Source organism: Rhinatrema bivittatum, chromosome 9, assembly GCF_901001135.1.
Source record: "Rhinatrema bivittatum chromosome 9, aRhiBiv1.1, whole genome shotgun sequence".
Classification (NCBI taxonomy): Eukaryota; Metazoa; Chordata; class Amphibia; order Gymnophiona; family Rhinatrematidae; genus Rhinatrema; species Rhinatrema bivittatum.
This window is the reverse complement of record NC_042623.1, coordinates 252896196-253103682: the sequence shown is the minus strand read 5'-3', so window position 1 is coordinate 253103682 and position 207487 is coordinate 252896196. Positions and strand designations below refer to the sequence as shown.

The 207487-nt window shown below is 44.0% G+C and overlaps 3 protein-coding genes across 7 annotated transcripts; 2 read left to right on the top strand and 1 right to left on the bottom strand.

Annotated features, from left to right (window-relative positions):
* Positions 1-20429: 20429 nt before the first annotated feature.
* Positions 20430-68369, top strand: SKIL (SKI like proto-oncogene). 5 transcript variants are annotated; one of them, XM_029615182.1, is made up of 7 exons: positions 20430-20595; positions 24341-26084; positions 34619-34716; positions 46896-47143; positions 48193-48350; positions 50752-50976; positions 59243-68369. In XM_029615182.1, the coding sequence occupies exons 2-7, from the start codon at positions 24978-24980 to the stop codon at positions 59402-59404; spliced, it is 1998 nt and encodes a 665-aa protein (XP_029471042.1). In that variant the 5' UTR covers positions 20430-20595; positions 24341-24977; the 3' UTR covers positions 59405-68369. The 5 variants fall into 5 exon arrangements, with proteins under 5 accessions (XP_029471042.1, XP_029471043.1, XP_029471044.1 ...); XM_029615183.1 differs by lacking the exon at positions 20430-20595 and adding an exon at positions 20616-20784; XM_029615184.1 differs by lacking the exon at positions 20430-20595 and adding an exon at positions 20999-21127.
* Positions 68370-79182: 10813 nt separating this feature from the next.
* On the top strand, positions 79183-105914 carry CLDN11 (claudin 11). The gene is made up of 3 exons (XM_029616799.1): positions 79183-79480; positions 81587-81751; positions 104220-105914. Exons 1-3 carry the CDS (start codon positions 79255-79257, stop codon positions 104447-104449), a joined length of 621 nt encoding a protein of 206 aa, XP_029472659.1. The 5' UTR covers positions 79183-79254; the 3' UTR covers positions 104450-105914.
* Positions 105915-126307: 20393 nt separating this feature from the next.
* SLC7A14 (solute carrier family 7 member 14) lies at positions 126308-206711 on the bottom strand. Its single transcript, XM_029616469.1, has 8 exons — positions 206631-206711; positions 182424-182936; positions 174579-174815; positions 161840-162057; positions 156678-156824; positions 151007-151215; positions 147383-148260; positions 126308-131140 (listed from the first exon to the last, which is right to left on the bottom strand). Exons 2-8 carry the CDS (start codon positions 182725-182727, stop codon positions 130821-130823), a joined length of 2313 nt encoding a protein of 770 aa, XP_029472329.1. The 5' UTR covers positions 182728-182936; positions 206631-206711; the 3' UTR covers positions 126308-130820.
* Between the last annotated feature and the right edge of the window lie 776 nt (positions 206712-207487).

Here is a 207487-nt window from a genome sequence, read left to right as displayed (position 1 = left end):
TTTTTGTGGCACTTGAGACCACAAGAGTGTACATGTTTAGATATTTGTCTATCCCCATATGATTTGGAATAAAGACCACTGACCAGATCTTTTTTTTTTTTTTTTTGAGAGTAGCCAAAATATGCAAGTTTGCCCAGTTCTTGGATGAAATGCATGCAAAGTTGTCTGATAAATATACATTGTGGGCATCTTGAAAATTAAACTTTTTTGTGATCCTCCAGGATTAATGTTGAGAATCCTTGATTTAGGTCCTTTCTAACAACATGCTGGAATTTAGCTTTTGCCTCTAATTGGTGAAACATCTACAGCCAGCAGCATAGAACGTGTTCAGGAAAACATTCCTTCACCTGCCGATTCTCATCCATTTCACTCTGAGCTAGGGTTGCCACCTGGCACCTTGCAATAAGGAACAGGCTTATCCTGTCCTGGTAGCCTATTGCATGCAGAGATTTGTAGTTCTTATTGCCCATTGATTTACCTAAGCAAATAAGATTACAAGTCCCTGCATGAAATAGGGTAAAGACATGTCCTTGTGACATGGAGCCAGGTGGCAACCCTAGTCTGAGTTCAATTATTCATTGCTAGTTTATATATTTTATATAACTTTTTTTGAGACTGAAGCAAAGATAACGTAGTATAATCACACTTCAGTGTTCTTAAAGATAGCAAGACAAGAATCAACTGATCAGATGAGCAATCATATTGCTTTTGTCACACTTTTCAACATGAAGGTAAGTTTTATATTTTATCAAAATACATTTGAAGGACCTGGAATTATGAAAAGTCTGTGAGGAAGCTCAGTCCTATAGTAATCTACTACTAGAAAATAAAAGGAATGACTAAGGGCTTCCCTAACCTGTCCTGGACGCCACAGCCAGTTATATTTTCAGGATATCCCCAATGAATATGCCTGAGATAAATTTGCATATCTTGGAGACTCTGTAAGTGGTCCTCAAGATTTTCAGGATATCCCCAATGAATATTCATGAGAGATTTGCATGCACATTCATTGTGAGATTCTAAAAACCAAGCAAGGTTTGTGGCACTCAAGGACTGGAGTTGCCTACCCCTGCGATAGAGCAATGTGGTAGGAACCAGGGTTCAAATCCCACTTCTACGGACATTCCTTTTGACCTTGGACAAGTCACTTTATCTCATTGCCTCAGATACCCAGATTGTAAGCTCTTCTGGACAGGGACATATACTTGAATATTTATTTATTTGTAATTTTTATATACGACCTTCTTGCATGAAAATGCAAATCAGGCCGGTTTACAGTGAAACTGAATAAGCAGGAAATCTAATTCCTTAGTCTGATACATTGAACATCTAAAACGAAACAAATGTTAACAAGGCAAAAAGCTAAACAACTTAATAAAGGTTAATTAAAAGACAAACATAACTAAACTTATTTTAAACGAGGCACAAAGGTTAGCACAAAGGGGAGAGCCCCTTTGTTGCGCCCCTTCGGCGCGCGACGCCTGATGGACCGGTGTCGTTTACCGGCTCTGACGCTAGTGTGGTGACGTCATTGGGGGCGGGTCTATTTCTCTCTGAGGAATCCCATTCTTGAAAGTTTCATGGCAATTTTTCAATTTTTTTCACTTTTTTTCAGCCCGTGATAGTCTCTCAGGGTACCCGATGTTGGTGGGTTGCCCCTCACCTTCCTTGCCCAGCATTTATTACCATTGTACAATGTGTATTTCCAGTATATCCATTAAGCTTTAGAATGGTATTTCCAGGACAAATCACAATTTGCATTTTAAATAGAATCAGCTAAGTAGATCTATCAGAGGATAACATTTACTTTGATAAATTATAGATCGTTGAGTCAAGCTCAGGCTAATAAAAAAAAAATAGGCTCATAAGTACAGAAAAAGATGAATTGCAGCTAATTGGAGCAGCATTTTAATAAAGGTATTTTTTTATGATAGGTTTAAAGTTGTCATAAAAAAAAAAAGCTTAAGCAGGGTTTGATGGCATGGAGGAAATACAATATATTCTGGATAGGTAGAATTATAAGCATTAAGATAAACCTCCTCCCTGGAATTTAACTCATATTGAATTACTTCTTGTCGCAGTAGCATGAACAGTGTTGCTAGACCTACAGCCTTGGACCCTTAATTTTATTTGGAGACAGTAGTACAGGGTGAGCAAGCTTCAGAGCTGCGGCTTCTCTTCTGGCTGGTGCTCCCCAAGAGGGCGTTGCGTCATTAACCTAGCCGCGCGCGCGCACACACACACACGAGGTTTCCTGGATTCCTGACCTGGGGTCAGATTTTCTTGCCAACCAATCAGCTCCTGAGTCACAAGCCACCAGGGAACCAGACTACTTGCCAGTAACTCAAAGCTCCTGTTTTTTGTGGTTTTGTCTGTGGTTCCCCCCAATCTTCCAATTGCTGAAGGGAGTATGCACACGTGCATGGACAAGGACACCGCGAGGCAGGCAGACAGACAGACACACCACACCCAGGCAGACCTAGACAGAAACAAGACACCCACCCACATCCCCAGACAAACACAAACGTACACTGCAGTCAGACACACCACACCCAGGTACAGAGAGAGAGAGAAACGCAGACAGACCACAGCACGCTAGACAGACATGCTCCAACCACATCTGTTATTTCAAGAAACAGGTACTAGCCACAATTTTTAGAAGCTGGGAAAAACTCCATCTCACCCTGCCCAACACTGCTTTTTTCTCTTTATTTTTGTTTTGTCTTAGTTTGCTTCTTTTTTTTTTTTTATTTTGTCGTGTTTTGAGCTGCATATTTAACTTATTCTTCCCTTTTTTGCCTTTAGCCTACCTTCCTATCCCCTCTTCTTCGCCCTGCCCCCACCCCCCAACCTTTTCCCCCCTCTGCTCATTCTCCTCCCCTATCTCACCACTTCTATTCTGCCAGGCAGGCAGCAGTCGCCATCTCTCCCCGGGGTAGGTACCTAGCCACAGCAGAAACGCCTCCTGGGCTGGAGCCTGAGGATGGCAGCTCTTCCTGTGTTGTGGAATACTGCAGCAGCAGCAACTCCCATGTCTGGGCCCACCGCCCTGTAATCTGGCCTTCTACCAGACCCTCTCTGACCGAGGCACATGGCTGAGCCTTGGTAAGGCTTACAGCACCCTCACTTTGCTCCTTGCTGAGCATGCACCACCTCTGTTGTGCCACTGCTTACAGCCCAGCCACTTTTCTTCTCCCTCTCTCAGCTGCTCTGGCCCCCCCTTCAGGATTGTTCCTGCCCTCCCCTATTTGAGAACTCCCGGTATAGTAAAGCAAGTGCTTTTTGAAGCTAAAGAAAAAAAAAAAAAAAGATCTGACGGTATCCAAATATTAATTCCTATTACGAACTGAGCCCTGTGACTATTCCCCCCAGAGTCTCCTATGTGTATTGCCCTGCCCCAGCCCAGCCTACCCTCCTGCTCCAAACCCCCCAGTACAGGCTACTCAGCCTCCCCGCCACAGTCCCAGGAGCACCACGGTCTGCCTGCCTGCCTAGCTCCTGCTGCAGCACACTCGTGGAAATTCCCCGGGGGGGGTGGTTCCTATTTATTGCCATGCCCCCTCCAGCCTCAGCACAGCCTGCCTCTGCTTACTGCAGCCCCAGCATAGGCTGTCCTCGTACCCTCCCCCCCCCCCCAGCAGCCTCAACATCCGCTGCATGCCCACCCACCCCCCTAGCATTGCCTGCCACCCCACCAGTCCCAGCCACTATAGCCTCTGGCTATCACATTTGTTCTCTGAGGGCTAGGAGTTCTTTGAATCTGAGCAAGACGTACAACCTCTCACCACCTGGTAGAAAATCGTATATGTGGCGCTCTGCAAAAAAACAAACTGGATAGTACCCACCCTCCCCTTCACTGCTGGACTGTCTTCGTCTTAATTTTGTTCAGTTGTTAGCAATTTAAAATTTCTAAGCGACTAGGGATGCTCAAATTAATCTAAAGTACTTTTAATATATTAGCTTATTTTATTCCTGTCTGTCAATGATTGTCTAGAAACTACAATGAATTTACTTATAACTACCTAGTTGCACACATTATTGACCCTTGTTTTCAACTAACTCCCTGTTAATTGTACCCAATAAATGACTCTGTTGAAAATGTATAAGAAGTGTTTTGGCACATGCTTTCTGATCCTCTGCTGTTTGAAAAGAATAGGGGAGGTGGGAGCTGAAGCCTAGATTACTTGCGGTGACCTCTGCTGGGAGAAGTATGCTGATGAGTCTTCTGGTCCACTGCTTCCAGAAAAAAGTGTGGGCTGTGCAAACTCTTAACCGAGGTGGCTCACAGTGTCCTCTGCTAGGGCTGGTGGCAGAAGTATGCAAATGAGCCTTTCAGCTCTCTGCACCTGGAAGCAGCATGGGGGCTGCGGAAGCTGATGCCTAGATAAGTTCACAGTGTCCTCTGCTAGGAGTATTGGGGGAAAACTATGCAAATGAGCCTTCAGCTCCTCCGGCGTTAAAAAGACTTTGGGGGCTGTGAAAGTCAAAAACCTAGATGACTCACAGTGTCCTCTACAGGGAGAAGTATGCAAATGAGCCTTAGTTCTCTGCAGCTGGTAACAGTGCAGGGGCTGTGGAAGCTGAAGCCTAGACAGCTCTCAGTGTCATCCAGCGTCCTCCGTTGCGAGAAGTATGTAAATAAGCCTTCAGATCCTTTTGGCACTAGAAAGAGTGTGGGAGCTGTAAAAGCTGGAACCCAGAGCTTGCAGTGTCCTCTGGCGTCCTTGGCTGGGGCTGCTGGGAAAAGTATGCAAATGAGCCTTCTAGTTTCCTGCAGCTGGCAGCAGTGTGGGGCATTGTAGGAGCTACAGCCTAGGCAGCTTACAGTATTCTCTGGAGGACCACTGCCAGGAGCAGTATGGTGCTAGAAAGAGTGCAAAGGCTATGAAAGCTGGAACCTAGATGGCTGGCAGAGTCCTCCTACTGGGGCTACTGGAAAATGCATGCAAATGAGTCTTCCAATTTTCTGGAACAGGAAGTTGATGTCAACATATGATGGAATATGGACTCTAGAATGGGATCCTGCTCCTTAGAATTCTGATACCAAACCTGCACGATATGGGGGGGGCGGGGAATAGGTTAACACACTACCATGCAACCCCATCAGAGATACAAAACCATTTGGACAATGGCCCGAGCAGGAGGATTCTGTTAAAATATTTATATATACATCTTATGCACAAACATTGATTTATCTATCTATCATATAAAAGCTGGGTTTTGTCTGTAATGCTGAAAGGTTACCTCACTGTGAAGAGAGAGGGAGAAAGGGTAGCAGCCTGCCATGAGCGTGCTATGAGACACACAGGCAGCCAAAAGATTGCAATTCCAAACAAAATGCAAAATTGAAGTTTTAATGAATAAATTACAGCCTGCCATTTCTGATGGGCATTTAAGCTAGTGTATATTCTAGTAGAGATAATGTAGGTTAATGGTCTGCTGCTTTGGGGAATGCCTGCTTCATTTCAGCATTTATTTCCATTTATATTGCAGCAGGAAATGATTATCTTGGGACGCTGTTGATATTCACTTTTGGCTGTCATTAACTGTCTCCTTTGTTTTCTCATCAGCATTTACTTTCATGTTTGGAATATTGATCTCATTTGATTCCACAAACAACTGCATTCTTAGGATACAACCACTGAACGTTAAAAGTTGAATTTTAAAAGCCCATCAGGCGCCAAGCAGATTTTATAAGCCACCCGTGTACACGTATCTCCCGTTATGTACACAAGTGAAATGTTTTGTTTTTTTTGGGTGGGGCCTCTGCATGTCAAGGGACGACCAAGAGATGTGCACTTAAATAGCTGCACAGGCGTGTGTTGGGGTCCCCTGCCGTGTAGCTTTGCTACTGCTATGGATGGCATGTAAGTAAGAAAATAAAAAAATCTAGGTTAGTCAGTGGGGTTTTAAGGGTCGGTGATAACAGGAGGAAAGGGAGACTGTTAAGCTAGGGAGGTTGGGAAGTCTTATTCCTTAACTGGGTGAACTGGGAAGGAACTGGGAAAGCTACCTATGGCGTTGGTGTGCATGTGTACTAAAAGCTCCCCAGTTATGCAGAAGAAGTGGCATTTGCATGGATAGGGCACGCACCTACTTAAACTTGCGAGCACGTGTGCACGTTCAGCCTATTTTATACCATGCGTGCATATGCGTGCGTTTGTTATAAAATGGTCTCGTCCCTGGGAGTCAGCCAGAAAATGTGTGCACATGTGCGCCCGCCAGGCTGTTTAAAAGTTACCATCTGATAGTCTTATGTACAGGATTATCTGTATTACCATCTTTTTATCCAGTGCATTGATGATGAACGTTTCAAGTCTACACATTTTTGGATATACAAGGAAACAAATCTTTATGTTATACAAGGGTATGTGCTACAGTCCATTACTACTCACTCGTGAAGTATGTATAAGATATATATGAGATTAAAGATGGTGTGACTGAGCCGAGTACAAAGCAAAAATTACACCCTGAATGCCTTGCTTCGGTTATAAATCTGATACGAAATGAAAACTGGGTGTCCCACAGGTGCACATGTGCTGGTTTCTGAGAGAACCGCAATCTGTGGCCTCTGACTTTGAGAATTGTATCTACAAAAGCCAAGCTACATGGCAGGCCGATACAGTAAAGTCCGCAGGAGAGCGGACTCTCCTGTGCACGCGATTCAGTATTCAAATTAGGCCCGGAGGTAAAAAGAGGCGCTAGGGACACTAGTGCGTCCCTAGCGCCTCTTTTTGGACAGGAGCGGCGGCTGTCAGCGGGTTTGACAGCCGACGCTCAATTTTGACGGCGTCGGTTCTCAAACCTGCTGACAGCCACGGGTTCGGAAACTGGACGCCTGCAAAATTGAGCGTCCGGTTTTCAACCCGCTAGCCGCAGGCTGACTTCAAATTTTTTTTTTTGTTTTTAAATTTTTGTAACTTTCAGGACCTCCGACTTAATATCGTCATGATATTACATCGGAGGGGGCACAGAAAAGCAGTCTTTACTGCTTTTCTGTGCACTTTCCCAGTGCCTGGAGAAAATTTCTGAAAGTAAAATGTGCAGCTTAGCTGCACATTTTACTTTCTGAATCGCGCGGGAATACCTAATAGCGCCCGCAACATGCATTTGCATGTTGCGGGCGCTATTAGGTTCGGGGGAGGGGGGGGGGGTTGGACACGCGTTTTCGACCCCTTACTGAATAAGGGGTAACGCTAGTGTGTCAAACGCGCGTCCAATCGCGGGTTAACAGTGCGCTCCGCCGGAGTGCACTGTACTGTATCGGCCTGTGGGAGAGGTGGGAAAAGATTTAGAAATGAGGGAAAAGCCTAGCTGATTGTAAATGAAATCTCATCGTGGTGCTGTTTTAGCTTTTATAGGCTAGTTCTCACTGAGCTGAAAGCCTGGGGGAACGCTGCCCTCCCCTATAAAGCTACATTCTATGTATTGCACACAATAATTTTAAAAGGGTGCTAACTCTTGATCAAATTGATGCCTGGGGCAAAAATCATTGATGACATGCCCCTTTCCCCCCCCACTGCTCCTCATCCAAGATGTATTTGGCTGTACACCGCCTCTCTCCTGTTCCCACCCCCATCCTCCCCACAGGCACTTTCACAGAGCTCGTTCTTTGTGGTCCCAGCCTCCGTCCTATGTTTCGTGTTCCTGTTTACTCCTAGTTTGCTTCGGGCAGCCAGCCCTCCTGCCGTGGTCCCACGCTGCTGTTGGTGTTTCCGGGTTTCCCTGCGGCGCTCTTGCCCTGCTTCCACGGGTGCCTGCATGGCTCCAGGTTTCAGTTCTGCTTTGCTTTAATGGGTGCCTTTGTGGTTCCTGTCCGAGCCCTGCTCGCCCCCAGCACCTGAGGGCTCAACCCATGGGGAAAGACCACTGTCGCCAGCAGAGGATTTCTGTCACTGCTCTAGTTACAGCTTGCAAGTCTCACCCTGTGTGTGTGTGTGTACTGTCCCCTATTGCATTTGGGATCACATCTCTGGCTGTCTATGCCATCACAGGGCCCGTTCTCCCAATCCCCCCCACCAATCGCTGGGTTTGTGTTTTCCCATCCCCCTTCCACCAACTGCCAAGTTCTGGCTCCTCTGCCCATTAATTGCCGAGTCCCTGTTCTCCCCCCCCCCCCCCCCTTCCACCATTCATTGAATACCTGCTCTCACCCCCCCCCGCCCCATCATCTGCACCAATTACTGCATCCGTCACCTCTAATCACCAAGTTCAGGTCTCCACCTTCCTACAACCTACAGCTTGAACCACGCTCCTCCTCCTCCTCCTCCTCATGCCGGTGTAGGCCTCTCCTGCACCGCTCAAACTGGAAGTCAACGTTTTGGACCCTGCAGCCTTCCATGAATCAGCAGAGCCTAAAAACATAAGACCACCATGCGGTGGAAACAGCCCGACCTGTGACTGGCCCAGCAGAGGTCAGCATCAGCAAGAGGAGAGAGGAGCACAGGAAAAGGGCCCGGCCCAGGCCCACAGGGCAGGGGAGCCTTGAAGGTGAGAGACAGAGATGCTGGGAGCCCAGCAGAAAGGGGGGGGGGGGGGAGACCTTTTATTAGAGAGGATACTTCCCCCAGCCTCAGTGGTGACCTTTATGGCCAGGTGACACCTTGTTCCAACCCTTTTCCAGGGCTTAATTTGTAGACAGAAAAAAGAAGTGGAACTACGGAGCAGGTGAGGTACCCCAGGGTCAGGGGCCAGGTGGGATCTCTCCCAGACACACACGTCAACACCCCCTCCTCCTTACCCCTGTGACCTGTCATCCCCAGCCCCCCATCCCCAGCCACCAGAGCTGCACTCCCAGCTGTCCTTCATCCACCGGTGCTCGATGAATTCGCACACATTTGAAACTTGTGAGCAGCAGTGCCGAGCATCCCAGCCAGGGCCGAAGACTTAATGACTGGCATTAGAGCCAATCCATGCAGGATGTAGTACAGAGGCAGCATTGAGAGCTACGTAGGAAGGATTTCGTTTGCCAAAACAGGGATAGGGATGAGGCAGTAAGGTTAGTGTTAGACTTGTCTGGTGCCTTTGATTTAGTGGATCATGGGATTTTGGTGCAAAGATGTGTAGATTTGGGGTTACGTGGTCAAGTTTTGGGGTGGATAACCTCTTTTTTTTTTTGGAAGAAAGATTGACAGAGGTACATGTGAATAGTAATAGTTCAGAACCTTATAGTATGGGTTGCAGAGTACCACAGGGGTCCCCTTTATCCCCTCTTTTTATTATTTTTTTGGAAGAAAGATTGACAGAGGTACATGTGAATAGTAATAGTATGGGTTGTAGAGTACCACAGGGGTCCCCTTTATCCCCTCTTTTTCATATTTTTTTACAGCCCTTAGGATGAGTGCTTCCTGACTTGGGATTTAAGGGTTATATCTTTGATGATGGCATCCAATTAGTCTGCCCAATGGGCAGGGCCGGTGCAAGGGGATTAGGCGCCCTAGGCACCTTCTGCTTTGCACCCTCGCTCCCCCCCCCCCCCCCCCCCCCTCCGTGGTCAGTGCCCTAGGTCCAGGCCTAGCCTCGCCTAGCGCTTCCGCCAGCCCTGCCATTGTGGAAGGAACCTGGGTCAGCGTTGGATAAAACGCAGGAAGGGCTGTGGGTCTTTGGGGTGGTTGGATGAGGGGAAAATAGGTTGATGTGAAATGAGAGCAAGACAGAACGGATGGTGTTTAGTGTGGTGGAGCTGGAGAGAGTTTTAATGTTGGGGGGTGGGGGAGAGGGGGGGTAGAGTATCGTGCCCAGGGCCGGCGAGTCCATTAGGCGAACTTCGGTGGTCGCCTAGGGCGCCGAGCCGTAGGGGGCGCCGAAGAGCAGCCACGTGGTGCCGCAGGCGGGGCCTATCCCGCTCGGGGCAAAGAGAAATAGAAACTGTGCGCTTCGCGGGCTCGCGACCCTGAGAAGCGCACAGTGTCGTGCCCCCCCCGTTTCGGCGCCGACTGTGTGCACACAGTCGGCGCCGACTGTGTGCACACAGTCTCTATTCCTCTTTGCCGCGAGCGGGATAGGCCCCGCCTGCGGCACCACGTGGCTGCTCTTCGGCGCCCCCTGTGGCTCGGCGCCGAAAGAGATGGGTGGGGGGGGGGGGCGCGGCAGCGCAAGGGTCGCCTAGGGAGCCCGATAACCTTTGCACCGGCCCTGATCGTGCCCCTACTTCAGATGCTAGGAATTTGGGGGGGTTCAATACGATACTAAGTTTTCTTTAGAGCTTCGCATTTCTCTGACGGTGAGGAGAATTTTTTTTTTTTTTTAAATGGAGGCAGTTGAAGAAAATTAGAAGTGGGTCGAGCACTGAGGCTTTTCGAACCGTTGTGCAAGTGTTAGTTACTCCCGTTGTTTGACTATTGTCGTGGGATTTTGTTGGGGGTAACCACAAGGAATTTACGCCAGTTTCGGCTTATGCAGAATTTGGCGGCCGGGCCGCTGTTTCGATGCCTGAGAAGAATTAGTGCCAACTCCCTTACTAGCAAAATGACGTTGGTTGCCCATTAGGGAAAGGATAATGTTTAAGATGATGACACTTGAAGGTCAAGATTAATTTCTCTAAGAGGTGCCAGCGGCTTTTCTCCCCGAGTACAGGGAAATGTGCCGAAACAAAACGCACGTTCAGCAGAGGCTCCACCGTATGTGGTACTGAATGTGAGGCAGGTGGAAAGGGAGAGGTATCGAAGGAAGACGTTTTCAGTGTGTGGGCCAAAAATCTGGAATTCAGCAGCTTTAAACATCGGGATGGAGCTGTGCTCAGCTTTGGGAAGGGTACAAGCCTCCATTTTGTGGCACAGGAGCCCTCTGGGTTGTTTTTGGTTTTTTTTATTTGCATGGTGGGACATGACTTGCTGACAAAGGAATTCAGTAAGGGCCAGATTTTAAAAGCCCTACGCGCGCCAGGACTATTTTACAAAGCCCCGGGACGCGTGTAAGTCCCGGGGCTTCGAAAAGGGGAGGGGGGCAGAGGCCTCCGGCACGGCGGCCATTTGCCACTGTGTCGGAGGATCGCAGAGGCAGGCACAAGAGGTAAAATATAGGTCGGGGGGGAAAGTTTAGGATAGGGCTAGGGGGCGGAAGGGGAAGGGAGGTTAGGTTAGGAAGTTCCCTCCCAGGACGCTCCGAAATCAGTGGTGATGGGGAATGGATCAGAATTCCCATTAAAGTTGGGCAGGAGTAGAGGATGGGTTTATGAATTTCATGTACTGCTTCTAATTTTTTTTTTTTTTGAGGGGATAATATTTTGGGAGATTTGGATTATACGTTTAAGAGCAACTTTCTCTCTGCAATCTACGTTTTTTTCATGAAATGCGTAGTCCGAAACCCCGAGCTATGGGATACTGAGTTTATTTATTTTGCAGTAGTCCTGTGGGGGCTTTTCAAAGTCGTGGGTATCCTGCAGTGGACACCGCTCCCACGTGGGTTTCTGTGTTTACAGACTAAAAGGTACATTTTAAGACCCGTGCGCATTTGCCGGCGCACACACACGGATGTGGCGATTTTATAACATATGCACGTCTATGAGCATATATATGTGTGTGTGTTATAAAATTGTCTTACGTGCATACATGTGCGCACGACTTTATATTGACATGTGCACGCCGACGTGATTACCTGTTTCCCCAGTTCGTTCCCAGTTTACCCCAGTAAAGACGAGGACTTTCTAAACCCCCTAGCTAACTTGTTTCTCTTTTACCCTATTAGCCCTGACCCCTAAAACCCCGCTGACTTATATGCCTTCCATGGCAGAAGTAAAGTTACGGCGTGGGGGATCCTGCCGTGCGCTTATGCACGTAAATACCTATGCGCAGACTTCACAGTACAGACTTGGCCTGCCCAGCCCCAGAACATACGCACGTACTTGTGTGGGTTTTTTAATCTGCACAGCGTGCACCGGGCCGAGTCACGCGCGTATCTCTCAGCTTTGGTGTGCTTAGTGCTTTTAAAATCCGCCAGTAAGCTTCTACCCATTTTTTAAAAATTTTTCTCTCAGTGTTTCCCGGGGGTTGCTTAATGTTTTGGAATGGGTTAAACAAGGGATGGGTGTTGCGACCGTCGCTGCCCGACATCTTCACTCCGCCCTCTTTACCTCTGTGGCAACTCCCTCCAGCTCTGAAGGATGTCTCCCTGCTGTCTCTCTCCGGCGTCCCCGGGCCGGCTCGACGCTGCAGATCCGCCATGTTGCCTGAAGCCTAGGGTGCGCAGGCTCCGAGTGAAGTACCAGCAAGGGCGCGAACCTCAGGGGCGTCCCCCCGAGATGACGTCATCCGCTTCCGATATTTAAAAGTCTCTGATGTCGCTGACAAACTGAGTTAGCAACGGACGGATTAGGACAAGGTTTACTCTCGTTACCCTGCCTATGCTACTCTGCCTCCTCGGACTTACCAGAGGTACCCGCTCCGCGGGGGCCTCGCTCTCTCTCTTTGCTTTTCAGGTTACAGGCAGGAACCGGTTCTCGCTCCTCGAGGGCCCTCGTTCCTGAATATCTGCTGATTTCTCTTTTGCCTGGAAGCCATCACTGTCTCCATCATTGTGAGTTACCATCGCGCTCTCAGAGCTTTCCCTGGAACCAGGTACTTGCTCCTCGAGGGCCTATTCCTTTCAGCTCCTGAGCTCCCTGAGCCCAATATGTGAGTGTTGTCATCTAAGTTCTGTTCATGAACTCTGCATACCCTGCCTACTCCCTGTCTACAGTTTCTCAACAGCTCAGCCATCCAGGGATCGCTGTTCCAGTACCTGAGGGACTTCAGCCCTGCTGGGCACTTCAGCTCACTACTGCCACCTCTGGTGGTTTCAAGACCTGTGTAATAAAAGAACTAGTGTGTGTCTGTCTCCATACTCTAAGCCTAGCTGGTGGTCCCTCTCGGGATCTTCCCCGGGGCGTGGTCATTTGCCACCGGCCCAAGGATCCACCCACTACTATCTCCAGCAGTCTATAACAACAGATTGCTACTCCGCCTCCGGAATACATCAGATTGCTCCTCCTATCTGATTGCTCCTCCCATCAGCATAGTGGATTATGACAATGGGGGAAGGATAGCATTATACAATGTGCAGATAGCAATGGTACACCTGATATTGTAAGACTGGCTTTTCTCATTTCTATGCATCATGGATATTCTTTCTTTTTGCATTATTCATGGTTGTGTGAAGATGGGGGGGGGGGGGGGGGGCGCAGGTAAAATTTGTTTCCATAAATGTTAGGGGCATTACTTCTCTGATCAAAAGAGAGAGAATTCTGCAATATCTGAAAAGAGAAAACATTCAGACTGGACTTCTCCAAGAGGCCTGCCTTTCAAAGGAAGAACACACTAAGCTTACTAGAGATTGGGTGGGACAAACGTTAGCAGCCTCATATAATTCCAAAAGTCATGGGGTGTGTATCCTTGTACATTGCTCATTACCTTTGGTAATTCATCAGTCTTTCTGTGACCCAGCAAGACGATTCATAATCATTGAGGGGGGGTCTTGTATGGTGTCCCACTGACTCTTCTCAATGTATATAATCTTAATAACAACCAGGATGACATATACCAATCTTTTTTTTTATTTCAAAAGTAGTCGCTGTTAACCTTATGATTGATGGAGATTGGAATACATGCATCCCAGAGTTGATAGATCTGGTCAGTGGGCTTCTTTGGCACATCCCCCTTCTAATTTTGCCTCTTGGATACAAATCTGAAAGATGTCTGAAGAGAAAGAAATCCCATAGGCCGAAATTACACTTGTTTTCCCCCTAGGTATCAGACCTATAGTAGGATTGACTTCTTTCTTTGTAGTTTGACTATGATGGCTATTGTTCAAGACTTCAAGTTATCAGATCATAATCTTTTTTTTTTTAATCTTTTGAATCTCAGGGCCATAGTTGGCTTTCTACAAATTATCAACATCAGAAGTAGCATGGATCCATAAATATTTAAGACCGAGCCTCATCAGGGAGAATTTAACGAGGCATAGCGGTATCTTGGTTTTAGGCCCAGCACACATCACTTCAGATTTAGTGTAGTTAATTTTATATCCTGAATACTTACTGTAGTCTTTCAACAGGTCAAGTAATACAGGGGCTAAGCTGGATGGCTCCATAATAAAAAGAAATAATGTATTGTCCAGATATCGAGAAATTTTGTATGAAGAATTCTAGATTGTAAAGCTAGAAATTCTCTCATTTTGTCTAAACAGGTTCGTCAGTGGTTCTATGACTAAGTTAAAGAGGAGAAAAGAGTGCAGGCAGTCCTGCCTCATCCCTGTAAAAATTGAGAAGGAACCACAAAGTCCCCCATTAACAAGAATTTGTGCACTAGGATTCTCATATAGGACTATGATAAAAAACAAACAAACAAACAAACCACCAAGAATCCAAATTTCTTCAACACTGAAAATAAAACAAACCATGAAATGTGATCAAAAGCCTTTTCCGGGTCTAAAGAGACGATCATCTCCGGGATTTTAAGATTTTTTGGCCAAATGGACAATGTTGGTCTCCTTGTATTATGAATGGACAAACGGCCCTTGCCAAACCCAGTCTGATCAATCTGAATCAGGCAAGAGATAACAGACTCCAAATGCTGCTGCAGCACGCTGGTCAAAATTTTCATATCTGCATTAAGAAGTGAGAAAGGTCAGTACGAGCTGCAATCAATAAGATCCCTCCTGCCTTTCTTAGGGATTAATGTTATTAAGGCATCTGTTATTCTGTCCAAGGTCAAATCTGCAATACAAATCAAGTTAACTCACATAACAGAGTCATTTCTGTAGCACATTTATGATAAAATTCCAAATGAAAGCCATCCAGTTTGGGAGTTTTGTTAAGATGTAGACTTTGTTTAGGCTTTTGAACCTTCACCTAATGGCCTCCCTCTTATCGGGTGGAGCCTCCGGCAATGCCACAACATCTAAAAATCTCTCAATCTCTTCCCTTATCTTTGCCTGCTAGGGTCAGTTTAATTAAAATGATGATACTTCCTCAAATCATTATACCTGTTATCAACACTTGACCTGTAATGTGTTGTGTTTGGCGGTCAGCGAGTCCCCTGCGAACTGCTGCCCTCAACTCTGGTCCCGAGGCGCCGGCCTCCAGCTCTGATGCCATTGGAAGACTCTAGCGCGGCCGTGCGGTAGGCTGCCTCGCTCCTCCACTCTACACGCAATACACAGCAGGGACGCTTCCAGCGCCTCCTCTGGTACCCTCTAGGCGCGCACAAGCCCAATAGCTGCTAATTTAAAGGGCCTGTGGTGCCCACTGATGACCTCATAGGTCCCAGCCTATAAAAGGCCTTTCTGTCCCTTTGATCCTTGCTTGTAGTATGAGTTGCCTCAACATTCCTTTTGCATTCTCAGTTCCTGGTCTTTGTCTGCAGGGCCTGGTCCTTGCCCTAGTGGTCTTCGTCTTGTCTGTCAGGTCTCGAGGTCAGTCTTCAATTCCTCCCTCCTTCAGTCTGCCTTTTTTCTTGTGTTACTTCTCATCCTCCTGCCCTGCTCATAGGTCCCGCCTTCCCGTGGACAATATTCGGCTTTGACCTCGGCTTGCTCCCAGACTTTCCTTGATTGCTGCCTGCCACTGACCACTGCCTGACTACTGGACATTCTTGGATACCACCTGTCCAGACCCTGCCCTGCTTTCAAAGTCGCCTGCTTGTCCTTGCCTACGGATCTTCTGTCCTTCCACAGAGGCTCCCACCTAAGATCTACTGACTCCAGCTCAACCTAAAGGGAATGTGGGCTGGTGTAGGCGACTCCGACTCCGCCAGCTGACGGTGTGGACCTGCAGGGCTCTCCTCTGCAGTTGCACCAACTCTTCAGCCCAAGGGTCCATGCCTTCAACATAATGTTCCCATGACAGCATTTCATCATTGTGTGGTAGGCCATCTTTTCTTTTATCGGATAAGGCAAGACTCCTCGTGTTAAATATACTACTCTGACCATCCTTAAAGACTGTAGCAGATTGGAGTTATATTTTTATTTTGTTGGTAGCCAAAGCAATTGGTATACAGGGATGGATGGAGGGTGAAGGAGGTCGTTGTACCCACTGGAGAGCTCATAGGCCAGGGGTCATAATCTAGCATCCCTGATTATTTCTCCAGCAAATTCACCTTTTGTCAGTAGAGTGTAGAGGCCATTTGGTTTTTGCATGTACCTTAAACATTTGTTAAGCTATCTTCTCTATCTATCTATCTTCTAATCATGCACTTAGGAGGAAGTGGTGTCTGTCTGGCTGTAGCAGAGGACCAGAAGGCTCATCTGCATTCTCCTTTCAGCAGGGGACACCAGAAGACAATGCAAGCTGTCTAGGCTTCAACCTCTACCACTCCCACACTGTTTCCAGCTGCAGAAAACTAAAAGGCTTCTTTCCATACTTTTCCTAGCTGCCCTAGTAGAGGATTCCAATGGATCCAGTTGGGTCCCAGCTTTCACAGCACCAGCGCTCTTTCCAACACCAGAGGATCCGAAGGCTCCTTTGTACTTTTCTCCCCGCAGCTCTAGCACGAGGACACCAAAGAAAACTTCAAGCTGTCTAGGCTTCGGTTCCTACAGTCCCCACACTGAGCCTTCCAGCTGTAGAAACCTGGAAGGCTCATGTGCATACTTTTTCCAGTAGCCCTAGCAGAAGACACCAGATGATACTGAGAGCCAACTGGCTTCCAGCTTTCAGAGCCTGAGTCCCTTCTACAACAAAGGCCCTGAAGGCTCTTTTGCATACTTTTCCCAGGGGAGGAATCCAGAGAATGCCTCCTGATGACTGGGCTTCAGCTTGCACAGCCCCCACACCGTTTCCAGCTCCTGAGAGCTGGAAACGGCTCATTTGCATGGGTCTCCCAGTAGAGGACACAGTGAGTCATCAAGGTTTCAGCTTTCACAGCTTGGAACAGTAAAGGACCTGAGAGATGCATTTGCATAGTTCTCCCAGTAGATGACTTTGGGGGGGTGATGCAATAAATGAGCACGGAAAGCGGGCACTCAGTGGTGAGCCCCTGCTTTCCTAACCAATGCCCAGGCACCTCTCCTGGGTGCGTGATACAATATGTAAATAAGGGGTCACGCTGCCAAGGAGGCGCTAGGGACAAATGTGCTCCCCTAGTGCCTCCTCGGCAGCGAGCGCCCAGGCGAGGTGACTGTCAGCGGGTTAGGAAAATGGATGCTCGTTAATTGCTTGTCCGTTTCCCTAGCCTGACGGCAGGCACTTTAAAAAAAAAAAAAAGTTTTTTAACCTTTTGGTTCCTCCGACGTAATATCCCCACAATATTAAGTCGGAGGATGTACAGAAAAGCAGTATTTTCTGCTTTTCTCTACACTTTTTTGGGCTGCTCAGAAATTAACGCCTGCTCTGGACGCAGGCATTAATTTCTGAGTGTAAAACTGTACGGGTCGTGCACACGTTTGTTTTTTTTTTAGATTTGGGGAAAATAGCCAATAGCCTCATCACCGTGCGTTTGCTTGTGGTGAGCGCTGTTCGTTTCATGGGGTTTTGTACGCGCTAATCCCCTTACAGCATAAGGGGCTGTGGACACGCGTCCAACGACGGGTTAAACAATGGGCTCGGCCCCCTACGTTTCAGCCCCATCGGTCCAGTTTCCACATCCCACTTTTTTTTCTAGCAGCCCAGAATTGGAAGGCTTGTGCTAAAACACCACTACCTATACATTTTCAAAAAACAGATTTATTTATTTAGTACAATTACAGGGAGTTAGCTCAAAACAAGTCAATAAAGTATGTGTAACTGGATAGTTATAAATAGATTCATTGTAGTCTCTGGAGGATCACTGACAAAGATAAAATAAACCAATAAATCAAAAGTACTTTAGATTAGTTTGAACATACCTATGCCTTTAGAAATTTTTTTAACTTGCTAACACCCGAACAAATTAAGATGCAGACAGTAGTCCAGCAGTGAGAGGATGGCTGTCCAGTCTTTAGCATTGCATGCTGTAGGTATGATTCTCTACCAATTAGTGAGAGGTTTATTGTGTGTGCCCTTGGTGCAAAGTGCTCCTACGCCTCAGAGGAAAAGGTCTGGAGGCTAGAGGGGCTAGGGCTCAGGCTGGAGGTGGGGCAGAGCTGGGCTGGGGCCTGGGGGAATGCGGGTACTGCTGAGGCTGCTGGAGGTTGAGGGCAGGCTCTGCTGAGGATTGATGCTGCAGGGCCAGCTGTGCTGGAGTCGGAGGGCAATAAATATGAGCCGCTGAGGAATTTCCATGGGTGGCTGTGTGTAGTGGGTGGGATTGAGATGGGGGAGGCAGACTGTGCTGCACCTGTGGGTGGGGGGGGGGGGGGGCAGAGGGCAGCCTGTGATGGGGCCGAGTAGGCTATACTGGGGCTTGGAGCAAGAGGGTAGGCTGGGCTGGGCCTGGGGAGCAATTCATAGGGGCCTCTGGGGATTTTCCATGGTTGTCAGCTGTTCTTAATATAATGGGGATGCTTGTGAAGATCCTGGAGGAAAATCCTGGAGGAAATCCTGGAGGAAAACCTGTTCCAGTCTAACACAGGCCTGGGACTGGGAAGCAGATTCACCCTTCAGCAGAATAATGATCCTAAGCACAAAGCAAAATCAACAATAAGAACAGATGATTTGCGATACTGGGTCAGACCAAAGATCCATCAAGCTCAGTATCCCGTTTCCATCAGTGGCCAATCCAGGTCACAAGTACCTGGCAGGATCCCAAGGGGTAGTCAGATTCCAAGCTGCTTATCCCAAGAATAAGCAGTGGATTCCTGCAACTTTACCTTAATAATGGTTAATGGACTTTTCCTCCAGGAACTTGTCCAAACCTTTTTTAATGGCAGCTACACTAATAGCTTAATTATGCATTGAGTAATAATAATAATAATAATAATAATAATGGAGTGGATCAGCAAAAAAAAAAAAGAATGTCTTCAAGTAGCAAACTTACAGGCCTATTCAGTAAAGTCCGTGGGAGAGCGGACGAACGCCTGCTCTCCTGAGGTGCGCGCGATTCAGTATTCAAATTAGGTGGTGCGGTAGAAACGGGGAAAAGGAGGCGCTAGGAACACTAGTGCGTCCATAGCGCCTCCTTTTAACCCAGAGTGGTGGCTGTCCGCGGATTTGACAGCCGACGCTCAATTTTGCCGGCGTCGGTTCTCGAGCCTGCTGACAGTCACGGGCTCGGAAACCGGACACCGGCAAAATTGAGCGTCCGGTTTTCGGCCCGACAGCTGCGGGCCGAATTCAAAAAATTTTTTTTTAACTTTTTTTTACTCTTTGGGACCTCCGACTTAATATCGCCATGATATTAAGTCAGAGGGTGCACAGAAAAGCAGTTTTTACTGCTTTTCTGTGCACTTTCCCGGTGCTGGAAGAAATTAGCACCTACCTTTGGATCTGCGCTAATTTCTGAAAGTAAAATGTGCGGCTTGGCTGCACATTTTACTTTCTGTATCCCGCGCACATACCTAATAGGGCCATCAACATGCATTTGCATGTTGAGGGCCCTATTAGGTGCCGCGGGTTGGACGCGCGTTTCCTCCCCTTACTGAATAAGGGGTAAGGGAAAACGCGCGTCCCAGAGCAGGCTAACAGTGCGCTCCGTTGGAGCGCTCTGTACTGTATCGGCCTGTTAGTCTAAAAGAAAATCCACTAGAAAATCTGTGGCAAGGCTACAATTGCAATACCCAGTCAACTTCAAAGAGCTTGGGCTCTTCTGTCAAAAAGCATGGGCAAAAACTGCACCACCCTGCTAGGCAATATTGGTAGACACTTATTCTAAATGACTTAGGATGTAAAAATATACAACCAAGGATTTTTTTTTAAATTCTTAATTACTTCTGGATTATTTCTACGATTGTTCTTTCACTGTAAAAGTAGAGCACGTTGTGTAGATCAGTGAAACAAACTTCTACTTTAAGGCATTTTGAATTGTCCTTTTTAGACAGCAAAATGTGAAAAATATACAAGGCTGTAAGACTTGCAAGGCACTATATGCAGTGTGCACATGGCATGAGTCTTATTGAGTACAGTGTGTACGATTTGTGAAACACCGCAAGAAAATCTTACAAGTGTCAATTTTTGATGGTAAAATAATTGGTAAAACATGGCAGGTAGGAGCAAGGGATTAGGTGGAAGAACAAGTGTAGCAGGGTGTGGGAGTGACAGCGTCTGACAGCACTGTGTCTGCAGATGTGAGGGCTGGCAGGGTGGAGACGTGAGCGTGAGAACAAGCGAGACAGAGTGGGCGTGAGAGACAGAGAAAACCCGTCTTCTTCACGGATCGGAGACAGACAGGTTGGGGGAGGGAAAGAGATTGAAAAGTGTTGGAGGAACCTGTGAAGAAGAAGAAGAAAGAAACCACACGTGGTGCTATCTGTGCCATTACTGAGACTTGAAATCACTTCCAGGACCCCCTTTATGCCTATTTTTAGGAACCGCGCTGTGCACTTCAAAGAGAGAGGAGGCGGCAACGCAAATTATCCCTGAATCGGGCATGTGAGTCTCCCAGTTGTGAAAAATAACCAGCGAAGGCACGAGTCTCCATTTTAGGATTAACCCGCTTTCTACTGCTTCTTGGAAGCGCATCCCGCGTGGAATCGGCTCTCCGGGGCCCGGCTCGGGAATCCATCTCTGCTGCAACCGGGGTGGAAGCGATTGCAGAACTTTCCAAGACGGTAGGAAGCCAGGGTTTCAAATGCACGCGCCTTCGGCGAGCGGCTAGTCTCGGCTCCCGACTTCCCAGAAAGCTGCCACCACCCATGGGCAACCTTCTGCCTGCCTGCCCGTCTTTATCATTCGTCTAAAAGGACTCCGCCGGCATCATCCCTTCCCCCCCACACATCAACTTTATTCGCTGTAACTAGGTCAGTTCATCATTCCGGCTGAAAAGAAAAGAAAAAAAAAAAGCAACCTGCCAGCTCTTTGCGGCAAGCGGGATTATGGGGCGAACTGGAAGTTGCAACTTGGTACCACCAATTAAAGACATCTGAGCTCGCTACAGGGCGAGATAGAAGCGGCACAAGAGCGCAGGGGAGAGGGGGAGGGGAGCAAGCGCCGACCCCCCCCCTCCCCCTCCCCCTCCTGCCTCCCTGCCGTCCAGCACTGACTCATCCGCAGCCCAGACAGCACGCGGCCCTCGCAGCGCGCGCCAGCCAGCCAGCCGCGCCTCGCGTCACCGCTCTCTGTGTACCCGCAGTGACGTGCGAGGTTTGTGAGGGCCGCCGCCGCCGACGTCAGGGATTTCTGCGTTGTTAGTGTCTGTCGCGGGGAGCGCTGCGGGGCTGAGGGGAGGGGGAAGGAAGAGGAGGAAGACGGGGGCGGAAATCGGTCGCGCCGGGGGGGGAGGGGTGACGGAGAGAGAAAAGGAGGCGGGGTGGAAAGCGGAAGGCAGAAGCCGGCGGCGGAGGATGTGTTGGCTGTGCGTCCGAGGCCTGGCGGCGCCGCCGAGAGCAGCAGCAGCAGCAGCCGCCGCCCGCAAGTAAACGCAGCTCCATCCCGTCCGTGTGAGGGGGGGAGAGAGAGGAGGAGGAGGCGGGGGCGCCCCCCCCCCCGCTGCCTTCGTTATCGCTTTATTCTCGCGGCACCGAGTCCCCCCCCCCCTTCTGGGGGGTGAAGGTCTCACGTACTCCTTGATAGAGCCGGAGCCGGCGGGGGAAGGGGAGTGGAAAGATCCCATGCGATGCCGGCCCGCGAGGAGCCCCTTCTTCTCCGAGTGTGGGTGAGAGAGAGCGCGGGGGGGACGGGGGGGACTCGGAGCACCGGGAGCGGCACAGGATATTCAGGAGACTCCTCCGGCGGGGGGAATGGTTCCGACCCCAGTAGTAGGGAAGAGAGCCGGCGCCGGAACCCCCGACCCCAGTAACAGAGAGAGAGAGAGAGGAGCCGGAACCCCCGACCCCAGTAACAGAGAGAGGAGCCGGAACCCCCGCCCCCAGTAACAGAGAGAGAGAGAGAGAGGAGCCGGAACCCCCGACCCCAGTAACAGAGAGAGAGAGAGAGGAGCCGGAACCCCCGACCCCAGTAACAGAGAGAGAGAGAGGAGCCGGAACCCCCGACCCCAGTAACAGAGAGAGAGAGAGGAGCCGGAACCCCCGACCCCCAGTAACAGAGAGAGAGAGAGGAGCCGGAACCCCCCGACCCCAGTAACAGAGAGAGAGAGAGAGGAGCCGGAACCCCCGACCCCAGTAACAGAGAGAGAGAGAGAGGAGCCGGAACCCCCGACCCCAGTAACAGAGAGAGAGAGAGGAGCCGGGACCCCCCGACCCCAGTAACAGAGAGAGAGAGAGGAGCCGGAACCCCCGACCCCAGTAACAGAGAGAGAGAGAGGAGCCGGAACCCCCGACCCCAGTAACAGAGAGAGAGAGAGGAGCCGGAACCCCCGACCCCAGTAACAGAGAGAGAGAGAGGAGCCGGAACCCCCGAGCCCAGTAACAGAGAGAGAGAGAGAGGAGCCGGAACCCCCGACCCCAGTAACAGAGAGAGAGAGAGAGGAGCCGGAACCCCCGACCCCAGTAACAGAGAGAGAGAGAGAGGAGCCGGAACCCCCGACCCCAGTAACAGAGAGAGAGAGAGGGGAGCCGGAACCCCCCGCCCCCAGTAACAGAGAGAGAGAGAGAGGAGCCGGAACCCCCGACCCCAGTAACAGAGAGAGAGAGAGAGGAGCCGGAACCCCCGACCCCAGTAACAGAGAGAGAGAGAGGAGCCGGAACCCCCGACCCCAGTAACAGAGAGAGAGAGAGGAGCCGGAACCCCCGACCCCAGTAACAGAGAGAGAGAGAGGAGCCAGAATCCCGCCCAGCCAGAACCCTCTCACCTCCAAGGAGCAGGGAGGGGACCCGAACCTCTCGCCTCCCGAAACGGCGGGAGGGACCAGAACCGCCCCCCCCCCCCAGCAAGAGGGAGGAGAACTGGGACACCCCCCCCCTGAGCCGGAACCAGAACGACCTCTTCCAGCAGGGGGGGGGGGGGGGAGAGAGAACCAGACCCTTCCACCTCCAGCAATAGTAGAGGAACCAGACTCCCTTCTTCTTGCTGGAGGGAGGAGCGCCAGAAGGGCTCACCTGCAGAAGCAGGGGAACTAGAGAGGACAACCAGAATCTGCACCCCAGAGGGGAGCCAGAACAGCCCTTCCCCCAGCAGGAATGAGGAGAGCCAGAGCTCCCCAATTCCAGCAATATCCTTTCTCCCCCTTCCCAGTAAGAAAGATGAGAACCAGAACTCCCAGTCCCAAAGAAAGGAAACAGAAAACCCCACATCCAGCAACAGATAGGGGGAACCGGATTCCCTTCCTCCACCTCAGTGAGATGGAGAAGAGCCAGAACTCCCCACCTCCAGGAGCAGGGAGGGAAACCCTCACATTCGTATACATATGGGGAGCTAGATTCTCCATCTCCACCCCATGAGAGGGAGGAGATCCAGTCTCCTCCACCCCCTTTCCAGGAGCAGGGAAGGTAAACAGAGCCTCCCAAGCAAGAAGGGGAATAACCAGAACTTCTGTCCTCCAGTAACAAGGAAATCAGAAACCCCCCGTATCCAGGAGAGCCAGAACCCTCACTTCCAGCAGCAGGGAGAGGAACAGTACTAAAGCCCCACTCTTTCTCTTACTCACCATAGAGAGGAACCAGAACCCTTCGCCCCAGTGACAGTAATGGAGATACTGGAATCCCCCATTCTTAACAGCAAAGAAAGAACCCTCATCCCAGCTGCAGAAAGATAAATCAGCATTAGAACCTTATACCCCTAGCAACTAGAAAGAAAATTAGCACCAGAACCCCTGCCATGAGCAATGGGGGGTGGGGGGAATAATCTCCAGAGCCCCCTATCACTAATGACAGGAAGAGCATCAGAATCCTTAAGCCCTTGACAGCAGGGGAAAAGAGCCAGCACTAGAATCTCCACTTCAGCAGAAGAGAGGGGAATCAGTACCATATCTCCCATCTCCCGCGGCAGCGTGGGGAGCCATTACTTGATCTTCCAACCTAGTTGCAAGGTGTGGAACAAGCACTAGAATCCCCACTATCTACAGTAGGGAGGGAAACCAGCACCAGCCAGGATCTACACAGCCGCGCACAACTCTGAACTTAGCAGTGGCCCTTAGAGCTCATGGAGAATCCCCACCCCCATAACCATGAAGAACCTAACATTTGGCAGGGCATGAAGCAAAGTTTCTGCAGGAAAACTTTCTTTGCAGCAATAGTGTGCTGTCCAGTTGGTATAATCCTGTCCAAGGGCTTGAAGCTGGGAGAGATAGCTTAGGGTGGTGTGCTGGATAATTGTTTGCTAAGTAGTATCATTGCAATAGAGTGAAGTTAGACTTTAATTAAAGCATGCAAAACCCTAATGGCTGTGCATTCCAGAGTAAGTAAAGCTCAGATGATTTCTCCCTGAACAAACTGAATAACACACCATATTTTCTTCCAGATTAATTGACGGCTGAATGGAATTGCACTTTCAACATAGAAGAATGGATAATACTGATGTATGGATGTCTAGGTTGGCTTGAAAGAGAGAAGATCTCAGAAGACACAACAGATCAAATCATTGTCGCTGTTTGTTAAACTTTAATTTTTTCTGATGGTGATGTTTCTTAAGTGGTATATGCCTGCTATTGTACAGTGAATTACCATTCTATATTTCACCAGCACTTTTGGATATGTATTTAAATCTGAATGTATTTTCAAATCCTCAGAATTTGTCTGATCTTTGCAACTGAAGACAAAAATGCCCCCAATCACACAGCACCAGCTTTACTTTCCGACTGTGTTGGAAGAGAAAATAAGGGTATTAAACCAGCACTTCTTGAACTAAAATATTATATGGCCATCTTTGTATTTGTGTAAATTAACATATAAAACTGGTAATCAAAATCAAGAAAAAAGACGGAGGAAAAATATCTGACTAAGCAAAAAATGAATATGGTTCTATAAAGGGAAACAATAACCACTGGAAATAGGAATTATATTAACAGATTGAAATTTAAAAAAAACAAGCATTTTATTTATATTTACAAAAGTGGCATTATAGGATAATTACTGCTATAAAATCTTGCAGTTTAGCCATGGAAAGGGTTCCAACGAAGCTACCTTTGGGTCAGAGTTCAAACAAAAAGCTGAGATTGGATGATGATGGTGGTCCCCCAGTAAAAAAAGTGATGACAGAAATGGACATGAATGGAAAGGTGCAGCTGGGGCTGAATAAACTGATAACAATTAAGAAAGAAGTCATAGAGGATTGTGAAGAAGCTTCACTGCCGATGCGTGGAGAAAATGCCAAACCAAGCAACGTTTTGGCATTGGAACCTTCAAATTTAAATCCTGAGTTGAAGCACACACTGGCACAATTCCATTTAAGCAGTCAGAGCTCGCTGGGAGGCCCGGCAGCATTTTCAGCTCGTTGCTCCCAAGAAAGCACATCACCTAATGTGTTTTTGCCTCTTCCATCTCCTCAGATTCTTTCAGCCCCACTACTTATTCCCTCAGACAGTTCTACGGAGCTCACTCAGACTCTTCTAGAAGGGGAATCTATTTCCTGTTTCATGGTTGGAGGAGAAAATAGACTCTGTCTTCCTCAAGTCTTAAATTCTGTACTGCGGGACTTTTCACTCCAGCAAATTAACATAGTGTGTGATGAGTTGTACATATACTGTTCAAGATGTACTTTGGATCAGCTTCACATCCTTAAAGTCTTGGGAATCCTTCCGTTCAATGCACCATCCTGTGGATTAATTACATTGACCGATGCTCAGAGACTATGCAATGCTTTGTTACGTCCACACACTTATCCCCAAAATGGCAGCTTGCTCCCTGCTAAAAATTCTTTGGCACAACTGAAGGAAACTGGTAGTGCCTTTGAAGTAGAGCATGAATGTTTGGGCAAGTGCCAGGGCTTGTTTGCACCCCAGTTTTACAGCCAGCCCGATGCTCCGTGCATCCAGTGTTTGGAGTGCTATGGAATGTTTTCACCTCAGACGTTTGTAATGCACTCCCACCGCTCACCAGACAAAAGGACCTGCCACTGGGGCTTCGAATCTGCTAAATGGCATTGTTACCTTCACTTGAGCCCCAGGTATCTAGAGATGCCCGAAGAGAAAAAGCTAAAGTGTCTTCTGGAGGAAATGAAAGAGAAGTTTAGTTTGAAAAGCCGTCATCGAAGAACGCAGGTTAAAGTAAGTCCTGCTTTCTATGCTGCATGCAGAGCCCTAATTTAGTGTTATGTGGATTTAATTAATTTTAAAGTCTTGATATGTTGAGATGGATAAGCGAAATTGATTGTGTGAAAGACTTGCATCTTATGAAAATAAGCCTATTTTTGTTCATTGAAACATAAGCAGATGTTGGATCCTTTGTCAGGATCCGATCTCTATGTACAACTAGGACTGCATAAGTCAGATAGACTTGGACAGTGGGTGACTTTTTTTACATCACTATTACACTGTTTTTATTTAAAAGTCAAACTATGTAATTCCCAACAATGGGAATACGAGAAAAATCTAATAAACAGAGTTAAAACAAACAAAAAAAAAAAGAAACCTAAATAAATTCTATAAAGTCAAACAGGTATAATTTGTAAGAGATCCAGGTCATGAAGACATAAAGAAGTTGGGAGGGTGGGTGAAGATGGTTAAAATGGTGCATAATAGACCAACATTTATAGGGAAGGTCAGCATCAATGAGGCTGCAGCTCAGTAGGTTATGTAGGGAGAAGGATGGAATCTCCTTCCTGAAGATGTGCATTTTTTACTGTATTTGAAGATGAAGTGAGAGAGAGAGAGGGAACACAGGCCATCTTTCAGAGTGGTGAGGAATGAGGGAGAGCAGAACCTTGAGTTAGAGGTTAGATGTGAATTTAATGGAGCACCAGTGGAGAGACTCGAGGGAGAAGGGGCAGAGATGGGTGTGAAGGAGAGGAGAGAGATTCTCGCTACTGCATTTTGGATGGATTATAAAGGAGGGAGGTGGGAGCAGCAGGAGATCATGGAGGCATGTAGCAAGGTTTTGGTTGTCAGAGGAGCGAGGGAGGGATACATCTTAAGTTAGAGAGGGAAATGCAGCATGACTTGGCAATGAAGTGAAATTGTTGGGTGGGTAAAGGAATGTAATGGTACTGTTATATAGCCTAGTTACACTTTTCTACATAGAACATGTAAAACTGAGATGGGTTAGCAAAAAAAACAAGGAGGTCTTTTATATTTTCATTACATAGAAGGGAAAATAGGTGGCCCAGATGGCCATTCTCGTCTGCGGTCATCTTCTGTGAAGAACGTCCACAACTGGTTGACTCAAAACCATGCAGGATGTTTCGGTACTCTAAATAGGTTTTCTTATGGTTTTTATTATAATCCACATGTATCCTTCTTATAGTCCTAACTTGTGATACTTTCACCTACAGTCCTGAATGTTTTTTTCATTTTCCATTGGGTGTGGAGGTGCTGTGCCATCTTTGAAATGTTAAGTTTGCTTCTAATTTTTTTTTAAGTTGAATGAGTTGAAATGCATATCAGTGCAATTGTAAATATCGTACACTACTTGTATTTTGATAAAGGTGTAGCACATGGAAATATAGGGCTCTTAGAGTTTGTCACTCTGGATATAGAACATGGTTTGCATGTTGTGTTTACTCAGGATTTGATTTTGGATTGGGAGATTACTGACTGATAAAATATTCTTTTACAGTAGCTCTAATGACTGGGGAAGTTCTTAAAGCCTGAGGAAGAGCAAAGGATTAACCTATTCAGTAAAAGTTTTCTGCCTTCGGTTTTGCTTTTGGGAAGTGAAAACGTTAAGAGTTTGCACTTTTAGTTATAAAACCATTTAAGGACACTTTTTTGGTTTGTGTTTATAACAGCAGTTATCAACTGAGAAGGGCATCTTGAGCCACCCAGTTGGCTGTGTCCTATTTACTGTGCTGCTGCAGACTTAGATTTCTGGTTGTCTCCCTCCCTTGCTTTTACTGTCATCTTCTGTATGTGTCCTAAGCAAGCTTGAATTCTCTCTCTGTCTTTTTATTTATTTATTATTTTTTTATATACCGACATTTGATCTCAATTGAGACATCACACCGGTTTACATTCAGATACTGTAGGTATTTTTCTATCCGCAGAGGGCTTATACTCTTTGTACCTGAGGCAATGGAGGGATTCAAACACTGGTCTCCTGGTTCATAGTGCACTGCTCTAACCACTAGGCTGTTCCTCCTCCCTGTCTTGGATGTTGCCTCCTCTGCAGGCAGGCTATTCCAGGCATCCACAATCCTATCAGTAAAGTACAGTTGGAAAAATACTTTTTTTGCTTTGAAGAACAGATATAAATTACAGATGGTTCAGAAAACCATAGTCTAAAGCCTCTCCCATAATCCTAGGATTTTTTTCATCAAGTGGAAGTAGATTGATTCTTTCTGATCTCGAATCACAATCTGAGAAAACTGGGGGTTTTAACCATTTAGACCTTGAGTATACTTGTCACTGTTTTTTTTTTCTCAGTGTTCATTGTTCACTTTTGCACGTTTGACTTTTCCAATACGACAGTTTGACTACTAAATCCTAACTCTGTTAAATGCTTTCTTTGCATAGATTTTTGTTTTCTCTGTCTCAGCAGATTAGTAATGTACTCAAAGGAAACATGTTTTTTCCGATTTGTCTACTGTTGGGAGTTTTCTGTAAGGTTTTCCTGTTTCCCTGTTCCTTTTTTTTTATCTCTCTTCTAATTGCAAGGCTTAGTGAATTTACAAGCCCACTTCACCTGATGGGAATCCTGGAAGAGGAAGTAGTTTCTTTTGTTATGAATATTTAAATTCCTACTTTTAGTTTAAATATACATGGCCCTTTGGCTCTCACCCATGTTAAAATAAAATACTAAAGGACTAGATGTCTTGTAATCAAAATCGTTTTGAAAGGATGAGTCCATAGCCAGACACCAGTTCCACTATTCATGATTTTAAAAAGGCTGATATTATTTAACTAATGAATACCCTTGCCTCTGTAGGCATGAGGATTTTGGTGTTTTCCAGCCGCAGTCATGCTGTTGCAAAGTTGGGGGGGGGGAGAAAAGGTAGGCCACTTTGTAAATGAAGGTTGATGCTTGGCGGTTTATGAAGCTTCAAATACGTAACCTGCTTCCTGAGGGGGGTGGTCTTGTAGAGCGCTTTGCTTCTGTTTTTACGTGACCTCATTGAAGATCTGCATCATTGCTGCGTAAGTGGGATGCTGTGATAAGATCTAAACTTGCAGCTAGCAGTAGTGAACTGAATATTAGTCATTGTTGGTTTGGTTTCTCATTTGCTTTCTCAAGTTTTTCCATTGGGAACTGAACGGGTGGGTAGTTTTAGTCTGGGGAATCAAATTTGGTCATGTGGATTAGAAAGCACCTTATAATTTTGTCACTGGCAAGTAATATTTGAAGGTGTTTCAAAATCCGTTTGTTCTTTTTATTTCAGTATGTTCTGTACATGGTTAAAATATGCAATAATACCTATTGCGCTTTTTTTGATTTAACTTTTCTCCCATGTCAAGAGCATTATTCATTAGCAAAAGACATATCTGACTTTTTTTTTTTTCCCAAATATTTTTAGATAACGAGCTGCTATCACAAACTTTACTAGGTGTTCACCTTAAAAAAAAAAAACAACCTGCCATTTTGTAACTTATTAGACAAGGATTTGTTGCCCCTTATTGACTATTCAAGCTTGGGGAATGCAGATGGAGCCTGACGCCAGCCTTCATGGCCAGCACATCAGAAAAGTCAGACTTGACCAATCTTGATTTGCTTACTTGATGTGTGTAAAGCCCCTCTGTGTAGGAAGTGTTCTTCAGACTGCAAAGGGTTGAATCTGACCTGAGTGACAGAAGTGCCTCACACTGCATTCCCACTTTTGCACATGTACTCCAAGAGCTTTATTATAAACACCGTTTTCCGATGTTGTGTACATGTTCTCTTATCTTAGCACTTCCATTTGTCACTGGTGGTATTGAAGATTAGAGCAGATTGTTTGTTTATTGCTGAAATTCTTGGCATGATAAATAACATTGGCAGTACGGTAGGCACTCAACAGCACAGAATGGTAACCAGTCCATGCTTATTAAAGTCCTGTGAATATAAGCCTTTGAGGGAATGATACATGAGACAGGCACTTAGGTCATCAAGATTTCTGAAGGTGCTCTTGGAAGCTGTAAGTAGTACTGTACTTTATCATCAGGAAGTAGGGGCTGCGTTTGCAGTGCTATGCGGGGAGGGGGAGAATGAGAGTGATTACAAGTGTCCCAAAAGACGACAATCCGTGCCTTGATGTCTACTAGAAACCCTGCACAGATAAGAGTATAAAATAGTTTGAGACAATATCTACCTCTCTTAACTGTTATAAACAAGTGTTTATCTAACTTGACAAATGAGTTCAGTTAACACTTGTTTATAATATCGATGCTGGTAAAATTGAGCGTCCATTTTCCTAACCCGCGCACGGCTATGGGGGCACAGTTTCCCCTCGTGCCTTCTGCATTGCGTTAGGGAAGCGAGCGCCCAGTTTGGACGCACAGTTCTAGCATGTCCATATTGCATCGGCCTCTGTCAGCAGAAAAAAAAGATGGTATTGCCCCTGTGTAGATCCCTGGTGAAACCTCATTTAGAATATTCTGTGCCGTTCTGGAGACCGCACCTTCAAAAGGATATAAACAGGGTGGGAGTTGATCCAGAGGGTGCTACTAATATGGTCGGTGGTCTTTATTCTAAAGCATCTGAGAATAGACTTTTAAAATCTAAACATTTGCAGCCTACATGAAGAATGATATAGGGGAGATATAACAGAGACATTTAAATATCTCAAAAGTTTCTATGCACAGGCGGTGAGCCTTTTTCAACAGAAAGGAGGCTCTGTCTAGTACAAGAGGGCATGTGATGAGGGTGAAAGGGGGTAGACTCTGGAGTAATCTTAGGAAATATTTCTTTACAGAGAGAGTGGTGGATGCATGGAACAGTCTCCCTGTGGAGATAGTAGAAATAAAAACAGTAACTGAATTCAAGAAAGCATGGGATAAATAAATACAGGGGATCTCTAAGGAAGTGATGGGAATTATAGAGGTAAATTAATTGGATGGATAGGAAAACTAGATGGGCCTTACAGTTTTTTTTTCCTGCCATCATGTTTCTATAGCAGGGGTAGGAAACTCTGGTCGTGGAGTGCCACATACTTGTCTTTTAGGATATCCACAATGAATATGCATGAGGTATATTTGCATGCACTGCCTCAATTGTCATTCATATTCATTGTGGATGACCTGAAAACCAGACCTATTTGTGACACTCCAGGACCAGAGTTGCCTACCCCTGGTCTATAGCAACAAATTATAGCATTATGTATCTTCAGTTATTTGTCCACGTTTGGTGTTTGCCTCTTGCAACCATAAACCAGTCTGTCCTCTTAATGTCTGTATTGCTTCAAGGAGGGGGTCCATTTGCCTGGAACATGAAGTTATTCCTACAGCTCTGTATGTAACACTGTTATAGCCATGGGAAGGATTTCAGTGTAGTGATCCATTAAAGCTAGATTAGTAATATAGAAATAAAAGTCAATGAACAAGTTATAGGCGATGCCATTTTATTATTGGATTAACGCAAGTGAGGGAAAGAGCACTGTCGCTGGCTGGTCCCGTACTATGGAACTCCATGCCACTCGAAATAAGACTACAGACAAATCTGAAATTATTCAAAACTAATCTGAAAACCTGGCTTTTTAAACAAGCATTTTATAAAGATAAAGAAAAGGAGCAAAATAGTTGAGCGATAAGGATGCACCAAGCTAGAAGTTTTTAGTAACCTACATAAGCACATTAATGTTAAAATCAAACTGCCTAATTTGTTCCTAACAATCAGGTTTAACTTACACACTTAGTTTATTATTTTACATTGTTACCGTACTATGATGGCACACGAGTAATTTGTAATCTATACCACCCATATTTCTCTTTATCGTGCCCTTCTGTAAACCGTTGTGATGGTATTTAACTTAACGACGGTATAGAAAAATGTTTTAAATAAATAAATAAACTCAATGTATTAGGTAGGATGAGCTTTTGTTAGCTGCACTCCCTTCATCAAGTTGGTGGAAAAGAAACTATGGGCGATGTTTCACGAATGTGAAGTTAGCTAACTAGAATAAAATGCCTCCTGACTGCGCGATCAGAAGAAAAATTAGCACATGATACATTTTAGTGTTTTTCTACAAAACCGTTTTTGTTTAAAATGCCCAATTTAATAGTAATAGAAGAGCTATGATGTCACAAACTTGCGCCGAGTAACCTAGAAATTAAGAGTCAGCAAAGAAGTTGTAAATGATACCTTTCTAATTGGAGCAACTTAAAAATCCCGTCGTCAGATCAAATAGTTGACACATGTATTAAGTTGGTTCAGTAGAAGAGGAGACCCCTCTTTCTGTGGATCAGTGTGAACCAACACCGCCACCACAGTATCTTAGTACTGAGCGAGAAAGCAAGGAAATTCTGAGTTTAAGGCTGCAGTCCCCACTAAAGCTTACCCGCCGAGCTTCCCCATTATGTGTCATAACGGATGCGGGTCACGTGCTGGCAGGACTGCGAGCAGTGTCTAGACATAACAAGGAAACACGGACACAAATGTAACTTCTGTCCTCCGTCACTGCTACCACTGTTCTGGTAGGAAATGTTGTGAGGTGAAGGTATCACCCACCGTCACAGCAAGCAGACTGCGTGTGAAGTTGACTTGCGATCTTTCCTAGAAGGGGGAAAAACACCTTAGTAACTGCTCAGAGTCAAATCTAGCAAACCTACTTCCCAATTTTTAAAAGTTCCTACAAGCGCAGAATCTGATAAAGCAGGACAGTAATGTGCTCTCCTCACATTCAAGGGGGGGCCGGAGCATTTTGCTTTTATTTAGCTGGGAGCCATCTTATTTATTACAGCGACTGACGTGAAATAGCCATACTAAGTGCTTAGAGTTGTTTTTCAGAAGCAGTGTTTTGCTTTCACTTGGAGTTGAATCATTTTTCTGGTTAGAATCGCTCGTGGACACTCCTTCCTTTCTAAGAAACAGAGTTCTTTGTATACCTCCTTAAGGTTAAAAACCACTCTTTTTTTTTAAGAGTGCTCTCCTATAAGTAATCGTACATTAGGGCCTGATATACCGACGGCTTGTTCCCTGCTTGAGTCTATGGGGAAAAAAAGCTTAAGAGATCTTTGTTAAACTCTGCCAGGCAATGCAGAATGGCAGAGGCTGAGCTCCAGGGCTCTGAGGGAATACTACTGTGATGGAGGACAGAACAATATTACCTTTAATACCAACAAAACACTGATGTTTATTGACTGCAATTGCTTCAAACATCTCCATTTCACCATTTTAATCAGGATGCAAGTCAGTTGAAAAGTATCATGTTTCTTGATAGATAAATAAACCTATAATTCTTTAGCAGTTATCTCTATAATACTGCTAACACTGATTTTCTTTTATTTGTTTCTCTTTCCTAATAATAAAGTGGTTCCTCTAGCATTTCTGTCAAAAAACAGTTGACAGTCAAAGAACACAATTATTATTACCCAGTTACAACTGATCTTCCTCTTATCTACTTCAGAAGGATGAATAACTGACTGACTCAGCTGTGCTAGGTTGTGAATCTGCTGGTAACATCTGTAACAGCACAGACCTCGTCCTTTCTTGGGCTTATCGCTGCAGCATATTGTAATTACATTTGAACAGCTTTCTCGCTTGTATATATGTGTGCGTGCATGTGCAAAATTGAAAAATACCATTCACAGTTCAACCATCCAGAATATTGCTCGTAAATAGTATTTTTCAGATGCAGCTGTGGCCGCCCCAGTCTCACTGCGTGCTTCTATTCATGAGGGAAAAGTATTTAGAAAATATTAAGAACCAAGGAAATGGTTTTCCTTAACTTCTTGTATTTTGCCGCTTTTGCATTTTTACTTTTTTTTTTTTGTTTTGCTTTCCTCTTCTTTTAACCACTCTGCCTTTCTTCCTCTCCTTCTAGCCCAGGGGGGGGCTGAAGCCAGTCCTCCACCCCCCCCCCCGCCAGTCGGGTTTTCAGGATGTCCCTAATGAATATGCATGAGACTGGCTGGGGGGGGGGTGTCCATAGGACTGGAATGAGCACCCCTGTTTTAGCCTATTTTCAGTCTCTTCCCTATCTATGGCCCCCCCCCTCCCCCCATCCAGGCTCTCCAGCTCTACAGGGCCTGTTAGCAGGTGCCTTCACTGGCCTTTGGCAAGTCTCAGCAACAGTCTCCTTTCCTAGCCTTGGCCAGGATGGACATCAGGCACTAACTTTTATGTACCCGGGCACCCATCATTTTTCAGCCCCTGGCAGAAATGGGCAAGGCCCTGCTCTGCAGAGTAAAACTGGTGTCAGGGTTGCGATCGGCAACGGACCGAACCGGTGTATGCCCACAGTCCCCAGGGCAGCCCCACGCTATACTTCTGCCAGTTTCCTTTTCTACACATTGGATCTTTCTTTCATTCTCAAGAGTTGGATCAGTTGAAGTCATGCGAGAATGTTTAGTACTGGGAGTGAGAATCATTTTTGTAATTTAAGTGGGGAGAAAAGGTTTATTGTATCTGAGTTCTGTTTATAGAGAGAGGTTCTTGGCTTCTCTTAATAGCAGATTGAGAGAACTTGAAGCAGTCAACTTTAAAATTAAACAAATCTCATTTCCTTCTTTTGCAGTCTGATCTTGCTCAGGGCATTGAATTCCAGCAGTGGTTTCCAGTTATAAAGCAGGAAGGAGATCATGCCAGCCAGCAACATTCACTAATGCATCCCAGGTAAAACAAAATCTCTCTACATGTCGCCTTATTCATTCAGATGCCGGCTATACAAATGTTACATATTGCCTGACAGTAAATGGCAACTCACACTGAGTAATTGTGTGATTCAACTTTTCTTATCTGGAGTTGACAACCTGTGATTTTTGAACCAGCGTTTACCAAAGTTTACAATGAGAAAATGGTGCAAAACTTGCTATTGAGGAGAAATCCTCAGCTCGAGTTTTCGTGGTCCCTAGGCAGGCCTGGTTTTCAGAATTTCCACAGTGAAGTGCACAAGATGTATTTTGTATAAGAATCAGATTAAGGACATCAAAAATAAGTCATAAATGTACGCTCACCATAATCAGCTGACAAGCTATGTTTAAATCTTTATTAGTCAATGTCTGTTTTTATACACTTGCCAAAGTCTAAAAACTATGTGTCCACTTATCTATCCCTCACTTTATTGTGCACAGAATAGAAAACACTCCTTAACCCATATTATATAACCCACAAAAATCACATAAAACAAAACATATATGACCACATACACATAGACCCGAAAAAAGAACAACAAACAAAAAAAAATCACGTTATTTAAAACTCTTTAAATAAAACCCCACAATAAGGTGTTTCAATGGAAAGTAGTAATCAGTTCAAAAAGGAGATTAATCCCTGGCAATCCACTCCAAAAACTGCTGCCGCAAAGGTCATAGAGGTCAGCAAGGAATCTTCAACTTGGTTGTTGAAATGAGCAAAATGAACCTTACTGTCCGGTGAAGGATAGATAAAGTTTTTAGACTTTGGCAAGTGTATAAAAACAGACATTGACTAATAAAGATTTAAACATAGTGGGGCAGATTTTTAAAAAAGTACGCCCGCGTGTACTTTTATTCGCGCGACTAGCGCAAACGAGTACGCCGGATTTTAATAGATGCGCGCATATCTTTTAAAATCTGGGGTGGGCGCGCGCAAGGCTGCGCAAAATCGGCAGCCTGCGCGCGCCGAGCCGCGCAGCCTTCCTCGGAGGGAACTTTCCTTCCATCCCCCTGCACCTTCCCCTCCCTTCCCCTACTTAACCCCCGCCTCGCCCTTATTACAAAAGTTACGCCTGCGCCGGCCGGCTGCTGGCACGCGATTCCCCGGCCCGGAAGCAGTTTCGGAGCCCCCCCTCCCCCCAGGAAAGCCCCGGGACTTAACGCATGTCCCGGGGCTTGTGTGCGCCGCCGAGCCTATGCAACATAGGCTCTGTACGCTCAGGGAGAGCTTGGGGCAGGTTTTCGGGGGAGTACGCGCGTATCCCTTTTGAAAATCTGCCCCAGTTTGTCAGCTGATTATGGGAGCGTACCTTTATGACTGTTTGATTTTTGGTGCCCTTATTTTGAGTGCGGAGTACAGCTCTAAGTGGTTTTTCGTGTGCTGTTTTGTTGTAAGAATCAGATTTAACCAGCCCTGTCCGGGGCAACTATGGCTAGAATTGAGAACCACTCATAGAATGACTTCCCTTCTTTATACAGGATGGGAAGGATGGGTCTGCCAGCTCAAGTCATATTGCTTATTCAGGGAAATATAGCTTGTAAGATAAAGCAAGTGCAAGCAAACTGATTGCCTAATGGGACCTCATAAGGAACCACACATGGGGGATTTGTGTCATTGCTGGGGAGAGGGGTTTAATGTTCTTTTGCTCCCTGAGCAGCCGTTCTTGTCACGTTTCTGAGGGAGAGAAAGCTTGAACTGATTTTCTAAGTCCCTCATCTCTTCCCATTTCTCATGAAAATATTTTTAGCCTGTCCCAGAACTTTTTATAATGCTGATACGCAGTGGCAAGACCAGAATTTTTATTCAGGAAGAGCCTGAAGTGACTGCACGCACAATCTTCTATCAGCTGCATAAAAGTCTGAATACGATCAATACAATTGTAATTTAATATCCTCGGAGTTCTGATAAGTGTAGATTTAGGGATCTCAAGGGTACATTCAGACTAAGTAACCACTGCTGTTAATAGGAATTCTTAAACAAATAACTTTTCCAAAAAAAAAAAAAAAAAAGGACTAGAATCTGTGGAGTGAGAAATCAGAATTTTGGATGAAATGTTACATACAAGCTATAACTACAAAAATTAAAATCAGTGATTATGGATTTGATTCTCTATATATTTTTTGACCTGGCAGTTTCCTCCTCCTCCTCCTCCTCTGAGTTTCCTGCTCAGTTAGAATGAGTCTCCATTGCAGTGGTTCTCAGTTCAGTCCTCTGGACATGCCCAGCCAGTCTGGTCTGAATATGCATGAGCTAGGTTTGCATGCTCTGCTTCCAGCTCTATCTCATGCATATACATGGTAGAAACCCAACTGTCTGGAGATGCCATGAGCCTTCATTAAATACTTGGGGGGGGGGTGGGAGAGAGGACGTTGTAACTTTCTTTGCTTCTCTACCCCCCCCCCCCATTTCTGTCCAGCCTAGCCTTTGCACGGAGTCCAACCATTAGGCGCAAGCCCCAATTTCCCCCTCTGAGAATGGAGCTGTGAGCCTGCCACTGAGTCATGGGGCAGGCCCATGAGAACTGTATTTTGTTACGACACACAGTCTGTCTTATTAATTAGCTCATTTAGGTCAGGCATGCCACCATATTTTGTTATCATAACCATGATTTCTGTGTGAAGATTTCAGAAGTAATTAAATGTAAATATTTCCTCTTAATATGAGAATACAGACGGAGTAGAAAGAGTTCTAAAAGATAAATATGTAATGATTTCCATGCTGCGGCAGCAAGTATTTACAACACTGCTATTACTTAAAAAAGAAAATAGAAGGAAGAACCAAGGATAAAATAATTGCAGACACCAATATTGCCTATAGTGCTCATTCTTCCAAGCTTCTGCTTTGGCAGATTTTTATTTTTTTGCTTCAAGAAATGTTTTGGAAAATTACAATATTTTAGTGTAATTTGCTCCTCTTCCTTGGTTGTGGATAAGGTTATGTAAGTGAAAACTGTAGTTGGCAGAAGACTCTTAAGTATTTGGAAATCCATTTTGGATAGGGATTTAACCAAATTGTACAAAGTACATTTTCTAGTTTTACTTTCAAATGCAAGGAAGTCTTTACAGAGCTGGACTCTCTCCTAATCTCTCTTTGTTGGGGGGTGGGGAAGGGGATACACCTTTATCATATATAGAGGTCTTTAAGATCATGAGAGGTCTTGAACGAGTAGATGTGAATCGGTTATTTACACTTTCGAATAATAGAAGGACTAGGGGGCATTCCATGAAGTTAGCAAGTAGCACATTTAAGACTAATCGGAGAAAATTCTTTTTCACTCAACGCACAATAAAGCTCTGGAATTTGTTGCCAGAGGATGTGGTTAGTGCAATTAGTGTAGCTGGGTTCAAAAAAGGTTTGGATAAGTTCTTGGAGGAGAAGTCCATTAACGGCTATTAATCAAGTTTACTTAGGGAATAGCCACTGCTATTAATTGCATCAGTAGCATGGGATATTCTTAGTGTTTGGGTAATTGCCATGTTCTTGTGGCCTGGTTTTGGCCTCTGTTGGAAACAGGATGCTGGGCTTGATGCACCCTTGGTCTGACCCAGCACGGCAATTTCTTATGTTCTTATGTTCTTATGTTCTTATGTTCTTATATATATTCATTTCAACTGATTCCCTCTTGTTTTATTAAAAGATGGGATGAGGATGAAAGGGGTAGGCAGCTCAGGAGTAATCTTAGGAACTTATTTCTTTACAGAGAGGATAGTGGATGCATGGAGCAGACTCAGTGGAGATATGGAGTCAAAAACAGTATCTGAATTCAAGAAAGTTTAGTATAAATACAGAGTATCTCCGAGGGAGCGATTAGAAATTGTAAAGCTAAATTAGTTGGGTGAATGGGCAGACTAGATATTATTTTTTCCTGTCACATTTCTAAGTTTCTAGGGACCTCATTGGTAGGGCGGTGAGGACATTTCTTTGAAGGGAGGAAAAGCCTCGAATACCCTCTCTACCATAATAAGGAAATGGGACCACCGTAGATTAGGTTTTCCAAATCTTAAGCTTTACAACATAATGAATAATATGCAGTTTGTAGGGGATTGCTTAATGAATACCACATACTCTATACCTTTTATTTATTTATTTACTTATTTATTTAGCATTTTTCTATACCGACCTTCATGGTTAAATACCATATCAGATCGGTTTACATCGAACGGGGATAGAGAACTGTAACAAACGGAACAACAATTTATAATCAGAAGGAGAACAAAGTTACATTAAACAAGGACTATAAACTTGGAAGCTTGACAGCTGAAAAATAAAGGCCCGAGTAGGGCAATAACTTAAAACAAGAAGTCATAATGGAGTCCGGGCTAGTGCAGGTTAGATTATTAGCGAAGGTACTAAAATATGAAGTAAATCGAGGAGTAGCACGGTTCCATAGCTCGTGAACAGGTTGATCGTCTAATGTGGATGGATATGGAGATATGGAGATCTTGTTTGCGGATGCTTGGACCTGCTGTATATTATATATGTAACACCTTCAAGGCTTTTGACAAATATTAGAGGCAGTAAACAATAACACCAGGGCTGAAAACTTGGAAATGGCAAAGCCCTAGATTCAGGCTTTAATATTAAATGTCTCCCTAGTTAGCAGTTAAGGAAAATGGAGACTTTTCTCTAGGAAAGGCACCTTTTGACCATTGGAGAATTGAGGGGCTACAATCAGTTTCTCACAGGATAAATGACGTGGGCATGCTAGTGACTTTCCAAGAGCTCAGCAATAATGGCATTGAATGGAAAGAATGTTATGCATTTCTTCAAGTGAGTGACTGGATAAAGTGGGTACAAATTATATCGCAATGATAGGGAGGATCAACTTGGTGGGGGTGTGGCACTTTATGTCCGGGAGAGTATAGAGTCCAACAGGATAAAGATCATACAAGAGAGTAAATGCTCAGTAGAATCTATATGGGTAGAAATCCCATGTGTGTTGGGTAAGAGTATAGTGATAGGAGTATACTACCGTCCACCTGGACAAAATGGTCAGACAGATGATGAAATGCTAAGAGAAATCAGGGAAGCAAACCAATTTGGCAGTGCAATAATAATGGGAGATTTCAATTACCCCAATATTGACTGGGTAAATGTAAATCAGGACTTGCTAGAGACATAAAGTTCCTGGATGTAATAAATGATTGCTTCATGGAGCAATTGGTTCAGGAACCAACAAGAGAGGGAGCTATTTTAGATTTAATTCTTAGTGGAACGCAAGATTTGGTGAAAGAAGTAACAGTGGTGGGGCCACTTGGCAACAGTGATCATAACATGATCAAATTTAAACTAATTTTATTTATTTATTTTATTTAACATTTTTCTATACCGACCTTCAAGGTTGAATACCATATCAGGTCGGTTTACATCGAACAGGGGTAGAACAGTATAACATAACGTAACATAAGGAACAACTTTTTTATAATTAGCGGAGACAAGAGCAGAGAAGCAAAAGTTACATAATAACAAGGACCTTGAACTTGGAAGCTGGTTCAGCTGGAAAAAGAGAAGCCTTAAGAGTGTATTAAATTATATACATTGTGAAATGTCCGAGCCTGGTCTAGAGCTAGTTAGCTTATTAGGGTAGCAAACTATTGAATGAGGTGAGAATTGGAGTGGCGAAGTTCGAAATTCATATTCATATTCATAATCTGAGTAGTTATCTAATGAAAGTTTAAAGGATCAGGGAAGGCTTGTAAGAAGAGCCAGGTTTTGAGTTTTTTTTTAAATGTTGGTAGGCACGGTTCCATTCTGAGATCTGCAGGGACGGTTTTTCCAAATGGCTGGACCTGCTGTAGAAAAAGCTCGGTCCCTGGTAGAGATGAGTCGTGTGGCTTTAGCTGGCGGGGCTTGTAGAGCTCCTTTGTAGGTTTCTCTCATTGGTCTGTTGGAAGTGTGGAGTTTGAGTGGGAATTCAAGGTCGAGATGGAGGTGGTTATGAATTGATTTGTGAATTAGAGTTAGAGATTTGTGTAGAGCCCTGTGACTGACTGGTAACCAGTGTAGATTGCGGAGGATGGGCGTAATATGGTCTCTCTGGTTGGTGCTTGTCAAAATTCTCGCTGCGGCATTCTGTATCATCTGTAAGGGCTTGATTGTTGTGCTGGGTAGGCTGATGAGGAGAGCGCTGCAGTAGTCAATTTTGGCAAATATTAGGGATTGGAGAACAGTCCTAAAGTCATGAAAATATAGGAGAGGTTTAAGTCTTTTTAACACCTGAAGTCTGTAGAAGCACTCTTTAGTTGTGGTTTTGATCATGTTCTTTAGGTTAAGACGGTTGTCTATAAGTACTCCAAGGTCTCTCACATGCGTGTGGGTGAGAAGGTGTTTGTGATGGATCTGAGACGGGAGGTTTTCTTGGTTGGAGGAAATGAAGAGGAGTTCAGTCTTAGAGGCATTGAGGACCAGATTTAGACTGTTGAGGAGATTAGTGATGGCTTGTAAGCTGTTGTTCCAGAGTGCGAGGGATTTGTTAATAGATTCTGTTATGGGAATAAGAATCTGAACATCGTCTGCATAGATGTAGTGAATGAAGTTAAGACTAGTTAACAATTGGCAAAGGGGAAGGAGGTAAATATTGAAAAGGGTAGGTGATAGGGAAGAACCTTGTGGTACGCCTAGAGAGGAAATTGTAGATGGAGATTCTTTGTTGTTGATTTTGACTTTAAAACTTCTATTACTGAGGAATGATTTGAACCAATTGTGGACTGTTCCCGATATGCCTATGTCTGAAAGGCGATTCAAGAGGATGGGATGGTTGACTGTGTCGAAAGCCACCGAGATGTCTAAAAGGATTAGGAGAAAGGAGTGTCTTTTATCTAGCCCCATAATAATATGGTCAGTTAGAGATATGAGTAGGGTTTCTGTGCTGCGAGATTTGCGGAAACCGTATTGGGAAGGGAAAAGTAAGTTGTGATCTTCTAAATAATCCGAGAGCTGGGTGTTGACCAATTTCTCTGTGAGTTTGGCTAAAAATGGTAGATTCGAGATAGGGCGGAAATTAGCCAGAGTACCAGGGTCTAGGTTATGTTTCTTGAGGAGTGGTTTCAGGGATGCATTTTTTAGACTATCTGGGTAGAGACCTTGTTAAGCAGCAGTTTATGATTTTTGTTAAGGGACCAGAGATTATGTTTGGGATAAGTAGCAGTAGCTTGGAAGGTATGTTGTCCGATGGGTGGCTGGATGGTTTCTGCCTTTTTAGAATGGATTCGATCTCTTTGGTCGATGTTAATTCGAATTTGTCGAATTTGATTTAATAACTGGAAGGGGGACAATAAGTAAATCTGCAGCTCTAACACTAAATTTTAAAAAGGGAAACTTTGATAAAATGAGGAAAATAGTTAGAAAAAACCTGACAGGTGCAGCTGCAAAGGTTAAAAGTGTTCAATAGGCTTGGATATTGTTTAAAAATACAATCCTAGAGGCGCAGTCCATATGTATTCCGCGCATTAAGAAAGGTGGAAGGAAGGCAAAACGATTACCGTCATGGTTAAAAGGTGAGGTGAAAGAGGCTATTTTAGCCAAAAAAACATCCTTCAAAAATTGGAAGAAGGATCCATCTGAAGAAAATAGGATAAAACATAAGCATTGTCAAGGTAAGTGTAAAACATTGATAAGACAGGTGAAGAGAGAATTTGAAATGAAGTTGGCCATAGAGGCAAAAACTCATAATAAAAACTTTTTAAAATATATCCAAAGCAAGAAACCTGTGAGGGAGTCGGTTGGACCATTAGATGACAGAGGGATTAAAGGGGCTCTTAGGGAAGATAAGGCCATTGCAGAAAAACTAAATTAATTCTTTGCCTCTGTGTTTACTAATGAGGCTGTTGGGGAGATACCAGTTCCAGAGATGGTTTTCAGGGGTGAGGACTCAGACGAACTGAACGAAATCACTGAGAACCTGGAAGATGTAGTAGGCCAGATTGACAAACTAAAGAGTAGCAAATCACCTGGACCGGATGGTATGCATCCTAGGATTCTGAAGGAACTAAAAAATGAAATTTCTGATCTATTAGTTAAAATTTGTAACCTATCATTAAAATCATCCATTGTACTTGAAGACTGGAGGGTGGCCAATAATATAACCCCAATATTTAAAAAAGGTTCCAGGGGCGATCCGGGTAACTATAGACCAGTGAGCCTGACTTCAGTGCCGGGAAAAATAGTGGAAACTATTCTCAAGATCAAAATCTTAGAGCATATAGAAAGACATGATTTAATGGAACATAGTCAACATGGATTTACCCAAGGGAAGTCTTGCCTAACAAATCTGCTTCATTTTTTTGAAGGGGTTAATAAACATATGGATAAAGGTGAACCGGTAGATGTAGTGTATTTGGATTTTCAGAAGGCGTTTGACAAAGTCCCTCATGAGAGGCTTCTACGAAAACTAAAAAGTCATGGGATAGGAGGCGATGTCCTTTCGTGGATTACAAACTGGTTAAAAGACAGGAAACAGAGAGTAGGACTAAATGGTCAATTTTCTCAGTGGAAAAGGGTAAACAGTGGAGTGCTCAGGGATCTGTACTTGGACTGGTGCTTTTCAATATATATATAAATGATCTGGAAGGAATACGACAAGTGAGGTTATCAAATTTGCGGATGATACAAAATTATTCAGAGTAGTTAAATCACAAGCAGACTGTGATACATTACAGGAGGACCTTGCAAAGACTGGAAGATTGGGCATCCAAATGGCAGATGAAATTTAATGTGGACAAGTGCAAGGTGATGCACATAGGGAAAAATAACCCTTGCTGCAGTTACACGATGTTAGGTTCCATATTAGGAGCTACCACCTAGGAAAAAGATCTAGGCATCATAGTGGATAATACTTTAAAATCGTCAGCTCAGTGTGCTGCAGCAGTCAAAAAAGCAAACAGAATGTTAGGAATTATTAGGAAGGGAATGGTTAATAGAACGGAAAATGTCATAATGCCTCTGTATAGCTCCATGGTGAGACCGCACCTTGAATACTGTGTACAATTCTGGTCACCGCATCTCAAAAAAGATATAGTTGCGATGGAGAAGGTACAGAGAAGGGCAACCAAAATAATAAAGGGGATGGAACAGCTCCCCTATGAAGAAAGGTTGAAGAGGTTAGGGCTGTTCAGCTTGGAGAAGAGACGGCTGAGGGGGGATATGATAGAGGTCTTTAAGATCATGAGAGGTCTTGAATGAGTAGATGTGACTCGGTTATTTACACTTTCGAATAATAGAAGGACTAGGGGGCACTCCATGAAGTTAGCAAGTAGCACATTTAAGACTAATCGGAGAAAATTCTTTTTCACTCAACGCACAATAAAGCTCTGGAATTTGTTGCCAGAGGATGTGGTTAGTGCACTTAGTGTAGCTGGGTTCAAAAAAGGTTTGGATAAGTTCTTGGAGGAGAAGTCCATTAATGGCTATTAATCAATTATACTTAGGGAATAGCCACTGCTATTAATTGCATCAATAGCATGGGTTCTTCTTAGTGTTTGGGTAATTGCTAGGTTCTTGTGGCCTGGTTTTGGCCTCTGTTGGAAACAGGATGCTGGGCTTGATGGACCCTTGGTCTGACCCAGCATGGCAATTTCTTATGTTCTTATGTTCTTACATGGAAGTAGAAGGGAAGCCTTGGAGGAATTGTTTATTTTGGAAGACTCAGACAGGCATACCATGTCATCTCTGTATTTCGCAATAACAGAGACAAAGACCTGGAGGTTAATGCTTTATTACAGACCTGGAAGTGGGAGCTGGGCTTGCATTTACACAGACTGTTTCAAACATATCAAGTCCACTACAGACAATGTTTTGCTAAGAGCGATGCAGCAGAAATTCCTAATGAGATAGGCTTGTCGCTGCGAAAAACAATTTAGCAAAACTTTCACGGTTGGAAGTGTATAAAATGGAGCGGGGAGGCAGACACTTTGGGTTATGCCTTCTGGTTGTGCGATCATAGACAATTTTGGATCAAAATACTAAAAAAAAAAATATGTAGGGGAAGTTGCAGAACTTTGATTACAGCTGAAAGCAGGTATGGTTGTCTTTGAAGCGTTGTCATCTCTCCCACCTAGTAACAAAGGCGAGAAGCAAAAGCAAGGTTCAGAAAAGCTTTTCTATTAGCTAAGAAATCTGTCCTTCAGTGTTGGAGATCTCCTGAATCTCCATCTCCGATGCAATGGAGAAGTGCATCGCGCGGTCTATTAATTCTGGAAAAATGTGTGGGGCAGGGAGCTAACTTGAAAAAGGTTTTCACGAACACATGGGATGCATTTCTGCAGCATTGCCACATGGAGCGGGGAGTTTGATAAGTAGCGCTGAATATCAGCCTCTTCATATTTATGGTTTTTGAGGAATGTAATCCGCTTTGAAGTGCTGAAAGGCGGAATATAAATAACTAAATAGAGAAGAAGTTAAAAGTGGCTAAGTGTTAAGTGTTTTTGCGATTGCTGCTGAGGCGGGGAGCAGGGATGGGAAGGGGAGATGTAAAGTTGTTTCTAAGCATGGTATGTAAAAGGAACCATTATGTACTATACCGTATCACATGTAGAAAGCTTTAAATATAAGTAACAACTATTCTAGATGTAGTTGCCTAGAATTGCTGTCCATTCATCCTGGCGGGAAACCACGAGGTGGCTGATGTGCCATTCAGATGACGGAGATCTCCTGTGAGGATGAACAGAGGCAGAGGACTTCAGAGAGTAAACATTTCATTTTTCATGCGGACAGAATGGGAAGGCAAAGCTATGCTGTATTTTTACATTGTCCTGCCCCCGTATATTAATCATTAATCAAACAACCCACACAACTACAATATTGTTGTCTTAAATTAAGAAATCTCTTTAAATATTTTTGAACAGGCTTTTCTTTAATGAATTTTATTAAAACACACCCACGTGTCCCAAAAACTGGAAAATTCTTAAATGTATTTTTTAAATATTTTTTTAAATATTGTGCAAGTGTTAGGTGATGCTTCATATAATGACCAGAACACCAAACCTTGGTGTCTGGCTCAATTTTGTAATATAATCATGAGCACCACCCTCCACCACTTCAATCTTTTTTAAATAATTTATTAGAAAAACTTTTCTTTTTGTGTTTTTTTTTAAAAATGAATTTCACCTAACCTATTTTCGTGTTATATCTTGTTATTGACCTAGTAGATCTTAATACTTCATCGAAAAAAGTTGGCAAAAAACATGTGTTTGAAACATATGTTTGAAACACTAGATGTGTAACAAGGAAATCAGGTCGCCATTCATTTAAAGAGCAGAACGTTACTTAGCTTGTGACACTTTTACGATCAAAGTCCTTGGAATCAGTCTTTACAGCGGCACTTGCCCCGACGAGGCCAAGTTTCGACAAATCTTCTTCAGGAGAAGCCACTCAAATTGCGTCCAAAGTGGTATAATGTTTTAGCCTTTTTTAAATTCAATGGCGAGCTCGCCTAAGCGCTGCTCCCTCCGTTTCCATCTCCAAAAAGATGGCGAACCCCGTATATTAATAGCAGCTTAAAGCAGCAGCTTAAAGTGGCAGCTCAGAATGTCAGCTTCCCCTCTTCACTACCTCTCTTCTTTCCTCTTTTGCTATTGCTCTTAGAGCCCCTTTCATTTTTACTCTAATTACCTTTTTTGCCTATATTTATACTTTTTATAAAAATGTACATTTCTTCTTTTTTTTATTTTTTTTTTTATTAGATTTCATATATTGCTTGCAATCCCATAAGAAACCAAGTGGTTTATGTTATAACATCAAATTCTCTTCTCTACCAATTTAAAAAAAATCTTTTTTTTCCCACAGGTTTGCTTTTCAGTTGTTTTGTATTCTGATGAGGGGCAGTACAGCAGCAACCCTGTTTGACTTAAATTTAGAAGGGTGGTCGTGACTCAGTAAGAGGAACTTTCATCACCGTTACCCCCCCTCTGGTATCTAAAGAAGGGGAATAAGTGCAGTTCTGAAAGCTGCATCTTTTTTTTTTATTTGGCAAATAAAAGGATCCATAGACTCCCAGGATTCTAGTTTTTGTTTTTTTCCCCCAGGATCAAGACTGCTGTTAGCACTCTGCAATACTGTTTTCTCAGAAATAAGATACAATCAGCTGGGGAGGTGTAAAACTTTTTGTAGTGCTGGTATTTTAACCAGACTTTAACTATGAGCTTTGCTGTTCTGTTTTCCAGCTACTACCTGTACATGTATGATAAAGTGCTTGCTCCAAACGTGTCCCTTACGTCTGTGGTGCCACGGTGTAAAGATCCCGTCAAGACCGTGGGCAAGGGTTCAGAAGCACCAAAATCTGCAGCAGGAAAGCCAGACAAGCATACAAGCAATGGCAAATCTAGAAACGCCACCTCCTATCCAGAGCTGTCCCTCGAGGAGCAGGAGAGGGTAGACCTAAGAATAGGCGCAGAAGTGTGTAACTCCTCCGGTGAGTAGGTGGGGGTTTCCTTCTAACGTTTCAGCAAAGGCTGACCCAGGTCTGGTCCCGGTCCCCACATTTTTCAGCCTAATCTTGGAGGAACAGCTAGGAAGCACATGGCTAAAACAAGCCACCACTGGGGATGGATTGCTCCTGAAGGGGTGAACACTAACAGGCCAATACAGTAAAGTGCGCTCTGGTGGAGCGCACTGTTAACCGGCAATTGGACGTGCATTTTCGACGCGCTGGCTTTACCCCCTTATTCAGTAAGGGGTAATAGGCATCTTATGGCCGGGTTTGGCCACCGTTGGAAACAGGATGCTGGGCTCGATGGACCCTTGGTCTGACCCAGTATGGCATGTTCTTATGTTCTTACCCCCATTCCTGTCAATTTCATCAGAGGGCAGGGAAGCTGTTTGGACCAGTCCTCTGCCCGGTGGCAGCATCAGGCAGTGAATGCGGGGTCTGAGCCCACATTACGTGCAAGGCCTTGTGCCGTCATGGAAGCCAGAAGAGGGATCCTAGGCGCTTGCACTGGCTGGGTCCCTGGTCTGGCCCCAGTCAGCAGCACAAGCAGTGAGATCGGAGGGAGAGATGAAATTAGTTGCCAATCCTAAAATTGTTTGATCTTTGTGCTGGGAGGGGTGATTGGGGGGGGGGGGGGGGGGCGCTGCTAAGGCTAATTTTGGAGTGGCTATAGTGTAACCCCCTCCTCTCCCCAGCCCCTTGCTTGCTAACATTTGTATTTCTTTTTCTGTGATATACAGAAGCATAGACCATTCTGTTTTATGTAATTTATGCGATTTAACATAAGTATGAACAGGTCTTTTGTTACACAATTAATGCAATGAAATCTGACTTCAGCTAACTTCTAGTTAAAAGATTTTCATTTATAAGAGAATTTTTTTTTCAAATTTTTAGCCCTCTGAATATTTTCTTGTTTGTTTTCTTTTTTTTTTTTTTAATCCGATAAGGATCTGCCAGTTTAACTTTATTCTGAAGGTAGATTACTGTCCTGAAGTTATCATTGACTTAGTCTTTTTTTACTGTTTTTACAGAACCCAAATACATGGACAGTGATACACAAACCTCCTACTCGCCTCTTAACAAAGACACGAGGGAGGACGACAAGGGACGAATCATGGAGGAAGTAGTGAAGAGCTACCTTAAGCAGCAAGACAAACTGAATTCCATCTTGCAGAAGAATCAGCAGATGGTAGTTGAGCCACTTTTCTTTTTATGTGTGTACCACCAGCCCTTCGTGTATCTTACAGAATACTTAGGCCAGCCGATGTGGAAATGTCATGTACTTGCAGTGAGCACAGCCCTGTCTTTTCTGGAGGGGAACGAGAGGTGGTTTCTACTAGCCCAGGTTTGGCAGATGGTCCATGCTTGCAGGGACCTTTCTGGTTCAGTCCCTCTGAATCAGTGTAGTAATTGCATCAGGTAACCTGTTAATAGCATTAGAGAGCACATCATCTGTTTTGTGTTTTGTTCTCCGGCAAGGCAGAAATGCCAATCATCCCATTCTTCACGTTAACAGATTAGACTTCATTATGCATTTCAAGATGCATTTTACAGGACTCTGACCTTTTTTTTTTTTTTTTTGGTGAGACAAAGCCGTGAAAACTCCATCCATGTAAAATCAGGTCCTCCAAGAGAACATACTGCTTACCGTTTGGATATTAACAGAAAGTTGATATTTAAGCTCCTGCTCCAGCCAAGGCTAGGTAAACCTGAGCTTTCCAGAGCTTAGTGCACACATCTGTAACAACTTGACAACCGTGAAGGTTTTAGCAAATTTTTGCCGAGTTAGATTGGATGTCGCACAAGTCACAGAGCTGCCGCAATATGTTGGCTATAAACAAGTGGGCCAAATAAATACACGTCTGTAGTGCATATTTTGAACAGGTACACAAACTTAAGTGTGTGGTTAGATATGCATGTTATGCTCTTGGTTTGTTGCTGCCTTTCATTAATTTGCTGCACTCGAGTAGTTTCTGTTCCTCGAGCAACAGTTTCTAAAAGCAGCCACCGTCCTGAACGCCCTTGGGACCGCACATTGTCACTGCAGAGTTCCAGCTCGCTGCAGGTTTTCCATTAAGGGACAGGAGTTTGTAATGGGTGTGTAGGGATGGTACAATGACGAAAACATTTTCCCCCTACACTTATTGCTGTTTTAAAGTATATTCGGCATGCATTCAGTCCAACCAGGGTGACACTGCAGAACTTAGACATAAGTTTGGGATGCTTTAGAACTAATCCAGTAGATTTTGTTACATTGCAAAAGAGGGTTTTACGGTTTCCCTAAACTTAGCTGCCAAGAAAATGTTAGTTTTGCATTGGAAGAATTTATAGTTTGCTTAACACAAACAGTAATAGGCATATAATGAAGAACTACTTCAGGAGAAATGGTAGACTTGCAAGTCATGCCAAGAGATTTCTAGAAGTAGCAGGTTGTTTCCATAATTCAGCTTTGCATATTGGGCATCTCTATTCTAAAAACTAAATGGGGCTTTAAATGTAAAGTTGTCTGCCTCATCAGATGCCTTCAGCAGCACATCTAAAATATCTGATTGTTTGTTTTTATCCGATTTAGTGGCACACTGACTGTTTTTTCAGCACTGTCTAACGTGTTTTGCGCAGAGACCAAGCGGCAGGGTATTCACCAGCACAAGTGATCTTGTTCTGTTTTACTCATTATTTATGTTTTGTTGTAATGTTACATGTTGTTTTTAACTCTATAAGCCACCAAGATCTATTGACGTGTGTGGTTGAGAAGTACTTTACATAAATAAATCCATGGTAGAATTGATATTTTCTCTTCAGCGCAATACCTCTGATGACTGCAAACAAGGGACAACTATTAAGCTGAAATAAATATGAATAAATGAAACTGTAACATTTTCCCCTATATTAATTTAAAAAAAAAAAAAAAAAAAAAAAATATATATATATATATAAACTTTTTTTTTTTTTAAAGGACTCAAAAGTTCCCCCAGGACTTACTTGCCAGGGATGAACTCATGATCAATATTCTCCCTCCAATAATTTTTTTTGGGGGGTGGGGAGGGTAGGGGTTGGCACGTCAGGAATACACGATGAATGCATTTCCCTGGCAAATAAATGCACATGCCCCACTCCACCCAGGTACTTCCACTCTTTTTGCTTCTCTCCCCCCATCCCGTCGAGGTGTAACCCTCCTACCCGATGCTTCCTCCCAGGCCCCAGTCAGAACTGGAAAAGCCTCTTTCTCCTCTCCATTCCCTACCAGGCTTTAATAGGGAGGGCCAAGGGTATTGCTGGCAGTTCCCAGGGCTTTGACAGGGGGCTGAAGATGTTGCTGCCGCCACTGATTACTGGGACCCTAATTGGAGGCCAGAGACAATGCCTTCTGCTCCCGGGGCAGACCACTCGCCTTTTGAAACCCTATGCATAGGTCCTTTAGTAAGAGAGAGTGGAGCAGCACTATTTATTATATTTGTGTGACTCTTCTCAGCTTTGTTATTCATACAAGTGTATTGCAGATGTGCTAGAAATGACTTTTTCTTCAAGCTTTTGTGCAGCACTCTATCTTCCAGGCTGTGTAAGGTTTTTCTGTGCTTTCCTTTGGTCAGGAAGGGGAAAAATTGAGCAGTTCCAAGACCCTGAAAGAAGTGGCTGGGGAAGAGCAGAGTTTACAGAAAGAACTGGAGGCTGTGCAGGCGGAGCATGCCGAGAAGATGGAAGAGCTCTACGTCGAGCAGAAGGACTTGGAGCAAAAGTTGGAGCAGGTGAAGCAGCACAAATGCACCTGCGACTCCAGTTTAGGAAAAGACAAAGAAGCAGAATATGCAGCACAGGTGAGGCATGACCGTGGCAGCCAGTCTGAGCCGCTGCTTGTTCCAGCCTTACAGGTCATTGTGATAATTTAAATGTCTTCTGGTAATTAAGTGTAATTAAGTGTGGCATTTCTTTAGACTGCTTTCAAAGAACTACCACTTGCATGTCAAGATAAGAGAGTGGTTTGAAAACATGAAAGTAGCAGCCCGAAAGAATAAAACCCTAATCCATTGTGACGTGAGCTTGGTGGGTCTCAGTGTAGTGCCTGATGGGCATTTTTCTTACTTCATGAAACCACTGCACGGTCCAGGTGCCAGTGATTATTAGACTTTGTATGGAAGCCTTAGCACTGCTGCCTTTGTAAATATTACTCTCGATTTTAAATAAAAACAACCATACTATTCAATGTTGTAATTAACAGGGCAATGGTATTTGCCTTTTTGTATCCTGTTATACACTCTCTGTAGCTAAGAGCCTAATTAGTTTCTATGCCTATGGGGAAAAACCCTCGACAGATGAGGCTCGAGCTTGTACTGGGCCTCAGTTATGCACAGAGAGATCTCCCGAGACCATGAAAACCTTTGCGAGATGGGTTTGATAGTATTGAGAGTAAATACCCTGGGTTCAGTTGATATTGGACATCCGTATTGTTGTTATGATTTGCATAGCGCATACCAGATGTACAGAGAGCTGTACAGCAATATATAATGGACAGTCCCTATTACTGGGAGCTTACAGTCTAGTTCAGACAGACAAGTAATATAACAAAAATCAAGAGATTTAGAGTTAAGGCAGAGTCTTGGTTGCTACGAATGGAAGGATATGAACAATTGTAGAGGGTGAAAGGCTACTGTGTATTTTGGGAGTGCACCGGGCATACTGCCTCTTTTCTGGTAATTCTGGGACAGGCCCTGGTTGCAAAGCTTGGGAGAGAAATGGCTTTAGTTGTTTTGTAGCTTTTGGTCAAATCTGGAGCATCAAAGAGGAGAGAAGACATTGACCCCTGGGATCATTCCCATATCCATCAGCAGAACCAGCTGGCAGATTTGTAGTTATAATTGTGAAGCCCTCTTTTTTTTGTTTTTTTTTTTTTAATATGGATTTTGATTTCATTCCTGTGGGCAGTTTTGGAAATCCCCCATCATGGCTTCACTTGCCATGATGAATTTTAAGTGACTCGCAACAGCTCGCTACTGATGCTCGTCAGATGTCCCCATAGACATCAGAAGGATCGAGTATAGCACAAAGAGCTGAATGATGCCTTTATGTTGTTCTTTGTTTAGTGCTTATTTATTATTGTTTAACATTATTTATGAATGTTTCACTGTAAGCTGCTTAGAACATTGGATATAGCAGCATATAAGTAATTTAATAAATAAACAGATAAACTAGGGAAGGCCATCTCTGATCCTTGAGTCACAAACAGGCCTGGTTTTCAGGATATCCACAATGAATATACAAGAGGTAGAAATGAAACATAGAAATGACAGCAGGAAAAGACCAATGGGTCCATTCAGTCTGCCCACCAAGCTTCCCATGGTAGTATCTATCCTCTCTCTATGCAGGCCAGTAATCTTCTGGCTTTAGCTATTGCCTTGTCACATTGTATCGCCATCTTCAGACACTATCACCCCAAGATCGCTCTCTTGGTCCGTGCACATTAGTCTTTCACCCCCAATCACATACAGCTCTTTTGGATTATCACATCCCAGATGTCATAATTTTGCTGAAATCCAAGAGATCACATAAAGCGCTCTTTCTCGATCCAATTCTCTAGTCACCCAATCAAAAACGTCAATCCCACTTTTCTGAGGGGAGTTTCCCCTGGTGAATGCATGCTGCCTTGGATCCAGAAATCCATCAGATTGTAGATAGTTCACTATCCTTTCCTTCAGCAGCCGTCTCCAGTAATTTTCCCACCACTGAGGTGAGGCTAACAGGCCTGCAGTTTCCAGCCTCCTCTTTGCTCCCACTCTTGTGAAGCGGGACCACCACTGCTCTTCTCGCGGCACTACTCCCTTTTCCTTCTGAATCCTGGGATGTGACCTCATCCGGCCCCATGGCCTTGTCCACTTTCAGTTTGCCCAGCTCTTCCCATACATTCTGTTCCGCAAATGGAGCTTCATCTACTCCATCCCCATTTACATTCTTGTCCACTAGCGACAGTCCTCCTCCAGGGTCGTCTTTAATGAACACCGAACTGAAGTATTTTCTTAATATTTCTGCCATTTCGTCGTCTCTCTCCACACATTACTCCTCATTTTTCGGTTTCACTCCACCACTTCGGGCCTTCCTTCTTTCTCGGATATATCTGAAAAATGTTTTGCCACCTCGCTTTACCTGTTTGATAATCCTTTCTTCCACTTGATCCTTTGCTTTCCTGATTTCTTTCTTCGTCTCCCTCGATTTCACCAGGTATTCTTCCCTGTGTTCTTCTTTTTGGAATCCTTTATACTTCTTGAGTGCTGCTTTTAGGGTTTTTTTGGATTTTTTTGCCTCTATTTTTTCAGCCACTTCCTTTGAGAACCAGATCAGTTTCTTTTTCTTCTTACTCTTGTTTGCTTTTCTAACTTATAGGTTTGTTGCCTTTGTAATAGCTCTTTTCAATTTGGCCCACTGTTCTTGCACCTCAGCAATTTTCTCCCAGTATAGATTTGCATACAATGGAGGCAGTGCATGTAAATTTATCTCATGCATATTCTTTGTGGCTGTCCTGAAAATCAGGCCTGCATGTGGCTCTCGAGGACTGGAGTTGGCCACCCCTGTGATAGACGGCAAGGAAGGAGATTTTTAAAATCGGGGGAGTGACTGGAACCAAAGTAATTGTACACGTTTGGGGGAAAACAAATGTAAAAATAGAACTAATAGCTTAGATTTCATCAGAAGAAAGCATAGGCACTAGGCTTAGTCTGTAAGCTGCAGCAAGAGTTTTAGGGTACTAGGAAGCACCTGCTGTAACCTTGGAGCGAGAGGTTTTCCTGTCTTTGCCTGGAAGCTGCTGCCGCAGGAATCTCGGCTGTTTAAACAAGTGGAGTTAAATAATTAAGGTTCAGACTAGAGTCTGGAAGCGAAACTTTAATTTATTTTCATTTCTCAAGGATGGGGAGTTTTATTGTGTTTGTTTTGCTCTCCAGGATGTATAAATTGTTAATCCTGTTGCAGCCCTGACTTTGACTCCTGTCTGGTGTGCAAACACCAGAATCTGGGAGAAATGCATACATGTGTCAGGGATTCATATTTCTGTCATATTTCATTGATGCGTCATAGTTTGAACTCCTGAACTCAAATTCTCCAACTTTTTGCTGTCTGTCCCATGTATTTACTGTTAATAGTTCAGTGTTTGTGCTGCCTGGATGAATATTTATTTATTTATTTATTTTTAACTTTTATATACCGACATTCTTGCATTAAATGCAAATCATGCCGGTTTACAGTGAAACATATCATATACAGTGAATATCATTGAGGAAAAGAGCAATATAGATTTACTGAGGTGGAAGAGGTTCGTGCTGTTTGAATTAGGGCACATATGGGAAGTCTGATGGCCAAGAACGCAGCCTTTCAGTCCTCCATGCCCCAGTACTGTATTCCTAAAACCAGGGGGGGATGAGCAGTTCATGTGATAAAAGGCTGCCCAAAGCTTTGTTCCCTTTTCTCCAGGTCGCTGTGACATACTGAGCAGAGAAACCCAAGTGCAGAAGCCTACTGGTCTTTTGTGTTCAGACCTCCATGCATCATGCAGATCCTGCCTCATTTGCACTTCATACATTTGTTCATGCTCTAGCATTAGTTAGCATTGTATTTTGCCAGCTGAAATGGATTTTGAATTTTGGAGTCTCTTCCGCAGAATTGCAGTGGTTTTCCTGACCTTTGCATCTAGCTGATTTCTTTTTTCATTCACTCCTCCCTCCCCTTTGCCTCATTTTTTTTTTCTACTTCCTTCTGTTTGCCTCTGCTGCTGTCAGCCCTGCCCCAATGCACTGATCCTGTGCTGTAATATATGTGGGTTGTGAGCTGCTCATCTGTGGCACCAGAGCACAGTGCACAGGTGCCAAAAGGGATAGTACTACCTGGTTGGCTGACAAGCAGCAGCATGGTCAGCTCACCTTTGGCACCTGCTTCTCCAGACTGCTGAAGCTAGTGAGCTGGAAATGCTGGACCTCTGCACAGAATTCAGGTGCTCTTGTCTGTTTTTTCTTGGAGGAGAAGTCCATTAACGGCTATTAATCAAGTTTACTTAGGGAATAGCCACTGCTATTAATTGCATCAGTAGCATAGGATCTTCTTAGTGTTTGGGTAATTGCCAGGTTCTTGTGGCCTGGTTTGGCCTCTGTTGGAAACAGGATGCTGGGCTTGATGGATCCTTGGTCTGACTCAGCATGGCAATTTCTTATGTTCTTATGATGATGACATCCTAACACCGCAAAATGTAGAAAACATTGGTGCTCCAAATGGATGGGAATATGAAGGTATGTCTCGGATAGATTCAGGGAGGTCAGAAATTCCCCCGACTGCATGGCCATTATCACTGAGCGTAAGGTTTCCATGTAAAAATGTCACCCTCAAATGATGGTTGACACTTTTGAGATCCAGGATGGGACAAAAGGAGCCCTCCTTTGTGGGCACCACAAAATAAATGGAATATCATCCCATACTTTCTTGATACGTAGGCACTGGAACCACGGCCCTCAGTCAGAGGAGCCTTAGAAGTGTAGATTCCACTGCCTGCTTCTTCTGCGGGGAGTGGCAAAGAGACACCATGAATGCATCCCGAGGAATTCTGCAAATTCCAGCACACAATCCTTTTGTATCACCTCCAGGACCCACTGATCAATGTAATCTCAACCCACCTCTGATAAAAGAGAGAGAGGCATCCCCCTATCTCTTGTTCCTGTAGGTTGGTCGACAAACCTTCATTGGGAAGCTCGGAAGGATCTGCCACCCGAGCCCACTCCTCACTTGGACTGTTGGGGACGAAAGTACTGAGACCTACCGAAAGGAGGCCTCTGAAAGGTTGACCCAATGTAGGGACGAAAGTGCTTGGAACCCCGGTGACAACCCCTCATACCATAGGGGTGTTGCAACTGCTTCTTATCCTCTTGCAACTGAGGTACTGGAGATTTGCCCCACTTACTGGCCAATTTCTCCAATCGCTCCCAAACAAGAGCAAGCATTTAAAGAGCATTTTTGTAAGATTAGCTTTGGAGGCTGCATCAGCTGACCAATTTCGTAACTATAGTTGATGCCTGGTCGCTACCACCGAAGCCCACATTAGCTAAAAAGGTGGTAGCACCATAACTGCCCTGGAATCCACTCCAGAATCATCAGCTTCTTGAGAAAGAAGCAGACAAGATTGTGCCACTAGAGCGCCACAAGAAGCTATCTGTAAAGTCATTGCCACTGCTTCAAAGGCTTGCTTAAGGATAGCCTCAGTCCTCCTATCATGCACATTCTTCAGGGCCGCTCCTCCCTTCACAGGGATAGTCTGCTTAGAGACATCACAGACCAGCGCATCCACTTTAAGAAAACACAAACACTCCCTTACTGCTGGATCCAGGGGGTACAGGCCTTCCAATGTCCGACCCCCCTTTGAAAGTTGCCTCTGGGGCGCCCCATTCAAGATCAATCAATTCCTGAATGGCATCCATAATGGAAAAAACAAGAGGCTTTACACGAGGAAACCAAAATGGGATTCTTCTTGGTTCAGACATAGAATCTGCACCAGGAGCAACCAGCATCTTTAAGATCTGGGAAATCAGGGTCGACAATTCATCTCTATGAAAGAACCACAACATGGTCTCCCAGACCCAGAGGAATTTCCCCATCTTCCAGGGAATCAGGATCTGCCTCATCTGTGCCATCTGGATTCCTGTCTGGATTACCTGCAGCGAACCGAGGCATGTTCCGGTGCTTAAACATAGGACTGGAAGAGGGAGGGGCCACCGGCTGAAGGTCCGACCTAACAGGAGTGGGTGAAGCTGAGGACTGCACCTGAGAAAAGGATTGCAAACTTTGAAAAAACTCCACCCACGAAAAGGCAGCAGGATCCAGGCCAAACCCAGAAGGAACTGGAGCGGTGCCCACAGAACTGCCATATTCTGCGCAGGAACCAGTGAAGGAATTTCCAAGATGCAGCGTACCTACAGATTGATCCTTAACCAGACCATCATCAGGCTGGGAGGATCCAGGCTTAGCGAAATCTGAGGAATACAACTCTCCCTGAGCCAACCCATGTTAGAAGACACGTCAGGCTGAGATGCCCGAACTGCAGGCAACACAGAGGGAATGGCACTTATGGCGTTGGTGAGCAAGAAACCTAAGTGCACAGGTGACGGAGAATGTGCGTCCAGCCAGCTCACGCTGAAAACATTTCAAGCGCACAAAAATTAGGCACTCCAAGGGTAAGTGTCACAAAAAGCACATGCACAAACTGTGTGCCAAGGCGCACAAAAGACACACCCAAAATTAAGCAAACAGTGCATGCGCAGAGCCGACGCACTGTACACATTGACGTCTTATGAAGGCAGTAAAGCATGCACAGAAAGCACGCAAAAACGCCACCATGGCCCACCAAGGGCACACAGGTAAGAAGCTTAACTGCGAGGCCTACCCCATTGGGGTCGCTCAACCCTCCAGGCTGCCTAGTTCCCCGAACCTCCACGGGAGCAGGAATGAATGCCTGAACGGCACGCCGAGCATGGAGACCAGAAGAAGTCCTACAATCCCCTCTGCGCTGTCTCTATCTTTGCTTTTAATTAATTAATTTATTTTTAAACTTACCCAAGCTCAGCCTTACTGGCTGAGTATAGAGATGGACTCTGGCTGTGGGGGGAGAGGCACCACCACCCTCTGTCTCCTGCACCTGCTGCTTTTATCTGTACAATCAGCTAAGTCCACGCTGGGAAACCCAGCTACCGGACCAAGGCACACACATGAGGGACCACAGAATTCACTTCAGGAATTCTCAACTGGGGAAGGGACCATCCGGTAACCCCGCAGGGGCTTTCCTTATTCCATTTTAAATTTTCCCAAAATCTGAAACAATCTCCATAGGGAGATGCACGTCCACCATCTGCTGGAGACTGAGAATACTGGCAGGCTGGTGTCACTGCAGGAGTATGTATATATACTGTGACGTCAGCTGGCTTGAGTCCTTGAGTCCAGCTGTCTACAAGCTAGGAAAATAGCACGTTTAAAACAAATCAGAGAAAAATATTTTTCACTCAACACACAATTAAGCTCTGGAATTCATTGCCAGTTAGCATAACTGGGTTTATAAAAGATTTGGATAAGTTCCTGGAGAAGTCCATAAACTGCTATTAATCAAGTTGACTTACAGGCTGATGCAATACTGGTTGGACGCACATTTTGGACGTGTGTCCACAATCCCTTATGCTTTAAAAGGATTAGTGTGTCCAAAATGTGAGTCCAACCCCCCTCCCCCCCCACTGTGAAATGAATAGCGCTCATCACATGCAAATGTATGTTGCTGAGGCTATTAGCTATTCTCCCCAGATTAAAAAAAAAAAAAAAGTGTGCCAACGCGCACATTTTTACTTTCAGAAATTAACGCCTGCCCGGAGAAGGCGTAACTTTTTGAGCAGCCCAAAAGGTATATAGAAAAGCAGAAAATACTGCTTTTTTTTTTTTTTGTACTACCTCCGACTTAATATTGTGGCAAAAGTAAGTTTGAGGAACAAGGACGTTTAAAATAAATAAATAAATAAAATGTGCTGGCGTTCAGATTAGGAAAAGGGACGCTCAATTAACAAGGTCTGTTTTCCGAACCCACTGACAGCCGACCTTTCCTGGGTGCCCACTACTGAGGAGGCTCTAGGGGCTGAGTTTCCTCTAGCGCCTCCCTTTTACCACGGCAGCTGATTAAAATATTAAATCAGGTACCCCGGAGAGGTCAATCGACGCACATTGGAAAGCGGGCGCTCAGTCATGAGTGCCCGTTTTCCCCACGCCGGTATTACATTGCTCTGTTTGGGAATAGCCACTGCTTATTACTGGCAAGTAGCATCATGGGATTTATTTAATGGTTGGTTACTTGCCAGGTACTTGTATCCTGGATTGGCCACAGTTGGAAACAGGATGCTGGGCTTGATGGATCCTCGTTCTGACTCAGTATGGCAACTTCTTATGTTCTTATAACATTTCTTCAATATTGTCGATAGCTTTGGTCAGCTACTGTGTGCTTCATTCTGCTTTACCTTGCCAGCCTTTGCACAGTTTCTGAATGTAGATCTAAAATCGCTTCTCGCTTTCCCGTTTCCCTTGCAGTTGGCAGAGCTGAGACAGAGATTGGATCAAGCAGAGGCAGATCGACGTGAGCTGCAAGATGAACTCCGGCAGGAGCGAGAGGCAAGAGAAAAACTAGAGACAGTGATCAAGGAATTGAAGCTCCAGATTTTGAAATCTACAAAGGATGGTAACCGAGAGTAGATGCAACAGAGGGTGAACTCCGCTGTGTACTTGAAACAGGGTTGGATTTTATTTTAAGTATCTGAACAGAAAGCACCTGGCCTGTCTAATAAAAAGACAGGCATCCCAGGGTTTGCTAGATCCTGAACAGAAAGGAAAAGGGAAAAGATGGCATACAGTCTGTGGATTCAGGCAACTTCTTTCTTCACAACTGATCCATTTCTTTAACTGCAACTTTTCCTTAAATAAAAATCATACTTTTAAACTTAAATGCTTTTGGGTAAATCACTGCCTACGTCTCTCTAAGGTTGAGTGCATTGCAGTAAAGTAATAAATTCTGCCGACCTAGCTTCCACTGACAGCCCCAAAACAATTCTTGGGAAAACAATTCTCAAATTATTTTCATATTTCCGATATTGTGTGGCACTCTGGACCTGTCCTTTTTCCAGCAGGAATTCTTCACTTGCTTGATATTTCTGTATTGGATGATAACTTTTTGTTAACAAGCCAATGCTACAAGGTGTTGTAGACCGGTGAACGGAGACTGCACCCCCCAGCTGAGGAATAGATGCTCCCAAAACGGATTTTTTCATTACAGCCAAATTGCAGCTACTATGAAGAAGCAGGAATGTAATAAATTGCAGCACAGTTTGGTAGTATGTTGGAGGAGGAGGAGGAGAGCATGTTTTAATTATGCGAAGCTGCATCCGCTGGAGTAAGCATTGTCCTCGCATGTTTAAAAAAAAAAAAAAATCCAGCTGATTTACAATTTTGTTTCTGTTACTTTTGTGCAGAATTGTTTTAAATTTCATTGGTTCTGTCTGGCCCCATACCGGAGACACATGTCCCGGTCTAGAGAATGCTCAGGAAAAGCTCACTGAATGGGTTTGAGGATCTGCTGCAGATGAATAGGGTCTAGTTAGGTGGTGAAAGGAGCCCAAAATATAGCATTAGTGTGTAAAGTAGCTGTATAAAAAAAACCAAAACCCAAAACTCTGAACTAGGACATTGAGCCAAATCCCTTTTGTGCTCTATCAGACCAGGAAACCTGATAGCAAATCCATGGGCTCTTTGCACTCCCTAAGTAGATGCTCTCAGCCATCCTGGGCCTCTGTATCAGTCTAGCCCTGCACTTGTCCGTGAGTCACTGGAGAAAAGGTAAGGCTTTCTCTGACACTGGATACAGCCAGAAGACTGAGACAACTGAATTTAAGCAATCTTGCATACTCTGAAAGCAGTTTCTCAAAATGTTTAATGTGGGCAAGATGTTAGTCAGTCCATCAAGTGAATTAGCATAAACTTTGAGCACAACTGCAGGGACCCTGCGATTCCACCAAGCTGTCAGCAGTTTGTTTGAAGCTATTACTCCTCGGGAAGGTAACTAGTTATCAGTCTCAATGACATGGACTTTACTAGCATCTCTCAAATGTGCAGTCTGTTTCAGCAGCATTTACAGCAGTTGCAGGCTTTATTGGCACAGATTTTTCATTAGCCAGCTTGTTTTCTTAGCATAGAATGCTCTGCAGGCCATTTTAGGACCTTGTGTGGTTACACACCAAGGTAAATTCTATCGAGTCCTGTAAGGACAGGCTAACTGGTTCCCTCGTGTGGCAAACAGAAGGAAGTGCAGGTGCTTAGTGTCAGCTCTTGCTTTGGGTACTGAATCGGCCTAACCTCAGCACCAAAGGTTATTTCACATAGCTACTGTTAAGAAGTCAGACTGATAAACTGCTTCTAAGAGTGACTAAAGAAATCAACTGTTGCACTTTTCTACAGAACAAAAGATCATCTTTTTATGGTTGCAGACTTAAAAAGATGTTAAGTTGTCAGCTTGCAAATGTATTTTGAGTACGTCTGTGTTTCTGCTGCCTGACTTTAGTCCATTGCTAATTGACGTTTGTGTTCCATGGTGCCCCATTGCCTTTCTTTGCTGCTATAAAGGGTATTACTAGAATCGAAGCTGGAGAGAACTCATTTCTTTTCTTTTGAAGACAGCAGTTCATAGTCATACACGTGGGCCATGTGACCATGCGAAGTGCTAAATGGACTCTTCCAGAGCTTTCTAGAAAGGCAAAAAGCCTTTCCTTGTCCATGTGTGGCAGTTTTCGCACTGCTGCAGTTCTCCTCTTCCTTTTTTGTCAGCCAAAACCGTTGGTTGTGTTTTTGTCTTCTGCAGGCTGGAGAGCTTGAGAAGCTGAGTTTTATTTCCTCTTTGCTTCAGACTCTTCTTTACGTTTCCATTAGATTACCCTTGTTAGGTTTTTTTTTTGTGCTTTTAAAGTATACATTTTTACTTTGTTGATCTGGTGCCTGCCCTAGTAGGCTGCCCAGCCATGTTTTTTTGTCTCTTCGAGCTGTCTCATCTGTGTAGAAACATTTCTTCATTTGATTTCAGCTTGTTAATTTTCTTCCATCTTTCCAAGAAGGACCATAAAGGCCATTCTGAGCCGAAGAGGCTCTCGACCCCTTCGGCTCAGGCATCAGAAGAAAACTCATTTCCCAAGCTCAGACCAAGGAACACAATCCACTTGGGAACTTCCCCAGCTTTGATCACGTAGAACCACGAAATGATACTGTTCCCCAACATTCAGTGACTGGCTCTCATAGGGGATGTAATACGATTTCTTGGTTTTCCCAAAAAGTCGTTTAAGATCCTTCAGTTTTCTAAAAAGGAATCCAACAGAAGGCCTTATTGTTTTAAATGGAGGAATTTGCCATATGGTGTGAGGATAAGGCCATTCATCTCTTCTATCGTCACACACAAAAACTGCTTAAGGGCCTTCTACATCTTTCAGAATCCGGCCTATAAACTGTCTCTCTTAGGGTTCACCTCTGTGCATCTGGCACTTATCACCATCATGTAAAAGGAACTCCCACCTCTGTACTGCCTCTAGTTGTTAGAGTCTGGCGGGACTTGCTTCATTTGAAGGTTTCCATTAAGCTTCCTGCCTTGTCATGGCATGTCAAGGTGATTCATACTCAGCTGATGAAAGCCCCCTTTGAGCCTATAGACTCTGGTCAGCTCAAGTACTTGACCCTTTTTTGGTGGCCATCACTTCAGCGCACAGAGTCGGGGTGTTATACACCTTTATTTATTTATTTAAATTCTTTTACTATACTGATACTCAAGACGAGGTCTTATCGTACCGATTTACAAACCTTTATAACAAATTTCATCATAATAGGATGCTTACCTGTAACACATTCGAAGTTCCTGCCTAAAGTGGGGTGGACTTCCATCTTAATTGATCATCCTTCCTAAAGTTTTTCCCAAGATGAAAAGGCTTTTCATTCCAAGCATTGCAAGAGTTGTGTCTTTCTACCTGGCGGAGACTAAAGGTCATAGAAGGTCCTCTGCCTTTTTTTGTTTCTTTTGATTTTAATAGGCCTGGATGTGCATTGACAATATACCATTTCTAATTGGATAGCAGTCCACACCTCCTGTTAATGCCCGGGTAGGCCTGACCTCATAAGGGCATGTCAAAGCCAATAACTATCTGAGGTCTACCTGCATTAAGGGGATTTGCAAGACTGCGGCACATTCATAATCCATTAATGTCTAGTCAAGGCCTCCCAGCAGGATGGTAGATTGAGGCTGTCCATTCTTCATGGTCTTTTCAAGGGATAGAGCCCAACTCCATCCTTCTTAGGGCCCATTTTATAATTTAGTTTTATTGTCCCTGTTTAAAAAAAAACCCAAAAACAAAATAAAATTTTTTTTTTAAACAAAAATATGCCTGCCTATTGGCAATGGTGGTTCTCATTTTATTTTATTTTTTTTAAGACAACCCTTAATTATGGAGTCCCACTTGAGTGACTCGGGTGAACTGTTAGTCTTCAAACAAATCCAAATTGCTTCTCTGTAACAGGTGTTCTCTAAAGACAGCAGTTCAGTCCCACAAACCCTTCCCTCCTCACCTTTGGAGTTCTTCCCTACCCGTCAACTGAGGGGGTTGCGGGTCTGGAGCAGGGCAGGCACTACTGCACGGACGGTAAAAAGCTTTCGATCTTCCCAGAAAACTCAGGAAGGATCTGTCCGTCCAGCACAAAGTGGTCATGTGTGATTGGTGAGCTACTGTTTATAAAGCGCACGCGTTACAGGTAAGCAACGTTTGCTGTCTTGGCTAAAGTGTTAAAGTGCTACCTTTAGCTAGTTCTGAAAGCTGGAGATAGGGGCTGGACTTGGTGGTCTTGATTGTATTGTATGTGTAGTTACACAAGGGGAGAGACATTTCTGAATTTCCCAGCTAGTTTTGGAGAGAATGATTGAATATATGTATTGTTTGACTTTTAAAATAATACAAGCTTATTAATAAAGCCTTTAGTTTTGCGCTTATCAGTTAGCTGCCTTAACACAACCTCACTTGTTACTGTATGTTATGTCTGGAGTCATCCGTGGATAGTGGCAATAGAATACAAATTTTAAAATCTCAAGGTCTTTCTGCTGCTGGTCTGACAGCTAAATAATCTTTTCCTCCTCCCTTTTAAGAAACTCTTGTTTATTTTGTTACTGTAAAAGGATATGTGATGATGATGAATGGCCCCTTTTCTAAAACTGAGTGATTAGCAGCCTTTTTTTTATAAATGTGTATCTGTGCAGCTATATTAAGCCAAGAATTGTAGAGAGCTTGGGTAGCTGTCAGTCATTCTGAGCCAGCCCGCTGTGTAGCTATTTCATGTTTCCCTCTTGGCGCTGTCCGGTTGGTATGAGGAGTGGCTACATTAGTCTGACCACATGGCCCTCTGGCCCGTTTGCTGTTGTATGACAAAATTTTTTCAATGATGATTTGTGGGTTTTTTGTCTTTTTTTCGGCTAAATTTGTATCTCTGTCCGCAGTAACCCATTGCACACTAGTAGAGCCTCAGAAAACTGCTTAACCCCGTGTGATTTTTCCTTTTAAGATTCCAGAATCTATAAAGTGTTGTTTCAATTAATTTATTATTGTCATCTTGAGGTTCCATTTCAGGTTCAAAATCTTTTGCAATGTAATTTTTGTAAATAGATATCTATAACTCTGACATGCAACAGACTTAAATTATTGCATTCATCTTAATTTAGCAGAGATATTTATTTCAGCTTGTTTATATGTGAAATGTCCAAACTATTCCCATACAATAGGCAATCTTAATTTTGTACAGGTTGCACTCTCAGCATAAACATAAAAGGTGCCATATGTTTACTTCTGCTAGTTTTTTTTTAGTAAACTGTAAATACTGTAAAGTTTTAGAGGAAATTATATTATGTTGTGCTGTTCCATTGTTCTAGTTAGAATTCTGTTTAATAGCCTACACCAATTATAAGAAATTTAGTTTGGATTCACAGATCTCCTGTATAAAGAAATATCTTGTCAGTTTAGACTTGGTGTTTTAGCATGCTTGGTTTGTTGGATTGTGGCTTGTGATATGTTTTAGTCTACCTTTTAGATTCTCTGTTTGCGGATCTTCTTCTGCATAAGATGTTTCTTCAGATTGTCTAACTGTTAATTCTTTATAAAACTGCTAAATATTTTGATTTGAAAAGCTGCATCAAAGTGGCCCTCCAGTGGTTAAAGTCACTGTAGCAGAATGTAGAATGCCAGGAGCTGAGGCCATGAAATAATCGATGGGCATTTGTCCCATGTCAGCAACAGCCTTCCATTGGAGGGGGAAAAAAAAAAAAAAAAGCTGTATTAGAATTCAAGAAACTCTGGGATAAGCCTGGAGGATTTTTGTTGCAGAGAAGGGAAAAGTAAGAGATCAGAAACGGTCTACGGTATAGCAACTTGGAAGGGAAAATGGGCAGGCTGGATGGACCTTGCGGTCTTTATCTGCTGTCATATTCTCTGATTCGGTGTTAACTAAGTCCCCCTGTGTTTCGTAATATATTTTACTGTGCAGTAAATGTGTACAACAAGTGATTTGTAATCTTCAAACCGAACAGATCAGACTTGGAAGCCATACATAGAGCAGCCGCACAACGGGCAACCGATAATGTTTTCATATTTTGTAAAGTGACTCTTGTCTCTGGAGGACCCTTTATGGAATGCCTCGCAAAAAGGATGCCTAGAATACTTTATGGAAACAAAAAGTGCATTTTTCCACATAGTTATATTCTTTGCTAGAACACATTTAATGTAGGAAAAAAAAAAAAAAGGTGGGTGCACCGCACTGTGTACTCTCAGCCTTGTGAAGCCATTGCATTGACTCAAGTAGTAATACAAAATGTTCATTATGTTAGAAGGCACCCCTGGTCACAGGTAGTGTGCAGCCATACAACGTGAAGAGGCACTTGGGGGGGAACAGAAATATTCAAAGAAGCTATTATTTAGGGGATGGCCATGCGGTTTTAAGTGTCTTGTTAAATGTTATGACGTTTTACAGATCTTGAGGTAATTTTTATGATGTATGTAATACATTAGACAGCCAGACTTTGTAAAAAAAAACCAATAAAAATAAAATAAAAAATAAAAATAACTGAAAATTCCTTTTGTATTTTAATACAGTTACTGAACATAGGTCAAGTGAAAGAGTAAGGCTGCTTCTCTATTTTGAAAGATATTAAGAGCCATTTGTTCACACATTTTTGACTTCAATTTGCAGAAAGTTAACTGTGGTTAATAGTTCTGAATGGGATGCAATATCTGCATTTTTCCGAAGGATATGGTGTTTCTAAAAATGTCTTTGACCTCATTCTGTAAATAGTTTCCTTGAATTAATAGCCTGGCCCTGAAATAGTTTGAAGAGCTGCTGTGTAAAGTTCTCTGTACTTATGCTAAGCAATACCTGCCTTTCTCCCTACGATGCTATTCTATTAGTAGCGTTTATACTTTACAGTTTCAGTTAAGATGCTGTTAACTTTGTATTTTTCCCCCTGCACTTAGCTCCAAACAAAGCAACGTGATAGAGTGTTTTGACAAATGATAACCTCGACATTAATATGCTGAATTCTGTTCTCGTAGTTTTTGTTGACTGAATATGTTTTATCTTTGTAGGAATACTGAGGATTTAGGTAGCCTGACATTTTCTTTTATATGCAATGTTTTGATGCGTTTATAATATACACCACCTTCAGGCATTTCCCTTAGTCAATGGAATCTTTAAACTGCAATATTATGGTGGTGGTGGTGGTTTTTTTTTAAATATTTTCTGCATTGAATCTCTTCCATAGAAAAGGACAGTCTTTCTGTTATGTCACCTACCTTTTTTGTGTAAATGAAATTCTTATGTATGATTATACAGTTCATTTCCCTGTGTACATGTTGCCTTGAAGCTTTTATTGGCTCTTTCATCTCAGCGTCGATCCAAACCCTTTTGACCATTGTGCATGGCCTCTGCTGAATGTCTTTCTTTTCCGTGTTGGGATAAATTATCCAATTTTATTAGCTTTCTCAGTCCTTTTTGACTGGCAAGTAAAATCCCCTATGTGAGGTGCACATTGACTTTAAAAGGCTTGAATTGACGCTGACATACCAGATCTAAGCTATACTGTTTGCCTCTTAGATTCATGTTGCATAAGCTCTGCATCAACTTGATGACTGGCTTGGGATACAGGTCCATGGTGCACCCTGTATGGGTTAATATTTTGATGTGATTTAATTCCATTCAGTACCATCTAGCAATAGTGAATGAGCTGTACAGGAGTGTTTTGCCTATGTAAGTCCCAAATTGGCCCATCTAGTTATACGATTCGGGGCTCATACTCAGGACAGCTCTGTACTTTTTGTGTATTGATATTTATTAAAAATTTTCACCAAAATTTAAAATAGATATAAATCTTTTAGAGGCTGACTCATACTGTAATATTCAGCTACATAGGGGTTGTGGAAGATGCTTTAAGCAACAGAAACCTCAGAGCTATGAATCTGTTTGACCAGTTTAGGGTTTTGGCCAAATAAAGGACTCTATACAGCCATATATTTTGATTTGACTTGAGCCTTCATCGAATTGGGCTCTCAGAACAGAGGTTAGTATTCAGCAGTGTTATAATTTATCACTTGGAGAATGCTTGAAATATTTCATATTTCTTAACTAAGCATAACAGAAATAAAAGCATTTCTTTTTGGAGTAAGGTGAATGTAACAATCAACTAAATTTATATTTTTGAAATTTAAATACCTCATTTGAAAAACAAAAGCACAGTTGTGTTTTAAAATAAATCTTGTGACCATGATTGATTCTGCAAAAATATGAATTTGTTGCAGTTATGTTGCCTAGGTATCTGCAATTGGCAAAATTGATTTATGAGTTGTCATGGGTTTGGAGGTATTTCTGTTCTTCTATTTAATCTGATTACTGAATCAGCAGTACTGAATATTTAAGTCAAGTCAGAACAAAATGCAGAATTTTATGTTCAGTTAAGGCAACAGTTAATGAAATAAAATAGCTTAAACTATAGCAGAAGCCATTTAGATTTAAATTTATCAGAATCTAATTTTAATTTGCAACAGGTTCCAACCCATACTCAACTGAACGCTGAAATGCACTTGGTTAGATATGAGGGTGATATCTTTTAGCCAGCAATATTCACTACCATCATTCAAGAGCTACCACCAGCTCTGGTTTTCAGAGTAACCAAAATATGCAGATGAACCTGATTCTTAGGCTAAGGGTGTGTGCATACAGCTGATGAAGATTCATGTTGAGTATCCTGAAAACCAAATTTAAAATCAATCAATGCATTCCAGACTTTCACATATTTGTCAGTGATGTTGCTTTTTTTTTTTTTTTAGTTAAAGAAAATTAAACTGTGGTTGCATTACATGACACAAAACTGTCCTCTACCTCATGTGGAACCCTTCTTTCATTTAATATAGACTTAACTAAAATAAAATGCTTCTCTCTGGTCACTTTGTTTACAAATTTTGAATTATATTTATTGAAACATGACATACTGTGCTATCAGCTTATACCTCAATTGTATTCTTGTGCTTTTATCCATTTTCATGCCATGTAGATGCCCTATATAGATGTGGATTCAAATCCAAATAAAGAACTATGTCAAAACCTGTTTCTGATATTGTCAAGTTGTCAGTTTCGAGCATTGAAAAGATGTTCTAAGGTGTGTGTGTGTGTTTTGTGCTTGGTATGTATTCCTTAGATTTGGGGACAGGGAGTAGGAAAGGCAAAGACCTGTGCAGACAGATATCCTTTATGGGATCACCATAAAAATTAGCCGTAGATAATGTCTTGTGAGCTTTCAAGACTAGAAAGTGTAAATAGACATACTTTTAAGCATTGAATTCATTTATAAGCAGCAGAATAATGGCCTGTTAGCCCATCCTCTGCAATTACATAATTTTAAAATGCAGTCACATCAATATATATGCATTTTATGTCCCATCTTCATTCCAAGAAAGAAGGTATCAATGAATGACACGAGGAGTTCCATCCAGAACCAAAGGAGGCTACTTTGTGCATCTGCAGACTGCAGATATATTTGAATCTGAAAAACACACTGCTTATGTAGAGTTCTCCTGTCCTCCAACATGCCCTGGAAATATGGTATGAACAGGGAACACAGACTCGATGGTCTCATAAGCCACCTTTTCCTTTGGCAACTAGACTAAAAATGAAAAAATGAATTTTGCAACTGGCCTTTTTACCCATTATTGATATCTTCACATTGCTTCTGAATTGTGATCATCGTGGACATATTTTATTAGTTTGAATGTTAATCTCTCTTTTTTTTATTAATTTCCCGATAAAAGGATTTAATAATATGGAACTTCAACTGGCATTGATTTTAGTACTATAAATACTGTAAAATTAACTCTAAACAGAAGTGCTGAAAAAAAGGTACTAAATTGTAAAAGGAGGCTGGCAGCCCTAAGATGCAGATGAGAGATGCTTTCTGTTGTACATTCCCAATGTGGTGTGCGGGTTCTCTGGATCCTGTCATGAGTGTCGCATGTGAAGGCTGAGCCACTGCATGAATACTAGGGTGGTAAGCATGCCCTATTTCAGGGGTAGGAAACTCTGGTCCTGCAGTGCCACAAACAAGTCTGGGCTTTAGGATATCCACACTGAACAGTTTTTGTTTTTTTTTAATATCTGTCTTGCTTCCCATCATTTTGCTTACTATTTCCTATGGAACTGGAGTTCATAAGTGTTTGAAAGGATACTTATATGAAGCAGTGAGCTGATTGAAGCGGGGGCAAACTTTTTTTCCTCTTCTTACCTATGTATACTTTGCACCAGCATCACGCTATGAGCATATTCTGTGTGCTTCCTCTTTTCTGCTGTCAATGTTGGGAGATTGAGTTTGCATGTCCATAGAGAAATGAGCCTCCTGAATATATAATAAAGCCAATAATGTAGGGACATGCCTGAAGAACAGGGGCAGGCCAAAACTGCTAATTATAGGGGGTATTTGGACTTTCCACGATGTTCAGGGCCTTCACCTGCAGTTTTCAAACTCTGAATGCAGTTATTTTTATCTATCTGGGCAAACGAGAACTATTTTTTCCTCTTAAGTTCCAGATGGGGGCAAATTGACCTGGATAGTATATTTCTCCATGGACTAGCATCACAAAGCAGCTAATCAAGATGAGAGAGATCATCCAATGGCTGATTTTGGTTCTTTATTCTCTCCTATCCCAGAAACGCCTGGAGTTCTTTCTGAGCATAGACCGGTGTTCCCAATCTATTGTCGTCACACGTCTCTCCCTCAGTCTAATTTCATCTGCTTTACAAAAGTCGCATTTTCTCCTTTCATCAATTGCATTAAGATTTAAAAAAAAACAAAACAAAAAACAAACCAAAAATAAGGGATCAAGAAGAAGATTGGTTGAGGAAGCAAAAACTTAAGACGTTTGAAAATGGCTTCAGGCTCATTATCTTCAGAAAAGAAGGGAAACATTCCTTTCAAATTATGTTAAAAATGTCATCCTAAGATGACCACTGTGGATCAGTACAAGTTGTGTAGCCGCTGTCTAGGCCCAGAGCGTGCTGGCCCTGTGGCAGAATGTTACAAAGATGTAAAGCTCAAGTATGAGAGAAAATCCTCCATCGGAGTGCAGTAAAATAAATCATCATAAGAAAAGAGATTAAGCTCCCTCTTCAGATACATTGGTTTCTAAACGAGCCAGAAGTAGGTCACCGGTGCAGAAAGAGAAAGCAGCCAAATCACTGATGCATAAGCACCGCACAAAAATGGTGCCAGAACAGTAGCACCAAAACCCAAAAGTGTAGACAAAAGATGGCACCATAAGAACTAACCATCAGCACCAAAGCTTCAGTGGCAATGAAACAATCAGCTCGGACACCCCATGGTGCAAACACATCCGTGCCATCCAAGCATAGCACTGAATCTATGGTGTGGAAGAAAAGAGCCAAATATAAACATTCCAACTCATCAACTTCATTAGAGAACATAAAACATGCCATACTGGGTCAGACCAAGGATCCAACAAGCACTGCATACTGTTTCCAACAGTGGCCAATCCAAGTTACAAGAACCTGGCAAGTACCCAAACATTAAATAGATCCCAAGCTACTATTATTGATTAATAACAGTTTATGGACTTCTTCTCTAGGAACTTATCCAAACCTTTTTTAAACCCAGTTACATGAACTGCCATAACCACATCTTCTGGCAATGAATTCCAGAGCTTAAACATGAATTGAGTGAAAAAAGAATTTTCTCTGATTTGTTTTAAATGAGCTACTTACTAACTTCATGGAGTGCCCCCTAGTCCTTTTAGTGACAGAGAGTAAATACCGATTTACATTTACCTGTTTAAGTCCTTTCATGATTTTCTAGACCTCTATTATGCCCCCTCGCTATCTCTTCTCCAAGCTGAATAGCCCTAACCTCTTTAGTCTTTCCTCATAGGGGAACCATTCCATGCCCTTTATCATTTTGGTTGCCATTCTCTGTACAACTATATGTTTTTTGAGATGCAGTGACCAGAATTGCACAAAGTATTCAAGGTGTGGTCTCACCATGGAGCAATACAAAAGCATTATGACATCCACCATTTTATTCTCCATTTCCTTCCTAATAATTCCTAACTTTGCTTTTTTGACCACCATAGCACACTGAGCCAAGGATTTCAATGCATTATCCACTATGATGCCTAGATCTCTTTCCTGGGTGGTAACTCCTAATATGGAAACTAACATTGTGTAACTATAGCAAGGGTTATTTTTCTTATGAATCACAATGCACTGTCCACATTAAATTTCATCTGCTATTTGGACACCCAATCTTCCAACCTCACAAGGTCTTCCTGCAGTTTATCACAATCTTCTTGAGAATTAATTTAAGAACATAAGAACATGCCATACTGGGTCAGACCAAGGGTCCATCAAGCCCAGCATCCTGTTTACAACAGTGGCCAATCCAGATCTTAAGAACCTGGCAAGTACCCCAAAACCCCAAAGTCTATCCCATGTTACTGTTGCTAGTAATAGCAGTGGTTATTTTCTAAGTCAACTTAATAGCAGGTAATGGACTTCTCCAAGAACTTATCCAATCCTTTTTAAAACACAGCTACACTAACCACATCCTCTGGCAACAAATTCAAGAGTTTAATTGTGCGTTGAGTGAAAAAGAACTTTCTCTGATTAGTTTTAAATGTGCCCCATGCTAACTTCATGGAATGCCCCCTAGTCTTTCTATTATCTGAAAGAGTAAATAACCGATTCACATCTACCTGTTCTAGACCTCTCATGATTTTAAACACCTCTATCATATCCCCCCTCCAAGCTGAAAAGTCCTAACCTCTTTAGTCTTTCCTCATAGGGGAGCTGTTCCATTCCTCATAGGGGAGCTCTGTTCCATTCCTCATAGGGGAGCTGTTCCATTCTTTTTTGAGATGCGGCGACCAGAAGAATTTCTTTGCATAATTTTGTGTCATCCACAAATTTGATCACCTCATTTGTCGTACCTCTTTCCAGATCATTTATAAATATATTAAAAAGCATCAGTCCAAGTACAGATCCCTGAGGCACTCCACTGTTTACCCTTTTCCACTGAGAAAATTGACCATTTAATCCTACTCCCCGTTTCCTGTCTTTTAACCAGTTTGCAATCCACAAAAGGACATCGCCTCCTATCACATGACTTTTTTTTTTTTTTTAATTTTCTTAGAAACTTCTCATAAGGGACTTTCATGAATGCCTTCTGGAAATCCAAATACACCACATCTATTGGTTCATCTTTGTCCATATGTTTATTCACCCCTTCAAAAAAAAAAAATGTAGGAGATTTGTGAGGCAAGTCTATGGGCTTTGTCCCATTAACCCATATCTTTCTAAATGTTCTGTGATTGCATTCTTTAGTGCCGTGAATAATCATGGAAATTATAAAGTCAGGCTCACCAGTCTATAGCTTCCTGGATCATCCCTAGAGCCCTTTTAAATATTGGGGTTACATTGGCTACCTTCCAGTCTTCGGCTACAACAAATGATTTTTAATGATAGGTTAAAAATTAATTGTAATAGGTCTGAAATTTCATTTTTTAGTTCTTTCAGAACCCTGGAGTGTATACCATCCAGTCTAGGTGATTTGCTACTCTTCAGTTTGTCAATCTGGCTGACTACATCTTCCAGGTTTACTGTGGTTTGGTTCGGTTCATCTGGATTATCACCCTTGAAAACCTTCTCTGGAATGGTATCTCTCAACATCCTTTTCAGTAAACACCAAAGGAAAGAATTTGTTTGGTCTTTCCACAATGGTCTTATCATCCCTAGTGCTCTGTTAACCCCTCTAGCATCTAACAGTCCAACCGACAAATTTGCAAGCTTTGTGCTTCGAATATAGTTTTTCCTCTTCGTCCAACTTTTTTTCAAATTCTCTCTTAGCCTTTCTTATCAGTGTCTTACATTTAACTTGCGAAAGCTTATGCTTTATCTTATTTTCTTCTGATGGATCCTTCCAATTTTTGAATGAAGATCTTTTGGCTAAAATAGCCTCTTTCACATCACTTTTTTTACTATGCCGGCAATCATTTGGTGTTCCTTCCATCTTTCTTAACATGTGGAATACATCTGGACTGCACTTCTAAGATGGAATTTTTTAACAATGTCCATGCAAATTCTGAGGTTGCAAACTCTTAACCTTTGTAGCTGCACCTTTCAGGGTTTAAAAAATAAAATTCTCATTTTATCAGAGTTTCCCTTTTGAAAGTTTAGCACGAGAGCTGTGGATTTGCTTTCTGTCTCCCTTCCAGTCATTAATTCAAATTTGATAATGTTATGATCACTATTGCAAAGCAACCCAACCACTGTTACCTCTCTCACCAAATCCTGTGCTCCACTGAGAATTAGGGAGCAATTTTAGATCTTTCTTTTCAGTTTCTGAACCAATTGCTCCATAAAACTGTCATTTATTCTATCCAGGAATTATATCTCGCTAGCATATCCTGATTTACATTTCTCAGTCACTATTGGGGTAATTGAAATCTTCCATTATTACTACACTACCAATTTAGTTTCTCTAATTTCTCTTAGTATTTCATTGTCCATGTCATCATTCTTCCCTGGTGGTTGATAGTATACTCCTATCATTATACTCTTCCCCAACACTGAAGGGATTTCTACCTCCTATAAAGATTCAATTGTGCATTTAGTCTCGTGCAGGATCTTTATCCTGTTGGTCTCTATGCCATCCCGGACATAAAGCACCACCTCACCACCAAGTTGCTCCTCTCTGTCATTGCGATATAATTTGTACCCCGGTGTAGCAGTGTCCCATTGGTTGTCCTCCTTCCACCATGTCTCTGAGATGCCAATTAAGTCTATGTCATCATTCACTGCTATACATTCTAATTCTCCCATCTTACTTCTTAGACTTTGGGCATTAACATACAAAAAACACACTTTAAAATGTTTGTATGTGTTAACATTCTGCTTTTCAGTTAACAGGGATTATTTTAAATGAGCTACTTACTAACTTCATGGAGTATGGAGTGTTTTCTAATTCTTACTGCAAAATCTACCCCTGAGTTACCACTGTGGGCCTTGGATGTATCTCAGCTGTCAGCTGTGCATGCTTGACTGCCTGCAGGATATCATGGTTTCAAGTCCATTTTGCTGTCTTCCCTTTATGTTATGCCCACAGAACTTGTTTTAAGATTTTTGCCTTTTGATGGTCTCCCTCCTTGCTTACCTTACTTCCTCTGTTTATCTTAACTATTCCCCTTTTGTTGTTTTTTATGTCTCTACCATATGTATCTAAAGAAATGTTTTCACTTCTTATATTGATTGGGTACTTTTCTCCTTTATTTGGGCCTTTGCTTGTCTGTCTGCTCTCTCTTCCTCCCTTTGTTTTTTACTCATCCTCCTCTGCCAGTTGTTTTTTTTTCTGTATGCTAATCACTTTCTTCTTACTATTTTTGCTACCTCTTTAGAAAATCGTATTGGTCTCTTTCTCCTCTCCGTTTTGCTAATCTGCCTTAGGTAGAGATGTGGTGCTTGGTCAGTGTTCCTCTATATTGGGTGCCCACGGTTCCTCTGTACCCTTCAGGTCCCCGATTCCCTGCAGGATTATCACTCATCATCTAGAGCTCAGCTCTTCCAAAGTCCGGGTCTTAAGCCTCAGCCTGGATCAGTTCAGGCCTGAGTGTAACAGTGACCCACACATAAGAACATAAGAAAATGCCATACTGGGTCAGACCAAGGGTCCATCAAGCCCAGCATCCTGTTTCCAACAGTGGCCAATCCAGGCCATAAGAACCTGGCAAGTACCCAAAAACTAAGTCTATTCCATGTAACCATTGCTAATGGCAGTGGCTATTCTCTAAGTGAACTTAATAGCAGGTAATGGACATCTCCTCCAAGAACTTATCCAATCCTTTTTTAAACACAGCTATACTAACTGCACTAACCACATCCTCTGGCAACAAATTCCAGAGTTTCATTGTGCGTTGAGTAAAAAAGAACTTTCTCCGATTAGTTTTAAATGTGCCCCATGCTAACTTCATGGAGTGCCCCCTAGTCTTTCTACTATCCGAAAGAGTAAATAACCGATTCACATCTACCCGTTCTAGACCTCTCATGATTTTAAACACCTCTATCATATCCCCCCTCAGTCGTCTCTTCTCCAAGCTGAAAAGTTCTAACCTCTTTAGTCTTTCCTCATAGGGGAGTTGTTCCATTCCCCTTATCATTTTGGTAGCCCTTCTCTGTACCTTCTCCATCGCAATTATATCTTTTTTGAGATGTGGTGACCAGAATTGTACACAGTATTCAAGGTGCGGTCGAACCGTGGAGCGATACAGAGGCATTATGACATTTTCCGTTTTATTCACCATTCCTTTTCTAATAATTCCCAACATTCTGTTTGCTTTTTTGTCTGCCGCAGCACACTGAACCGACGATTTCAATGTGTTATCCACTATGACACCTAGCTCTCTTTCTTGGGTTGTAGCACCTAATATGGAACCCAACATTGTGTAATTATAGCATGGGTTATTTTTCCCTATATGCATCACCTTGCACTTATCCACATTAAATTTCATCTGCCATTTGGATGCCCAATTTTCCAGTCTCACAAGATCTTCCTGCAATTTATCACAATCTGCTTGTGATTTAACTACTCTGAACAATTTTGTGTCATCTGCAAATTTGATTATCTCACTTGTCGTATTTCTTTCCAGATCATTTATAAATATATTGAAAAGTAAGGTTCCCAATACAGATCCCTGAGGCACTCCACTGTCCACTCCCTTCCACTGACAAAATTGTCCATTTAATCCCACTCTCTGTTTCCTGTCTTTTAGCCAGTTTGCAATCCATGAAAGGACATCACCACCTATCCCATGACTTTTTACTTTTCCCAGAAGCCTCTCATGAGGAACTTTGTCAAATGCATTCTGAAAATCCAAGTGTACTATATCTACCGGTTCACCTTTATCCACATGTTTATTAATTCCTTCAAAAAAGTGAAGCAGATTTGTGAGGCAAAACTTGCCTTGGGTAAAGCCATGCTGACTTTGTTCCATTAAACCATGTCTTTCTATATGTGCTGTGATTTTGATGTTTAGAACACTTTCCACTATTTTTCCTGGCACTGAAGTCAGGCTAACCGGTCTGTAGTTTCCTGGATCGCCCCTGGAGCCCTTTTTAAATATTTGGGTTACATTTGCTATCCTCCAGTCTTCAGGTACAATGGATGATTTTAATGATAAGTTACAAATTTTTACTAATAGGTCTGAAATTTCATTTTTTAGTTCCTTCAGAACTCTGGGGTGTATACCATCCGGTCCGGGTGATTTACTACTCTTCAGTTTGTCAATCAGGCCTACCACATCTTCTAGGTTCACCGTGATTTGATTCAGTCCATCTGAATCATTACCCATGAAAACCTTCTCCATTACGGGTACCTCCCCAACATCCTCTTCAGTAAACACCGAAGCAAAGAAATCATTTAATCTTTCCGCGATGGCCTTATCTTCTCTAAGTGCCCCTTTAACCCCTCGATCATCTAATGGTCCAACTGACTCCCTCACAGGCTTTCTGCTTCGGATATATTTTAAAAAGTTTTTACTGTGAGTTTTTGCCTCTACAGCCAACTTCTTTTCAAATTCTCTCTTGGCCTGTCTTATCAATGTCTTACATTTAACTTGCCAATGTTTATGCTTTATGCTATTTTATTCTGTTGGATCCTTCTTCCAATTTTTGAATGAAGATCTTTTGGCTAAAATAGCTTCTTTCACCTCCCCTTTTAACCATGCCGGTAATCGTTTTGCCTTCTTTCCACCTTTCTTAATGTGTGGAATACATCTGGACTGTGCTTCTAGAATGGTATTTTTTTAACAATGACCATGCCTCTTGGACATTTTTTACTTTTGTAGCTGCTCCTTTTAGTTTTTTTCTAACAATTTTTCTCATTTTATCAAAGTTTCCCTTTTGAAAGTTTAGCACGAGAGCCTTGGATTTGCTTACTGTTCCTCTTCCAGTCATTAAATCAAATTTGATCATATTATGATCACTATTGCCAAGCGGCCCCACCACCGTTACCTCTCTCACCAAGTCCTGTGCTCCACTGAGAATTAGATCTAAAATTGCTCCCTCTCTCGTCGGTTCCTGAACCAATTGCTCCATAAAGTTATCATTTATTCCATCCAGGAACGTTATCTCTCTAGCATGTCCCGATGATACATTTACCCAGTCAATATTGGGGTAATTGAAGTCTCCCATTATTACTGCACTACCAATTTGGTTAGCTTCCCTAATTTCTCTTAGCATTTCACTGTCCATCTCACCATCTTGACCAGGTGGATGGTAGTATACCCCTATCACTATAGTCTTCCCCGACACACAAGGGATTTCTACCCATAAAGATTCAATTTTGTATTTAGTCTCATGCAGGATGTGTATCCTGTTGGACTCTATGCCATCCCGGACATAAAGCGCCACACCTCCTCCCGAGTGCTTCTCTCTGTCATTGCGATATAATATGTACCCCGGTATAGCACTGTTCCATTGGTTATCCTCTTTCCACCATGTCTCTCAGATGCCACGGTACAGTGATCACACGTTTCCCTTACCACAAGGCCAGTTACACTGTCTCCAGTTGTTAGTACCAGATCTAGTGTAACCTGCTCTGGCACGGGCTCTTCACCTGGTTGCTGCCATTTTGTAGGGGGACACCCGGGGACCTCTCCCCTCCTAGCTGATGCCGCAGCAGATGGACGACGAGCCGGGTCTCTCCTTTGCTCATCATCTCTGGGGATGTCCCCCAGGTCCGAACCCACCTCTTTTCCTTGTGCTGGAGGCCTGTATGTTGCTCCCATCTACATAGACAAAAGACATTTTAAAAAGTGGATTTCTCTCAGAGGCCACATTCACCAGCATTAATATAAAACAAATGACATAAAGGGCAACGAATGATTAGGAATTGCATGCGCTGAGTCCTTAACGCTATTATTTTTCATCTTCCTTGTAATTATGAAAAAGTCCACTAGTGGTCTCTAAATACTCAGTTATCTGCACCGCGATTCCTCTTCATGTCCGAAATCCTATCGCACAGCATCCAAGAGCTCTTTGCTTGGATTTGCTTCCTGTAAGCTTTTTTTTTTTTTAAATGATTTTCTTCCCGATATAATAAAGATCTTGTTCATCTCTCGCTCGCCCTCTTTCTCCATCTATATATAAAACTTGTTTTTTTATTAATGGTGTTTCAATGAACAACAATTAGTGCTGTAGCGGATAGGGGGACGAGAGAAAGCCCTTCGAGATCAACTCGACTTGATTATGTAAAATGCTAAAGGCTGCATCTTCCTGGACTGTACTGGGAATACTTCAATGTTCTTGCAGTGACTCTTCAAGGCGGCCAGAAAGGTATGGATGTGGCCCACACCTTCCTCTTTTAGCTGCCATGTGATGGTCTTTTAGTTTTGTTTTATGCATTGCTCCACGTCTGTTTCTCATGCAGCCTTTAATTTTTTTTTTAATGTTAAATTCTGTATGTTCTACATTGCAAATCGCTTCTTAGAGCCTTGGCAGTGGGCGAGCAACACTTGAAAACCAAAGAGCAAGAAAGATCCAGCTTGAAATGAAAGTGATTTAATAAGTCTGGTTAAATTCAAAACCTCACAACGGAATGCATCACTTTTAGAGGCGGGAAAGCTTCAATTGCTTTAATGTAGATAAGAAAGTCTGCATTAAAAACAAACAAACAAAAAAAACCCCCCACACCTAAATAATCCTTGACATCGCTAGGGATTTGCACTGCCTCCGGCTTCAATAGATGCGGCTGGGCCGAAGAGAGCAGCCGCCCGGCTCGCCGCCTTCGCGAACTGGCTGAAGGCCCCGCCCCCTGGCTGGGGGGGGCGGGGCGAGGGGCGGGGCGGCGCCGCCGGAGCCCGGCTGGCACGGGGACGGGTCCCGCAGAGCGGTGGCCACCAGCACTCCTCGCGCGCCGCTCCAGGGCTCGGGCTCGCACCATGACCGCCACGTGCCTGCAGTTCGTGGGCTTCGCCTCCAGTTTCTTCGGCTGGATCGCGATCATCGTCACCACCGCCACCAACGACTGGGTCGTGACGTGCAGCTACAGCATCACCACCTGCAGGAAGCTGGACGAGGTGGGCTCCAAGGGGCTGTGGGCCGACTGCGTGATGTCCACCGGGCTCTACCACTGCAAGCCCCTGGCCGACATCCTCATTTTGCCAGGTAGGACTCCGGATTCCGCTACCAGAGCATTTCTTGCAATTTGCATTCCTTAGCCTGTGCGCACCTGGCTTTCGGTTTGAAAGGCAAACCCGAATTAAAGCGGAGCTTCAAAGTACACGAAGACATGAATAATCCTTTCTCCGGTCTCCTTTCCTTGGGGAAATCATGTCCTGCCCAGCCAGCGCTGGCCAGAAGTCCCTTCCTCGGGGGTAAAGCAATACGATGGCCAGGTTACCCAGCTCCCCTTGTTGTTATAACTTAACTGTATGCTGGCATGCCTCAAGTAATTGCCTTCTTACAGATGCCCCAGGAGGGATCTGCCCCCCCCCCCCCAACCCATCCTTCCCTCCCCTCAGGACCGCAAGTTCCGTCTTTCCGATTGCCTTTCTCTTGAAGGATTTGTGCAAAAAGTTGGAATTCTCGCTTTTGCCAGCCAGGGCCCTTCCTTTTTATCGCACTTTTGCTCCTGAGGGGGGGATGGCAGTGAGGGGGTCTCTCTCTCCCCCTTTGCCGGGCTGACTTAGCTCTTTCACTGCTTTTCGTCTGCCCACAGGACAGGGTTCCCTGGCTCCCCTGCTCCTTTGCGAGGTATCCTAACTTTCTAGGTCCTCTTGCTTATAAAACTTTCCAAGAGTAAGAACTAGAGAAGGCTTCCCCTATATTGTGGTTTTATTTTTCTTTAAAAGCTGGGAACTTACAGTCTTGTCTCCCAAAAATCCATGTCAGTACTTTCAAGGCTGGATAAATGTGTGCATTTTTTTTACTTTCATGAAATTAAAACTGAACTGAACCTTCTGCAGGTGTCTGCACTCAGGTTATTTGAGAGGATTTATATCATCATGGGGACATCTTTTTTAGTGCTTTTTTTTTTTTCCTTTAAAAAATGACTTATGTATTGGCTTTGGGCCAGATGTACTAAAGGATTGTCTCCCATTTTGTGTCGATGGGAAACACGCTTAATACAATCGCTCCTTCATCTGTCCTTCTGTGTACATATTATCTCCTGAACCATTCAGCCTACAAGCAATCACATTTTCTGGTTAGCTATATCCGTCTAAAAGCCAAATAACGTTTTACCATAAAACTGATGGATCAACCCAAAATAGAGAAGAAAAAGAAAAAAATGAAAAAAGTGCTCAAACTATTTGCTCTGCAGTTCTTTTCTTACTTGTTAATTAATATTTCATTAAAGTGACTTTTTTTTTTTCTCTTTGCTACTGGCGTTTGAAAGGTCTTTATAAATGATAGTTCCCATTAACCTTGAATTGTTTTCCCTGCCAGGATCGAGCAGTAGGAGGCTCTGCCCTTCGTTAAGCTGGTCCTTCTGTATCCCAGGCTGTTAATGAACACGGAGGGGTGTGAGATGACAGCCAGCACTGTTTTCCAAGCTGAGATTCTTGTTTTTCAGTTCTGGTTGGGTTTGGGAGGGGCCGAATGCTCCGGCTGCAGTTTTATTACTCCCATTGCCCATGTTAAGAATGGCGCACCGTCGATTTCCTGTATGGAAACGCCAGCAGAAAACAAAACAAATTGTGTCGTCCCCCCCTCCAGAACAAAAGAGATCAAGCGCCAAAGAGGAACAATCAACCACCGCCGTGTCCGGGCACCACCACTGCCTCCAGCGAATCCCTCCATCGCGGCAGGGCTGGAAATCCAACGCCTTTTCGAGGAGACTAGATGCAATAATAAATCACTGTTCTGGACCGGAAAAAGAAAAAAAAGGCCACCGTAAATAAGTAGATCGTGTTTCCCAGTTGTTTGGTAGAGGTTAAGAAATGCAGATACAGCTAACCAGAAAATGTGATTGCTGTAGGCTGAATGGTTCAGGAGACAATACGTACACAGAAGGACAGAAGAAGGAGCGATTGTATTAAGCGTGTTTCCCAAAGACACAAAATGGGAGACAATCCTTTTGGTACGTCTGGCCCAAAGCCAGGTAACCCGCTCCCCAGCCCCAGATTTCGCAGGGATGCAGCTGAATTTATTAGGGAGCTGTGTTTCAGGGAATAATGAGTCCCCCCACAGAGTACAGGATAAAGGCCTCGCGTTTGAATGCTCTCTTTTTTTTTTTGCCCTGACTGCTGCATCCTGTTGTCATTGACACAGCTTACATCCAGGCCTGCCGGGCCCTGATGATTGCCGCCTGTATCCTAGGCCTCCCGGCCGTCTTCCTGCTGGTGTCAGCCCTGCCCTGCATCCGGATGGGCCACGAGCCTGGAGCCGCCAAGCACAAGCGCTTCAAGATGGGAGGGATGCTTGTCATGGCCATAGGTAAAGGTCGCACCCCTGTCGCGTCGTCACCCTGCTCTCTGCCGTGGTGGGAGCTAGAAATCTGGGCATGCGCAGGATGTTTGCATTGTGTCAGCTGTCAGGATTCTGAATTAATGCACTCACTTTTACCCCGGGGCCGATCTCAGGAAGAGGCAGGGCCCCGGGACAAAATCAGCCACAGCGAGGCCCCCAAAGCGCTTTCAGTGATTGGTTCTGCCCCCAAGCTGACGGTAAATTATAGCGCCGGGGGTGAAGGGTCCTCGGTCATTTCTGTTTGTGCCCCTTCTCTCCCCTCCAAGGATGGCTCTGGTGCACTCTCGGGAGGGGAAACCAGCACTTAATATAAAGTTATTATCGTCAGGGTTTGGAATGTGGCGGGTATCATGAGACCCCATCTTCCCGCCATCCCTCTCATCACCCATGCAGCTTGGCACCTCGGTGCATAGCACCCAAACAAGGTTCTGAGTCAAGAAGCATGCAATGCTGCTTTATTTAAAAAAGTTATTTTAGCCTTCTGAGGGTTTACAGCATTGTACTTCAGCAGCGAGCCCCCTTCTCTGCGAGTCAGCTCGGTTGACATACTCCTTCAGCTGAATGCACAAAGGGGTCGATTTTAAAAGCAGCGGCCGTGATATAAAATCCAATGGCCGCACGCACATGCACGCCCGGATTTTAAAATCCGCGTGCGCAGGAGGCCCGCGACTTTCGCGTGCGGGGGGGGGGGGGGGGGGGGGAGAGGAATTTTATAATGCAACGCACGGCGACGCCCAGTTCCCCCCAATTAAGGTAGTGGACCGGGAGGGAACTTCCCTATACCCCTATCTAACCTCCCTACCTTTCCCCCTCTCCTCCCCGACCCCTACGCCCTACCTAACTCTTAGACTTTTTTTCATTTTTTTTTTACCTTCGGAGCAGGAGTACATTCCACGCGCCGGCCGGCTGCCAGCGCACACTTCCCCAGGTGCTAATGGTGCTGTCTCAGCCCGTCCTTCCCCATCCCTCCCCACCCAGATCATGCCCCCCCCCCCCGGCCCCCTGGAGAGGCCCGGCAATTCGGCGCGTAAGGGTTTATGTGTGTGGCTGGGCCCTTCCGAAAATGCACGCAGCGCACACAAGGCCCGGCCACCACATAACCCCCCCCAGTTTTTATACGTGTGGCCCTTTTAAAATCGGACCATATGTGCATAGGGAAATCCAGAGCACAAGTGCAACTCAGTGTAACAGAAGAAAGTGGAAAATTTGGACCAAAGCTAGTCATCTCATTTGTTTGTTTTTTTTTAATGTACTGGACTACATGGGTCTAGCAGTGTAGTTAATACAAATTATATTCAGTAGGAAAAATAGCTGACAAATTCTGAAGATTTGCAAAGGAAGATGAATGCAAGAAGATAAGAAATGCCTTGCTGGGTCAGAGCAATGATCCTTTGAACCCAGCATCCTGTCTTCATCCGTGGCCAGTTAGGTTTGCCTGGAAGTACCTGGCAAATCCCAATTCAAAAGCCTGTTTCATGTAGCTCTCCCCAAGAATTAAGAGGTGGAGAAACCGAGATCTGTCTAGCACAGGGCTTCCCAAACTTTCATCCAATATTATCCCATTTTAACACTGGAAAATTCGCATGACCCCCAGAGAACAACTGAAGCTGGGAGGAATGCTTGTCATGGCCATAGGTAGAGGTCCTCCTCTAACCATCACTCCACTCTCATCTCCCCACACTTCGGCTGATCCCTTCTCCCAACCTCCACCATCTCAACTTTCACACTCCTTCAACCCTCCCCCTCCTCCAGAGAACCTCTTATCTTAATCTCCTCCCTTCCCCTGGACCCCCCCCTCTCTCAACCTACATCCCCTCCTGCTAATCCCTTCTTACATTGCCCAGTTCCTCTCACTTCCCCAGCCCATCCCCCCTCTCTCACCCCCAAGCCCTTATAGCCCTCAAGCGAACCTTTGTCATTACCTCCCTCTCATCCCATCCCTCATTCCCTTCTCACGCTCATCCTCCACCTCCACCTCATCTCTCACCTCTTTCCCTCCAGTTCTCTTACATACTCTTCTCGACCTTCCTCTTCTCTCATCATCCATAAGCAAGCCCTCTCCACCTGATCCAACCCTCAAACAGCCCCTCCTCCAAACATCCCCCTGGCCATTGTCAGTAGCAACATTTTCCTTTGGGCCGTAGGCCAAAGGTGGATGACTGCTGGTGGGAAGAGAGGTCAAGCTGATGACAGGGGCCATATTTGTCTCTTGGGTATTTCAGTGGTGGGTGGGTGAGGGAAAGAGGAGCAGTGGGCAGTCTCCACTAGCCCATGCACGCTCAGCTCTCTCCTCCTTTCGTGGCTGGTCCCAAGCCTGACGGTGATGTGCAAGCAGCAGCAGCAGCATTAGTAATGAAAGCCAGCATACGAGGCCTCCGAGCCTGTGCAAATTTACAGGCCCTGCAGGGGCTCTGATTTCTCCTCATTCAAAAATTCATGCAAGGGGTGGGGGCCACTGCAGGGCCTGTGAGCGCTGGTTCACAGGCCCCAGGCTGACTTCCACCACTAACACTGCTGTTACCTGAAGAGGGCTGCCATTTCAGGCATTTGGGAGACCCACAGTTTGGGAAGCCCTGACCTGGCTAATAATTATTTATGGATCTGTCCTCCTTGGCCAAACCGTTTTTAAACTCAGTTAAACTACTAGCCTGAACCAGATTTTCTGGCAACAATTGTGCATTGATTGAAAAAGCATACTTTCCTACATTTGTTTTAAATCTTCCACCTGTCAGTTTCAGAGAGGGTCCCCTAATCATAGGCTGTTTGATAGTATAGAAAGCTGTTCTCTACCTGTTCCATCCTGCATACAGTTTTATAAACCTTTATCACATCTCCTCTGCAAGCTGAAGATGCCTAATCTGTTCAGCCTTTTTTTTTCACAGGGGAGCAAATCCATCCCTGTAATCATCTTTTGCTGCTCTACTCTGTACTTTATCCAGTTGTGCTAAATCTTTTTTTTTTTGAGGTGTGGCAACCAGAATTCCACACAATACTCAGGCATGGCCACACCACATATCGACACAGAGAAATTATTATAATCCTAGTTTTGTTTTCTTTTCCTTTCTGAATAATTCCTAACAATCTATTTGCTTTATTTGGCTGCCGTTGCAAACTGAGCAAAAGATTTCAACATGTTGTCCACAATGACCCCCAAGGCCCTTTATCTAAGTGGTAACTTCTAAACTGAAACCTAGTTAGGATTATTTATCCCTATGTGCATCACTTTGCACTTGTTCACATTACATTTCATCTGCCATTTAGATGCCCAGTTCCCCAGTCTCACAATGTCCTCTTGTAATTACTTACAATCAACTTGTGTTTTTACTACTTTGAATAATTTTGTGTCATGTGCAAATCTGATCACATTACTCACTGCTCCTTTTTCTAGACCATTTATGACTATGTTAAACAATACTGGTCCCAGTACAGATCCCTGTGTATTCTACTATTCACCTCTCTCCATTGAACAAGTTAACCATTTAGACCTATTCTGTTTCCTCTCTTTTAGACAATTACCAGTCTACAATAGGACATTGCCAACAATCCTATTACATTGTAATTTCCCGAGGAAATGGGGGAGCACCTCAAGGAGTCATTAGCTGGATGGGAAAATCTAGGGGAAGTAGAAGGGCAATGGACAAAACTAAAAGGAGACAGGGCAATTCATATTTTTGTTAGGAAACTAAATAAAGGGAAGAGGAAAAAGAGGCCACTATGGTTTTTTTTAAAGAAGTAGCTGAAACATTAAGAGAGAAAAGATTAGCATTCATAAACTACAATATATCGCAGAAAGAGGAAGATGGGCCACAGTATCTGGAAAAAATTAAGAGAAGCTTGGAAAGTAGTCAGGAATGCAAAAGTTGAAATGGAATAAAAAATAGCAAATATGGTAAAATGGGGGGGACAGGGCTTTTCTTTAGATATGTTAGTGAAAAAAGGAAGAAGACTCAAAGGTGAAGGGAAGAATAAAGTAGAGGTTGATGAGGAAAAAGCAAAATTGCTTAAGGAATATTTCTGTTCGGTGTTCACTGTGGAAGGGTCTGGAGCAGGACCACGTAAAACGAACACAAATAAAGTTGGAAGTGAAGTAAATCTTAATCAGTTTTCAGAAGTGTGTTTGTGAGGAGTTAACTAAACTTAAAGAAGATAAGGTGATGGGGCCGGATGGGATACATCCAAGAGTACTAACGGAACTTAGAGATGTCCTGGCAGTTCTGCTGGTTGACCTTTTTCAATGCTTCTTTAGGTCTGGAGTAGTCTCGGAGGACTGGAAAAGGGCAGATGTGGTTCATATTCATCAAAGTGGAAGTAAAGAGGAGGCTGGGAACTACAGACCGGTTAATCTCACCTCTGTGGTGAGCAAACTAAAGGAATCACTGCTACAACAGAGGATAGTGCAGTTTTTGGAATCCAGTGGATGTCAAGATCCAAAGTAGCATGGTTTTACCTGAGGTAATTCTTGTCAGATGAATCTGATCAATTTCTTTGATTGGGTGACAAGAGAGTTGGATCAAGGGAGAGCACTAGAGGTAGTGATTTTGAATTTCAGCAAAGAAGAGTTATACATAAATTGTGCACCCTTGGAATGGGACCTAGTCTGACTGACTGGGTTAGAAACTGGCTGAGTGGGAGGTGATAATGGATAGTGGTAAATGGAGTTTATTTTGAGGAGGGGGGATGTTACTAGTGGTGTGCCTCAGGTATCAGTCCTTGGACCAGTTCTTTTCAACATTTTTATGAGCGACATAACACAAGGATTGCTGGGAAAGGTTTGGCTTCTCGCCAATGATACCAAAATCTGTAACAGTGGGCAGCCAGGAAGGTGTAGAAAACATGAGGAGGGATCTAGAGAAGCTTGAGGAATGGTCTGAGGTCTGGCAGCTAAGATTTAATGCTAAAAAATGCAGAGTAATGCATTCAGGTTGCAAAATCCTAAGGAAGAGGTACAGAATTGGAGTTGAAATTCTTCCAAGCATGAAAGAAGAGTGGTATCTGAGGGTAATTGTATCTTAAGGTGGCCAAACAAGTGGATAAAGTGATGGTAAAAGCCAGAAAGCTGCTTGGCTGCATAGGGAGAGGAATTGTCAGCAGAAAAAGAATGGTGATATTGCCCCTCTATAGGTCCCTGGTGAATACTGTGTACAATCCTGGAGACTGCACTTTCACAAGGATATAAATAGGATGGAGTCGGTCCAGAGGGTGGCTACTAAAATAGTCAGTCGTCTTCATTGTAAAGCATAAGGAGATGGACTTAAAGATCTAAACATATACACCCTGGAGGAAAGGCAAGATAGGGGAGATATGATAGACTTTCAATATCGCAAAGGTTTCCATGCACAGGAGGTGAGCCTGTTTTATCAGAAAGGAGGTTCTAGTATAATGGGTCATTTGATGAGGGTGAAAGGGGGTAGACTCATGAGTAATCTTAGGAAATATTTCCTTACAGAGAGGATGTGGATACATGAAATGGCCTCCCAGTGGAGGTGGTAGAGACAAAAAACAGTATCTTGTTTCAAGAAAGCATGGGTTAAATACAGGGGATCTTTAAGGAAGTGATGGGAATTATAATGCTAAATGAATTGGGTGGATGGGCAGACTGGATGGGCCAGATGTCTTTTTCTGCCATCATGTTTCTATGTGGGACTTATAAAATGTCTTTTGAAAATCCAGGTCACTATATCGACTGGCTCATTTGGGCCTCACTTTTCTTATTAGTTTTGCTTCTATGACAAGCTTCTTCTCAAATTCTTTTTTGGCATGTCTTATTAATGTTTTACATCTACCTTGTAAGTGCCTATGCACTTTCATTTTCTCCTCATTTGGTCTTGGTTTCCATTTTTTTAGATATACCTTTTTGTGTTAACCTGTTTCACAACACCATTTAACCATGCTGGCAGTCGTTTGGTTTTTCTTCAACTGTTTTAATGCATGGAATACATTTTATCTGGGCTTCAAAGATTGTTTAAAAATACCATCTTCACGCTTTTAGTTTCTTTCTGACTAATTTTCTCATTTTATCAAACTCTCCCTTTTTGAATTTGAATGCTACTGCAGTAGTTTTACATAATATTCTCCCTTTGGTGATTATATCAAATTTGATTGTATTTTGATCACTATTGCCAAGCAGCCTCACAAGGTCCTGCAGTCCACTGAGTATTAAGTCTAAAGTAGTTCTTCCTCTTGTCGATTCCAGGACTATCTGTTACATGAAGCAGTCATTTTGGCATCTAAAAATGTAACCTTCCTTGCATGCCCTGAAGAGATGTCCGCCCAATCAATATTGAAGCAATGGAAGCCCACCATTATTATGGTGTTGGCAAAATTATTAGTCTATCTAATCTCTTTTTTTATTTCGCAGTCTGTTTCATCATCCTAATCAGATGGATGACAGATGCTCCCGCTGCTAAACTCTTCTCCATCTTGCATGGAATTTCAATCCATAGAGATTCCAGAGTGCAGTTTGCTTCCTGTTGAACTTTTATCCTATTGGACTGTGCCATCCTTAACGTTTAGTATCCACCCCACACCCAATTTGATCTTCCCTGTCATTTTAATATATTTTATACCCAGGGATTACAGTGTCCCATTCATTATCCTCTTTCCACTAGGTCTGTGAGATACTTATTATGTCTATATTTTAATTTGGCGTCATACTTTATAACTCTCCAATCTTTATTTTTTAGACTACTGGTATTTGCCTACAGACAAGTAATTCTATCTTTTTTTTTTTTTAATTCCTACTCTCAGTCTGTTTATTTTTAGCAGTTGATTCAGGTAATTTTGGAGCATTCACATTTGCCTGTTCCTCATTTACAGTCACCTGAGCTACGTCAGCTTTTACTACCTTTTCTTTATTGAAAAATTCTGTTCTCTCTAATTGAACAGTATACTTTGAAGACACCTCAATCTGAACCTTGCACTCCTGAGTGACTGGCTGCTTTTCCCAATAATCTAGTTTAAAAGCTGCACTATCTCCTTTAACATTTTTAATGCCAGCAGCCAAAATAGTCCCTTCCTCAAAATGTTTCCTGGTTCCTAACAATTCTAAAGGATTTCTCTCTGCATCATTGTCTTAAGCATGCATTGAGAGCCCAGAGCTGGGATTTGTGTGGGAGCATATCTGAAAATGCTACCGTAGAGGTTTTTGATTTTAATCTCCTACCTAAAACCTAAATTTGTCTTCCAAAATGTCCCTCTTTAGTCTTGGGGGAATTCTGCGCTACTGTGGAGAGCAGAATTTGCGCAGAATTCCCCCCCCCCCCCACCATGCATAATTACCAAATTGTAAGCAGAAAATGGCAGAGGAGACCCCAGCATGCCGCAAACAGAGTGCACACTGTTCGCGGCAAAGATGAAGGCCCCGGTGAGAGATAGTGCATGTAGAGAAGTGTGTATGTGAGAAGGGGAGGGGTGTGAGAGAGAGGAGGAGTGTGAGACGCAAGGGGAGGGGTGTGTGAGGGAGAGGGAGTGAGTGAGGGGAGGGGGTGTGTGTGAGAGAGAGAGAGAGCAGAGGGGTGAGAGAGCAGGGGGTGTGAGAGAGAGCAGGGGAGGTGAGAGCAGGGGGGTGAGCAGGGGGTTATAAGAGAGACTGTGGGGGTAAGCAGGGGGGGTGTGAGAGAGAGCGGGGGTGTGTGTGCTCGAGTGTGGGTGCCAGAGAGAGGGAGCCTATCTGAGGAGATTGTGAAGGAGTGTATATGTGTGTGAGAGATTGGGAGCTGGTGTGTATGGACAAGGGATAGTGTGTATGTGAAAGTGCTAGCCTGTGTGAAGGGATTGTGTATGTGTGAGAGGGAGCCTGTGTGAAGGGGTGTGTGAGAGAGACATAGGTAGCCTGTGTGAGGATGTATGTGTGAGAGAGAAAGGAGCTTGTGTGGGTGTGTATGCATGAGAGAGGGACCCTGTACAAGGGGATGTGTATGTGAGAGAGAATGAGGGAGCCTGTATGAGGATGTTTGTATGTGTACTAGAGAGAGGTAGCATGTGTGTGAGAGAGGGAGGGACAGAGGGAGCCTGTGTGAGGGGCAGTACTGAGAACGGGTCAAACTCTGGGACTGGCAATAGAGTGGAAGGGGTTGAGCCTAGAGGAGGAGGGGAGAGATACTGGCAGGTGGAGGAGTTGGGGCCTGAGAGGGCAAAGTGGCCAGGGGAGTAGGGAGAGCGAGTGGAAGGGACACTCGTACAGTGAATTTCTAGGGAAATTCTGCTCAAAATATGTAAAATTCTGCATTTTTAAGTAATAACTTTTTTCTGTATTAATTTAAAATGTAATTACTTAAAGACTGTCATGTAAATAGTGTTATTTTGACCAATATAAAGTTTGCAGAATTTCGCAGAATTTTAAGATTTTTTTGTGCAGAATTGCCCCAGGAGTACCTCTTGCACTTCCCTATGTTGTTGGTACTCACATGCACCATGGCAGTCGGCTGCTCCTCCTCAGCGCTCTTCCAAGTTCTATCTAGGTGACATGTAAGGTCCACTTCCTTCATATCAGAAACATAGAAACTTAGAAATGTGATGATAAAAAAAGATCACATGGCCTTTCTAGTCTGCCCATCCAAACTAAATACTCAGTTCTACAATGCCTACCCCTGCCCTCAGAGATCCCCTGTGCTCATCCCATGCTTTCATGAATTCAGATACTGGAATGCCCTTCTGGAGGAGGTGGTGAAGACAAAAACAGTGAGAGATTTCAAAGGGGCATGGGACAAACACTGTGGATCCCTAAAGACTAGAGGATGAAAATGAAGAAAAGAGTGCATTGGGGTAACTTGCTGGTGTGGCAGTTACTACCCTTATCCAATCAGCCTTCAGACTGTTGATGCAACTCCATCATTTCTCTCTGCTTCAATGGTAGGGGGAAAAGAGGAAAAGTGGAATTAGATTTAGACAGCAAAAATGGCCGGCGCCATTTTTAAAGATGGCGCCGGCCAACCAGTGCTCCCTCCATGTGACAGGGGCCAGCCAATGGCACGGATACCCTGTCACATGGTAAGGGCAAAGGCCATCGGCGCCATTTTTATTAGTGGCAGCCTACGGCCTGAGAGTGGGAGATCGCTCCCGGGACCCCCACTGGACCACCAGGTACCTGTAAAATGTTTTTTGGGGGGGGGTCGGGAGGGTGGGGGAAGCTAAGGGATTAGTTTTAAAGGGTCGGGGTGGGTTTTTTGTTTATCGGCTCGGGCGCAGCCGATAAACAAAACCGCGATCGGGCCGGACGAAAAAAAACAAACACGATGTGAATCGGAACCGGAATCCGAACCGATTCCGGTTCCGATTCACATCTCTATTATTCACAGTATTCCAAATGAGATCTCACTAGGGACTTATACAGGGGCAAAATCATCTCCTTTTTTCCTGCTGACTATTCCTCTCCTTATGCACCCAAGTACCTTTCTGGCTTTTGCTGTTGTGTTATCCACCTGCTTGGCAACCTTAAGATCATCAGATACAATCACCCTGTGAGGCAGCGCCACTAGTGTTCCTCTATTTAGCTGTGTGGGACCAGGATAGATGCCTGGTCCACCTTAAATGCCTTAAGGAGAGTCTGCTCTCCATGGGCAGGATCCTGCGGGACAGGTGGGGCTCAGAGGGCATAACCAGAGATTGGGGAATAAGAGCTGTGATCCAGGTGGGGATAACCAGACCAGGCCAGGTCTCCAGGAGGTAGGCAGCTCCTGTATGCAATACTGTCCAAACATTGAGCTGAGACGAAGCAATGCACTGTAAGTAAAGAGTGTACACTGTCTGAGGAGAAGGAAGTCTATTATTGTGCACCTGTAAAGTTATAATAAAGAGTATGTTTTTAAGAAGGCTGGAATCAGACTTGTTTGTTTCCAGGGCTGTGGGAATCACTGCTCGTCCCCACATGTGGTGATTCCCACAGGCCTGTGGCTCTAAAACTATGTACAGAGTACAGGGAGAGCAGGAGTGCACGGTGGTTTGTGAAAGGGTGTGGCAGAAGCTGCACTGAAGAGAAAAAGTTTCAGGTAGAGAGGAAACAGTGTTTGGGTCTGGTTTCAGGGATAGCCAGGAAGTTTTAGCGTTGAACCTGCTAAAGGAAGAAGCCTTGCTGGGAGATAGACAGGGATTTAACAGTGAGCAAATTATCATTGCTTTTTTTTTTTGTTACTTTTTTTGTCTTGAAAAGAAAAGTGAAAGAAACACTGGTGTAGCAGGGCTGAGCTAAGCAGGGTGTGGTCCTGGAGAAGCTGCCAGAGTTGGCTGAGAGTGCTGTGTGTGGGGGCAGGTTGTGCCCCTGTAGAAGGAAGCAAACTACTCTGCAGTGCAGTCAGAAAGAAAACCTGGCATGGAGTAGCCAGGGTATGGCAACACCAGAATGCAGGCGTCAGAGTGCATGATGGAGGCTTTGATCCAGACTCTCCAGGAGGGAGATAAAAGGATACAAGAGAGCCTGGCAAGGAGTCAGCAGACCTGGGCCATCGTCAACTTCTATGTGGAGTGGGACCTTGCAGCCTTGTCCAGAAGTGGCAGCACGAAGGGCCCAGGAGGGGGCCTTACAGAATGGCTGCAGCTGATCGCTCCACTACAAGAAATGTAAGCAAAGAAGACCCAGTGGTAGGACCGGAAGCAAATTGACAGAGAGAATGCTAGGCTAGTGAGTGAGCTGAGAGAAACTCCTAGCCTGTCGAAAGCAAGGCTGGCGATTGGCGCTACAGGGGGTCCTGGTGAAGACCTTGTAGGGTGCCCAGTCACTACCCTGAGAGAGGGGTCACAGAGAGCTCCGAGGAGAGCAACACAGACTGCCCAGGAGGAGGCAGTAGCGAGAAGTTGGAAGTCGGTGCTACAGGCGGTCTGGATGAAGACCCTATAGGGTGTCCAAACACTACCTGGAGCCCCAAAACAAGGGAGAGATACCATGGCAAGCCTAGAGGGTGGTGCTAAGGAGACCCCAGTGAGTGAGGCTGCGGCGGAGCCAGTGACCAGTATAGGCAAATGGCCAGAGTGTACAGAAAAGGAAACCACTGAGAGCCCAGAGGGAGATGCTGTGGAGAAACTGGAGAAATAATACACGGAGAGCCCAGAGGATGGTGCTGTGGAGACTCCGGTGACAGAGGATACAGAGGAGCCAAGGAAGGGCTTTATACCAGAAGCCAAGAAGCGGGAGCAGCTGGTGAGAGAGGAACCAGCATTTGTGGTTCCCCAGTCGGTCCATATAGCTCCATCGGGATAGAATTAAAAATGGAGCCAGCAAAGGACTTAATTAAAGGACTGGGGATGTGTACTGCGTGAACGGCACACTGGGTGGTGGTCATGACCACCAAGAGAAGGGGACTGGAAGGTCTTGGACTCTCCTGGATGGGATCCAGGAGGATGTTTGGCCTGATGGGATCCTGCGGGGCAGGTGGGACTCAGAGGGTGTAATCAGAGACTGGGGAGTAAGAGCTGGGATCCAGGTAGGGATAACCAGACCAGGTCACACCTCTGGGAGGATGGCAGCTCCTGTATACAACACTGTCCGAACACTGAGCTGAGAAGAAGCAACACACTATAAATAAAGAGTGTACACTGTCTAAGGATAAGTCTATGGGTGTGCATGTGTGAGGTTATAATAAAGGTTTACTGTTCTAAGAAGGCTGAAATCAGACTTGTTTGTCTCCAGGCCACACACCCCTAGATCTCCAGGCCACACACCCCTAGATCTCACTCTTGTTTTATGCTTAGAAGAATTTCACTCCCTATACTGTACCACTCCCTTGGCTTTCTGCAGCCCAATTTGCATGACTGCATTTTTTTAAATTAAACCTTAGCTGCCATTCTTCTAGATCATTCTTCAAGCTTTCCTAGATCCTTTCTCATGTTTTCCACAGCTAACAAGGTATCCACCCTGTTGTAGACTTTGATATCATCTACAAACAGAGAATTCTGTCCTGATATTGCTTACAAAACTGTTAAAAAGAATCAGTCCAAGGACTGATTCTTGTGACACATTGCTAGTATAACACTTCTTTTCTCAGCAGTCAAGCCATTGGAGGGCCCATACCAAGGGTACTCAGTTTATTTATCGGTTGCCTATGTGGAACAGTTTCAAAGGCCTTACTGAAATCCAAGTACACTACATCTAGTGCTCTTCTCTGATCAAACTATCTGGCCACCCAGTCAAAGAAATCAATTAGATTAATCTGACAAGACCTACCTCCGGTGATAACCATGCTGCCTTGGATCTTGTAATCCACTGGATTCCAGAAATTGCACTATTCTCTCTTTTAGCAGCAATTTCATTAATGTACTCACCAAAGAGGTCAGACTAACCAGCCTATAGTTCCCAGCCTCTTCCTTACTTCCATTTTTGTGAAGAGGAACTACGTCCTCCTATCTCCACAATGCCATTTTGTATGTGCTCCTATCACTAACATAAACATGGAAATGACGGCAGAAAAGGACCAAATGGTCCATCCAGTCTGCCCAGTAAGTCTGTGCCGTGTAGATTACCCCATGCTTATATATTTCCCAGATCATAAAAGTCAGGGCCCTCGTTGATTGCTGTTGAATCCAATTCCCTGTTATGCCTTGCTGTTGAAGCAGAGAGCAATGCTTGAGTTGCATCACAGTACTTGTTTCCCCAGTCCGTAAAAGTCGGACCCTCGGTTGCTGAACAAATCCAATTGCCCTTCTCCCCCTGCCGTTGAAGCAGAGAGCAATGATGGAGTTGCATCAACAGTGGCAAGGCTTATTGGTTAAGGGTAGTAACCGCCGCACCATCAAGTTACTCCATGCACTCTTTTCTTCATTTCCATCCTTTAGCCTTTAGGGTTCCACAAGATTTATCCCATGCCCTTTTGAATTCCTTCACCTTTTTGGATTTCACCACTTCCTCCAGAAGGGCATTCCAGGCATCTACCACCCTCTCCATGAAGAAATATTTTCTGACGTTGGTTCTGAGGCATCCTCCTTGGAGTTTCATTTCATGATCCCTAGTTCTACTGATTTCTAAGGTTTGACGTTTGCACATCATTAAAACCTTTTAGGTATCTGAAGGTCTGTATCATATCACCCCTGTGCCTCCTTTCTTCCAGGGTATTCATATTCAGATCCTTCAGTCTCTCCTCATAGATTTTCTGATACTGACCCCACACCATTTTAGTAGCCTTTTTCTGGACCGCCTCCATCCTGTCTCTGTCCCTTTTGTGATAAGGGCTCCAGAACTGAACACAGTACTCCAGGTGAGGCCTCACCAAGGCCCTGTACAAGGGCATCACCACCTCCTTTCTCTTACTGGTTATTCCTCTTTCTATGTAGCCCAGCAGTCTTCTGGCTTTAGCTATTGCCTTGTCACATTGCATCACCATTTTTAGATTGCCAGAAACTATCACCCCAAGATCTCGCTCTTGGTCCCTCTCCCCCATCTCATGCCGCTCTTTTGGATTACATATCCAAAAAAAAGTTATATCAAGTTATCAAGTGATCCTCACATCTACCAAATGTGATCAAATCACCAGTAATAAGGGCAGTACTATCCTTTCCTACATGGGCACACATCCCAGGAAACACATCCTCACTGAGAGAGAATAATTCATTACCTAGAAGGCAAGTCTTAGTTACTGGACCACTTCCTACCACTCCAAGGCGATGGCTTCTTCCTGGAAATCTTGCTTCACCAAGCAGCACGGGGGCTGCTAGAGTGAAAGACAAACCTTTTACTGTATCATAAGAATATAAGATTTGCCATACTGGGTCAGACCAAAGGTCCAACAGTGGCCAATCCAGCTCACATGTATCTGGCAGGTTCCCAGAAGGTCAATCGATTCCATGCTGTTTATCCCAGGGATAAGAAGTGGATTTCCCTTAGTCCCTTAGTCCACGTTAATAATGGTTTATGGACTTTTCTTCCAGGAACTTGCCCAAACCTTTTTTGAACTCAGCTACACTAATAGCTTTTACCACACCCGGCAATGAATTTCAGAGCTTAATTATGAGTTTAGTAAAAAAAAATATTTTCTCCTAATTATGTTAAATGTATTAACTAGTAACTTCACTGCATGTATTTTTTGAAAGAGTAAATAGCCAATTCACGCTTACCCATTCCACTCCATCCATTATTTTATAGACCTCTATCATATCTCCTCTCAGCCATCTGTTCCCCAAGCTGAAGAGCCCTAATCTCTTTAGCCTTTCTTCATAGGAAAATTGTTCCATCTCCTTTATCATCCTGGTCACCCTTCTTTGTATAATTTCTAATTCCGCTATATCTTTTTTAAGATGCAGTGACCAGAACTGCACATAGTATTGAAGGTTCAGTCTTACCATGGAGCGATAAAGAGGCATGCTGACACTCTCTTTTTTATTCTCCATTCCTTTTCTAATAATTCCTAGCATTCTATTTGCTTTCTTAGCCGCTACCACGCAATGAGCAAAGTATTTCAACATATTATCCTCGATGATGCCTAGATGCTTTTCCTGGGTGGTGAAACCCAATGTGGAACCTTGCATTGTGTAGTATAATTTGGGTTGTTCTTCCCTAAATGCATCACTTTGCACTTGTCCACATTAAATGTCATCTGCAAGATCCTCTTACAATTTCTCACAATCGTCTTGTGATTTAACAACCGAATAATTTTGTATCAACAGCAAATTTGATCACCTCACTCGTTGGTCCCATAAATATGTTAAAAAGCAGTGGTCCCAGTACAGATCCCTGGGGCACTCCACTATTCACCTTTCTCCACTGATAATATTGGCTATTTAGCCCTACTCTCTGTTTTCTTTTAACCAGTTCTCAATTGACAATAGAACATTGCCTACTATTCCCTGACTTTTTAATTTCCTCAAGAGTCTCTCATGAGATATTTTTTCAAGCACTTTCTGAAAATCTAGATACACTGTATGAACTGGCTCACCTTTAGCCATGTGTTTATTCATGCTTTCAAATAAAATGTAGCAGAGTGGTGCGGCAAGACTTTCCTTGGCTTTGTCTTATTAGCCTATAACTATCAATATAGTTTGTAATTTTGTTCTTTTCTAATAGTTTCAACCATTGTTCCTGACACTGATGTCAGGTTCATGGTCTGTGGTTTCCTGGATCACCCCTGGAACCTTTTTAAAAAATTGGGGTTATATTGGTCACCCTCTAGTCTTTAGGTACCATAGCTGATTTTAATGATAGTTTACAGATTACTAATAGTCGGTCTGTAATTTCATTTTTCAGTTCTTTCAGTGTTCTTGGATGTATACCATCTGGTCCAGGAGATTTGCTGCTCTTTAGTTTGTCAATTTGCCCTTTTACATCTTCCAGGTTAGCTGAAGATCTCCTTTAAGTACTTCTCTGTTTGTCTCAGCTCCTCAAGGTATGCCACTTAAGCTTTCAGAGATCAGATTCAATCTCTGAGAGTTAGGAGCTCGTTTCCCTGGGTTCAAAATATAACCTCTCCCCAACAGAGAGATAATGGCACTTGGTGCAAAAGACTAGGTCACCTCAATCTCACTGCTGGAATGCTGTTTTATATCCTTTTTAGTTATACAAAATAATTTCTTAAATTTTCTTGACATTTTGTGTACTCTATAGCAAAAAACTTATAATTGACCTACTATTTCTTTTTAAATTTGAGTAACAGTTTATTTTTCACTTATTTGCCAAAAAAAACTAGTTGGTTCCTATTTTGTAATTTTTTTTCCCCTGAACTTCTAATTAGTTAATAGTCTAAAAAGGTAGATTTAAGAGAGGGGTAGGTGAGAAAAACAAACATAAAAACAGCTCTATTACGCTTTCAAATAGCCAAATATTATGCTTTTAAAACTTTATCACACTCCCAAACAGCAAATAATATAATTTAAAGCTCTTTCATAATCCTAAACAGAAAATATTGTATTTCAAAGCAGAGAAAGCATGCAGAGGCAGGAATGCTTTCCCAGCACTGATTTGAAGAACGGTGGGTATGGAAGGGTGTGTAATGGGAGTGAATTTGGGAAGGAATAGTGGGTATAGGTGGGGTGTATGGAGGATGTATGTGTGTGGGGTTGCATGTGTGTACATGAGTGGGTGGGTGGAGGCTGTGTGGGTGTGTGAGGTGAGTGCATGGATTGTGAGTTTGTGGGTGCAGGGGGAGTAAAGGGTAGATGGGTGGAAGTATGTGTATGGGGTGATGTAGATGGTAACTGACTGAGAGTGTATGGGGAGTCGGAGTTTGTGTGTATATGCGGTGTAGGAATGCGTGGGGCTGTGCAGGTATTGGGGTATACGTGGAGGGGTATGGAATGTGTATGCTTGGATGTGTGTGTGTGAGGATGTGGGGTATCTGTATCTTTGGAAATGTGCAGTGTTGGCTTTAAAGGTGCCTTTTGCTATCATCCATTTCTAGCTGCTTCAGTTAGTTTTCGTTGTCTCTGTCTGCCTGTGTTGCTATGTACCAAACTGCTAGAAGGTTGAGGGTGGGTTTTTGGAATGGAGCAGTGTTCTACAGCTCTAACAGTTTCCCATAGAAAGCAATAGGGCTATTTTTTTGGAGGCTCCGTTCTCTTAAAATACTGACCTGATGTTTCTGGTTTTCAAACTTATCTGAGGTATTCACATTTTCTTCCTGCTGGCCAAATTTATAAGTACATTTTCAAGGGGATAAGTGTGGAAAATTAGCATATACATGTGGAAGTAGCCTGTATTTGTGTACATTTTATAAACATTAATAGTATGCATGTATTTTTGGTTTTGCGTGCATATTTGCTGGCACAAAAAAAGGAGCAGTCGGGCATTCTGAGGTGGGGTCAAGAGGTACACACAGAAGTTGCACATTTTATAAGAGATATTCGTGTATAAATTATGTAATTTATTTGTGTAGTTTTACATTTGCTAGTTAACTAATGCAACTGATATCGGACTGGTCTGTTGTCTGCAGTTTTTGGGTGGGAAGTCTGGGTGAACTGGTGAGGATTCAGGATGAAGTGCTAAAGGGTCTAGATGATCCGGACATGAACTGGCAGAGGTATCAGCGAACTGGCGATCTCAAATATGCGAGCAAGAAAGTATATCCGTGTACATTATAAAATACCTGGTTTTACATGTACATGTTCTATTTTTATATGCACCTAAAATGTATGCACGCACGTGTATAAAATAGGTAGGAAAAGGAAGCGCTTTAATTGCAGTGGAAATATATGCATGCTCTGAAACATACGCGTGTACTTTCAGATCATATGTACCCAGTATTTTATAAATTACTCAGCTCTCGCTACACAGCTTATAAAATAGCAGGATAAATCTCTGCACACTGACTTACACGCATGCATGCAGTAACCCAAATAGGTTTGAAAGTTAGAGTGAGTTTCCATCCCTTTCATGGGAAATTATGGTGTCTATGGATGGACAGATGGACATCAATCCCTTTTATAGCATTCTTTCCAACATTCCATTTGTTGGAATAAAAACGAGAAAATCAAAGGAGATGACAAAGGAAAAGAATGGCTTACTTTATCTGTCTTCAGAAGGAACAGTGCCAGACTTCATCGTGCATTCTCCTACAATGTATGAGAACACTTTTTTCCCCAAAGCTGGCATGTCGCCACGAAGGATGCAGTGCCAAGCAGAAGATCTAGGGTACATTTCTGGATCTGGATCCTGCTCCCTCTGTGAGAGAGGGAGCCCTGAGAGAGAGGGAGCCCTCCTCTTCATGCATTCATGACCCCCTTCTCCCCCCCCACCCCCCGACCAGCCATGCACACAGCACACTTGTACAGGCTCCCAAAGGAGCTGTGGCCGGTGTTTCTTAGCTGAGGACTACCACAGAGGCTAGGCCAAGGATAGGATGCAAAGGGAAATAAAAACATTGCACTCAGTCCTTGAAAGTTAGTGGCATCTGAGCCCTTGATGAGCAGGGGATGCTCGAGCCAGAAGCAGAGAAATGAGCAGTTGAAGCTGCCGGCTGGAAAACATAATTTAAAAGAAACAAACACCTCCCTGCCCCCCCCCCCCAAAACAAACCAAAAAAAAGTGCCTAGTGCTGTGATCACTTCAGTACAAAGACAAACGTTTTGTTTTACAGTTTGTAATGCAAAATGGATTGAAGCACGGATTTCCACTCGAGAAGCTGGATTCAGGTTTGCATTCCTTCTCTAGTACAGATGTTGGGCCCCTTGCAAATTATATACGGTGGCGAGTCAGTTATTTCTGATAGTCCGTTATTAAACACCAAGAAAGTAACGGGAGATTTAGTGAATCTCCTTTTCTGTAAGCCTGAGATCAGGACATCGGTAATTCTCAGCCGTTTACTCGAATCTGGGTGCCAGAAGCCCCCTGTCTAGATGTTATATTCTTTGGAATTCAGTGTTCTGAATGCAAGGATAACTACAGATAAGCCGCGGGTTTTTGAACTCCTCAGGGAAGCTTATTGCACTGGTGGGACAATAAACAAGCAGTCCACAGTTATTAACGAAATCTTATTAAACTGCACAGTGTCATGTCACTTGGAGCGATTTGGCAATGTGCATAGGGGGGGCCTGATTAATAAAAAAAAACCCAAAACATTTTCTTCCTAGAAACAAACTGGGGAAGAGAGCATCTTTCACACTTCCTGCAGCCTCCACAGCACCGAGGTTGGCTTTCTACCTCTGGCTCTGGAGCTGCTGCTTTTGGCTCCACCACAGAATCTCTCTAACTACAGAAGCCCAAAGAGCTAAAAGAATCTACTTGGCTGCCTGTATTCCCCTACCCTGTCCCAATCCTTTATGTAAATAGCACCCTCAGTGAGCAATGAGAACATATTACCCGGTGGAGCAAGAATCCATTCTTTTACTAGGCCATGGTAGCGTCTCCACAAAGGCCTATGACCATCCCTTGGATGGGAACTCTCCCATCCCCCCCCTTGGTGATTAGACATTAGCAGCATGGACACTGCTCAGTGCTGCGCATCCTGGTGACTGGACTTGGGGAAGAGGTTCCTTGTTATCCAGCATCAACCTTTCAATAAAGCAAAGACATAAGTGGGGATTTGCAGGGCTGGCACTGATTATCTGCATCGAAGTTAGGGGTAGAATTGACCCTACCAGAATATTTTGTAATGCACGGTGTGCCAGGTGAATTTGGCATACTGTGGGCGTTGAGCTTGTTGGTCCTTTGAAAAGTATCACACTCTACCAAAACACCGGATTTCTCCAGAAACCAGATGGACAGCTACTTGAGTTCAGGGGCGGATTGTGGGAAAATAGTGGCCCGGGGGGATTTTTCTCCATACTGGCCCATGGGTACCCAATTACACATACAATTTGGTGAGTCACCAAATACAGAATAAAGGGACCATAAAATATACACAGAAATGCACAGACAAACTGAACTGGAAAGCACAACAAGTTAGACTGTATGTAATGCAGCAATGGAAAAACAGAAAATACCATCATTCCTCATAAAACATCAAGCAATAAAATCAAGAACTATAAAACATCACAATAGGAAAATCATACTAAAAATATATATTTCAAAACTGCTGCTGAATAGAACCACCAATAATTTAACTCAGGCAAATTTTCAAAAATGTGTATATAACACCAATAAAATATTTCAAAAAGAGCAGACATCAAATAATATTCAATAATTAAAACTAATAAGGATTTTAAAAGCCCCTGCTGTGCTGTCCCCTTCTGTGGGAGCTCTTGATTTCCAGTCACCCTGATATTGTCGAGGATTAGGAGGTTATCCTCTCTCTCTCACACATACTCACATGTCCATTCTCTCTCACACATACACTGTCACATACATACACATTCATGCTCTTATACCCACCATAATCTCTCGCTCTCACAGACACTGACACACTCTCAGGCTCTAAGACACTCTCTCCCCCTCCACATACAAACTCTTACTCCCTTGGATTTTCTCATACGCACTCATGCTCTCACACATACACACAAACACTCACACCCAGGCAAGCTCCCAGTCATTCTCACACACACACACTGACCCCCAGGCAGGCTCCCATTCATTTTCACACCACTCCCTCCCCATCCCCCAGGCATGCACACATTCATTCTCACACACACAGACCCCCAGGCAGGCACCTATGCATTCACACACATACACCCCCATGCAGAGACTCCCATTCATACACATGCACACACTAAAGGCAGACCCCCTCTCTTTCTTTTGCCAACAACCTCGGAACCTCTCTCATTCCTCTGCTGCCACTGTCACTGCTGCCGCGTGGCTATTGGGGAGGTGCCGATTGCTGCTACTGACACTGAAGCCCATTCTGCTGCCTCCTCTGTGCAGGCCCCGTGGGCTTCCACTTTCTCCATGCTGATCTCGTACATTGTGAGATCCGCATAGAGAAAGTGCTACTCTTGCACATTCCCAAAGATTACATGTGCCAATCAGTAAAAAGTAATTTATTTCTTTTTTTTTTACCTTTGCTGTCTGATCTTAGTTTTCTAATTGGTTGGTCACAGGCTTTTTTTCCACCTTCCCTTTCTTATTTTTTTTGCCAATTCCTTTTATGTTGTCTTTTTTTCTGTGTCTTTTCTCTCCATCTTCTTCCCTCAAACACACAGTCAGGTTCTCATTCTCACATGCATTTCTCTCTCTCACACACACAGTCTCTCACTGGCACATGCTGTCTGACTCTCACACACACACAGGCTCTCTCTCACTCCCACATGCTGTCTTGCTCAAGCACAGGCTCTCACTGTCACATGCTCTCTCTCATACAATCATTCATACACACAGGCTCTCACTGTCACATGCTGACTCTCACACACACACAGGCTCTCTCTCACTCCCACATGCTGCCTTGCTCAAGCACAGGCTCTCACTGTCACATGCTCTCTCTCATACAATCATTCATACACACAGGCTCTCACTGTCACATTCTGTCTCTCTCACACACACACAGGCTCTCACATGCTGTCTCTGCAAACATTCAGGTCCTCACTCTCACACACAATCTCTCAACTCATCTCATACACGCACACACCCCCTCTACAGACCCTCAGCCTCTCTCTCACCTCTGGGCCTGCTCTTCGCGGGTCGCCGCAGGATGGGCCCTGCAGCGGCCCTGATCTTCTCGGGCCGCGGCGGCCCATAAGTGCTGCTCCTCTTCTGCACGCGCTGATGCTCCTCCTCCTTCCTGCCCACACGGCTCTGGCAACGTTTACTTCCGGGGACGCACAGACAGGAAGGAGGAGGAGCATCAGCGCGTTTAAACGCAATCTTTTTCTTCGGGCCGTGGTGACGTGAGCCTCACCCTGGCCCTGCCGATCTGCCTGTCGCAGCGCCGCATGAGCCTCCCTGCGCCCGGGGGCGTTGGCTCCCCTCGGGATACCACTGCTCGCGGCGCCCCAGGCTTAGTGCATGCCAGGAGACCCTCTTCTTGTCTTTGGCCGGGAAGTTTAAAAAAAAAAAAAATCACGTGATGGGAGCGACCGGCCCACCGGGGGAAGCCCGATCCCCCGATAGGCCAATCCGCCCCTGCTTGAGTTTCATTCTTGTAGTTGTACACACGATTGGCAATGGCATTCATTCCATAGGATATTGGGTACCGGTAATTGTCCGTAATGAAGCCAATTTGTCATCATGGTTGCTTCATGCTAAAACTGCTTTATCCCTGACAATAATTGTGGGGTTTAGCTTCAAGCTTTGTTTTCCTCATTTTTATGCCATCAGTAGCATTGGAAGGAATTAACTCTACCGTGGAATCTTGTCCGTTTTAATCCTTTGTATGAGGTGTGTGTTGCCATCTTTGGTGTTTAAATCGTCTTTACAAAAATGTTCTATTCAGTTACTTGATGTGCTGGAAAAGGCCCGATTGGCTCATCTTGAAGACTAGTAAGGGACCTGTATACTAAAGTTTATTTTCTCCCATGTTGTGCCTATGGAGAAATATGCTTAGTACATCTGGCTGTCCCCAGTAAGACTATCTTGGGAGATCCTGAACTTACCAAATCTCAGAAGCTTAGGCAGAGATGGGCTTTGCTTATTCCTGGATGGGAAACCCATCAGGGAAGACGGTGCTGTGACCTGCAAAAGGCAATGGCAAACCACTGCGATATCCTGCTAAGAACGTCACAGTTGCCATGATTGGGCTGTGACCGTTTAAATCTGTAAACGACAAGCAACTTACCACCACCGTATCTGGCCCTAATCAACCTTTTCTGACATGCAAAGCTTCTGATACACGCTGCTTATGAGTAGGAAGGATTGGATCTCTTCTTTGGAGTCCTGCCAGGTACTTCTGACCCCAGATTAGCCACTGTCGGAGACAGAATGCTTGACTTACTAGATCTTTGGTCTGACCCAGTACGGCATTTCTTATGTTCTTAAGGTGGCGCTGCTGAGTGACACACACCAGCTGAAAAGATTTCAGGTTATTGATTTCTGTTTTGTTCACTTTTTATTGTTTTAGAATAAAAGATACATCTAACAGTGATGACTTTATTGTTATTTTAAGCTGCTATTTTATATATATATATACACACACATGAATATGTTTTAATTTCTCCCTAGCATTTTGTACCATCATTTCCACCATCTGGTTCCCCGTGTCCACTCATCGTGAGACCACCATTGTACACTTTGGATACTCCCTGTATGCAGGCTGGATTGGATCAGCTCTTTTGGTTTTTGGCGGGTCTGTCATCATTTGTTGTTCAGGAGAATCACAGGCGTTTGGCGAAAACCGATTTTACTACTCCTCCCAAGGGTCTCCATCTCACGCCAAGAGTGCCAATGTATAAGGAGTGAATTGACAGTATCACTTTTGCAGCAGACGGTGTTGGTCCTAAACATGATGGCATCGTTTTTTAAATAACTTTATTTGGTCAAGGATCCAGAATACAAATATTGTAAATGTATGACAATACAAAGATGATGGTGTCACTTCTACACATTAGATATTCAAACAAGAGAAGTAAAAATGACTGTCCCTATCAAAAATACATAGTAGCACAACCAGGGGAGGAAACATTTTCAAGTTTATCAATTATAACATATCATACAGAAAATTATTCCCAGCATAGTAACCGATTTAGCCTTGAGTTTTTCTGAGCATTTTGTTGAGATCACTTTGGCACTGATGCAACGTGAGAAGTGAAGTTGATGTGAGCTTCCCTGTAAAGGTTTCTAGCTGAATCAACCTGCTTCAAATCTCAGGAGATATAAAATTTGTATATATTTTTTGAATTTTCAAATTTTGTGAAATAAAATGTATAGAAAGAACTTTTGTTTTAGGACCTGCAAGGGGTAAATGATTACAAATACAGTACAGCATAGATATCACTATGGTGCAGAAAAGTGTATGATACCCTTGCAAGATATTTAAAAAAGAAAGAATCGTTTTTTTTCCTGAGTGAGAAAACATTCTTGAAAAATTGTTTTCATTTTAACTATTAATCTTCTAATTCATCCTTTTGCTAAAACACTCAAAACAAGTTATTTAATATTCACAAAATACAATTACAACATAAATAAATACAAGTAATAATAAATATACACAATATAATGAAAAATAATCCAACAAGGTAGATCCCCACAATTAAATCCATAAAAAGAAGAACCCCATATAATCCCTAGACACACCCTGCCCAATGTTACTCAACCACTCCATATTCCCAAGGGTCATCCACTCTAGACAAATTGGGTGCTGTGCAGTGAAGAATATTTCTGTATATATCACAACTGATAATCTTGATAAATTGTTTACTCCCCTTGTTTGGCTACTAATAATTTCTACAAATGACTTATCAATTCTATAGTTGATGGTATTACGTCTGTTCACATTGATATAGCTTCTACACATGACGATTATCACTTTTCAGTTAATGGTATCTTTTCTACATGAGCTGTATCATTTTTCACATGTTGGCATGACCTTATCACATCTGTATTTAACAGAATCATTTCTAGATTTAACAGAATCATTTCTAGATTTGACAGAAGCCCTAATATACATCATGCATCACACCTGACGCTATCGCTTCAATACATGATGGCCTTGTGTGTATGTGACATGATGCATCGATTCTGCATACAATGGTAACACTAATATCAGAGGTGGAAAAACATGTAGAAACTTGGGCAGAAAATATTTTAGAAGCCAGGAAAAAATGTGTATACCCTTGTAACTTTTTTTTTTTTTTTTTTGCTTTTTGGCTCTTTTTTTCATTATTTTGTGTATTGCTTTGAACTTTTTGCTGGTTTTTTCTCTTGTTTTGCCTATATTTCAGATTTTTTTCTTTTTTGGTCTATTTTTGCTATCACTTTTTCTCATCTATTTTTGCTTTTTTTTTGTCATTTTTTGATTTTTTAACTTTTTTTTTTTTAATGTTTCATTTCCATCTAGCCTTTCTTCCCCTCCTCCAGCCTTTTTTCACCTTGCCCTTCCAATTTCTCTTCTATGGGGCAGGGAGCAGCCCCATGCCACACAAGTTTCTCCTGGCCCATGTCTGCCAGAGGCAGCAGCAGCAGCAGTTGCTGTCATCTTGCCTGTATCATCTCAGGCAATGGCTGTTCTCTTCTTGGCTGCAACTGCTTTCTTCTGCCCTGGGCCTGCCATAGGCAGTGGCTGTTCTCTTCTGCCCTGGATCTACCACAGACAGTAGCAGCAGGCCCCTCTCTTCCGCACCAGGCCAGCTGCAGGCAGTGAATGCTCTCCTCTGGCCCAAGTCTGTTATTTTACCGGTGGAAATGGCTTTGATCATTGCCCTCCCCATGCCATGAAACAGATAATGTGCTGAGGATGTGCCATAGCCTGGAATAAGACTGCTTGCTACTCCACAGTGAGGTTGGCTCTACAGAAGCCCTGATCAAGAACCCATTCTCTAACTGTAAAGCTGAGCACACATAACATGACTTTTATGAAAAAAGCATATTGCTAATCCACCTTCTTGGCTTCGCATTTTCCTGTTTTGCTAGATGAATGCTTTTAAGCCTTCTAGACTAGATCAAATTCTTTGTAGTATTTATAATGATTGCACATGGGAAACTCCTGTAGGTATGGTGCAGCATTAAGGTTTGCATTCCTCTGTCTCTCTTTTCAGCCCCTCTTTTGAGTATGGAAAAACACAAGCCATAAGCTATAAAAATAATTAGATGGGTTTCCCCAAAATGCTTCACCAATGCTCTTTTATTTCAGCTGTGTGGGGAGGCTTCAAGGCTTACCTCATTGGTAAAGGATAAAATACATTTAACAGTAAACATAAATGGAGTGAAAAATAATTTGATTGTGATACATCCATGTCAGTGATTCATGTTTTTAAGAGAGTTCCTGTTGGTCGTTCATATGTAAATACTTTGTAAGTATCTGATTATTTTCAGTAACATTATTTTTTTTTTCAAAATTTCCACCTCAATTATGAAAGAGAGAAAACAGGTTATGAAATACAAGAGAATACTTATGCAATTGTAAATACTTTAGCAGTGTTTTATCTATTTTTGTACAGAATACTGAATATTTACTAGGCTTAATTATATTTTTACGGAATTTGCTATGTAACAATTTTAACTTTTCTTCGTTTCAAATAATTCATATTATAACCTGCATCTTCCGATGACTTTTAACATGTACTCAAGTGTATTATTTAACGGCAAGACCATAAAGTGTGACAAATACAGATGTGTTCTGTGCCCTCTAAGTGATTGAAAATGTCCATAACTGTAGCTTTTATTCTATTTGTGTAACACAAATCCCATTATTGCATTCTTATTAAACCTACCCCATAATTACAAATGATTTCATTATTGGTGCCAGAAAAAAAAACATTTTAAATTTTGGATCACTGTGTAATTCCACTCTCATCACCAGTGGGGATGCTGCTATCTGTTGCTATTATATCAAGACATTTGTTCCCTTTAAGTATTTTTCCCATGTTTTTGTTTATTTTTAATGGGGAAGAGAAACTCGGTCAGGCCGAAGAGCTAAATTAGTGAAGCAGCCAGGGTAACATCTTGCCATTCTAGAGTGCTAGGAAATGAACTAAATATTTTGTTTACCCTTTGATGCACTGTAGCGGAGCTCAAGTAGATTACGCGTACGGAGCCAGCAGCGCGTGATGAGATGGCTTCCAGAGGGATGGATAGCGAGCCATCAGCGGCAGAGTGGAAGGACAGTTTGTTTCCATTCTGGATTCAGTTCAACCTGGACCGTGTAAGATCAAGCCCAGGGATGTCAAACCGCCACTGTAGTATGAAAAAAACAGGCAATAAGTCTCTTCTTTAATTATAAGAGGTGGTGTTTACTGGGAATTTTTTTTTTTTTTTTTTGCTTGCTTGGCAGTTTCCTTCTGTTCCTTTTCCATCAAAAATGTCCTCCTTGGCCCCTATTGCCTTGAGCCTTCATTCACAGCTACCTGGGTCCCCTCTCCCCTATTTTGTAGCCCCTGGTATCTTAGCCCAGTCATTGCAGTGATGGTCCCTTTGCTATGGACCACGGACGGTAGGACTCGTTCACCGAGCGAGCAAATCCCTGGGAATCCTTCTCCCTCAGGCACCGTGGCCATTGCTTTTGGGGCATCCCCAGCCCTGGCCAGCCCGAGGAGCAGAGGCTGGTCCTGGGGTCTTTCTGCGGGGCATCAGGCAGGACTGCAACTGAGCCGGGGGTGTGTGTGTGTGGGGGGGGGGGGTGTGTGTGTGTGGAGCTCACAATGTAATTTAAAAACTAATGCGGTGTTGAAAATTGAACTTCCAGCAATCACGTGACCTTGGAGAGTGGAGGAGTGGCCTAGTGATTAGAGCAGCGGGTTAGGAAGCAGACCTTGAGCAAGTCACTTTACCCTCCACTGTCTTAGACACAAAACTTAATACCCGATTCACTAAGGGTTTTTCCCATAGACACAAAATGGGAGAAAAGCCTTAATGAATCTGGCCCTTAGGCTGCAAGTCCTCTGGGGATAGGGAAATATCTACAGTACCTGAATGTAATCTGCTCTGAAGTGCCAACAAGCAGAATATAAATAAAAATGAATAAATACATTATTCAAAATATTATAGGGCAATCACTTAATGCCTCTATGGAGAGGCTGCATATTTGGGCCCCTGTAAACCAGCACTGCTTCAATCTCCTGGATGTGCTTGCAGACTATGACAACCAATGAGGACCCCAAGGGCCATGGGGGAGGGAAGAGAGTTTTAACATAGTGGTTAAAACAGCAGCCAGGCTGGTGGCACCCTAAGGACTAACAGATTTATTGAAACAAAAGCTTTCCAGGACTAGAGTCTACTCCATCAGATGCATAGAAACACGACAGCAGAAAAAGACCATATGGCCTATCTTGGCCTGTCCAGTTGATCTTGCCTACTGTGCCACTGCACACCCTCCTGAATCTTGGCTTATCCCTCTCCTTGATCCTTATTGCCCTGTATACCTGCCCCATATGTTCTAGCTGTCATCGCCTTTGTTGGAAGGCTGTTCCGGGCACTCACTATCCTCTCAGTAAATGAATGTTTCCTCCCAGTTTGTGCAGCATGAGTCTGCCTGAAAGTTATGGGAGGGAATAACTTCCTAAAAATCTCATTGGCTCCTTTGAAAGGCAGGTGCTGCTGCTGCCTCAGGAGACCATATAGCTTTAGCACAGCCAGTGGCCGGAGGCAGGGTTAAAAGGATGCCTGGACCGTTGTCTAGCACAGCTTCAGTATCTGAGCAAGATCCAGCTCATAAAATTCTAAACATGCATTTTTTTTTTAAATGTTATTGCTTTATTGCTGGTGTTCACTGGAACACATTGAAGAGAGGAGCTCATCGAGCTCATTAGCTTTTAAGCCACTGTGGCTTTTGTGGTCTTGGCGCACCAGCCAATTATCATTCACCCACAAATCAACAAAGTCAGTTTTTGTTATTAGCTATAAGCATAAACCATATTTAACCATGAATTATCAGAGCTAGCCAAACAACATTGCTTTTATAACTATGCAATTATGCAATTTAAATATTCCCATACACCCTCATGCTCAGATACATCTTAAAATTGTACTTCACATAATAGGGCATTCTTTTCCTTCTTTTGGTTTTGCATCTCCTCTGCAGAATGGAGCATCTCATCCAACGGCAGGGCTTACATCGGATTATTCCAGCGATGGACTGCCAGGCAGCGGCTCTAGGGTAACAAGGGCAGAGTGATGTCAGTTCAGTGCTGCAGATTCTCTTCTAGATGCTTCCCTTCTATTCTCCAGCAATTAGGAGAGTATGAATGTTTAACAGTCAATTTGCCAAAAAGAAAATTGTTTGTGATTCTTAGTACATTCGCACAGTAGTTGAAAGCAGTGTATATAGTATTTGTACATATACATTATTCACACAATGCATCATTTTCTGCAACAATAGATACAAAAGTCAGAGTTTTGTCAGAAGGATGCAAGGTAAAAAAAAAATAGTTTTTTTTCCCCTAAGGGCCCTGTTCAATAAAAAATTTGTCTGATTTTGTGCCTTTGACAAAAATCCTTTGGATTTAATCCAGGCACAGCTCCAATTTATTATTTATTTTTTTCCTAATGTATTTTTTTGACAGGTTCCAAAAATGTACTCTTAAGCCTTACTCTTGGCTTAAAGCTGTCTCCTTTGGTTTGTTTACACTTTCATAGCTTGCATCAACATACAAGAACAGTTCCATCTCTTCTGTGCTATGTGGAAGATGGGGCCACCTCCATCCAGCATGATGATAGATAGCTTCTTGCAGAGCCACATCCAATGGTAGGACCACATCTGGAGCAAATTTAAAGGGATGCATTTAGTGCATGCCTGATTTTCAACTATCTCATTAATGTTATTTCCCACTTGGACTTAAATCTGACCATAGGAACCCAGTAGTTGCCTCATTGTTAAGCACATCCCATTCATGGCCGAGAACGAGCCTTGGTATGGTTTCTTGTATTAAGGTAAGAAGAAAGATTATTGACTGGAGTTATTGTGATATATAACTGTCAACAAAAAAAGTAATCCAACCAGCAATGGAAGTATAGAAAATGGTTTATTAGTGAGTTAGAGTTAGAGGCATGGCTACTAAAAGATTCACGGGAACTGAAGAAACCAATCCAATGCAAATCCAGTAAGCAATCTACAATCTGATGTTCTTGTTCAAAAGATGACCCAACGCATGTTCTATTGAATCAAAATTTTGGATTTTGGATTACATAATTAAAATATTTATTATTAAACTTTTGATTGGGGTGCCCGTTTCTTTTATTTTCTTGAACTTGCTTATAAAGCCAAATCCTAGTGTAAAGACTTTCTCAGCTAGCTGTCCAAGCTGAGATGCTCAACCAACAATTATAGAAAGGCTGAAAGAGGATAAAGAGGATGGTGATACTGAAAGGGTCAAGAAGAGAAGAAAATATTGATCTCGTTGCATAATATTTTCCAGCTGAGGAGGACCCTGTCCAGATGTTGAGTAGAATTAATAGTGGCACATTACTTTCTGTCAACAAGTAAGGCCAATATTTGCATGAGGTCATTCGTACAACAACAGGAAAACCAGGGTGCATTAAAAAATATAATTTGTTTTTCCAAGATGTGAGTGTTAGGCCCAACCAGTCTTGAATTAGCATTGAAGAGCTTGTCAGACTTAAGAAACAAGCTATCCAGATACCTGCTGCTGAATATTTCCCAGCACTGTCATAAATCCTAGCAAAACCTAGTTGGATCTGCCTCTGCTGTCAGCCTAGTGGACTGGCAGGAGTCAAGACTGATCGGTTTCATTACTTAGCTTCCAGGTCATCTCTGATTTTTTTTTTTCTGCTACAACTCGGATTGACTTTTGTTGATAAGCAGCCCAGTTCCTGCTTCCCATGTTTCCTGCATGCTCATATATGTGCCTTCTTGCCTCCTCTTGGACCGATTCTCTGGTTTAGGCCCTGACCTGGTCCTTCACAACATCACTGCTTACTGGATTGGATTCTTATTGTATTATACTGCCCTTGCGGTACTGACTCTGGTTTGCTTTTGATTATTCTTGTGAAACTGTATATCCAACATGGGACTTTGCTTACCTCTTTTCTGGCTTGAACAACAGGAGGGTGTATAAGTTGTAAGGGAATCAGAATACATCTGGACCCAATGAACCACTGGCAGCTTGTCACTTGTGCAGCTGCAAATTATAGGAAGGACTCTGGGATCTTAATTCAGCAAAAGTGATTGGAGGGTGGGCATGTGTCAGCTATTTAGTGCACAATAATGTGCAAGCTTTGTTTTCTTAAAGCAGGGCTTCCTAACCTGTGCTGGCAGATAGCCAGGATCCCCAGACTGAATGCAAATTTTATTTCATACATATTCCATGCGGAAATCCTGCAAACCTGTCCGGCAGTGAGAGGGGGGGGGGGGGGGGGGGGTTGTTACCAGGCCAGTCTGGGGAAGCCCTCTCAGACAGATTGCTGTGATATTGCAGAAAAGACAGTGTTCACGGCCTCCGGAGGGGAGAGGGACATAAGATGTAATGGCTGGGCCCATGATTTGCAGAGTGCCAGAAGGAGCACCGATGCACGCCCCCCCTCCCCCCCCCCTCCCCCAGCCGAGGACTGCCGCTGCAGTGGCTGGGCTAAAGCGAGACGAGTTTATAAAATAGGGGAAAAATCCTTGGGTAGTTACAGATGAAGGCTGACGGCGCAGAACCCAGCCCTGGCTCCCAATTAAGTGGGGCAAAGTGTACGAGTGCTTTTTTTTTTTTATCTGTGGACTTTGCCCCAAATTTCACCTTATAGGGGGTGAAATGAAAATACAGTTCAGAAAAGAAGAGTGGGATCTGAGGGTGATCGCATCTGATGATCTGAAGGTGGTCAGACGGGTGGATGAGGCTAGAGCAAAACCAGAAAGATGCTCGGCTGCATAGGGAGAGGAATGGTCAGCAGTAAAAAGGAGGTGATACTGCCCCTGTATAGGTCTCGCTTGGAAGACTGTGTACAATCCTGGAGACCGCACCATCAAAAGGATATAAAGAGGATGGAAGTTGGTCTCAAGGGTTACTACTAAAACGGTCATTCTGCCGTAAAACTGACCAGCACAAGGCAGAGAGCTGCTCCACCACCCAACAAAGTATCCGTGGCCCATTCGCCTAGAATCATGCTATCTCACTTTCTGTAAGAAAGTTAAGGCATGGCTGTTTAACCAGACCTTCCCTCAGTCTGATCAAATAAAATAGTCAATCTCCACCACCTGTAACCCTGTACTGTGAAGGAAATATTGCCACTTGTGCTCTGTTCTGATACTATACTGGCCAATCCATTTCAATAGTCTGTAAAACTCTTTGAGACCAGTCTTGGGTTAAAGTGGAATATCAAATACCAAATGTTTGGAAATAATAATAAAAGGCTTCAGAAATCAGGTGGCCAACAAAATTGTCATAGTACAAGTCAACAACCAGATAGCCATGCATTGAAGGGGCTCAGTTCATCAGCGGCATTTTATGTGTTTTGTTTTGTTTCTTTATATGTTTTCTATTGTTTTTATTTTATTTGTTTTATTAATTTGTTGTTAGTGGTATATGAACTGTACATCGCTTTGGGAGATTAATTGTAATCTGGAAGGTGATTTATAAATGTTTTAAAATACATAAATAATAAATTAATAAGGCATATGGGGATAGACTTAAAGATCCGAACATGGACACCCTAGAGGAAAGGCGAGGTAGGGGAGATATAACAGAGACATTTAAATACCTCAGAGGTATCAATGCACAGGAGGTGGGTGTCTTCAATGGAAAAGAAACCCTGAAATAAGGAAGTCATAGGATGAGAGTGAAAGAGGGCAGACCAGGGTAATCTAAGGAAATATTTCTTTACAGAGAGAGTGGTGGATGCATGGAACAGCCTCCTTGTGGAGATAGTGGTGACAAGGACAGTATCTGAATTCAAGAAAGCTTGAGATAAGCACAGGGGGATGTCCTAGAGAATGGTAGGGATTAAAATGCTGAGCAGCTGGTATGGTTGGGCAGACTAGATAGGCCCTATGGTCTTTTTCTGCCATCACATTTCTATGTTTCTACCTGTGTAGTTCCATTTGAATATTATCTCAGGAAAACTACCTGCAGATAGGAAAACAAAGCTCACTATTTTGTGGGGGTAGTTTTAGAAAAAAATACAAGCATACTTTTGGAAATTCTAAAATATACGCATACGCGCAAGCTCCTTCTCAACTCTGCCCCTGGAAAATCCTCCTCGCGTTGTGTAAAGTTACATGTGTGGAGCATTATACACGAGGGTTTACCCACACACACAGGGCGGGCAATTTTCAAAATCCCTTTTCCAAGGGTAAAACACTGCTTTATATGCATAATTTATACTCTCCCGATGCACGGACCAGTGTTTGAGGTGAACACCCTCTGCATTCAGGCCTCTCTCAGTCATACACAAGCCTATGAACACACATCTGAGCAATGGCCCACATGTATTTTCAAATCCTAGTGAGGTTTAGGGAGCGAATGTTTATTTTCCTTGATTGCAGCCCTGCCAGCTACTCTACATTCTTCTCCAACCTTAATTGAACCCTTTCTGGGACTTGCTGACCAGAGAGGAATCATTCATGGCTTATAAATTGCCAGTTGTGTAGAGGGGCACACCAAGATGGGCTGCTTGGGCTTCATTCTGTCTCAACAATCCGTATGCACTGTGAATACTTCCTTTTATCGAGATGACAAAGGGCTAACTATAATTCTCCTGTTTGGAGTGGGAGCAGAATTTACACCGTCCTGTTAACCACAGTTTCAGCTCTCTCTGCAATAAGGAAGTGTATTCTTAGAAGCACTGACCACATGAAAACCCTCAACGAGCCACCTGCACCCTCCAGAAAACGTCAGATATTTAATTCTCCCTAAACTCCATTTATGTGCTCTGTGTATGTTCTGTGTTTTCTGCTATTACAGATTCATTTGTAATCCATGAAGTCACTAAACTACAGAGCACTAGGATCATGTCAACCTGACAAAAATATATATCAGAATACACAGAAGAGAACACTTAAATTGGGACCGGGGTTATGTGTTTAATAGAAATTCTGAAAATAAGTTCTCAGTTTTGCTTTCTTTGTATTCTTGTGTAAGTCCCTCAGTATCTAAATCGTCCCTAACAATAAAACCTAGCTAGGATCCAGTAGTGTGCAGACCATCCCTGCAGGCACCTCCATTGAAACTCCTTTGGATTGCTCAGCCAGAAGGTGCAGGTGGAGCAGCGTGGCCTTCTGAGTTGGCTTTTGGCATTTTGAGTTGACGTTTTGGAAAGTAGGAGAGTGTGGGGATGGTCTCCAATGTAGGCCCTGTACCAGGGGAAGCAGATCCTGCCTTGGCCAGCATCTCCACAGGTCTGGAAGGGATCGTCCGGGAGAGTGAAGAGAGCTGTTTATGTTTCTGGATTTCTGTTGGATCTCCCCCCCCTGTCTTGGAAGGTCAGGGGGATGCGGTGATGCCCTCTGCCCACTTAAAGAAGGGACAGCAGTGGCCAGAGAAAGATGGAAGCCTTTTGTAGGGCTTATGTTCTTGTGTTTTGGGAGGAACTCTTTTGCCACCAGTTCCTGCCTACTGAAAGGAGTGGCGATTTTAGACTTTGAACATCTTTTGGGGACTTTTGCCACCTAAGGTCCCAGTTTCCTATCAGGGAAAGAGATAAAGAGATCCCAGCCCTAATCGGAGTCTAGTCTTTACTACTAAAGAGTGGGGGGTTTTCCTAGTGCTTGTCATCCAAAGAGACATTGACTCAGCCAACAGAACTGAGAAAAGGCACTTTGGATTGTTTATTTTTGTACGAAGATCGTCTGAAGAATTTTTGGTGTGAACTGGACTTTAAAGTATTTTTGGTTGCTGTCAATCTTTTGTTGAACACCCATCCAGTGTTTTTCTTCAGAGTCACAGGTGCCCTAAACCAAGGACACTCTTAAGTGTGACTACGTCTGTGAGAGCAGACAAAAGAGAGACTGAGAGTCTGTGTGACCTGGTCCCCATCCCTGTAAGCCTAGGGCCCCAGAGGTTTATCCTCCTCCCTGCCGGAAGAAGCCCGGCACCCCGGGCCTATGGACTACGTTAAAGTGTGGAGAAGGAGAACTGGGAGTAAGAGTGGCCCGGGGACGGCTGTTGGCCCCCTGCATTCCAGGAGATCTCCGAAGGCGGCTGCAGTGGTGGTGGTGGTTACACAAGATTTACCCTTGTTCGGGTGCACTTATTTTAAGCTTTAATTCATGTTGCTATATTGCGTGCCGCCTTTCAAGAAACGTATCATAATGATCCGGTGCCACACTGCGGTGCTTCCTGCATATAGCACAGCTTCCTAGCCAGGGCCTGGGCAGACCTGGCCGCGGGCGTCCCTGCGACGCGAAGGCCTGGGCGTGGAGTGGAAGCAGGCACTCCACAACTGGCAGTTCATCCTCAGCGTTCTCAAACAGTTCCTTTTATGTCGTGGCATGAAATCTGATTATGTGGGTAGAGAAAGGTGAAGGCTTCTGAGGGCAAACTTCAGTAATCGGTTTCAATTCAACCAAGGCTGGCTCCATTCAGTTCTGATATTCAGTAAAATTTCAAGGTTTTTACCATTTCTGAGACTGAAGCACTTTTGTTCATATATCACGCCCATTCATCGTACCATGACCTGATTTATATTAATAAACATTTTTGTAAAATAGGGTGATTAAATGGCCCCATGGGACAAGCTGAGCCAGTTCTGGTTTTGGCCCCATTGCTCTCAATAAATCAGGGCAAAAAAACGACTAAAATATAACCATCAGCCTAAAACTGAGGAATAAAAAAAAAAAAAAAGATTAAGAAAAACTTTATTCAAAGGGCATGGGATAACACAGAGTATCCTAGTGAAGGGATAGCAAAAGCATGAATTAGTGGCTCCTCAGGCGATGGGGACAGCCAAGAGGGTAACCTGCACCGAGCAGTGCATATGACCTTAACAGTCACGGTAAGACTGCATCTGGTTTCCAAGAACAAGTTGGCATAACCTGCACAGAGTGGCATCATGCCCCTAATGGCTGTGCTATGGCTGCATCAAACCTCTGGTGAAATCTGAGTAACTGAGGGCTGGTGGAAGGGTATTAAGCACCCTAGGCGAACCATAGAACCCAACGTCCCCCCAGACTTCCCCACACACATAAAAAAGGACATTGAGGTGAAAATATCATTTATAATATGTATATTATATTTACATGCACAACTGTGGTGCCAACCAGAAAACCCTGCAAAAAAAGACATTTGGAACCCATGTGGAACTAGGTCTAATGTAACACATTGGATGTGAACTTGGCTATCAGAAAGCCATGAGTAAACTGAATTACAATTATAATATAGTAAATCTCCCATACCAACACAACTCAAATTGCCAACACTCAAACAGTAATAACTCTACCTATGAAAAGGCAACATTACAAATATTACACCAGGCCCTAAAACACCAATACACCTCCCAGGGCTGGTGCTTCCATTAGGAAACTAGGTGGTCACCTACAGCGCTAACATTTTGGGGATGGCGAAATCATATCAGCATCCCAGAGGGGTCCTGTGCCAGAGTCAATACTGCCAAAAAAGGGAGCACTGTGCTGGAACTGCTGTCGAGGTAATAGGGGAAGGGGGGTACATTACTGAAGTTCACCTAGGGTGCCAAATTCTTTCATTGGCCCTAACACCTCCTACTAAAAAAACAAAACAAGCCAGGCTACTATAGATCCTTACACAGAAACTACACGTTAACAAAATAGATTACCTTTGCCACATGTGCAGAACACAGACAGACCCTCACCAAATACAGAATAAAGTGACCATAAAGTATAAATGGAAACAATCAGACAAAAACTGAACTGAGAACAGCAACAAGCTAGACTCTGTATGCAAGGCAACAATGGAAAAACAGAAACAGCAATCATAATAATAACACCTTATCAATAAAAAGAATAAATATTTCAAAACATCCAATAATTAAAATCTCAAATACAAATTTTTGAAAATTTTCCAAACACTAATAAAATATTTAAAATCAGCAGACACATCTAATAACACCCAATAATTAAAGCTAATAAGGATTAAAAAAACACCCTCTTCTCTCCATATCTGGAAACATTTGATTTCCAGTCACCCTGAGATTTTTGTGGATTAATGGGGGGGGGGGGGTTATGGCACATAAACTTTCTCCTCTCTCACATACATACACTCTCCAGCACACACACACACACACACACACACACACTCTCTCTCTCCCCCCCCCACACATACACTCTCTCCCATACACTCCCACACTCATGCTCTCTCTCTCTCTCTTTCTCACTCTCCCCCTCACACACATGCCTTCTGTCCCCCACACAAATGCTTTCACACACATACACACTCTCTCTGTCCCCCCTATAGATGTTCTCACACAGACATGCTTACACACACACATACATGTGCTCTCTCACCCCCACACATATAGTCTCCACCCATCAAATACATACATGTTCCCTCAGCTGCAGCCTCCTCTTTGAATCCCTGGGCCAACAGGAGGTCTCTTCTCTCTTTTGTATGAGGGACAGCCACTGCTCCTTTCTTCAGTTGCATGGGTCCAACTGCCATTGCTCTGGCTCCTCTCTTGGCTGCATGGGCCTGAGTACTTCTTCTTTGGCTCCTCTCCTCAGCCAGGAGGGCCCTGCTGCCTCTGCTCTGGCTCCTCTCTTCTGCCGCGCAGACCATGTCACCATTGCTGTGGCTCTTCAGGTGGATGGGTCCGGCCATCACTCCTCCATGTCTTCATTTTGTCCGGGGGGCCCGGTCACTGTTCCAGTTCCTCTGATCCACATAGGCCCATCCAAAGTTTCCCTGCAGAGCCCATGCTTCCAGCTGCAGTGATTGAGCCTCCTTCTTTCCACTTGCGCAGGCCCATGACACATTTCCTCTTCCAGCCTGTGGGTAGGAAGGAGGAGATCCAATCGCCACAATCCTGCCACCAGAAAAGTCCAGGATTGCTTCCACATTTGAAAAGGGTTGGCGGAAGCACCAGGCTGCCACCCCCAAACCTGTGGTGTTCTAGGAAGCCACCTAGTTTGCCCGGTGCTTCCACCAGTTCTGGAGTAACCACAGTTAAAACTCATTCTTCAATTAGCATGACAAGGCCAGATGACTTGGACAATAGCCTTGCTGGTTTTGGTGGCTTTGTGTATTATTGTAACACATTGAGAGGTACCTGGGTGTTGGATTAAGAGCAGGTCTTATGAAAATCAAGGAGGAAGATGACAAGGCCTGAAATTGCCTACCAGTGGAAGTAATGGAGACCAGTACATTAATAGATTCTGGGACTGCTTGGGACTGAAATAGAGGGCTGGGGCAGATTTATCAATAGGTAGAGTAAGCAAGCTGTTACATTTGGCCAACTGCAGGTCAGCACCATGACTGGCCTCCTTCACAGCAGGAATGCCGCCGACTATTAAGCGCCATCGAAGCAGTGCGGAACACGTGGAATGCTGTCATGTGGCTCCTCTCCTAGCTCCTCTACGTGCACACATGCCCGACACTCTGACAGTTAAAGGACAGTTGGTAGGAACTCAGCCTTGGCCTCTTCTGACAGCATAGCAATGCCAAAGCAACAGGTCCTCCTGCAAGCCTTGTCTGCAGTGCGTGTTGCTTCTCTTCATGTTCCTGCTGCCTTCCTGTGTTCCAGTCCTTGTCTCTGCTTCCTGGTTCGTAGCCTTGTCTGTCCTGTCCTGTTTCCAGCCTTCCTAGCCCTTGTCCTTGCCTAGTTCCTGTCTCCTCTCTCTGTTCCCCCTCGGCCTTGTTGGTTCTGTTAGTCCTCAGCTTGACCTTCTGGTCCTGACCCTTGCCTTCTATCCTGATGTTGCCTAATTGCCACCTGCCCTGACCACTGTCTGGACCTGAAATTGCCTGATTGCCATCTGCTCTGACCCTCAGCCAGCTTTCTCTCAGAGACCCTCACTTAAGTCCTGCCGGCTCCTGGAATCCAAGGCCTCAACCTGCAGGGACCAGTGTTGGTAAGGTGAAGCCCAGCTCTAGTAATTTTCTGAATGAGTTTGCCTGCTATCAGAATGGGCCTAGTGGGTTCTCCCGTGAGGTTGCGTCAACCACGCCACAGCCAAGAGCTCACATACCATGTCACAAGTACCTATGGATCACTATCCTTGTAAGGCAGCCACATTGCTGTGTAAGTTCCTGTGGCATCCTGTGGGAGGTGGGAGGGAGGTCAGCCGGCTGTCCACATACCTAAGGGCAGCCAGGCATATAAATCCACCACTGTGGAAGGCAGTAGCAGGAAAGGGGTTAAAGGAGCAGGTAAACGACATTGGGTGGGGGAGAACTGGTGTTGTCTTGCCTATAAGTGTTGTATGCTTAACTAACCAAAGTGAAAGAATCTCATTAGGCACACTGAATGGACCAATCTGGTCTTTTCCTGCTATCATTTACTCTGTTACTATATTAAACAATATATCAAACCTCACATGGCCATGGTTTGGCAAAAATGCCCATGTCAGGGATCTTTGAAAATGTTATGTAGAAGCATACGGCAGAATAAGACCATACAGCCTATCTAGTCTGCCTATCCATATGCAACTGTTCAGCTCTACAATCCCTACCACTCCCTCAGAGATCCTGTGTGTTTATCCCATGCTTTCTTGTGTGACGACCCTTAGGGATTATCATGATATGGCCCTAGTCTTGAACTCTGCGAGCTAGGATAGGAAAAGTAGTGGAGGGAGGGGCGGGGGGGCACTATTCAGAACAGCTCCTCCACTGACGTTGCTGGAATGACCTGTGTGGCATTAACATTAGGAGTTAGAGAGAGTGGGGAGCGTTTTTCTTGAGTTGTTTTCCCCTGCTTGGATTTCACAGCCTGGGCCAATACCTTAGTGGAAAGGGGATCAGAGCCTGCCTTGGTACTGGCTCTGTATTTTGAGACTTTTGGATGAGTTTGGGTTTTTTTTGCCAATCTTATGCAGTCCTTTTTGCGAGAGCCCTGGTACCCCTAGCTGGAGGAATTTGGGGGTCTCCACCAGTTAGGTTAGATCAGGTGGTAGGGAAGATCTGCTGCAGAGGAGTTCTACATTTGTGCCCTTTTTCTGAAGATTTTTTTTTTCTGAGTTCCCAGGAGGAAGTTTGTGGCCACCTTTCCTGCCTGAAGAGGGGACATTTAATAGAGAAACGCTGGGTTCCCTGCTACTGAACTTTTCCTAAGAAAAATCTCATTGATACAACCGAAGAGGGGAAGTGTGAGAAGATCTAAAATTCTATTCTGAGGACGTCCAACTGGAGTCTTCATTCTGGGAAAGAGATGCACTTCAGGGAGACTGTGCAAAGACAGTTATCCTTTTTTTGCCATCAGTATTTTTGGAAGGGGTTTTCCGTCCGTTGCAAACCTTGCTGGTCTAAGCCACGGAGAGAGTTTCCCTGCTCAATACTGAGAGACACCAATTGTAGAACTGTAAATTCTTTCTTGCGCCAAGAACTGATGTGAACAGTGCCGAGCTGCTATTTAAAAACTCTGACAGTAAAGATTTATTTTTGGACACTCAACCTGAGCCTCCAGTCTTTTGTGGCCCTCGCATCCTATAAGACTGACAGAGACCTGTTACCACCACCCAGTGGCGGACTCACGATGTCGGACCGGCCCGGGTATTCGCCGCCCAGGCCGGCCCAGGACACGTCACGTGGTCTGGTCGAGCGCGGCTCCGTCACGGCCGCGCCCGGCCAGACCACGTGACCGGAGCGATCGGCCCACCGGGGGATGCCCGATCCCCCGATAGGCTAATCCGCCCCTGCCGCCACCCCCACCGGGGCAAAAACTAAAGAGTTACCCCAAAGTTAAAAGGATTGGCCCCGGGACCCTCATATGTCATTGCCCTCCTGGCCCTTAAACCATAGAGGGGGTTACTCTTGAACTCAGATACTGTCTTTGCCTCTACCGCCTTCCTTGAGAGGCTGTTCCATGCCTCCATCACCCTCTCTCTAAATACATATTTCCTTAGCTCACTCGTTTGATAAAAGGCTGCCAAAGTAGAGAACCAAAAAGGCGAAAAATGGGCAACGCTTCCACCAGGGTGCTTCTCCTTTTCCTTCCATCCTAATTATCATGGCTGGATTTAACGTCTGGCCACCCACAGACGAGGCGCAGAGCCTGCTCGATGCTTTCCATACCGATGCCATGAGCTTGCAGGAGCTCCCAGACGTTGTTTGGCTAGAGTCACGGTCCTTCGTTGCCCTTCGTGGCATATAATATCCAACAGCCCCCCTTTCAAACAAGGGAAGTATGAAGAACGTGACTTGTGTTAATCGAACCCTTTTTGAGTCTGTTCTCATGCGTCAGGGCCACAAAATCTGTATTTCCTTTGGTTTCTTTTTTTTTTCCCTCTCTTTTATTTCATTTCATGTTGTTTGCATGATGTGGCGCACACTAAAACCATTTAGCGGGCACGGGACCATTTAGTGTGTGTTAAATGGTTCTGGCATGCGGTTATAATAAATAAAAAAACTAAAATGCAGAAATGAGGTGAAACAAACATTTTTTTTTTGTTTTTGTTTTATTCATTTGAAAACAACACGAAACGAGACAACACGTCACTGATGTTTTCATGTGGTTTTCAAACACCAGCACGACCCTAATGGAACTTATTTTTCTGAACCATTTAAGTCTAATTTAATTTTGTTTCACTTTAAACACCCCCACCCCTATAATAATTTCATGCAGATAATATGAGATAATAGTTGCGTTTGTTTTTTTTTGCATTTCATACATTTTTAAAGGCATCTTCTGGAGCCTGATTTCTTTTGGCCTTCTTTTATATTTGCTAAAGGCGTTGGGTAAAAGCTTTCTATACTCATTAAAACCGATGGGCTTTAGTGTCTGCTCCTTCTGTTAGGAGCTTGGTAAGTGGGCGCACGGCCAGTGCCGCTGTCCTCTGGAAATAAACATGACTCCGTTGTGTATCAGCATGTTGTTTCTTTCTTTATAATACATCACAGGGCCCCATTGTACAGTGCACCAATGGGGGACTCAAAATCACAAAAATAGCGAAACTCTTAACAAATACGGCAACATCAGACTAGAAGTGCAGAGAGCACACACCAGAAGACTATCGTTTGCACGCCCCCTCCCCCTACAAACCCCAAGTCAGACATCTCAAAGACCAGACGAGTGGAAGGAAATATGTCAAGGTAATATACAAGAAGATTTTACAATATCCACTGTTAAATGGAGACTAACTTTCTATAGAAATAGTGCTTTGTGATATAATATCGTAACTTGGCATGGGGAAATCATTTCAGAGTCATTTCTGGCTTATCTATTCAATAGTTTAGGGATGTGCTAAAAGATATTTACGAAGGGCGCTTCAATAGTACAATGTGAATCTGAGGTAGGTGCCTTTCTTTATGTTTACCTTTGGTAATTGCTTTGTCATTTTTAAAATTACTATTCAATATTGTCTATTTACCTCTTTTTTTCTAGAATTACACATTGCAAAAATTTTAATTGGATTTCAGCGTCACAGTGACTAAGGGTAACATTTCCAAGCTAGGAGGCCGATATACTAAGCTGTGAATAACATAGCTGTTATTGTGCATTAATTATCATGCAATAACGGCTCATGCAAATTGCATGCAAATGAGTTCACAGGTAAATTTCATGCATTAAATTTCTTGTGTTAACATAGCCATTATCACAAAAAAAAAAAAAAAAAAAGAGCCACACCTTCCCGAGGCATTACGATTCTTGGGATAATGGACCCACATTATTAGAAATAATAGCTGCATTGATATTTATGCATTTTAATTGCGTTAGTTTGCTATTTGAACATAAGTGATGAGCTGATTTACATAATCATACAGCTCATTTTCTAGTTTTGCATAGATGTTGCGTCAAAGTTTGTGATAGTTAATACATGCTAAGGTGGAAATTATGGAAAATATGCAAAATTCACAAATGGAATAGCACACGTTAGTTGCCATATTAGGGCACGTTAATGTATGTGCGAGCTCTGGCACTGGTTAGTATATCGGCCTATAAGTATGCCATCGTGAAATGGCAGAAATGCAATCCCAGCTATAAAGTGCTGACTCAGGATAGAGCCAGTGCCCAGGATATAAAGTGCTGACTCATGACAGAGCTAGCACTGCTGCTGTAGGTTCCGGGCAAGTGTTGCGGCACATGGGACCTGCGTTCAGATCCCATGTTCAGCAGGGCTAGTTGAGCCTGGCGGCTCCTACCAGCCAGACTGGGATTAAGGTTGTGCCTCAGTGGAGGCGTCCCTCTAGCTTGCTTGTGTCAACAAGGGCTGCTATAGCTGCCTGGCCTTGGCTTCTGGGGAGGGTTGAAGATGGAGGGCAATAAAAGGGCAAGGCAAAGAAAAAAATAAATACATTTTGGTCTGGTAGCTTATTACCCACCTATTAGCATATACTGAAGATTTAAATGTCAAGCACTATTGGTTGAAAAATAGTCACCATTTGTTTGTACATTCTAGAGAAGAAGGCAATACATTTTTCTCTGATTACGGACACTTTGCTGTGAGCAAAAGGTTCCTGCTCTCATGGTACACCCAAGAGAGCCAGCTGCTGCAGCCTAAGGCCGCAGCCCATCCATCTGTGTCTGAAAAATGAAAATAAATAGCAGGTACCGTGATGAAGCCTGTAATAAATATTTTAGTAAATGCGTATAATCATTTTTTGGGGGGGGGGGGGGGGAAACCATTCACGGCGCTCTTTTCTCCTGCGACCACAGGAGGACAAACCCTGGCTGTGAACAGGGCCCTGGCGGCCGGACGCGACGCATGTCTGTAAACAAGCTCGGTCATCATAATTACGAATTTTAACAATGCAACCAAAAAAGCACCGGCCAACCGTCCGCACAACCCGTGCCAGGTCTTGGAAAACATTTCTGGGCCCTGTTTAAGAGAAGGACGTCATCCATTCTACAAGGCCTGGCACCAAGAATTCCTTTTGAAAACAGAGTCCTGTGTCTAGATTGGTAGCAGGACCGTTGCAGCGCCTGCTTAGGGAAATATATCGCAAGAATTCTTGCCCTGCACAGAGAAGCAGTAATTAAATATGAGATAAATGCTTAAATATAACATATATGTACACTGAAAATATTCATACTGGAATAACATTTTTTCCCATGTCCATTTGCTCTACATACAATCAAGTCATCATGGTCAATGCTTTTCTTCTCTTTTACTCTAACTAAATTGTATGTTTGCAGTAATTTATACTGACTGCTGGCCCAGCTGTAGGGGACCAGAAAAGGTGGGGATGTCGCAGGTCTTTGGTTACTCTGAAATACCATTTGAGAAACCGTCTGCTGGATTTCAGAGCTGGGAAAGTTTGAGATTGGGGCCTGACGTTTCGCTCACCCATGGGCTTTTTAAAATAAAGAAGGCAGCAACCAAGGAATTCAGCCTGGAGTGTAGGGAAGGACTGCCATCTCCATCCTGGCGTCACTGATAGTGCAGGGGTGGCAGGAAAGGAGCAGTATCGAGGGGGGCCCTGAGGAGTCTCCCTCAAGAAGAGCAAAAGCCTTGAAAAACATTGTATGTGAAATATAAACAGGAAGACAATACTTTCAGAAAACAAAGGAAACAAATGTTTTCTGTGGTTTGTGGCCAGTTTATTCTTTGGTTATTTTTCTTTCTCTTCTCTGCCTTTCATTTCAGTCTTTCCTCCTCTAGCATTTTGGCCATTCTTTCTTCTTCTGGGGTTGTCTTTGAGCAGGTTCTGTCCACCTAGCGTCTGTGCCTGGTCTATCCTTTTCTTTCCCTCTCCAGTAACTGTCTCCTCCTCCTCGTCCTCATGTTGGTCTCCCTCTCCTCCTGTCTTGCCATTTTCTAGTCACAGTCCTGCTATCCCCTTCCTCTCACAGCCCATCCCTGCCCCGGTCCCCTGGTCCCCCGGCCCCTTCTCTGATTACTGTTGGGCGGCATTTGGAGCTCCGTTCTGGTAGGAGGAGTGCCAGAGGGGTGAAGTGCGGTAGGGGAAGGGATTTATGAGGATGCGAGGGGATGGGGGATTGAGTTCTCTCGTTGGCATCAACTCCATCAGGCACTTTACTTTCTCACTGTTGATCACTTGCAGCTGGAACGGGCCTATTGTAACTTTCAGATAATAATATGAAGAACATAAGGGCATTTCATATGATGTCATACTCTTTAGGCCCAGAATTCCATTTAGGCGAAGTAGGCATGCGCATAAGGGTGCCAACCTTGCGGGGGGGTCCACTTCTGGCAACCACAATGGTGCAGCCCTCCCAATGTATGATGAGGCTCCCTCCCCCCACCCCCGCTCTGCTGGAAGTTCAGTAGTGCGCCCTCCCTCCCCCCTAGGGGGGGGGGGTTACCATGTCTGTAACTCTGCCTCTGGATATGCAACAATGAAGCAGGGGACTACACTATGAACCAATGTAAACAAATACATTTCATGAATATTCATTTTGGATATTCTGAAAAGCCATCTGGCTGGGACAATTTTGTAAACCACTGCCACCTAGGCCAGATTTATTAAAGTACTGGTATTCACTTCCAGTCCTCACAGGCCACAAATGGGTGAAGTTTTCAGGATATCCCTAATGAATATACATGACAGAAATTTGCATATAATGGAGGCATATTCATGCACATCTAGCTCATGCATATTCATTGAGGAAATTCCTGAATGGTGGTGGTGGTGGGGGGGAGGGGGGGTGTCTTGAGGGCTGGGTTGAAAACCACTGTCCTAGACCAGAGGGTCTCAACCCAGTCCTCAAGAGCCTCCCAGCCGGCCCTGGTTTTCAGTATAATCAGTTGTGGTTGTTGAAAAGTGCTGCCTTACATCACACTGGGGGTCTGCACCCAGAATGTTATGGTCGATGTGCGTCATACCCCACCTAATCATCAACTGTTATGCACACAATAATGTACAAACGAAGAGCCAGATTCATTAAGTCTTTTCTCCCATTTTGTGATTATCGGTCAAACCCTTAGTGAATCAGGTACTATGTCACGCAGTTACAGATTCCTGAACCAGAACATTACAAGCTGACTCCAATGTCACCTAGGAGTGGCTGATCCAGCCTTGGTTTTATCCCTTCTTAAGCCTAGAGGTGTAGGCCTACTTTTTTTGGAGGAAGTTCAGACACATAGTCGTGCATACAATGAGACAAAACCTAAGACTGTCCCAGGTGACATGGTATCAGCATTTAACCCTGTAGGTGTGACCCAACCCCTAGCTCTTAGTGGTGCTGCTTCTTCTCACCCTCTCTATTGTCATGTATTCAAATGAAATATGGCGTAATCCCAATGATTCAGGAGTTTCAGCTGCCTTTCTCCTAGGCTCACCCACTCTCCCCTTTACACTGCACTAAGTTTTCATTGGAACTGTATTCCTGTGTGTCGTAAATCCTTGATATTTGTTGGCAACACACTTTGTCGCTTCCTGCACACTCATTCAATAAGAGAAGCTGCTGCAATGAACCCCCCCTACGGACATCTGTCCGTAGGGGAGGTTCATTGCAGCAGGGAAATGGAGAGCCCAAACTGACTTGGATAAGGAGCAATATCCTACAAGTGCTCCAGCTTCCACGGCTGGCAGCTGGGATGCAGCAGGAATAAACTGGGCAGACTGGATGGGCCCAATTGCTTTTCATCTGCCGTCATCTTCTACTTTGCTATGAAGAGCAAAACCACATCTTCTGGTGAGATTTCTTTCCCTTCCAAAGGCTGGTCCAGTTTAGAATCGCTCTTTAAATCAGGGACACTGCGGGCGCTATTTGCACTTTTTCTGAAGGACAAAGTCTCCCTCCAAGCATATTTGTAAAGGACAAGAGCTGCTGGTACCATAAGGCTCCTTAGGTCTGGCTGACAAAACAAATAGTCGGCTTTTACATTACTGCTGAGAGATTGCCTCTGTTTTAAGAGAATTTAGCAGGCGTTGCATCTTGAAATATAAAAACTAATCATTAAAGTGCACGCTAAAGAACACAGCTGCTGATTATGTGGGTGACTGAGCACCCATAAAAATATTTTTCAGAATGACCCCACTTTCCCAGAACTGTGAGCCATAAGTTCCTCCCTGTTCCCTTCCCTGTTGGCCCCTTCAGAGAGTGGGACAAAAAGGACATGAGCGGGCGATACACTTTCTGTCCACTCTGAGGCTGACCCATGAGGTCTTGGGCTGTCATTCAACGCTGTGGGGCTGGTGGGCTCTAAGGCTAGGTCAGTCGGCACCGTGGGTCTGGTGGGGCCTCAGGCTATGTCAGGTCAGAGCTGCGGGTTCGGCTGGCAGAGGCTTGGACCATGGGGGTAGGCGTGCTCAGGCTGCACCAGTCAGCCCCTCGGTACCAGCCGATGTAATATTCTGTGCATTAATACCGTGCGCTGAAATTCAGCGCACAATGCACAAATTAACAATTTTTTTAAACTCCCGATAACGCATCAGGATTTAAAATGTGCATGTGATGAGTTAAAATGTGCGTTCAGCACAGGCCTGAATGCACATTTTTAACTCACAAGGAGAGGGAGGTTGAGGGAACTGCCACCAGAACAGTCGATGACAGCCCCATGGCAAAAAAAAAAAAGGTGGTTTTCTCTCAGGCCAGCCAAATAGCCAGGTAAATTCAGACTTATCTGTCTATCTGGCCATGGTTAGCTGCTGCCACTTACCCAGCCTTGGGAAACATTTTTTTTTGGTTTTACCTGTCCATCCCCAGATAGCAACGCTGGAAATTTTACTCCGCCTCTGAGCCAGGCATAAAGTTTCCAGCGTTAAAAAAAAAGCATTTTCAGTCACTATGCCTTTCTGCATTGGGAGGGCACACTTAATGCTCTCATTTGCATGGTATTTCCATGCCAGGGCGCTAAGCAGTGCTCACATTTTTTGAACGCTTATTTTGTGAGCGTAAAACACCCGGCTGTACTGGCGGCAAGGTTCATGCTTGCAAAATGAGCGTTGAAGAGCAGGTAAAACCTTTCTGCGTCGACCTGTCAGGCAGGGTCAGTAACTCGCAGCGTTAGGTGGGTCCCTCTCATTTCCTTCATCAATGAAAAAATGAGGATCAGGCGAGAGGAGAAGGCTCTCTGCACAAGGCTGGGACCTGGAAAGGCCTAGAACTGATGCATGCCAGCTTTCATAACATGCATTTCACTACCTAAATCTTTACCTTTCGAGATGATTGTGTAAAATGTCCCTTAAGCAAAGGCTGGGAGCATCGCTGAAACACGTGTGATCATCTTCTGACATCAAACATGAGCTGCCTCTCTAAATAGAAATTTCAAAATTGGCAACTCAAATATTCCCTGAAGGCGTCCAGCACAAAAATATAGTACTGAGAGAGAGAGAAACTGTAACCTGGTCAGCATCGTCGCATTTGTCATGGTTTGAAGGTTCGCTTCTGGGTATGACACTTCTGGCCTGTAACCGCCGCGCCCCTCCAGGTCTCTGACAGGCCCAGTATGGACGGAGAGTAACACAGAATCGGAGTATGGTGCTGGAAGACACCTTTCCTGCTGCCCCTTCACAAGTTTTTTCTTAAAAAATATTATTATTACCATTATTTTTTATGGTCAGTTCCATCGACTCGCTCAAAATTCCAGTAGAGTCATAGCACACAACAGTATCCCCATAAATGGCCTCGTTGTGACTGTGCATTAAAGTATTTTAACGCAGTATCGCAGAATGTTGTCTGATTAAATCACAAATACATATATATATATATATATATATATATATATAAATTTTTCTCTACTCTTCTTAACAGAGCAGTTTTAATATTCTCTTATGGGATAGGAGCAATAAGAAGGGAGCAACTTGGTTTGGCTGAGGTCAGTGGTCTAGTGACAAGTTGGATGATGATTATAGGGTATCTTGGATCCTTCAAAGCTTAGTGAAATGCAAATAAAATCTTACAGAACATGGGGACAGGCTTAATTCAAAGTTAAGCATATACCGTTTCCTATTTAATATCAACTGCTTTCAAGCTGTGTTAAATTTAGCATTAAAAAAAAAAAGGCCTAAGTTTTTTCCTTTTGTTTTTTCGGTTCAGCTGGCTCCTTTGGGTTTCTTGCTCCATTGGAACCAGAGGCCTTTATTCAGAGTTACCTGGGTGATTTGTTTACCCCCCAATTTTATATCCTTTCCTAACTTACTTCAGTCAGGTTACTGCACTGACGGACTTCGGCTGGGTGGGTGCGGCCCATGCAGCGGGGGATTCTTCCAGAGCCCTGCAATCACAGCCTTTAAATCCGGCACTAAGCATCGCCATTGCGCAACATTGTTAATGCTGCCTCCAGGGCATCCACCAACCCGAGCTTGGAACTGGGTCCAAGACCCTGCACACAACCCTACCCGGCACTGCCACTCAGCCACCAGGCCAACCTAATACTTCCTTGTAAGAAGAGCATTAATCATCTACCATCAGTAAATGCTAGGCCAGGCTCTAAGCCATCGCCGAAATGGACATTGACAATCACCAATATACCCATAAACTAAATTTAACAAAATTAAACTTTTTCTTGAAAAATATACACATTTTGCTTTTCAACTAAATTGACATTCCTTGCCCTGAACAAGTCCTCATGACGTGCTCAACTAGTGCAATTCTGAAATATAGTCGATCTTTTACAATTCTGCCTGTGAGTTTTTTTGGTAATTATTTTCGTTCAGCAAATGTTTGAGCTGAAAGGGCGGCTTGGTTTTAGCAGCATGGGTTACAGGCCAAAGTGAGCCCAATGGCCGGCTCTCTCTGGCAAACTGAGACTAGCCTGCACGTTCCTTGGGTTTGCTAGCATGGGCTCCTTGGCCTGCTCGTCAGCTTATCATCAGGTGCCTTGCCCTGTTTGGCACATCAATCATTTCAGCATTTCTGGCCAGTGTTGATAAATACTTCCCTTATTAATAGCTTAGTGCAGCTAAAAAGAATCAGTTGTAACTCAAATTGCACCCACACTATCCTTCACATAAACAGAGTATGATTGACCATGATTGCTGGGTTCAAAGCTGGCTTCTGGTGACAATCTGGGATGACAATTACTGAATTCAGGTTGAAACCTTTAATGGAACTACCCTGAAGAGAAACCATAATTAATTAGAAGGTATGATTCTGAACACTGGATTTTAAGAGATAGGAAATATTTAACGATAGCCCAGGTAGCCTTCACATTCTAGCCAAATGGTTAGGTTAATGACAAGCAGACGTTCTTGATTCCTACTCTGGCGAGTAGTCCAACTCATCGTTTGCAATCAAGGCATCCGGTTTCTCTTTGTGTTTTCCTTTGCTTTTCGGTTTGGTACCCGTCCGACTGTTCTCCTTTGCATCCGGCATCTGCTGGTAACGGAATCCCTTTTCATCGGGAGCACCCCAGTCCCGGTCGTTCTCCTCTTCCGGCGCGTAGGAAAAACCATCCTCCGTGGAAAAGGGGTCATCCACGTCGTAGCTCTGGTACGTGCTCTGGTGCAGCACCTCCTCTCTGGCACTGATCTCCAGCGTGCTGTTCCACATCCCATAGCCGAAATAGATCAGAAGGCCTGCAGTGGAAAACACACCAAGCTTTTTACATGGTAAATGGTTCTAGATCAGTAGCATTTTGGTTAAGCAAAGGAACAAATGCATTGCATGCACCAGTAAAGCACATACAATCCATCAACAGAATAATCACCATCATCATCAAGTGCCATCTTCAATCTGAAAGTGGACAGCTATGGTGCATCATTTCTCTCTCTGCTCAGCTTTCCTTTGTTCACATTTACAGATCTTGACCATTTTTGAAAGCTGTCACCCTGGGACCGCTCTCTTTTCCTCAGTCTATCATTTATTTATTTATTTAAAAATCATGCCCTTCCATACTAATTTAGCCATCTCTGAGTACATAACCAGCAAATTTCATTTTCCTTTTGACCAGATTTTCTGTCAGGGACTTTCCACCCCTCCCCCATCATCTCATGCACCCTTTCATTTCAAATCAAATCCTTCCCCCTAATCTTCACAATTCTTTGGTAGCACATTCTAGTCTCGTCACATAGGCCAATATTCTGCATAATTTGGAGCTGTACAAGAAAGCACATGCAAGTGTCTATGGGACAGAACTAACCAACCATTCCTAGAACTGACCCAAATCTTCTTTTGTAGCATAGGAGAAAACAGTGCTGTGAGCAGAATCTCTCCAGATATTCAGCCACACAGAAGACTCAGGAATTCTGCAGAACAGAGGCCATAATTTGTCTTAACTCTTCATAATTTTTACCCAACCGTTTTGATTTGATGTTGTCAATATTGTTTGAACTGATACAATTTATTTGATGCTGATATTCTGTTGTGGTTTCTTTTCTCTGTGTGAAGGACCTAAACATTTGCATGTGGCTCCCCTCAATAAACTCACTTGAGAGTGGCAATTTTCTTTTCTGATGTATGTTGTGATTCAAGATGGACAGTTTTTAAGTGCATTACAAAAAAATCATATTTTTCTTGACCTATGATTATTATTCATTGCTCGAGGAGTTGTGAGACCTCCAGTGGCATGGAGACGCTGCTCAAACTTTGAATGTTTGAGCAGCAAAGGTTATGTTTAGGGATATTGTGCATGACCGTGGTGATTCTCTGCCAGGGCATGCTGGTGCACCAGCTCGGAACCTTTTTGATCTTGTTCCTTTTCTCCATTGGGAAGAAGTGGAACGTGGATGTTGCCATTGCACCCAATCTGGTACCTTTTTTATTTAGAAAATTACCACTAAGCAGTGGGGCTATTTTTAGTGACTGGTAAACAGAGCTCCTCTGCGTCTGCCGCTGTTTAACATCTCTCGTTTCTATTGGGCAGGTTGTCCCAGTCCGGACTGAATTTTGCAGTGTCAGATTTTCCTCAGTTTAGTGTTTAATCATGTGGATCTTCTCTGTAATACTGTTCTACCACATGTCAGCACAGAAAGCTGAGGAGCTTTTCTTTGTGGTTTGCATTTAGAAATGCACCCCAGGCTCTCTCTTTCTGGTTTGCCTTGTGAGTGTTGGAATCTGCTATGCTGATGGGAGGAGCAAGCTGTTAGAGAACTGCTCCTCCAGAGGGGAGGAGTTAGCAATCTGATGTGCTCAGCTCCTGAAGTGGGAGGAGTGAGCACTCTGTTGTAAATCTGCTGCTGGAAACTCCTGTTGGGGAAGGAGGCAGCAATCTGTTATGAGTCGCCGTTAGCAATCAGTTAAGGACTGGCTCCCATAGAAGGAGGAGTTTAGCAATCTGATATGCTCCGTAGGTGGAACTAGTAATTTTGTTCTGATGTAGACTGCTGAGTTGGCAATCTGTACCAGTGGAGTGATCCTTTTGTCTTGGTTGCTCCAGCGGAGTGCTAGAAAGGGTACTCAGCTGGAAAGGAATGTAAATAGGTGAATCCTTGGGCCGATGGCAGATGACAGCGCCCCCAGGAGGATATCCTGAGAGGGACCACTGGCTAGGCTTGGGTATGGAGACAGACACAGATAGTTCTTTTATTAGACAGGTTAGTAGAACCACCAGAGGTGGCAGTAGTGAGCTGATATGCCCGGCAGGGCTGAAGTCCCTCAGATACTGGAACTGCGATCCCAGGGTTGCTGAGCTGGAGAAACTATAGATAGTGAGTAGACAGGGTATGCTGTATACATAGGGGTAGATTTTCAAATAGCGTGAATTGGCTTACTTTTGCTGGCGCATCAGGCGCAAGCAAAAGTAAGCTGGATTTTAGTAGATACGCGCGGAGCCGCGCGTATCTGCTAAAAACCTGGATTGGCGCGCGCAAGGCTATTGATTTTGTATAGCCAGCGCGCGCCGAGCCGCGCAGCCTACCCCCGTTCCCTCCGAGGCCGCTCCGAAATCGGAGCGGCCTCGGAGGGAACTTCCTTTTGCCCTCCCCTCACCTTCCCCTCCCTTCCCCTACCTAACCCACCCACCCGGCCCTGTCTAAGCCCCCCCCTTACCTTTGTCGGGGGATTTACGCCTCCCAGAGGGAGGCGTAAATCCCCGCGCGCCAGCGGGCCTCCTGCGCGCCGGGACGCGACCTGGGGACGGGTACGGAGGGCGTGGCCACGCCCCCGGACCGCCCCGGGCCGTAGCCACGCCCCCATACCCGCCCCCAAAACACTGCCGACACGCCCCCTAAACGCCGCGACGATCGGGCCCGCCCCCGACACGCCCTGACACGCCCACCTCAGAAAACCCCGGGACTTACGCGAGTCCCGGGGCTCTGTGCGCGCCGGTAGGCCTATGTAAAATAGGCCTACCGGTGAGCAGGGCTCTTAAAATCCGCCCCATAGCTAGTAGTAGATAACAAACTCACATAGGTTCTTAAGGAGGCTCAGTAGCTGGAAAGAGTTAGGCCCTCGAGGAGCGAGTACCTGGTTCCAGGGAAAGCTCTGAGAGAGCGGTGGTAACTCATGAATGTCTGTATCTGTGATAGCTTCTAGACAGTAGAGAATCTTCAGAGTATTTAGGAACATGGGCCCTCTAGGAGCGAGTACCAGTTCCTATCTGTAATCTGAAATAGTAACTCACAATGTCTGTAACCGCGATCGCTTCCAGGCAATAGAGAATCTTCAGAGGGTTTAGGAACATGGGCCTTCGAGGAGCAAGCATCGGTTCCTATCTGCAATCTGAAATAGTAACTCCCAAATGTCTGTACCTGTGATAGCTTCTAGACAGTAGAGAATCTTCAGAGTATGTAGGAACATGGGTCCTCGAGGAGCGAGTACCGGTTCCTATCTGCAATCTGAAATAGAGAAAATAGGGCGAGGCCCCCGAGGAGTGGGTACCCCTGGTAAGTCCGAGGAGGCAGAGTAGCTTGGACGAATCCATAGCGAGTCCGAATCAAAGTCCGAATTCATGTCCTGATTTGTAGTCCTTGCTAACTCAATCTGTTAGCAAAAGTGAAGACCTTTTATGTTGGAAGCGGATGACGTCAATACAGGGGGACGCCCCTGAGGTTCGCGCCCTTGCTGGTACATACTTCGGAGCGTGCGTGCACACGCGCCCTATGTCATCAGAAACATGGTGGATCCGCAGCGTCGAGCCGGCCCGGGGACGCCAGGGAGAAGCGGCATGGAGACGCCGCGGCAGCAAGCCGTCCATCAGGCCCAGAGGGAGTCGCCACAGAGGTAGAGAGGGTGGAGTGAGGGCGAAGAGCAGCCACGAACGCAACAGTGAGTCACTGGAGGCAGAGAACTGGAAGAGCTGAGCTGTTCTGCCTTGGACTTTCAAACGCTGGAAAATTGCTGTACCTGGTGGGAGTCGCTGCGATACCAACACCAACCAGCAAAGTGCCCAAAACCTAGAACATGGTACAGAAGCCTTCAGGAAATGAAACTCTTCTCACCAAATCCAGTGGAGCACAGGATTTGGTGAAAGAGGTAACGGTGGTGGGGCCGCTTGGCAATTGTTGCGTTCGTGCCTCTTCTCGTCCCTCGCTCCACCCTCTATACCTTGGGAGCGAGTCCCTTCGGCTCTGATGGACAGTTGCAGCCGCGGCTTCTCTCTGCCTCTTGGTCCCGGTGTCCCCGGGCTGGCTTGATGCTACGGATCCGCCATGTTCCTGATGACATAAGGGCGCACACGCGCGCTCGCTCCAGACTTGTACCAGCAAGGACGCGAACCTCGGGGGCATCCCCCCGTAGTGTCGTCATCAATTTCCACTTTAAAAGGTCTTTGTTTGCTAACCTCTAACGAGTTAGCAAGGAACTCCAACTGGACTTGCTTCGGCAGTCCACGATACTTGCAACAACGATCCGAGTCAGCCCGGGGAATCCATCCCCACTGCTCGGCCTTTTCAAACTTACCAGGAGTACCCGCTCCACGGGGGCTCCGCTCTCTATTCTTGATTTCAGATTGCCGGAATACTCAGAAGACTCCTTATTGCCTGGAGGCGATCGCGGACGTGAACACAGTGAGTTCTATCGTACATAGGAATCGGTACTCGCTCCACGAGGGCCTACATTCCTATAGCTCTGAAGACTCCCTTCCGTCCAAGACATTATCGCAGGTACGGAGATCGTTAGATTGGCAAGATTGCAGATAGGAACCAGTACTTGCTCCATGAGGGCCTATGTTCCTAGAATCGTTTACAGACTCTCTTCTATGCTAGAAGCCATTTCATATACATCTATTGTGAGTTCTTATTACAGACTGTGTAGAAGAACCAGTGCTCGCCTACGGCTCCTGTTCCTGAATATACTGAAGACTCTCTGTGGCATAGAGATCATTGCAGACATCTACTATTGTGAGTGTACCATCTTGTATCCAGTATACCCTGTCTACTCACTCCTTCTAGTCTCTCTCTACAGCTCAGCGACCCAGAGATTACATTCCAGTATCAGAAGGACTTCATTCATACCGGACACCTCGACTCTCTACTGCCACCTCTGGTGGTCCAGCTTCCAGCTTAATAAAGAACTATTTGTGTTTACTTCATATTCTAGCTTAGCCGGTGGTTCCTCTCAGGATCTCCTCCTGGGGGTGCTGTCATCTGCCATTGGCCCAGGGATTCACCATTTCCTCCTAGTGGCCATTCCTTACACTAATATCACTCTGTGGGAGTCAACCACTACAGACCACTAACACCGCTCACGGAAGTATTATATAGACAACTACCTTCTCTTTCTTTGGGGCTTACCAGCAGCCTATATATAACAGATTGCTACTCTGTAGCAGAGGCATGGTAGATTGCTATCTCAGTAGTGAAGTACAATATCCTATTATTAGCTCCTCTCCTCAGAGAATATCATAGAACAGATTGCCAACTCCTCTTCCCTAGGGAGTTGGTCCAGAACAGCTTGCTACCTTCCTTTCTTACAGGAACATCTAACAGTAGTTCGCTATAGATTACTAACTCTGCCCTCCTGGCGGGGTCAGCACCACAGATAGCTAACTCCTCGCTTCTGGAGGAGCAGATCATGACAGATTGCTACTCCTCCTCCTTTCAAGAGAAAAGCAGAACAGTTGTTACTCCGCCCTCCTGGCGGGGTGAGTGACAGCAGAGTGCTGAGTCCTCCCCCTGGAGGAGGAGAGCACTAACAGATTGCTAGTCTTTCCCTCTGGAGGAGAAGAGCGCTAACAGCAATAGTGATCATAATCTGATCGAATTTGAATTAATGGCTGGAAGGAGGACAGTAAGCAAATCCACGGCTCTCGTGCTAAACTTTCAGAAGGGAAACTTTGATAAAATGAGAAAAATAGTTAGAAAAAAATTGAAAAGAGCAGCTATAAAGGTAAAAAGTGTGCAAGAGGCATGGTCATTGTTAAAAAATACCATCCTAGAAGCACAGTCCAGATGTATTCCACACATTAAGAAAGGTGGAAATAAGGCAAAACGATCACCGGCATAGTTAAAAGGGGAGGTGAAAGAAGCTATTTTAGCCAAAAGATCTTCATTCTAAAATTTGAAGAAGGATCCAGCAGAATAAAATAGGATAATGCATAAGCGTTGGCAAGTTAAATGTAAGACATTGATAAGACAGGCTAAGAGAGAATTTGAAAAGAAGTTGGCTACAGAGACAAAAACTCACAGTAAAAAAACTTAAAAAATATATCCGAAGCAGAAAGCCTGTGAAGGAGTCAGTTGGACCGTTAGATGATCGAGGGGTTAAAGGGGCACTTAGAGAAGATAAGGCCATCATGGAAAGATGACATGATTTTTTTTTGCTTCAGTGTTTACTGAAGAGGATGTTGCAGAGATACCCATATTGGAGAAGGTTTTCATGGGTAATGATTCAGATGGACTGAACCAAATCATGGTGAACCTAGAAGATGTGGTAGGCCTGATTGACAAACTAAAGAGTAGTAAATCCCCTGGACTGGATGGTATACACCCCAGAGTTCTGAAGGAACTAAAAAATGAAATTTCAGACCTATTAGTAAAAATTTGTAACCTGTCATTAAAATCATCCATTGTACCTGAAGACTGGAGGGTGGCTAATGTAACCCCAATATTTAAAAAGGGCTCCAGGTGCGATCCGGGAAACTACAGACCAGTTAGCCTGACTTCAGTGCCAGGAAAATAGTGGAAAGTGTTCTAAATATCAAAATCATAGAACATATAGAAAGACATGGTTTAATGGAACAAAGTCAGCATGGCTTTACCCAAGGCAAGTCTTGCTTCACAAATCTGCTTCACTTTTTTGAAGGGGTTAATAAACATGTGGATAAAAGTGAACTGGTAGATGTGATATATTTGGATTTTCATAAGGCGTTTGACAAGGTTCCTCATGAGAGGCTTCTAGGAAAAGTAAAAAAACATGGGATAGGTGGCGATGTCCTTTTGTGGATTACAAACTGGCTAAAAGACAGGAAACAGAGAGTAGGATTAAATGGGCAATTTTCTCAGTGGAAGGGAGTGGACAGTGGAGTGCCTCAGGGATCTGTATTGGGACCCGTACTTTTCAATATATTTATAAATGATCTGGAAATAAATACGATGAGTGAGATAATCAAATTTGCAGATGATACAAAATTGTTCAGAGTAGTTAAATCACAAATGGATTGTGATAAATTACAGGAAGACCTTCTGAGACTGGAAAATTGGGCATCCAAATGGCAGATGAAATTTAATGTGGATAAGTGCAAGGTGATGAATATAGGGAAAAATAACCCTTGCTATAGTTACACAATGTTGGGTTCCATATTAGGAGTTACCACCCAAGAAAGATCTGGGCGTCATAGTGGATAACACATTGAAATTATCGGCTCAGTGTGCTACAGCAGTCAAGAAAGCAAACAGAATGTTGGGAATTATTAGGAAGGGAATGGTGAATAAAATGGAAAATGTCATAATGCCTCTATCGCTCCATGGTGAGACCACACCTTGAATACTGTGTACAGTTCTGGTTGCCGCATCTCAAAAAAGATATTGTTGCAATGGAGAAGGTACAGAGAAGGGCAACCAAAATGATAAAGGGAATGGAACAGCTGCCCTATGAGGAAAGACTAAAGAGGTTAGGACTTTTCAGCTTGGAGAAGAGACGGCTGAGGGGGGATATGATAGAGGTGTTTAAAATCATGAGAGGTCTAGAACGGGTAGATGTGAATCGGTTATTTACTCTTTCGGATAATAGAAAGACTAGGGGGCACTCCATGAAGTTATCATGTGGCACATTTAAAACTAATTGGAGAAAGTTCTTTTTCACTCAATGCACAATTAAACTCTGGAATTTGTTGCCAGAGGATGTGGTTAGTGCAGTTGGTGTAGCTGTGTTTAAAAAAGGATTGGATAAGTTCTTGGAGGAGAAGTTCATTACCTGCTATTAATTAAGTTGACTTAGAAAATAGCCACTGCTATTACTAGAAACAGTAGCATGGAATAGACTTAGTGTTTGGGTACTTGCCAGGTTCTTATGGCCTGGATTGGCCACTGTTAGAAACAGGATGCTGGGCTTGATGGACCCTTGGTCTGACCCAGTATGGCATGTTCTTATGTTCTCATGTTCTTATTACAGCCGCCAACAAGAGTTATCGAAGAGACACCAGAGGCAGACAAGAACCAGGAATCTCCCTAAGTGTGTTTTGCCACTGGCTTCCTTTGGGGCCTCAAGTGAGCAGTTGTAATAAAGATTGGGATTTTTTTGTTTTATATTTTATTAAGACTTATGAGATGCCCATTTTCCTTGGAAACTTTTACCTCAGAACTAAATCATGATCAGGTATCCCGCATCTCAAATTAAAAGGAACTCCCGCCTCTATAGATTATATACACAAGAGTCAAGGGCTCCTTTGGATCTTGGATCATTCCAATCTCTTGAGGCATCCAATTCACATAACTGGAATTCCTGAACTGTTTCAGCTGGCTGCTTACTCAGCATTCCCTGTTTTTGTTTTTCTTTTAATAAAACTAGGATGTGCCTGATCATAATTTCCTTATCATCAGTCCTGATTTTCTCACAGTCTACTTATCTGGCTTTAAATAAGATTGCTTTTTAAGTCCAAGAGACTACAGTCTTATTATAGACAAGATACTAACCAATGTTTCCTAGGTGTGCACTCTTTTTGTTAAAAATTATCAAGCTGCCAATGCTCTGTTTTCAAGGAACACTGCAGAAATGTTACCAGATCTGTTTTAGGAGGACAATATTCATAAATGTTATAGATAAGTAATGCTGAAATACCAGGACATCCATTTGGGGGAGTCTATTGTCATCAGCCATGATAGTGAAGCTCAAATAATTTCTGCATTGCTTCAGAGTCCTGAGTTGGAAAATATTTCTTGTTTCTTAAAATAATTCAGAATTGTATTAGTATACATGTCTGGGACTGGCATCACTACTTACTTAAAGTCAAATTAGTCTGGCCATGGCTGATGCCCAGAATTCATCTTCTGAATTGGAAACTCTTTTCATTGAAGCAAAAAAAAAAAAAAAAAAAGCAGGCCTTATGCAGCCCCCATCCACATCTAGCAGATGCCTTACGGAATTAATCGGATATAGAGAGCACCCTATGCAATAGTTGTGCATTATGGACCGTTTTTGGATGGTTCAAGGAACTGAAGAGAGTACATTATACTTAGGGACCTTCGTTTTCAGATTTTATTTTATTGTTCCCTGGAATTTATCAATGTTTATTATAGTGAACAAACACGGGAGAAAAATCAGTGGAAAAATAAGAGTCTTTTATTTTCCAGTTGAGTTCTGTGCTCAAAGAATAATGCAGACATTTTCACTATCCTACTTTCAGAAACCACGGGGGAACATCTTTACCTAGTATTTATTTAATTTATATTCTGCTTTTCAAATATCTAACAATATAATAAATACTATTAAACAATTTCCAAGATAAAAAACAATAGAGTAAAGATTACAAAAACATTGTAAAATACATTTAAATAGCGAAACAATAATAGGACAATGGAAAATCCAAAATATTAAAACCCAATGCTTACCCCATAATATCAATATTTTCTACAACTAACATCAAACATGATTTAAAGCTATTAGGCACTAGGACACCTCCAAAATTACAGAGGTACCAAAACTCTGGTCTTCTGACATTTAGACCTGAGAAAAGGTCTGTCTGAGAAGCCAAGATGATGCAACTCTGGGGCCAGAAGCAACTTTTCAGAGGAGGGCTGTAGACTCGTAAGAAGACATGTACTTTACATTTTATATGCGTAGGTAACAAATGCTCGCGTCTTTATAGGCTGCGATACCCTTTAAAGGACCAACGAGAAAAGATAGGTTGTAGTGCATGAGTTTTCGAGACTGCCTAGGTCCCTTCTTCAGATCAATTTGAACAGTGCGAATATTTTGATTTCATAACCTACCAAACACAAAGAATGGACCTATAAAGTCCCAAAACCTAATATGCAATCATTTCCATATTTATAGGGACCTTTGTTTTCAATATTTATTTTTTTTTACCTGAAAATTTATCAGTGTTTACTACAATAAGAAAGAAAATGATACCCAGAACAATGACAAGTCATTTTTTTTTCCCCACTGATTTCTCTCATTTTTTTTTGTTTTTGTTGTTATAAATACTGATAAATTCCAGGGAAAAATAAAACAAACCTGAAAATGAAGGCTGCTACATATTTAAGACCTTTTTAATAGTCCAATAAATGTTATCACAACCTTAAAAATATCCTTCCCTTCTTTCTGAGATCAATATGACAAGAGCTGTTTTAGGCCTGGATTCATCATGGTGAATCCAGTGAAAACGGGGGGGGCGGGAGGGCCTGTGAAAGCCGGCAGCCTTCGTACCACCGCGGTGTTTTCGTTGCCGGCTTTCGCACCCAATAGCGCCACCGTGAAAGGTGGTGCTATTGGGCGCGCTACTGGCGACGATAACGTTGCTTACCTTATCGCCGCCAGCGAAGACACCACCGAGTACGCCTCCTCACCGCCCCGACTCCTCCCCTCGCCACCCCGACTCCGCCCCCAGCATGCTATCGCGTGCGATAGTGGCTTATCGCACGCGATAAGCGTTTGAAAATGACCCCCTTAATCTGTTAACACCTAAGCACAAACATTTTGAGTAAAAGGGACAAACTGGTACATTCTGATTGATTCATTGAAACAAGATCATCAGCTAAAAAAGCTTAAATGACATTCATGAAATAAAAGCTAGAAACTGATTGACCTTAACATAAGACAGTAGGCCACAGCAAAAAAAACAAAAAGACCAGCTAGCCTATGTAGTCTGCTCAGTATTTCCTCTCCATACTGCTAAGGATACATCCTGGCTGCCAGCCTTACAGCGTGATCACTTCGAGAATACCACTCCATATCAGAGACATGCTTTCATTTGAAAATGACAGAGAAACAACAATTACATTTGTTTTATTCTGCTGCATTTTCAAAACAAAAGAAAAACAACATTTTGTTTGTTTCTTCATTTTTGTGCTCGTTAAATGGTTTTAGTGCAAACTAAAATGAGAAAACAAAATGAAATGAAAAAAAAAAATCGATACAACAAAACAAATTCCCTCTGCACATGCAAACTCCTTATCCAAGATAGTTTTTGGCACCTTCCTGTTATATACCTACTCTTTTGGGTATATAAACATGCATGATCCCCTATTTAATTTACGCAAGGCACTCCTCCCTGCGCATGTCTAACCACATAGCTTTATAATAATCTAAATAGCTACCAACATTGATGTGGCCAGTGCCCAAACATCCAGCCTCTTAGGACCATGTGGTCTTTCTGTAGGGTTCCTACACCACCAACCTGCTACACTGACCCGGTTGACGCGAGGAGTGCGTAGCCTGCCAGACAGACCTAGCTGCATGAGCCCCTATGTTCCTGCTAGAAAGTTTAGTTTTTACTGTTCCAGCAGCCTGCCTGATTCAACTGTGAGTTCAATTCTATCATCACAACCTGATCTACATACCTATCAATATTAGTGTAGATGTTTCCCGAATATCTGGCCTTCCAGCTCCCCTATGTAGTGTGCCAGAGATCTGACTATGGCAGCACTTGCGTTTCCATTACAATTTCTAATTAGTAGGTATAGTATTTGTAGGAACCTCTTGCCGCCTTTTTCACATAAAGTTAAGCATCTTATGTTGTTATATTTTTATTTACATTGCTTTTTCTGATTTTTAGGCTATCATGTTTTTGTTTTATTTATATATTGTTATATTTTTATCTTTAGTTGTATTACGCTATGATATTATTTGGATTTATACATCACCCGTAAATAAAATAAAGGCACCATAGATTTTTATTCCTGCAGCTTCCATCATGGAAATCTAAAAAAAACAGACAACATGGCAGAAGCAAACTTTGAGCACAATGATCAATTATACAGTATCAATGTGCAAAGGCACTTTTTTTTAAGGTATACAATACTGCTCTACGATTACATTGTCCAAATTTATCTAAGTGGATTCATGACCCCATGCTGTTCCTCTCTGCATGGCATGTCTCCAGTCTGTAAATTTCATCAGATCTTGTTCCTGCTTTCACACAAGACAAGTGAGACAGGGTGGATCGGTTCCAGGATCTCACCAGTTGAAGGTATGTTGGCTAGTTCAATGGTACCAAATTTCCCTGTTTTCATCCCGCCTTCCCTCTTCCTTTTCCACGCTGTCCCAGGAATCACCAAGAGTTGCAAGGACCCCTCCCACTCTACTTTTTTTTTTTCCTTTTGCTGAGACTCACATAAAACGAACTGCACTGGATTAATAACCCCACAGTTACCAGAGAGCAGCCTTTATTGGTCTTTCTGCTCAATTCATTTTCCTTGGTCAGTTATGAATATTAAACATCCATGAACAGAGTGCCGGAGGGAGCCCTGAAGCTCACAGAGGCAGGATGGGCTGACGGCAGAATTCTGCTCATGCAAACTTAATGAACCGTCAAGTCCCGAACACGCAGGCCAATTAATTGCCTTATGATGCATTCCGCCAAGCTCTTTTCTGCTGCAGGTTCTGCCTAGCTCAACAGGAAGACTTAGAAAACTGAGAGAAAATGCACATCGAAATAAAAGATACAGTTACAGCTAAAGTTTTTGATCTTCGATTTGAATTATTATAGATCAGTGCGCAGCAGTCTCTTCACGAGCATGTTCATGTTTTTAGAGAGCTTATATGTTGTAATTTAAACGCTGAAAAGTCAATGGCAAAAGGAAGCAAAAAAAAAAAAAAAAATCACCCTAAGAACAGAAACACATAAAAGATAGGATCAAATGTACATGTAATTGGGTCAGTACAAAATGTAGGGACTATCAGTTGTACTGTGGGGGGGAATCGTGAATAAGATTATCCCCGGTTCTTATAATCATTAAGTGCCATTTCTCACCACCGCTTCATTTTGGCAGATATCTGCTTCAGGGTAGCCGTGGCCTGTTGCTTGAATAAGTGTTTTTTGTGATTTTATTTTTCCTGCACAATCGTAGAGCCAGTCCAGGGCTGCTCTGCTGCGCTCGTGTGCAGAAATGGGGGCCGGGACGATGGCGGTGGCTCAGAGAAGCTTTGATCGCCGGTTTGGCTTTTCCCCACCTGGGCTTATCAGCTTCTTCAGTCCCGGGAAGCGTTGAACTTTTATTTACTTATTCGGGGGGGGGGGGGGGGGGGCGACTTTCAAAGCCATTTACCCGGGCCTGACCGAAACCAGCTCCCCCTTCTGCCTGGCTAAAACCGTAACAGGGGATTGGACGGAAGCTCGCTCTGAGCGCGGGTTGAGGAGGAGCTTTCCCTCCGCCCGTTTCTGAGATGGCGTCACCCAAAAACTGCACCCGGAGGAGCGCTGCTCAGATGCCTCCCCACAGGCCTCCGAACATACCCCTGCGAAAAGGGAAGTGTCGGGGGGGGGGGGGGGGGGGGGCGCGAAGGCGCCCCTCCCCCCACCCCTTCCTGGAAGGAGGTAACCCTACCGTGCCCCAACCCAGACGGAAAAATATCTCCGCCATTGCACAGGGCACCCGTGGGTGGTACTTGCTCGGGCACAGCGGTATCCAAGGTGAAACTGCTTGGATTTTGAAGAGGTACGAGATCCTTTTCTTCTGCATTAAAAAAAAAACAAACAACTTTGGTGCAGAGCTCTTCTATCACAGCTGGCTAACCTATACAGAGAAAACCTAGGAGGGAAATTAGAAGCATTTTAATTACCGTGAATGAAAGGGAGTCTTCCCACCTAATGAATGGGAGTTCAAAAGTCTGCTAAGGGGAAGCAGCAATTCAGTCTTAATATTTTGGACTTGAGAGCTCTACTTAAGATAACCTCAGACGAAAAGTTGCCTAAACGACATGCATTTAGTATGATCTAGTGGTAGCGTCTAGATCCCAAAAACAGAAAAGATTCCTTATTGTATTTTAACGTACATTGTAATGTAAATGTGTGCTCTGCAGCTGCAAGCAGGGGAATCAGCCACTGCCACTAGGATGGCTTTTTAACGATGGTGGCACTTGTGTGTTAAATGAGTCGCGATCGCAGGCTCATTTCACATTGGCCACCAGCGGCTTCTCGGCCAACGTGAGCCGGGCCAGCGACCTGGCACTAAAAGGCCTCCGTAACACTGTGCCAGTGCCCTCCGTCACCCACCCCTGGATTCATTTTTTACTGTAGACGCGGCAGAGGGAAGCAACAACGTCAGTGAGCTGAGCAATGGACATCACCACTGCAAACACCCAAGCAGGATCAGATGGGGGTGGGTTCCACTTTTTAATGAAGTTTCTTCTCACAAAGTTTTGAAACAGATGGGGAAGCGAAAGGGGAAGGCTTGCACCTACTCCGAGGCTTTTCCACCGGTGATTACCGGCCCCCATTGACAAATCTGTGGTCGCCACGGAGGGTGAGACCGCTCAGCCTCTTGGATCTGGCGTTATGTCCTTGAGCGCCGCTCTCCCCAGACTCCAGTGTTTGTCTCTCTCGCTAGACAGCCGTCCTCATCTTGACCAGCCTTTGCCTGCCCCGCGGAAAGAGGCCATCTCTGGAGCTTGCCATGGACTTGCACCCAGAGATTACTGCCAGGATTACCCCGGTCTGCTTTGCAATCTTGATGCAGCCCCAGGGGGAGGAATGCTGGAGAGTTGCAAACAGGAGCAGCGGATATTCCTCAAGTTCCTGACCAAGGTTAACCCGAGTTGCTTGTGGGAACGTCGACATTTCTGGACAATTTTACCTTGTGTAGACCTTCTACCGATCCCTGGGATATTATACGGGAGGCAATTGCTGGTCTTTCCTCTCAGTTAGCTCAGTATGAGATTTCTCAGCAGCCTCTATCTGTATCCCTTCAAGCTGCACAACAAGAGCTGTCGAGAACTGCAGCCCAGGTCACTAACTTACAGCCTCAAGTGTCTTCATTAAAAGGAAATATTGGCGCTAGCACGAAAGGCCATTCAGCTTTACAATTTAAAATGAAACTTTGGAAATTGCGGTCCAAAAATTGCAGTCCAAAAATATCAGACTGATTCATTTTCTCAAGCAGAAAAATGGTGCCTCCTCCGCAAATGTTGAGGAGATATTTCATGGAAATATTGAAAATACTGGAGAGCATTTTACCACCTATTACTAAGGTTTACTCTATACCTTCTGTTAAGAAAGACCCGCAACCTGATTCTTCTTTTGATCTGTTAAATGTTACTGATCTGCTGGAAAGTTCCGATACTGCGCCTGTGTCTACTTCAACCTTGTTGGTCACATTTGTTGTGGACGCAGATTGAGATCTTGTAATGAGATATTTTTTTCATAATCAAGTTACCCCTTTTCTAAGTCACTGAGTAAATGTTTTTCCTGATGTAGCAAAAACAACCCAGCTAAGAAGAAAAAAGACGTCTCCTTTTAAGACCTGGTGTGCTACAACTCAGAGCTTTATTTTGTTGCATTTTTCTTGTAAATGCATGATCAAGTTGCAGGGAGTCAAATATATTTTTTAAAATCCACAACAATTAACTCATTGTGTAGCTCAAAGAAAAATTCCTATTGCTTTGTCAGGTTCACTCTCTATTATGTCATCTCCTCCATAAATATGGCTAAAATTATATCTTGCTGACGCTGACGCCAATGTTAGGCCTTCTTTATCTTCTTTTATTTAAATTTCTTCTCGGTATTGAGTAATGCCTCCCCCCCCCCCCCCCCCCCGTGTCCTGTTTTCTGTACAAGATTTATCTTGGTAATATTGTAAAAGCAATAAATAAATATTAAAAAAAAAAAAAAAATCCAAGCAGTGTGAAACGTGGGGGAGACAATCAGCTACTGCTGGGTGCAGTATTATGCAAGCTGACATACAGAAGGCAGAGAAAATGCATCAAAGCAGAATTCTATTTTAAAGTAGAAAACTTTCACCTCCCTATTACCTTTCAAACAGTGAAGAGAAGAGGCCAGTGTGGTGTGGCGGTGAGCAATGCCTCCATCCCTATGCTTCGGGTTTTCATGATGAGGGACACAGTAGCGGTGGGAGTGGGGGAAGGACGGGGAGAGAGAATGTGTCCTGAACAGGAAAAGCTGCATACTGCTGATAAGTTGGTATCATTATTATTATAATAAATAAAACAGAAAAACTCTTATACGCACAGCGCAATGCAAAAGCAGCTATGAGGTAGGTTATTCCTGGCTTAAAATAAATTAATTATGAAGGCAAACCTATACAAAAATATGAACAGTTTAAGGTCAATTTTACTGCTAATATCAATGAGCTTCATAATTTTTTTGCAATTAAATCAAAATCTGGTAACATTATTATTTAAAATATAAAATGATCTACCATTGTATCAGATGTTGAAATATTTTCATGACTTTTCCTATGGAAAGTTTTCATTATGAAAACTTTGTTTTACTAAGATAGTTTGATGCAAATAGATGTAAAACAGTCCCAATATAAACGACTTACCTACAAAACACCAGACAGCAAATCGGATCCACGTAACTGGAGAAAGCTTTAGCATGAGGTATGTATTCACCAGCATAGCAAAGGCTGGCACAAACGGGACACACGGTGCCATGTAAGGCAGCTTCTTGGGGTTTTCTGGCTGTTGGAGGATCACGAACATCAATACAGTGATGAGTAAGAGCATGAGGACCACCAGGAGCACCGCCCACCATATCTGGTTAGAGACATAGTCTGCGCCAAAAATGATGAAAGAGCAAAAGATGAATATAAGGACAAACAGCAAAAGCACGCATGTGGTGACTGTGCGGCCAGTTGCCAATGTGGGACGATCCATCTTCCCTGGCAGGCCAAGGCGGATTCTCATTGTATAGTAACGAGGACCTATTAATTTCTTCAGCTTTATTAGGTAGATGTTTTCAGACTCATCGGCTTCTATGCCTGATGTCATATCAACAGTACCATAATTAGGGTGGTTGACATTGTAGTTTGATTTATCTGATTTCCCAATTAGCATTTCATTGTCACCCAAGGAAGGCAAATTTTTGGCTCCGCAGGTGTTGGTTGCTGGGCTGGTAAAGTCCTCCCCGTCGCTCATTGGAGAGCAAGCTTCCTTCTCAGAATCTGCTAATATCCCTTCCTTCTTCTTGGTGTGTTCCTCCGAAAGAAATTTGACAAAACCATCAATGTCACTCTCTGGCTGATAGCGTAGGAGCAGGACACAAACAGAGACCAGCGTGTAGGCCAGGAGAGTGCCAATGGACATCATTTCTATCAGGTCCCTCAAACTGACCAGCAAGGAGAGCAGGGCTGCCAGAAAGCCAGAGACAATACAAGCCACCACCGGAGTCTCTGTGTAGGTATTCACATGGGCCAGAAACCTAACGAAAGAACGACAAGGTATCAGAACAGCCCAACTCACCTTTGCATTATAGTATGACCACTACCAGAGATGAGATCATGCAATGTTTGAAGCAATCCTTCTTGAATGAGATCCATTGTCTTAAGCCAGAGGTTCCCAAACCTATCCTGGGGGACACCCCCCTCCCCTCCCCCCAGCCAGTTGGGTTTTCAGGATATCTACAACCAATATGCTTGAGTTAAACTATGCATGCTACGGAGGCAGTGCATGCAAATTTATCTCATGCATATTCATTGTGGATATCCTGAAAACCCCGACAGGCTCTGAGGTCCCCAGGACAGGTTTGGGAACCTCTGCCTTAAGTCATAAATATTCACTCTTGCAAGAAGTCTGTATAAAAAAGACATTTGTTTCTAAGTGTATGAAATGCCAAGAAAATCACCATAGCTACGGTATATTAATTTCATCTCCTCCCCACCCCTAAATATCATTAAATACCAAACAGTCAGGGGCCTCAGAGGAGAATGTGTTAAATAATTTGCCCAGTTAACAAAGGAGTTACCTGAGTAAATTCTCTGGACCGGAAAGTGCTGGCCCTTGAGAAGCAGGATGTGTACTTTTAGATGTGGGGAAGGGAAAGTGCGTGAGGGGATTGCATTTTGAAATCCCCCTGCATACCTTGCCCCTACCATAAAACATCGGCAAAGTCCGTGGGTACCGAGTTTGCTGGCCCTGAATTTTCCAAGAGAAACTCCACAAAGGGTTTCTCTTCGAACATTAGCTTGCAGATCCATAGGTGTTACGCAAACTACCTGGGCAGTCTCAAAATTGTTTTCCCCCCCTCCCCTGCAAAAAAAAAAAAAAAAAAGGGAGCTAAAATTAGAATGGCAAGTTAATTTATTGGATAATCCTTCACTTGTTTCTAATGCAGGAATTCTCAACATTTTAATTCCAAGTTTTTGGCTTTGATTAGAGACCTAACTAGGCAGTACTTTCTGTCTCTTGAACCTCTAGGGGGGTAATTTTCCAAGACTTATGCGGGGGTTGTGCACGAGCAGTCTCTGTGCATGCATGGTAAGCAAATTCTCAGGAGGCCAGGAGTATGCACATACTGTCTCTGCCGAGCTGAAAAGTACTGCATGTGCAAAGGACGTTCTGGGGCAGGGTTTGCAAGTACTCACCCATTTACATATTTCACACAGGCATCAAACAATACGCCCATGATTTTATGCCTGCCAATCATGTTGTGGAAATTAAATCTGACTTCTCTCTTGTGTGCTTTATTGCGTGGAGGGTCTGGAGCAAGGGATGGAGGGTGTGGGTGAACTGGTGAAGGCTCTCGCTGAACAGGTATAATTCTAAGTGTGTAGGGTAGGTATCAGCAAACTAATGCTTGGAGGTCCACACACACAACTAAATACTTAAGTAAATATTTCATAAGCATGAATCGCACATACATCTGCCGGCTTTATAAAATGCCCATCTCCGTGCGTAAGGTGAGGATTTTTATGCACATATGTTACAATTATTTAACACATAAAATATATGCATGTACCTTTATAGAAGAGGTGTAGAAACTATGCATTTTAAAATACGCAAGCAATGAAACACAGCGATGCATGGTATTTTATTAAGTGTGCAGCTCCTGCTGTACAGTTTATAAAATCCAGGCATAACTTTAGGTTCACCTACTTATGCATGTATGTGCTGAGTTATGTACACTACTGACAATTTGCCTCTAAATCTAGTGGATTGCCAACTTCAAAAAACGAATAAAACGGCTGACCAGCCTCCTCCCTGACCTCACTGCTCCTTCTCCTCCACACCTTTCCTTCCCACACCCCTGCGGACCTTTTCTTATGAAGCAGGGACTGTTCCTAGGCCCAAAGGTGGAGCCAATGGTGGCAGGAAAAAAAAAAGATGTAAGATGTGCAGGCTGAGACTAAGCCAGCGCCTGCTCTGTTTCCAGGCCCTGCCTCCCCATATGGAACCCACGTGTGGCCAGGCATAGGTGCAAGCTCTATGGGTGCACGGATGATTGAGCACTCCAACACAGAAAACTCCTTCACGGCGTCCAGGGAGGAGTAATCTGTATTGAGTTCAGCAACCCCAATTGTTTTGAAAGGTTTGCTTCTACGAGCCTGGGAACAAAGTCCAGCGCCGCGTGTCTCACATCTTCTCATTGTGACTGCTGTCGCCTCCACAGACAGGCCTAGGATTGGCCTCTGGCCCACAAGGGAGAGAGGAGAATCAGGGTATGGTTTGTGGAGAGGGAGGGGAGAAGGCTTTGCTACTGTGGAGGCCAGTGGTCAACAAAATACCAATCTTTACACTGCTGATTTAAAAGTACCGCTGACTGCCAGCCCCCTTTCATCACAATTGGCCAGGCTGGCCAAATACTATCTGGCTGGCAAGCTTCCCTCCATCCAACTCATATAAACGTTAATGAATATTTTATTTTCCAGGCCGGACCTCAATCAGCTTTCAAAAAGGAACTGCTATGATGCACATTTTCCTCCAAGTTCCATTTTGCCCATGTGCTCTTTCACAAACAAAATGAACCATGCACACAACTTCAGAATCCTTCAAATATCCTTGCAGCCTCTTTAAGTAAAACAGATTAAAAAAAAAAACCTAGAGAAATAAATGCAGCAAGTCTTAACGCTAAAACTAAAAGCTGGACTTTCAAGAGTTTACATTTCAGCTTATCAATTAAATGACAGAGCAGAACGGGGAAGAAAAGAAACTGAGAATGTGATACTGACCGGAAGAGAAGTCCATCTCCAGCCATGGCATATATCACCCTGGGCAAGGGGAACAGTGAGCCCAGCAAGCTCACAGTCAACCCTGCTACAGATCCGATTGCGACGATGAACTTAGCGGCGTAGAATCCATGGACCACAAACATCTCCATCAGAGGGGACTCGGTGTCAATGGCGTAATATGGCACCAGCAAAGTTAAAATAATACTCACCTGTGAAAGACAGAAAGACAGCAAGCTAGAGAGGGTAAAGAACAGCTGTGCTTGCTTCTGTAATTAGAAATGCATCACTCCACTTTCATATCTGGCTGACTGCTGCATCAGGAATATCAAAGCTGGCGGGAGGCAACACAGTGCCCTGGATCGGGAGCCTGGACCAGCAGAGGTAGTTATGGCTACAACACTAAATCAATTCACAAACAAATTAGACAAGAAGCGGGGGGGGGGGGGGGGGGGGGGGGGAGATATTGGGGAGATAGGATGATATAGGTACCCACTACAGAAAATTGTAATCCAGCAATTCCAAGCTGATCACCAGATTTGGGGTTGGGAGGATTTCTATTCCCTGTTGCACAAATGCAGTTTTTTGATGGCGGTGGTGGTGGTGGTGGGGTTTGCCTTCTCCTGGATTATCCTGCAGAGAGAGTTGTCAGGCAAACAGAAGAAGGCTGGAACCAATGGAAGCTTTGGTCTTCTTTCAACGTAGCCACCCATGCAAGGAGGAGACGCCCCCTTCCCCCCCTGCCAATGGCAAGAGGAGATGGCTACCATTCTGGAGGGAGCTTCCACAGCACATACGGGAGATGTCAAGAGCTGCTGGACCCACGGGCTAGCCATGATTAATATTCATCAAATATATATATATATATAGGCAGGTTAATTTGCGTAGTTTGGTTGCCCTGAAAAATCCAACCTGTTTGTGGCTGAGCTACCTAATCCCTGTGCTACAGTCTTCAGTCGCTCACCAGCAAACAGAATGCAGGGGGTTAGTAAGCGAGAGACAAATAGGAAAATCTGACATAGTCCTGGGGTCAGGGCCATTTAAATAACAGGCCTGGATTCGGCAGAGCCAGCCAGAGACCCTGGACAGAGCTATCATGGTGATGTGACCATGTGTTAGCTTCTGTGAGGACTGAAAGAACAAACATGCCAGGACCCAATAAATGAATGTATGAAGTTGAGAGTTCATAGGAAGACTAGGATTCAGAAAATGTGTGTATCGCCATTTCTGGTCGGGTTTAAGTTATTTAGGTTTGACCAATTTAAGAAGTGGTAATTTTGCCACCTGTATCTGTAACAGCCCTTGCAATGAAAGGAGACTTTGCAGTGATATGATGTATATATGCTGCCCTTAATGCAAAGCAGATCTCAGCTTAGCACTTCAGAAGCCTCCATTTGTCAGCCTCTTGGGCGGATGGTCTGGCAGATCGCTCCTTGCTCCTGGACTGTATGAAGGAGTCCCAAGGGATGATGGGAGAAGGAGCAATCTCTGCAGCAATGCAGAGGTAGATTCTGTGGCAAAGGACTGAAACATTCTGTGGCACAGTTTCTTAACTTGTGATAGAAACATAGAAATGACGGCAGAAGAAGACCAAACGGCCCATCCAGTCTGCCCAGCAAGCTTCACACACTTTTTTCTCTCATACTTATCTGTTTCTCTTAGCTCTTGGTTCTATTTCCCTTCCACCCCCACCATTAATGTAGAAAGCAGTGATGGAGCTGCATCCAAGTGAAATATCTAGCTTGATAAGTTAGGGGTAGTAGGGGTAGTAACCGCCGCAATAAGCAAGCTACACCCATGCTTGTTTTACTCAGACTATGTTATACAGCCCTTAATGGTTGTTTTTCTTCTCCCCTGCCGTTGAAGCAGGGAGCTATGCTGGATATGCTTGAAGTAACAGTTTATTCTTCTCCCATGCTGTTGAAACAGAGAGCCATGCTGGATATGCATCGAAAGTGAAGTATCAGGCACATTTGGTTTGGGGTAGTAACCGCCGTAACAAGCCAGCTACTCCCCGCTTTGTGAGTGCGAACCCTTTTTTCTTCTCCCCTGCCGTTGAAGCAGAGAACTATGCTGGATATGCATAGAAATTGAAGTAACAGGCTTATAAGTAACAGATATTTATAGATACACTTGTATATGCAACATTTTTTCTTGGAAAATCTACCAAGTTTTAAAGTTGTTCCTTTAAGATAAAGTATTTTTCAACCTGTTGTGTTTGAATCAATTTTGTGATTGTTTGTTTTTTTATTTTTCACACTTTTCCTGGTTTTTTTTTTTAATTCTTGCTTCTTTCCTTTCCTTTTTCTCTCATCCTATCCTACTCTTGCTACGGATTTTCTCTCCATCTCAGAGGTGCCAGTGTTCCTCTCAACTGCCTCTGTTCCCTCAGTGCCAGGGTTTCTGTTTCTCCTCTCTAATCCTTCATTTCTTAGTTTCCTTTCACCCCTCTTCCTTCCACTGCAATCTGTCACCTGTCATTCCTCCCCTTCCATCTCTCCCTTCCCTCCTCTTCTCTCCCATCACCATCTGTCCCTCTCACCCCCTATCCCTAACTTCATTCCATCATCTCTTCTCCACTCACTCTTCCTCTCCCACCTCCATTTTAACCTGTCCTCTTTCTCCCTCCCGACAACACCTCCTGCACACACGCTTCCCTCCCTCACAGCCTGCAGCCTCCCTGATACTGACAGGAAACTTTGCTCTCTCTGTTGACAGATTACAGTTGATGCTGGCTTTGTCTGAAACACACAAGGGCCCCATGACGACGGGGAAGAGAGAGTGGTGTGGGGGCCTTTGCCGTGCGTGTGAAACAGAGCGTTGTGTTGCTGTGACGGCGGGGTGGCTAGGGTGTGAGGTATGAAGAGAGACTGTTGCAGCAGACAGGAGATTGTGTGAGGAAGCGAGACGTGTGAGAGCCAGGATGGAGCCAGACGAGACAAGAGCAAGAGTTGTGATGGTGCAGCAGGAATGAGGGAGGTGGGAAACCGAGATGTGCGTCAGTAAGTTAGGAGAAGCACTGGGAGTCTTAGGGGATGTTGAGGGAAGGAAAGTTCAGGAGACTGGTGATGTTTTGGAGGAAGGAGAGAGAGCAGGTCTAGCAGCCTGAAGGAGTGGGTTTTTTTTGTCAGAAGCAGGCTCTGTCATCAGCACACTCCTTGCTATTCTGTAGGGCGTGGAAAATTCCATAGCAAAAGACAAATTCTGTGGCAGTTGTTGCATTGAAGCCAATTAGAGTTTTGGTTGTTAATATATGGAAATAAAGTGACCTTCTTGGGGTCACAGAAAGAATCAGTGCTAGATAGGATGGTTCATAATTTAATGCCCTACTCACTAATCTACAAATTCTTTCCTCTAGGAGCCCTATAATGTATTTTGGGTCTAGTAAAGGCCTTGGTTGCTAGATGGAAGTACATTTTGGTAGGTGGACAAAAGGTAAAATACTGTACTATTTACATTACACAGATCTACAAATCTTCAAGACAAAAGCAAACTCCGTAAATTGCAAAGGAAAAATAAGTCTGCCTCTGGAGGATTTAAACTATATGGGACAACTGATTGCTTTAACATTCTAAATAACACAAGGATGTCATGGATAGGCATTTAATAACAGCACAGAAGATGACAGTTGGACCCAGGCTACTACAGCCACTAGATCCCACACCCAAACCCCAGGTTCTCTTGAACTGAAGAACTGATATGCAGTCCTGGAAGTGGAAGTGGAGAAACCATCCCAGGATGAAGAACGGAAACTTGCAAATCCCAAAGGAGGCGGAGGGTAGTAGCGATTGGTGGCTCACTTCTAAGGGGCACAGAGGCATCCATCTGCAGATCAGACATGTTGTCCTGGGAAGTGTGCTGTCTACCATGTGCCAAAATCTGAGACATTACAGAGAGAATGCCCCAAATCTTCAAGCCTACTGACTGCTTCTCATCTATATTGGCATGAGCAATATAGCTAAGCCCGACACAGAACATATCAAAAGTAACTTCATGGCTCTGGGAGAGAGGGCAAATCTGAAAAGTGCTCAGATGATATTCTCCTGAGTTTTCTCTGTGAAGGATATAGGTCCAGGCAGGGAAGCTCGCATTCTGGAGATGAATGAATGGTTGTGTAGATGGTCATTAAGAGTGTTTCGGCTTCCTGGACCATGGGATGAGGTTCCAAGGAATGAAGAAGGGATGCAGTGTCTTTCCAGAACAAACTGGCAAACCTACTGAAGAGGGCTTTAAGCTAGGATTGTTGGGGATGAGTGAACAAAGCCCACAGATAAGTAAAAGGTAAGTGAATCTTTAAACATTTAACAGAGAAATGGGAAAAAGGGTAACATCTGGAAAGCTTATGTACCCTAATGCACATAGTATGGGAAATAAAGTCCTGGATCTAGAGGAAGTCATGGAACAGACTGATTTGGATGTAGTGGCTGTCACAGAGATGTGGTGCATGGAAAACCGCAACTGGGATATAGTTATATGGGCTACAATCTCTTCAGCAAGGACAGGGTAGGAAGAATATTAAAGCAACAGAACTGCAGGACTTAAAAGGTAAGGAAGAGGCACAGTGTGTTAATCTGAAAAGAGAAGGTGGAATACCTATTTATATTGGTGTCATATAAAGACCTCCATCTCAGGCTCTGCTGGCTGAACTTTTCAATACTTTTTTAGTTGGGAGTAGTTCTGAAAGACTGGATACAAGCAGAAGGACTATTGAGAAAGGTTTGTCTTTTTGCAGATGATACCAAAATCTGCAACAGGGTAGACACCCAAGAAGGAGCAGAAACTCTGATGAGGCAATCTAGAGAAGCTTGAGGAATAGTATTGGGTCTGGCAGCTAAGACTGAATGCTAAAAAGAAATGCAGAGTCATGCATTTGGGCTGCAAAAACCCAAGGGAGTGAAATCCTTCTAAGCACGAAACAAGAGCAGGATCTGGGGGTGAGCGTATCTGATGACCCTAAGGTGGGCAAACAGGTGGATAAGACAATGGCAAAAGCCATACAGATGTTAGGGTGCATAGGAAGAGGACTGGTCAGCAGGTGATATTGCCCCTGTATAAGTCCCTGATGAGACCTCATTTGGAATACTGTATATAATTCTAGATACTACACCTTCAGAAAGATATAAACTGGAACAAATTGGTTCAGAGGGTAGCTACTAAAATGGTCAATTATTTTAAAGCATATGGAGACAATCTTAAAGATTTGAACATGTATACACTAGAGGAAAGGTGTGATAGGGGAGATGTGATAGAGACATTTAAGTCTCCATGCTCAGGAGACGAGCCTCTTTCAATGGAAAGGAGGCTCTAGAATGATAGTGAAAGGGGGTAGACTCAGGAGTAATCTAAGGACATATTTCTTTACAGAGAGGGTGGTGGATGCATGGAACAGTCTTTCAGTGGAGGTGTGGAGACAAGGACAGTATCTGAATTCAAGAAAGCATGGGATAAGCACAGAGGATCTCTGAGGGAGGTGGTAGGGATTGTAGAGTTGAGCAGTTAGTGTGGATAGTCAGACTAGACAGGGCTGTGGGGGTCTTCTTCTGCCATCATGTTTCTAATCTGCTTCAGAACAACACATAACCTACAAAAGAGGATTTTTTTTTTTCAAAATAATTTTCATCATGAACTTAAGCAACAGAAAAGAGACAAGGAAATAAATGTATTTAGTACTTACAGACACATATGCCGTTAGACAGGTTACGAGTGAGGCAGTAATAGCATACGGGATGGAAGTATTGGGACTCTTTGCTTCTTCTCCGGTGGTGGCAATTATATCAAAGCCAATGAAGGCGTAGAAACAAGTAGCCGCGCCCTGTAGCACCTGTAGGAAGAATTTATAATGTATATGCAGCATGGTTTGATCAAACATGCCAATGACAATTTCTCGCCAAGTCGCAGAGATACGAAAGACTCTACCATTCTCTACCCAATCAAGCTTCCATTCTCTAGAATAACTTCCTTTTTATATTGTTTTGTTTTATTTTTGGCTCAGCAGTTTTTTTTTCTGCTCCTTTGGGCATCCAGTTCAATCACTCACAACTACGATGCCATGAATCTTTATTCACAACTATCTGGAGTTTTCCCCTCTATTTTATATCTCCTTCCACCTCACTTAGTCAGAGGTCATGACCCAGAGCGCCATTCGGATCACAGGATCTATATCCAGCCACTTGGTATCTTGGTGTCTCTGTTGCACGATGACTGGGAATTCCTCCCTTTTGCTTTCATTTGGCACACATCTGCCGGAAAGCTTCTATACAACTCAATTTTTAATGTCCAGTTGCTTTACATGATATTATATTCCTAATTTTTATATGCAGGACTAAAAAACTGCATTTTTACATCTGAGAAGGAAGACTGATTGATTGTTAAATCGTATTATTTATGTCTGACTTTCTTTTTTTTTTTTTTCTTCTTGCTTAACATGGCTTTCGTGTTTTTCATTTCTTTCTGAGACATTGTTCGGTTACTTTTCTGACCTTGCTCCCCGTCTGAACTGAACCAGACTCACCTTGCTCCCCAGCTGGAATCTGCCCTGACCTAGGTGCAGGAGGAAGGGGATAGCCTCCCTGGGCTTCCATTCATAGCCACCAGCTTTTTTTTTCCCCTTATAAGGCCCCACTTTCCTCTCTCTATAACCCCCAACAAGCACAGCTGCAGTCCTTATTAGAGGGTCAACGACTGTTCTGGCTCCTTTTGGATATATGTACACCCCGGCTCCCACCCACAGGCATCGTTGAATGATGACTCGGACAGGAAACACTGCCTCTGCAGAAGCAAGGCCCTGTGATGTCCCATAGGATACCATGGTGAGCCATTGGGCTGTATCAAGAGACAGCTGAACTACCAAAAAAAAACCCAGTTATAGAAAAGACACTTAAATGTCAATTGAAATGTCTGTCTTTCATTTTGTTTGTGAATCTAAATGATTCCAAGTCGGGGAGGGTAATTTTATAACAGGTACATGTAGGGCTGAAGTCTATATGCACAAAGCACACATGGACTTCAGCTCTAATTTTCGAAGCAGACCTCTGGGAATAAATTGCGGGAATGTGTGTACCTTTGCACAGCACGAGCGCGCACATGTACACCCGCTAGGGAGCAGGTACAAACGTTGACATGAACATTCACGCACAGACGTTTCAAAATCGAAAGTGCACACGTGAATGATTTCCTCTGCCTCCCTTGGGAATGCCTCCTTGCACTACACCTAAAAGTGCATGCAAAATCACCTCCGTGCCTATTTTTATGCATGGAACCCCCCAGGGCGATCTTCAAAAATCCCATTTTACAGGCCCAAATGCTTTTGAAAATTGACCCTTAATGTGTATGTATTTTTGTACCCCACCTAGAACTGCAAATAAACAAACCAACCGACTTTCTATTATTATATTTTGGGGTTGGGTGGGGGGCCGGTTATTTAAACAGCATGATACCGAAATAAGCATAGCTATATTGGCATCAAATTCAACTGTAAAGCTTGACTGTTGCGTGTATTTAGTCCCCACTAAGCTCTGAAAATTGACAAAATTCAAAAGCTGAAACAGCCTTAAAATAATATTTTATGTCTATATAACATGGACAGAGCTGGCACTGTACAATAAACTGGTTAGGATTAATAACCATTATTGTGCTCTCAGCTGAAACTAAACCCCAAGACTTCATACGACAGGGCTGGAGTATAGCAAGTGTTACCTGTTTGGTATTTTTTAATGCACTATATGCAGCGTTCTGGTTAGCTGTACTGGTCTTACAGACAAGTGGAATATTTCCAGGCTGATATCTTTTTTTTTTCTTCCAGTAAAAGATGCTGCAGTGCTTAAGCTTTCATAGGCACATAAGACCCTTCTCCACATATCGTGCAGTATAAAAACCAAAGATAGATACTCCCTTGGGATCCCCACTAGATGACCTTAGCCTAGGGGCATGGGGTTAGGAGCGAGGAGAGGAGTGTACTTTTTCTTACAGCTCCCTCTGTGAAGTCTGCTGGAGCGGTGACCTCCTGTCTGCTGAAAGGAAGGCAGAGCGGGAAATCTGTATGGCATTTTCAGTCAGCTATCTAAGGTGGAGCTCCCCTATCCCTGGTGGGCTAAGCTTCACAACCCAGTGTTCCCAGAGTAAGAAGGGGGCAGTATACCTCTCTCTGGCCCACAATCTGGCTGGAGAGGTTGCCTCGGTGTTTCGTATACTTTGTTTGAGACAAACTGGATTTTACTTTTTGGCATTTTCTGGATCCCCTTAGTCCTTGCTCAAGGAGGGAAACTCCCCTTGCCTCTGGTAAGGATTAGGGTGAGAGAAGCTCTTTTGTTCCATTTCATAGAAACATAGAAACATAAAAACATAGAAATGACAGCAGAAGATGACCAAGTGGCCCATCCAGTCTGCCCAGCAAGCTTTCATACTTATTTTTCTCATACTTATCTGTTACTCTGATCGCTGAGGTCAGGGCCCTTACTGGTAACATTTTGGTTCTAATTTCCTTCCACCCCCACCAATTGATGTAAAGAGCAGTGCTGGAGCTGCATCAATGTGAAGTATCAAGCTTAATTGGTTAGGGGTAGTAACCGCCCCAATAAGCAAGCTACTCCCACGCTTATTTGTTTGCCCAGCCTGTGCAATTTAGTCCTTGTTGGTTGTTGTCTGGATATAAATCCTCTTTTCTTCATTACTCCCCTGCCGTTGAAGCAGTGAGCTGTGCTGTATATGTATTCAAAGTGAAGTATCAGACTTGATTGGTTTGGGGTAGTAACCGCCGCAATATGCAAGCTACTACCATGCTTATTTGTTTTCCAGCCTGTGCAATTTAGTTCTTGTTGGTTGTTTGAATATAAATCCTCTTTTCTTCATTCCCCATGCCATTGAAGCAGAGAACTGCTTAGATATGCATTGAAAGTGAAGTATCAGGCTAATTTGGTTTGGGGTAGTAACCGCCGTAACAAGCAAGCTACTCCCACACTTATTTGTGAATGCAGATCCTTTTTCCCAAATTTCCTCTTGCCGTTGAAGCATAGAGCAATGTTGGAGTCACATTAATCGTGTGTATGTTTATTGAATAAGGGTAGTAGCCGTCATTCCCATAAGCCCCCCCCCCCCATGCCTCTTCTCTTCATTTCATTCACATCCTCAAGACTTTATGGATCCACAGTGTTTATTCCACGCCCTTTTGAAATCCTTCACAGTTTTGGTCCTCACCACTTCTTCCGGAAGTGTGTTCCAGGCATCCACAACTCTCTCCGTGAAGAAATACTTCCTGACATTGGTTCTGAGTCTTCCTCCCTGGAGTTTTAAATCATGACCCCTGGTTCTGCTGATTTTTTTCCAACGGAAAATGTTTGTCGCTGACTTTGAATCATTAAAACCTTTCAAGTATCTGAAAGACTGTATCATATCACCCCTGTTCCTCCTTTCCTCCAGGGTATACATATTTAGATTCTTCAATCTCTCCTCATAAGTCATTTTGATGAAGACCCTTCACCTTTTTGGTCGTCCTTCTCTGGACCGCTTCCATCCTGTCTCTGTCCCTTCTGAGATACGGTCTCCAAGTCTCTCACATCCAGTTGATGGATGGGAGTGACTCTCTTCTAGTGATTCATATTTTGGACTTAGCCATGGAGCTGAGCGTGACCCCCTGCCTTTCTGGATAAGACCAGAAGAGGGTCTACAAACACAAAAAAACGCTTGGTCTTAAAAAAAACATACCTGATATGTTTTTCTTTTGTTTTAGAATATAATTATTTTTGGATTTTGGGAGCTCCATATCAGTGTCAGATTCTCCTCCCAGTCAACTAGGAGGACCTGGAATCGCTGGTATGCTGCAGCCTGTTACACTACACAACCCCTTCTGGCAAGGAGCAGTGTAAGGAAGACATGATCTTGGCTTCCTTCCAGTGAGATGGTTTCAGACTCTGCTCGTCTCTAGATGGAAATTGGTTCATGTGAGTTAAAAAAATGAAAAACCCTGTGTATAATCTCTGTTAGAGCCAACTATTGCAAAATAAACAGTGGCAGTTCTATTATTAAAGTCAAAACATGGTACCAAGGTCACAAGATATAAACATTGTAGCGCGTTTTATCAGAAGTGAAAATACAAATGTTAAATATTTACTTTGAGGGAGTAAATATTGAGGACAATTTTGAGAAAGCACAAACAAGCAGTTGAACTGTAAGGAAGGAAAGGGGAGATATGATAGAAACCAATAATAAGGCTAGCAGAAAGTAGCATTTTCCATGGAATGAGAACTCAAAGGCTAGGAGTCATCATAGAAAGCTGAAGGGAGGAAAGGCTAAGAGAAGCATGAGAAAGCATTCATTCACTGAGAAAGGCAGTGGATACTTACAACAAACTTCCAGCAGAGACAGCAAAAGCCACAAGTGACAGAATTCAGACATTATTTGGAAGAAGAAGAAAGGAACTTTAATGGCGGGGAAAAGAAGGAAGGAGGACGGAGACCAACAAGTTGTTCTATGCAGAACTAAGGACGTCTACTTTCCGGGGTCATGCACATCCCCCCCCCCCACCCCAATAAACATGGCTCCCCTCAAAAAAAATATCTGTATGAGAATCCTCATACACCCCCTGACGTATCTTGAAAATTTGGTGTGGATAGGAAAGCAAACAAAATGTTATTGGGACACATACACACATAGACAAAGCAATTTCATAAGCTCTCTTCCCTTCGGAAAGCAGGCTACAAATGGGTCCATGGAAGCGCAGTAGTCAGTTTCTAATGGGCAAACTGGGTGAACCAAGATGCCTTAGCTGTTGACATCTGCTACACTTCCATGATTAACAAGAGTATATTTGCAGGAGTAGCAGTTCTTGAGGAAGAAACTCACCCCTGACCATCCACAGGCCAGAAACTTCCCATCAGACCAGTTGGCGCCATTGACATAGATAAGGCCGGCGATCATGATGAAGACCCACACTGCCAGATTAATCACATTGAGCAAGTTATTAAAACCAACAGAATTCTTCACTCCCATAGCAACAATGGCTGTTACAAGGATCGCAATAAGCAGAGCCAGAAGATCAGGGTATGATTCCTCCCCCTTTCCTGAAATAAATAAGTAAATAAAACACGTTAGTTAGCTTGGGGCCCATATAAAGCATTTTCTCCATAAGCAGACAATGGGAAAAACCCTTTAGTACCACACAAATAACATCTAATGAAAATCTCTCCTTCCTTAGACCATTTTTCTGTCTATGAAGCAATAAGACGCAGCATGCTCTCACTCTGGTATAGTTAAATAGTGCAAAGGGACAACAGCTGTTACATGTCACGATCATTTTGGAGTCTTTAAGGGATTCACATATATTTATTTAAAATCATTTGTATACTGCCTTCTGGCACAACACCAATCATAAGTCATCTGAAAGCTGACTTGGTTATGATCTGTAAGAGAAGCTACGCTTTAGGGCAGCAAGTTTACCGGCTCAAGGAAGGTCTCATCTAGCAGAATTCTACGTTTGCACCTTGTGATACGTGAAGTTGGTTCCCATGAGGCATTGCTGAGAGATGGGCGGACCAGCCTGAACCGTGTGCTATCCGATATTGCTTGGTGTTTGAAGGAAATCTGAGGAGAACTATTGTAGTGTGTCGCCCGTCCCCCCCCTCCCCCCAACACTACGTTTCTGGAAGACTGCCATCACTTGGAAGCTCAGATGGGACAGACTGAGGTGGTATAAATTAGGGTAGAAAATAATACTGGTGATAAACGAAGCTGATGCAGCATTAATAACTGCAGAAAACGTATATTTCCATCCTACGCAGTAATTTCGTTTCATTTATTACATTTGATATTCTGACAATGACCACTAGCATCCAAGCGGATTGCAATATAATCACACGGAATCTTATTTTACAGTATTTAAAAACAATTAGCATTACAATATTGTAACACAGTAAATATAACAAAACATAACAAGAATTTCACTAGCTCTTATTCCCGCCTTCTAGTACCATATGACATATTGATCTCTATTGTTACATTCTATGTTACTTGTTGTAATAATGTTCAATGGTTTATTGTTATTATTCCATGTTCTATGTAAAAAAACCCAGGTCTAACTTCCCAGACCAGGGCAACTTCTTTCGTTACTTGTAAACCGGACTGATTTGTATTGCATACAGGAATTCCGGTATATAAAAATTTAAAATAAATAAATAAATTTAGCTTCTGATCCTCTGCCATCCTCACCATATGACTCAAGAGAACCATGACTTTGCCTTTTTTTTCTAAACTCTAGATAATTTGTTTCCTCCCGCAGCTCTGTAACCAGATAAGTAAAAACCTAATCAGCCATGTTTAAATATAATCGGATAGGTTTTTAGTTATGCAGCCTTGTGTGGCCAGATTTCATGCTATTTAACCGCATATCTTCAAAAGATATCTGGTTACGTGGCCATCCTTTAAAAAAATATATACATCCCATGCAATTCCCACCCACCACCACAAATGTCCGAACCCTCCCCCCTTTCCCCCCAATCCCTTGAAATGTTAAAATAAATCAGTTTTGAGAGCTTTCCCGTCCTGACCCTCCATCCCGCTCCCCCCCCATCCCCGCTAAATACAGTGAAAGAAATTGCCTCCTCGACCCCCACACGCACACACTCCCTATACCACCCTCTTCCCCTCCAAAGCCCTCCCGCTCCCCCAGTACCTGAGTTGAGATCCCCTTTTTCTCCCCGTGACTGTAGTACATAGCAATCCCTGGCGCTTCCAGCATTTCTGTAGCAGCAGTGTAAATGTTCTTGCTAGGCTATGTACTGTGAACCCAGGGCGAATAAGGGAGCCCCCAACCCAGGTGCTGGGTGGGTTGGAAGACTCTGGGAGGAACGTGACAGCATGGGGAGTATGTGTGTGTGGGGGGGTGTCGAGGAGACAATATTTTTTTGCTGTATTTAGTGGGAAGGGAGGGGGGAGGGCTGGAGGGTTGGGCCAGGCCGACACTGATATCTTATATATTTTAACATTTCAAGGGGTTTGCGGGGGCGAGGGCGGTCCTGGCCAGCGGGTGGGGTGAGGGGGTTTTCAGATACTTGCTACTTAACCTCAAAAACTCAAAGTCCTTAGTTCAGTGAAGAGATGACCAAACCACGTCTTTCTTGTCTGGTCCTCAAACATGCTTGACAGGGCAGGCCACCATCTTCTTTAGAACAAAGTCCCAATAAAGTCCTATATTTGCTCTTAGGTCACAGAGAACATAGAAACATAGAAATGAAGGCAGAAAAAGACCAAACAGCCCATCTAGTCTGCCCAGCAAGCTCTCACACTTATTTTCACATACTTATCTGTTTCATCGACCACCAAGTTCAGGGCCCTTGTTGGTGATTGTTTTGATTCAAATTTCCTGCCACCCCCTGCCGTTGATGCAGAGAGTAATGTTGGAGTTGCATCAAAGGTGAATCGTACGGCTTAATAGTTAAGGGTAATAACCGCGGCATCAAGCAAGTTACCCCAATGCTTGTTTACCCCGACTGCACAGATGTTGTCTGAATGTAAAACCTTTTATCCACATTTCCCCCTACCATTGAAGCAGAGATCATCAATGCTGTATTTGCATTCAAAGTGAAGTATCAGGCTTAATTGGTTTAGGGTAGTAATCTCTGCAATAAGCAAGCTACCCCCACGCTTATTTGTTTACCCAGACTGTGTAGTTCAGTCCTTGTTGGTTGTTGTCTGAATGCAAATCCTCTTTTCCACATTTCCCCTTGCCGTTGAAGCAGAGAGCAATGTTGGAGTTGCATTATCCGTGTGAAGGCTTTTTGAGTAAGGGTAGTAATCATCAGGTATTAGCCTCCATTCCAGCAAGCCACCCCTATGGCTCTTCTCTTCATTCCCATCCTCTAGCCTTTTTCATACAGACTTTCAGATACTTGAAAGGTTTTAATGATCCATGGTCAACAACAAACCTTTTCCATTGTAAAGAAATCAGTAGAACTAGGGGTCACGATTTGAAACTCCAGGGAGGAAGGCAAAGGACAGTCTCTTTGTGGTTCTTTGGTCATGCTTCTGCAAACTGTTTAACTGGATTGAACGGGAACAAGGAAAACAGTTTATTTCATAGTGGCAGTACTGCCAGAGGCTGAGAGTGGATTTTCCATGGTTCCTCCAGCAAGTCTTTGGTCACAGCATGCCTCTTCCCTAGGCGGGAACTTCTCACAGGTTGGAGGACCAAAAGTCCTGCCTCTCCTCTTCTACCTTCCTCTCACCTGCTGCAGGGGTCCCATCCAGCAAGTCCTGCTCTGTGATCCATAGGTTCGGGGGCTGCTGCAGTGACCTCAGGGATGCCAAGTCAAATTCTCCCTCCACCCAGTGCACTCTACACTCCAGCATTACTCAGCTACTGCCTTCACATCTGGGGCTCCAAGGGCAAGGAGGCTCTTCTTTGAACAGCAGGTCACTGCTCTTTCCTCACCTGCTAGCTGTAATATGGACTCTTCTCCTTTAACAGCAGCCCCTTGCTGTGCTCACTCTCTCTCCTCTTCAAGTACACACTTGCACTATGTTCCTTCATAGCAGCTCTTATGAGCCTGGGTGCACTGTCGTAGATACTCACTGGGTGACTGGCAGCCAGCGGCTCCCACTCCTTGGTGTCCTTCACAGCAAGTGCCAGCTTCAACAGTGAAAAAGGTGAACCCTGGCAGTCACGGGCAGCACTGGTGATTCTGAGCACCCCCTTGGACCCCCGCTCCTTGCTCATGGGTCATGGGCAGCAGGGAGAGAGCTGGGAAGCTGTGGGCAGCAGCAGCAGTGGTGGTGGTGGTGGCTCCTTCCCTGCAGACCCATGCTGGCTTTCGACCCCCTGCTTCACCAGCTGCTTCCTGCTAGTATTCTGCTTTGTTTCCCAGCCCTCCAGGAAAAGGGCTGAAACAGGCAGCAATGCAGCACTGCTAGCTCCAGTTCCCCCTTCTCATATGCCAGCTCTTCCGGCACTGCTGCAGCAAGGTGCATGCTAGAGGTGACCAGAGGGGATGGCTGCAGATTGATCTCATTGTGGTAGTGGTCGATGGCGTCTGAGCCCCTACATCTCCAGCCTTCAGCCTGTACCCTGCTCTGCTGCAGGCCGCATTGCTTTCTGGAGACACTGGCATGCAAATTCTCTCTTCTCTCCTGGCGAACATCAGCGGAACCACAAGGCCCCTCCATGCGGCGTTTGATGTCATTGATTCCTCCTAGTAAGTTCCTTTGGCTTTTTCGTTTTCAGCCCAACCATCCTGGTCAGGGATGGTGGTCATTTTTGCACTTTTTTTCCCCCCAAAATTCTCCAAAATGTCCACAAACCCCCCAAAAATCGATATTCTGAGCTACAAGCACCCAATTTCACGAGTCTAATGCCTTCAGGCCCCATATTGCTAGGCACCATTTTTAGTGGTTGACATAAAGGAAGATGTCAAACTCAGTATCAGGGCTTGGTCCAGGCAAAGTCTTTCCAAACCCTGGCATGGATTCTCTGAATGGGAGAGGGGGAGGATATGCGTTCAGGGTCCTAGGTGTAGTATGAGAGCCATATAAGTTCAAGCTATAAGTCTCTGTAATTCCCTGTGCCAATAAACAGACAGGACGCTTGAGCAGGATGTTTCAAAAGAAAAGTTTATTGTGCAACTTGTTCAATGGAAATCAACTGGCACCAAAGCACATTTCCTTCTTGTTCCATCCATTATCACTTCCATAACTTAAATCCAAGGATGTATCTGTGTTTGTGATCCCTTGATATTTCCCCCAGGGGGTCTTCTTTCTTCCTGTGAGTGGAATAGAAGGCTTCACAGGGTAAAAAGGAATGGATCTCTTATCCCTCACTGTTCTCCCCTTCCAAATACCTGTTGCGGCCCCCATCGTGGTCAGCTCTTGGGAATGGCGGCATATGAGGAGGGTCACAGACTACGCAAGTCCCCATGGTCTCCCAGAGTTCATGCACAGGGTGGAAAAAGCAAGTCTTTTCAAGGTCCTTAGGTCTTTGTTCTCTTTGGGGCTTTTCTACACACCAGGTTGGGAAAGATGTAATAGACGCCAGATGTCCAGATGTGTTTACAATTTTATTGAAGAATGATTATATAAAAGTAGCCCGACTCCGGCCGTGTTTCGCCACGGTGTGGCTGCCTCAGGGGCTGTATATGTGTTCAGTGTTCAAACATGGCCAACTCTTGGTTTCAAAGCTTGACATCTGCAGGAGTATCTTTAGGTGTGTGTAATTACTCGTATGGTTACTAATTCCACTTGTTGTGATGACTTAAAATCTTTATACGATGCTTGACTGTATGTGAATTTTTTTTTTTTAAAGTATCCTATTCCACTGAGTTGAGGCTTGCTCATGCTTACGTATTGTGCTGGTAAAGACTGCTTTCATCGATGATATATTGACATCCTCTCTGTTTATACTGAGACCACCGCACAATGCTCTTCAGCAATAAAGCCTGCGGTTATGAATTTTTTTTAATGAAAATAAGTAAATCAATATATCATCGATGAAAGCAGTCTTTACCAGCACAATACGTAAGCATGAGCAAGCCTCAATTCAGTGGAATAGGATACTTTAAAAAAAAATTCACATACAGTCAAGCAACGTATAAAGATTTTAATTCATCGCAACAAGTGGAATTAGTAACCATACGAGTAATTACACACACCTAAAGATACTCCTGCAGATAGATGTCAAGCTTTGAAACCAACAGTTGGCCATGTTTGAACACTGAACACGTATACAGCCCCTGAGGCAGCCACACCGTGGTGAAACTTGGTCGGAGTCGGGCTACTTTTATACAATCATTCTTCAATAAAATTGTAAACACATCTGGACATCTGGCGTCTATTACATCTTTCCCAACCTGACAGCTTTTATAGATCGCCTTCCTTTCTGTTTTTTGGGTCTCTTCTACACATCAGGCCAGTCACACATAAGTCACTCTGCACGCCTAGACTACTGTTCAAAATAAAAAGTGTTTGCTGCAAACTGATGGTAGGCAAACAAATCAAAGCCTTGCTAAAGGTAGTGCACCTCACTGTACACAAATCTAAAAATACGAAACCAAAACTCAGTCTCTTCTCATACAGCAGCACACTACCTCCCAAGCAGATCAGCTCTTGGAGCAAGTACCCTTCCATCCTGGGCCCTCCCAGTACCTTTTGGGTGATGAAATCTTCCTATCTGTTTCTTTGTCTGTCTCTGGTCTCTTAGTGGATTCTCTGGTTGCTGGATCCAGTCAGCCAGTGCTCCTGGAGATTTTCATGGGCAAGCTCCTTCTCTCTGGAATCTCCCAAGACAATCCTCTCCACTGCAGTCCATCTCTGGAGAAATCCCTCCTTTCTGGGACTCCTCAGAAGCAGGGGTTTTTCACAAAACACTTCTCTTCTTGTCTCTCTGGAGACAAGAGCTCAGGACTTCACCCTCCTGGGCTCTGAAACTATTCTCTCCTTTCAGGCACCAACTCTTTCAGGCCCTGTCCCTGTGGAGGAAAAGACCCACCAGGCGTCCTCCACAGGAGGAGACACTCGCTCCCTCAGCTCTGTGCTAAGGCTGATTCTTGACTCCTCCGATGTCACATGGGCACAGGAGTTTTGTTAACACAGAGACCCTTCCCAATGGGGAGTGGTACACTGCTCTAACACATCTGCAGTACACTGACCTCACTCAGTGGGGCAGGATCCGGATGGAGACCGCTGCTGGCAGGATGACTTGTTGCAGCCACTGCTGCCACGGTACTAAAGGGTAAACAGCTAGTAAGGGGCAGAGTTTGGGATCCTCTTACACTGTGGTACACAGACTGAATCCAAAATTGTTCTAACCTCTCCTGTCCTTGGCAGAAACTGCAGTGGGAGGCCTCGGGTTTCTCCTCTTTCCTCCAGATGATATTCTCTCTCTCCATCAGTTTCCTCTTAGAAGGCACTGGTACATCCCTCGACACCTATTCTCTTGGGTCCTTACCACTAGATCAAATTTCTTATAGAGATCCAAAGAGGGACTCTACAAATACAACCATGTTATTTCTAATATAAGTTTCTTGACTGAACGTTCAATAATCATTTCCACAGCAAAATGTTGTTTGAACTACCCTATCTCCAAAGTCAACCACTGTTTACAAGGTTGTAAATAAGATGCAATTTCTCATCAGTTCAAAAAGTTAGCCATTCATACAAATCTATGACCTTCCCCAACACTTTTAGCTAGTGAGTTCCTTATAAAGGAGTCCATGCAATAAAATTCACAATACAAAACTTTTACTGTGCACTGCGGTAACATTTGTATTTTACATTAAAACGTGACTTAATGTGCAATGCAAAAAATGCTAGCCCGTTAAAGACTCCTTAAAGCCATTAAAATGTGCCCTCACCACTATGACCGCAGTATGAACGTGGATATTATACTTTTTTTGAGCTAACATCCATGTTAGCTGAGGTTCGAAATCCCCATGCTAAGCGATCCTCTCTCTTTAGGCCGGTCAGCATGCGGCATTTCCTCTTCCTCACAACCAACCTCCTTCCCCACCCCGAGCATTATCAACTCCCTTGCAGAAATTTCTCTCAACCCCCCCCCCCTTCTAGAAACAATTCTTACCATTTCAGAGGGGATGGGTCCTCATGGAAAGGAAGGATATTAGAGTCACTCCTGCCCACACCACTGCTGCTGCCAAATGATGCCCCAAGGGGCACTTAACTCCTATCACCCCTACTCCTAGAGGAATGCTTTGTGCTAAGCAGTTCAAGAGGAAAGGGCCAATTCGGACCTAAATCAAGGCAGATATTTTGCCTTTAACAGGCCCACAGCAAATAGCAGGTGGAGGGTTGCATGGATTGCCATTTCCCAATGGTTGAGTAACACCCCATTTGCGTGACAAGGGTACCTGTTCCCATGAGCGTGTATATGTCTGTGGATTGATCAGCGCAAGAACTTTAAGTGACTTAATATTGACAAGCTGCTTTTAAGCTTCATGCGGGGAAAATATCCATCAGCTATGACAACCCTTTACTGAGATAAAAAAGATTTATAGCAAGAAAACCCGCAGGGAGCTGACAGTGACTGCAGAATAAATGTTCACTGCTCTTCAATATATCTCCCCCTCCCCTCCTGAGGACAGCCAAGCGGTGATGCTGCAGGAAGTGCGTTGGACCAATGGGAGCCTCAGAACTACCTGGGAAGCAAGGAGGGCTCTGACCAATGGGGAGACGGGAAAAGGAGAGACCTGGGCTTCTGCTGAAAGGAAAGGAGAGAAGCATCAGTGAGCTGGCAATGAAAAGATGTCAGCATCTGGCTTGTTGTGCAGGGGCGGATTGAGGGAAAATAGTGGCCCGGGGGATTTTTCTCCATACTGGCCCATGGGTACCCAATTACATATTCAATATAATTTACATATATAATTTACATATATATGTACACACCCCTATATTTCGGCATGGTCCTCCCGTATCAACACGGTACTATTTGCCAAAACTCAAAGAATAACAACCCTACCTATGAAAAAGAATACCACAAATATTACACCAGAATCTAAAATATCAATACACCTCCTATCAGGAAAGCAGAGCAGGCCAAGCTACTACAGATCCCTACATGCTAAAAGAATGCTTCATCTCAGTCTTTGCATGCAGAACACAAACTCTCACCAAATACAGAATAAAGCCACATAAAGTATAAATAGAAATGCCAGACAAAAACTAAACTGTAAAACGTATCACGCCAGACTCTATACAGTGCAACAATGGAAAAACAAAAATGTCACCATTCTTCATGAAACAATCAATAAAATCAATATATATATAAATCATGAATTATAATTATAAAATCATACTAATAAAATAATTTTAAAACAGCTGATGAATAGAATATCCAATAATTAAAGACTCAAGCAAATTTTGAAACCTTTACCAAACACCAATAAAATATTTCAAACAGCAGACACATCACATACTACCCAATAATTAAAATGGTAGTCAATCAAGAAAAATGAACTTAAAAAGCCACCTTTACTTACCCTCTCCAGCAGTTCTCCTACTTCTTTCCCTTGCAGGCCACACCAGAAGCAGCAGTAGCTGCTGAAGTTGTCCTCATGGTCCTCTTCCTTAGGGACCAAAACCAGTCACTTCTCTCTCTCTCTCACACACACACTAGTCACACCCTCAAGACCAGTTTCTGTCTCTCACATACCAATCATCTCCCCAACCAGTATCTCTTTCTCACACACACAAGCACACACATACCACCAGTCATCTCCCTGATCAGTCTCACACATACACACGTCACCTCTCTGGCCAGTCTCTCTCAATCACACAATGCTCTCGTTCCCTTACTTACACACAGGATTTCAATCACACAATGCTCTCGCTCCCCTTACTTACACACAGGATTTCAATCACACACATGCTCTCTCTATTTCACTTACACACAAGCTCTCAATCACACACATGCCCTCTCTCTCGCCCACACGCATTGACTCACACAAGCACCCTCCCTGACTCGCATATACACCACACACACAGAAGCACCATTCCTTTCTCACACACACACACACACACACACACACACACACACACACAAACACACATTCCTTTCACACATACACACACACAAACATACATTCCTTTCTCACACACACACACACACACACACAAACACACATTCCTTTCACACATACACACACACAAAGAAGCACTCTGCTGATCTAAGGCCCCCAGCTGAACAACTGGTCTCCGGCGGCGGCTAGCAGCACCGGTGTTCACTTCTTTGGCCCCTGCCAGTGCCCATCTTCATTTTTTTGCCCCTGCTGGCCACGATTTTTATTTCTTCGGTCCCCGCCGCTTGGTCTCCAGCGGGGGCTGGCTGGGAGGTGCCCATCTTCATTTTTTCGCCCCCGTCGGCCACGATTTTTATTTCTTTGGCCCCCACTGCTTGGTCTCTGGCGGGGGCTGGCTGGGCAGCGCCCATCTTCTTTTCTTCGGCCCCCGCCGGCCACGATTTTTATTTCTTCGGCTCCCGCTGCTTGGTCTCCAGAGGGGGCTGGCTGGGAGGTGCCCATCTTCATTTTTTCACGGCGCTGGCCCATCTTCTTTTCTTTGGCCTCCGCCGGCCTCGATTTGTATTTCTTCGGCTCCTGCCGGCTTGGTCTCCGGCAGGGGCTGGCTGGGCGGCGCCTAGACTAGGCTGAGGAAGAGCCAAGCGGTCAAGAACACGTGACCAGCTAGACCGGCCCACCGGGGAAAGCCCGATCCCCCGATAGGTCAATCCGCCCCTGCTTGTGTGTGTGAATCCCATGCAAAAAAAAACCAAATTTATAGAGGTCTGCTACATCAAGAGGAGCACTGCTGAGCACCAGTGCAAGGGAAAGGATCTCTCAAAAGGGAACAGGGTCATGCTGGGAATAAACTCCTCCCTTACTGTCCTACCCTAGGTCAGGAGATACTGGCTACAGTTTCTGTGGAGGGGGTGTCATTCCTCGGCTGAAGGAGCCAACAGAGATAACCAAGCAACCAACAAAACACTCTAAACCTTAACTCTAATAGTGAGAATCACCCCTGCATGGACCCTCACCTTGCCTGTTATCTGCCTGCCCCTGACCATTGCTTGGATTCTCGTCTCACTTGTTAGCCGCCTGCCTCTGGCCACTGCCTGGACCCTCGCCTGCCTCTGGCCACTGCCTTTGACCCTAGCCTGGCCCTAGATTCTGCTGCTTCGCCTACCCCCCCCCACAGAGACCCTCGCCGAGGTCCTGCCGGCCCCCGCCACCCAAAGGCTCAACCCGAGGGGAACAAGGGCTGGTATAGGTGAAGCCTCGCTTTGCTCTCTGCCACGCCTGCTGGCGAGGAGAACCTGCGGCGCTGCTCCTTGCAGGCAGAGCCAATCTCATCCCAGTCCAAGGGTCCCCAGGCGACGCAACAGTTTGCAGTGGGTCTTTATTCCTGTCTGGTGGTACACATAATGGCATTTCTGCAATCAGCAGTCGTGTGCTTGGAACTTGAACCAGAGCAATTACAGGAGCTTGTAAATATTGCCGCTCTAGGCATCGGTGGGGTTAATGCCTCTCACATAAAGGGAAAACTGCGAACGATATTTATTAAGTCGCCCTGAGCACCAAGTAAAATGCAGGATGATGAATCACTGATGGAAATCTGCAGCTGAAACGCCTCCTTTGTCAGTGCAGCCTTGTCTGAGACTCTTAATTTCTGTGAAAGGCAGACTGACATCAAGGCAACGAGATAAAAGAAGGGGCTAGGAGGGCAAAGACGCAGTGTGATTTCTGGGTTTTGGCTTTAGTATATATATTATACAAAACCTATCATTTGCTTGTGTGTTGGCAAATGAGAGACGAGTGATGCAATTACACACAACACAGATGCTGAGAAGCAGAAACGGATCAGCCAATTCATCGACATGAACCAGATTTTGTCCTCGCAAGCGGCCGATTTGGCCCATAGTTTCCTTGTGGCTAGCTGATTTGCCAGATTGTTTAACCTAGAGATAAGCCTGATTTTGCGAGGTTGCCATCTGATGATGCACGCCAAATAAACGGGCTATGTCCGAGGCGTTATGAAAGATCTGTGCAGCCTCCTCCCAGCCCCTCCCCTCCCCCACTGACTGAATGGCAACCACAATTGCTTCCAAGCACAATCTGCGCCCCGAGCAGAGATAAATCATCCCACAGCGGAACAGGCAAACTGAAATTTTCACCAAAAAAAAAAAGAGTTCTGCATGCAAAAGAGGGAAATTCAAAATTAATGTTTGCATTCTAAAACAGTTTACAAGGGTCTTTTGTTTTAAGAAAGCTGAACTGTGGGAACATGATAACACAGTCCAGGGAGTGCATTCTGGGCAATGACGCCAATGGGCTTAGCCACACACTGTACAAGGCATTTATGACATGCATAGGATTTCTTTAGTTCACGCCTCGTCATATGTTTTGGCTTAAGATTGATAATACAGTGCAGGGTCCTTGAGAGCCACAAACTGGTCGGGTTTTCAGACTAGCTCAAAAGAACATACATGAGATAAGATTTGCAGATCTTGCATGACGGTGCATGCAGAGCTACCTCATGCATGATCATTAGTGCTAGCCTGAAAACCTGGTCGGTTTGTGGTCCTTGAGTTCTGGAGGTTCCTCACTCCTCATGTAGTTGCTTAAAACCCAGGACTGTCTGTCTGGATATTCCAGTTTCCATCCACCACCCCAGTACTGTACCCATGTGAATAACCTTGTACATGGCACTTTAAACAGATATTATTATTCTTATATTTACAATTAGTGGTTCTAAGAGACACTGACAGACTTCCAGTGTGGTTCCCTCAGCTGTTTCTTACTAATAACTGTGATTCTCCTACCTGGGGCTGTGAATGCAATCTCCACTGCATCTTCAGTCCTGATCAGCCACAGGAGCAGGCACTGGGCTTGAGTACCTTCCACAGGGTAGTGCACAGCATCACCCCTCAGCCACTGGGCTGTCCCTACAGTCCAACACATTAAGGGAAACCACAGTGGTGTACAATAAACTAATCTTGGACTTCTGAAACTGTCTTTGTTGCCACTGGGGTTGTTGATGCAGAATTAATGTGGCATTCATTACAAAGCATGTTTATTGATCTCCTCCTTACCCAGTCCATTTAAGGTGCCCACGCTTTCGATCATCCAGTGGCTGATAGTGTGATTCGCTAGCGAGTCGAACATGCTGCTCAGAGCACTCGCGCCGGCAGCTGTGCCAATCAGGTACTCCAGGATCAGGTTCCAGCCAATGAAAAACGCCACAAACTCGCCAACAGTGACATAACTGTACGTGTAGGCCGACCCAGTCGTTTTTGGCACTCGCACCCCAAACTCAGCATAGCAAACACCTGCGTGGACCAAAAACAGTCGTGAATTGGCACCGAGTCACTGGAACCTCACACAAGCTAAGGGTACAGTTCTTAGCAATCATATTAATTTGCCAGCTTTAGGGGAGGGTAAATTAAGGTGATCAGACAGCTCCATGCTATAAGGGGCAGCTTGAGCCGGTCCTGGTTTTACAGCAGTATCTATGGATTTATATTTCTGACTTTTGCCAAGAAAAGCATTATCACAAACCTATAGATGCAAGGAGATAAAAGCAGGACTGGCTCAGTCTATACCACAGGAAGTCAATATCTGAGACTGGAGAGGGAGAGGCCTGTAGTGGAGTCTCAGCCCAGGTAGCACTGTAAAGTCGCCACTGCAGGGAAACAGGTGGAAGGAAAGACAACAAATAAAAGGATGGGAACTCCAGAATTGAAAAACACAGATAGAATGAAAGTGCTGATGAAATACTTATCCCAAGGACCAGTGATGCATGTGATCAGTTGCATTTGCTAATTTTATCTTCTAAAAAAAATGATTCGTTGGCAATTTCACACTGCTTCTGCTTTTGGTTAATTCTGAAATTTCTTAATAAATACTAGATATTCCAATTAAAGCATTAGTTTCATGGGTAGATATATATATATTTGCAAGAATTTAGGTCAATAGATGATTGCAAAGCGGCAAGTGCATTACAAAGGGCAAGCATGAGAGCAAAATCTCAATCAGGGAACAGGTGGTTTAAAAGCTGAAATTAGTAAAGCAATGTGGTTTCGAGAAAATTACATTATGTAGCATTATTGCCACCTCACCTAGGCCAACCCGAAAAGGCTGATCTAAGCCTGCATGCAGGGAGCTGGAATTCTGATTTATTTAGGAAAAGTGAGACTACACTACAAACCAGGGGAATGCACTGCAAGTAATGGGGCCCACACCAGGATTGGATAAACCAGTTCAAGTAGATCTGGGTAAAGTGGCAATCCCAAGCACTGAGTACACTGCATACATTTTATTCCAGTGGAATTCGCTCCCAGCCCTCGAGGGCTGCCCATAGGTCATGTTTTCAGGATATCCCGAATGAAGGTGCATGAAATAGATTTGCACTTCTTACCTGCCTCTACCTCCTCCTCTGCCAGCTTCGATCTGAAGTCAACATGCATGAGCTAGTGGGTATAAGGTGATGGGGCTCTGCATGGTTTCGATTTCAGACTGAAGTCAGCAGAGAAGTCACTAAAAAGCACAACTGTCTTCCAACTGGCAGAGAGAGGGGAGAAGATCACACCCAAGCAAGAAAGCCAATTCGCATACTTGGGAACCCTCAGGATTTCACTTGAAGACCTTAGAAACTGGTATCAATTGCTGGGTTTTCAGGGGAAACACTAGAAAACTAAAAAGTCATGGGATAGGAGACGATGTCCTTTCGTGGATTACAAACTGGTTAAAAGACAGGAAACAGGATTTAATCCTACTCACGAGAGTAGGATTAAATGGTCAATTTTCTCAGCGGAACAGGGTAAACAGTGGAGTGCCTCAGGGATCTGTTCTTGGACCGGTGCTTTTCAATATATATATATAAATGATCTGGAAAGGAATACGACAAGTGAGGTTATCAAATTTGCGGATGATACAAAATTATTCAGAGTAGTTAAATCACAAGCAGATTGTGATACATTACAGGAGGACCTTGCAAGACTGGTAGATTGGGCATCCAAAAGGCAGATGAAATGATGGCAACCAAAATGATAAAGGGGATGGAACAGTTCCCCTATGAGGAAAGGCTGAAGAGGTTAGGGCTGTTCAGCTTGGAGAAGAGACGGCTGAGGGGGGATATGATAGAGGTCTTTAAGATCATGAGAGGTCTTGAACGAGTAGATGTGACTCGGTTATTTACACTTTCGAATAATAGAAGGACTAGGGGGCATTCCATGAAGTTAGCAAGTAGCACATTTAAGACTAATCCGAGAAAATTCTTTTCCACTCAACGCACAATAAAGCTCTGGAATTTGTTGCCAGAGGATGTAGTTAGTGCAGTTAGTGTAGCTGGGTTCAAAAAAGGTTTGGATAAGTTCTTGGAGGAGAAGTCCATTAACGGCTATTAATCAAGTTTACTTAGGGAATAGCCACTGCTATTAATTGCATCAGTAGCATGGGATCTTCTTAGTGTTTGGGTAATTGCCAGGTTCTTGTGGCCTGGTTTGGCCTCTGTTGGAAACAGGATGCTGGGCTTGATGGACCTTGGTCTGACCCAGCATGGCAATTTCTTATGTTCTTATTCCAGCCTCATACTCTGGCCTCTAAATTACCTGAACATTGCTACTAGTACTGCCACTAACTACAGAGTTAATTCTTATAGCAGTACTGAGGCAGAAAAAGAAAAGCGAGAAAGAAACTTGGCGGCAAGTAGAGTAATTCATTTATTTTAAGGCGCCTGGCAGGGTTTCCTGGAACCTATACACATGAGCATCTGTGGCACCTGCTCATTAAAGGTGGTGAACGTTAGGGCTGGTGATTCACTCCTCAACTCGTCCGGCATGACAGCTGCTGAAGCACGACTGCTATTAGTTTCCTTGCCGGACCAGGGCCAGGAACGTTTACTTCTGTTCCGTTAGCCGTTGCGAAGCTGTTGTGGCGTTCCTGAGACCTCCTCGGCCAGGCTGACAAGGCTTTTTCTGGGACTTCCTTTAGGGCTTCCATGCTGCATGCCAACTGGGAATGCACCCGAGTGCTTATCATGTTTTTTTTTAAATTTTATTTTAATTATGCTTTACCTCAAGAAGCACCCACCCCGCCTCATTAAGTTTTCACTTGGTTACGCTCTCAGAATGCAAGAAATGAGGAAAGTGCCGGGGGATTTAACATCATTCTGCCTTCTTTTATAGGCAGATTGCTAAAGGACTGCTCTGGTGGCTTGCCAGAGACCTTAACACGTTGTGTTCGGGCAGAAGGACTGTATCAGAGTTTGTTGCATGGGCGCGCCTCACGGTGCACTCATGCGGGCTTCAGGCTGCTGGTAATGGTTTAATATTGTCGGCGTTTGTTCTGTCAAGTCGCCTACGTGCACTGTGGTTCGTACCGCTACCTCTTGACTGTGTGAGTCCGTGTACCTCCCTCGCAAGGCTGCCTTGTCGGGGGGGTGTGCGACCCGTGTGTTTTATATCTGTCATTGTTTTTAAATTATGGCCGAGTTTTAGTTCTTTTTTTTTTCCCCCTTCCCTGTTATGTGTCACGTATGTCATGGGTCTCTTGTTATTCTATTTTGTGATGCTTCAATGTGCACTGCCTGGGGCCTTGGTACAGGCGGCACATAAGCGCTTTAAATAAATAAATAAGTGGAAGAAATAGATAAATGTGGTTGCTCAGGGCATCGCACACCGGGGACACCAACACTCCCCTTCTGGTGGAGCCACAGGGTCCCGATAGGGCCCCTGGGGGCTGATGAACACCCTATTGCCGCACACCCCCTTTCTTTTGTGGGCCAGACAGCGGCTATTGCAGCTGCCCCCCCCATCTCTCCCCCCTCAACCCATAGGGGCTGAAAACAGCTGTGGGCCGCAAGCTCCTTCCCCCCTGCAGGGGCCAAGGAACAGCTGCTGTCGAGGCTGCTGCTCGCCGTACCATCGTGGTCCCACCCGCAGGAGAGCAGCCCCGGCGTCAGCGACTTCTAAACGCTTTCTTCCACTGCGGCTTTCAGTTCAAAGATCATCTCTTTCGACTGCTCGGGGGACAAAGAAGCGCTGGCAGAAGGAGCTGTTTAGAAGTGCCAGGCTCCGATGCTGCTCTCTTGCCTTTGAGCAAACCAGATTGGAGGAGGGAGAAGGAAAGATAAGCTTAGGCTGGGGAGAAGAGGGGGGGGGGGGATCTACTGTGGCTGATGAGGTAGGTGGGAAAGATGAGTTACTAGGGCCTTGGGGAGGAGGGGGGAGAAGAGAAAAATAGAAGGGTGGAGGGGTGAGTGGAAAAGAGTAGATGGAAGTGGGGAAGAGGAGTTGCTGGGATGCAGAAGAAGAGAGATGGGGGTTGAAAGAAGTTGCTGGGAGGAAGAGAGAAAGGGGGGATGCTGGGTCTGAAAAGAAAGAGAGGGGGCTGAGAGAGAGGGCTCTGCTGGGGAAAGATAGGGGGCTGCTGAGATAGAGAGAAAGGGGGTGGGTGGGAAAGAGGAGTTGCTGGGGATGGGGAGCTGGAAAAAGTTGGGACTGCTGATGAGTGGTTTGGAAAAGAGAAGGCTGCTGAGGGAAGAGAGAAAAAGGGGCTGTTGGAGATGGAGGAAGAAACGGGAAGGGTAGCTTTGCAGGAGAGAGGACCAGCTGGGGGAGGGGGATAAAGAGAGGGGAGTGCTGGGGTTCGGGATGGAGAGGGGGCTACTGTACCAAAGCCGTCTCTGTTAGGTGTGTAATGAAAGTTCACCTAAGGAATCTAATACCCATTTCACCAGCCCTGGAAAGAGTTGTAGGGGAACAAGTGAGAAGAAACAGAAAATGGAAAGAAGACCCTGGAAAAGGAGTGAGGAGAAAATGAACAAGAGGAAAGCAGGAAAAAAGCAGGAAAAAGAGACCAGGACCAACGTGATTAGAAAAATAAAATAGCCAGGCAACAAAGGTAAATAGCATTTTATTTCCAGTTTTAGTGATTGGATAGGTCAGCTTTGGGGAATCTGCGTCTCTGATATCTTAGTATTTTGCACACTAAAGGAGGAAGTACATGTGGCAACCCTTCAGGAATCACCAGTATGTGGCCCTAGTTCTGAAACCTCTTTTTGATGTAGGATAAGGAGATAGGGGGTAAAGGGAGGGTAAGTCAATCTTGGCACAGATCTCCATAAAGGTTGCTGGCATGGCTAGCCCCTGCTAGTATTAAAAAAAAGCTTGCATCATAGCTAGGTGTGGCATTTTTGGTTAACAGTTAAAGGTGAAGGAGCTATTTTTCCTGAGCTGAGTTTCTTTCCTTATTCTGTGCACCAGGCCTTCAGGCTTGGAACCCTACACTGGGTAGGAAGGGGGCAGGTACCTTTCCGGTGTGAGTCCTAGTGATTGCTTAAGGGATTTTGGACTTATCTTTTGAGAATGTTTCCTCCGAGAGCCTTGGTACCTCTGGCTCAGAGAAATGTTGGGGAATCCCTGGCTAGGTTAGGTAGGAAAGATTCTGCTGCCCTTCATCTCACACAGAGTGGATGGATCAGGGGGTGATTTTGTGTAGGCCTTGTGTTGCTGCCTCTCTTCCTGCCCTGAAGTGGGGAAAACCAAGAGAGATGCTTTGCTCTCTGCTGCCTGGACCTTTTGTAAGAATGGACCTATGTGTCATCTGAAGAAGAAAACTGAGTAAGATCTTTTATTACACTTGGAGGCCTTCATCCGGAATCTTTATCCTGGGGAGTTTGTGCAGAGACTGAGGCCGTGTATTTTTGTCCATCAGTAGTTTTGGAAGGGGAGTTTTTATCCGCTCAACCAGGATAACTCTGTCCACCCAGGAAGCTTTGCTTTTTTCAAGCCCTGGTGGATGAGAGTTTTCCTTAGCCCAACTACTGCACGGATAGCAAATTAGAGAACTGTTATTTCAAGCTATTTATGACAAGATCTAATATGTAAAGTGCCAGTAATGCCGTTTAAGAAGTTCTACAGTAAAGATTTAATTTGGACCCTCATCTTGAGCCTCCAGAGTATTTTGTTGGCACTCACATCCTTTACTAGTGAAAGTGAACCGATCCCTCCCTAGAACAATGTTTCTGACTGTTGGGCCTTGGAGGTTTATTCCTCCCCCTGTCCTGAATGGAAAGAACCATACCTCAGGGCCTGGTGAGACTGTGAGGGTAAAGAGGCAGTTTGCTTTGCTTTGACTAAGGTGACACCAGAATTTACCTCTTTTTCATAGGGTGAGTTATAAGGGGAAATCTACGGCACTGCGCTCATTGGTGCAGGAGTTAGATGCAGTTAGATGTTTACAGAACTCAACGTGTGGGATTTATATTGGCTGGGGGTTCTGGCCCCTTCTGTACAGACCCCGACTTCGCTGGTATTGTCTGATCTTCCAGGGGGTAGGAGTCGGGGCGTGATGGCACCAACAGTGCTTAGGGGTGGTAAAAGCCTAAACTTATCACTGGGGGATCAAGATGAGGTAGGGGCCGTGCTGGGTTGGGGAAGGGAGGAGAGATCCCTGAAGAGGCTGCAGGTGTTGGTGGTGCAAGTGAAGCCAATGCTTTTCCCAGGGAAGGGAGGCTGCCAGTTTTAGTTTATGCACAGGGCACCAGTTATAGCCTAAAGTCGGCCCTGCTCATACAACGGGTAAGGGCAAGAATCGTAAAGCAAAATGGAGTGGTTTTGACTTAGCCTGCTGTATGAGGTACCCCCTGCACAAAATGTTTAACATAGAGTGTAAAAAAAAAAAAGAAGAAGCTTTCTAAGGTTAAGAAAACAGGAACTTCCTCCCTATTCTGCAGAAAACTGAATAATCCTTATTAACTAGTCATTGCTGCAAGAACGTTTTCTTAAAGAGGTCAGTGTGTGAGTCCTCTTAGAGATGCAGAGGACAAGGACGAATACATGTCTGGGATTTGAAAGCAGTACTTTTGGACTAACTCAATACATCTGAGACTAGTTTTCCAGAGCTGTGCTCCCTTCATCAGGTCTCTGGATGGACCTAACCTGATGGGAAAATATAGCAGAAAACATAGTAAATGATAGCAGATGAAGACCAAGAGGCCCATCTACTCTTCCCAGCAGAGATTTTATGTACATTTATCCAAAGAAGATCAAACTCCCACATGGAAACCAACCCCTGCTCTGTGCAGGTTTCCTCATGTCATCCAGGAAGTACAATGAAGGAGAGAGAGAGAGAGAGAGAGAGAGAGAGAGAGAGAGAGCACAGCTCTCGGGTCCCAAATGTATTGAGTTAGTCCATTAAACTGAGATTTGAAAAGACAGAGGCAGCTGATTGATATTTATCTCCATCAATAGCTTACATGACATTGAGGTTTCTAGACACTTCTTGAAAGATTTTTCTGCTTCTAATAGCCTCGTTTTTTAATATTAATTAGTATTGTTTTTATTTTACTTTTGCATTTATATGGTACTACACTAGGGAATTTATATAACAAATTACATACAGGGACAAGTCCCTGGCCCAGAGAGCTTGCAACCTAAGGGGGTACCTATGGCAAAAAGTATAAATTTTGCTGGTTTGCCTGTCATCCTTGTTGTTTATTGGTCCAAAGGGGGGTACAAAATCTTAGATGTCTTTTTTTTGCTCTAATTTGGTTACCCAATGATAAAAGGAGATGTTTGTTATTTTGCTAATTAACCCCCCAGTGACTCATGATATCTCTTGACACCTCTTTCCTCACCCCAGTGATGTCATGGATTATTGACCACTCTGCCAAACTACTGCCAACCTTCTGATTTTCTGGCAGGTACATGACCACCGAGCTATGTCCCTTCTGCAGCAAGGAGGAATCTCCCTAAGGATCTTAGTGCAGTTCCGCTATGCAGGGACTCTGCCACTGAGTGAATGGTGCTGCTCATCCTACAGGACCAGCAGGAGAACTCGGTACGCAAACTGATTCTGCTCATTTAGAAGTGAAATAAGTAACTAGATGGATTCATTCTTTTCCTGCCCATCTCCTCTTAGGATCAAGCACTCACCCGACAGAATGGAAGCGACGGCCGCGATGATGAACGAAACGATGACGCCCGGCCCTGCCATCTCCTTGGCGACCAGGCCAGATACGACATACATTCCAGTGCCCACACAACTCCCGACACCGAGCGAAACCAGATCCACTGTGGTAAGGACCCGGGCCAGTTTAGTTCCATGAGAGCTGGTCATTCCTGTCCCCTCCAGCATTGACTCGACCGGTTTGGTGCGCAAAATCCTGGAGTGGAAGGCGTGCCATGTGGCGCCCCACTGGATCCGTCTGGGGTCCATGTAGGAAAAGAAGCCACTCATTGCGGGGGGGGGGGGGGGGGGGGGGTTGACCAAAGGCAAATATTTTTCGGAAATCTTCAGTGAGCTCAACGCAGTCCTCGGGTGGAGCCTGTTGATATCAGCTTCAGCTGGAAAGGCTTCCGGTTCTTTCACACAAGAGCCATGTCAGCCGTAAGCCGCATCCTTGCACACCGGGATAGGATGCAGAATTTAAGATGATCTTTGGGAGTCTGTAAAAAAGAAATCAAAATGATGTCGTAAGTGGCCCAGAAATATATAAAAGTCATCAATTATAAACAAACGCAAGTGATACACTAAACATCAGGGATTTTCCACGTGGTTTATTAGTTACAAAAAGGATTTTTTATTCTACATGAGTGGAAACGTGCAGGATACAAAATAGAAGGTAATACTGGTTTGCTTGAACAATTTGGGCCATATGTGCCTTGCAAAGCCTTCTACTAATAGCCAGAGCAGAAAACAATGTAGACATGAAAGAAGAACAGGAATCAGAGGCAATCAGAGCAGGAAAAAAAAAATGTAAACCAGAATGATGTAGTCAAAGAAGAGACATGTACATGGGAATAAAAGAAAGGCAAGAAAGAGCTGGTGAGCCAAGCTAGGAGAAAGGAAGTGATCTGGTACAATGTAAGAGTGGAAAAATTGGAATTCCAATCCGGAAAAATATTGTAAACGGGGAGAAGGGGCTGGTCCTAGCCTTCCCTGCTCTCTCTCATTTGACATCTGCTGGTGCCATGGGCTGGCAGGATAGATGGGAAAATTAACTTAATTGGATTCTTAATATGGTGAAGGCAATCACATTTATAATGTAATGCAATATGTCCACATGGAAACTGAATGTGAGTCGCACGGTGAAGCACAGAAGGTGGAAGGGGTCATATTCAGGCTCCCTTCCATTATTATTTAAGAAATGTGTAGAAAACTGACATTTTATATACAATAACAATCTACCAGTTTATCCAAACACTTCCTGGGGGTGCTATGAAACTGAATGGAATTCCCCAAGGGGCTACCACTGCACCAGATCCGTGGAGTTGCTGTAGAACAAGAAAATGTCTCCTACGGACAATGTCACCGAAATGCTGTTTGTTCGCATGCGAACCAATGCTAAAGACTGTTCTAATCCTAATTCTACTTTAAATTCAGTTTTAGTCACATGTGGTTAAATAAAAAGAAAAAGGTTCACAGAGAAGACAGTTCTATTTCTTTCTTTGTTCTACGTTTCATTGCCCGTTCAGAAAGGACTCAGGGTGGTATTCTACAGCAGTGGTCCCCAATCCTGTCCTGAGGGCCCACCAGCCAGTCGGGTTTTCAGGATCTCCACAATGAATATGCATGAGAGAAGATTTGCATGCACTGCCTCCATAACATGCACATTTTCTCTCATGCATATTCACTGTGGATATCCTGAAAATCCGACTGGCTGGGGGGGCCCCCAGGACAGGGTTGGGGACCACTGTTCTATAGGGTCTCTCATATTTTTTTGTATCATCCTAGGTAGTGAGACCTTTTGTTTCGGCCTGGCACTTTCGCCCTGCTCCTTTGGGCTTCCAAATTGTAACCAGCCTCTGTTGAGCTATATCCGGAGCTTTCATTTCAATTTAATTCCTATTTTTATGACCTGGTCATTGCAGCGATAGCCCCTTTGTGGACTGTGACTCCCTCTGGAATCCGGTGTGTTTGCACCCTGAGTCTGGCCAACGAGTGCCACCAGTGCACGATGGCTGGGACTCCCCCCCCCCCCCCCCCCCCCCCGCCCCCAAACCAAGGGCTGTGGGCACTGACTCTGCAGCATTCCCCAGCCCAGGGCAGCCCTGTGAACAAAAGACCTGAACACAAGTCCTGCGCCTGTCGGGGCATGGCTCTTGCCACTAAGTCACTAGACCATCTCTATCTGTCTCATTAGCTATCTCTTTCTTTCTATATTGATGGCCTATTTATCATTTATCTACCTCTACTGTAGCTCACTGCTAAGTAAGCTATCAATAACAACTGGCAGTAAGCTATTATTTTTCAAATATTTTGTTCAAAGAATGGAGGGAAAAACCAAAATAACTCTTTAGAAAATAGCACCCCAACTGCACATTTTGCAGGTTTGATTCACCCAAAATATGAGAAACAGCTGGCATAAGAAGCATCAGATAAGAACATAAGAGCATAAGAAATTGCCGTGCTGGGACAGACCAAGGGTCCATCAAGCCCAGCATCCTGTTTCCAACAGTGGCCAATCCAGGCCATAAGAACCTGGCAAGTACCCAAAAACTAAGTCTATTCCATGTAACCATTGCTAATGGCAGTGGCTATTCCCTAAGTAAAATTGATTAATAGCCATTAATGGACTTCTCCAAGAACTTATCCAAACCTTTTTTGAACCCAGCTACACTAACTGCACTAACCACATCCTCTGGCAACAAATTCCAGAGCTTTATTGTGCATTGAGTGAAAAAGAATTTTCTCCGATTAATTTTACATGTGCTACTTGCTAACTTCATGGAATGCCCCCTAGTCCTTCTATTATTTGAAAGTGTAAATAACTGAGTCACATCTACTCGTTCAAGACCTCTCATGATTTTAAACACCTCTATCATATCCCCCTTCCGCCGTCTCTTCGCCAAGCTGAACAGCCCTAAGCTGTTCAGCCTTTCCTCATAGGGGAGCTGTTCCATCCCCTTTATCATTTTGGTTGTCCTTCTCTGTACCTTCTCCATCGCAACTATATCTTTTTTGAGATGCGGCGACCAGAATTGTACACAGTACTCAAGGTGCAGTCTCACCATGGAGCGATACAGAGGCATTATGACATTTTCCGTTCTATTTACCATTCCCTTCCTAATAATTCCTAACATTGTTTGCTTTTTTGACTGCTGCAGCACACTGAGCCGACGATTTTAAAGTATTATCCACTATGATGCCTAGATCTTTTTCCTGGGTGGTAGTTCCTAATATGGAACCTAACATCGTGTAACTACAGCAAGGGTTATTTTTCCCTAGATGCAACACCTTGCACTTGTCCACATTAAATTTCATCTGCCATTTGAATGCCCAATCTTCCAGTCTTGCAAGGTCCTCCTGTAATGTATCACAGTCTGCATGTGATTTTACTACTCTGAATAATTTAGTAGGGAAAAGTTTGTAAAAAAAAAAAAAGATAATTACTTATCACAGCTTGAAAAACAATAATAATTTGGTGCACGCCATCATACACTCTTCATTTTCACCCTCCGTTCTGCACACAACCATTTATTCCTCCAGATACATCTGCATCTTTCACTCGCCTCCAGCAACTCGGTATCCTTCCCCCACTCAGTCCCAGATTTTGCTGATGGCAAGAGTGTGATTGCGCATATGCAAAGAAAGATCATGAGGCTCATCTATATTATAATGAACTTCAGAAATGTTTTATGCAAATCAGAGTGGGAGCTGGGGTTTTATTTGGATTGTCTCTGAGCCACAGGTTTTGTTTTTTAACATGGAACTGTGATTCTTTTTTTTTTTGCATCAAACTCTTTGTGGCCATTCATTTTTCAAAGTCCCGAAGCTGAGTGAGCTGAGCCTTGGGTATATTGCTAGATAACTGGACATAGCTACTATTCCCATCTGACTACAGTAATGTTAACTATGCAACAATTCATTTATCATGCATATAGTAAGGAAAGTATTAATATCAATATCCATTTGGACTATTTCAAATTAAAACCCTCCATGTTGTGGTCTATTTCTAATTTTTACTAAATAAATTTAAAAGAACTGTCACCAAAACAGAAATGTATACATGTGTGTCGGGGGGGGGGGGGGGGGGAGATAGGGAAGGGGAGAGGACAGGGGGTTGATTCTATATTTGAATGGCTACCTAAGGCATGGTGGTGCAGTATATGGGGAACTCTTGCACAGTATGTAAAAAGCAGGCTTCCCTTGGGTAAAGTACAAACCTGCAAGACAAACAGCTTTGATGTGTTTGGAAATTAAAAAAAAAAACAAAAACGAACAAGGTTTAAGACAATGATCACGTGGTCCTTTGATTCACCATCTGCCCTAAGCTCCCCTGTCATTCAGCATATCCTCTGACGTCAGGTCCTATTCATTAGTGATGTTCTAGAAGACAATGGATTTGTGTTCTCTATTATCAGAGCTTGTTTAGGTCAACAGTGAAGCAAAGGAACTGGAAAAATGCTCTGAACAACTCCCCCGAGGTTGCTTGCACACAGCTGTAAATATTAAATTGTAGAAGGAGACTTTCCTGATGACCAGAAGAATAGTTTCAAGGGTGCATATTTTTAAGTGAATTTAGTGTTCCTGAAAGATGCCAGATTAACACTTCTGGAAATAAAAGTCCTCCATTTATCCACGGAACAGGTAGAGCAAGGGTAGCACCAGTGTCCCAGCAACTCGGCTGTGGAGAGACCGCAGAGTTACCCTCAAACTCTTGGTCTCCATACCTGGGAAATCTTTGGCATTTAATTATAATTTTACAAAGATTCATATATAGAGGACTGGGTAATGAATACTACCTTTTACATGTCCAAGGGCTGGGGCAAGAATTGTTTAGATTTCTTATACCTTGTAATGCCTCCCAGCTCCCAGAACAAAGTGTAGTGATTAAGGCACTTTTGAAAGCTTGGCGATGGGTCTACCCACAAATGAAATCGAATTATAGGGTTTCTCGTTTTCTCCCTATTGCAGGAAATCTGAATTTCCAACCCGGAATTCGGTCGGCTGTTTTTACAAGATGGGCCTCATTGGGTCTCCAAACTGTGTGGCATCTTTTTGAGGATGAGGTCCAGATTTTTTTGGAGTTGCAAGATACTTTTAATCTGGAACACAAGCATTTCTTTGCTTATTTGCAAGTGAGGCATTACGCCTGCTCCCTAAATAAGCAAAAGCTTGAGCATGAGAAATAGACAATTTCTTTTATAGATCTTCTCAATCAGGAAGATTCCTCTTGCCACACCATTTCAGGGTTTTATAAGTTTTTGAAAACCCCCCACTCATAAGTCAATGGAATATCTATCCCAAAGGAATCACTGCCAGGATGAATTGATCATTGATCTTACAGGGCAGAATTATGTCAATTGTTTTAAATGACTTAAACAACTCACTGGCAACATGGATTGGAGAGAAATCCAACACAAACTTTTACTATGGTTTAATATTCCACAGTAGCAAGTTAAGATATGCACTTGACCACGTCAGACCTGTGTACAAAGTGCAGAGGAGCTACAGAAACTCTTGGACACCAATTTTGGACATGTCCGATGATACAAGGTTCTTTGTGAAAAGTTTTGAACTTAGTTTTCTCAATTACTGGTACCTTTAAATGCAGAAGTAATATTATTTGATAACTTACAAGGGGTGCCTTTTCACAGTGGATTTGTGCATCTACGATATAGAAAGTAAAAAAAGCAATTTTGCCGAAATGACTTGTGCCTGAGTCACCTACAATTTCACAGCTAAGAAATGCCATTTTTCATTATTGTGTTATGGAAACGTATGTGGTTAAATATGATTTGTCAAAAACCAAGTTTACCTTTCTGCGGATTTGGAATATGTATGTGCAATCGTTGCCACATTAAAGTCCGCAGTATGACTGTAAGTGACCTACAGTGGAGTAAAGGGATTGCATTGTATAGTCAGTACAGCCTGAGTTACATTGAAGGATGGTAACAGGCTAACAGCTTGGGAAATATGGATGAGGAAGTGTATGGGAGGGGGGAAGGGATACTTTAAACGTTGTTGGACTTTACTTATACTTTGTTATGTTCTTTCTCGGCAGTGGATAAGAACTCACCATTGCCGAGATTGTGTGCTTAATGTGACAAAAATGAAATAAAGAAGATGTAAACATAAAAAAGGATTCATTACTCACATCATCTGAAATTCTAAGTGAGTTCCAAAGAACATATAAAACACAGAATATATGACTAAACATTAACAAACCAAACAGCTGAAGAAAACCCACCTCTGACACCCGTTACTGATTATTCAGGTGGGCCTAGGAAACAGTAAATGCCTCAGCTTCTGCTTAATGGCACCAACAGCACCAATTATTGATAAACTGGCTAGAACGCCAGTCACGAATGACAGGATTTCAGGCAGGACAGCAGCCTCTCTCTCCTCTCTCTCTCTCTCCCACCAGCATCTGTCTTCTCTCTCCCTTCACTGCCTCCTCCTCCCTTCTCTTTCTTCCCCTCTATAGCCTTTCTTCCTCCTCATTATCCGTTTTCCCTCCCCCCAGCAGCCTCTCTTTTTTCCTCTCTCTCTCTTTTCCACCAGCCTCTCTCCCCTCTCATTCTTCCTTCTAGCCTCTCTCTCCCATCTCTTGCCTATCCTCCCTTTCCCACCTTTTCTCTCCATCTTACACCAGCCTTTCTCCTCTCTCTTCTCCACCAGTCTCTCTTCCTCTCTGGCCTCTCTTCTTTCTCTATTTGCCCCACCAGCCTCTCTCCTCTCTCTCTTTCCCGTCTCTCTACTTCCCGAGCCTCTCTTCTTTCTCTTCCCTTGAGCTTTTCTCCCCCCCTCAATTTTCTCTCCCACACCAGCCTCTCTCCTTTAGTCTTTCTCCCTTCTCAATCTCTCTCCCACTAGCCCATCCCCCTTTCTCTCATTCCCCAACCTCTCTCCCTTCTCTCTTTCCCTCCACCACTTGCTCTCCTTTCTGTCTCCTTACATAAACCTCTCTTTGCTCAGCCTCTCTCTCTCTCTCCCAGCTTCACTCCATCCTCTCTATGTGGTGTATGAAACTTCATAAAGATCTCAGTTCATTAAGGACACCATAAAAATGTCCTAAAATACAAGGGAAATATCATTTCTGCTGCAAAAGTAATTTTTTTGCTGATAACAGTCACTAATTAGCGGTGGCTACAGCTTTATTTTAACAGTTGGGCATTCTGATTTTACAATAAAGACAAACATTAGCTTCTTAAATATTTTTTCTTATTGTTACATTTACTTCTTACATTTGTTCTTTTATTCTGCATAGCAGTACCGGGCATTCCCCACTCAGAGACAATAACTGTTCTCTGACTCAGTCACTTTTCTGAGCAAATTATGAAATAATAGCAAAAGTGATTTTTAAACTGACAATGTATTTATCTCTTTTGTAGTTTGCTCTGTCTGTTTTTGCAAAATAATCAGCTCACATGGACATTTCTCTCCTCATCTTTCAGTCTGAAGCGGGCACCTTGTATGATCCTATGCCCAGTGCTATAGACAGAATCTGTAAGGTGAATTTTAAAAGCCAGGCACATGCCAAATTGGGAGATGGGCACACATGTAACACATGTGCGTGTCCATCCAATATTATTGTTACAAAATTCTGTCACTTGCACATCCCACAACTGACTTACGCCGCTGTGCATGCACAAGCTTAAAGTTAGAAGCACACATCCACGCACCAGGGCTATTTTATAATAGGCGCATAGGATATAAAATTGCTGCGTATCTGGCTCTGCGCCCATATACACATGTATATGTGCACCCATGCACCTGTTTAAAAGTTACTGTCTACCTGTGTTCCTAATGTACTCTCACCAGCAACTAGGGCTGAGGGGAAACAGCAACTTCAGTGTCTGAAACCTAGCGATTTGCAGCTAAATGCCTGCTGGCAACATGAAAAGCGAAGGGGGAGTTTAAAATCTGTGATAGGTAAAAAAAAAATAAAAAATCACAATATTAAAATGGACAGAGTGAAAACTACACTCAGCTCAGTGAGGATTCTGTGCCTACAGAGAGTTTAAGTCATCCAATGACTCAGCATCTGACACAGCGGAACATCTGTCTCCAAAGATGAAGTCTCAAGATGGTTAGGAGGGAAAAATGGCAACGAACACACTCCCGGACAACTCTTGCTCCTGGCAAACAGCCCCCACGCACACTGCTGCCCAATGGAAGAATCCAGCCTGGAAGGTTAGCTTTCTCCTAGTGTTTGCCACCTTAGGGACACTGACTCAGCTGTTAGAACTCAGGGAAGAGCTACCTTTGGACTGTTTGGTTTTTGTGAGAATTATTTTTGTGAACCGGACTTCAAGTGTTTTTAGTTGCAGTAAATGTTTGTTAAATACCCCGCCAGAGTGTCCAGCATTTTCATTAAGAGTCAGAGGTGTGTAGAGACAATGAGGTCTCCACCAAGCGGCCCTAGTCCCCAGCCTTTAATTTTAGTCCATCTGAATTTGCAGACTATGCCGTTCAACTCTGCTCCTCCCCCAGAGGCCTTGCAGGAATAGGCACTCTCAGGCCGATACAGTACAGTGTTCTCTGGTGGAGCTGTTAGCCCGCGTTTGGCCGCGCGTTTTCCACGCGCTATTTGTACCCCTTATACAGTAAGGGGTAATAGCGCGTGCAAAACGCGCGGCCATCCACCCCGAAACTAATAGCGCCCGCAACATGCAAATGCATGTTGCGGGCGCTATTAGTTATTCCCGCGTGATACAGAAAGTGAAATGTGCAGCCAAGCCGCACATTTTACTCTCAGAAATTAACGCCTGCCCAAAGGCTGGCGTTAATTTCGGCCGGCACTGGGAAAGTGTACAGAAAAGCAGTAAAAACTGCTTTTCTGCACATCCTCCGACTTAATATCATAAGAAATTGCCGTGCTGGGTCAGACCAAGGGTCCATCAAGCCCAGCATCCTGTTTCCAACAGAGGCCAAACCAGGCCACAAGAACCTGGCAATTACCCAAACACTAAGAAGATCCCATGCTACTGATGCAATTAATAGCAGTGGCTATTCCCTAAGTAAACTTGATTAATAGCAGGTAATGGACTTCTCCTCCAAGAACTTATCCAAACCTTTTTTGAACCCAGCGACACTAACTGCACTAAGCACATCCTCTGGCAACAAATTCCAGAGCTTTATTGTGCATTGAGTGAAAAAGAATTTTCTACGATATTAAGTGATATTAAGTCGGAGGCCCCAAAAGTAAAAGAAAAGTAAAAATTAAAAAAAAATAAAAATAAAAATCTCCCCGCGGGTCAGAAGACGGATGCTCAATTTTGCTGGCATCCTTTTTCCAAATCTGTGGCTGTCAGCGGGTTCGAGAACCGACGCTGGAAAAATTGAGCATCGGCTATCAAACCCGCTGACAGCCGCCACTCCTGTCAAAAAGGAGGCGCTAGGGACGCGCTAGTGTCCCCATTTATTTATTTATTTATTTGATTAACAGTTTTTATATACCGATGATCGTTGGGAGCATCTCATCGGTTGACAAGAAACAAAAATGCAGCAACAAGCTTTACATCAAACATGGAACTGTTGAGAAAGGGGGGGGGGGGGTGGAAACTTGGAGGAGAGGGGAAAAAGAGATAGGGAGTTACAGGGGCATAAGTTAAACATTGAATATTAAGAAGAGCATATAGGTAAGAATCAAATATTCACAGTGAGGAATTAAAGCCGATGTACATTACCCTGGCGCCTCCTTTTACCGTGGGCCCTCATTTGCATGTTGTTCCCTCCTGAATGGCGCGCACAGGAGAGTGACCTGTGCGCGTGTCGGGAGAGCGGGCGCTCGCCGGCTCTCCCGCGACTTTTACTGGAATCGGCCTGTCTGTTAGGCATGGGGGGGGGGGGGGGGGGGTAGACATGTGACTAGGAGGAGTCAGTGTAGATTTGATTTCAAGAAGGAAGGATGTGTTTCCTTGTGCTCTCCAGAGTTAGGCCCTCAGCTTAGCAAAAGAAGGGAGAGGCACTGACCTGCCAGTTCTTGGTGATAGGCCGGAGGGAAAGAGAGGGAAACAGAGTGATTTTGGGAATTTTTCCTAGCCTGAAAGTGAGGATTTTGGCAGGTTTGACCTGCACCTTCTGAGAGGATGTAACCCCCTCTCCAGAGGTGCAGGAAGGCCCTTCAACCCATCAAGAGTGCAGTGCCCAGCAAGTGAAACCCCTTTTTGGGGTTTTTTTTTTTCTGTTTTGTGAGAAGGAAGCTGTTTTTGCTGATCTCCTTCTTTGCCCAGTGAGAGAGTTATTTTTCAAAGAGGAGTCTGGAGAAGAAGACCAACGGGAGACCCCCAACCGGAGTTTCCAGCCAGCCTGGGACACGGGACACAGGCAGGTGAAGATTGGGAGTGCCCTTCTAGAATCAGGTACTGTTTGGGGGAAAGGGACATCTGCCCTGGTTAAGATATCCCAGCCCCCTTGGGACACACATTCATTCCCCACCATGGATGGATTACAATTTCCAAGTTTCAGTAATAAAGGAGATTTCCACAGAGGGATACATAATTTAAACTTGTACTACTTCAAAAGACAAGGAACCTGGATGTATTTGGACTTTTCATTTATACACTTTCTTGATTTTCCTACAATCAGATGTAAAATGCTGACCAGGGAACACCTAAGGTCAGACAGAATGAGCCAGAGCCCACGAACCCAGTATGTGGAAATCTGAGTAGGCGAAGGGGAGAGCTGCAGCTGTGAGAAAAAGGAAGTTCTGCTAATAGCAGACAGTGAATTAATAAGTTTTGGTATCAGAATAGGAGTAAAAGTTTCCCAAGAGCTAAGCTTGTTTGTGGGCATGAGAAAGAGGACAGATGCTGAAAAGGAGTATTTTCACAAGCCGTTTCTAGCTTGTCTGGAAAATTACAAGGGGACAGATAGCACTTGATGGAAGGGCCAAAAAATGTAAGACAGTACTATATTGCTGGATGGAATTGTATATTTAAGAAGGAGCTTAGTAAATGTTCTTTGAAGGATTTTAGAGAGCAGTCAGACCCTGCACTCTGTGTACTGTTCTCTTTCCTTCCACCAATACCTTGTAAACCAAAGACAAATTTTCCTTACACAATAAAGATGTCATTATTGGCCATATTTGCTTTTCCGGTGTATTGGTATTGGAGGCAAAACACACACAATATCCAGTAAATATTATTTTGAACACCCAATCAGTGAGACCTGCCTGTTTTGTCCAGAAAAACCCAAGAGCTAGCCCACGTAAAGAAATGATTTTATGGCCCTTTGGAATCATCATTATTCCCCCCCAAAAAAAGGGTTACATGTGCATTGAAGCAAGGACATCCGAAGCATAAGTACTGTGGAGAAAGAAAAACCTAAAGGATTTGAGAGATTAAAGGAATTGAGGGCCCTGGAGCTTGACTCCTTCTCCCCACTGGAGAGAACCCTCACCACCCACAGGCTTTCAGTGTACTGCGTGGCATGAGAAAGGAGAAAGAGAGTTGGGAGCAAAGCGGCCCCGGGAACAACAGTGTACCCCGGCATTCCAGGAGGTCCCCGAAGAGGTTACATCATATTATAATGTTCATGTTCACCCTGTGCCCGGAGCCAATCCACTTTAAGCTCAGGAAAAAAGGTAAGGCATGGTTTTTCAGCCAGGTCTTCCCCTAAAACCTACATGTTCGGCCCAAATTCCTGAACCCCCAACGAGGGACTTGTGTGTTGTACAAAACCAGGGACACGACTGGGTCTTGAAACTATTCACGAGTGGATTTTCCGACGCTGAATCCCAACGCTATGTTGATTGCAAATTCCGATTCAACTGGAGGCTGTTCTAATGCCTCTGTTCATTTACATTTTATTGTAATTCACCTTCAGGCCAACTTTGGGTAAAAGCGGAATATAAAATATTTATAAATAAATAATTAATAATAAATAATATCTGAAGTGCCCCTCTGGCACATGAACATGCTAAGAATATGCACCTAACACCATTTATTTATGACGCAGGAGCTAATTATTTGTTTGCATCTTAAATATATTTGGGAAAATGCCGGAACAGTGTACCTCAGTCTAAACAATGAGAAGCGGACAGAGAATCCTCAAAAGTGTAATGCGTGTGTAATGCACTTTGACTGCTTCAGTGCCAGCTAAAAATATGATATGTTGGAAACATGATTCTAACTAATGTTATAGCTTAGTTGGTCACATTAATTCACATAATATGGGGAAGCAAAGTAGAGCTATGACCTCAGGTTGTCTGCTGCCTGGATCATTGAAGAGTGGATATAATTCTTTCCTCCTATATGGGAGGATAAGCCTGCATAAACTAGATGCATAGCTGACCTTTGTGATCCTTGTGTAGATATACTTTTTCTTTTAAAATTTAGTCAAACGGATTGGAAAAAAATAAGAGAAAAAATGAACAACTGTGATTCTGCTCTGGTTATGCTTTGGTTCTGCGGACTGGAGATATTACAGTTGCCAGGACTGGTTTGCAGGGAGGGTTGGGCAAGTGATCTGGTGGAGGGAAAGGGAGGGCATAGGGGGTGATGACAGGGGACTGGAATGGTTGGAGCTTTAGCGAATTAGAATTACCATTAATGCCTAGAGCTTTGTTGAGCACTGCAGTGTTCTTATGTGTAAGACAATGAAGACATATTTATAAAAAAAACCAAAAAAAAAAAACCAAAAAACTAATCAGCAAATAAAACATACATGACACAATATCTAGGATCCAGGATGTATCTACTTCTTGTGTTTCTGGTAAACAAAAATGGTTAGTAAAAATCTATTTCAATAGTTTTTTGCTTACAGTCTAACACTTGAATGGCTTCTCTTGTATGAGCCTGCTAGTTGTGGCACAATAGATGAAGACAGTCATAAAGCTACATGCAGTTTATCACTGGAAAACCGATAAAGATGCCTGAACCTCTGTCTGCTTAACTATAGTTGGATTTAGGAAAAGCATACGCAAATGATCAAATGGATGGAGTACTTTTTTCAGGATTGGCAAAAGGAATGTGTAGGATCCATATTCAAAAGAGTATCTAAATTAGAACTGGACAACTATGAATTGGGGAAAATCCTGACAGCCATTACAAAAAAAAAAGGAGTTAGATGAAAGAAAAGAGAATGATCAGCAAAAATAGGGTCATTTTAGGCTGGACTGAGACCTGATGCATTAATGAAATGTTCACTTTTTCATAATCCCTTTGCTCAACCTGTTGCCACTGTACTTACCTAGAACCCGGACGCATGAATGGCCTCCAGCTCATTCCCTAGGCTTTGGGAGAGAGCTATTGTTGAAAATAGGTGGGGCCTACATGAATACATAGTAATGACGGCAGAAAAAGACCAAAATGGTCCATCTAGTCTGCCCAGCAAGCTTTCCAAGGTAGTAACTGCCGCTCTGTGCATGTTACCCCCATGTTTCTGTCAAAGGTAGTAACTGCCATTCCGTGCCGGATACCTTTTATTTATTCCCATCCTCTAGCTTTTAGGGATCCATAGTATTTATCCCATGCCCCTTTGAAATCCTTCACAGTTTTAGTCTTCACCACTTCCTCCGGAAGGGCATTCCAGGCATCCACCACCTTCTCAGTGAAGAAATATTTCCTGACATTGGTTCTAAGTCTTCCTCCCTGGAGTTTCAAATCCCCCTAGTTCTACTAAATTGTTTCCAATGGAAAAGGTTTGTTGACGACCATGGATCATTAAATGACCCAGTTCCCTCCTCTTGCTTCTGGCCCACTCTACAGAGCCATCTTTAGGTCTATGCTTGCACCTATTGAGCAACCCCTCAAGCCATGGGGCCTAATATGATCGCAGCTTTTGCACCTATCTAAAGATTACCCCGAGCAAGAAACCATAAGGGTTCTGATTGATTAAACTTATTGGGCTTGTAGAGAATGTTAGCAGCAATTCTAATTTGGAAAGTATTTTGCTAATGCTTCTCACTTAGTATTCTTTTGAAAGACTAATATTTGAAGGACAGAAAATGGGGTTGACTGTTACCATGTGTAAGAGGCTAGGGAGCTGACCGAAGAATGCCGCATATTTCAAATGGAATGGAATGTGCCTGAATATTGTCATTTAATATTTTTATCAAATATCTGAAAGAATGAATAAGCAATAGTACTACTATTTTTTTCAGAAGACACCAAACTCTATGATATTCTAAGTCTGTACAAATCACTGATTTTTACAGAGGGATATAGATGCCCTAGGTACTTAGCAGGCAGATTAGTGAGTGCTGTATAGGGTAATTCATAACATGCATAAGAATAGGCAGCTGCAAGCAGCAATATACCTTGAATAGGGTAGAATTAATCAACACTAACCAATATAAAAGGCCTGGGCTGACTAGTCGACAATAAACTTGGAATGAGTTGAACAGCCAAGTGGCAGCAGCTGCCAAAGACTTAGGGTGCGAGTTGGTGAGCAGTAAAAGTGGATGCTGGAAACAAGGTACAAAGATGCCATCCTTTGACTATGTAAGGCCCTCATCTAGCCACATTTTTAAGGGTGAGGGTTCCGTTTTTGACACCTACACATTCAAAAAGGATAACTAGAATTTGGAAAAGTACAAAAATTAGCCTTTGTGTTCCATATTCAAAGGGGTTTGTCTGGCTCAGTTGGTACTGAGGGTTTTAAATTTCCCACCAATTTTACTGCGACTGAGTTATCCGGCTACGTTGTTTGCCAGCTGAACCTGATAAGTCGGGGATGGTCCGAGGACATTCTGGAGTGGGCCAGTGTTATCCAGCTAAGTTTCGGATTGCCTCAGAGCAGCCCTAAAGTTATCTAGGTATCTGAAGCCAGATAACTTTAACCATAACCAGCTATATTCAAAATATAGCTGGTTAAGTAAAAAAAAAAACCAAACAAACTCAAACTTTCTCTGGCCGCAAGCCTTATCCCGACCCCTCATGCCCTCCAAATTAACCGAAAATGATATTAGGGCATAGTACCTGATGACTTCCTCCAAACTCCAAAAAGAATTAAAATAAGTTACAGTCTATAGAAGCCTGTGGAGTCTTCCTGCCTGCTTCTCTCCAGTACTGAAATTGTCACCTGAGCTCCACAATTCCCAGAGGCTCTGAGAGGCTCCTGATCGTATGATGTCAAAGTATTGCATGACAGCAGCGCTGGACATCGCATGCCTGGTGGCTTTGGAAGGTCTGGGGGATCCCAGGTGAGGTGAGAGGGTCAGGACAGGGGTTGCAGGTGGGTAGGGAGGGGATTTAGAGGGGCCTGGAGCCCATGGAGACATTTCAATACAGGGGTAGGGGAGGTTCCTCAGGCTGCGGTAACCTGCAACTTATTTTAATTCTTTTTGAGGGCTTGGAGGAAGGGGTTCATCAGGTGCTATGCCCCAATATCATTTTTAATTATTTTGGGGGCTGGGAGTGGGGGATCAAGCCTCCTGGACCAGAAGGGTTATTTGTATGTCTAACTGCCTATATTTTGAATATAGCAGATTAAAGTTAAAGTTGAATATCACTGACAACACTGCATCTCAAAAAACTAGAAAAGGTACGGAGAAGGAAGACCAAATTGAGACTGGTGGATCAGCGGGTTATATAAATCATTTAAATAAATAAATAGAGGGGATGGGAGGCTCCCCTAGGAAAAAAAAAAGCTAAAGATGTTAAGGCTATTCAGCTTGGAGAAGAGATGGCTGAGGGGAAATATGAAAGTAGTCTATAAAATCATGAATAGAGTGGAATGGGGAAATGTGAATTGATTGTTTACACTTTCCAAAAATAAAAAGACTAGGAGGCACTCCTTGAAGTTACTAAGGAGCACATTTAAAACAATTCAGGGAAAATATTTTTTCACTCAATGAACAATTAAGCTCTGAATTTCATTGCCTAAGGATGTGGTAAAGGCAATTAGAAGTAGCTGAGCTAAATAAGTTTTGGATAAGATCCTGGAGGAAAAATCCATAAACAGTTATAAACCAGGTAGATTTGGGGAATGCTCGTGCTTACTTCTGAGTGAGAGTTGCATGGAATCAATCTACTGTTTGGGATCCTGCCAGGTATTTGTGACCATCAAGCCCAGTATCCGTTGGAAACAGGATACTGGGCTTGATGGATTCTGGGCTTCGTTTGTGAGGGAACAGGGTGGAACGCAGATCTGGCACTTTTCTTCAGGCTTATGAGGCAGAGCAGCAGGGGCGTTCTACTCCTGGCCCTCCCCTCCAGGCAGCCTGCAGGGAAGAGAAGAGGAGGAGGTGAGCCTGGAGGAGACAGAGCAGAGAACAGACACTCTATTCCTAATCCAGTCCCTCTCCTCCTGCTGTCCCCCGCCCTCACTCCCTTCTCCTCCTGTACTGCAGGGGACAGGAGGCAGGGAAATGGGGAGTATGGGGGGGGGGGGGGGGAATGAGGACCAGTGGGGGATGCTTGGGGTTCTGAAGATGGAGGATGAGGATTACCAGGGTAAAGAGGAGGAAGAGATTAGAAAGAAAGGGGCCCATTCTCTCTACACTCCTTCTCCTCCTTCAGCCCCAGTTCCTACTAGTACTAAACTCCTTCACTCTCAAATGCTCATCAAGCATGCCAAGAGTGTGAAGAGTGCATTTAGGTAATATATGTGTGTGTGTGCGTGTGTGTGCGTGTGTGTGTGTGCATGTGAGAGATAGTGTGTTTGTTTTGGAGACAGTTTTCACATCCATCCCTGGTCCTGCCCCTTTGCACCAGTCAAACCTGGCTCTAGCACTGCTCCAGCTTACCTTCCTCTCACAGTTCCACTTCCCTTTTGTTTACACAATAAGTCCTGGATGGACCTTTGGTCTGACCCAGTATGGCAGTTCTTATGTTCTTATGTAATATCGGCATTATCTGGCTAATTTATCCAGATAAGTTTGTACATCCTGGAATGCCCCTGATTAGGTCTAAAGTTATCTGGGTTAACTCACCTGGATAATGTAAACCAAATACATTCAACAAGAGGCTTGTCCCACTGAATATCTGTTACAAGTTATATGGCAAGCTTTAGCCGGATAATGTGTCTGCTTCCAGTTTAGCAAGTATGGATCCGTAAGCTACTAAAGGGGACTGAAGGTCCTGTATATGCAGGAAGATTACCCAAGCTGGACCTATATTCCTTTGGAAGAAAAGATGATTGAAGGATATTTAATTATATAATTGTTTATGGACTTTTCCTGCAGGGACTTGTCCTAATCTCTTTTCAACCCCACTAGGCTTGTCACGTTCATCATTGCCCTCTGGCAACAAATTCCACAGCTTGATTGTGCACTGAAAGAAATACTTTCCATGATTTGTTATAAATCTGCTGGTTAGTTTCATGAAATGTCCCCCTATCTTAGTATTATTTGAAAGGGTAAATAACTATCCCCCTATTTATCTGTTCACCCCAATCATGATTTTATAAACATATCATATCCCCTCTCAGTCATCTCTTCTTCAAGCTGAATGGCCCTTCTTCATAAGGGAGCAGTTCCATCCCTTTTATCACTTTTGTTGTCCTTCACTGTACTTTTTCTACTTCTGCTATACCCTTTTTGAGATGTAGCGACCAGAACAACACACAATTCTCATGGTGTGGACACACCAGGGATTGATACAGAGGCATTACAATATTCTCTGGTTTAGTCCCATTCCCCTTCAGATAATTCATAACATTAGGAATATGGGACCCTGCTTCCTGGCTATTCAGAAATGTTTTGATGTGGGGCAAGATGGCCGCCAAGTGAGAAGCAAGACAGGAACGCTCCAATTCTTGGATTGCTTAGAAACCTTTTTCTTCCATAACAATGCCTCATACAAAATGAAAAGCTAGGGTAAGGTGGGTAATATCTTCATCCCCCTTACCTGAATTGCTTCAGCCTCGAATCGAGTCTTTCTTTGCCCAGGCTGCGAACTTTAAGCCAGTGGAGGGAGCCGCTGCGGAGAATGGCGCTGAGCGGGCGCCAAACCTGCTGGCTGACGACATCTCATTGAGTCCCAGTGCACCAAACACCCCGCCCTCGATAGTGGAGGAAGCAGAACGAGAGGTGAATGTGAACAGCCGAGAGAAGCAGTCAAGTACTGCAGAAATCGGCGGTGGGAGAAGGAAAATAAGAGCTACCGGTGAGAGACCCGCCGGGTTGGATGAAGGATCTTCCTTGGGAGACTCCGTTGGAGCCACAGAAGATGAAAAACTGCAGGTTGAGATTGGGGACTTATCAGATACACGGGGAAGCCAATCCAAACAACCTATGGAATCATTTCCTCAAATGGAAAAGCCTAAGGTAATAACCCTCGACTCACTGTGGGGAGGCTTGAAAGATTTAGAGGCTGTAATAATAAATTTGACTAAAATAACTCTAGAAACAAATCAACATTTTCATAAAATGGATACTTCGGTTAAAGAACAAGAGGTTAAAATAGAGCAATTAACATCTAGAATGGGGAAGCTTGAGGTGAACCAAAGTGAAATACTTAGAGTGGAAGATATAAAGTTAAAGAAAATTGAAAATTTGGAAAACATGGGGAAACACTCAAATCACGAATGTCGGTAAATAAAAGTTAATAAATAAATAAATAAATAAATAAATCTACGTATTTTGAACTTTCCTTATTCAGAGATGAAATCTCCTCTCGAGATGTTTAAAAAATACCTTATTCAAATTTTGGAATTGCCTAAGGAAATAATCCCTGTGTTTAATCGAATATACTATCTACCAGAAGAGAGGAAAGAAAGTTCAAAAATCAAGACCAACAGACTCTGCAGATACAAGACAATTTGAATTTGTCTCAATTTTTTGGAATTATCCTCAGAGATTGAGATTAAGCATAGAAGAAATTTATTTGCTTCCTTTACTCTGATAATGGATAGAGATTTGGCGTTCAAGCATTTTATGCGCAATAGGTTAAAACTATTCTATGGAGCCAAAGTATGAATTTATCCAGACCTTTCAAGAACCACACAGGAGAGAAGGAGGAAATTCATTTCAATGAAAGCTGAAGTGGAGAAAAGAGGTGGAAAATGTTTTCTTCCCCTTTTTCTTTACCTCACCATTTTTCTTTACCTCACCATTGATCCAACCTAGAGAAGAAATTTATTTGAGCTCATCCTTTATGACTAATTCCCATAAGTATAATCAGTTCATTCCGATCTGGACTTCAGTTTAATGTTTCAATGTTCTGCTCCGTGTGATGTTAATTGTTTCACCCATTTGCTTCTTGCTCTGATATTTATTTATTGTGTTTACGTAGATATCGAATTAATTTTATATACTCCCAAATTGTTTTATATACAGATATTTAGTTCCATGTACCCCAGTTATTTGTTACCCGTGTTCTTTGTAAAGCTACCATGCGACAATCTGTTTCTTTGTAAACCGGTGTGATTTGTATTTTTTACAGGAACGTCAGTATAAAAAAGTTAAAAATAAATAAATAGTTAAATACCCCTGCAAATGTATTTTAACTTATAAAGACGATAAGTATGTGTTCTTTGAACCAGCAGATTTGTATAAGTTTTTGGATGGACACCCGCAGGTAGTGACTGATTGAGGTTTGCTGCATTATATGTATAGTTCACAGATATCACCAACATGCTAATGCCATAAGGATAGTAAAGTAGTTTAATTTCCTTTGTCTGCTTTTTACACACCCCAATTACCATAATGCTTAAAATATATACTCATTAAGTTGAAAATACAAGGAAAGAATAATTTCTGTATTAACATTAAATGCCATGAGGAAATATATATTGGTTATTTTGGATTGTTATGATGTAATTGTTGAAAATGAATAAAAATAAAATAATTAAAAAAAAGAAATGTTTTGATGTAACTAGAGGCTAGCTCACTGCTAATGGGCTTTATTTGAATACTCAGAAGTTGAATGTGATGTGAGTAGGTAAATGTTTCCCAATCAGGGGTGTAACACAGATAATACAGAATATTGACCCCTCTACTTTCTGAGGTTCATTTGATTCATAGCTGACAACGTGAACACACATTCAATATTTGGTAAAGATATCTTTCTTCAAGGTGAAGTTATTAAAACCACTTAGATATCACCTAACCCCTGAATTGTTCAGGACAGTATTGCAGGCCTTGGTACTGTGAAACTTAGATTACCTGCAGTATTTATTTATTTTAATTCTGCTTTTCAGCACTTCAAAGCAGATTACATTCAGGTAGTGTGAGTATTTCCCCATCTCCAGGGGGTTCACAACACTTACCTGTTACATGAGGCAAGGGAGGGTAAAGTAACTTGCTCAAGATCATAAGTAGCAGCAGTGGGATTTGAACCCCTGGTTTCCCTGGTTCATAGCTCACTGCTCTAGCCACTAGGCTACTCTTTCACTTTCTAGTCTGTTAATAGGTCTCTCTGGCACATTAACAGGTGCTCTGCAATTGGTACAACACGCTGCTGTGGCACTAAAGAAAATGACCATATTGCAATCTTTACATTGGTTACCAGCGGGATGGAGGTCCCAGTTTTGGGAAGTTGCGTTAATGCATAAGCTGTGATATTCTGAGAGTTGTCGCATACTTGCCAAAGGTCTACCCTGGTATGAGCCGATCCACATATTGTGATCATTGGGTACTAACTTGTTGGAACTGCCAGCTGTTCAAAAGTACAAACCGTAGAGCGCATGTGCCACAGCATTTTTCCATACAGGGCCTAAATTGTGGAATGTAGCTAAATCCAAATGCCAATTTGGCTTTCTCTTCACTCCCTTTTCACTGTCTACTGCAGGAGCTCTCAACCCGGACACACCAAGCCAGTCAGGTTTTCAGGATATCCACAATGAATATGCATGAGATAGATTTATATACAATGGAGGCAGTGCATGCAAATCTACTTCATGTATATTCATAGTGGATATTCTGAAAACCTGAATGGTTTATGTGTGTCTTGAGGACTTGGTTGAGAACTCCTGCAGTAGACAGTGAAAAGGAGTGAGGACCACTGTTCTACTCTTCCGGGTAGATAGGCATATGTTTTCCATACATAAACCAAAACCACCTTTATTTTAATTTTTTGCTTTACTTTACGTTACTACACATAGACAGCTATTTAGTAATTAGAATAAATTTGACCTTTAAGGACCTCAGGTCTTCTTTCATCCCAACAAACTATGTCTATATAACTATATGGGGAGATAACACCTAACATTTTACATTTTTACTTTAGAAACATCAAATACAATTAGCCTTCACAAATTAGAAATCATTCCCTGTCTTTTCAGGGGACTACAACTTGGCAATATAATTAGGGACCTTCGTTTTCAGCTTATTTTGTTTTGCATTGGAATTTCAATGTTAAAACAAAAGAAATGGATGGAAAAAAATGACTCTGATATAACACACAGGAGAAAAATCGGTGGATTTTTCAACCGACTTTTTTTTTTGTTGTTGTTATAACATTGAAATTCCCAGGTGAAAGAAGATAAAAACTGAAAATGAAGGTCCCTAATACATGAACTTGAAAACAATTCCCACTCAAGCAGACAGAAAAATTCAGGACCTTGAACAGCGGCCTGGTGGTACTGACCGGGGGAAGCGCTGCCTTTTATGGTTGGGTTTTTGTTTTTTTTTCAGACTTCCCAATGAAAGCCAAGGCTCTCCGCCCTGACTCGCCAACCATCACCTCCACCAAGGAAAAGGCAAGGAGCTCTCTCTCCCCCCCACCGACTATCCCGAGCAAAACCCAGATCACTGCTCTCCTCTCCCGCTCCTTCTCTTCGGCAGAGGGCTCTGGCTTGTGTCAAATGATCCCTAATAGGATAATGACCTGGCCCCCCTTCCTTCTGCAGAGATGAGCCTGATGACAAGGGAGATCATTTCATTGATCCTGGCAGATTGCTGGGAGCGGCTGCTGAGAACTCCAGCATTTTTCTACCGAGGCTCCTTCCACCTGCTCCTTCCACCTCCAGATGGTTTAAAAAAATAAAAAATCCATACATCCAGCTGATGTATTAGTCACCCCCTTTCGATATACATTTGTCGCCCAATACTTATATTAGTAATGTAAATAAACGTTTATTTTTTTTTTTTTTTACTGCCAATGTTTCTCATAGGTTCCCATAGATCACACCATTAATTAACCCATAAATTGCTAGTCTGATTTTTTTTTTTTTAAACAAGCAGTGCCGAGAGGATCCAAGTCCGGATTCCCCATCCTTTGGGGCCAGTCAGGCCCGGGGAGGGGGAAGAGGGAAGGTAACTGCTGCTGTAGCGTCCCCCTTGCTGAACCCGAGCGGTGCTCAGGGCGTACCCGAAAGAAGACCATCTTGGAGGAGGAGGGGGTGTGAAAATGCACTAGCCACTAGGCTAGAGGGGGAGAAGATGGGGAAAGTAAAACAATAAACAAACAAATCCAGCCACATTCAGATTTACTTCCTAAACGCTTACTTTAAAGATCTGCTGCTGAAGATTAAGAAGGGCTGGAAGTTTGTACAGGTAAGAGCTTCAGGAAAGAAGCAGGTATGGGACTTTATTTGCAAAAGTATTTTTTTTTCAGTCGGGCTTGTACGACAAACCCCTTTTTAAAATAAGGAGCCCGGTATTTTTTGAAGGCAATTTTAAATCACTTTTCATTGTGACTTGTTAACCACCAATATCTATCTATCTATCTATCGATATATAGAAATGTATCGATATGTCTCTCTCTCTTTCTATAGATAGATAGATATATTTATCAATACCAAAGGGAAACAAATTATTAACAGCTCTAGAGCTGCAGACTCTCCGAGGCGATCTGTAGATGTAAATCCAGGACCTACCATTCTCCCATCTTTACAGTACACACTGCATATGAATTTGTTTGCCAATGCACAGCTGGCTGGTATTGAAAGGCAAGGGCTGGCCTCTGGGGAAAGGATTGCCTCAGCCCTCTCTTCCACCCCTCGGCAGCAGAGGAGAGGCCGATTTTCGTTCACTTGAAGCCATAACCAGAGATGGAAGCAGACAAGCCAGAAAATGTAATAGGTGGCTCAAAGGAGATTGCCGCGTTCCCTTTGCTTTTAAGAGTCGTCAGAGAATCCCAACCAAAACTACAATAAAATGTTTTCCAACCCCTTTTTTTTTTGCATCTCTGGTTCGATTTGTCTGCTGTCTCTGTTTCATCCTCTAATGGTTTTTCTCCACCTCTATTCTGTTCCTGCCTCTTCATGCCTTCTCATTGCAGAGCTTCCTCGTTTTCCTGTCTTTTCACTTCTTCTGCTTCTTTTTTTCCTCCCCTTTTTTCTTGTTTCTATCTGTGAACCTTTTTCCTCACCCCAGTCCAACCTGTCTCGTCCCTTTTCTGTTTCCCTTCACTTTTCCTGTTTCCTTCCAAACCACCCCTCTCCCTCCCCATAAATACAGCCTGGTTTCCTCCTCATTCCCACTCCCCCTACGCCCCTCAACACCCTTCTCCCATGCCCACAGGCCTGCTTCCTTTCTTCCTTTCTTCCTCCATTTCCTTCCTTTCTACATTGCCATTTCCTTCCCCCTGCCTCCAACCAACTGCTTAACTGGGAAAGACGGAGCCTGATGATGGGGGCAGAGTGACCCATTCGTGCAAAAGGGCAGTGCCCGAGGGCCCACAGCACCGTCCCCCGAGCCTCGGATGGGACCCCCTTATTGCCCAGGGGGCCCAGATCACTTTCAGTCCATCCCTGCCTGATGGTGCTGGTCCACTCCCGCTGTGCTCTTCGTGCTGCTCCATTTCCCCCCCCAGCTTCACAGCTCAGACTTACCAAGTTCAGATGTGCAGTGCCAACCTGGGGGAAGTAGGGGTGGTAATGAGGAAAGGAGGCAATGGCTCTGCCTGGGAATAACAACCTGAGATGCCAGGGGTTAGGAGTGGTGACTCCAGGGGGGGCAGGTGCGGCTGTGCCTCCAGCATGGAGTGGGGGGCAGAGTGAAGCAACAGTGGGAGATTGAATAATGCTGGGGGCGCTCTTCATATGCCAAGTCAGACCTTGCTGGCCACTTGGCCCTAGCAAGCAGGAGAGCCCCTATCCCACTAAGCTCGTCATGAGCATTGCTGGTGGAGATAGCAAAGCCCACCCAGAGCAGATACTGCACTGGCCTCAAGGGCACAGATACAGCACAAGCAGAGACGAGTGAACACCCAAGCAAGCCCAGCAGCAGCAGCAGCACCGCCAGGCCATGTTCTCCCACCCTGCGAGCTCGTCGGAATGACCCCAGAAACGGATGGGCAAGCGGCGGGATGAGGCACCTGCAAGAGGGAGCGAGATGCTGCAGTCAGCCAGAAACCACTCACCAAGTGCAGCAGCAGCAGCAGCAGCATGGACTGGATCTGCTCAGCTTCATGCCGCCGGCAGCAGCAACCGGCTCTGGGTCCTGCCCCCCTTCCCCCTCGTCCGTCCCTCCGTCTGTCCGGGCAGCAGGACGCTGAACAGCTCCTGAATTATTCAGACCGCACCCTCCCCCCCCCCTCCGCGCGCGCGCGGCTCCCGTCACGTGACCGGAGCCCCATGCATTATGCAGCCGCCCCTGCCGAGCCGCGGGTGACGTCACCGGCGTCGGCTGCGGCCCCCGGGGGGCTGAGGTGGCGCGCGCGGCGGCGCGAGCGGCTTCCCGCCTGCCCCCTGCTGCAGGTGCGGCCGAGGGCCCGGCTGCCTCGCGCCCCGCTCTGCGCCGCTCCCGTTCATTTAATGGTTTCGCCGAGGGCTCGCAGCAGGCGTCTTAACGCAGCTCTGCTTTCACCGAGGAAGAAACCAGCAATTTTGTTAACAGGCGACATTCTGTAGTAGGCATTACCCAGCGTGCCTTTCATACACAAAAGCATGCGAGCTTCACAACCCTGCCATTATGTGGGTAGAAAGCAATCACCGAATTACATTTTCAAAGGATTTAGGATCCTAACTTTCCCAGGCAGGCTTCTAAATCGGCTCTTTTTACAATTGAGTAGAGTTGAGGGCCTAAATTTGGACTCCCAAATTTCACTAGGGGACCGAGTTAGGACCAGAAAAAAAAAAGTTTTGATTTTCAGCACTAAGCACCTAATTTAGGGCCCTAAAGATAAGCAAATGAATGAATAGCAGCCCTAAATTTTGAAGCCAAAACCGCAGGTTCCTAACTCAGGAGCTTATTGACCAAGGGCCGGATTTTAAAAAG

Bases quoted from the DNA above. Each gene is read 5' to 3' on its own strand.
- SKIL (XM_029615182.1), top strand. From the start codon at position 24,978: ATGGAAAGGGTTCCAACGAAGCTACCTTTGGGTCAGAGTTCAAACAAA. The intron at 34,717-46,895 runs GTAAAACAAAAT...TCTGTTTTCCAG, and splicing joins CATTCACTAATGCATCCCAG to CTACTACCTGTACATGTATG. The intron at 48,351-50,751 runs GTAGTTGAGCCA...TCCTTTGGTCAG, and splicing joins TGCAGAAGAATCAGCAGATG to GAAGGGGAAAAATTGAGCAG.
- CLDN11 (XM_029616799.1), top strand. From the start codon at position 79,255: ATGACCGCCACGTGCCTGCAGTTCGTGGGCTTCGCCTCCAGTTTCTTC. The intron at 79,481-81,586 runs GTAGGACTCCGG...TCATTGACACAG, and splicing joins CGACATCCTCATTTTGCCAG to CTTACATCCAGGCCTGCCGG. The intron at 81,752-104,219 runs GTAAAGGTCGCA...ATTTCTCCCTAG, and splicing joins GATGCTTGTCATGGCCATAG to CATTTTGTACCATCATTTCC.
- SLC7A14 (XM_029616469.1), bottom strand. From the start codon at position 182,727: ATGAGTGGCTTCTTTTCCTACATGGACCCCAGACGGATCCAGTGGGGC. The intron at 162,058-174,578 runs GTAAGGAGGAGA...TATTTATTTCAG, and splicing joins GGGCACCTTAAATGGACTGG to GAAAGGGGGAGGAATCATAC. The intron at 151,216-156,677 runs GTAAGTACTAAA...TGTCTTTCACAG, and splicing joins GTCTAACGGCATATGTGTCT to GTGAGTATTATTTTAACTTT.